General features: G+C 43.9%; 5 protein-coding genes and 1 long non-coding RNA gene across 15 annotated transcripts; 2 read left to right on the top strand and 4 right to left on the bottom strand.

Moving 5' to 3' along the window:
• Positions 1-13580: 13580 nt before the first annotated feature.
• On the top strand, positions 13581-20946 carry LOC135259933 (uncharacterized). Its single transcript, XR_010331431.1, has 3 exons — positions 13581-13770; positions 16637-16920; positions 20506-20946. It is a non-coding gene; the product is annotated as an uncharacterized LOC135259933 (long non-coding RNA).
• Positions 20947-25286: 4340 nt separating this feature from the next.
• LOC135259930 (myozenin-2-like) lies at positions 25287-34508 on the bottom strand. The gene is made up of 6 exons (XM_064344877.1): positions 34341-34508; positions 32688-32784; positions 31306-31472; positions 29718-29844; positions 27339-27522; positions 25287-26856 (listed from the first exon to the last, which is right to left on the bottom strand). Exons 2-6 carry the CDS (start codon positions 32767-32769, stop codon positions 26625-26627), a joined length of 792 nt encoding a protein of 263 aa, XP_064200947.1. The 5' UTR covers positions 32770-32784; positions 34341-34508; the 3' UTR covers positions 25287-26624.
• A 3348-nt stretch (positions 34509-37856) lies between these two features.
• Positions 37857-63534, bottom strand: LOC135259926 (synaptopodin 2-like protein). Of its 2 annotated transcripts, XM_064344868.1 has the most exons (6): positions 63293-63534; positions 56268-56419; positions 53743-54467; positions 49438-50951; positions 43320-43385; positions 37857-41469 (listed from the first exon to the last, which is right to left on the bottom strand). In XM_064344868.1, exons 1-6 carry the CDS (start codon positions 63530-63532, stop codon positions 40954-40956), a joined length of 3213 nt encoding a protein of 1070 aa, XP_064200938.1. In that variant the 5' UTR covers positions 63533-63534; the 3' UTR covers positions 37857-40953. The 2 variants fall into 2 exon arrangements, with proteins under 2 accessions (XP_064200938.1, XP_064200939.1); XM_064344869.1 differs by lacking the exon at positions 43320-43385 and having other exon boundaries at positions 63293-63533.
• Positions 44847-48918, bottom strand: LOC135259929 (uncharacterized). Its single transcript, XM_064344876.1, has 2 exons — positions 48556-48918; positions 44847-48493 (listed from the first exon to the last, which is right to left on the bottom strand). Exons 1-2 carry the CDS (start codon positions 48695-48697, stop codon positions 47103-47105), a joined length of 1533 nt encoding a protein of 510 aa, XP_064200946.1. The 5' UTR covers positions 48698-48918; the 3' UTR covers positions 44847-47102.
• A 1782-nt stretch (positions 63535-65316) lies between the features above and the next one.
• Positions 65317-87549, top strand: LOC135259927 (protein transport protein Sec24D-like). 2 transcript variants are annotated; one of them, XM_064344871.1, is made up of 23 exons: positions 65317-65454; positions 67578-67784; positions 68138-68237; positions 68646-68800; positions 69618-69890; positions 70591-70712; positions 70845-70956; positions 71316-71443; positions 73435-73573; positions 74603-74718; positions 76407-76531; positions 78516-78707; positions 79223-79316; positions 79602-79718; positions 80114-80284; positions 81210-81306; positions 81850-81995; positions 82282-82420; positions 83058-83176; positions 83865-84044; positions 84516-84701; positions 85117-85206; positions 85592-87549. In XM_064344871.1, exons 2-23 carry the CDS (start codon positions 67634-67636, stop codon positions 85730-85732), a joined length of 3093 nt encoding a protein of 1030 aa, XP_064200941.1. In that variant the 5' UTR covers positions 65317-65454; positions 67578-67633; the 3' UTR covers positions 85733-87549. The 2 variants fall into 2 exon arrangements, with proteins under 2 accessions (XP_064200941.1, XP_064200940.1); XM_064344870.1 differs by having other exon boundaries at positions 85114-85206.
• A 670-nt stretch (positions 87550-88219) lies between these two features.
• Positions 88220-250225, bottom strand: LOC135259931 (Kv channel-interacting protein 4). 8 transcript variants are annotated; one of them, XM_064344879.1, is made up of 10 exons: positions 249749-250225; positions 248082-248526; positions 247341-247533; positions 106944-107068; positions 97566-97635; positions 95895-95965; positions 94430-94537; positions 93955-94059; positions 93518-93580; positions 88220-92472 (listed from the first exon to the last, which is right to left on the bottom strand). In XM_064344879.1, the coding sequence occupies exons 3-10, from the start codon at positions 247486-247488 to the stop codon at positions 92425-92427; spliced, it is 738 nt and encodes a 245-aa protein (XP_064200949.1). In that variant the 5' UTR covers positions 247489-247533; positions 248082-248526; positions 249749-250225; the 3' UTR covers positions 88220-92424. The 8 variants fall into 8 exon arrangements, with proteins under 8 accessions (XP_064200949.1, XP_064200948.1, XP_064200950.1 ...); XM_064344878.1 differs by having other exon boundaries at positions 248082-248501; XM_064344880.1 differs by having other exon boundaries at positions 248082-248400.
• Positions 250226-279393: the final 29168 nt, after the last annotated feature.

Genomic DNA, 279393 nt, shown 5'->3' with positions numbered 1-279393 from the left:
CTCCGCGACTATGTCTACTGCTACTACTACGTTAATGATACTATCAATGCTATTGTTGTTCGCACCAGTACTACTGAGACTGTAACTACCACTATGACAATAATGCTACTACTATTAAGGCTATTGATATGACTGCAAATAATACTGCTGCTGCTCCTACTACAAATGCTGTTCCCGCTACATTAATAATGCTACAACCTCTCCTATTGCTATTCCTGCTAATAACACTGCTACTACTACTGCTGCTGCTGCTACTACTACAACTACTACTACAGTAACTACTACTACTACTACCATGCCATGTCTGCGTGTGTATTCTCCTGTGTTATACAGACAGAGAAGCTCAGTGTACCTGCGTACTGCTATTTTAGTCAACAAACTGTTAAAATATTCCGTGACCTAAGCGCACAAGTAAACACCAGAAATGTCTAACCAGTCTGAGAAAACCTACCAATCCTGCAATGCGACGTTCCATCAAAAAAGCTCCACCCTGCCACAGGCTCGTTTGTAAATCTGAGATAACACCAGTGCCCAAACACATTGGGCAAGCACAAGAGATTGCATCACTGAAGAATCTTCAGAGCTGAATTAGGTTTCAGCATAGAACTACGACCCTAAGAATCAAAGGAATTCGAACACCACGAGCACTGCGAGTGAGCTCAGCTCGTTAGGCCTAAAAACGTTCGGCCATTTTGTCGCTGAATTGCTGTTCTTTAGCTTTTCCAACTGAAGGGTACCACAGGACCAGGAACCGGGCCAAGGCGTGGCACGACCCAGCCAACAGCTAGCCGTAAATTAGCTTGTTTGCAACCGCCTCTTCCCCTTGGCTTGCCCAAAACAATCACGCTCCCTGCAGCTCCGGCTACGATGGCGGCCATCGGCAACGGTCAAGCAGAATGTGTTGGACAGCATCCTTTACCAACATGAGACGGTTATGTCTGAGCCTCTGCATTAGACTACACCTGTGGTCAAAGCCTCATTTTAGCCTGGCTTTGCCTGTGTTTGTGAGGGCTGGTCAGTTGACATGTCTAGCTAGAGAGGTGAAAAGGCATCCAGAACACCCTTCTTCATCTCTGGCTGAAACCCACTCCAGACACTATCAGATGCCGTTTCTTTTTGAGGGACCCATAGGCAAAGGTTATGGAACGACACCATTTAGACATGTGGTAACCAATCCTGTTCCTGGAAATCTACCCGCATGTGGGTTTTCATTTCAACACTAATTTGGCACAGCTGAACTCAACAAATTAGCAGCTCAACAAGACTGCTAGCTGTTGAATGAGGTGTGCTTGGTTAGGGCTGGAGTGAAAACCCACACGATGGCACATCTCCAGGAAAAGGGTTTGTTTGTTTACCACTCGTTTAGACTCCGAAAACTGGATGTCTTCTGGATTACTTCACCGGTTTCCTTGAAATGGCTAACATTTAAAGCCTAATGTTAATATCACAAACATGAATAGAGCCGATTATCACTGTTGCTAGGCTGCAACTGCAGATATATAAAGATGTGTTTGAGAGATATATCAATGATATATCAAACTGTACCAGCTTCTTTGGCTAAATATTAATATCCATCTCAAAAAGGGAAAAACCTTTGTGTTTCAACAGTTTCTTATTGCAAAATTAAGTCAGGGTTATATTTTGAATAGCAATACAGTGGATCTCCATATATGGGAAGAATTTATTTTTGTTGCATATGGGTATGTAGGTCACGTCAGAAGCAGATGCTTTAGGCAGACAGGTAAGACACAGAGTCGTGCTGTTGCCACAGGAAATGTGTCTAGTCATCAGGGGTAAGAGGAGACAGTGGGCTGTAGTTTCCACGGCTCACATCCTGCCTAAAGTCAAAAATACCCCCTTCACCCACAAGGGAACAGCCAACATCACACCTTTAAGGGGCTCTACTTTTCAGACAGACATCGATCTCTCAAAAGCTGTGAAGCCCATTTTGCTTAAAAGAGAAATGGGAATGAGAGACCACATTTGACCTCATCACATGCCAGTCCCACTGGCCTGCAAATGCACAGCAAACAGCTCCATGCCAACACGAGACCCAAAGAATGCTACCTTCCTCTGCATTACACATGAGAATCTCGGGCAAGCAAAACCTTTTAGCAAGCACAAAGCTAATAACACAACCAATGATTGGTGCAAAACAAATACTGTACCGTAACCAATCGTTGGTCGTGTTATTGGTTTTGCATGAGCTAAAAGGTTTTGCACATGCAAAAGGTTTCAGTAAATCAGGCCCATTGTTTATAAGGATCTGAGATCTAAGATTTAAACAGGGTTAGTAGCACGGTTCTGTTTTTAAGGTATAAAAGTTGCAGTACTTTTATACCTTAAAACAAGAAATCTGGACAAAATGCGTTTGCGGTAAAGAAGGAAAACTAGTACATTTCAAAGTTTACTTGCCTTTGCTTTCCAGGTCTAAATAAAATGGTACACTGGAGCTGTGAAGATAACACACAAGCGTGTGTCAAACTGTTATCACAAGCATTGGCGATGCCTTGTGACTAACTGGACCAGACCGATGTCTACAATGAAATGATGGCTGAAGTCAAATGGGAATTTGCATGCAGCTTCGCACTACTGCGCACACTCAGCCAAGTCAGTACTGACAGAAAAGATGGTTTGACAATGAAGACATGCAAACTCCCTACCCACAATGCCCTGCGTATGAGCTGAAGATCGTAGGAGTCCTGGAGCCCCAGATCCATCACTTCCCCCCTCTGAACCGTGCGTTATACACCCCTTCAGTTGGACTTACTACTTTACCTACTCATCTAATGCCTCAACTGTAACCTGATCAATGCACTTGACTATTTGCTGCGATAGGTCCCTTATTACATTCCCGTTACATCCATTTTGCCTCTACTTTACATTGGACCAGCCAGCAGAGGATGGCTTACTCCTCTATAGCCGGGTTCCCCCCGAGATTTCCTCGCCACCGCTTGAGATTTCCTCACCTTTTTTTTTTTACCTCACTGCTTGCTTTTTGAATGTTCAATGACTGGTTTTTGCCCAGTTTTTTCTTTGGTTACTCTGTAAAGCGTCTTTGTGACAGTTCTCCGCAAAAAAAAGCGCTGTACAAACAACGTTGACTTGATTTGATGAGTCTCACAATGAGTCCAACAATTAGATATCCTGCTGCCAACAGTCTGAATATTAAATAGAGGGACATGTCTAGAGATAAATTAAAACAATTGCAAAATGACAAGTAACACGGCCAAACTTAATACTGAAAGCTGATATATTTCTTTGAAATGTTTACTCACTGGATCCCTGCACAGGTCCTCATCAGGACACCTTAGGAAGTTTATTGAACGCCATCCCATGATAGATTAATTCTGCCACCAATGAGTCAATTTCCTTAAAACCAGTGAATTGCCTCCTCTCTGACAGCACAGCACTCCACAGCAGGGCAACACACAGATTAAGGAGCGCGCAGAACATCCAGACAAGGTAGACAGAACATTACTGGTCTGTCAGCCACACCCGTTGGTTTTCCTGAGGCATGACTCTCATCTCGAAACCAACCCAAAAAAAACAACTCCTCCAAACCAACTCGCGAGTCAACCACAGGAATATTTTACTGGAAAAACATCGACAGACAAACCCTCAAACGCGCCAGACTCGCTCCGCGCGTCCAGATCAGCGGAGGTGTGAAAACGGAACATTCCGAGACAAGCAAAAGCGCGCAAAGTGCATTTTTTCCCCCCCTCAATGGAATCCTGATTCCCACCCTGAGGGGAGTAGCCTACGCCTTTAGGGTAACATTGGGGGCCACTTAAGAGTATCGTAAGATCACGTCAAAAAACAAAAAAAAAAACAAGACGACCTACTTTCCTCGTTCTCTGGCATTCTAAACATTCTCAGCGAATGCTGCAATGGGACTCCGCAGGTTCTGGAGCACTGCGGCATAACTGGTTTCTGGACTATTCGCCGACTGCTTTTGTCTGGCAAGGCTTTCTCTAGGGGAAGCAGAAGAAGAAGAAGAAGAAAAAAAACAACATTCTACGAACCACCCTTCCAACGACTCTCCGCACATTTGCGATTCTGCCACTGCCCTCCATGGCAACAGCATTCCAAAGCAATAACTCAGGTCTGCCCTTTTAAAAAAAGAAAAAAAAAAAAGAAAGAGGCATCGGCCTCTGGGATTAAAGAAGCACTCCTAAAGATGAACAGGGGGGTAAGAAACGGCTCTAGTCTGCAAACTCCGTTTTCCCAAACCCCTCGTTATCCAACATCTGCAGGGCTTCCACTTCCTGCAAGGGCTCTTCAAAGCCTGGCCTGATCCAAAGGTCTCTCAATTCACCACCACAAATATGCACTTTATATCTACTTATCCACCGACTCTACAGATGGGATGTTCCACTGCGGTGGCCACATATTTCAGCAAGTAAACCGTGGACTGCAAACGACGGAAAACCAAATTGGCTGTAACGTCTCTACAAACATCCTGTTTTAATGTATCTCTGTTGCTTGAGCATGACTCAGAAACATCCCTTCGAATTCACAACACTCAGAGACACACACGGCAATCAGTGCCACGTTCAGTTTCAAAACAATAATTCTTATCTGTGTACAGCCTTGAATGTAGCCACCAGAGCTGAAATACCGTCTGGCCATGTAAACAGACTGTGTGTCACCAGAGCAAATAGCAGAATGTCATCCATGCAATTGGGTCATATTCAAATATTCTGAAGCAAACACCTCAGGATACATCCACAATAAATAGATAAACTCTTAAAACCGCATAAGCCCTGAGTGGTATAAATTAAGCTCTACATCTCTCATATACACAGGTGGGTTCTTTTGATCTAGAAAAGGTCAAATAAGAACATTTCAAATCCCCTGACAATGCATAACTTACGCATACAAGTCCCGTAAAAGGAAGAGTACCTGTAGCAAAACCTGCTGTAAAGTGCGATGATATCACCCAATCCTTGAGTGACACGAGACATCCGTTCCGCCCAACCCTAGCAGCCATGGGACATGAGTGACATCATATCCTTCATGCATTTCACATTACTAATGGTGTTTCAGCTCTGTTGATCATTGACCAAGAGCAGAGCTACATCTAGATAAACATGACATCTCTCTGGATGCTTACATAATTACACACAGAGAAGAGGGGCGATTTACTGGGCACATGGAAAATGATATAAGTTGGGCTGCTGTTTGTGCAGCCAAAGCAAGCCTCTCTTGGATCAGAAATCATCGCTTATCAGTTTAAAGAGTAAGTGTAATTTTCTGGCGTAACCATGAGTGTAATTTTTCAACTTAAGACACACACACACATATGCACACACGCACACACGCGCACACACACACACACACACACACACACACACACACACACACACTAACGTGGTTACCAGGTGGGTAATAAGAGATAAACTGGCTGTTAAACTCTGTTAATCTCAGCTCCAGTAGCATGCCCACTGACCCCCCCCCCCACCCCCGACATCTTGGGCCGACTCCAGCATCTCACATTAAACAGCGGGTGCCCTCCTGATCGCGCGGCGCGACCTCCGCGCTCCTTAACCGTGATAAATAATTTGCCAGAACAATGCGAAACGACACGGCCGCTGCTTTATGTGTGCTGAAAACCAGCCAGGGGAGTACTGTAACGAGAGCACAAGCCAGCGAGCTCCAGCCAGCCCCATTAAATCATCAGCGGCTCCGAGCAGCAAGCGACCCCACAGACCTCTGGGAAGTGGAGGAAGGGATCTCCCCGCCGCCTTCCTTTCGTTCCAGACGCTCGTGCTGTATTTAGAGCTGCAGTAATAAGCGCAGTAATTCGGGGCGGCAGTGTAGCATAAGAGGGTAAGGAGTTGGTCGTAACGTGGAAGGTTGCGGGTTCGATTCCCCGGTAGGACACTGCCGTTGTACCCTTGAGCAAGGTACCTAACCTGCATTGCTCCAGTATATATACAGCTGTATAAATGGATACAATGTAAATGCTATGTATAAGTTGTGTAAGTCGCTCTGGATAGGAGCATCTGCTAAATGCCTGTAATGCAAGGGCTTGTAACTGCAAAGTCATCTTACTTAAGCAACAGGTCATTTTCTTAGTCATTGCATTGCTAGCCCAAGGGGAGGGAGGGGGGTGCAGTTAGGGCCCTGGGCTATTTGATTGGGCCATCAGAATGGCAGTCATCACCAGCCTAGAAGAAAAGCTGCATTCTTTCGCTCCGTCTGTACACCATGTTGATTTTTGGCCATTCTCCACATGAGGAGATGGTAGAAGGCTCCATGCTCTACATCAGAAGCATGGCTTACTTATTTCTCAAAGACCACAAAAAAATTAGCATGACACAAATCTTGTGACTAAACAATCTTGTGACTAAACAAAAAAAAGTGCCAGAAATGTCTTTCACTGTGTGGGTTGTTTAGGGTTTAGGATCGTAAAGAGAAAAGAAAATCGAAAGAAAGACTTGGTTCCCAAAACGGCTAATTAAAAAGCAGTAATGGCCATGCACGCCCACGTCTGGCACTGCATGTGGTCTCATGTTTAGCGGAGTTTAAGTCAGAGGCACCCCCGCGCTTGGGAAAGGTACATTTCATCTGTTTACTGAAGTGACTGAGCCCTGTCATTAGCAGCCTGAGGAGCATCAACAAGGCTCCCGTTCTCCTTCAGCTCATACTCTTCTTTCACCGCCTTTGCTTGTCCCATCTTCCCCAGAGCCCATTATGTTATGTTTACACCTCATGCATTCAGCACATTACGCAGATTACACAAAGTTTGGTTACACAGTTGGGCATATTCACTGAAGCAATCGAGGTTAAGCACAACTGCAGCACCCCAGCTGGGAATCGAACCCATGACCTTTGAGTTACAAGGGCCAGCTCTCTACCTATCATCCTACACCACCACACCCATGGTGTTCGTGTGGTGAACGACATGACCGGCACACCATTACGTGTGTGGAGATTCCACACGTGTAGCAGCTCACGTCTGGGGCAGTGGAACACTCTGTTCTGTTCTCAGGCCTTCTGTTCCGGCTCGAGCGGAGCCTCCCATTGGCTGTTCCGCACAGGCAAGCGCGCGCTCCCCGTCCTCGCGATTCGGGGACAATAGCGAACGACGGCGGTGTCCCGGAGAAGGAAACGAAGCGTAGCTACAATGCGGCTTCTGCGGCCCTCTGAGGGATTGAGGCTGACCACTTCCCGGCCAACACCCCTACTTCCTGTCGTCAGGCCACCTCCATGAAACTCAATACTAGAAAGCACACAATTGAAAACTGATCAAAGAAGTTGTATTTCTAGATTTATAGAAGCATACACCACCTGCCTTCCCAGCCCTAGAATATGGTAAATGGCAGAAAAAGACACCTAAATAACAGCACTGGTACTCTATTTCACTCCACTTTAAATAGAAAGACCATTTCATTATTATTCAGCACATCCATGCCCACAAATGCTGCTTCCAGGTGGCCTTGTTTGGGATACAATTTTGATATTTGTGACATTTATTTTTGAAATACCTAAGAATTTGTCAAGATATGGTAGTGGTAGTGTACCCTTAAAACTCATTTTTAAAAATGCTATTTTCCGCTACATAAACACAAGAATGTCTTGAATGACTACTGGACACAGTAGGCCTATGTCCTGTTGGATTTATATTAATTGGAAATAAATCCAGGCTGCACTTTCCAACACAGCTGTAGATTTTTCTAACACTTTTAAAGTAACAGGCAGGTTAAATAAAGTATAGACATCTGCTTCTGGTTTGAGCTCGCCAGTAAAAATTCTAAATTCTGTCAAGACAAAAAAAAGTTACCCTTTTAAGACCAGACTTGATTAACTTGAATTCAACGCTTCCTGAAAGTCTGAGTGTCTCCTGACGCTGAGGAACAGCCACGTCTGGCATTTTCAAAAACAACAGCAGAAATCAATATCACTACACGAGTAAGCATACAGCAATAGTGTGATTTGTCATTGCCTGTAGAGTCACAACCAAAATTTGACTCAATATTGACTTAAACACACTGTAGAGAAAAAGGAAATGGCAATTATTCCACCTGTTTGGTCCGGGGAAAAAAAGTTGTGAACTTTCAAAAAATGCCTTTCCCACAGTCTTCATAAACAAGGGAGCGTTCTCACGTGAAACGAGGAAACGTACGACTACAGTGTTGTTGACACTTGAAGAGTTCACAAGTTTAATTACCTCCGCCACTGACGAGCGGAGTAGCTGGAGTTTCACTGCTCAGAAGTGGGTCATGTCACCAAAAAAAAAGAACTGCTCAAAGAACAGAGCAGTCTTAAAAAACTGCACAAAACAGCAATTCAATGTAGAACTTCTCTGGACTTATTCTGCAATACCCACCTATACCGAAAAGGAATAAACAACAATATATTGTAAATATGTGGGAAAAAATAATTAAATACATTTAAAATCAACACATATATTTAAAATGATGTGCTGCAATATCTTAAAACAACAATCATTTGTAAATAGGCCCATACATTGCGAGGCATTGCTAATTGACAACACATTTAATTTAAATGCATTTTGCACCAAGTAGCCTAATTCCAAGAAAAGAAGCCACCGCAGGAGGACATTCAAATGAAATCTTATTAACTGCAGCCTTGAAAAGGAAAAGGAAACGTTGTCAACCGACAGGAAATGTACCGCATCCAGCTACTTCCGGTGCCACCACTGCAAACCAGACAACACGTAAAAAATATAACTAAAAACTGGCCACCCACAACAGCTGGAGAGAGGATCATGCTTTCCACTGGTCATCTGAATGCAGCAAACAGAAAACATTCTCACAATATTGCTGCCATATAGTGGCAATGTTATAACATTGATAAAACATTCCAGTAACATTGCATCGAGAACATCTAGTGTTAGCTGGGAAAATCCTGCCTGATGAAAAAAAAAAAAGTAAAAATATAAGCAGCGGGGTGCCCTAATTCATTTCGGGAAGTCAGCTGCAGCTTGCTGGATACATGCTAAAATGCTACATGGTCACTCCCCAGACACACCGCCCAAAAACACTTTAACAGTGCCTGAGGAAAAATGAAGTGCAAAATGACCAATTTGTAAATGGTTTTGTTTTAGATAAACACCACTTAATCTTATGTTGAAGAGAGAAAATGTGTGTGTGTGCCAATTCACAAACTGATAACAATCAGCTATTAACCAATTAGAAGTTAAACATGTTCTCCCAGTTTTCACTCAGCATGTCTGGAGATGTGCCTTGGACAAAAAAAGGGTTGGGAAATTTTGGAAACAGGAAAAAGCGATGAAATCCTAAAACAGGCTTCAATACCAACTTACTCATGAGGGCCAGATATTAAACTTAGCGCATATAGGCCACACAAGCAGTGGGTCAACAAGACTATTTTTAAATGTATGTAAACAAAATGGATGCCTTATTAATGCACATAGCCATTGCGGCACTTATAATTCAGTCACTGGTGGGAGGAAAGGACAGTGACATTATAGAGCCAAGGATCTGGATCTAAAAACTTGTTAATCAAAGGGTCAAGAGTATGTGTTTGGTGTCAAACATCTCTTTTTAAAAACATTTTAAGGCAGATTATCTAATGCACATATTCAGAGCAACTTCAGTTTAAGTAGGCTTGAGTACAGTACTGCCCCACCTGGGAATTGAACCCATGACCTTGGAGTTTTGAACTCAGTGCCCTAACAGTTACGCTACACTGCCGCCCTGCCCTAAATTAAAAGGGGGGGAGGGGGGCTGGTAAGGGAAAAGTGCTCTCGAGTGGAGCCGACACGTCCAGCGCAACAATGCAGCGGCGGTTTCCTGAGCAGCTTCCTGCTGCCCTGTGCCACAGCGCTTCCCTGTCTCAGCGCACGCTCAGCGCTCTGAGCCCTGTGAAACCCAACAGCTCCGCGACGGCGGCGGACCGAGTCGCACGCTTTCTAACAATGACACGACTGGCCCACACCGCCGCGGCGATAGGGGAAAAAAGGGGGGGGGGGTGGTGGGAAGAATTTTTTTGCGGAAACATGATTTAAGGGACTGGCTTGACATAAAACATCCTACCTCTCCCATTCAGACAACTTCCTAAATCGTTCCCGGCTTCCCCCCACAGGCTCGCTAATAACATGTAAGGGCCAAGGAGCTGCCAACACCCCTAACCCCCCCCCCCCCCCCGGCCCCCTCGTTTAAAACATTAACAATATCCGTTTCTGAAGAAATCCTCAGCCGCGTCTCCGAAGCCTATCTAAATTAGGCCAAATTCCGCCGACCGCTGAGCTGGTCACTTTGAAATGCACCGTATTAGGCTCTGAGATAAACACTGGCGCTGGCCTGTGAAGCAAACTGAAGTCAGCTCCTCGAAGCCGAAACTGTTTCTGTCTCAGACGTTCGCTAAGGGCTCTTCGCTGGTGAAGAAGGGCACCTTTTTCAGTGTTTCTGATTAACAATTTCACTAAAAGGCACAGACAGCATTCTGTATTCTTATGTGAAGTTTTTTTTTTTTTTAAAGTACATAGGCCTTTTAGGAATTCCAACTTCAATCTGTAAATTTATAATCTTCTGACATTTGACAATACCAACCAGCAATAGCTAAGCTGAGAAACTAAATAAACGGATAAGATTCAGAGGAAATGGTGTCAATGTACAGGAAGGTTTTCTAAAACAGGTCGTCCATATCCTGTGTGCGAGTATACTGCTTGACCAGGCCCCAAGGAGTGGGGTGGGGGGTGGGGGTGGGGACACACAAGCGTCCATGACAGATGACCGCTCCTTCGATCTGGCTGCAAATCCACATCCAGGAGACCCTGTAAGTTAACTACCTGACCGGTTTCTAACGCAAAGCTCGGTATCAGTCAAGCAGTAATCTGGGACACCAGCAGGTTATTCAACATGCCAAGCACTGCTGACATGCTTCCGCAGTTTTGCATTTTTAACCCCCTCCAGGAAGAGGAAAGATTCAAACTCACAACACGAACTCAGACCAGCTTTCCCCAAACACTTTACAAGGTGCACCGTAAGAAACTATACAAGTTTATTATTTCAGGAGGCCGTTGACAATAATGTCCTTCCCTGAATTATGAAGCCCCTACAGCCTTTTTATACATACCCCTCCCCCCATTTTAGGAGACCAAAAGTAATTGGACAATTGGCTGCTCAGCTGTTTCATGGCCAGCTGTGCTAATCCACCATAAAGCAAACAAAAGGTCTAGAGTTGATTCTAGGTGTGGAATTTGCATTTGGAGTCTGTCGATGTTGTCCCACAACGTGAGGATCAAATAAGTGTCAATGCCATTAAAAGCCAGCCAGCGTGAGGCTGAAAATCTGAATAAATCAATCACAGACCTAGCTTTGAACTTTGAACATATCGAAACCAACTGTTTTATCCATTGTTAGGAAGCATGAACACACAGGTAAACAGTAGCAGTAACCATGGTGAAACACGGTTGAGGTAGGGTTATGACTTGGGCTTGTGTGACTGCCACTGGAACTGGCTCACTTTTCCTCATTGATGGGACTTGATGGCAGCAGCAGAATGAATTCTGAAGCATACAGGAACATGTGCTCAGATCCAGACTCATTGGTGGACGCTTCACCTTGCAGCAAGACAATGACCCCAAACATAATGCTAAAGCAACCACAGAGTTTTTAAAAAGTGGAAGTAAATAAGCTGTCCTGGATCCAACTGAACACGCATTTCACTTGTTGAAAAGAAGACTGAAGGCAAAAACACCCCCAGAAACAAACAGGAACTGAAGATGGTTTCAGTCCAGGCCTGGTAGAGCATCACCAGGGAAGATACCCAGTTTATGGTGATGTCCATAGCTCGCAGACTTCAGGCAGGCATTGAATGCACAGGTTTTGCAACCATGTACAAAATATGACATGTTTGACATTGTTAATTTACCCAAATACTTTTGTTCCCCTAAAATGTGGGAACTATGTTTTAAAAATGGTTGTTATTTCTATTTTTCATTAAGAGGAACCACAGGCAAACAAAATGTAATGGGTCCAGATCACATTCTGAAAATGAAAAGGAAAAGCAATCAACCTGGTATTATTTCACCAAAATCCTCAGCGTAGAAAACAACACAGCCCACTGGAAACAGCTTCGTCTGAATAAATAACACCACAGGCAAGCACAGCCACTTCAGTTCAACAAAGAAAAAAAAAGAACAAAATGTGTCAAGTGCTGTGAAAAAAAAAAAAAAAAAAAACATTCACGGCCAACACTCCACTAAGTCCAACTCCCAATCAGAAGCCTCGATTATACCTTTTATGACTTCAGTGCGGACCCTCCTCCAGCTGGTGTAACAAAAGGACAGATTCAATCTGCATGCGTGCAGAGTAGCACAACCCAAAGGCATCAGTGGAGATTTATAGTGGAGTTCATCTTTCACATTAAAAGTACCAATTTTTCTTAGCACTGGATCATTGGGGGACTAAGTGATGGATGTTTATTATGTGGTTTGTTTCAGGTGTTGTCAGTGGATAATCCGCGGCATTATTTAACTGCAGCCGATATTTTTGCGCGAGCGTGTGGGCCTACAACAATTCTTGGACCATTATTTTGTTTACCAGTCATGTAGCAATGGCTGTAATGGCAATTAACACAGTTTGCAGAAAACGTTATTCGCGTGTTTTATTTTCAATTTCAAAAAAATAAAACAGCAGAGAAGTGGACATTTTACTCAAATAAAGCAAAAAACCTCTGTCTCCACCCAAAATGATCGCAGTCACAATTATTTTAATTTTTTTCAAATATGACACCTTCAAAGAACACATAATAACCTTCGACATCGTGTGCCCATTTAGGCTACATTAAAAAATTGGCCCACTGTTTCAGACGGAAAAAATGTAACCTACACTGTATGTAAATGTAACTACAGCAGTGGCTAATTAACTGCAATTTAGTGACATTTGTAATTATTAGCCTATGTTTAGGGCTCGCTCATTGCAGTTTCAGAAAGATGTCCTTTTCGTTTTACCTATAAGCACGATACAATTGGCGTCAGCAGCCTTTGCCTGAATAATGCATGTACAGGTATTACAAAACATGGGTCCTTAACACAACAAAATTGCGTTATTGTAATTTCGTCAGAGATATACTTTTGTTGGCAGGTAAACTAAGGCCTTAATGCGAAGGATCAATCAAACAACAAGGAAACACCCGCTCAATAATCACTCAAAGCCACACGGTAGGCCCAAGTTATTTGAAATAAAAGTGTCAGGACAATTATGTCAGTGACATCTAAAAACTTTGTGAGCACATTTAAAACGCACGACTATTTTATCAAATGTTTTTAAAGCACACGCTAGTCTTACGGAGTGAACTAATGTGTATGCACAAATCCTGGTCTTGTGAATAAGAATCATTAACTTCAAATTCCGGTTTCTGACTGTGTGACCCACCTATAGCCTAATTAAAAAAAAACTGTGTAGCATTAACCACGTCAATATTCCGGTTTTCTTCGAAAAATTACATAACACATGGAGCATCGAACTGCCTCAAAGTTATAAAAATTAAACTTGTATTCATTCCGTAAGTTTTGCCACCTGCTTCAAAATGATTATCTAATAGCTAACTCGTTGCATTTGCGAGGCTAACGTTAAGCTACTTGAAACCTTTATTTACTTATACAACGACGGGTGCTTTGTTTGTATTTTATTGACACAACAGACGCACAAATGTGCTAAATAATTCTCAATGTTTATTTTATTTTATTTTTTCAAAGAGAGCTCGTGTTTTAGCCTGCATATCGTAACACCAAAGGCGTCCTCTCGCAAACGTATTTTACCTGTGATTCAGGTGAGATTTCCGCCACATGCGCGGTCGGGCGAACGGCAAAATGGCGAGGAAAAGTTGAACTTATGAGCCGATCCATAACAATACTCACCATGACAGAATATAAAAACCAGGATACTCCAGAGTTTCACTCGCTCCGTAACGGGGCAAAACAACTTCGTGATTGACAAGCTTTCCTTTTAAAACCTTTGTCCCGAAAAATAAAGAAGTTCGTTGGAGAGAAGGGATAGCTTTCCCCGGACAAAGTGCAGCAATAGCGCTACTTAAATTCTTCACCAAGAAAAAAAAGCAAAAAGAGAAAATATACCACCGGTTAAAAGAGCCTACAGCGCTTCTTAGCCTTTCGTTTTTCCAAATAGACTATTCCCTGTATAAACCAGTGACTGTCGGTGTCACTCGCTGTATTCCGGCTTTTTCGGGTTGTGTGCCTCAGTAGTATTTGTTGACGAGTGGCGGTAGTGAGCCGTGATCAACTCCAAGCACCTGAAATACTGGATTAGTCATGTTTTCAGAGCTGCGAGGTCAAACCCCGCCTCTAGAGTACAGTATGCTGCAGTCCCCCAGCTAACACACACACACACCAACATCAACTCATGCTGTCGCACGGATCAAGGAGGGGTTAGTCTCGGTTAGACTCTGCCGCGCGTACGTTTCCGTGCATATTTCGCCATTCGCACAGGTAGTAGTACATTACGTCCAGAGGGGACAATTGCGCCAATCTCAGGTGTGAAGGAGCAATGAAGCAACACCGAATACGTTGCACCGGTGTTATCATTCATTGATCTTGTTCATGTTCATTTTAATGAAGTTCATTTTCTCAGTTTAATTTTCCATTTTCATAAACCTAGTAGCTTGGTGTAATTTACGATTTAATTAAGATATTTGCTTAATTTGACCATTTAATGAATATTCATCATGTAACTGATATTGTTTCTTTCTCAGCCTCTCTGAAAATGGCCTGGAGCTAATTTGACTATTCAGACAAAAATGTAGTTAATCTGTTCATGCCAGATTTTCACAAGTTCAACTGAACTGTCTTGTTGCCAAGTAAAATCCAGGAAAATAATATCTATGTTATGGTTTAAAGAGCCGTGATCACGTCATCGTGACCTCTTGTTGTCTCTAGAATTAATGATTAACTGGAAATGATCAAAACTGAAGCTTGACTGTGCGTATTTCATATAATTTATATGCTGAACGTTTTTTTCACGTATCTGATGGCCCTGTAGTTGTATCAACCCAGGATTAAATGTAATTCAGTTTATCTTTCACTTCTTAGCTCCATTGTATTCAAATGATAGTGAGTGCTTGAGCTGCCGCACCCCAGATTTTATTTTAAAAAGTGAATCATTCACACATGTTCAGCTAAATGAAACTATGCCCCTTTTTCCCTTTGGAGAAAAAAATATTTAATTCCAGACTCTTTCCTTAATTCCTGGCTGAAGCTAGTATACTGTCTGCACCAAACCTCACGTCTCAAATTAATGATATAATTAAGGAGAGAAAAAGACAGTGACTGATAGTATATTTTCCGATTGAATATCTTGTTCAAATCATTTCCCCCCCCACATTCAGATGTCCTCTTTGAACCAGAGATTTGCTGAGGTCACAGAACTCAGCTTTGCTGGCGTCTGTTTCCCTTGTATACCCTGATTGAAGGGCCTTGAATTGTATTCATAAGCACCATACTTGGCATGATAAGAAATATTCCCATATGAAGTAAATTGTTACAAAAATATGAAATGACTTATAAGTTGCCAAATGTATGTCTTTCACTCTCAAACACGAGCAAGCAAACGCGAGTATCATCATTTTAAATAATTTAACCCTTTTATACACCAATAAAATTCCTCTAGCTTACTGACAATTTTTAAATGAATTAAATAAATGTATTCTATTTTCAACAATATTCAGAATAAAACTTTTCTTTGATTATATTTATATATGATTGTATGTGATTATATTTAGTAACCTGTCTCCCTGGCAGCTACCAAGGGATCTGCCTGAGAGTTTTCAAATGTTACCAGCATTCATAAAATATTTCAAATATATATTAGACCCAGGCCTGAAAGTAAACCGTGGATATTTTACTCTCTCATTGCAGATGCTCTCTTGAATTATCTGCTTGAATTAAGGATTAAGGATTGTTAGTTAGAACAGCTGATATTTTAGCCTTATAAGGTTGAGTCCAAGATGGGGTACGATTTTCACCCCAGGCAAAAAGGCTGTGTGGTATTCCATTAGGTAAACATCTGAATCAAAAGCCTTTAAACACAATGGACGAGTGGGGGAAATCAAATGGGTTATCCAAGCATGCGGTGAAAGGGGTGCAGTGTATCTGAGCGAACCAGGCCTTCCCCAGGAAGTACATGAAAGGGACAAAGCGAAGACAATGCCTGTTCCCTTCAGGAGGGTTTCTCAAAGGAACCAACAGCACTTCTGCCCTAAAATTTCATATTTGTACAAAGCAAAGTTTTTAGTGTAAGATCAACTTCAATAGAATGTTTTTTTTTTATTGTACCAATTTGACTCATGTAAAGACTCAGGACTGATTTAACACCAAGAATTTTGCAGTGTGGAAATTCATAAATACTTGTGCTGTATTTATTCTAAGAAGCTGTGCAAGAAGTACCCTGATAGCCAGGATCTACTGTATAATACTTAAAGGTGTACTATGCAGGATTTTCAACTTGAAAATATTATAAACAAACAAACCATGCTCTGTCATTACTATGATGCACTGGCAGTCTGTGTCTGTGTGCACTTCTACCCAATCCTTGCTTGTCTGTTTGTGTTTGTTATTGTAAAAATGTGGTTGGGATGTTTCTGGGCGTGACCCGTTTTTTCTTTGTGGGCTGTGTCCAAACAGCATGTGGCCAACAGAAGAAGAAGAAGAGGAAACGTGTATGGATGGGCTACGGTGGTGTGTTTTCAGCTGGGTCAGTGCTGGAGAGACTTTGGTAGGTGCATCATGCAAGGAATAGAGAATAACAGAGCCATATAGTCTATGGTCTTGGTCCTGGCTGAAGACAACCCTAAAGGTTCACAGAAGATATTCAGCGAAATTCAGCTGAGCAGGCGGATGGTGAAAGCTTTGGTTGACAATAACAAGATCCTCGTATCTCTTGGTGGAGGGGAATGCGCCTTTGGCTGGTAAGAAAGAAAATAAACAGGAACATTTTGATTTGTATCAGCAAGTCTTTTCTTTCACGGAGAGTCAGAATTCTTTTTCCATGCTCCCTGGAGTGACATGCTCACACACACACACACACACACACACATCCTCTGATCTCCCACTAAAGAGCCACAACTGAAGAATGGACAGTAATAATGAGCTCAAGAACCCGTTCATCTTCCCAACTGATCCACTCAATCGTTTCTGACAGGAAATTCCCAATCTACAGCACCTCTAAAACTATAACCATATTATAATTTTTTCAGACGGCATTTTCAATTTCTGTTCAGTGATGTTTAATTAATTCACATCACTTCTTTGTATGCTCTTGGGCAAGCATGGTTCATCTATAGTAAGGAGCCAAAAGTGCTAAGTCAGGTAAAAACTTTACTTTGACAGATTGAGTCCTTTGGCTTCTTTTAAGGAGCACAGGCCATTGATGAATGTCTTTCATTTCATTCTTTCCAGAACACGTTTTTTTTTCCAATCCTCAATAGTTGAGCCGGGCCTCTCTTGCCTTCACATCACCTTACTGATAGAAAACAGAAAGGAAGTTTACCATTCATGGAGTATGACAGTAACAACTAATAAAACATTATGAACAATAATTTGTTGATACTACTTCCTGCTAATATCCACAAAAAGCCAGGAAGTGTATCCAGAACAGATCCACCAATCACTCAGGCAACTTTGCTGAATGTCATCAACAAACTCTGTGATTGGTGGAATTCCTCTCTGGTTTATATCCGTATGGTGATAACATCCCTGTGTAATAATCCTTGCTATGTTCTCAGAAAGTAGCAAAGGAGTTATTTTATTTATGATTGAAAATAGATTTAGTCTTGAACTGACCACCTCCAACTGACAATCCAAAAGAGAGCTTTCAGGCCTGGCTCTATACAGGAATGTGTGTGGAAAGACAGGTTTGAATTTATGTCTCTTTATCTTGTCTGAATTGGACAAGAAGGATTCTCAGAAGTTTTTATTTGATTCTTGAAACCATTCTGTGCGTTATAAATCTGGAAAGCACGCATTTCCACTGGCAGAGCTGGTGTGGTTGAATTGATGTTTGAGCAAACTCAGGCATGCTCAAGCAAATTTAGCATATCCACTTTATGAAATTGTCTGTATTAGAAGGTTTCACATTCACAAACATACAGTACTTTGCATTTGGTTCATACTCTTTTTCATTGGCCCAGGTAACCTGTACACTGATTCCTTTTGTTTATGTGATTATCCTAACAATTCATTTCCAGGGTGTTTTCCTATTTGAATTGACCACCTCATTAAACAAGACATTAACAAACTGCTGACCCTCTAACTTTCATCATTTTTAAAGGAGAGTCTTAATTAAAGATTAATTGGGTAGGCCAGCCAAGGCCAAAGCGAGACTCTTTGTATTCACACCCCAAGGCTCTATGTCACCGGCCTTGACTTCCAACCTCGAGATAGCTCTCAAGTGAAGAGCCATGGCTTCAACATTGTTGCAAATGAGCAGACAACTCAAATGGCGGTTTCAAATGAAAGCATTCTGGGATTATGTTACGCACTGTTAATCTTAGTCAGCAAAACACACAAACTGTAAGCTTGGAATTTGGACAAATTCTAGTCTGATCACACATGGACTATATTTCACTGACGGCTTAATCTGAAGAATTAGCATCAGTACATGACTACGTGCTAGGGTTCACATAGCATCTCCGGTAGCCCAGTTAAGTTTCCATTAATGCTCTTAAAATGCCTAACAGCACTCACCACTCCCAGATGTGCCGGAATTATCTCATGTATGTTTGAACCGAAAGCTCAATTACTCGGTGACCTTCGTTAGCCCACCCACGCCACACGTCGCCAAATGCTATTTTCATACAGCGTTTCACGCCCCGCGAATGGAAAAATGCTGTGTGAAGGACAGAGTAGAATCATTCTGACCAACACGCCTTGGTTGTTCAGTCCATACTCATTCTATAATTAGCCCCGGCCAGACGTCGACTGTCTAACGAACACATCCGGGAAATTGGGGCGGCAGCTCATATTAAACGCATTGCTATATATATATAAAACCAGTGACCACTGAAATGGAATAGCAAATGACATCAGGAATGATGTCACTTGAATTATGAGAAGGCAGTGAGAGAGTGGTAAGCAGACTTAGACATTCATTTGGTGGAATAATTAAAGCTAATGTCCTACAATCAATAGAATAAGTACGCCATATATCAAGTCTTCAAGGGGCTATAAAATGTTACATTTTAAAACAAAGAATCAGCATAATATTTCAGAATTAATTCAAATATTTTCTAGAAGTATTAATTCAGTCAATTTTACCTGCTTCGCTGCAGTCAGGAGGACTTCTGTGAAGGCAGAAAATAAGCATAATCAATGGAAAAAACAGTAACACCTGACCTGTAAAAAAACAACAAAATCAGAAGTCCACCTTGCCTTCAATTCTGCCCGAGAGCATTTTAAGAGGGCAATGTTAGCAAATGAATGCACAAGTTTGAAGACATGAACTGTATGGAAAATTTAGTTCCCGTGTAAAACTTCATCACGTCAATGAAAGCAAGGCAGGCTCCTGGATATGTGGGATATGAAGATTGAAGCACTTCATGCACTGTGTGTCCGACATGTTTCCAGTGAATTCTGTTTGCACAGCTGAGTTCACATTTCACCTTGTTCTCAGTAATAAAGATCACCTTGTTCTCAGTAATGAAGCACACATGGTATTTTTCCATCTCAGCACGCCTCTATCAGGTGTATGATATTGCCTCTATAGACAAAGATGAGTTTTTGAATTTTGAATACATAATATGGTTGTGGGCATGCATAAGTATACTTTAATGTTATCTTCAGAACTGTAATTTTATATTATATATTCAGGACTGTGTAAAGGTGTCATTGAACTGGAATTTACTTCAGGATCAGATTACATCTAGATTTCCTTGCAAATAGGAAAGAACTGATTAATGGCATGGGCTTTAGTGAAATACATTGTTTAGCGAATGGATAATTTGTTGGTCTCTGGGAATGCGAGAAGCATCAATGATGTCATGCCAAGGTCAGATTCAAGGTCAAGGTCAGATTCTTTGCTTTTTTTTAGATCATTTGATCAGAAGGTCAGGTATGGCATTGATCCTTAGAGGGACTGACCTATATTCATATATTGATTTTTTCTGTATTGCTTTGTATTGAGCAGGTTTGTACAGCCAGCTGTAATTAGCAATCACATGTGGAATGGAACAACTCTTTTCATGATTTGAATGACAACACCAAGACCCATAAATATAAACCTCTTCATGATTCACATCCTTTAATCTTTTTTTGTTTTGTTTTGTTTTTGTTTTGGCAATTGATCTAAGGCCTTTTAATTCTGATCCATACAAATCCATACATTTTGTGAGCAATCCATCCTGTGGCCTAGCCTGTTCTGAATTTTGTCATGAAGGGCATGAAGGACATGGAGTACAAGGACATGTTTTAATCAACCGCTTCATATTTCAGTTGAAAACAAGTTTTTAAAGATTCCCTTGCTGCCAGTGATCATATTTCTTTTTCTTTTTTGGCAGGATCAAGCTGGTTCAGAAGAACTGACCTTAAGTCTGCACTGTGCATGCGACAGTGTCGCCCCCTTACAAGGTACCCCAAATCCAGATTGACTGTCACCTCACAACGGGGACGTGTGGACAGGGAAGGCACCGCCGACACCTGCGAAAATTCAGACAAACACAAAACCATTAAGCTGTGATTTTCCATTGACATTCGACACAGTGCGTACTGAACACATTTTGTGGTGAAATCATAACCAGTGGCAGTGAGTGCCCTTTGTTGATGCTCCTCTCCATAAATTAAAGAGAGATCATTACCTTTATGATTTTGTACAAATGTTGTCTAATTTATGACTGACCATGTTGAAGGAAAATCCATATGTATGTTTTTAGCCATTAGGCAGGTGGGTAAATAATACCAGTAACACGCAAATGTGTGTAATGCATTGCAAATAAAATCAAAGCGCTCCCATATATCTTGCATTCTTCCACGGTATTATGAAAAGAACTGATATGTCTGTTTTTTTGGTTGCCTCACATGCAGTGGATGGAAGGGACAATTAGGCTGAAATATTTACAAAAGTTAAAAAAAATAATAGCAATAATACCGAGGCGTGGTCCCTCCCAGTCTTATTAACAGTCTCCAGAGATTGAATTACCGATTACGAGGTGCTAAAACCGTAAGTGCTTTCAGTTGCGTAAGGGGCTAATTACGACTGGCTGTCATGGAGACCGGAGACTGGGTAGGCAGCGCACACAGGATGAGGTTACAGGCGTTATATTTATCCAAGAATTATAATCCGTTAATTACTATCATTGTGAAGCACAAGCAAACAATCAGGGTACAGTACAAGAGAACAACAGGATCCGACAGCCATTGTTAGTGTGCTGTTGAACAATGAAATTGTTCAGGAATCAAGTACACAGTACATCCGATCCATTTGATTCTACACTGATTACGTGTGCGTAAAAAACTACCTGTGAAATTATGTAATATTTATGCAGTTTTGCCAAACAAGGAAATGAGTGCCCTGCCACTAGGATTCTGCAAACTCTATGCACTCTGGAATAAATGCAATAATTTTTTTTTTTTTTCGCAAACACAGTTTGACAAGTGCAGCAGTAATCAAAATTAACTCACAAAAAATTGTTTTTTTGAAACAAAATTGAAGTGAATTATGAGTCACAAAGAATGCAAGAACATGTGCAATGAATCTTTGAGTAAGGCACAGTAAAAAATAAATCTGAGTACTGAGGAAGCAATATGCCTTTTTTACAGGCTAAAAATGCCTGTAATGTAATATAGTTTCTTTTTTTATATATACATATATATATATATATACCAGCAGCCATAGTGTAAGTTCTTGTTTCATACAGGTGTGCTCATGGGAGAGAACATTTGCATTGCAGTCATTATGACATAAGCATTCATTTTTGGCAGTTAACGCAGGTCAGTTTCCAGGTCCTGACTGTCATAAGTGTACTGAAGCAGGTCTATTCTCTGTACCTGTGGCGCTGAAGCTATTAGCGCTGAGAGTGATTCATTGGTTTTGGTAGTGTCTGAACGGAAACAAGCACTCTCTTGATATTTTTGAATGATAAACTGTGCGCAAGACACCAGCTTGTCACAATACAATAATGTGAAACTGTATTCTCATAGATTTTTCATTAGCTTTCCATATGCCTTACATATACATTAATGCTCCTCTTTGAAAACTGATCCCGAAGTCTAGTTTTCCACATGCACCTTTCAATTAGTGTTCTTAATTTTGGGAGAAAAAAAAAAAACATTCTTGATAATTGATGCATTTATTTTCGGGGAAAATGCCTGTCTGTCTGTATCTGCATAGAATAGGTGGCACTTCGTGTTTCTAAGTAAGAGTATTTTACATGCTCTTCATATTGTGTCTGAAAGATCTGGCCAGGATGTTGCATTGTTTCCAACTATGGCGTGCCAAGATTTTTCCGAAAGCCTTTTTCCATTTAAATTCAGCCACAAAAGTATTTGGCGGCTTATCTCTTTTTCCACAAGGTTGATCCATAGTTCTCTTTGGGCAAATCTACCAAATTTGCTGTATTATTATAGATATTTCTGGTACGGGGTAAGAACAACGTTGAACTGTGTACAAACATTTCTCTGAAAAGTTAATTTGTAACTGAACTGGCAACCAAGGATTGTATCATTCGGGTGTAAGTAACCCACACACAATTTTTTTGAGACATGTTTTCATTTGTTCATTTTATAACCAAAGATAAGGGCAAATCATTAAGAATGGGTTTATTTATTGTGAGTTTATTGCATATCTAAGGTGGATTTTACTTGCGTCTTGAAGCTTAATATAATTTTCACTTTTGTGCTATTATTTAATCCAGTGATGGAACGACAAGGTGACCAAAAGGACATGCTATATTTAGTTGTGTGTAGTTTATATCTATCAGCATGTCTCAGTAAAGGTCAACTATTGAAGGAACGGTCACAGGGAGTGCTATCGAGGGGTGATTTTTACGACACGGTGTTGCACTTTTTTTTGGGGGGGGGGGGGGTGTGGGTGGACAGCTGTGGCAAGTTGGGAGATCGTGAACAAGCGGACCCAGTGAAATGGATCTTCCTGGGGCGAGACTCATTTAGACGGGTCAACAATTGCATCTGACCCCCAACCCCGTTCACCCCCTACCCCCCCGACCCGACCCAACCCCACCCCGTCCACCCCATCCACCCCCCGACCCAACCCCACCCCGTCCACCCCATCCACCCACCCCACCCTTCCGCAGAGTTCACCTCTCACCCGGAACTGGCAGTGTGCACTCATCTAAGCCACTGAGCTTCAATGGCTTTGTTTCCTTATGGAGATATCTTGGCAAAGAATGATATCCCAAGAGGGAGGAAACAGGTAATGATACAAGGCATAATTGCAGGCCCAAACATTTCCTCTTTACTCTCAGAAACGGCAGAAAGAAAAGGGGGTCAGAGAGAGTTGAGCGGACACACCCTCGACGAGGCATCAGATAAAGAGAATAATAATGATGATCGTACGCTATTGTGGAAAATATGAACCCTGATGGCAGAGGAGTTTTAGGAAAAGGAAAGAGGGGGCGAGGTCAACGATCTCCAAGGGCTGACCACATCAATTAATTATATTCTATTAACGTTAAAAAAATTAAGTAAGGAAATTAAGTGTCAGGTCCCTGAAAAACTATAGAAAAGAAAAGGCTCTTTGTGATTTCTGAGCTCGCCAGGGCTCTCTTTCTGCCTAATGATGTTCAAAACAGTTGGTTTTGGTTATTTTAAGGTTTGGCCTATGTCTCTGACTGTTTTTTTTTTTTCCTTCCCAGCCAATGGCTTCCGTGGTTTTCATTGGCACAACTCTGGTCCTCATGTTGACAAATGCCGATAACAGAATCCAAAGGCTAGAATCAAGCCTAGATACTGGAAGCTCTTATACCTGCACTAGGTATAAGACTAGGTAAGGCGACTAATCAAAAACACCTCTGAAGCCATTGATCAAAAAAAGCTGAGCCAAATTTAAAAAAATGTCTTTGTCCCTAATGTTATGGCTCTTACTGCATATTCCACTTCCGCAAAGGCCAGCCGCCCAGCAAAACCACACTTTTGGCGTGACACGGTACTTGTGTTACCGACGCCATTTTTCTTTCCCAATACATGCTCACGCATGAGCATACAGTATCAGGGATGACGGACATGCCTTGGCCATGATCTCATTGGCATGTGCCAAAGCCCCCTCGTTTTTCAAATCAGCGCATGTCTGCCGGTAAGCCGTCCCAACCTGCATTAAATTTAGGCCGCGCCGGTGGAGTATCGGGTGTAGCCGGGGGGGGCACGCCGGCCTTTGTGGAGTAAACCGAAACTGCGCCGCCTGTATGAGGTCAGCTTTCCCGCGGTCGAGCCGCGCGCGTACCCTGTGAGGCCTCGCGAACGTCCGTGCGTACTCTCGAGGCGGCTCGTCCTCGGTTTCAGGAGGCCAGAGGCCGAGCCGCTGGGGTGGAATTCGGTACAGCCACCTTTGACTTTTTCATCAACGAATTCCAGCCCAAGTTCATTTTTCCATTCAGTGATTCAGTTTTACACCATCGTGAGCTTTTCCACTCCTGATGGGAGTATGACCATCACTAACCCTCCAACAAATACTCACATTCTTAGTTACTTGCTTAGCCTGAGATTGAATACCAACCATGCCACCAAACAAATTGATGGAGGACAATGTTGCAATTGAACATACCCAGAAAACACTGGATAAAAGTTGACAAAAAGGGTAATACATGCTTACAGTTGCAACTCATTTGATGAAAGACTGGATTGCACTACCTACTGAATTCGTTCCATACTCTTAACTTCAGAGCTTCAAAGTTCTGGCACAGGGACAGACTGAAAAATCTGATATTGGTCACTATGATCACATGACTGGCTCGGTCCCCCTCAGGTTTAATGTTATAGTCTCCACAAGACCAGAATTACATATGTATCTACAGCCTCCCCGGTCATCTATCAGCACTGAAATGGCAATCTGGACAGACTAAATGGACCAAATAAAGCACCGTGTGTAACTGATTAAAGGAGGCAGTAGTATACTCCGATCAAGAGACGAACAAAAAGATGCGGTATTTTGAGTTTGTATGGCACGGTGTGTGCAAGCCCCCAGCAATAAGGAGTGCTAACGATGTTCCTGACTACACTAGCCACAAGGAAAACTACATATCTGTCATCTACTTCCAGGACATTTCCTGTGTGTCGGTTGGCTGAGCGGGGGCCACAAGGTACAGATTACACAAGCCCACACGTGGGGTTTGACAGAAAAACCATTTATTACCAACAACGAGATAGATTCACACCAGGCACTTTGGTGAATTACAAAATGCTTTGAACACTTTCAATTAAGATCGGCATGGATATCCTCTCTTCTCTCTGCATGGGAGTGCATGAAGCCTGATTGAAATTGAGCCATATCATTTATTCTTAATGTCTGCAATAATTGTGTATTCTAATTACTGATATGCCACCACGGATCATTTATTCCAAGCACTTACTTTTACTTTAAATTTAGGAATTTTATAATGTAATTGAATACATATATTCCCTTCACTAAATGCCTCTGCAGCAAAATATCATCTGAAATATCAGCTGAAATGCTTGTCTGGTTCACATTCTTCTTCTGAAAGCTCAATAACTATCAGTAGTAGTGTAGGTAGGTAGGACCAGTCCGTATACATATGTGCTCATCTCACATTCAGCCCAATACAAACACTGAACACCAACCTCGTATCTGAGTTACACTTACAGTCCCTGAATGCACAAAAAGTTCCTTTTTAACATTAAAAACATTCCTTGTAACTTTTTAAATGTGCCTTTTTAACATTGAAGAAAAAAAACTCAAATTCAATACTGTGTTCTAGTCACACAAGTCAGAAGCTACTGTATCAGACACTTAAATATTTATATTTACAGGACATGCTGTGTGGTTGTAACATACATATCAATAATGATCGAAACAGACCACCCCTTATGGAACAAAATATATTTAGATATATTGAAAAATATTCTGCAATACATTGAATAGTACAACTGAATATATGGAAGCCAAATATATTTTCCAATATGCAGCAACATATTGTAAATTTTGCATAGTACATTCTGTTAGTTATATAAAAACCAAATAAAAATATATTTTTGTTGCATAAGGGACAGCAAGGGTCTTATATGTTGACAAGGTGGGCGAATGACATCTGTATGATTGAATTAGGAGTAGCCACAGAAATATCTGTCAAAACATTAAACTAACGCCTTTTCTGGGGGCTCATACACTAACAGACAAAGGAGAGTGACAAGCTACATTAACTTTATTGTTTTTTTTTTGTTTTTTTTTTTACAAATGTCACAAGTTGAAAAGAGTTAAACTTTTGATGGACCGCAGTAATCATCCGTAACATAACCGTCTGACTTCCCGATTCCTCTCCCTTCCCAGTATAAAATTGGAAAACTACCTTCCACCCCCATCAAAAATGTCTCACCTCCAATGGCCATTCTAGACTGAAACAAAAACAGGCGGTCCTGAACACTCGTGCCATTTTCGTACGCTTTCACCCGTCCCGGTGTAGCCACGCCCCCTCGGTCAAGAAACAGAAGTTCAGAGGTCATCTGACTCCGGGATCACCGTGCCGTCCAGGTCTATGACCGGCAGGATGAGGGGGGCGCTCTCCGCCACCCAGCCCGAGGCCGTCCTGTTGAAGGTGGGCCTCTTCACCCCGGTTTCCTGCGGCTCGGGGGAGGGGGCGTCAGAGGGGGGCAGGTCCAGCTCCAGCGTCTTGAAGACAAACAGGGGCGGGGTCTTGTCGAAGCCGCCGAAAGGAGTGGCGACCCTGAAGATGGGAAAAGGTGAGCCTGACCTCGCTGGCATTCTATGATGCTTGATGTAGAGTGAGACTTTTCAGATGAATGCCAAAGCTACATGAACACCTCCCAGTGCACACCGTGATTACATTGATTATTAAACTATGTCAGCCAGGTTCAACAGGGTGATACAGATAAGTGTGTATGCTATCATTGTACAGTCCTACTGCTGGACAGGAGATAGCATGTAGAAACCGCTCATTATGCCTGCCTATGTTTGCTGCCCCTGAAGAGCCAAATATAACTGCAAAATGAACACATAAGAGGACATGACAACATCCGTTTGTTACTACACCACTGGTATTGATTTTGTGCTTTGCTTGTTTGCTTCTTTGAAAGTTAATGTTTTGGTTTGGATCATTTCTGCCGTAATGGCAATCGTGTTATCCCCCATTCGTTTTGGTGTGTTTTGGACTCCAGGGCCACCGTACTCACAGCGCGTCAGACTGACCTGTTGAAGCTCTTGTATTCCGGGCTCTCGGGCTTGGGCTCGGGGCTGGGCACTTTGGGAATCAGGGTTTCAGCCAGGGAGGGGTCGTTAATGATGGCCTGCTCCCAGGGGGAGTGGTAGGACCTGGGAATGGCCGTGCTGTTAAACTTCTCTGGCGGGACGTCCTTCAAAGGCCCCTCGTAACCTGGGAGAAGCACCATTAAACGCCGTAAATGTCAGACATTCTCGTCCGCGCACGGTCTCTGCGGTCGCTAGGAACCGTTAGGTAATCTAGAGCGTATCCAACTCGTAGCGAAGGGGCATTTCTTTGTTTCTTTTGGCACTTTTGTCGCATAGAACCCCCTTGGCGAAAACTCCCAGGTAACTGAAATCAAACGAAACGTTTGCAAACGCCCGGGATAATTTTTGTGGAGAGAAAGAGATAGGAGGGAGAGGGAAAGAGAGAGAGGGAGAGAAAGCAAGAGAGAGTATGAGAGAGATAGAGGGATGGAGGGAGGGAGGGAGAGAAAGATTAATGAGCTCAGACCACAGAATCCCTCAGTCAGTGTGTGGTCAGTTGAGAAGCATCCCTCAGGTGAAAATCACACATTATCCGCAGCATCTGGCTTGTTCAGAACTGGCTGTATCAGAACAGAAACAGTACACAGACAGGCAAAGTCATCCAGATGTGCCAAAGGAGGAAATTTAAATAATAATAAGAAGAGAGTGTGTCCCTGCATCGTAAAAAAGCTCTGGTCTTTAATCCAACACAATAAAATCTTACTGCACATACAGGAAATAAAAGCAACCAATGAAACTTGGAAGCAGTCATTGGCTCATTTGTGCTGCTAGTGTGCTTCTGTATGTGTGTGGTGTGTGTATTTATGTAATGGGGCCCTTATAGCACATCTGCCCCCCCCCTTAGAAGACTCTACTTCCTGAATTTATCCTGCTCCAATAGAAATGAAAGGAACCAAAAAAAAACACTGCTGCGCTCCATATTTGTGTGTTTTCTCAAATGCGCAGGATACCAGGAGAGCTTTCCACCAGACGTACAGTAGGTTTCCTCTGGGTGCTCATTCAGCCTCTGCATGTACAGCTTACAGCGTACAGGAATGTGTTATGACTGCTGAGCCACAGAACATAGGCTACTGGGGATTTATGAGACAAAGGGTGGGCTCCACAGGAAATGACAGCGCTGTTGCAAGGCAAGATCACACACACGATAGATCTCAGTAAATTCATACCCGGGAAACAGACATCTCTCGATAGTTTTAACAGAGAGCATACACTGATAAGGGCCTAAAGCTCAGTTATCAAGCAGTACGTCGAGAAATGAATCGCGCTCGCATTTTCTCCAAGAAAGATCATAGCCAGAAACCAAGGCAAGACCCGAAAAATTGGGCGATAAATAATAGAGAGCTACTGTCTGCTGCAGTAGAATGAAAAAGTATTGAATGCTCTTCTCGCCGCTGTGTTTAATTAACCTCTCTGACACACGCCTGCGGGGATGATGAAAGATGAAACTGTATGTACAGTAAGAGAGATGTTATGTGCGCAAGGGGAGCTGGCAAGGTTAGCTGCGGATATCTGTATCCGTTTAAAAAGGACGCTGGGCTGCGATCCCTCGCAGACGATCTCACGGACAGGCCGCCGCGGGCGTAGGAAATGCCTGGCTCGCATCCCGTTGGAATGTCGCGTGCGTTATGTACACAGCAGTGCCCACCGCTCTACCCTGCCAGACCGTAGCCTCGCGCAGTTCACTCGCTCCGATCGCGAGCTCTTCAAACGGCATTCCGCTGACTGAGCGCAGGGCAGGATGTCCCAGGCTAGCGGGAGGCAAAGTGCCCTGTGCGCTGTGGAATGCGCCAGCGGTGGTGGAAGCCGGGCTGGACCGAAAACAACGGAAACTTTGTCCGGTCGGTTCTTTTTCTTTTTTTTTTTCAAAATTCTGAACATTTTTTTTCACAAATTCCCCAGCAGTGAGGTTTTGTAGGTGTGGACTGTCACGTGTCTGCCCGACTGCATTCCCACCGAAGATCAATCCACAGAAGCCCCCCCGAGCCGTAAAAAAGTGACGAGTATTTCCCTCATGAGTCACACCTCATTAATAAACGGGGCTGTCAAGCCCCTTCGCTATTCTGCTGAATCGGATTCTAAGACACGCTAGCCGGGCATAGGGGCGACATAGCTCAGGAGGTAAGAGCGATTGTCTGGCAGTCGGAGGGTTGCCGGTTCAAACTCCGCCCTGGGCATGTCGAAGTGTCCTTGAGCAAGACACCGAACCCCTAACTGCTCTAGCGAATGAGAGGCATCAATTGTAAAGCACTTTGGAAAAAAGCGCTATATAAATGCAGTCCATTTACCATTTACCATGCGTAGGCTACCGTCCGCACAAACCTGGGGCGATGCTCTCCGGGTTGGGGGTCTTTGGGTCGGGCGTGTTCGGGGGCGTTTCTGGGGGCTGGTCCACATCCGGACCGTCTCCGTTTTCCGCCGCCGCTTCGCCGCTGGGAACTTCGCCATTCTGAGGAAGAATGACGGCAATTAGCAACCGTTAGATGACCCCGCCATAATCCGGATAAATTTCTAACTATTATGCAAGTAATCGGATTCAGACTATCAGACTAAGAATAAAGATATTCTTCAACTGGAGATTTAATTTGCCTGTTTATACCAGTAATGCCAGTAATGCTCACACTAGTAAAACTGAAATTATTATTATTATTATTATTATTATTATTATTATTATTATTATTATTATTATTATTATTATGCAAAGCTTCCAATATTAAAAAAACAAGATCCTACTAACACCAAAACAATCACTGAATTAATCTAACAGCAAGGGGGTGGGGGGACAGAGTCTAAATCCAAGGTATAGACCCAGTGAACAAAAGTCCAAATCTAGACATCAGGTTGGGTGGATATCTGGGTTGAGAGACATTTTGACATTTAGACTAGGTTAACCCCAATATATCTCAGGATATAGCCTGGCTACGTCCTAGTCAGCTAGAAAAAGTTCACTTTTCAAGCAAATGTATTTCACACCTGAATGCCTGGACGGCGTTTCCCTGACTTTTCACCACAAAAAAAATGTTCACTTGGGGACCGACTGCTGATTGAAAGAAAAAGCACACACACACACACACACACACACACAGCACAGGTCCTCCAGGACTGGAGTGTGTGAGATCGCTGCCACGCAGGGTTTTCCCCCGAGGCTCTGTGCCATCTGCAGCCACTGATAGCCACAGAGCAACACCATCCGGGGCCCAGACCTCGGGGACTGCGGGAGGACGGGGAAAGGACACCCAGCACACGCGTCCCCACGGCTCCCGTTCCGGCAGCTTCTATTCTCTCTTTCTCTCTCTCTCTCTCTCTCCAACTCCCCAGGCTAAAGCTGCCCATGAAGATATCCTACTGTTAAACCAAGTGCCCAAGCACTCCATGTTTATTTACTGCTTCAGGTTATGGGTTTAAAAAAAAAATAGTTTTAGGTTATATTTTTATGGTTTTGCGGTATGCTTCTCTCCTTGCAGCTTGTTATTCTTGCAATCTGTGTGCATTAATATTTTGTATTTTAGTTGCTGGCTAGCATAGTTAACTGGCAGTAGATCTGTAGAGATTAGCCTGGGAATGTTGTTAGCGAGCCCCGGCCCTATTGCAAATAAATCTATATCTGGCCCTAATATTCAAATCCAGCCCGGTTTTTTTTCTCCCAGGTGATCAACTGTACAATTAGTGCTACTGATTGGCCAGACTGACTTCACACCTGACTCCCAGGTATAGGAAAACCAGCAGTTTGAGCGCCTTGAGGACCATGATTTGAGTGACCAGGCCCTCTCGCTTATACCGTAGTACTCAAGTGAATCCAGTCATTTTCATCTTACACTGTGGGTCACCTTGTGTAAGAGTGTACGATAAATGAATTCAGTGTTAAAAGGAAGGAGCCATTTCAAACCAGGGAGCGTTTCTCGCCACGTACGTTCATCTGCAGGTTGACTCCGTTCCTGACGTTCTCGAAGGTGTACTTCTCCGAGCGGATCTGGCGTAACTTGAAGAGGCGGGACCCCCTGTTGGACGACAGGGAGAGCTCCTCCAGCATGATGTCTTTTGGGGTGCTCATCTTCTTCCCCAGGTCTATCTCAGCATCTGTAGAGGGAGGAAGGGCATTATCATCATCATCATCATCATCATCATCATCACCTGAAACATGTCTAGCACTCTCAGTCATTAGGAAACTGAAGAATACGTTCTCTTTTTGTTTTTTTAGATATTGCAATGCTATAAATCATATAGTATGATGCAGTTGCAATGCAATAATGCGGTTTCAACTGTTTCTACTTATGATTCTATATTTCAAGAACCCCGGGAAGACTCATAAGGCTTATAGTCTAATGGTTGTTTCTAAAATTAGATAATAGTGATGGTGTCTAATTAAAGATCGCAACAGAGGGCTCCTAGCTGGGATTCAAACTTGAAAACCGCTGATTACATTTCAAGTTCCCTAGCAACATTTGCATGAAGTAATTACCATAAAGTAATTACCATATCAGCACAAAGCAGCATAAACTATTTATAGGCTACTAAAAACACATATGAGAGATTCACAACTGATCTGAAATGTGTAAATATTACAAAGAAAACTGGGTTCTTGTGTGTCTTAAATGCCAAGCTTGTCAGTAAGTCATTCATTGAATTTCATAAATGTGACAACTGATAAATCAAAAAAAAAATAGAAGTTTGAAAAACCAACAGTTGAAAGTTTCCTTGCCAATATAGTCTATTTCATACAAGACCCTGGAATCTTATTACTGTTTCTCCGCTCATAGGCGGAACATTCAATATGGTGCCACTTATGGAGTTAAAGTTCAATCAGACTGAAAGGCTATCCTAATGGAATGTCCCTCAGCTGTTAAAGAGCTTCATGCCACTGAACAGCCATTCACACAGTTGTTCCTCCAACCAGAAATAGATTGTTAAAAAAGGACAACTACAAAAAGGATTAGTTACCGTGGGTATAGGAAAACATCTCATTGACGCATTAATGGGGAGCAGCAGAGTGTGTTTAATGTGTGATTCTCTGGGACACCAAGCGCCAAATTAACAGGTGTCTCTCAAAGAGGTGTGTGTGTGTATGGCGTGTGTGTGGGGGGGGGGGGGCGGGATGGGGTTGTGTTTATATGGGGTACAGTTTGTTTTGTGTCAGAATTTGTGTGTGTGTGTATGTGTTTCAGTGTGTGTGTGTATGTGTGCTTGCATGCATATGTTTCATTGTGTGTGTATGTGTGTTTGCATGCATTTGTTCAGTGTGTGTGTGTGTGTGTGTGTGTGTGACATTGCTAAGGAAGCTCAATCCCATCATACCGCTGGAGCCTTGGACCTCTTTACAAATGGCCGCGGCCTGCAGCTTCCTCTCGCTCAGCGACATGGTGGAGTGCAGTGACATCGTGCTCCCAGGGATCTGCAATCAGCCAGGGGGGACATAACCACATAACACGCCCTGTCCCGACCGCGAAAGGGGACACACAAAACGCACAGGAAGCGCTCTGCACGGGCGATCGGAGCGCTGTCTAACCGGGGCGAGCACCCGCAAGCGGAAAAAAAAAACAAAAAAAAAAAGTCTGAGTTCAGCAGGTACAATTTATTGGATTTGTGGAAAGGGCAAAGTTAGCACTTCCCTTTAAATAACCTTGGGGCGTGAGCTGGAGCGGAGCATGCCGACGCATCGCACCCCGTCAGCCCTTTACCCATCCCTTTCATCTGGGCCGCCGAACTCCGCGAAACAGCCCGTCCCGCGAGGACCACGCCGTGCGTCGCCCTTGCAGAAAAACCCCCCTAGCCAGCTACTCCGCGTGCTTCGCCCTCGCACGCTAATCTTTCCGCAAGGATTTTGAGACCCTCGTTGTCCCCCCTATGTTAAACAGTCATTTCCCGAACATCTTGCCAGCAGGAGATCTTATTATCATGCAGTAATAAAGGGCAGTAAGGATCATTTATACCAAACAATTAATATGTATGACTATTCGTGTGATGAGGGTTCTCGGGCTATTTAATTAATCACTAGTGAGCTATAATCCCTCGGTAATGATGTATAAGGGGGCTAGAGGTGACTGTTCTACTTGGGGATACTGGTCATTTTAAGAACTCTCCAGAGTGAGAGAGGAGGAAGATGATGACCATCGTGAAGAAGAGGAAACTAGTGAGGCAGATGTTCGCTTTGAGAAACCTGAGCGAATGGGAAATGTTTACAAATCAAGCGACGCTTCCAGCCAACAAGAACTTCATTATTAGATGTGTTAGACTGTATTCCCTAGATAACTTGAAAATTAAACAGAACAGAAATTAAATTACCTTCTAATGACATGGTATGGTAATATCCATCTTTCAGAACTCTCAGCCTTTCAGGCTAAGTAATTTTACATTATTAATGTAGGGGTCCCAGACATGTTCATCAGAACATATCTTCACAGGGTCAAAAGGTTTCTTCATTTTATTTTAATAACCTGACCCAAAAGTCAAGCCACAGAATGCTAAATAGCAAATTGGAAAGCATTGCACCGTGAATAAAAATAATTCCATGCAGCTCGCATTCAAAAATTATAAATGCTCACCTAAACATTGCAATTCAATCAAACAAAACAAAATCACATTCTTCCACAATGGCTAAATTGATCATTTCTATTTTCAAAAGGAAAAAGAGAATACGCAAAAATCAAATGCGTTAACACACACAGTACTTGCACTAAAATGAACAAACCCTGTTTTGTAAAGGAACACTTAACCTGACCAATGCATAATCAAACAGTGTATTATGATCATTAATAAAATACAATCAATGAAAATTTGTATATCATGAGTTGGATATCAGCATCTGAATTTTAACTATATTAGTTATCAGGACGAGAGGTAGATCTGTCTGAAGCACAGAGCACTGCAGTTTATGGCGAAAGCCAATAGAATGGCATCAGCCCCATACCTGAGGGTCTGACACACCTGGACAGGGGGGAGGTTCCGTACCTGTGGCGAGGTTCTCTCTCCGGGTTCCAGCTGTGTCCTCAGACAGAGTAAGCGATGGATCTCCAGGGTTACCCTGGGGTAGTGCAATCTGTCCGGGTACTCACAGTCCCCCAGTACTGAGGCGAGCTCAGGATGGGGGGCATCGGTGCTTCCAGCGTCACTGGTATGCAGCTTACATCAGCTGGCTAAACATAGATCACCACCCCCCCCACCCCCCCTCCCAAAAAAAAAAACACACCTGCCACTCCCACAGGCTACAGGCTAAGCACATGTGGGCCTGTCCCACCGGATCCTCCACAGGAAAACTGCCCCTCCCAACCTCTACCCTGAAATACACCTCCCAGGACTCAACACTGGTCCCCACCCCACCCCCCTTACTCATGCGAACACTTGCAGTGAATGTCAGCCACAGCCCAAAGGCAATGTCCCAAATCCTGAAGGGGAGGTGCAGGGAGGGTGTGTAGCGTTTATCAGGGGAGTCAAGTGTGAAGGACTGACACCAACACGTTAATATTTATTTTGTTACAAATGTTTCCCTAATCTCCAAAAAATCTACACAAATCTATGAACGACACTCAAAAGTTCCCGACATCTCTACCACTCTTTCTCCATCTGTGAATATTTTTTGGATGACTATAGATGCTTATGTAAGAGATCTCTGGGAATAATCTGGGCATTAATGGGTTAATATTCAATTTTGTGTATTGTAATGTTCCTCCAGTTTGCACCATTGGTGATTGTTTATATTGCCTATACCAAGAATCAGTCCTGTCCTGTCCTTCCCTACTGTCATTATACTGTGCACTGTATTGAAATCCCCAACGCTGCTGCCCAAGACAAAATCTGGCTGTGCTACTAGATAAACAACCTCAGTGTGTTATGACATCTTGGCACATTGCCCCAACGGCACACCAGTGAAATCAAAGGAGTGTTGCTTTGTTATCAACCTCTACCAGTCTCCACAACATAGCCCTGCCCTTCTGTGATTATGTAACAGTTTCCTTGGCAACTAGTCCATGGTTACACACGTGACTGACTGGCTGATTGACTGACTGACTGACTGACTGAAGAGGGAGCGGGTGAGACAAAGTATTTGGCTGAAGGGAAGCACGCAGCACATTTGGTCTTAAGAGAGCACCTGTTCATGGTTACAGATACCCTAACTAAATATGTTCACAGGATGTATTTAAAATAATTACAGTATATATAACCATAACACTGTTTCATTTATTTTCTCATACTGTATTGCTTAATTCGAACCTTATACTTATGTTGCATTATTACAAGGTGAATGCGCCTTGATCAACTCCAGTTCTCAACCCTATACTTAAAAACTAAATCATAAGTATATGTGTATATCATCCTCATGAAATATCTATTATTATTTTTACTGTAGAGATTTAATGGAATGCCTGTCACTGGGGCATGGCAAAAAAAGCATCTTTTAAAAAGCATGGCTTAAAACCATATCACCTTACCTATAAGTATATTAAATCTCTACAGCTATTGCAGCAATTAACAGCAAGCTACACTGATGTGCCTTTAATTGATTAATTTATTTATTCATTCATTCATACATTCAACCATTCATTCATTCACTGGACTTATTTAACACGATTCTATGAACATTTTATATTTGTATACTGTATATACTGTATTTTGGCAGTTTTTTGACATTTGTTTACATTTTGTTATGTATGCCTTCCCGTATGTGTTGTCCTTGGTCTTGTAGCTCATACATTTTTGAGCGTCTCTTTTTTTGCGTGGTCGCCACCAAATTGCCCCACGGGGAGGATAAAGGTCTATTGATTGACGGACTCATTCATTGATCATAGCTATGTGGAGAGCATGTTGTTGTGTAACATAAGCTCAATACACTAACACAATTAAAACAAATGCATGTCAAAGTCTATACGCAGGCATCATTTTGTTTACTGTCGATCACAACTGTGTGGAGAGCATGTTGTTGTGTAACGTAAGCTCAATACACTAACATAATTAAAACAAGTGCAAGTCAAAGTCTATACGCATGCATCATGTTGTTTACCGTTAATTCTAGCTGCAGTTATTTTAAGCTGACGGATATAGACATTTAACGTAACATTTTATTGGTTGAATTTTTCATTTTTAACTTCGTAAATTTTATATTTTATGAATATCATTATATACGTACATGTTACAGGTTCTTCAGGAAGAAAATGCATGAACAATCTGTGCCATGTCGTCATGGAAAACAAAACAAATGTTTAAAAAAAAACTATGTGTGGGTCAGAAATCAAACAGAACTGTGAAAAATCCTTGTTATTCTATAATAAAAGTTTCTAACTCATATATACTCTCATTGAGAAATTGGGGGGGATTCTCAAAAAAAACTGAATGTGGCACCAAGGTACACGCTATGCAAAAAGCATTTAATGTACGTCCTCCTAGAAAGCACATCAAGTTTGTCTTGATTTGATTTGCCAACTGCCCTGTTGCTAAGCTTTGCAAAGAGTGTTGTGTGTGTGTGTGTGTGTGTGGGTGTGTGTGTATGGAGGGTGGGAGAGACAGACTCATTAAGGATGACTCAATAGCAGGGGATGGTACATGTACCCTATTCTTAGAACTGTGGAGATATATTCCAGCTGCTAATGCATGAACATTTTTATACCTAATATGCGACTATGCAGTTTGCAGTGTACTCTGTTAAGTAACTACTTACTAAAACCAAAAAATATATAAAAAACATACTGTATGTGTTATATTTTCCCCTTGCCTTAAGACTGTGATTCATTTCTGAATACTATATTTTTTCTGTCCCCGGGTGATGTCATTTGTTCACTGGTCCATTAAAACAGGCAAGAGCCAGTGTTAAGGAACAGAACCAAGCAATAGCTACTGACGTCAATGCAATTTTTAATAACGTAGTCCTTAACTGCTTTATTATATAACTTTATTTTTCATTTGCTATTTCCTTATATATACATTAAAATATAAATAAATATATAACTGTGTATGTTCACTGAGTTTTTCTAATATAAACAGTATGAAATAGTGCTGTACAATTCTGTGCACATGTAGTTTCGTGTGGAATAAATGTTTAAGGAGAACATTCTTTATAACATTGCACTAATAGTAAAGTCAGCAAAACAAAAAAATGATCTTTACATTCCCTAGCCCTTTATTGTAAGAATATTTTCTTTCTTTTGTTTATATTACTACATAATGCAAGTATACAAAATATGATGCTTATATCCTGTTATTTAGTAAAAAATGTGCATTGTATGTCTCTTGTTCCAATAAAACATTCCTTATAGACAGTGGACAAATGTTGTTTTAAATTCACAGTTTTGTTTTCATAGCTTCTTAAATAAACTTTACAGTAAACCATTTTGAAATGTGAAATTATTTCCTACCCCAAATGTTCTTATACAAATACACAGTTTCACTCAAGTCATTAACCAAACATTTCACATGCTTTCTTAAGTAGGACACGAAGTAGCGTTGGCTTTGTACCAAAAGCAGGACTCAACAGTATGTGTTTTAAATGGGTTTTTACTGCATAAACCTTCATATATGTTACAATGCTTCAGAGACGTGGAGTAAAAACTGTTATAAACAAGAGACTAAAGTGAAAATATAATTTGTCTACACAGACACAGGCACACAACACACATGTACACACGCACACATACACACACGCACATACATACAATATTGGTTTAAGTACAAACATCACAATATAGGTTTATCAAAACCTTTCGTTTAGCTACAAACAAACATGTGCAAATACATTTAAGACCACATTTACATTAGAAATGGTTACATCACTCAACAGAAGTATTAAAGTTTCAACACACATACACAGTTTTATTGAATGGCATGCTAGATAGCAATTACAGAAATAAAAGAAAAAATATTCATTTAAAGTAAATCACACAGCTGAAGCAGTTAACTGCAACTCTCTCTCTCTTTGCTGTCAAAAAAACCCCACTAGGCCAACTTTAATGACCTTATCATGGGGTGATCTTATAATTTAAACCACTGACTCTACTTAGCTGTTTTAAAAATTCTCTTTCCCGTCCCCCACAGAAAAGGTCTCTTGACTTATCCATTCTGCCACTCACCACCCATGTAGTGTTAATCTTTCAGATAAGAAACTGCCGTTACTGTGGTAACAGATTTTTTGTGGTCTGGTGGTCCGGCGTTCCGGTTTAAATCCCTGCTGAGATTATTCCAATTGGCCCGTTGTGCCGACAGACTTACGTAACCAAGGTTAATTTCAACCATGGGCCAGGGTCGTTGTCACGGTAAAATCAGGCAAAGGTACACTGTAGTTTTCAGCTCCAAGTACAACTTCCTTTATCAGTCTATTATGTTGGTCCACATCACATGCGAATGTAGTAGGCCCTAAATAAGGACAGTCAGATAAGGAGGTTCTTACGCAACAAACATTTCTCTAATCCTCTGATTTATGTAATGAACTACTCAGAAGTTTTAAGCTGTGTCTAGACCCCTGACTCATCGATAACTTCCATTTGATTTAGATTCATGGATTCTACCAGCCATCACAGGTTGAAACCCAAACTTTTTAATGGTCTCGCCATGTATGCAAACACAGCTGGCAGATTGATTTTAATCTCATTTGAATCATAACAAACACATGCTCTGTGGAAAGAGGATGAAGACTGGCAAGCATGTATTTTGTCTTCTTTCAGCAGTTAGCTTTATGAAAGTTCTTGCTCTCATTTGGTCAAATGCAGTGTTTCTATGCCTTCTAAGTTAGTTCTAAGCAACTTTAGTTCATAGTTATTTAACGGAACCACTCTCTTAACGGGACCCCTGTCTTTTCACGTTTGTTAAAATCATATATGTTTGTCATGAATGGTAAGAATATCACATTTCTAGTTTAGCGTTCCAGCTAATGTTAAATTGCTGCTTCACAGCGAGATTCTGAAGCTAGCTCGTATTCGTAGTCACGAGAGCAAGCAAAGCTGTCCCGACTGGACTTACATGCCCTTTAACATCACTTTCAAAATGCCCTGCTCTGTTTTCCTCGGTTTGCTTCTGTCGCAGCTGTAGCGCGTGAGTGATTGTCCTCGAAGAGATAAGGGGTCCTGGCCTGATATTTCCCAGCGTGCTCGCTGGCTTTTTGACAAAGAGGAGTGCTGACACGTTATGACCAGCCGTCTCTCTGCGTCGGCTAGAGCAAGCGAGGTTGCTTGTCAGCCCTTGTTTGTGTGCATCTTCCAAATTCGTAAAGGGGCAGCACCGCACCGATGTGTCACGAACTGAAAAAAGCTCACAGTCACAGCTTGTTACAGTCGACTTCTCTGAAACTCCACCCCCCTCAAATAACATTCTTTTTCCCCCAATCATCATTTTTTCCCCCCCACTTTAATTCTACAACATGTGTTGGTCCCTAACCCAGGGAATGATCCACGGTCCATTTGTATCAACTCATTTTAGTCCCTTTGATATGAGGGTCTTTGTCCCTCTATACACGATCAGATGGTTTTTATGTGTTGTTTTGTTCCCACAGCTTCACATTAATTCTACACTTCTGTAACATGCACAATCAAAATCAAATACGTTATCATATTACCATCATTCAGTGGTAGCAAATATAGACTTTGATTAAACTTTGATTTGAGTGTCCATCATCTTCTACATTTTCTGCAGCACACACAAGCACACACACACATAAAATGCACATACACACTCCAGCATAATTCTGTGGCAGGAGGCAAAATATAGACCAAAATAAAAAATATATAAACGTCATAGCAAATAGCCCATAATGTGAAAAAGTATTATTTTTTTAAATGTCAAATTTCTAGTCCGTGGAATTGTCAGTTATATTCACAAAAAAATGTAATATTTGATATGGACGGTGCAATAGTTCAACTTGAAAACAGTACACATGTTAAGGTTAATCCCCTAGATCCTATGAGACTACAATAAGGAGGATAGAAAGCTTCACTCATATATGTAACTGAACCTGAACCTCATGCCAACAGGCTGTCTGAAATCTTTCTAAAAACCAAAGCCCAGACCCACATGATCATTGAATCCTCACGAGTTCACGTACTAATCAATATTGTCTTCAGTTTCATTACCGTGGACCACAATGGCTGCTTTTTGTGATCCAATTTCTCCTCCACATAAAAAGTCATTCTGGCAACACCGTACTTCCAGATTTACAAAGACACTAAACGGTTTCATACTTTGAGTCCACGTGTACCACACTTTGGAAAAAAAGCAAAATAGACTGTGTGAAGCAAAGTATCAAAATTGATGACGAATATTTAGGCTTTAAGCTGTGCCACAAATTGACTGGTATTTCAACAGCTTTCCTCGAAGGCCTCTACATTAATTTCACTTGGACTTACATCCAGACTACCCTTTTAAGGAATTCTTTCACCTGGGGATTCCCCTTCTGCCAGTACGTCTTTTTATCTCTATGGTTGATGTGTGCTATACATTCTTTATAGTCAACACTACTAAAGTAACTCATATACACACAGCCACAATATGGTAAATGGTGAATAATGATTTTTTTGCATATATTCAGACACAGTGTTCCTTATTTCTGTTTTAGGCGTTAAAGCGAAATTTCTGCAAGTGCGCTGCATTACCACCTGTTGTAGGAGGGCCTGTAGGCCGGCTGGGCGCCGTAACCCACGAAGCTCGTCCCGATGTACCTGACGCTGGACTCCGTCGCGGACCTCTGGGGCAGCCGCATCCTGAGGGGGAGCGCGCGCGGGACGGGGGCGGGCGGGGCCGACGCCGTGCTCTTGGACGGGGACGCGAAGGCCGGCGGGGGGCGGAAGCGGGCCCCGTTCCCCGGGGGGGGCTCGTAGGACACGCGGGCCTTCCACTCCTCCGGGGGCTCCGGCAGGGCCTTGCGCTGGGCGGCGGTCTTGACGGTGTAGGCGATGGACTGCTGCAGGTTTCGGAGGGAGAAGGCCTCGTCCACCAGCCCGAACGGGCTTCGGCAGGCCGCCTGCCAGGGCGTGGGGGGCTTGTACCCCTTCTCCAGCCAGGACACCTGCCTCGCCCCTCCGAAAGGCTGGGGTCCCGGCGCCGACAGACGGACCGTGTGCTCCGACCTCCGGGACAGGGACTGAATGTATCCTCTGCCCAGCCCCTAAAAAAAGGCAAGCATTGCACATGTTCATTTCCCACAGCCTTTCATTTATTCTTTTCATTTAACACTCTGCCAGTTCTCTGCACAGAGCTGGTTCTGCAATCAGGGGACAAGGCACGAGACAGTTTACTTGAGTAAACGAGTACTTGCCAGTGTGTTCTCAACCCTTTAAAGAATAGTTTTTTATTTGGAAAGTTTATTCAGAATTCTAAATCCGTGTTCTAGAACTCCATTGCTTTCAATTACCAGTAGGGATTGTGACATCAGCATTAGAATGTTCAGTTATGAACTTTCTAATCATATATCCGTGATCTTACAACATAAAGGGTTAAATATGTAGAAAATCTTCTTTTTGCATCCTTCTAAAATAATTGTCATAGTAACGGGTGTACAGCCTACGTGTATAGTGACTCATTACCACATCTTTCTCACGATTACAGTTTTCTTCCATACCTGCAATAATATATCACTAATAGATGACAAAATGAATTTGCCTCAGAAAATATGCAAATACATTCCATGAGCTAATCATCAGGACAATCTCAATTGAATACATTTAAATAACTCATCATTTTATGCATTTGGATATGGATTTTCCAGCAATGTATTTTGAAGAGAACTGAGCCTGAAAATACATGAGCAAGCCAATCAAAGCCCCCAAATCACCAACCATGCAACTGAAGCATCAACATGAGTGTTGAATCTGTCAAAAGGTACAAGAAAGTACGTATATCCTTTTTTACAAGCAAGGAAGGATCGAAGGTGCATTTAAAAGAGTGATGGAGCAGTAGGGCTATTACGGTCATCCGTAGCCAAACTGCACGAGTCAAATAGGAGGTGTTTGCTGCCCCCACCTGGTGGACAAACGTAACAGCATCACTCCGGGTGAGAGGAGAGACAAAATACAAGCAAGCGCAGGCCGCCACGCTGAACCCTGGTACAGGCCTTCAAATCTCAGAGTGGCTGAAATCTCATCTTTCAGACACACACACACATTTTTCATATCAAAAGACACGTAAAATCCCTGGCCTAGATTCCACGAGACTGCAGAAGAAAAGTTGAGAAAGTACTCGTGAAAATGGCTGGCAAACACCAGTAGAAATACAAATATTAATTGTTTTGCTTAGTATATTTATAACTCCTGAAAATGGGAATCATGCAAAATATACTGTTTATATCTAAGTATGCAAATACATAATGTTGTAACAGTACTAATTGTTGGCTTGTTTGGTTAACTCTACACTTGTTGATTATGAATGGGACTTCTCAGTCTTCTTGGTGATTGCAATGTTGTATTCCTGAGACTAACACTGATATTCTCCAATTATGTCAGTCACTCTGGATATGAGTGTCTGCTAAATGATTGCAGAGTAATAGTGTAACATAATTCCAAAATAAGTCACATATGAAAACGTCAATCTGAATGTAATGCAAAATTGATTTATTTATTTTGATTGACGGCAACGTGACTGTATGTATTTTTAGTTCTTCTAATTCGCTACAGTGCAGTGCATCATGGGACATCCCACCCAGGGCAGTCTCAAACCTGAGGTCATGTTGGGGAACAGTGGTCTGACACCAGGAAGAGGGCGGGCCAGATGAGGGCATTCTACGTGAGACAGATGTTTGACTCACACCCTCACACGGCACATCAGTGTCAGAGGTCAGATTGTCTAGATTTACGCCTTTTAATCCCAGGGGACGCTTAAAATAGAGTGAGGGTTTACTGCCGATGACATGGCAATGCTCGGGAAGGCGTAGCTGGATGTTCTAACCCCTGCTCTGGTGATTCAGCATGACATCACCGCATTCTTGCTCATTTTATGACATCACAAGGGCATTAAACTGACCACAAAGATTCTGTCTGCCGTACTGCCTTGATGTGTATTTGGCTGGCCACTGTTGCCATCTTCTCTCTAGAGGGAAAAAATGGTCTAGGCATATATTTTGTTTCTGATGAGATTAAAAATAGCTGATGAATCATACTTATGGTCATTAGTCACAAGATCCACAAGGAAACAGAGACATTCAATTTTCCTGAATGCTAAGGTTTCAAGTTTCATATAAAGTTGCACACACATACACAACACAAACACACCTGTTACCAAGAGGGGACTATCACTCTATACCCACCCTGTAGGGACCATAGTTTCTAAACTTTTTCTTAGGCGAAAGGCACATAGAAAATTTTTTCTTAAGCTTAAGTTAATTTTTTCTTAAGTTCACAAATTTATGCTGAGATGACACTTATAATGCACAGAGATAGAGAGAGAGAGAGAGAGGCTTCATCTACACCTCAGTGAAGTGCCTTTCTGTTTCCCGAATAAGCTCAGCACCATAATGCCCCACAAATGAAAACCACGGGAGACTGACATACCACCCTAAGAAACAATATCCCCTTCATCATGCTCCTTCGGGGGCCCTGGTGTCCAAGTCTTTCCATACTTAGCCACTGCCATCATAATGACCCATTTAGACCCGATTAAAATAAAACCTCACATTGCACAATGCAACACTGGCTATTCTGCCTCACGGAGCTTGTTTTCAACCAATCCTGTCTGCAGCTTTCGAGCCTTCACCTGGAAGCCTGTATCCTATTGGGTCGCTAAGAAGAAATGGGTAACTTTTTAATGAGGGCCATGTGTTTTATTAATGGCAGGCATTGAGTTATTATTATAAGTTGGGTGAACATGGCTCATCTCTACTATGTATTGAAACTGACAATAGAAGCTGAAATTGAATGTGTTTATATCACACCGTGTGATATGGGAAAACCATAGCAATATGGGATATCCTTACAGCTCAGCTTTGCTAAAAATGGAATCAGAGTCACTGTAAGATAAAGTTCAAGACTGAGTTGCCAACAAATTAAAGACTATGAATGGACAATCAATGGATGGACAATCAACTGATGGACAGTTAATGATGTCAATCAGTCTATAGGACACCCTCCTAATGGGACAATCCTTCTTAGAATTGACTAGCATTACTGCTGCAAATATAACCATTGGCTTTTAAAAGGGGAAACTGTATGAGAGCTTGTTTCTACTATCCACAAGTGTTTGGTGCTGCAATTAATTGTAACTGAAGTTCTGAACATATTATTCCAAATACAATCAATGCGCTGATATTGCAACAATGTTTTCAAGTAGTTCTTCAATATGGTAGTGAAACTCACCAGAAAGACGTGAAAAATGGCTGCCAGTGCTGACAAAAATAACCAATAAAACTGTGATGTGCGTGAGCACTGGGAAATGTGAACGTGAAAAGGAAAGTGTGTGTGAGGGTGAGGTGAGCGAGCATTAAACGTAAAGAAAGTGAATTGCTCCGAAATTCATGCAAAAGCAAACAGCCAAAGAAAACCCAAAACATATGGATAAGAGCCACTTTTTAATGATATAGAGGTGAAGCACACAGAAAGTTCACCACAGGGAGAAAACATAAAGGAAAAAGAATAACAAGAGGAACAAGACAACAGATTTAACAAAATGGCTCCAAGGCTTCACAGAACCATTTCATTTCTATACCAAGCTACAGTATATCTACATTTTATGAGACATTTTTTTGCTCTCATTGAAAGGGCAAATTTAGATTCAGCAAAGCCTTTCTGTGCTGGATAATTCTGTTGTCTTTTGAACGAAGCAGGTTGAAATTTGTGAAAATGACACATCAGTGGGAAAACTAAACAGTAAAAGAAGGAAAGCACAGGCAAGGCTTATACAAAACAAACAAAAAAGTACAGTGATACCTGCTCTGATACATATCAGAACAAACATAAACCCCCCTTCTCATCCTGGGATGACCACCTCCAAACAGAGGAGTAGCCAATCACGTGGTGCAGCAAATTTTGGGGTCTCAAACAACATTTCAGCCGGCAAAAAAAAAAAAAAACATATGTTGAAAGCAATATCCACACTGCTCAAGTTGGGTCTTTGGACAATACTGAAGAGAAGTTTACAAGATCTACATCCATTGAGAGGAGCATGTTAATTTCAGTATGTCCCTCCACTTGTAACCCTAACATGAATTACACTTATAAAACACTGTTCCTCTTCAGTCTTATGAAATTGCAAGTTTAGCAAAATAACATTGCTAAGATTTCAACTTCTTTCATACATTCTCTCCACCTTCAAAAGTCAGAATAATATGTGTTTGTGGTGCTTACATACAGACACAATTTCTAACCTAACACTGGAGAATGCACTCCTCACATAGAAGGTGATCTAGATTCGCAGATCATTAAATTTGTTTCGTATACAGTAGCATTAATTAAACATCATCTCATTTTCTGTTGTACTGTGTTTTTCTTTGACTCACTATTTACATATGACTCTGTTTTCTTCTGCACACAATTTGCCATTGAATCCATACTTTTCATACTTCAACCGGATATTTTATTCCTGAAATGATGATATATTTAACTGTATTCTCTCAACAAAACATGTGTGAACTTTTGAAAGTGTTAAGCGCAGTTCCATTAATGGAACAAAATAAGTGTATGCAAAAATGTTCTTGATAGCTTTGTGTGTGCACATATAATACTGATGTTCCAATCCAGTCACTCAGTATGGATTCAGTGGGCAAGATTCAATTTCAAACCAAGAAAGTTTAATGATTCTTTTTTTAAAAATACATGTTCAGTTGGTTTCATCAACCACTGTCCACAGGCCAGATTTACTACTAAGTTTTAGCATGCACAAAAGGTGCTAGCTTCAGTAAAACCAGTGGTTCAGCTGATTCAGTCAACATAGTGGTTTGTGTGTGCACAAACCCTTTTGAATATGGTAAAACATTTAAATAAATGTGTCCCCTGTGTTTAGATTGAATCTGCATTTTTGCAGAATATTTTACTTTTACCACTTTCAGTCAACTTCGTATTTCCTTTTTAAACCAAAATATCTTTCTTAAACATTCATTCTATTGCTTTGCTCTGTCTTTTTCCCTCTCTCTTTGTCTAAATGCTAGCATTTAAGAGCATGTGTGCCATCAATATATTAAACATATGTTTATGTAGAGTTGCATATCAAAAACAGCTTTTTGTCTTTCCCAATTATAACACCAAATAATAAGGTCATGCTGAGAGTTTACTATTTGATATAAAAATTAATGGAAAACTGTTTTGGCTTTGTCCACTAAATGTAAAATATTGTGAATTACCAGCTCCCTTTTATAGTAACCTAAATAATGATACTGAAGAAAGAAAAAATATCTTCCAAAGAAAGAGAAAGTGAATGTTAATATGGAAAGCAACATTTTTGCTTGAAAAACAAAGATAAACTTAGTCTTTTCCAGACAACATAACTACATGAAGCTGACCTGCAAAACCTATACATTATTCAGATATTAAGAAATGCTCTTCAGCTAGTCTTGAATTGATATTATGATTCACAGCAACAACAACTGAAATTAAACTACCTTTGCAATTTGCTAAACAAGAACATGAAGCGTTGGTTTTAACCCTTCTAGCTTTCTGTAAAATTCTTAATCATTCCGTATCATTTTTGTCTTGTTCTCAGGACGCCAGTTAAATGGCGTCAGAGGAGGACAACCCAACATGACCGCTCAACCAACCTACGGCTGTTATTTCAAGCAAAGGGTCTGCTATGTGTGTGCGTACTGCAGAACAGCTCCGATCATTCCTGCTCCACGGCTGCTGGTTTCCACACCTGAGCTGCGGACTTTTTTGCAGAGAACTTGGGCTTTGGAGCAGCCAGGACCACACCCGCGGCTGCAGGCTCAGCTTTCGAGGGAACGGGGAACTTGGGAACCACGTAGGAACTGGGAGGGAGAGGGTTAGGAGCTGGTTGGTAGGGTGCTGAAGGAGCTGCTGGATAGGGAGGGCTAGGGGCTTGTTGATAGGCAGGGTTATAGGCTTGGTGGTAGGCAGGGCTAGGAACTTGTTGGTAAGAAGGGCTTGGGACTTGTTGGTAGGGAGGGCTAGGACCTGGCTGATAGACAGGGTTAGGTGGTTGTTGGTAGGAATTAGCAGACATTTGGTAAGAGGGACCATCTTGGTAACCAGGAGCTGCCCCATAAGGAGGATGCTGAGGGTGTTGGGGTTGCTGTGATGAGACAGGATAATGAGCACTCATTGGTCCAGAAGGCTGGACTGCAGCAACTTTCTCATATCTGATTGGTTGATTTTGGCTAACAGGTGCAGGGGAAGGGGCGGGGACAGGGGAGGGTGTTGGCTTTGGACTTGTTTCCACAGCTGGGCCATAAGTGAAGAGGGATGAGTTCAGCTGGTAGGGCTGATATTTCATGACATCCAGGGCATGGAGAGGTTTGACCGGTTTTCCCTTCCCCTTGCCCTTGCCCTTAGCCTTTGCGGCAGGGCCGGATGAAGGTGCCGGCTTGACTGCCCCGGGGGGATAGGAAGGGGACTGGATGGGATTGTAGGAGAGGGGTGGAGGAGCTCGGATGTTAGAGGAATACTTCCATGAGCCGGGCAAAGAAGCAGTGGGGGACTGAGCTTTAGCTCTGTTAGCCTCCACGGTAGCAGAGTCCACCACATACTTCTCCATACGGGACTGCCTCTTGGCAAACAGCTCTGCCCCTTTGCCTCTGAGGGCGGGCATCCCGAAAGCCGGGCCTGGGCCGGCCGGAGATTCGGACAGGGCCTTTGACACGTGCGTATAGGAGTTCATCCGTCGCGGTGGAGGTGGTGGAACCGCAGAGCGTTCCGGGGGATTCTGGGACTTCGCCGGCTGGTGAGCCGCTACGTGATTTTGGGCTGAGGCCATGGCGCTCGCCGGAGCATGGTTGGGCTGGGGGGCCCACGCGGTCGCGGGGGACTGGGGCTGGGGTGGGGAAGGCCAGCGAGGTTGAGCCTCGACCTGTGCCTCAGTTGGGGAGGACTGCGGCCAGGGGGGTTGCACTTGGGTGTCTACCTGCACTTGGGGCGGTGATGACGGGGCCCAGGTATGCTGTTTGCGTGGGGGTGGTTTGGGCTGTTGCTCTGGCTGGGGTGGTGAAACCCAGGATAGCTGTGACTCGCTCTGAGCTGGGGCCCAGGCGGTCACGGCTGGTGGCTCTAGCTCCAGCTGGCTGCTGTGACTCGCTCTGAGCTGGGGCCCAGGCGGTCACGGGCCTGTGGCTGTGACTCGCTCTGAGCTGGGGCCCAGTCCGTCACGGGGGCCTGTGGCTGTGACTCGCTCTGAGCTGGGGCCCAGTCCGTCACGGGGGCCTGTGGCTGTGACTTGCTCTGAGCTGGGGCCCAGGCCGTCATGGGGGCCTGTGGCTGTGACTCGCTCTGCGCTGGGGCCCAGGCGTCACGGGGCTTGTGGCTGTGACTCGCTCTGCACTGGGGCCCAGGCGGTCACAGGGGCCTGAGGCTGTGACTCGCTCTGAGCTGGGGCCCAGGCGGTCACGGGGGCCTGTGGCAGTGACTCGCTCTGTGCTGGGGCCCGGGCGGTCACGGGGGCTTGTGGCTGTGACTCGCTCTGAGCTGGGGCCGCGCAGGGCCGTGTCGTGACTCGCTCTGAGCTGGGCCGGTCATGGTGGCTGTGACTCGCTCTGAGCTGGGGCCCAGGCGGTCATGGGGGCTTGTGGCTGTGACTCGCTCTGTGCTGGGGCCCGGGCGGTCACGGGGGCTTGTGGCTGTGACTCGCTCTGAGCTGGGGCCCAGGCCGTCATGGGGGCCTGTGGCTGTGACTCGCTCTGAGCTGGGGCCCAGGCGGTCACGGGGGCTTGTGGCTGTGACTCGCTCTGAGCTGGGGCCCAGGCGGTCACGGGGGCTTGTGGCTGTGACTCGCTCTGAGCTGGGGCCCAGGCGGTCACGGGGGCCTGAGGCTGTGACTCGCTCTGAGCTGGGGCCCAGGCGGTCACGGGGGCCTGTGGCTGCGACTCGCTCTGAGCTGGGGCCCAGGAAGTCACAGGCTGGTGGGCAGGCTCATGATTTTGGGAGAGACTCTGAGCCTCAGCTTGCAGGGGTTGAGCTTGAGGTTCCGGTGGGCTCCAGGAACTTACTGTAGCTTGTTGCTGTGGAGGTGGAGGTTTCTCAGGAGCAGGAGGAGGAGCTTCAGTGGGAGGGGCTTCAGCAGGAGCAGCCGCTTCGTATTGTGCCTGTTGGGAAGTAGCCTGGCTGGAGTTTTCAGGTTGAGGGGACCATGGAGGTGAAGCCGGGTTGATGGAGGGCTTTGGAGCGACAGGTGGGGGAACCTTTTTCTTGCCACCTGTCGACTGCAGGAAGTTACAAGCCTCTGCACCCAGGCTGAGGTAGTCCTCCTCTGACTCAAAGCCGGGTTTCTTGTCTTGCCTGTTGAGAAGATTCAGCAGCTCTGGGTTGGGGGAAACCTTAGGGGCCTCTTTGAAAGTGAACATAGGCTTGGACGCATTTCTCCTCCTGGTCTCCTGCAGGATCCCAGTTTTGATCGCCGGCACCGAAATGCGCTCGTCCCGTGAGGCGATCTGCTCGCCGGAGCCTGTCGAAGTCCAGGCCTGTGCGTGTGACTGTGAAGGCAGAAAAGGAGCAGGCACCCTGTTCTGGACCCCTGAGTAGGGCTTGGCTGTCACATTAGGGGCCGCAGATCTTTGCGCGTCTATTTGGTGACTAACTATACCATTCATAGTGTGAGAGTACTGCTGCTGCTGCTGCTGCTGTTGGTAGTGTTCCTGCTGCTCATAATGTTGCTGTTGCTGGTAGTGCTGTTGCTGATATTGTTGCTGTTGTTGGTGCTGTTGCTGCTGCTCGTAATGTTGTTGTTGGTAGTGTTGCTGCTGCTCGTAATGTTGCAGTTGTTGGTAGTGCTGCTGCTGCTCGTAATGTTGCTGTTGTTGGTATTGTTGCTGCTGGTAGGCCCTTTGTTGCTCATAAAGTTGCTGCTGCTGTTGATACTCCTGATACTGTTGCTGCTGCTGCTGCTGCTGCTGCTGTTGCTGCTGAACGTTCAGGTCCATGTAGACCTGGCCACCCGGAGACTGCACATAGGTGTGTTCCTCCACCTGGTAGGACATCTGCTTTGAGACCTGAGGGGCCTCGGCCTCCTGCACCATGGCCTCCACAGGCAGGCCCTTCCTCCGCATCTCCTCGTGCTCGGCCGTGATCTCGTCCACTCTCTGCCGCCTCTTGGCGAACATCAGCGCCCCCTTGCCCTTGGTATCCGGCAGGCACTCCATGTCCTCGCCGCCGTCAAGCTTCTTCTCGATCTCCAACAGCCCCGTGTCCCAGTCCAAGGTCAGGATGTGGCCGCGTCGTTGGGCATGAGCCAGGAAGTCCTCGTCAAGTCCCGACTCTGTAGCGTCCAGGAGGGTGAACTCGAATTCCTGGGCCTCGTCTTCCTCGTCCGACTCCTCGGGCTCGGTCTCCCCGGTCCCGTAGCTCACGAGCGTGTACTTCTTGGCCCTCTGCCGGCGCCTCTTGAACATCAACACCCCTTTGCTGTTGGGGTTCGGGGCCGCGGTCAGCAGCAGAGCAATGCGCTTACATTTAGACTTGGCCTCCTTCACCTGCTTCTCCGACAGGCTCTCACTGCGCCTGAACCCTGTGTGGGGAGGGGGGGGGGGGGGGTCAGAGAGAGAGAGAGAGAGAGAGAGAGAACATAAGAACACAAGAAAAAAAGACAAGAAAACGCCATCGAAACATTAGAATACATAATTACACAAACAGGTTGTTCATCAATTTCTTGTCCATTGCCTACAGACAGCAGATCATCCAGTATTGCATCACTCCTGGACTTGTATTCCTCAAGGGTCTCTGCCTTTACTATATCGACCTTTTCCACACTCTGATAACTCTGTGGGTTCTAATTACTTCCTGATATCAGTGAACTAGTGTCATTTGCCAGGTTTTCATACACTCTGAGGTTCTGCTCAACTTCCATATTCTGCTCAACCCAAGCAAGTGCAACCATTTTGCTACTAATGCGCTTATCAAGATCATATATTTAAATAAGATAGTGCAAACATTTCAGCACTGATCCTTGTGGGACTCCACTTCCCACAGTACCTTGCTCATATATGGTCCCTCCTCCAATTGGTCTTTGGAGACTACCTTGTAGCTAATGTCAAACCCACTCCAAAGTAACTGTTGTAATTCCTTTCATTGTGGTTTAATTTTAACAATACGCTTCTCATTTGATATGTTGCCAAATGCTTGTTGGAGGTCCAGATATGTAATAGAATAGGCCTGGTTTAAGTCAAATCACTTTGTCAGAAATAAATCCAGTTTTAATAAGCATGACCTTCCACTGAAAACACCACGTTGCTATCCATTAGGATACAATTCTTTCCAGGAATAATTCCAAATAAGTGCCTAATGATAAAGTCCAGGATGAGAGAGAGAGAGAGAGAGGGAGGGAGGGAGAGAGAAAGAGACTTTTAAAATAGTTTCTCCTTGTGGCCAACCTCTTTAACTACACATGAAGTTATGTTTATTAATAGTACTGAGAATCTGAGACCCATACAAATCATTTCAGAAATTGTTCTGGATTCATTTAATAGAATATCAACCTATTCTATAGTAGTTCTATTCTTGGCTTTAAAATAGCTGAATGTCACCATATCCTGCCCTGAAAGCTTTGGGTTTCAGTACAATTATAGATCAGTTAACATTTTGCCTTTCTGTGAGAACATCTGAAATAAATAAAAAGCCAGTAATTCACTTGAAAGGTTTTATATCTAAAATATATCAAGGACAGAACAAATACAACCAAGCTTGATCGTACAATACAAACCATAAGCGAATCTAGATTATAAAAAATAATACACGTAATATACTGTGATATAGCTTTCAACATGGCTCCATATGTTTATTGAAATCCAGTCCAACTCCGTCCTCAGTGCTTATGCCAATGTATCATGAAAGAACATGGCAGTAGTATCTCCAGTTAATTTGGCAATTACATCCAATGCCCATAAATCACGCCCAGACCTTACAGCGAGCCGTCAGTGCCTAACACAGCACACATTACACAGAACAACAATTTAAATGTCCTTGAACACTGAAGCAGAAATTAAACATAAAGAAAATAAAAAGAATTTAAATATTCTCATTTAGATAAACCGCTTCTGAATGCCTCCCGCCACTGTCATTGTTCCTATGCAAAAATAAATTGAATTAATCAAGACTTTAAGAGAAGATATTTAAAAGGAGCATCCTTATTAACTACACTTCTGTGAATGCACTACTCGCATTTTCTTCCTTAAAAAGATCAGATGTTTCAGCCAGAAAGTAATTACTCAATTCTTTAACCAGAACACAATATTCTCCTGCATTAATTCAATATTTAAAACTATTGGGGAAAAAAAGCCATTCAAAACCAACAGAGCTTAACCATAAAATGGTGTAAATGGCAAAGGCACAAAAATGTTATAAATAGCCTTGGAAGTCAGAATAGGTTAGAACCGGATCACCACATGTTAACAGAGCAAGCCCTTATCTGTATCTCCGCAGAGTCTAAACTTAAAACCCCATTCGCTGCACGAAACACAGCTCATTCATACAACATTTTAACTCCATAAACATTTGGCTAGGGACATTCGCAATGACCTGACCTTCTCTACGCCTGCATCACAAGAACATGAGCAAAAATCGCAATAAAACCGATTCTAACAGTTTCGTTTTTTATTCCAACTAACCTTGGGGTGTTGCCGGCGGGAGATGAGGGCAGTTCGCTTTTCAGCGCAGTGAAGACCTGCAGTTTTAAAGGATCGGGTAACGGGCAGGCGCACACATGCCGGTGTCCGTCAAACGCACTTCTGCAGGCATCATCAGCGCGCCCCCATTTTATTATTATCCCCCTCGCAGCGCCACACGACGCAGCCCGGGGCTGCAACCCCGCGCACCCGCTCGAGCCCAAGCTGGGGGGACGGGGGGGGGGGGGGAACGACACCGACATCAGCCGTGCGCTAATTGGATTTTCCGAACGCCTAGCCTTTGCCTCATTAACAAGTAACCATTCGCATTCCGGAACCCACCGTGATGGGTCGTTAAATCACAGCCGCAGATTATAATAAGAACACCCGTAGCGCCCCCCCCCATTGCCTGCGTTCGGTGGGGGGGGGAATGCCTTCACTAGTGTCCCTGTGTGGGAACAGGGCTACACAGCAAGGCAGAAACACATACGAGGGCAGACACACGCGTTTTCTCCAGGATAGAGAGTTGCAGTCCGCAGTGCAGCGTGCCTTAGCCCTCAGGAGCCAGAAAAGCTTTCAGGAGCCAGAGAATTGGAAAGGGTACCTCGGGATGGTCCCAGAACAGCAGAGCGACAAATGGGAGAGGAGGGAGGGGACAGGGACGGGGGGTGTTTTGGGGAGGAGGGGCGCGGTACTCACTGGCGTGCCTGGCCCGGTGCTTGCTGGGCTTGCTGGGGTCGCCCTCGGACTCGGTGTCGGGCTGGTCCGCAGTCTCGGCCCCCTCCGAGGAAGAGACTGAGAAGGAGACCTGAGCGGGAGGTGCCGCCTGAGGATCGACACACCCCCTCGGCCTGACCTCCTCCCCCTCCTCCTCCCTCCGCCGGCCCCTCCCAAAGCCCCGCAGGGTGACCTCCACCTCACCCCTCTGTCCCAGCGGCTCCCTGCTGCTGATGGGGACGTGCAGGGTGCTGCTGATGCAGGGGCTGGTCGTGGGTGCGCTGCGGAGCCTGGTCTCGGGGTCCCTGGGGGACACCTCCGTCGTCACGGTGACCGCCCTCCCGGCCCGCCCGTCCCCCAGCGCGGTTCCGCCGCCGCCGGCTCGGTCGCGCTCCTCCAGGGTGTGGTCGGCGAGAGAGAGCTGCAGCTCCACCAAGGCACCAGTGGTGAAGGGCCCCTGGGGGCCCCCGGGGCAGGGGGCCACAAATCTGCTGCCGGCGTTGGCGGGGGCTGGTGGGGCTTTTGCTGAAATCTCGGGGTCACTCTCCGACTCGCCGTAGTAGGCCTCGTCCTGGGACTCTGAGATGTACAGCTCCCTCCGGGGCCATATCTGGAGGGTGGTGCTCTCTAGACCCTCTTCCACGGGCTCCTGCACCCCAAAATGACGCTGGTCCCCATCTGGGCCCAGAGGATCAGAGGCCTGGTACCTGTCACATGACAGAGAACAGAGAGACCACAGCGACACTGAGATAAACCCTCAGACAGTGCTCTTTCACACTCCAGAGGTGCAAATGTGGAAATAACACCCCCAGTGCACAACAGTTAGAGCCATAATGGCTATGAAAGAGTTTGCCAATTGGATTTACTAATTCACTTGTAACTAGTAGGAGCTGCATGGTGTTGAAAGTAAGCAGGTAGCTCGTGCTCACTAACTCTAACTTCAGGAGGCCCTGATTCTTGGGGGGGAGACATGGGCTGGCACCAAGCGAGCTTTTGGCAAAGGTATTTACGAGCAGCGTGAGTGTCAGGTGCAGGCAGGAGGAAAAAAAAAAAGTAAACCTGCCTTCTGAACAGATCTGGTGGGAGCACAGAAATGGAAATGTTTATACCTGCCCACTGTATTTACTTTCAAACCATCTCAGCCCTTTTGACTTCAGTAAGCAACCAGGAATTGGTATGGCAGTTAGACATACTGTTACACCCTGTGTTATCTAAACAGAGGAGACGTTCAGAACGAGAGACAGGACTGGTTCTGTTCCCTGTAATGGTGTGTAGTGTTCAGTCCATTGACACACAACGAAGCCATGACCCCCTAGAGGAAAGTCATTGCTTCATATGTTTGAAAAAAAATTGGATATGGATCACGTTGTGATCGTGACATATCAACACTCCCCCTGTATCTTACCTTGTAAAAATAACAGGGATATAACAGGACAAATTCTTCCCTTGAGTAATTTTACACAAATAATTTTCTTCCAGAAGCTGAGGAATAAATAATGTGAAAAATAGAATAACGGCTGGAGGGTTTTCCTGCAGATTCACAGCCTGCCCCAGCCGATTTACAGCAAAGCAGCCGCCTTCCGAAAAGGACACAAACCCTCAGCTGCTCTCCAGACATATGTCAGGGCACCTAAAGGTCAGCTGAACTGCAAAGCAACCGTCTCTCCGCCTATTACCCATAATCCTCTTCACTTGCCGAACACAATAACACAAGGTCATAAACCACGCTATCTAAATGCAAATCAAACCCCAGGCCTCAGACCCTGTGTTACAGGACTGGGTTCCGAGCCTTCTAGGAAGAGGCTCCATTGTAGTTATGCTTGTTCCTGTATAATTGTGTGAACAACATCCTAATCTATGGCATTTGCAGCCAAATTTTCCTTGTTTGTTAAAATGATATTCTCTATACACAATCATAAGAACACTATTTTCATCAGACGCAGTTCTCACAGTCATTTGAAACCAAGTATATCTGTCATAAAATGGTAACATGAGGCAGTTCATTCAAAAGTCTACCTCTACTGACTCCTTCCAGGGTGGCAGTGCAAAATATTTAACCAGCTGACCTCTGCTCTCCCTAGCAGACAGAGCCAAATAGCTAATTAGCATACAACTACACATTTATATAATCATATATTCAATACTTATACAAGTTCTCCAAACCAACAATCTGTGAGTCACGGGCATGAACTGCTCTGGAGAGGATCCCAAATAGTACTCTAAAAGCTTGCTGCAGAAAACATGGATGATGCCAAAGACAGAGACTTACAGTGTGAATGTTATAGGCAGAATATGAATTAACCACACAAAAGCAGTTAAAAAACAAAATATTTTTATGAATATCAATAATTATTATTATGAATATCAATAACTAAATTAATAAAAAATAAATAATAATCAGGATAAGTGGGTATAGATAAAGGATGGATGGATGAATAAATAATAATAAATAATGTAATACACACATGCATAGACTGCATATATCTGAGACAGAAAACAGGTTTTACCTTTTGACGAGCAGACTAAGGCGGTCGGTGGCGGAGTCCATCAGAGCCATGGAGTCCGCGAGGGTCAGGCCCGAACAGGTCCTCCCGTTCAGGGACACCACCTCGTCCCCCTCGCAGAGTCCCGCCAGGGCTGCATGGCCCCCCTTATCCACCTGAGGGACGACAGCAGAGGGGACGGGGTCTCACTGCGAGCGGACTCTGCCTCCGTTTGGGCTCAAACCCGTTTTCTCGTCAATCTCGGCCCCTCGGGGGCGGGGAGCGCCGAACCGGGCTTTATCCCGTCCACGGGGCAAGAAGCGCTGTATATGGAATGGTATGAGCCCCGCGTTCGGGGCCTGCATGGGGCGCGGTGTTTGGTCTCCAAGAGGACCAGGACAACAAAGGAATGGATGCTGTCCACATTATTCTCAACATGACAGGGCTGTTTCATCTCTCTCTCTCTCTCTCTCTCTCAAACCTGGAGTCAGTTAGAAGCCAATGCCACCATTGAAGGAGGAACCACAGGGGGAGGAATAATGTCTTTTAAACATGCAGTGTTTGGATTGGAAACTGTCTTTTTTTATCACTGCTTTTATGAAATTAATCAAGAGGATTTAAACCATAACCCTCCAGATAATTAAACCAAGGTCAAAAGCTAAAAAAAACTACTGGCATTTATTAAAATATCATTGCATATTTGTTCTGTTCTATAAAATTATTACATTTCTAAAACATATTTCATTACAATTATAGTGTGCTTATGGTCATTTTGCCTTTGCCATTCCGGCTTGGACCAACTGGTCCCCCACAAACACATTTGAGAGTTGCTATGCTTGTTTACAAATTCTAAAGATCTCCACAGGTTGATCACACCATGACAGTAGGAGGTCTGCCCAGTGAGACGTGTTATCTTAGGTCCTTTAGGAGAACGTAACGCAACAGGTGGCAGTCTGCAGGACTGACAGCGCTGGCGGCCATGCTGGCACAGGCCACCCACAGGTCAGGAGCTGAGGTGCAGCGGTGGGAATGGATTTGGGCGATCCATCAGTGGCATTTACGGTCCTTTTACATGTTATTTTAAAGAGTTTTTTTTTAATGGGGACATTGTTTTGTTTGTCTTTTTTTTCAGGGTGGACATGTTCACCACATAACTGACACCAGTCTCTTATGCAATGCTATAAGCCAATTTAAATGCACAGAGCCATCAAAAAAACACTGCCTTGATCTGAACTGAAGAAAATTCAATTTGAAACTCACAAAATACAAACTCAGCCTCATTGACAGACAACCAGTCTTTTTTGTAGCCGTTTCTGTTTGGAGTAAACTGAACATTGCTATGACATAAACATGTGCTATCTGTCAATGAAGAACAGGAACATAAAAGTGCACTTCCTAAAGTTTGAGGGAAATAAAGTGAACCCTGTCCCTGATGGATAATTTGCATGTCTGTGCATCCCCTGAATTTGCTACTTGTGGCAGAGCACATTGTTCTGTTGCAGTTAGGGAGTCTTTTATCCACTTGCTGCTCTTTTGCACCCCCTAGCTGACACAATCATATTGCAATAAAATAACCACTTCACAGTGCAGTACCCCAAGCACTGTTATTTTCATGCTTTCATCAGCAATAAAGCATCTTCATATACTCAACATTCCATTTGCCATTTGATCCCTTGAAACTACCTGGATCTTTCATTAGTGTCCTTCCAAGCATAGCATTTGGCCATTGATCTACCGTCAATTAAAAACAGGACCCCTGAGAGCTATCTGTCCTTTAAACACTGCTAGTGCATGTTATATGAAATGGTTTTATTGCTCTGGAGCTTTGCAGCATGCTGCAAATAACACTTTAATTTACCTATACCACTACAAGTTTGTGCCAGAACTGTTAAAGAGCAATTTTATGTTATTTTTTATTTTTATTTATTTTATTTTTTTTTTTAAAACAACCCATCACTAGCTTTTGGCAGCTTGAGTTGAGATTCTCATTATTCTCACTAGGTGGCGATGTACAGCCAATAGACAAACCAGACTGAGTCACCCCCCCCCCTCCCCTTTTTTTTTTCTAAAAGTCTATTTCATAAAGAACATGAGTGAGAATGCACAAGTCTGCCAAACCATTTTGCACCAAAGTGATGCAGCTAGGGTCACTGCTTGCACAAATATCCCATTGTTTAAATAACAATTTTTGTATTAATTGCACTAAATTAAGTGCACTGACGAAGCAGGCAAAACCAATGGGCATGCCTTTAATTGTAAGCACATGATTTCCAAACCTAACGCACGCACCGATGTAGGCTACGTGCTGAAGTACGTTTCTGTCACGTGCTCCACGCTGATAAAATGAATTAAAATAAACATTTGAACCTTTCTGTGGAGACCAGACACGAGTCTTAAAAGCACTACCAGCCCAAACATCCTTTTCGTTATGAGCTAGACCCAGGCCCGTAAATGACTGCAATTATCATGTGAACGCATTTGTAAAGAGGGCCAGCACTCTCAGAGCCAGCTTAGAGCGAAAATGAGAACTTTTAAAAAGCTACAGGGTATGATTGTAATGACTGTTCAGCAAACCATCAGTTTCTTGCAGAAACCCTATACTCCCCTTTGTTTTCATTTTTCCTTTTTTTTTCTCTCTACAAACATTTTAAAAGTTCTCATCGAGTTCCATTAACTGTAAATGTTTACAAATTATACAAAGTTAACAACGTTGGTTCACAAGCCCACATGACTCAATCCAAATGCTATGTCAGCTTTTCGCTGCTCCTGAGCGTTCCCGTTGCACATTAGAGGCTTTTGCGCAACACAGACACCAGACAGCTGTTGATTTATGGTGTGCACACACCATGCTGCACGCATGAGTGTGTGCGTGCACGCATGTGCATGTATGTGCGTGTGTGTGTGCATGCGTGTGCACGTGTGTGTGTGTGCGCGTACGTGTGTGCATGTGTGCTTTGTTTGTGTTTGTTGTGCAAAGTTTGGGTGAATTCTGAGAACAGGAACATTATTATTGAATCTGCATCTGTAGTTCAATGGTTGACTGCCTGTGTGTGCACATGCATACACAAAAGAGGGTCAAATGATGAGAGTAACACATTCAAATGCACCTGAAAATGTTGCCAATCACATACTGGTGGAATATGCTTACCCCCAAAAGCATAAGGCAATAACAGGTGAACAGGCGTTCAATAATGAAAACGTTTGAATGGAATTTTGTCAGCTTCTTAGCACAGACCCTTTAAGAGTAAATCACTAGTCATAAGCAACTTACACATGACAGACCTCAAAAACATTGCCAAACTTTTGCTCATTTAAAATGTCAATGAACACACTAATGGTAGTTGTATTTTTGATCATTACACTTTGTATGTACAATACTAATCCAGAAAATGCCCGCAGTTATATCTTGTAAAAGTTTAGGTTCTCTTTCATGTTTTGATTGGATTTTAGCATCATTGATTATTAACAATTAACATGACAGTACAATAAAAATAGACACAGAACTGCATTACATGATGCAATACCAAAAAAATGGGATCCTGCCCCTTTAAAAATGAAGTGACTCATGAGTTCAAAATCTTAGCTTCATACCCAAGCCTTCCAAAAGTCATAATAAAAAAACAACTTTCCTTTTAAGGGAAACCGCCTCCTGTTTGGAGAAAGACTCTTCTAGCAGCTATTCAATGAGAACTTTAGCTCAAAAAGGAAAGCTTTACCTATGCAAGTTAGTGCCAGCCTTCTACAATCCACACTCAAAAGTGAAAATAGCGTGCATTCTTGTCACTGTGTTTTTTCTTCTTCCTGTCAGCTTTCCTCTTCTCTGTCGACATTTCAGAGACATGTAAAAGGGATATCTTCCAGATGACTAGAAACAGCACTCTATCATTTCAGCGACCTTTCTGGTCAAGAAAGGCACTTGTAAGAAATGCCATCTATGGCTGCTTCAGTGCAGCTGATTTGTAGTGTACAGGAAAGGCAAATATTCATGATTCCAAAACACAGTCACGTCAGGGCCATTTCAGTTGAGATAGCTGCACATTCCCCAGTTTACATGGAGCTCAACAGCCTGCGGTACAAGCAAACTCCAATTCATTGAAAATGTTATTGATTTATTCAACGAAGTCATGTTCCCCAGACAAGGGTACCTTCTTCAACAAAATCAATTGAACTTAAATCCACTTTGGCTGATTAAACGTCTTAGACTCAATTAAGCAGATTCTCAGCAATCAATGTGAGATTCTATTTAAATCTTAATTCACTGAAAATCAGATTTAGACAATAGCCAATAGTTCTCAGGCTGTTGTTTAATTCTGATTTTCTGTAAATTGCCTTCCTTTCACTATAGCCAACTTTCTTAAATCATAGACAAAATTATATTTGTGTACATATTACATTATAAAGGTGGTCTCCGCTATGACATATGAATGTAATTTGCTTTAAACAGGCGAAGTTTACATTTTTACTTCTGGGGTTCACAGACTAAGATCTGAGTCGACCCTATGTGTAACTCCAGAAGATACGGCATGCCCTCAAGGGCACACAGGGTGTCTTTTTTAAACATAAAATGGAGAGGGAAAAGCTTTTAAAGTGATGCAGCTCTGGCTAACAGGGCCAGATCACAGCTGTGATACAGGCAGCATTCAGGATTGCAAGTGCAGTGAGTTGGAGTGTGAAGCCACGGACTCTTCACAGTAAAAGAATCCACCTCTCCATCCCTTGGAAAACTGTTTTTAATCCAGTTGCATCAAATGGCCTTTTCTGATCTGATTTGTATGATAGCACCTTCATAAATGCTTATGTCAGCACCAGCAAATTGCCATAAGAAGTGTGTTAATGCGGCATTAATGGAAACAAAATGCACCATATTTGCAGTTATTGGTATAAGCATTTATGAATGCTTATGTACTGCTTATGAAGAAGCTGTACAGCTCTGCTGAAGGCCCATTTATAGAAAATGTTGCTAAAATTTGTTATAAGCATAATTTCTTGTTTGCTCCCTTAATTCGGATCCTATGTTGGGCCAGCAGCATCACTGTCATGCTGCGAATAAAATAAACTATCCTCATACTGAGTAAAATAGTGTAAATTGAGTGAACTGTGCTTGAAGAAGTACATCAACTTCTCTTGTTAAAGGTTAGCTACAATCTTTGACATTTAAACAGGTTAACAATGCCTTTCTCACCAATGTCTCCCTCCCTGATAATAATGGTGACAGGGCAGCCATTAGTCATGATATCGCTTATGCAACAAACCTAAGTAACCTTTCAGGAACATTAATGACACCATTTATTTTAAATAGGCCCTAAGCCTTACATTTCCCATAAGTTACATAGTACAGCTCAGGAATCATTCAAACTGTACACAACTGAGTAAAGGCAGGTATATTTGAAAAAAAATCCTCTTCTTGTAATTAGACACTCTAAGTTGAACACATCTGCCCAACCGTACAGCATGAGAGGAAAAAGAACGCCAAAAACCACCCACAACTTCAACATGACAGAGATCATGGGAGCCCAAAATGTCATGTGACAATGGATATCTACCTGTCAATAACTTTCCTCAGAGTGAGGCAATTAATGAGCACAGACTAACTAGTGATGTAAAACGTTGTGTAAGACGCTCTGCTAAATGCCTGTAATGTAATAATGTAATGTAATGTGTGGGGGCTAGAGTCTACCCCAGCATGCATTGCAAGAGGGGCAGGAATACACCCTGGACACATCCCCACTCCATTGCAGGGCACAAACCATTCACTCACTCAACACACTCATACCCTTAGACTCTCCATTTAGCCTAACCTCCATGTTTTTATTCTGCTAATCACTAATTTTTTAAGTCCTCATTTCAGTTCTGTTATGATGGCATTATAAAATGTGCAAATTGAACCATTAACAGAAATGCTGCAGTGATCCATCACATGTGATACACAGTAAAATTTCGGTTTTTATTCAACTCTAAGAGACTATATAAGTCCAACAGTACACTATCAGAGTAAAATAGACCCAGTTAGAGTATACTTCATGCTGAAATTTTTACTGTATGGAGACACAACAGCAAGTTTGCGCTGAATGTATGTAGCCTTATGGATCAGAAATGACTCTGTACTATGTCATATACGTGAAATAAGCTAACAGTAAACACAATAAAGCGCACATTGAAGAACTGAAGACCGTGTAATGGCCAATAATAACGGTGCCTCGTCCGCAAATCTCAAGAGAAGTGTTTATGTTCTTTGTGAAATTGGCGTGATTGATAACAGATCGCTCAGGCGCACAACAGCACTGCTCCACTGAAAGTTCGCGCTGCCTTTACCATATAAGGTCTTTGCTCCATCAGGGCAAATATATTTTCCAAGCAGAAAATGTAAGCATCCACAGTTGCATCACAATCACAGACTATTGGTAATTTATATGCTCATTCGATCAGAAATATCTATGAGATAATCTGGGTTTGTCTGTAGCGAAACGATTCATTATGTTTGTTTGGACAGAATACAGAATGTAAACGATAAAAAACGGAATAATCTCATTTTAAAATTGTTGTGCACATCACCTGCTCAAATCCTGTCAAATAATAGTTTCAAAGGCGCAACTGTATTCGCCAGAGTACCTCATGCAACTTTTTCTTACATGTTGATGACAATACCGCCTAATCTTACAATTATGTTGCAAGTTCTACAATGTCTGTCAAACGTATCACTCACAGAGCAAAAACGCAGTGTTAAATATATTCAATCCTATATACCGTAACCAATGACTTTTATAACATTTTTAAAAAAGGAATCCATAATAAAACAATTGGGGCGGGATGGCTATTTCATTGACACAAACGACAGCGACAAATGTCGTTATAATTTGTGGATGAACATGTGTTTTAAATAAATCTAAATAAAATAAATTAATAGAACGCCTGCTGCTTCCACTATCAGTACTGCAGTAGCTGTTGTTCCTACTTATAGTACCACAAAGAATAATCACAATAAAAAATAACATTTTGAATTTGCTTGCTCTTTAGCATTCATCACCTATGCTTCATTCTCGCAATCCTACCCGGGAGACACGCAGAGGCTCGTGAAGGTCCCCTCCACCCCCTTGTAGGCTGAAGCCCCACGGCGCTCCTCCGCGCACTGTAATGCATATGTAGTCCGCAGTTACCATCCTGGCGGACCTCATCCGCGGTCGTCCACCAAGAACTCTACCATCAAACTGGTTTGGAGTGCAAACCGCAACAGTGTGAAACGCAGCCCAAGCCAAGGCGCAGCCTGGATTGTTGGACAGCACCACTGGCATCACGCACTGACAGACTGAGGTCCAGCCCGTTTTTAAACGTCATTATGTGAAGACCCCGCCCGATGAGAATCATCAAACTACTGAACAGCTTTTTGTTGCCACTGTCATTTTAAGTTTATCGAATTTCTCTTTGTTTTTAAATGTGAGCGTTCGCATTTAAATGTTTTAATGGAAAATGTGTTTATGACTTAAATCCTTGTAATATTAAAGTAGCCAATATTGACTCAGTGCCATCATCCTCTGTTGGGAAACGTGATTCTGTTTTGAAAATTACTTAGGCTACAGTGGGTTGTTTACTTTCGTTTCACACTTTTTTAAACGAAAATTAAGTATCCGTTAGGCATAATACCGTTGGTTATATAGCTATTGATCGCTCAAGTGATGATACACAACTTTTCTTTCCCCTCCCTCTGCCATACAGGTCAATGAGAGAATATCTGCCTGCCTGGCTGACATCTCAACATGGATGACCAGGTATCACCTGAAGCTCAACCTCAACAAGACCAAGCTGCTGTTCATCCCTTACAGGACCTCCCTACTACGGGAGCTCTCAATCACTGTCAAAGGCACTACAGTGACTGCATCACACACTGCAAAGAACCTGGGGGTGGTCCTGGATGACCAGCTGGACCTCAAGGAGCACATCAAGGCAACATCACGACCATGCCTGACCACATACTCCACTCAGCTACTGCTCAGGCTATGGTGATCTCCCGTCTTGACTACTGCAACTCCCTCCTTGCAAGCCTGCCAGCTTGTGCCATACAGCCACTACAGATGATTCAGAATGCTGCTGTCCGATTTGTCTTCAACCTTCCAAAGTTTTCACACATCGCTCCCCTGCTGAGGTCACTCCACTGGCTATCGGTCGCAGCCAGGATCAGGTTCAAAGTCCTGACCCTCGCCTACACTGCAGCCAACAGGACTGCCTCCGCCTACCTACAGAACATGATTGAATCCTACACGCCAGCTCGACCACTCCGCTCTGCTGCAGCGAGGTGACTTGCATTCCCTGCCATCCGGGTGAATGGTTCTCGCTTGTCCCTAGCACAAAGCTTCTCCCCCCTAGCTCCCCAGTGGTGGAACAAACTCCCTGTTCCTCTATGAACCACTCAGCCATTGCCCATCTTCCGCTGTGGTCTGAAGACGCATCTCTTCAGACTGTACCTGGACTAACTATCACTACTCTGCAGGGCACTCCCAATCTAGAATCGTTCTAATTTGTACTGTAGCACTTTCATGTTACACTTGTACCCCCATACAGCACGTATATTGCACTTGTATTGTTATCTTGATGTTGTAGCTCGTTGTCAGGCCTCCTAGTCTGACTTACCATAACTTTCTGGCCTAGCCTATGCTTACTGTGTGCACCGGACATGTGTTCATGCCTATGAATAACTGAGTATTGCACCTGTGGACCTGTGTTTTGTAGTTGTTCCAATCACCTGCGGTACGTTGCTTTGGATAAAAGCATCTGCCTAATAAATGTAATGAAATGCAAAGTGCATAAAACAGTGTGTCCCACCCATTGAAAATAGTAAAGCAGACAAGATTTTCATTCACGTTTCAGCTGTTCTTAACCAGATGAACTTTGCATCGGTTTACAGTGAAACCGAATGTGGGGAAATGTAGCATATATTTCTATCTCCGGTTAAGTTTTCACACTTCTGTTGTTTAAAGAACATCACCCATGTGCACGCTCTAGTACTGGTGGGCTACAGTGTGATGCTGCGCTCGACATGCTGACGTGTTAGGAATTCCCACATTTTCGCGCATGCGCAAGAGCCATAGTGAAGTGAAAGGTAGACGTATGAACCGGCCCGGTGCTGCTGGAGTTTGACGTGGCACATCGCAGTGATGCGCATTTAGAGCAAAGGAGATTCACATAGAAACGCTTTCAACTGATTCTTCCAGCCACAGAGGTAAATAACAGAATTATCACTGGGTACATATCAAAATTATGCGTTAGTGTTATACCTCAATGAACTGAAAGATAGTTCTGTAATGATAATTTAATCTGCTATGAAACTTTGTATTAAACGTGGATTGATTTCCGCTATAGCTAACAGCTAATGTAATGTTATAGTATCAGCATTAGAATTCAGTATTTTTTCCAATATGCATGTTCATGGTTTCGAGTGTATCCATAGCGTGGCCTGTTTTCTGCAGTAGTTGAAACAGATATCTATAATTGCAGATGAATTGTTCTTCGTGATGCTTCATTTTGCAACCATCATAACGGTCTTTGACGTGGCACATAAGGAAGGGCAATGTGAGCTGGCTAACTACAACAGTTGCTGAGTAACAAGGTGTTTCTTGCAAAATATTAATAACACGATCCGATCGGTTACATATTCGACCATTTCTTTGTTCGGACTACCGCTTTTCATAAAATGATATATCGCGTCAAATGGTATGTCCTTAAACCAGCTGCGTGTAGAGGTATCTGGATGCAAACTTGTTAACGGCAAACTTAGAGAAAAAGGAAGTAGGTAATGTTAACGGGTAGACTATTTGTTTAATCAATATTTAGCTAATTCAAACGATTATAAAGTAGCAATAATATGTATTATTGTCAGTATTTCGTTAACTTGTCTTATTGACTGAATTGATTATTGAAGATGAATGATTTCTTAAGACAACGCGCAGGGTTACAAAATACCCCGAGTAACACCAGAAAAACGAAAAAACGTCAGCCCATAAACATGTCTTAAATGCCAGATGTTGAATTTAACACACTATAAGGCGGTACCAGTGCCAATTAAACCGTTAATGTTATTACTCGGGGCTAGAAATCGAAGTAGGCTACGTCATTACACATTACATTACATTACAATTACTTAGCAGAAGCTCTTATTCACAGCGACGGTACAAAAGTGGAGAGCATCAGTGTAACTGAGGAATACATAAAGGTGAGACACAGAGGCACGTTATTTATCATTAAATATAACGTTAACCTAGAATAACAATAATTTGTATTAATTGTAACACAAGAAAGTTAACAGTACAAAGAGATGTAGCAAGCTATAGCTTTAAGTACAGGTTTCATTTTCTATATTGTAGCGAGATGCGGTTCCATCAGAAAGCTAAATCTGAGTCAATTTACACTTTATAAAACTTTACTGAGAAACTGAACCCGGAAACAATCAAGTTGTCCTACTGAACAGCACCAACCACCCCAAACAACACCGTTGGTTCACACGGGGAGGCACACGCACCGGCAACCAAAGTCCACAAACAGAAAACAGACAACACAAGAACGCATATCCACAACACAATAAATCGCTATTTGCAGATATTCACAAGTTAGCAGTCCCGCAAGAACTACTCATGAATGTCCGCGTGCCATGCGCTCTGGGAGCCGCCAGTTTAACAACCCCCTGACGTTACAATATTCTGCTCATACTTTAAGATATAAGAAAAGGGAGATTAGGCCTATTTATGGATGGCCCACCATCCCCATTTAATGACCATTACACGTCATGTGCATGTTAAGCCAACCTGCTCCGAGATATCGCAGAGGAAAAGACCATCTGGCTTGTTGCACCATCATTTGTTGTGGCTTTTCGGGTGAAATAGGTCGGCGTGCAAGATCGTTCAGTGCAACCTTCCCACTCAAAGAAGAGTTCACTACCACAGTGCATGCAAAGGACAGTGGTACTACTGGCCTAGGCTCCATGAATCTGTTTCTTCGCATCACCCTGAGATAAAACACATTGGTGTAGTCTGGGTATTTGGTAGGCAGCATAATGATCAGGGTATAACTTAATCTGCACAATACATCCAAGAAGTCAACAGTTTTCAATCACATTGGTGCTTAACGCTGCTTAATCACATTGGCTCAGAAATAGCCTCAGTATTTCATTTCAAGACCAGGCTTGATAAAGATGCTGGATACCATCTAGTTTGTAGGTAAACAGTGAGCACTAAGTACCCTTTAGTGGTAGGAAAATGGTGAGCATTGTTGGACTGAATTGGCTGTTCTTGTCGTTATGTTATGTAATATTATTTGATGCAGTTGGCTTTCCTCTTACTATCTCTGTAGGTTGTTTGAATCCCACCCGAACTGGAATGAGAAGATTCTAGCAGGGAACGGACAGAATGAGTCATCAGGGTTACGTCGCCACGCCTCCTTATTCTCAGGCCCAGCCTGGGATGGTGGGGTACCCCTCAAGCCTTGGGGGGGTCCCCCTGCAGCCTCATTATGGGCACTACGGGGGACCGCCCCAGTCCTTCGCTGCCACGCCCCCTGGTAAGCACAGGGTCTATATCTTTGCCCTTGGTTTTATGGAATTATTTTTAACTCAGTCAGAATTACATGGATTGGATCGATGCTCTTGCATCAGGATTTTCCTGTGAATCCGAGCCTTGTTTAGCAGCTGGTGAAGTGTGGGGAAAAAAATGATTACGCTGAGCATTAATATGTCATTTGAAATGGAAATCCATAAGAGTGAAACTGATGCAGAGTGTTGTGCTATGTACTGGTTGTTATAATTTGACAGTTTGTAGGACTGGGGGTGGGGGGGACATTGTGTGCTTGGAGGTGGCACTGGGTGTAGTTGGAGTTCTTATCTCAGTTTTCCCTTTTTGCTTTTTTGTTAACAGGGCCACTGAAGTCACCTGCGTCCACCCCCTCTAGTGCTCCCCCCATGCCAGGTCCTGGTCAGTTTACCCCAAGCAGCCAGCCAAATGGCTACTCCCAGAGGTAAGGTACTTAGATTGGTTTTACATGTTTAATCAAATACGACAAGTTGCCTAACCAAAGATGGTGAAGGAAATTACAAGATAGGAAAGTCAGCGGAGAAAGACGTGGCCAAATTTGTTTTCTGTCGGGGAAGCCTGGCCAGCCTATCTAATTGCCAATCATGTAAGAAACCTACTTCATAAATATGCAAACTTGACTTATTTTCACATTTGCATTTTTATCAGAATATTGTCAGAGCTAATTAATTGTTCTAAAAAATGTATTCAGCTTATGTGCAAAATTGTTCAAATCCAAATATCCCATTGATTTGTGTTCAAACAAGAACACTACCTCCTCTGCAGTTTGGACAGAAAATCCACCTAGATTGCACTCTCCCACCCACAAAATCTCTCTGTTCTCTGTTCTCAGGTTCCCCCCTCCAGCTGTCTCAGGTCCCCCTGTGACTCCGTATGGGCAGCCCCCCCAGCCCCCCCAGTCTCCCTACCATAGCTCCGCCTCTCCGGTCCCGCCTCCCACCCAGCAGATCAGCAATCAAATGAGTGCCATGCAAATCAGTGGATATGGTATGCACAGTGTTACGCTTCATTTGCATCAACCGTCCATGTGCCAGTTTCCCCAAATTGATTCTCCAAAACAAATCGCTACAAAATTAACATTAAAAAAGTGCTTTATTAACCATTGAGTTTTGATGGAGAATCACCTTTGGAATACTGGCTCAATTTAAAGGAACGCAAAGATTCAACATAGCACCACATACCACACATTACAATAAAATATATGTCAAGAAATTTCAAATTTTACTCCCGAAACATCCATCTTAATTTCACTTTGCATGCCCTGAGGTGCTGTACTGTACTATGCTGTCCTCCTAGTGGCCAGTATGCTTTATAACAGCCCATGTGAATTCTGGGATGTGGAGTCAGGAAGTGGAGTGTTAGAGAGGAAGTTAGGGAGGAAGTGGAGTGTTAAAGAGGAAGTTTGGGAGTGTTCAGCATGCTGAACACTCCCTAACAGCGTTTGCTGAGGTCTCCCAATGCTGGAGAACATAACGTGTTTGAGCTTGAACAGAATGGGAAAGTGAAATATGAGCTGAATCTTTGAGGGAGAGAGAGAGAGAGAAATTTGAATTTAAGAGAGAGAGAGAGTGGTATTGGGGAACAGTTTAATACATGTACTTATTTTAATATTGGGCACATAATGCACTTCATTTTACAGTCCTGTGTAACAGATCATCTTTCTACGTGAAGTTTTGTGTTGTAGCAGTGCAGTACAGTTGGTGTAACTGAGAATAGAGAATGCAGCAGTTCAGCCTGTTTTGATGGCGGAGAGCGAGACTGCTGTTGAAGTGCACTCACTCAACGGCTTGCCCTTCCTCTGCAGGCCCTGGTCCACTGCCGGGTCCCTCGCCGCCCACCAGCTCTGCTCCACAGCCCCCTTTCCCGTCTCCACCGCCAGGGATGGGCCTTGCTTCCCAGAGCCCCTCCCCTCCACAGCTGGCCTCCCCTCCATTGGCTGGCAGCATGGGCGCCATGACAACGGCTCCACCAATGGGGATGGCTGCAGGGGGCTTCTCTGGCCCGCCCCCTCCCGGCAGTGCTGGAGTCCAGCAGCCTCCTGGACCAGCTGGACCTCATGGATTTCCACAGCAACAAGGTGCTGAGGGATGACTCATTTGCCACAATTTATTCTGAAGGTTTATATTACATTCTGTGCAACACACTCTGCATGTATAAGTACCAGAGCAAATCATTGCATATATCAAGCATATTTACGTATATATTTTCTGGATATGACCGACTGGACAAGGTGCTTTTCCAATGTTAAGGCCATGTTGCAGTAGTCACTAGCATTGGACATACTATCATTAACAAGGCCTTAAGATCAAGTAAGATAAAGTTAATAGATGTTTTATTTGAGGTTAACTTAGTTGAACTAATGCGCTGTTAACTTTTCACATTGTAAGCAGTTCTTCAAAGTGTGAGGAGTTTGCACTTGGAAGACAGGCGTTAGGCTCTGGCATTTGTCCCATTAGTTTAATGTTCTTGTGTTAAAAATAGCGAAGAGGACAGCAGTTTGGAAGGCCGTTTGGAAGAACGCTTTCCCAATATAATCATAATGGGTACAAACAAGGAGCTTTTAGAGGGATCTTCTGTGGGCTGCGCTGTGATGTTTGTACTTGGGAGTGTGTGCGTTGAAGAGGTTGCCTGGTGACAGGGTGTGTTTTGGCAGCAGCATTCACACCAGGGAAGAGATGTGAGCATAACTTATGTGTGTGTGTGTGTGTGTGTGTGCTTGCTTGTATGTGTGTGTGTGTATGTATGTATGTGCACGGGTGTGCGTTCCCTGCTCCCAGGCCCATATGGGGGACCGATGTCCGGCCCCCAGCCTGGTTTCCCTGGGGGGTTCCCGAGTGGGGCAGCCCAAATGGCCGGTCCTCCGCAGAAGAAGCTCGACCCCGATTCCATTCCCAGCACAGTGAGTTTGTACATTTAAATCTCTCACACCGATGCTAGGTCAATGCTTTAAGAATCACTTAATTTGGTGACGCATGCTTTTTTTTTTCTTGCCTATTACGGTTTAATTTCATAATTTCTCTCATGAATTCAGACGCAGGTCATTGCGGATGACCAGGCCAAGAGGGGAGGGCAGGTCTACACCACAAACCTCAGGGGTCAGGTGCCCCCCCTGGTCACCACTGACTTTGTGGTTCAGGATCAAGGTGATCTAATCCCCCTGCCTGTTTAACCAGTTATTTCAATGTACAACAGTGTTGTCTTAGCACTTCATCATTCAATATAGAGCTTAATGTAGTGGTGTGTGGCATGTTTGTTCTGTAATGAACTTGTAATGAGCGTGATTGGTAGCCCATTAAAGGGTCACACCACTGATTGGTTAACTTGTAAACTCCTTGTTGTTTATGTATGCATCACGGTCTTCAAAAGACAAATATCATATAATGTTATGATAACTGTTTTTGTATTCTTGGGGCCCTTTGTGTAATATTACTATTAAAATGATTTATTTGACTGCATAGGGTGTTTAACGGTGTTCCGTTATCAATGTCAATATTTGTTTCAGGAAATGCCAGCCCTCGGTTCATGCGATGCACGACGAACTCTTTTCCCTGCACGTCCGATCTGGCTAAACAGTGCCAGGTGCCTCTGGCTGCCATCATCAGACCCTTCGCCACCATCCCCAAAAACGAGGTACCCTTCCTTCTCACCGTTTTCACACGGGACAGAACGAAAGATTCAGGCTGCACTGTGCTGTTAATGGTCATCTGTTCGCCCCCATTATTTCCACCGAACGTTAGCATGACAGGACTGCACATAGGCTCATATATCCATCTTTCATTATACTGCATGGTGAGGCAGTACATTACGCTTGTGTGGTCCAAAAAAACCTTCCCACAAAGTTATTTGCTTGTTTAAGAAAAGGCTATTGGCAGCAGTGGGCCTTTTAAGGCAATGTTAGTGCACCCTGACACATAGAAGGCAAATTAGCGACACCGGGTCTGAAGTGGACTCGGGTCGATGAGAGGATTAATCTAACGCGGTGTCAGGCAGATCCTGGCTCTCACAGTTTGTTCCCAAGGAGAACTGATTTTTACTTTCGTCTTAAGTACATTAAATGCTGTTCAGTAATGCAGAATATTGCAGAGAAAAGACAATCGTTTCATGATTTAATTTAGCATTTGTTGTTTGAAGTGTTTTTTAAGATGGTTCTCATTTTATTTTAGTTTAGAATTTTATTTAATCTTATTGAAACATTTTTTGTCTTTTAATATTCAGAAACACATTCCGATGTTAATAGACTGAGGAAAAGTCATAAAAAATGGAAAAAAACCTACTGAATTGACTATTTTGGTCAGACTGTAATGCAATTTGTTTGTTTTATAAAAGAAAATCAAGTCATCCAGCAATAATAAACCCATCTGATTGTGTGAACTTATGACTAAGCAGCGAAAGAACTGCTGTTTGCTTACTCAAATCCCCACGTGGGGTTTTATGGCGCTGAAATGTGGGTGTTTGTTCTGTGTGAAATCCATCGACCCATCATGCACTTCTCTAACCTTACCGCGGGGCTCTTGTGAAAACGTTCCCATTGGTGCGCACAGAGGGGACAGCTGTTGACAGAGGCTTGGTTTCCTGCTCGGTGTTAGAAACCCGGTCATGTGACCTGTGGCCGGTCGGCTTAGTAATTCTGCTGTCTTCATCTTGGTTGCGTGGCTCAGGTTTGGCGTGTGCTTGGTGCAGAGGGAGGAGTGCACTGTATGCTGCTGGTGTAGATAGCGTGCTAGATTTTGGAGGAGCTTCCAACCTCACACTGTTTCTGCTGGCTTAGAAACAAATATTGTAGCACCATCTGGCAGAATTAATCAAGAACCAAAAAAACCCCAAAAAACAGGAAAATAAATAAAATTTGATAACTAAATGATGACGGTGGAGATGACGAGGAAGGTCACAACAACGGCATAAGCATCCCGTTTCCCCGGTTGCAGTTTCCACCCGGCTGCTGGACTGACGGGGCTATTTTGGGAGGCAGTCAGGGAACCGAAGATGACCCCTGGGTCCGCGATTGAGCCAATAAACGCGTCAGTGCGAAGGCATCGGCCTTGTGCAAATCTGATTACGCTTAATGGCTGATGAATAAATATAGAATGACACGGGGCGAGGGAGAACGTGCCTCTCTGCCGTGTGAAGGGGGGGCATAGGAGTACTGAAGCGCTCGTTTCATATCAGCGAAACGAGACAGATAGCGACGGCAATGGACAGCGAGTCTTGGGAATAGATCCTCTGAACTTCCAGTCTTCCAGTATAACACCCTGAGTGCTTGACATCTAGTAATTCCTTGTATATTTACAGACCTACTTTTTAACTTCATACACAGTGCATGCAACAGACATGCAAAGCATGTGCAGGTCACTCTAGGCCATAGGCTGGGGTAGACAGAGTGCAGACATTGATTTAAAAGTAATGTGGCAGCAGGTGTTTCATCACAACTTCAGATATGTTATTCCCAGTCATTTTCCCACATGTACCAGTGCTGCTAAAATCTGGAATACCAGCCACGCATGATTTGATTAGCCAAAGTGTGTTGGCTCTTGAATTTGATAACTGTGACTGTGCTTCTGTTCTCAGAATAAGGGCCTATGTTTTGTGCTGCCTGTACAGTATTGTGTCATTTCTGTCCTAAGGCTCCCTTGTACGTGGTGAACCATGGCGAGGCGGGGCCTCTTCGCTGTAATCGGTGCAAGGCCTACATGTGTCCCTACATGCAGTTCATCGACGGCGGGAGGCGGTACCAGTGTGGCTTCTGCAGCTGCGTGAACGAAGGTCAGTTCCTCTGTGCAAAACCAGTGGTAGAAGAACCACTTCCCTCTTTGTGGTCTTCACACCCTCTGTGACATCACGGTGCTGTGCCCTCTCTGTTTTCCTCATGCCCTCTGTGACATCACAGTGCAGTATCCTCTCTGTGGTCTTCACACTCCGTGACATCACAGTGCAGTGTCCTCTCTGCGGTCTTCACAACCTCTGTGACATCACAGTGCAGTGTCCTCTCTGTGGTCTTCACAACCTCGGTGACCTCACAGTATGCAGTGCTTTGCTGCTGCAGCTGTACTGACGCACTTTATCATTGCGCACTTCCACCACAGGTGTTTAATAATGTAAAAATGTGATTGTGTCTGAGTGTGTATTTTCCTATTTGTATTGCTCCCTTCCTGTCTTCCTAAGTCTTTCAGCTGATACGCCACAATGTCATGCCTCATTACCTTAGAGATTAAGTGTTTAAAGTCTGTTTTACAAGTCTCGGAAATCTGGCTCTAATGTCTTTTAAACAAAACCTTCATTGATCTTGCCATGTAAAGTCACTCTGTAAACAAAACAATGTTGCTATGTTGTGATTTATTTCCCAAATGTGTTTAGAGTTCGTATTGGCTTCAGTGGCTTCATTACTTTTTTTTAGATTTGGTGAGGCCATTAAGCATTAATTCATTTGAAGCTCACTATGCTTATAGTTCGAGCTGTGGTGCCATTTCTTTTTAGCCAAACCATGGAGGTGTGATGACGCACTGCTGTTAACAACTTCCAGAAACCAATATAGATCATAACTCTGCCCCCCCCCCTTATTTATATCTCTATTTTTTGTTGTTGAGCTACAGCTGTAATCCAAGAAATAGCCAATAATATCCAAGTAATCCAAGAAATATAATACAGGAGTGCATATTTGGTTGCCTTTTGCGCCACCTGGAGGCCTAGGCTTGAATTGACTGGGGGGGAGCTGTCTTAAGTGCATTTAGGTTAAAAAACAGTAACTGCATTAAATGTGGAATGTGCTGAATGTGTCATTTCATCTTTTGCCAGTTCCAGCGTTTTACTTCCAGCATCTGGACCACATGGGCCGGAGAGTGGACCAGCACGAGAGGCCGGAGCTGTCGCTGGGGTCCTACGAGTACACGGCGACTCTGGACTACTGCAGGGTAAGGACTCTGGTTACTGGGTCACCTGATGCATCCCATGCATGGCCGTTCTGATGGGAATGGGGAAAATAATATTGCACATACTGCATATTGCACCGTCAATTAACAGTGACGTCCCCTCTTAGTCATCTTTATTACATGAAGTTAATCTTCAAGGCATTAAGTAAAATTAATATTTGGAAGTCTCTTTTTTTGTGATGTCTGGCATTTGTTGAGTTTATCCTAGATGTTTGCAGATGAAATTTAAAAGCTGAAATTATTGATATTCTCAGCGCTCCCTGCCGAAGGGGACCGCATGTCCCAGCATGCATCTGCATGGGGTTTGGGTCTTGGCAGTCGTAATGCATTTTTAAAACTTGATTTAACTGGAGGATCCAGTGTAATATGAGAGTGTTTCTGAACACCTGTAGTGGAGGTATGCAACGTGCGACCACCAACAAAAGCGTTCGCTCTGCATTTTCTGATTTTATTTTGCTCCGGGAGGTCCTGTACCGAGTCTTTCAGCTGAAGACGCAGGAGACGCCATGACGCCATGCCCCATTACCTTACAGATAAAACCTTCCATGACTGTTTTATAATGCTCGGAAATCTGCTGGCAAAGCCCTTCAAATAAAACCTTCTGTGATCTTAAGATGTAAAGTCTCTCTGGACACAACAGTGTTGCTATGCTGTGATTTATTCCCAAATTTGCTTATGTCCAACTACAGGAGGGTAGAACAGTGGGTGAGCAGGAACAAGAGGTTCATATCAATAACCTGTATTTGTCTGGCCGCATTGGCCAATGGCAATACTATGATGGCACAAATGCAGACTGCAAACTGAGAAGCAGATGGCCACAGATGCCAACTTATGAAGGAAAAATTAAACAAATCTTGTTTGTATAACAAAATATTTCGGCTGACTGACTTTATTAATAAACAGAGAGAATGAGCCTGGATAGCATCAGAGTCTCTGTATGGCTTTGATGCTGAATTTGGTTCAGATGACTATGATTAAGCTGGTTTCACATTTTCACTTAATTTATGGTGCATGAAATGCACTGCCTCTATGTCTCTATGCCTCATGTTGCATCATATAAACTTAGCTTATCGGGTCAAACCAATACGACCCAATATTATTGCACATCCATTGAGGGGAATACATTTTTCAAAAGTGGAGGATTAGTCGGACAGGAAAATGAGTTTTTATGCTAGAAAACTGTTTCTGCAATGTTTGTGTGAGTTTTTTGGATCTACAGTACATCATTAAATCTTTAAGTGCATTTGAAATTAATTAAATTAAATTCCTTTATGTTTATAGGTGCAGGATGAATGCTTATTGTGGGATTTTTAGGAAAGTTTGTGATGCTAGCCCAAAAACAATGCTGCAGAGTGCAGGATTCCAGGGCACTTGCAGTAACTGCTCAATAATTTGTTTAAATTGCCAGTATTCCTTGTATTCCTCAATTAAATTACTGAAAAGAAAACCTGCATTGACTGAAAAGAATGTGACATGCCTGTACCGACATTCCCAAACACAATGCCTTTCCGTCTTCCGACATTCCCGAACATCCATCTTCATTTCAGCCGCAGAAAAGCTATGCAATGTGAAGCACATCCCTCAATGGTCAGTCACGTGTTCCTAATGCAGGACACAAAATGGCATTAAATCTGATCGTTTCTCTCTCTCTCTGTTTTTGCCCCTCCCAGAACAATAAAGCGCCCAATCCGCCGGCCTATATTTTCATGATTGACGTGTCCTACGCCAACATCAAGAGCGGGCTGGTGAAGCTGCTGTGTGAGGAGCTCAAAACGCTGCTGGACGGTCTGCCCAGGTACGCTGCCACATCCTGCCACTGTCACATGACTCTCACTGCCACATCCTGTCACCTGACTTTAACCGCAGACTTTAGCCAGATACTCGGCTCTTAATGGTGATCTCTGGTGATATAGTTGGATATTTGGATTATCTGAGTGGTTTTAGTTCTGGGGCTATAACCCCAGGAATGCAATTAAACCTCCCACCCCTGGGAGCTCCACAAAAAAAAACTTCTGCTACCGTTCACCTTGGTATGTGACAGTACTGTTCTGTATGCAGTGATCTAGCAGTGATCTAGCTCCAACTATGGATATGCTTAATGCCCAGAACAGAAAAAGCAAAGATTCCGTTCTCATTGTTTCAGAATACCAGGAGTTCCAGGAGGAGGGGGTCAGAGGTTTTGCTGGAAAACATTACTCTGTTCTCTCCCCCCTGCAGCAATTCTAGTTATTTAAAAATCCATCTGCACATGGGCCCAATTTGAGCCTGTTGTGTGAGGCTGCTGACAGGAAAAGCACAGATTTACAGTGAAATACTGCTTTAAATCCAGCACAATGTCATATGCCAAGACTGCTTTAATGTACCCTTATTTCTCTACTGTTAAAGCTATATCACCAGTTAGAATGTTCAGGAAAATACTTGGTTTTTGGAATATTTGGTTTGTGTTCCTGGACATCTGTTAGAAAAGCTTTTGACAGTTTGCCACATTAATCCTGCTTTCTCTGGGTAGCAGTAGCATATATGACATTGAGCCTGAAAGTGTTCTAAGCTCATGTTTGGTGTGTTTTGGCCACAGGCCTCATCATAATTGTACACACATAATGGATGAGCAGTCATTAAACAGGGTGTTTGTTCAGGCACTGAACACGGATACCAGCCGTGTTTATGAAGCTGGTTTCACTTCACCAGCCCGAGTTATTGTTGAGTTATTGTTGGGGTTGAGAAATCCGAGTGGGGTCTGATGAGGGGAACGCTGTTTCTCTTGGCCGCGTAGAAGCCGACGGTTCCAAGCCGGTCCCATGACGACTGATAGACCGGCCCTATTAACTGAAAGCATGCGAGGCGTCCCTTTTAAATCCGGCTTCAGCGTCGTGCTCTGGAAACGAGGCCCGTCCGTGTCCTTTTCACCCCGCCCCACCGCGAGCGCCGAGGAACAGGACAGGGACTCTGGGCAGGAGCCTCTGGCTTCAGCTCCAACACGGACGCCTCCTCCCCTTCGGCCATCTGCCGTGTGACTTCAGGCGCATTAACCCTGTGAGGTGTGACATCGCAAACGTGTGATTTAGAATGTTCTTAACCGAACATTCTAATGGTGATGTCACAATCGCTACTTGCGACTGAGAGAGTTCTAGAACACAATTTTCTTTGGGGAGAAAAAAAAAAACACATTCCAAAAAAACGTGCTCTTCAGATGGTTTAAGGAATGTTGCGTTGTTGTTACACGGCTGTTTTCCTGTGCTCGTGTGCCGACAGAGGCGTTCTGATCAGTGCTGTTGCCCGAGTGAACGCGCGGTGCGTGAAACTACGCTCACGTTCCGGAAAAGCCCCTATGGTCTGAGGAACCCGCCCGTGTCTGTTGTTTGCGCGGGCCCTCGGAAAGATACTTTTTCTGGGCACTTGTTGTTGGCAGTAAAAACAAACGCGGGTTGAAGGCCGAGCCGCAGAGTTAATGCAGCGAGCCCTGCACTGTTTACACTACAGCCGCGTGTTGGCGGGTTAGCGTCTATACGACCCCGCCTCCACCAGGGACAAACAGGCCTCGCGGCGTTTTTCAGCAGCGAGCACACGGAGGTCTGTTTTTACTTCAGACGTGCTCGTCGCCATCACAAACACTCGCAAAAACATTTCCAACGGGTGGGCCTTGATAAGCACAAATCAGGGCGTAGTATTTTTTTTTTAAACCATAGTTTTGTCAGTTATGGGATACGGGACCACACGCATCCCCCTCGCCGTTCGACCGTGAACTCACCACCCCTGGGGCGGGGTCTCCCTTTTTCCAGAGAGGAAGGGGCGGAGAGCTCGGCGGTCCGGGTGGGCTTCGTCACCTACAACAAGATCCTGCACTTCTACAACGTGAAGAGCAGCCTGGCGCAGCCCCAGATGATGGTGGTGTCCGACGTGGCCGAGATGTTTGTGCCGCTGCTCGACGGCTTCCTGGTCAACTTCCAGGAGTCCCGATCCGTCATCAATAAGTGAGTTCGCTCTGTGAGGCGTGAACGCAGCGTGTGCTGGAGCAGAAAGAAATGCTAAACGGCTTCATCTGAAGGCTACAGTGTCTGCAGGTTTTAGATTATTTTTTCATTTCAATAAGCAGTAAGCTTAGGCCTTGGAAAGGTGTATGGATTCTTTAGCCAATCGGGGTTAAGTCAGGGGTTTCAAACTCCAGTCTTGTTGGGCCGCAGTGTCTGCAGGTGTCTGTGGTGCCTGAGAGACACAAAAAATCGGGGACACCACAGCCCTCCTGGGGGGGTTTTCATTAGGCAGGATTACTGAGTTCGCTGGATAAGTGCACTGAGTAAAACCCAGAACGTTTCCAAACCTGTAACATGGACTGACGTAAAAAGAGCTGTTCCAGGTTTTGAGTCGGTGATGAAGTCTATGAGATAAATTGCGTGAAGGGAATTTGAAAGTGTGCGGGGGTGAGATGCGGGTTTGTGATCTCTCCTAACCCATGCCCCCCGCCCCCCCGCCCCCATCTCCGCCCCAGTTTGCTGGACCAGATTCCTGACATGTTTGCCGAAACCAACGAGAGCGAGACGGTCTTCGCCCCGGTCATTCAGGCTGGCATGGAGGCTCTGAAGGTGAGAGCTTAAACTTCCCAATGAGCACAAGTTCCACAACTTTACATTACATTTATTTAGCAGACGCTTTTATCCAAAGCGACGCACAAAGACCTACAACTTGGAGGCTCTTGTTTTAAAACAGGCGTTCATAAATTTTAGATGAGCAGCTGTTTTTGTTGTGTGGCACAGCATTGTCATGCAGATGTGAGCCTGTTGATCTTCAGTCTGTGAAACATCTCTCGAGTCAGTCTCATGAGCCTACTTTAGCTGTCTCACCGTTGCCCCCTGCTGTCCACTTCGCAGGCAGCAGAATGCAGTGGGAAGCTCTTCATCTTTCACTCCTCTCTACCTACCGCTGAGGCTCCTGGGAAACTGAAAAACCGGGACGACAAGAAGCTGGTCAACACCGACAAAGAGAAGGTGTGTGTCTAATGGTCGTTCCGCAGACGACCTAAAGCAGGGGTTCTCAAACGTGCCCTTGAGGACCTCTGCGTGTGCGTTTAAAAAAAATACTTTTAAAAATATAGAAGCATGTGTTACACATGCAGGCTGCACGTGTTCTACATGTAAATAGTTCACTCTGGTCTAAATCAGCGCTAAAACGGAATCAGTATTGGCATATGCGCCCATTTAGAAAATGAGGTTGGGATATAATTGGTTAATAATTGTTTGGGGCAAAAACCAGAACACAAAATGGCCTTCTTGGAACGAACATGCGCCCCTGTTCTAGAATGTTATTTTTATTCATTTATTTTTTTAAACTGCGGCACAGGAAGCTGGTGTTTATTCCTGGTGTGGTTGTCTCGTGTGGCCAGACTCTCTTTCAGCCCCAGAAGCGCGTCTACGAGCAGCTGGCCAAGGACTGCGTGTCCAACAGCTGCAGCGTGGACCTCTTCCTGTTCCCCAGCCAGTACGTGGACGTGGCCACCGTGGGACACGTCCCCCTGCACACCGGCGGCTCCGTCTACAAGTACTGCAACTTTCAGGTGCGTGCTAACGGGCTAACGGGCTAGCAGCCCAGCGTGGCTTCCGCCCTCTCTGCTGCTCAGTACACCTCCGAGATAACCAAAGCCAAAGATGCACAAGTCTAAGGTGCCCTTATTTACCATGGTGTTTCGATGGACAGTAGTTAAACAATGATGTTGTTACTTTGTGCCAGTCAAACATGAGACCATTTCTTGCCTTCCTCAGAGACAGGTGTGTTCTGGCAACAGAATCCTTTGTTGTCTGTGACATTACTTTCTAAGACACGCCCAGAAACTGTCACACTACAGTGCTCTATTTTCTCAGTGGTTAATCTAATACAGGCTGCAATTCATTATACAAGATTTGACATTTATCAGTCTTGTAAAGTCAGATACACCATTTTTTGCCAGAAGGTCATTGCCAATTTTCCCTGTAAAGACAATGGCTGCCATTTTTTCCAAAATGGCCTCCAGCTGGTTGAACTGAGATGCATGATTAATCTCAGAGTATAACTTTGTCATTAATCAGTCCCTTGGGGCCAACATTAGCCTTGAATGTTTGTTCAATATGCTAATGTAATCAGAGGTATAATAGATTGTATTCATCTCATTTTAACTGACCTTATTACATAAATGAGCATCATTTGAATGAAATATCAATTTCCCTGTAGGATGCCATATCATAGCCAAGGTCTGTGAAACATTTATCATATGCAGTGATCATTATAAATGTTTTTCTGCGATTTATCTTTATAAGAGATACATCTATTGAGCTATTAACTGTGTTTTCATGTCGAGCGAATGCCGAACAGTTTTCGTTTAGTTTTGTTATTTTTCAGGAAAACGACTTCTAAACAACATCTATTTGTTTAGTCTGACGGTTGGGGTTGGACAACATCAGTGTTCTGATTGTTTTTTTCTGAGACTTCCTGTCTGTGTGTTCCAGGTGGAGACGGACAGAGAGCTCTTCCTGAATGAACTGAAGAGAGACGTTGAGAAGCCCATCGGGTTCGATGGCATAATGCGGGTCAGGACCAGTACAGGTGAGAGCCATGTCAACACTGTGCAGCTCTTTTGGTGTATAAAACAAAAGGATTAACATGTAATCAAGCTTGATCATTTTCATTCAGTATGTAAATGGTAAATGGACTGCATTTATATAGCGCTTTTATCCAAAGCGCTTTACAATTGATGCCTCTCATTCGCCAGAGCAGTTGGGGGTTAGGGGTTAGGTGTCTTGCTCAAGGACACTTCGACATGCCCAGGGCGGGGTTTGAACCGGCAACCCTCCGACTGCCAGACAAGCGGTCTTACCTCCTGAGCTATGTCGCCCCATACATGTACATCGGTTAGCATTTGCTGCAATATTTTATCCACAGTTACGGGGCTCACGTTAACCACAGCTGGTAATAATAACATCCCCATACCATTAATTAAGCAGTGCTTTTATTAAATTATTCACATGCAGAAATTACCTCACAGAGTGCTGCGTAATTACAGTGTGTGCTATTATGTTAGGAATAAAAACTAAAGGGAGGGAGTAAGACAGTGTGTGTGTGTGTGCACGTGTGTGTGCGTGCGAGCAGGATTCCGAGCCACAGACTTTTTCGGGGCCGTCTACATGAACAACACCACCGATGTGGAAATGGCCGCCGTGGACTGCCACAAGGCCGTGACCGTGGAGTTCAAACACGACGACACGCTCAGCGAAGACGCGGGGGCCCTCATACAGGTACGTCCGACACCCGCCCCCTGCCCCCTGCCCCCCCCCCCCCGCCTCACAGGGCCTAACGTAACACCTGCAGGCTCAGTAGCGCTCCTCGTACTCTTATCTCAACCTAATATGACATCATCGATGGTGTCATAGCCAATCAGCCTTTTCTGTTTTCATACACGGAGCACACATCTTCCATGAAAGCACCGGTTCACTCACGTTTTTACGCTCGCGTGCTGGAGTTCCATCGCGGCCTTCGGTCCCTCCGGCTGGCTCACGGCGTCCTCTCGCTCTCCTTTCCCAGTGTGCTTTGCTGTACACCACCGTCGGCGGGCAGAGACGCCTGCGCATCCACAACCTCTCCCTGAACTGCAGCTCCCAGCTGCCCGAGCTGTACCGGACCTGCGAGACCGACGCCCTCATCAACTTCTTCGCCAAGTCAGGTGACTCATGTCCCGCGGAGCCGGCCGCATTGCTGCACGCGACTCGAGATGGAAATCTCCCAGCACAGATCTTTTTTTTTATTTTTACAATGCCATTCTACATGGGATAATGAACACCAGGAATACTGGACTGAATATACTGTAGCTAATACTTCAGTGTGTAAGAGCTTTTCATAGTGTTCTAAGCAGGTTAGAAGGCGGCCCTGGAACAGTACTGTGCATCAGACTGATACTGACCTTTTGTGCTGTATAAGGATACAAGATATAAGAATGAATATATAATGAAAAGAAGAGGCCATTCATGCTGATCTGTGTACTATGAGTACAATACACCAATGCTGGTCTGTGCAGTACAGTAAATTTGAGTGATGCTGATCTGTGTACTATAGTACATTAGACCGATGCTGATCTGTGTAGTACAGTATAGTACATTACACTGATGCTGGTCCGTGTACTATAGTACATTAGACTGATGCTGATGTGTACTATTGTACATTGCACGGATGCTGGTCCGTGTACTATAGTACATTAGACTGATGCTGATCTGTGTACTATAGTACATTAGACTGATGCTGATCTGTGTACTATAGTACATTAGACTGATGCTGATCTGTGTATGTACCCAATGCACTCCTAGCGTACCGCGCCATGCTGAACCAGCCCCTGAAGACGGTGAGGGAGATCCTGGTCAACCAGACGGCCCACATGCTGGCCTGCTACCGGAAGAACTGTGCCAGTGCCTCCGCAGTCAGCCAGGTCAGCTGGGGACCGAGGGTGTGGGGCGTGGGGGGGGGGGTCTCCTACACAGTCTGGAAGCTATCACAGCACCCTCCTCACTTAGTACCGCAAAGCAAGGCCTTCTGGTTAGCCTTAGTGCTGAGAAGCCTCTGTTTTCTTCGATGAGTAACTTTGGAGTCCAACAATAACATTTCACCTTATTTACCCCCCAGAAACTTCAATATCATCGGCGTCAGTACAGAGAATTCAAGGTTAATGTCCGTCCACTTAATGACGTGTGTTTTTAGGACAGGGCCAGACTAAGTGCCACTTATTTTTGAAAGATCCTTTTTTTAATTGGATCTTTGCTTTGGTGTAAGACCGCCACGGTCTTTTAAGGCTTCGTAGACGGTCACCTCAGGAGCCGTGAGGCCTTTGTGTCTGTAAACAAAGACCGCGTATGTCTTTGAGAGACGTAAATTAGATTTATGGTCTGTGTCTGGTCGTAAAATGGGCAGACTGTTCGCTTTGATAACAGAAACACAGCTGTAATGAGATAAAGTATGCTGCCGTGTCCGCGTAGGCGTCATAACTGTGAATTATGGGTAGAGCGAAATGACGGTTGATAGAGTTTAAGAAGAAGCACTGCACTTACCGGAGAAGCAAACGCGACCTGGAGCGCGAGAGAGTGACGGCACCCCCTGTCTGTGTGCGTCCGCCTCTGCAGCTGATCCTGCCGGACGCCATGAAGGTGTTCCCGGTGTACGTGAACAGCCTGATGAAGAACGCGGCGCTGGTGGGCAGCGTGGAGCTCTCCACCGACGAGCGGGCCTTCCACCGGCTGCTGGTGATGGGCATGGGCGTGGAGGAGACCCAGGCTCTCTTTTACCCGCGCCTCATCCCGCTGGTGAGGTCATAGCACCCGCTCCCCCCCCCCCCCCACCGCCACATTTATCGGCCAATGAACTGAATCAACTGAAATGAAATGCGATTTTGCTCAGCCTTACTCACTGCACACAGCCCTCTCTGGTCTGGATAAGTCACATGATCAGACTGATCAGAGTCATTGGTCATAGGCCCAGAATTTGAAGTGCACTGCACAGAAGTGGTACATACATTTTTAGCATTATTGTACATCATTTATACCTTTATAGCATTATTATTCAACATTATTTATACCTTCATAGCATTATTGTACATTATTTATACTTTTATAGCATTACTTTTTGTTCTTGTTTTGTAAACTCAAAGAGTAAAGCAGGCTTTGCTCAAAGTGGCTTGGAAATAGCTGAAACTCCCATCTGGTAGAATGTCCAATCTCTTAACCCTCTCTTTCACTGCCTCCATCTTACTGTACCCCCACCCCCCCCCCTCGCAGCACTCCATGGACTTGGCCGGGGAGGGCATCCCGGCTCCCGTGCGCTGTTCCGAGGAGCGTCTCTCGGAGGGGGGGGTCTTCCTGTTGGAGAACGGGCGCGAGCTCTTCCTGTGGCTCGGCCAGGCCTGCCCGCCCGAGCTCATCCAGAACATCTTCAACGTGCCGTCTCTCGCCCACGTCGAAGGGGTGAGACAGCGCCCCCCGCAGGAGCACCACACGTCCGCACAGTCTAAGAGCATGTGCAGAACTGCACGATTTTAATAATGCAGAGAATAGGCCAGTCGACCACGTTTACTGCAGACTAGTGATTCACTGACAGCAGACGACTTCAGCCCTGGTCCTGGAGTGCTGCTCTTTTTTTCCCACCTCAAAAACAGTAACCAGTTTAGACCAAAAATAATGAGCTGCTTTAATTTATCCAGTTCTGCACAACACACAGCAGGATTACTGAGTCAGCTGGATAACTGCACCGAGTAAAACCATTTGGGTCATTGGTCTCTGAAAGCAGTAACCCCTAAATATACGGCTTGTTTAAGAATCATTTTTAAGTCATAAGGTTGCGGTGGCTCTTGAATTTTTACCTGGGTTCTTTTCTTAGCAGAAGTCATTACCGAAACTGGACAATCCCCATTCCAAGAGGCTCTGGTCCATCATCAACCTCATCACCAATCAGAGGCTGCACGTCATGAAGGTACACAACTGCCTGTCAGCGGTTGTCTTAAGACGACTTCATGCGCAATGCACTGGAGACATTAGTTGATTTAAGGTTAAAAAAAGCATAATGAGAGAAGAACATTCAAATTTAAAATATAGTTTTGCTCTGTTCATTTTTAAACTCTTCCTGTCCCTCTATTAGCATATAAATGTGAAGGTAAATATATACTGACCTTATACCTTCAAATAATGAGTTGACAGGTTGTATTAAATTAAGCACCGATTCTCTCAGTACTACAAGCGATTGGTGACATTTTTTCCTCTTTCACTGGGAGTAACGGGGTAATGTTGCAAAGCTGAACTCCTCTGTTTATCTCCATTGCTTTCTTTCTCTCTCTTTTCCCCTCCGCTCGTTCTCGCAGCTCCAGGTGGTGAAGCAGAAGGACCGGGCCGAGCTCCCGTTCCGTCAGCTCCTGGTGGAGGACAAGGGCGTGCACGGAGGGGCGTCCTACATGGACTTCCTCTGCTACGTGTACCGAGAGGTCCGGCAGCTGCTCACCTAACAGACCGAGTCCTCACGGGGGCTCCAAAACGGCCCATTTGGCGCCCCCTTCTGGCCACCTTCTGCGTGGTCCACTTCGGTGCTCGCTGCCAAAAGACTCATTCTTTTTATACTTGGGTCTATATACAGTGCATATCGAACTATGATGTATTTTCATGACTTAACGCGCTTAACACTACTTTCATGCAACTGCGTATTTTCCACTGATTACCAGTGCTGTTAATTTCATTCCATTTCTCCCCCCCCGCAGTTCAAAGTGCTTCTGACTTGCACAGTACCCGCACGTTGGCTTTTCATGCATCTGTTAATAAGCCAATAGGGCAGGGGCATATGCAGAGCCTCCTTTGATAATGACAGTATGTGGAGAGCTGGAACACAGGACCGAATGGAACACGGAAAGGTGATAGCGTCAGTGTTCCATCTCCGTAAAGACACAGAGGCATTAGCACAGCCAATCACATGCTAGCAGTGTTATTGGTGCCATACGTCCCACCTTTATTCTGATGGAAATTCTTTGGCCCATTCAATGAATAGTGAATGGGATCGCTGTGCCGGGCCAATTCTTTATATGCCTTTTGGGACCATCTCTTTTACATTTGATCAAAAAAAATCAAAGAAAGATAAACACAGATGAATGCATTTTATATTGAAGAGCACATCGGCGTCAGTACATTAGTATATTTTTTAAATATAAGCGTAAGGATAATTATTATCATTCATGAGACAAGCATTTCATTCCTTCCTCTATATTGCCAATCCTAGTCCCAGTATAATCTGTAACTTCTCTGCATTTCATATTTAAGTCTTTTTTTTTATTTTTATGTAGGGCTTTTTTTTGTATTTACTGCCATTATTTAGGTACTGTTCCAGAGACCAGTGACAAAAGCGGACATTCATAGTTTGTGCAATCTTTTATGGCCTTGAAAACACGCAAGATTGCCTGACTAAACCTCTAAAGAACTGGAGGGAAAAAAAGAATATTAATGATCTTACTCAGACAATAATTCTCCCCATAGTTAAATTAACACTCTTTTGTTCAATCCTAAATCACAAGGGAAATAATTGGACTTGTTCTCTGGGACCAAAAGCAAGGTTAAAATGTTATATTGTGATGCGAAAAAAAGGGACTTTTTAAAAAGGGGTTAATTATATACATTGTGTATTGTGTACACGTAGTATGTTTAACTAGTGCTTGGCCTGGCTGAAGAATTTTGGCCTGTCAGTTATTTTTATGCGTTTGTATGCAGCTAACCTATTATCAGTTACATGTTGTACGTTTTTGTGTTTGTGGGAATTTTCCAAAGAAAAACAAGCAGGGTGTTTGTCTCACTGTTTTATGTGTTTTTGCTAATCTGTTACTGCCTTCTGCCTTAAGCTGTCCATATGGTAAAAAATGATATACCATAATACAATATTTGGTTTAAAAAGATGTTACTGTGTAGTTTATGCAAATACAGCTCAGGAAATACAAGTCTTTTCAGTTGTAGGAAATTGTCGTATACTAGTAATGGGAGAGTGAGGTGGAGCTAGTATAAGCTATCAGTGGACTCACTGATCTCAACCAGTCATCATGCTTTTCTGTAGAGAGCAGTGTTTCAGTTGGTTCAAACGAGGTTTGTGATTGACAGCTCACTGCAGCTCCACTCATAGGGTTCATGAAACCTCAATCTCCCATCACTAATGGGAGCCATTTTGGCTCTCAATAGGAACAGCTCATTTTGGAGTGTAAGGAGAGGAGTGGGAGATTTGTGCCATGCTCTTGTCAACCCAAAGCCTTTATAAAACCCATTTTTTTATTAAACTCCTGTCTGCCTGTAACCACCTCCATTTCTGGCCATCATATCCAGACAGTTCTCTCTGCTGTGATCAAGCAGATTCTTAAGATTGTTTGGCATAACCATTTGCTGCTATATCAAGGAAGTTATTCTGCTGAAATCTCTTATGAAATCATATCCGGGGTCCAGCTTTCACATAAAAACAGGTGTCCTCTCCTTTCACGTATCAGGGGTCGTCACTGACACTTTGTGGTGCCGCTTAGATTTTCCGTCCTCTCGGTTCTTAGTTCTTGAAATTCATGAAAAAACAATTCAAAATAAGTATAGCCTCCACTACAAGAAACCAAATCCAACGATGTATGAATAGGGAAACCTGTAGCCTCCTAATTATGCCTAAACGATTATAGCGAACAAAAAAACGACATATACAAACACATATGTATACATCTACACACACATTTTGTTTTGCTACTTGTTTAAATGTAAGGCTAAAAGGCTTTTTGTAATTCCTCATACAACAGATCATAGAGCAGTTCATTGGAAAATGCTTAGTGTCAGTCATTGTTTATAAATGCTTGTCACTATGATTTATGTTGTCTTTTTTAAGCTGATAGCCCAAATTTAAAGTTGTGCAACAAATGACACGTAAAAAAAAAATTCCTTTTCAAAACAGGCACGCGCATGCAGCAAGATAACACGACAAGGGGACCGTAAACATTCTGAGCGGTTTTATTGAATCTTTGTTATAAAATGTACACATCTAATAACACAAAGACACGACTGTAAACTCAAGTGTACATCAAGTTGGACTACTCTGGTAATACCTACTCACTGATGCTAGCAGAGTGGCCTTCCCACAGAGACCTCCTCAGCAGAACAGAGACGGTACCCACAAACCCATCTGCTGTTCGGATACCCCTCCTTCTAAACAGGCAAACATGTCGATGCAAACTGGCTATTTCCACACTGTCAAACCTTTTTATCATAAATTCCCCACCCCCCCACCAAATCTCTAATGGCAGCATAGGCAATGAATAAAAGTCTACGGTTGGTGTTTTAAAATGGCATTTGTTGAGTGAGGTCAGAATGGGGGTCAGGTGAGAAATGGGATTTTTGGGTTCGCATTCTGGACCACCGCGATTAGCGTTCTGTGAGCTCGGCTGCTATTGACAAAACCTATCAGCGCTGGGAATGGTGGAAATGTCACAGAGGCTCACGGTCAGGAGCAATATTGCAGTGTGTATTCGGCAGGGGCTGTGCTTTTCCCTGAATGCAGTCTCCTCAAAATTAGCATTTGGGCTAAAACAAATACATTCTTGAATCGGCAGTCTTTAGACCCCCCCGGTCATATTTGTTTCTTGTATTATTAAAAATGTTGTAGATAATGTTGAAGATATTTGCATATCGGTGTACGGCGAACAAATAATTGACGACTGAAATTAAAATTCAGTTTAAAAAAAAAAAAATCTTTCAATGTAAACGAGCCAAGTTAGACAACAAATAGATTCACTTTCCTCTCCATAACACATGGACACATGGCCTAAGTCAGTATGCCAAAATAGCATTTTTTTTGGCTGTGTCTGAAACAGCTTGCTGGCCTTACCATTGAGAATACAAAATGTAACTTGTATACTCAATAGCAGGCAAGCAAGCTGTTTCAGACTCAGCCCTTGTGTGAGGCAAGTTTATTGCTCAAAAATGTAAAAAAACAAAACAAAAAACAAAAAAAAAAAGCTACCAGTAGGTGTCGCCATTGTAATGTTTAGTCTTTAATGACAACATTAACTCTTGCCTTCATCTCACTCGCTACCTTCGTACATGCCAGTAAAACTAGGATTCTATACACTACAGCAATTGAATAACATCCTTGCAAAAGGATTACAAGCGTCATAGCCTTTCCACAGTATTCTAAGGAGCAACTCTTAGCTTCTCCCACCATTTCACACATCCATATGATTTACACAATACAGATTTTTCACCTCCCCCCCCACAAAAGTTCAATTTTCACAGTTTTTAGTTAATTTCCCCCGGACAAATGCTTCTCTTACCAACAGCGCTGATGGTCAGAACCTGAATAAAGCTTTTTAGTGACTTCCTGAAGCTGCAGGGCAGGAAAGGTGATGTGAGGGTGTGAATCCGTTACCCAGCATGCACTGCTGCCGGGCGGATCTCGGACCTGCCAATTATTTTCCTTTCAGTCTGATTTCCCAGAACAGATCAATGCCCTAATCAGAGACAGCAGTGGCTAATCAATCATGATGCAAATGAGAATCTGGGCCCTGATTGGCTGGGATATGTACGCGGGGCACGTGCCAGACACAGAACGAATGAGCTTAGTGCAAATCCACTGCAAATAAGGAAATCAATCCTTGTGCATGGAATGAACTGGAATACTTGCCACCATTTCACTTTCTGCCCCTCAAACAAGTAGTGTTTCCATTGACTTTATAACAGCCTAAATCAGAGTGGTACTTAAATAACACTCCACAAGCCAAAGATCTCTTCTCGTTAAAATATATGCTCTTTACATGTAGCCTACTGTATCACCTGTTTTACAATGAGTATCCTTAAAAAAAAAAAAGGTTCTGCTTTTACAAGATTCTGTGAACACAATGTCATCGGAACTTAAAAATAACCCATAAATATTGTGAAAAGACAAATTATCATATACAGGAAATATACACATGTAAAGTTAACAAACCAGCCTCATTCTACATGGTAGAGTATCATTTCATTCATTGCATACTTGAGGTAAATTAAACTACCTGTGTGCTTCTACTGGTACATCTATTATCCAACATGATGATGGAAATCAAATAGGGGATACTTTACATTCTAGTTGGAAATTCATTATGAGGTTCAAGTCATTTATATAATGTTATATACATTTCTTAGAATTATACAGTGTCAGCAATTCATTTCTTTTTCATTTCCTGTGTTGAAATGAGTAGCTGTTCAGGGTTTTGGAAGTCACACTTGAGCAAAGACATTTCAGAGATTTTAACATGGGATTAAGAAATAATTTATAGCAGTACACAAAATCAAATTAAACCTGAAGGAGGTTGTGTGTGTATTCAGGCAGAGGGGAGGTTTAATGCCAGGGGAACCGAACTTGCAGACAGGGGGATATGGGTTCAAATCCTCGATATAGCACTACTTGATCGAGGTGCAGTACTTTATATAAAGTTCTTACTGTGCAGAATAAACAGTCCATAGTGGGGAAAAAATAAGAAATATGCAATGTAAGCTCAAAAGTGGCCCATGACAATGCCATCTACTAAGCAAATAAATTAAGGTCATTACACTAAATGATTCATGTTGCCACACATTCACCTTTCAACAGCTAGTTCACGTTCATTTGTGCTTGTGATTCGGTTGTATTGCAAAACAGAAAGCGGACGCTCGGCGAGCAAACACAAATATCAAAGCAGAAACAGAGCTCACGAGGAGAAACGGTCACTGTAAAAGGAGTCCTCGTTTCACACGTCCACAGACCTCAGTCACACATGAGGCTTCCATAAGCACACAGAGCTAAGCACCTGCTCCAGACTGAATAAGCCAAGAGGCTTCAATTTGATCAACCGAAACTCTGGATGAGACGTCTCCGAGGGTGTTCTACTTCTCTTCTGTTAGCAGACACAGAAATCTTTCTTTCATATATAACTTATTTTTGAAGTTGTGAAGTCTACACACACAAAGGAAAGGCGTGTACAATAACGAAGCCCACGGGCAGTAAGGCGAGAGATCGCACTGGCTGTGCGGTGGGCTAAAGCACGACTGCGCGGTGCGAATATCCAGCTGGTTAGCATTGGATCTCTGGACCCTTCGCCAGACGGACACGGCTTCCTACCCCTGAAGATGTTGACGAAAAACTTTATACAGTTACTACAAAATTCAGTTCAGTCCAAGTGTTTACATTTCTTAAAAAATCTGGGAATGTAGATTTTAATTCCAGGTAGGAGAAGAACTAGGTAATGTATCTGACGGAAACAGGTACTTGCTTCAGGCAGAGGGAAGCACATTAGTCTTGAAATTTGAAACTAAATATACATCATAAGCTGAAGAAAATCTGTCACATTACCATAAAAATTAATTAGACTACAGACTTTTTAAAAATGAAAATGAAATTGAAAATGTACTGGCCTGAAGGCATTTCCAGTGCTTGGGACAGGTATACCTGCACGGGCTTTCAAACACACTCCAGTCTCTGCCTGCCAGTTGTTAGTGACCACACCATCCCGTCAAATCGCTGACGTAGGCCCAGTCATTTCCGACATCGCTATTGTCTGGAAGCGGGGCACGCCAAAAACCAGGAAGTGAATGTTCAAGATTCTAACAGGAATGTCAGTACACCGAGTTACGAGTCGCATGTGCATGGTCTTTATCGAAGTTCACAGACTACGGGCATGAGCGATACTCCAAAAACTAAAATTTAATTACAAAAAATTGTTTGGTGCATGCTGGAAGCAGATCTTGTCCTGACTGAAGATTCTAACAGCAATTAATACAAAACTATACACACGGTTAAGGAGACAAAGAGCGTAGGTTGATCAAACTGAAACTCAACAGTACAGGTGTAAATGCTGGAATATGCAGTGCTTTCATACATTAAAAGTTCTAGAATCGTTCATATCTTTTAACATAAAAAGGCATGAGGTCTAAACTAAAAAGGAGCCTACGGTTTCTTGAATTTATTTATTTTTTTAAAGAAAACATAAAAGAAGAACAACAATCGAATGGGATCATAGCGGTCAACCAAGCTTATTTTGCATAATACACAGACATATCCTTCCCAACGCGTCGCTGATGACGTCATTTATGCAGTATGAATTTGAACGTTCTGATAAGAAATTGATGGAGACAAAGGGGGGGGGGGGGGGGGGGGGGGGTGCCAGAGTAGTTCTGAGCCGGTCTCAAGTTAAATTACGTTTTCAAAGAGCTGCAACGACCTCATTATATTTTCATCCTGTGTGGGAGAGGAAAGAGAAAGAGAGGGTGAGGTTCACGAGTGAGCTACAAGGACCCAATTCTGCTCACACAATACATCATAGTCATAGAGATGAGGGAGGTGGGGTGGGGGGGTTGACAGAGAATCCGACCAGCTGGTGAGCATGCGCTTGACTCCAGGTGTGTGAGATGAAGACAGGACCATGAGGAAACGTAGACAGAGAAAGTGTGTGTGTGTGCGTGGGTCCATGCGTGTGTGTGTGCATACACGTGTGTGTATGTGTGTGCGCGTGTGTGAACGTGTGTCCATGCGTGTGTGTGTGTGTGTGTGTGTGTGTGTGCGTGCATGTGTGTGTGTGTGTATGTGTGTGCGTCAGCTTCTTCCTGGCACCCACACCCCTCACACAGAGATCAAGCCCTCTGATTATGAAGCGTATTCTAAGCCTAAGCGTATTAAGCCAAAGGACGTGTAGCCGGTACACAGTGGGTATGCTCCACATCTGCTGTTGGATGTTATTGTTTTCAGTAAGGTTCAGTACAAACCAATGGAAAAACAAACCATGTATAATTTAAAAAGGAGGAGCACATTTATATTACATTAATGCAGGCCTACATATTACATCATATTAAAGCTTGACACAAGACAGATTTTTGTTGAATAGTGAAGAATGATATGGAAATTGTTGTTGAAATTGCAATTCTAAGCAAAGCAAGTTTAATGGAACGACAATGTTTTGACCTGGAAATGACTTTCAATACATTTAGCTACTCTACATTACATTTAGCTGCCCTAAACCCAAAGACCCTGCTTTCTAGGTAAGAACGTGGTCACTCCATTGAACCTTTTGTGGATCATGAACACATCGTAGAAGGTAGCCCTTTCCCACACAAGTCGACTTCGTACCCCTGGGTCCCTGTGAATCTGCGATATGTGAATGCACTCCCATCTCTTTACATTTTTAATGAGGGTAAACATTTCCAGATGTTTACCAACTGGAAGCCAGTAACAGATCCAGCTCTACAGTCAGGGACCCAGCGGGGGGAGGGGGGGAAGCACAGCTTACGTTTTGGCAGCAGTCGATGAACTCATCTATGGTCACCACTCCATCCCTGTTTTTGTCCATTTTCTACAAATTAAGGGGGGGAAAGAAAAACGCATAATTTCCTTTCTTCTGCTTTTGTTCAAGACACAGAGACAGGCTGCATATTTCAGGACCTGCTTACCGAATAAGTACAAAAAAAAAAAAAACACATATCATGAAAAATGTAAAACAATTTTAACCACGGAAGCTGTGTGCATAAATAAGTTGTGGCTTATTTATACACAGCAAAATGTTGCAGTTGAAATAATGCTCAACATTTTGCCATTACCTGTATGACTCTGATTCTTGCTCTTATTCTTATTAAGTGGAATAATGCATTACAGAAGAATGCATAGTTCCATGTTGCTGTACCAGCAATGCTGTACAGTGAAATGGCAGCGACTAGGATAGGAGATTACCTGAAAGAAGATTTCCACGTGCTGTCTGGGTGCTTCCTCTTTCAGTATTGGGTATGTGCATTTCCCCATCATATCATAAATAGCCTTCATTATGTCTAACATTTCCTAAAATGTAATGAAAACAAGATACGACTTGGTACTAGCTCACTTGCAACATGCATGTTGCCATTTGATGGTAATTTCAGCCATTAGAACAAGGCTTTTTTAGCAACTGATATTAGCACTGGACTCTGCTGAGCTTGTGCACAGTAAGAGAGCATTAATTTTGCCTTTTGTGCAGCATTAGAAAACCATGGCCAAGAATGGACTTTACTTTTATTTTTATAATTATGGTTAAAGTAAAAGTTTAATCTTTTGAAAAATGTCAGTAATTAAAAATAATAATCGTTGGGGCATAAGATAAAACATGAAAAATCCATAAAGCTTGACCATGAAATATGAATTCAAACAAACAATGTTTGGAATATTTCATTACCTCTTTAGTTATATATCCATCTTTATTAATATCATACAAATTAAACGCCCAGTTGAGTTTTTCTTGGACTGAACCCCGTAGCAGAATCGAGAGACCCATGACAAAGTCCTGCAAGCAAAACAGAGGAACAGCACTATTAAAAAAAACAGCACACAGAACTTAACTGTGTCTCGATCGCATGTAATAAACACTTTATAAACACTTGTTACATTGCACAGAACATTCAAAGGCATGAAATCCATCCATACATTCACACCGGCAAATAACAGCTGGTAGCATAATGTAATGAATGCTTTAAAGCAGGGGTCACAAAGTCCAGTCCTGGAGGGCTGCTGTGTCTGCAGGTTTCTGTTGTGTTCCTGCACTTAAGTGCTGGACTTAAATCATTGATTGGCTAAAAGAATCTGCACACCTTGTTTCCAAGGCATCAACTGGCTGCTGGTTGAAACTTTGATCCAAGGACCTTCTTGGTGTGAGGCAACAGCACCACCCACCGCACCGCCACACTCTGGATATGTTTTTACATATTACGGTAGTATTTAATCACAAAAAAATAATCTATAACTTATTTTCCGCACTGAGAAATGCCACGTCACTTCCGAGATAAGACTGCATTTGGCCGCCAGGCTGCAGGTTGATAACCCCCCCTCCAGAGCTCGTAACACAAGCTTTGACGTTGACACGGGGTTGAATAAACAGCGCGTGACATTACAAACAGAGCAGATAAACGTTTGCCTCGTTAGATCTGCGTGTATGGATGCGCATGTCGCTCCATTAAAACGTGCGTCTAATTTCGTCCAGACCCGACTTCTACGTGCCCTAAAACTAACAAAGAAACCAGAAGACCGTTCCCCAGGGTGCTAATAAACTCGCAGCTTAGTTTGTGCTTTAATTATTTATGGAAATCCAGATGATTACTGGGATTTGTGCCAAAAGCACTTTAAAACTAGCTTTCCAAGTTATCTTACAAAGAACCTCACTTGTATTTACAGCCCACAGGACAAATGTATGACCCCTGTTAATATGAAAAAATATACTTTGCTTCAATTTCATTTTTATATCCACCAATGTTTTATGGGAATAAAATGAAATAAAGAAAATGAATTTCTGAAAAAATATATAGCTAAATATATGAATCAGTGTTGCTGCTTGCTGGGCTATAGAGACCTCCACACTCACAGATACGGAATATAATCTGGTGTATTTTAAACAATAAATGTTCTCTTTACATAGGCCTACATAGGAAAATATTAAGATATATTTCAGAGCAATGCATTTTTAAAAATACTACAATACGTCAAAGTGGAACAAAAAAAATAAGCATCAGGTGCCATTTTACCTCACCTGAAGAGACACCTGTTGTTCCAAATTCCAGAGTACCATACAGCAAATACAACATATGGACATATAGATATAACGAAGAGCTAAATGAAAGAAAGTGAAAAGTGTTAAGCATGTGACTTACCTCAAAACTCACAGATCCGTTGTGGTCTGTGTCGAATGCATTGAACAGAAAATGTGCATACGTCGATGCATCTGAAAGAAATCAAGATCCAAATCAGTCACATCATACGACAGTTTCCCTTGCATCCTGTGACTAATCTCACAAGTCTTAACGGCCCCTTTCCCTCATACTTTTCAAAACTTACAATATTTCACGCAGCAAATATGCGGCGCATATATGAATTCGCCCTTTCAACAACAGTGCGCGTTTAGCTCGTTCGACGCGTTAATCTAAACACCGTCTCTCACATTCGCGCTACATTTTCACAGTGTAACGCAACCGTTATCAAAATGCTAATCTCGCGCCTTCTCTCAACATGGACGCTTCATATTCCAAGCGAAAAATTCAAACATCGTTAGACAGGGATTGTTATTGCTACCTGGAAATAAACGCATTGTACTGCATCTCGTAGGAGGCACTGAAAAAGCATTCGTGGCGCATTTGTTTGCTCAGCTTTGCGTGATTAAACAAGATTCTTTGTTGTAACGGACAGAGAAAGTGGTTAATAAGACCAATTATCACCGATGATAAATAAACTGCCAGCTCCTTTTGTGCTCTATACTAATAAAAATCAAGCATAAGATACATATACAGACAAATGTAGCAGAACCCTTCATGCAGGGCAATTCGTTTTTGTCACAGAACGTGTTTTAGGGGTGACTGCATAAAATATTGCGGACATAAACAACAAGATTAGGCGATGAAAGCACAATTACATGATGCCGAATTAAAAATGTCTCCGGTAAACTGTGCACTCTGTCAGTACTGTGCTACCTGGAGTCTCCATCAAGGTCCTAATGGGACAGGCGGCTTGTTAAATCTCCCATGATATAATTTGGAAGCAACGAACTACTGAGTGCATAACTCACTGAAGATGCGTGGTTGAGTGGACAATAAAGTTGCAAACCAGTCGTATTGCTGGGCTACTAACAGATTAAGCACATTATTTGATAGACACAAAGAAATGACACCACTGTCACAGAGTCAGCACAAACCAAGAACCACCAATACTGAATATGTTAAGAAAGATCATATAAATAGATGCAACAATATTATGTTGACACACTACGGGCATATACTGTATCCTCACTATTGAACACATTCTTTTAAATATGAGAAAGCAGCTTGTTACAGATTTATTGTAGTAATTTTAACTCATTTTATGGCCGGAATTTCTCAGTGCTCTATCACCTGCTTCTCATTCAAATCACATCATGCCGACAAGAACAAAGTATAATCATAAAATAAACGAGCACGGACCATCATACGAGCAGAGTGCACACTGCTCACAGGGGTTAAAGACAAAAAGACAACAAAAAGCCTCTTTGAATTTTTAAAACGTTTTAATCAATTATTTAGGGTCTATCTAAACTACAAATTGCATTGATGAAATCTCACGCTTGCGGTGGGGAAATCCATTACTGTGTTGTCTCAGAGTCCCAGAGCGAGCCACGGTGACTGAGGCAATAGCAGTGAAGCAGCAACATGGAGGACATGGGTCGGCAGGGAGACATGGTACTGTACAGTCCCCGCTAGACTCCGAAATTTCCTCCACCACCAAGCACCTGAGGGGGTGTCTAAGGAAGTACATAAATGGCCATGAGTCGCAAACCTGACGTCGTGGCAACGTACCTCCCTGTGGGAAGAACTGTGAATATATGTCTTTAAAGGTGTCCTCGTTCACGACCCCACTCGGGCATTCCTGAAACAAACACAAACACAGAGTTGTCACCGTGCGCAAAAAGCTTTGCCAAGCCATGTAGCAGAGGCAGAATCCCTGTGTGTGTGTGTCCAAGCCAGATGCAGTGCTGAATACTCTGGTCTGTAGATAACTGATGAGTCCTAGATACTCTCTTGTATGAAGTGCTAGATACTCACTCAGTAGCATGCAGGCAAATGGTCAGTGCAAGATACTCTTTAGTATGCAGGCAAATGGTCAGTGCTAGATACTCTTTAGTATGCAGACAAATGGTCAGTGCTGGATACTCTTTAGTATGCAGACAAATGGTCAGTGCTGGATACTCTCTAGTATGCAGGCAAACAGTCAGTGCTAGATACTCTTTGTAGGTAAACGGTGAGCAAAGATGGGCTAAATGGCTTGTTCTTGTCACTGTGCATTTTAATGTTCGTAAATACACACAGCGATCAGTTTTATGAGGTGACGGACAGTGCATGTAAACAGTCAATGTCTTGCACAGAATGTAAATGATGGGAGATGCATTCTCCAGTGTCACTGTGTGTTGTCTTTGGGGAATTGTACCCCCCCCCCCCCCCCAGAACATGCTACAGAACCACTATTAAAGTCGGAAACAAATACAGTCAGCTACTATTCCACAGCATCAGCTCAAAAAAAGCAGCTAGGCAATAAAGATCAGTTCAAGCAGTTCAAGTTCCCCGAACATGCAGAAATGACAAGATTGCAAGTATCAGCAGGGTTTTATTGTTGTATCTGTAAATGGACCCATCACCGCGTAAAATGACCTTTTAAAAATTCTCTGCAAAAAAAAGAAAACAAGTAGATTCACAGCTAAAACGATAAAATGTTTATGTGAAAGCTCAGAGTGGACATTCATATCAATATATAACAAGTTCAAGAATCATGATAGAACACTGATACTAGTTGGAACTGTGGAGCAACAAAGGTTGTGTGTAAACTATGAACCAAAAGGTCAAAGACCCCACCTGCACACTCTGCTATAAAAGCACTTGTGCCCTACTTTTGTCACATCTGACCTCCATGAACTCGCAAGGTCAAGTAAATTGTAAGGACCATTTTAATCGATTGCGGTGTGCAACTGAGTTTCAGCACAATTCAGCTCTTCACAGAAACAATAGCATGAGCAAGTAACTGTTTAGAATGAGTCACCATACCCAAGTAGATTGCCAGGCTCTCTTGTTTTAGACCGTTACAGCCAGAAGTCCCCCCACCAATCATTCATATCAACTGAACTTCTCGTACTTGGAGTATATTTTCCACCACAGGGTGGCTTTCTTCTCAGGGGAAAGGTGAAGAGGAGAGGTCTGAATTTTGTGCCTGCAAATTTTAATCTGTAAAAATCAATATTCTTCCAGGAACACAGGACGAATCCCTTGTGAATTAGCCGTTACCAGCGGGCGGACATTCAAATCGAAAGCACAATTTTGCGTCCGGTTACACTTTCGGAAGCGTTGCATGTGATCAGTGACATCACTCAATAAGAGTTTTCAGAATGACTCAAACCTTATGAACAACCTTCTTCAGTTAATATCACAGGCAAGGCAAAACTACTAGCATTAGGGGGAAAAAACAGAGCTTTTAAGATACCTGACACTAGCCAGAGGCAAATAGAACAGCAGCATATGGGTGAATACTAATTACAAACCCCATGTAAAATATTTACTTAATCAAATTTAGAAACACTAAATTTAAGATTGTTTGACACGAAGCTCACCCAGAAAGAGAAGAAATGTGTCGTTTGAATAAAAGAAAATGTGTCAGTGGACCCCGGGGAATCCTGAACTGTTGTTCACATTCGAGCACTGGAGCAGAGCCTATGGATTCCTGACACAGTGAGGGTGCAAAGCTTTGCAGAATGTCTTAAATGCAGGTTGTACCTGGAGGCATACATTAGGCCATTGCTACGCCTCGGCAACTTTACAGAGAAACCAATCCCAGCACCGGGACCCCCAAAATAAAAAGGAAGGGGAAAAACGAGAAGCTAACTGTGCCCTCTAGCCTTGGGTTGGTTTATGGTTTAGTTAACTCTATCCTCTTTTTTAAAGATTTTTCTTTCCTCCTTCTCCCCCCTTTTTTGTAACGTCCGATTCTGCAGCCGCGATGTCCGCCATCAGTTCAGCAGAGAGCAGACGAGCAAGTGCTCTCCCCAAAACTGCCTGCATGCCCCTGTCCCTGCCCCAAATGCACACTAACAGGGCCTTTAGAGCAGTGGTAACCAGCCCAGTGGTAACCAAGGTTTTTATTCCAACCCCAATTTGGCACACACCTGATTCTACTAACGAGCAGCTCAACGAGATCTCTATCTGTTGAATGAGGTGTGCTTTGTTAGGGTTTGAGTGAAAACCTGCAAGGTGGCAGATCTCCAGGAACAGGGCTGGTTACCACTACTCTAAAGTGTGCATGATGAGCCACACTGGGTTCCTTAATGATTGTGGAAACCCCTTCAGCTGTTCTGAAAGTCATGTACAAAGTCGTTTACCTGCAAAAGGAGCACTCAGCAGAATTCAGTTACAGAATATTACCTAGCTCCTCCATTCCATTGCGCACACAGCCATTGCATGCAATTGGTCTTCATTTTCTGAAGCAGAATGACGCAATTCAATAAGTAGAAAGATCAGACCATGACCACTACCTCACCTCTTTAACTAACAAGCGCACTGAGAAAATGGATTTCTTTGCTTCTTTTCATTACTCGGATCGATACATTTTAAACATGACTACCTTGACCTCAAAGACGTCTGAATTCGAACGAGCTAAAGTCCTACAGGTTTTCCAAGCAAGATGCTGTATCTTACGTAAAAATGTGGTCCACAATTTAAATTGCTACCAGAGGGTTAAGATGCCCAGCTGACTAGCATTTGCATGGTAAGTGAACGACTGTTTTTGCACTAATCGTGATGGATGAAGGGGTAATGACGCTGATTAAGGCTGAAGTATAAAGCATCCCGATACTGCACAAAGCACTTTCACAGAAATGATGGATCACTTTACAGAAGAAAAGCAAAAATTACAATCGGCACAAAATCTGGCATCGGATCTGCAGTGGTAGATGCTACCGCAATAACTGAACTAAAGAGGGCGTAAGCAAGAACGACACGTTCTGAAATCAGTCTGCCTTAATGGGAGGATCAGGAAAAGGATACTAACACAAGCACAACTAATGGCCAGTTTCATAAGCATCTTTGCTCATAAATATTATTTGAAATTAAAGACACTTTAGAAAAGATACTTTGTCACTGTAGGCATACAACGAAATTGTTTGGTACCTCTCAGAGGCCAGCAGAAATGATACATTAACAGAAAAACAGCCGTAATCCCAAGAACCCAGACTAAAGAGATAGCTGCTGTAAGACAGCGTTAATGTGTACAGTATATTGTCAGTTGTAAGTAAATGAATTGTGCTATAGCAGTTCTCCCCATAGCGTCATTACTGCTAAGCAGACTGTAATTAGCATACGCCGCTATTTTTTTCAGAAAGATTCCTTATGAAGAGAACCCTCAGGAAAGGTAATGAATATCAAGCAGTGTCTTCCACAATAGGAACCTGCAGCAAATGAGTCTGATGACCATTCTGTGTCTTGTAATACAAAACCATATTTGATCGTAGACTTCCGTGGTAGAAAATTGATTTTCCCCAGAATATAATTTCTCACTACATGTACCATACATGCCACTCATGCTGAAGAGTTAATGGATAATTCCACATATTAATAGAATAAGCAATTAGTCGGAACGTCTTTGAAATGACTACAGCTATCAAATCATTATTATATCTGCATGGTCATTGTTTTGAATGAGATTAATTGAATCCTTTTTAATTTTCCATTGTTCCTTCTTGAAATGACACCGTTTCCTTTTTATACAGTACCAAGCTTGTCATTTCCATGGAGTAGTGTTTTCATCAGCTTAAGAACCGTGGAAACTAAGATAAATATTTCACTTCTAAAGAACACTGGATACTAAGAAACATCTTCGATTTCTATTGAAGTGAGAAACCGATTCCTAATCAAAACACTGAAACAAAAGGATATGGCCAGAAACAGACCGCTTCTTCTCCCCCCGGAAACAAATACCAAAAAGAGGGAAGTGCAAACGTATACCCCGTTTATAACGGCGTGTGATATTACCCAAAACCCGCATTCGAGGGAGTGGAGGTTAAAGCGGTGGAGCAGCACCACTTCTCCAGAAGCGCAGTAGTACGTCCCGTACACAAATAGAACCATCTGGAAGCATCAAGTAGCCGCGAATGGAGTAGATCACGGGCCTGGCGGCAATTGAACGGGCGCGTAGTGTGTTTGTGTTACGTTCTGAGGGCCGTGGGGACGCATTGGACAGCCCCCCCCTTATTAGGAAATGGCGATAGTCGGGAGGCCTGCGCAGAGACAGAAGCACAGAACAGGCCCACGCAGATCCAGCCAGGGGTCCGTTTCAGGAATGTGTTCACGGAAAACAGGGTGTTGCTGAGTTTGGCGGGTTGCACGAGTCGAAAAATAAAAAAAATAAATAAAAGGAAATAGTAGACCCCTTCTGTTCCCAGAAGGGGGAAATGAAAGGGACAGAGCCAAAAGAGGTGTAAAAATGAACGAAACAGGAAAAGCTGTTTGGTATCTTAACCGGAGGAGACACCCGACTGTGCACACTAGAACAGTGCCTTAACAGATACCAGACCAGGCATTCGTGTACAATCAGCAGGAAACAACATGAGGGGTTGGGGGGGAGGGCGACATTCTCATCGCTCACCAGCGACTCCGGCTGGTCAGTTAGGTGCCCATAGCCTGCCTACACAGGCTGCTCAAAGAGGAAACATCTTCCCCCGCCTCAGTGCGCAGGCTCAACATGCATTGCGGTTTGGAGGGAAGCATTGGATTGCCATTGCATGTTTCGGAGGACAGCGTGTACTTTTCCTGCACTCCCCCAAAATGAACAGTTGGGGTTGCAGCAATGAGCGCAGCTGGTCAGTATGACCGGCCATTCCAAAACTGGGAGAAAAACACAATCAGTCAAATAACGCCTGACTGGTACAATTAGCCAAATATCCAAACAGGTGGAGAACTGGGAATATTCCACTATTTTTCCATTACGATTCTGGCATTCTGTCGCACTTCCAAAGCCATTATTCCGGTCACGCCACAGTCAAAACGCATTTGTCTCGAGCAATAAGACAGCAAGTTCGCATATGAATCATTATCGAGTTGATAAGTGCCGTGATGAGAAGCAATAGGCAAAACAGTTCGAATTCCGCGTCCAACCGCAAGCGGTTCGCCAATAAACGTAAATAGCTCCCGAATTTCAGCTCGTCGCGTGGTGTGGCGTGACGATCGGAGTGCAATGTTCCCCAGGACACAGTACAGTCATTTTTTTTTGGGTATTTTGTGGGGTTTTTTTTTTTTTTTTCCTCTCTCGTTTCCTTGGAGGCCCCTCCAGGTAATATCCCATGAACCTGCTCCAGCGTTAATGACATAAAAGCGCTTGTGGCGTTAAATGAAAATGATAGGGTGCTGCGGCCGTCACCACGCACGAAAGGTATGGCGGTTGCCATGGGAATCCTGCTGCTCTGAATGATTTGTGGCCGTAGTGCTTTGAGGAAAAAGTTTTCCAGGTGGACCTTCAGGGGGGGCTTACTTTATTCTGCCCCCCCAGCCTGGAGCTCTGATGGCGGGCAAACTGACGGTGTTTACGACGTCAACGAGACCACACTACCCCCCCAAAGCACTGCCATTTAGGGCCTGCTTGTATATTATTAACAACCCTTTTGAAGAGTACGTTTTTTAGAACAATTTTTCAAAGTTTCAAAAGTCCGTGTTCTAGAACTCCACTGCTTTCAATTACCAGCAGTGATTGTAACATCCTGGATTAGAATGTTCAGTTAAGAACACTCAAATCACATATTAGCAGTCTTACACCTTAAAGGGTTAATAATGACATACAATAAAGATATGTGTCAACACAAAAAAATTACATCCCCCTAGTTCTGCTTTATATTCAGGGAGCTCGTTTCAACCCAATTCCTAAGATTACATGAGGTTTTCTGAGGTTTTGTTGCAGATTTCATACTGTGCGTATGATGAGACCATAGCACTACCCGGCTCATCCTCCTCACTGCAGTCAAAACACTTGAAACTGCAAAATTAAAACTGGTAGCTGTCTGACAAGGCAGATTTTCATAAGGAGGGGGGGTGTACATCAGTGAGACTCTGCAGTTCAGCAGAGCTACAGCTAATTAAAAAGACCGTTTTTGTGTTTTTCTTGTTACCTCTTGTACACCATGCTCTTGCCAGCAGGCAATAATTACCCTCTTAAAAAGTGTGCACATGCATTAAGACTCCGTTCATTTCACTCACACACAATGACGATAATTTGACCGCCCGGGAGATAAACAAGATAAATGTTTAGACTGACTTTTCTTATTCTTAAATCCTGCTTTTTCCTTATTCTATTTTACTACTGCATTGAACCAACGTACATTTTTATGGGGAAGAGGGGTGGGTACTTAAATCCTTTATAATGACATAACCCTGTTTTTATTCTGTGTTAACTTAGTGTTTACTTGTAGTGTATGAAAGGCACAACATAATTATTCTTATGATTCACATCTGAAAACACTGCAGACCTGAGGAATGGAGGCACCTTGAAATCAAAATTATTGTCTGCATTATTCCTGGTATATCATCATCATGCATTCATTGGACAACTGGCAAAATTGGATTGATGTAGACGCTGCCATTAATAAATACATAAATATTTTAGTATGATAGTGTGGACGAGTAATGGATGTGTCAGGCAGGGCGTTCATATTTGCTTAACATCCATATCCAGAATAAAATGACAAACAAAAAAAAGGATGTGCTTCAACCAAATTCATCTGCAATCCTCAACTGAGAAAGAAAGAAAAGATAAAGGAAATACTTCCCTTCCCAGTGTTCTTGCAGTATTTGCATTTAGATTAAGGAATTTAGCAGATGCTTTTATCCGAAGTGTCCTGCACGAGTGCAAAATGTTTAGGCAACAAAAGACCTGGTGCTAAGTCAGTAGAGACACAACCCATGGTAGTGTTAACCCTGTTAACACTATTTGGAGTAAATACATTAAAATGCAGCATTAAGTGCCATAGTAGCTGCAAGGGGAAGGACTGAAAATGGCGTAGTTCAAAAAGCAACTGGGTTTGAGTACTGTTTTCAGTGTAGCACAGGTGGGGCTCAGAAGGCCATGAGAAAGGATCAGAGTTCAGCACCAGGTCAGCCGAGATGCAGTTCTGTTCTCCGCCTCGAACAGACTCGTCCCCGGCTAATACCTCTCTAGACAAGGCAATTCTGAAAAAGGAACCCCCCCTGAAGTGCTGTTTCTCCTCAGTGCGCAGTTTGTGATGTCTGACAGACGGTCTCTCTGCGTAATCCCACCACCATTCTGCCCCCTTGCAGGGCGGCCATTTTAGAACGTGTCCTCAGGACTGCTAGCCTCGGGGCTGCTAGCCCTGACATGAGACTGTTTTAATTTCCTCTTGCTTTTAACAGTACCGCAGTTTAGAAGTTCTACTTCTAGCCCAATCTCAGCCGAGCTAGTCTTGCCGGTCCCGTTTTTGTCTACGACGGAACGTAAAAACGCTTTCGGATTCACATTTTTTTTCTCTCTCTTTTTGCTCATTTTTACGTTATTCGTCTTCATCGAGCAAATGTGGAACTTTAGACAGGGAGTGAATGTTCACATGCTGTTCACACTCCGGAAGACTACTTTCTCAGATGACTGAAGTTGACCGTTTCCCTCTTTTGTTCTGGCCAATCACAGCATCTCTCACTGAAATGAAGGAAAGAGTAGCACAAAAGACGGCAGTTCGAACGGCAAGTGAAACTGCCATGAACGGAGGCGAAGGGCCAGCATGTAAATTGAAAGGGACGGCAGCACACCGTGAAATTACAAGGAAATAAATGCCTTTTAATTCAGCATCAAGAAGTAATCTTGCGTGGCATCATAATAAGCGCAGCTACGCGGACAATGCGTTCACCACCGAGAGAGCAGGGGTTTCGCCACTGGAAATGGTTTATTAAAATTTTGCATCTCCATAAATTACGCAGCCATGTTGAGAAGAACTATTTGCAGGTCGGGGGGAAAAGGGGGCCATAATCAAGAAGCGGTTTAAAAGCACTTGTGTGTGAAATTTCAAGGGCAATCAGTTTACGAGTGCGCCATGAGCACGCGGAGAATAAAGGCACAAACTATTAGCATCGCCACACGGCGGCCATTTAACACCTGAAGACCTCAAAACCTGCCACCATGATCACGGCTGTCAAAGCCAGTGCTGGGAATTAAGCCTCATTTTTATTCGCTACGTGACATCATGAGCCTCTCAGCCTGTGTTTAATTTCACAGCCTTCTCTCCACACCTCCCTGATCACTGATCTGACCTGGAACTAAAGCACAGAGCGCACAGCCTGTGAAACTCGCTGTGCCCTGCCTGCGCACATCTTTTCAGGCCGAGACACCAAAGGACGAAGAGCTAACGCTAAGCGATCAGCGAGGCTAGGCTGGACCCTTCGTCGGATACTTTGAGAAGGTTAAATTGCTTCGCCACTTCAGCGTCGATGTAGTCGAGGCCTCTCTCAAGCGCTGTTGCCAGTGAGGCATTCTGAAGGCTCCTCAGCAGTAACACAGAAAGGAAAAACGGACAGTACGACAGACCCGCAGTCGTAAAAGACCGCACGGACCATCTCTCAAGGCATCGTCCGTTTGAAGAAAGAACGAGGGGCTGTTTGCGAAAAAGACTTTTTGAATGTGGCCCTAGCTCGAGGAGAGACTTGAAATGAAAGCTAAAATGAAGGGATATAACTTTTAACGATGGAGCCCAAAAGCATACAAGGCCGCAAGCAACCTGGAGGGGGGGCTGCTAATGAAATCCAGTCTCCATTATGTGACACCCATGGAAGTACGCTAATGAATGATATTCCTGAGAATCTCGGGGTCCCTGCATAAAGCCCAGGGCTCCTTCCCCTGAGGGTAAGGTCTTTTTCCACATCCTCCTATTCGTACAGAATGTGTACAGTGAACTCGGATCACAAACGCAACCGGGCATTCCTAATTGGCAGAAAACACAGTCAAATTGGGGAAAAAGCATCGGAAGCAAAATGTGATTTTTTTTTAAAAGTAAGTGATCAGGGAAATGTGTAGAAAACTGGTTGCGTGGAACAGCAACGATTTATGAAGTCTCTGGACGGAACCAGCGTAGGAGAGCTGACGTAGCGTGGCGGTTTGTCGAGCGCGCGCGGGGGGAGGGGGGGGGGGTGAGACGGGGACTTGCTTACGTTTTTGAAGCCTCTGTAGAGGATCTGCAGCTCCTTCCTGGAGAACCTGGTCTGGGCCTCCAGCTGCTCCAGGGCCTCTGGACGGTGGCGGACCGTGGACAGCTCCAGCTCATCCTCCACGCTGTCTGGAACAGAGACAGGGTGGCGTCAGACGGGCCGGTACCGGGGCCCGCACCGCACCGCTCCGAACGGTCCCAAACATCTGCCGGGGACCGCCACCGCACCCTGCCTGCTACCTGCCTCTAATCTACTGAGGTCCCCGTAAAAACCGCACGCCATTTGGGCTGTCCCACGCGGGGATACACTAAAGGCCTCGCCAGCTGTGCATGCTGGAAGAAAAGTAAACACATTGCATGAGACAGAAATCTGAAAAGGTACACACACACACACACACACACACACACACACACACACACACACACACACACACACACACACACACACACACACACACACACACACACACACACACACACTCTCCGCTAAATCAACTCCAAAAGGAATTTATGTGCACCAAATAGGGACCAAACATAATATATTGGAGTTGAATGCATACCAATTATACAGCAGCGAAAGTAAATCCTAGCCGGATATCTCAAACTCCAGTCTCGGAGGGCTGTGGCGGTCTGTAGATTTTTAGTGGCTTCTTCCTTTCAAGCATCTGCCAATTTTCTCGAAAAACAGTGTGCAGACTCATTACACAGGCTATGACATGTTAAGCAGGTAAGCGCTGCAGTGCACTGAAAAGCAGCAAACATTGCGGCCCCCCCTGGACTGGAGCTGGACACCCCCACCCGCGCTACAGCGAGCAGGCGGGATTCAAGTTCAGGGCCTGAAAGACCAGACAGGTGTTTGTACAAAGACTGCTTCCATTTCTGTGTACCTAATGAAAGGCAATAAGACCAGGCAAAAAAACACTTCCCAAAAAATTTCACTAAAAAATAAAAAATAATTCATGGCATTCTGAGGAAGACCACCCTGCTGAAACGCGTCTGTGTTTCTGTTTGCCATTCCACCCTTCTAACAGATTTACAGATGAGCCAAACAAATGGACACTTGGAGATATATTCCAGAAGACTAACGTTCATTAGACATACTGGCATCATTTCCTTTTCCTCAGAAAAAACCTGACATTTCAACACGTCTGAGAACCACGTCAGCTTCCTGTGGAAGTGATGTCACAGGGACACACGCAGAACCTCCCGGCCAACTGAACCCACTGGGCATAACCTTGAAAGCAAAAGCTTAACCTCTGGAGAAATGGGAAAATGCCTAAATGGCTGTGTAGTGATGACAATCTCTCCCTCTCAGCCAGCTAATCTGAGTTCTGAGACGGTCATTTCACTCTTGTGGTGCAGCCATTCCGCAACGAAATGCCTCGATGCTTCACTGATTTGTCTTTATTGCAGGCCGCACACAACCCCACAGGACCGTCCCGCACCATGACGACCAACGACCTTCCAACTGGCATCGCCCGGGGGTGTCGGTTACAACACCTGACGCAGGTACGCGACTATAAATACCCAGCCATTGTGCGAGCACTGATTAGTTCATTAGTCACAAATATGGAACGGCGTGCGATCCTGAACCAATTATCTCAGCAATGAGACACAAACAAAGAGTTCCGAACGCGGGGATTGGCCAAGCACCGTCACAGGGTCCGCTATTGTTGAGACTCCGAGTCGGCCATTGTTGCGGCTCGTGAGAGGGAGAGCGGGGCGCATTAATCAACTTCAGCTGGGGCAGATACCGCAGCATTAGCCTGCGTACGCTATGAAAATAGCACAAAGCACAACGGCATGCGATCGAGGAAACCAAACCGCTGACTCCCCGAACGGCGGGTCCGGACCCGCTGAGGGGGACTGTGGGAGGGGCCGAGGAGGGCCCCCAAAGAACAGAGGAGGGAAAAGTGCTGCATTTACAACACTGGCCCATTGACATTCAGCCCGTTCTCATTAAAACCCTTCACCCATTACAGCACAGGAACTACAGAACTTAACAGTGCAAATCCAGTTGTTTTTTTTCATGAAACTTAAAAGCACTTCAAATTCCATACTTGAACATGTCAGGCTAGATTTTAATAAGGGGTGGCCCAGAGGAAATGTACTGGATTTGCTGGATATGTGGGTTATGAAGTTTTGGGAGACACTGCTTTAACTGAGACCCACTGGCCCGGGTCCAGGCCACTGACTATGTGCGCTACAGCGTGGCGGTGGCCGTGGCGACGGCGGGAGCGGCGGGGACTGATTAATTAGGCGAGTAATGAGCGGGGTGTCAGAAGGATGGGAGCCGCAGAAAGCTGTAATTAACTCCTGACGGCGGGATGATGGATGTGCGGCGCGGGACCTTTCCGAACTTGGCGGAAAGGGAGCGCGGCGGGCCCGGGGACCCGAAAGGCCCGAGCAGGGAGGCTCAGCCGAAACACCCGTCTCCGCCCCGTCCCCGCCCCCCTCGTCCGCGGGCCGACCAGCTGGCCGACGGGGGACAGAAAACGACTTCCTTTGTGTCGTCCACGGAACACGGCCATTTTAAAAGCAGGAAGTGTACGCGATGTACCGACAAACAGCTGCCACAGCTCAATCACATATGGCTGCCGGGGGCCACCCAAAGGCATCAAAAACAGGGATTGACAAGAGCTTTGAAGTTCTGATATTAAATTGAAGCTGGAAGTGCGTAAAAGCTTTCTGGCTTTGTTGAGGGGGGAAGACTCATCTCTGCACTGATCCTCTCTCTGTTTGGTAAAGAAAGCCTGGATGTCCCCGCAGAAACCTTACAATCAACCGTAGCAGCGCTAATTCAGAGCGCTGCAGGTGTACGGGGTGTGGGAGTGAGCTTTAGACCTCAACAGCTCACATCAAAAAGCTCACCCCCCCACCCCCACCTCCACCTCCGCCCCCGTACTCGCCCCTCGCCCTCAGTGCATCGGAGAACAGACGGAAGGAGGAAGATGAAGGTGAGAGGGGCCGCCACTTGCTTTGGGTCTTGGTGGAGGTCTTTTTGGCGGTCCTGCAGGGAATCAGCTTCATGAGGCAGGCTCTAATGCGGCGCCTCCTCCTGCTCTGAGGGAAGACAACACCTAGAGGAGCGACCAGACCAGAGCGTGAGCGGCGGTTAACCGGGGGGGGGGACAGGGGGGGAACGAGCAGCAAGCAGGACCAAACCAGGGGGAGGGACCTCAGGCACAACAGCAGGAACTTCACTCAGGACAATATTCAGCCATTACAGTTACACGTACATATATATGAGACCTAATGCTCTTCAGCAGCTAGACATAGTATGAAGTGTGTGAATTTTCCTGTACGAGTCTCCCTGTAATACCCCACATAGACGCATATCTACATAGCTATATACACATATGTATATGTAAACACATACGAAGGACTGCAGTTTCAATAGCTGACCCGACATTAATGTTGAAGAGGAGGAAGTGCTTGAACTGAACTACATTTTCATTCTTTTCAGATTGGCACAAGGCCGCACGCGTTCCTGCACCTCCCAGCGAATCTTACGGAGCGGAAACGCGGCCTTCGGTGCGACCGTCTCTCATTACCACGCCATAAACCGCGCCGGCGGCGGAAAGGGACGGGCGCTGGCACCGAGCCCGCCGCTCGATTGGATCTTTTCACCCCCGTATTGGGCAGAGGGGCCAGGATCTCGGATAAGAGAAGGATCAAAGGGAGTCCGTTTAAGGGGCTTGCCTTTCAGTCTCCTTCACATTTTTAATAACCGACTGCCAGAGATTTGTTGGGGAAAAGCCGTTTACATCTATGACACACACGCGTGGAGAGAGGGGGGGGTGGGGGGGGGGGGGGAGTCTGAGCTCATCTGGGGCACAGAACTACACAGAGGGGCTCATTTATCAGCCTATCAATCCCAGAGTGAGCAGCATTTAAAAGCCACAATCTAAAGACAAAAAACACATTATCAGCATCTTTAATAATAAAGCTTGACTGAGTACCACACTTCACTTACGAGCGCCTAGAGAATTCTTACCTCCTTACCATAGCATAAGAGGCTAAATATGTTGTGATTGGGGAAGTGGTGTATTGGAGATAATATTGGCTATCGATGTGCAGACCAATGCTTTCATACACACTTCACAGTATTACAGCGTCTGGCTGAGGGGATGGACAGACATTATGACTTACTACTGTAAGCCTATAGCTGTCCTGATGAAATTACAGATGGGCTAAGGCCATTTACTATTACTGTTGCACGGAAATGCATTAGTTACACACACAGTATACGTATACAACACCAATTTCAGTCATTTCATACTTTTGCCTTCAGTGAAAAGAACAAAACTCGAGGTTGGATAAAGTTCGCCGGCAAATTTGACGAGGGAGGCACTGAAGAGCTCGATGGCAGCTCTTCAGCTCGATGAGTTCTTCTGAATTTCCAGACGTTACTTCAAATATCGAGCCGCGCGCTCGTGCATGTTTATGAGTTAAACAGCCTCTACCCTCCACCCGCTCATGCCAGGGATCGGTTACGAAACCGACGAGATACGGATAATGAGAAACATTTCAACAGATCATAAATGCCATGGGACACAATTCAACTTCCCAAGTGAAGCCGTTTCTATTGCTGAGTATTCTCTTTGTGAAAATATTGACAAAGCCACAAAAAATGCAGTGAAAATGACTGGTCCCCATCAGAGCTCGGTACAGAAAATCACACATAGATTGCCTGAGTCCCATAAAACAAAGGCATCGTTACAGACTGATTATAGATGCTGGCAGTAAAATACGACTTCATTATAAAAAAACTATTCTGCTCCCACGTTACAGTAAGTGGCCCTACTATCTGTGACTGGGGTGAATGACCACGGCAGAAAACATTTAAACTATAGCTGCAAATTGGATTTTCAGCTGTAATTAGAATGTAATTATAGCATATACACATTGACTGCACTGTACCAACAGCTGTTCACAATAATTACATTTAAATTACAGTGCAATTACACAGGTATTAATGTAAACTGGGAGTCAAATTTCTTATGATGGCAATATATTCATAAACACATTCTCCATTTTGCTATGACTGAATAACGAGCTGTGTGGAAGAGATACAGGTGAGATACAGCATTTCAGATTCCCTTCAAAATGCAAACACGAAGCTTGTGTTACAGGCTGAGAATCAATTCATTTTTACCGCAGTCACTATCAGGAATGCTCTTTAACATGACTTGAGGATTTTTCCCCTCGTGAACTGAATTTCATTTCATTTCCTGAACTGTCTGAGTTGAAGTCGAACCAAACCCAGCTCTGGGACCTGTATGACGAAGCAGGATTACAGAGTTAGCTAAGAGCACCTTTTCAAACCCAGAACTCTCCCAGATATGGAACATGGACTGAAGTAGAAAGAGCAGTTCTGGGTTTTATTCGCGTAGTTGTCCAGGTAATTCAGTAATCTTGATTTGTGAAATACCACCCTGGTTTGTTGACTACCCCCCCCCCCCCCCAAAAAAACCCCACAAATGATACAACTAATGTGTGAATATAAGCCCCAGCAGGTCTGCACATTAGCAACACCCATCTAACAGCGAGACCAGCTCCTCACTTCCCACAGGGCGACACAGGTGACGATGACATCATTCGGCCGGCCGCCGCTGTGCTCAGATGCGCTTCCGCTCCCCGCCGCGTCGAGCTCCCCGCCCAGGCGCTCCCAGACGGTACGTCACGCGCGAGGCGCCCGGCAGTACGTGCGTGGAGCTGAGGCCGCCGCCGCCGAGCGCCGTAACTCACCCACCGGGGGGGGGGGGGCAAAGGCGCTCATGCTACAGCGACAGCGCAGCAGAACAGGGGGACCAGGACAGGATGGGGTGATGCTGTTGTACCCTCCAGCACGGTACTCAACCCTAATTACTGAAGCACATATCCGGCTGTGGAAACGGATTGCGTGTACAATAATGTAAGCTGTACGAAGTCGGTCTGGACACGAGAGACTTGAATGTCAAAATGTAAACATACGGTCACTAAACAGCCATACATCACAGGACAGCCTCCGTCACAGTGTCCCCATCTCAAACCCAAACAGACGGGCCAGGATCACGGTCCTCAGTCCCTCTCAGCCGTACAGTAAAGAGCACTCCGTCTCTCCGAGCATGCCAGAGAGGAGCCTTCCTGCTAACGGCACTTAAGCTGTTCATCATCAGTGAACGTTTAACCGGCAATTCACCACGGTTACTCCCCAAACCTAAAACATTTACGCTTAATTAACTGTCTAATTACTCGAGTAGCTTCCAATAGTTCAGGTCACAAACTCTTCTTATAAAGACTGAAGCTCATTATAACAATGTTGTGTGGTGTGTCCAGTATATCACCGATGCTTAGCACTTAGTGAATTTCAGCAAGAGTTGTCAAACGGTTTGAGTTCATGTAAACACACAGAACCTGAATGCTTCCCATAATGCACTGCTGCCAGCAAACGGGGCACGCTCGGTATAAACTGCGCGGCGAGACGCTTTTCAAGCGGTGCCAGAAGGTGCCGGCTGACCTACTGAACTTGGCAGCTGCATCGCCCTCCCCAGCGCTGATGTCATCTGTACCTGAGCCGGGCTAAGCTCACGGTCACACGCAGAGCTGGAGAAACGGCTGGAATCAGCGTCTCGGAAATACATTTTATTTCCCGTGTTGCGATTAATTATGACACTCGCCTCAGTAAAGCCATTTCGAGGCTTGTCATACAGAGTTTAAAAAATCCATTTAACAAGAAGATCTTCTGAGGGGCATGTTGATTGCTTCGGATATCAGTCAAAGGCTTATTGGCTGGATTCACCCGTTTCAACGGCATTATCCGTTTTCCCGCTCAAACAATTCAATACCATCTTTGAATAATTTAAATGCCACGCTGTTTTTTAAGATTGCTGTAGGCTGCTGCTCAGTTGAATACAAATTTGTGCTCTGCTTACCACAAGTTAAATTATTCATTGTTGTCATCAGGTTGGTGGGCTAGTAAAAGTTATGACAGAGGCACCGGATTCGTCAGAATACGTTTTCTGTTCGTCAGAAAACGTATAACTTAGACCACGGATATTCACCTGTCTGTCAAGACCAGTCATACCGCTGGTTCTCTTGTCTACCTGATGGTTCACTGGTTGAATTAATGTCACTGATCAGCCAGATGCTACTCACCTGGTGCCTCTGGTTTGAATGAGTACCTGATTAGAGGGAAAAAAACAAAGCCCAGCTACACGCCCGGCCTAGAGGGCCAGATTTCAATATCCCTGCCTCACACCAGCAGTTTTTTGCTTCGAGCTGATATTGTAATAGAACCATCGAGGAGGACATGTCGTACATCTGCACTCTGGGCTGCTTGAAGACAGACACAGATCTCAGAACAAAAAGGGGCAGACTGACTTTCAAACAAAACACGTCCGTTACTCAAGTGCTTGCTGTACGGCAGGACGAGCAAGATACACAAATTAGGCTTCCTTTTTCAAACTTTCGTTGATAAATCGGTTGAGAAAATAAATTGTACTGCTCAGCACCATGGCTCCTCAACATGACTAATAATTGTAATACCTTTGAATTCTGCATGTTTGATACAGTATACTGAAATGGTTATTTTCAGGGGAACAATCAGCTTTTGTGCAATTCACCAATCTAGCATGTTTACACTTTTTCTACCATAATTTGAATGGTTTTAGGAAAGGCTCATCGTAATAAAACACAGACATTGACTATAAAAGTTTTACCAATAATATAACAAACAGCTTACAGTAGCCTAATGCGTATTCCTGCTATTAAACTACTACATTTGTCCGGAGTCAGGCAATCAATGCGTCAGAGAAGTGCAGCCCACGCAGGCAGGCTGCAGTCCCACCACTGACCAGAGGGGGTGCAATGGAACAGAAAACCCTGCCTTAGTCTTGCTTACACGTCTCCACGTCTGGTACGGTTGACGTATCGGATGTACAGGAGTCTGATTTATGTGGTCATCTGTTCACAATTTATGACGTGCGGCCTATCAGATTCCGTGCATTTACGCCGAGATCACATTTCTTTGTTACGCACAGTGTTACATCTGACCTGATGACCAACTCTGCAAATGACTGTCCTGCGATGCCCGCACCCTCATTATGGGATAATGGTTATCGGTACAATGTTGATGTTGGCAAAAACCCACCCAAACCACCTCCAGATGTGATTCACATTATATATGTACAAATCTGATTCACTCCAGGTCTCAGGAGTTCAGACCACAATGAAATGCTACAGCTATTGGATATGTAGAAAATAAAGGATACAAATGACAAAGATGAATGCAAATGGGGTCCATGTGGTCTAGCAGGGCAGGATACTCAGCAGCCCGTGCGTCATCACATTAACATCCATTTATGAAACATTCAATGACTCATTTGCTATATTTAATACACATTTCATCAATTTATTCGGCCATTTAGTCCTTTCGTTAAATCACAGCCGTAAGAACACGCGCGCGTGGAGACGGAAGGTGGCGTAAACTGAAGGGATCGCGGTTCCAGGCGGCTCAGGGCGGCTAGCGCATCGCAGAGGCTCCGCGTGCGTCTCTGGCCCTCCTGCCGTCACTCAACACCCGAGCCAATCTCTGGGATCGACCGGCTCTCGCGTTTCAGCGCTCGAACACGGCTTTAGTAAACAGAGGCCGGCCCCTCAACAATAGGGTGGAATAAGATACTATAATTACAGCCTCCGACCACGCAGCATGTGGCCTCAGTAACATCGGCCGATTTCTCGAAAAACGATAATCAGTTACCGTGGAGGAAAATGTGACACTCCAGGCAAAGTTAATAGCGGACAAGCACTCACCTCTGGTGGCAAAACGCATCTCATCTTACTAAACCTGGTCATGAAGGCAGTGGGATCAAACTGTCACCATCATTATGTGGCATTGGTAATGAACCACATGGCCAGGTTCTGAAAGCCGTCAGACAACTAGTCAAACCCCGTTACTTTCAGGGAAAAGCCTCATTGTGTCCATTTACTGTATATAGGAGACTTGCTGGAATTACAAAACATTCACAATTACATAATTAGATCATTTGCGGTTAGGATTTCTGTGTAGCACTAAGTCACAGGAGAAGAAAGGTCAAGGGCACACCTGGAGAATGCATGGTGAGGAGAACAGGTCATTCAGCCAATCTACCTTCGTAATTTACCTAGAGTCAAGAGTTTCAGTCCACATCAAGGCTGGGCATGAACACCGGGGGTCTCTGTCTCTATTCCAGTAAGCACGTGTAATTCTGTATAGTTAGTATGCCTCAGGCTGCGTGTATATTATTTTAGCTCACCTGTTGTTTACAGAGCCCTTTGCCTTTACCGCCAATGTTAAAAACACCATCATCCATAGTTCTTCCTGGCGCGGCGCCAGACTTTTCAGGACGAAATAAATACTAATAAAATTTCTACAAAGGGGTCCAGAACGAAAATTAAACGATTTGAAGAACCGGCCAAGGCCGTTCGGTCAAGAAGAACAAGATGTTTTACTGCAGTTGGCGCGGTGCCTGGAAAAAGCTTCGGACCGCACAGTTCCGTGCCGTATTCCCATAAAGCCCCTGCATTATAACACCTGCGCTCAATACGAGATTTACGATGAAACCAAGCGACAGTCTGTAGCCACGTTACTCAAATCACGGCCCTTCGAGGGCCAAGAACTTCTGGTTTTCCACCCTCCCTCTACCTGGGGGGGTCAGGTGTGAATACAGTCTGGCCAATCAGTAGCGCTAATTGTTCAGTTAATTACCTGGGGGAAAAGAAAACCAGGACCGGATTTGGATTCGAGGTCCAGATTTGAGTGTCCATGGTCGACAGCTTCCTCACACTCTTTCACTTCCGTCATTACAAACTGCATGAATAACAAATGCTTTCTTCTTTTACCCACAATCCACTTCAAGGCAACAGCCAGTGTTGTGTAAAATTGCCGGCAGTGGTACACACTGTTACTACAGACAGAAAGCATTAATCTGATGCCTGAGTCTTCAAAGGGATTGACAATGTGCACGAATTAATCCAATAATGACACGCACACACGCAAAAAAAATCTATTTCACTCAGATTTACTAACATAGAAGGGAATAATAAATGACAGAAATTCCATTAATGTAACATTTCAGAAACCTATCCAATAACTTACTTCATTGTTAAAATAGATTATATATCATTGGTTTGAAAATGGAATTGCATTAACTAGGCTAGAATAAAAATATATTTCAAAAGCTCAATGTTTTGCAGCCCATGAACATAACTGCAGCCAATATGAGAAGGAAAAAAATGCAGCAATTAGTTTGTTTAAACCATCTTTCCGCTTGACCAAAGATTTGAAGAGCAAATATTTTGCTAAGCTAAGTTTACAAGTCAGCATTGCTAATTTCAGGTGGAATCTGATATACCCTTTAACTTGCAACAGAAAATTTCCAGCTAGCACAAGCACTGCTTTCAGCACCCGAGTTCAATAAAGTGGAGTGTGCCAATGAGAGAGCGAACATCATCCCCCCACCCCATCCCAGACCACAAGATTAATATCTCCCCCCCCCCTTCTGACAAACACAGAGTGCTCTAAGCACGAGTACGAGGCTCCATCCATCCACACCCTGTTCCAGTCACAACACACCCCCATGGGCCCGGTTTTTCTCTCTCCTCCCGATCCCAGCCCCCGATAAAACACATTGTTCCGGCCTTAGTAATGGAATATGTGCTCCGCAGCTGCAACAAGATATATACAACCTACCGGGTTCCAGGTCCCGCTACTACTGCAAGGCATGCTCTGAAACCTAAGGGCTGGTTTACACCACAAGCACAGCTGTACTTCATGTTGCCTCTTCATGTTGCCACGGTGCATTATTCACCGTTTTTTTTTTTTTTACTTGTTCACCAACATTCAAACTTTTTTCAAGCTTATGTTCGCCGCTAACTTTCAGCAACAGTTAGAAAAGGCAACGGTAGTGAACAATGGACAAAAAAGGTAGAGCATTGAGACAGGTTAATAGTCCTGTAACTGTCATACTTGAGTGTGACAAGTAATCACAAGTAGTTCTTTAGAAAGCAAGATAGCTAATTCTCAGTTTGTGCAGGTTTTCAAGCAAGCCAAGTGCCTATCATAGTTCACTGTAACAGTGCAAAGCTAGCTACAGCAACTTTGTACATTAACAGCTAGCTAGCTAGTTTGTAGCTCACTGTCAAACTATGTTATCATTCCTATGTTATCACAACTTGTGTTATCATTGCTTGCCCTGCTAGCTAGCCATTGATAAACAATTTTTTGTGAACATACAGGTTGTTGAATGCAGCTCAGGGGTCACCTCTAATAAAGGCGTAACTTGCACTGGACAGTACACCAAACCCAGGCTTAATATGATTTGTGGTGAAAAGTCAGTGAAAATCCGGCTACATTTGGTTGAAAAACGAAGGTTTTCTAGACAACCAGGACTCAGCCAGGCTGCATCCAGGTAAAACCTGAGCTTTATTGCACTTATCCTAGTCTGTTTATGTTCAAACGTCTCTCAGTCTAGACTTCCACCCCTCTAGGCATCTAGATTCCGGATTTTGCTCACTGGGAGTGAACACTCCTCGCTTTACAAAGAGACACTTGCCATGAGACGAATCCATACATGTTAAGTCAGGCACAGCAGAGTTTTTCCTTTGACATTGACACCGACAGAGGAGGAATGCACTTTGTTGCTGCCTTCTCTGTCAATCAAAATGCAACTGATTTTTTAAGCATTCTTTTTCTTTTGAGAAGTGCAAGAGCACAACTAAGTCACAACAATTAGGCTACTTTCTGGGCACTTTCAGAGTTCACAAAGTTCAGTTTGTTTTTGTCCTTAACCCCCCCTCTCTCCAAAGAGTCTTAATTTGTGAGAATTCAAATCAATTTAAAAAACAAAAAAGCTATAAAAAATAGAAACAGACATTCCAAATGCAGAAGACAACAAAAGCCAGTTACCCTAAAAAAGGTTTTCTTTCAAATGCTTTCCATCTGCATGATTTTAATTGCCATTCTGTCAGTAATGTGCGCCAATATTCGTCAGAGCAGAACCGGCCTGGTGGGGAAACGGCATCTTCCTTTGGTGGTCTATAATCAGGTAATCCAGCAAAATCAACTGAAGTATGACAATCCTTTTTGATATAGCGCGTATATATTGATATATGTGCGTTTGGACAATTGGATGCCAACAGACAACGCTCGCACACAGTGAGAGAAGAGAGTAGTTTCTCAGATTACTCCTTTCCGTGTTTGTGTCTGCACAATAATAGATGGGATTTTCAACCTCAATCTTGAATCACTAATGGAAAAAAAAAAACAAACTTGTTTAAGCAGAAATACTGTGGGGTGAGATGAGAGGAGACAAGACACATTTCGAATAGCCTCCATTTGGTTTCCATCTCGCGTGTAATGGGAGGAATATTACTGGCTGGCGGCTCCATATTTCTCGGCCATAATTTAATCATGATTTATGCTTTTGGATTGGAAATGAAAAAGGCCCAATTCATAGAAGAAGTCATGCTGGATAACCTCACTGGACCACAGCTATTGTGTGTAGGACTCTCTCTCCTTCACTCAGCTATTCCAAAGCATGTACTGTAACAAAGCATTCATCTCAAATATTTCCCCAAACTAACATAAGAAACTTAAAAATGAAGTGATTACAAACATTTGGTCTGCACAGAAAAAAATGTAAATGATTCTCCCTAATGCAACTGGAATAAAGCAACATTTAAGGTAATATAGACACAGGATGAATTAAATCAACAGTACCTTAACCTTCACTTGAAATTAAATGCACATTCATGGTTTTATTCACTAATACAGTTTGGTGAGTTCAATGAACTTGCATGTGTAACATTTTCCGACAGTAAGCCAAACACTAAGGAAGAATGTAGATTAATTCTCGGCCAAAGTGTCTAAACATTAGTGTTCAGCAGATCTACACGGTGTTAAAACCGTCTCAGATATTCTAAGTGCAAGTTATCTTCGAGCTGGACAATTCATATTGAGCCTTTTTTTTTTCTTTTTTTGCAACCTGCCAAAAGGACTGCATTTTTAGTTGTAGGCCACGTTGCCTAGAAACGGGTCTCGATTACCCTTGTGGTGTCCGCACGCCGTGTAAATGAGGACAGGCGGTAACCGAGCAAGCGGCACCATCGCACACAGGGCACGTCGTAACCTTTAAATAAGCCTTCACTGACATGCAGTATAAGTGGGCACAATACTTTATTACACAAGACTGGCCGATGCAGAGACTGATCAAAAGCGAAACACCGATATATTAAAGTAATTTAAGAAGATAATGAATTTTGTGATTAAACAAAAAACACAGTTGATTAACAAAGTCAAATGAATTAGTATTCCTTTTGTCATGCATACTTTTATAGCCCTTTTTAATGAAGTCATGTCTTCCCCCCGCAGACACAGAGGCTGACAGCTAGGCGCAAATTGAGAAAGAAAGTCTGTAGATGTCTTTAATCCTATGCCTCTAGATACAAACATTTCGGAAGATAACCTTTTCAGTAAATCTATAAAAAATATCCGATAGGCTTACATTTCATTGCCTGTAGGAAAGATGTGTTCTGGTTATTTTCTGTCTTGTGAAGATTAAGCACTTGCTGTTTACTTATAATTCACCGGTAATTAGACTGCCCTAAACATTGAATCATTGCATGTGATTGCAATAATATATTTATAACCATTACAGCTCTTAGAAGTTGCACATTGATGTGTGTTCAGGAGCACAATGAAAGTGTGCTTTCAAACAAATGACAAGTCCACTGTAACGGAGGCTTTCAGCACAAGTTTAAAATTGCACCCAAATAGTGGTTTCCCTGGATAATTGGATCACTCGCTAATGCCAAGCTCCTGCTGAAAACGCACACTGTGAGGGCATATTTTACATTGGGTCCAGCCTAACAAACAGCCGGACGGCTCAGACACAAACCGCAATAAATCTGATTGGTTGTCTTTGCAGATGGATTTCAGATGGCGATTGCTATCAAATAATGCCCTGTCTCTGGTTATTGCCCTCTGCGGAAGATCAGAGCGCAGAAGCGATATTCTGCCAGGATGCTTTATGGGATACGGCAGCCAAATGACATCCTGTTTAAAGAAAGCACAATCAAAAGTTTGGCCACAGTTTGGAAACTTGAGAAAGTGCGGTAATTACAGCTTAAATTGCACACCTATCACAGGAAGTGGATCAGTCAGGTTGTCTATTACTGCGCGGGTGAGAGACGCTAAGCAGATGAAATATTGCACTCATCGTAGAGCTTTAGGAAATCAATTAATGTTCAAAGTTTCCAAGAATGATCAAATAAATGTGGCTGCTTTGCATAGAGCAATTATTCACATAGGGAAACCATTCATCTTCCAAGGAAATTGGTTTAAGGGATTGCACACGACTGTAGATTCTTCCAGCAACAGGTGGTCTTACCAGGGAAAGTGATTTTTGGAGAAGAGTCGTGCCCACACATCTGAAGTGGCATTCCAGCCTCTTGCAAAGGGAAGCATTTTGTGAAATAATCTATTAGAGGGTCTGATTCTGCACTTGCATGCTGAAAACACTAGTGTGCCTAGCGAACCATATTAAAACAAGACCAGGGTAACACCTAGTATATGGCTGGACCTAACACACGTGATCCGGCCGACCAATGGTGTAACTTCATCACTCACTCAGTCAGTCACAAACATTTGCGTTTGTAGAGCTGGCCCCGCTGTTGCGGTCCAGCCAAAAACTGAATAAATTCTGTTAATGGTATAAATCCTGTTATTTTACCGGATAGCGACATTAAATAATGAGTTATCATTACTCTACACAACAGCTTTCTGAAAAAACTAGTGAAATACTAAAATTTTTTACATCTTACTGTAAAAAATGTTTTCAGTGTCCACTACATTATATTATATTCCCCCGTCCATTATTTTTATTGTTTACTAGAATGCTCCCATCCCTAAACGCTAGATTAGGATGCTTTATGCTATTTGGACTGTCTAGTCCCTACTGGATGCTGAACAACCTGTCTTTCAAAATAAAAAAAACTTTAAAATTCTTGCATTAATTAGGCGAACAACAACACCAGTGGAGTCGGTGGCGCTGAGTCCAGGCCTTTACAAACGGCCCGAATAACAGCAGCTGCTGCAGCATGGCTCTCCCCGTCCCTGGAAATCCCCCACGGAGACGAAGAATGAGCCGAAATGGACCTTATGGCACCATCTGAGCAAGCACACGCCAGCCCGGCAGACAGGACGGCAACAGGAGTTTGGGAAGTTTTCTTCGGCGTTTTGAAAAATGCCAGGCAGTCGGGCGCAATTATTTCTGGTCTTTTTGTCTTTATTTCGGTCTGGTCTGTTTAGGTTTTTGTTTGTTTTTGTCACTCCTTTAAAAAATTTTTTTTTTTTTAAAGACAGAAGATGGCTATATCATTATTAATAACCAAGAAAAGTGAAGGAACATTTGGAAAGTAAACTTTGTCGGAATTCTTCAAACAAGATTGGGGTTGGGGTGGGGGTGGGGGGTGAGTGCCACCTACAGTACACTAAGCATAAAACATAAAACCTCATTATAAATGCAAAAATTTACCTCACCTCACATGCTACACTACAGTACCACTCATAATCACTTCAGGGACAGCACAGCTGAAGAAAGCCTTTATTCATCATCTAGCCACTGCTGCCTTATTTTCAGACTCACACTGCAGCACTGGCCCCTTGAGGCCGGCTGACCCTGCTGGCGGGACTGGAATGATGTCAGTCATGGATGCAAACTGAACTAAATCATCACGTAGCTATGCGGCTACTAGCTAGGCAACTTATTTACTTGCAACTGCTTCACTGACAAACGTCATGGGTGAAATGTGGTGTAGAAAAAACCATATTCAATTAAAAATAAAGTTTGGCTGTGCAGTATCGGTAACTTTCTTGCTTTTTTTTTTAGCTTTATTACAGCAGCCAGCCAGCGGCAACTCTACCGCTACCAAGCCAGCAACACTACATCAAACTCAATCATTTTTGCCAATCAGATCATGCTTGCTCCCAGCAATAAATAATAACTATGGCTATGTTCATTGTTTACATTCATTATGATGATGTTATGTCTTTTTTTCCCCACTTATGAATGCAACAAGATGTGCAACACTCTCCCTACTTCAGTGCACAATATGACCTTACTGGAACTTACATACTGCACCTTTAAGAGGATTTGCTGCGTTTTATTTAGAAGCAAACGCAACTCTTAGCCATGCAAAGTCACTTTTGAAAACACATGATTACTCAAAAAAACATATGATTATTTAAAATTGTGGAAAAACTAAGTCAAGACTGTGAATTCCATAGTACAAATGCTAAAAAATATATTTGAGGCCTTAAAAAAAATATGTATATATTCCATATCTTGTTATGGTCATAGGTACCTATACTAGTATATACAAAATTTTTGACTCGTCCAAAATCAAAAAAGAACCAATGTCCTAACCTTTCTTTAACCTGCTGAACACAGCCGTAAACTTGCCTCGACCCTCAGACTTATCGTTTTCATAACCCTAACCCTAAGTTGAGCCCTAAAACGTAATTGAAGCCGGAGGAACTTTTGAAAACATGTGATTACTCATTTAAAATTGTGGAAAAACTAAGTCAAGACTGTGAATTCCATAGTACAAATGCTAAAAAATATATTTGAGGCCTTAAAAAAAAAAAGTATAATTCCATATCTTGTTATGGTCATAGGTACCTATACTAGTATATACAAAATTTTTGACTCGTCCAAAATCAAAAAAGAACCAATGTCCTAACCTTTCTTTAACCTGCTGAACACAGCCGTAAACTTGCCTCGACCCTCAGACTTATCGTTTTCATAACCCTAACCCTAAGTTGAGCCCTAAAACATAATTGAAGCCATAGGAACTTTTGAAAACATGTGATTACTCATTTAAAATTGTGGAAAAACTAAGTCAAGACTGTGAATTCCATAGTACAAATGCTAAAAAATATATTTGAGGCCTTAAAAAAAATGTATATATTCCATATCTTGTTATGGTCATAGGTACCTATACTAGTATATACAAAATTTTTGACTCGTCCAAAATCAAAAAAGAACCAATGTCCTAACCTTTCTTTAACCTGCTGAACACAGCCGTAAACTTGCCTCGACCCTCAGACTTATCGTTTTCATAACCCTAACCCTAAGTTGAGCCCTAAAACATAATTGAAGCCATAGGAACTTTTGAAAACATGTGATTACTCATTTAAAATTGTGGAAAAACTAAGTCAAGACTGTGAATTCCATAGTACAAATGCTAAAAAATATATTTGAGGCCTTAAAAAAAAAGAATGTATATATTCCATCTTGTTATGGTCATAGGTACCTATACTAGTATATACAAAATTTTTGACTCGTCCAAAATCAAAAAAGAACCAATGTCCTAACCTTTCTTTAACCTGCTGAACACAGCCGTAAACTTGCCTCGACCCTCAGACTTATCGTTTTCATAACCCTAACCCTAAGTTGAGCCCTAAACTAATGAAGCCGGAACTTTTGAAACATGTGATTACTCATTTAAAATTGTGGAAAAACTAAGTCAAGACTGTGAATTCCATAGTACAAATGCTAAAAAATATATTTGAGGCCTTAAAAAAAAAAAGTATATTCCATATCTTGTTATGGTCATAGTACCTATACTAGTATATACAAAATTTTTGACTCGTCCAAAATCAAAAAGAACAATGTCCTAACCTTTCTTTAACTGCGAACACAGCCGTAAACTTGCTCGACCCTCAGACTTATCGTTTCATAACCCTAACCCTAAGTTGAGCCTAAAACTAATTGAAGCCAGGAACTTTGAAACATGTGATTACTCATTTAAAATTGTGGAAAAACTAAGTCAGACTGTGAATTCCATAGTACAAATGCTAAAAAATATATTTGAGGCCTTAAAAAAAAATGTATAATTCCATATCTGTTATGGTCATAGGTACCTATACTAGTATATACAAAATTTTTGACTCGTCCAAAATCAAAAAAGAACCAATGTCCTAACCTTTCTTTAACCTGCTGAACACAGCCGTAAACTTGCCTCGACCCTCAGACTTATCGTTTCATAACCCTAACCTAAGTTGAGCCCTAAAACTAATTGAAGCCATAGGAACTTTTGAAAACATGTGATACTCATTTAAAATTGTGGAAAAACTAAGTCAAGACTGTGAATTCCATAGTACAAATGCTAAAAATATATTTGAGGCCTTAAAAAAAAGTATATATCCATATCTTGTTATGGTCATAGGTACCTATACTAGTATATACAAAATTTTGACTCGTCCAAAATCAAAAAGAACCAATGTCCTAACCTTTCTTTAACCTGCTGAACACAGCCGTAAACTTGCCTCGACCCTCAGACTTATCGTTTTCATAACCCTAACCCTAAGTTGAGCCCTAAAACTAATTGAAGCCATAGGAACTTTTGAAAACATGTGATTACTCATTTAAATTGTGGAAAAACTAAGTCAAGACTGTGAATTCCATAGTACAAATGCTAAAAATATTTTGAGGCCTTAAAAAAAAATGTATAATTCCATATCTTGTTATGGTCATAGGTACCTATACTAGTATATACAAAATTTTGACTCGTCCAAATCAAAAAAGAACCAATGTCCTAACCTTTCTTTAACTGCTGAACACAGCCGTAAACTTGCCTCGACCCTCAGACTTATCGTTTCTAACCCTAACCCTAAGTTGAGCCCTAAAACGTAATTGAAGCCATAGGAACTTTTGAAAACATGTGATTACTCATTTAAAATTGTGGAAAAACTAAGTCAAGACTGCGAATTCCATAGTACAAATGCTAAAAAATATATTTGAGGCCTTAAAAAAAAAGTATATATTCCATATCTTGTTATGGTCATAGGTACCTATACTAGTATATACAAAATTTTTGGCTCGTCCAAAATCAAAAAAGAACCAATGTCCTAACCTTTCTTTAACCTGCTGAACACAGCCGTAAACTTGCCTCGACCCTCAGACTTATCGTTTTCATAACCCTAACCCTAAGTTGAGCCCTAAAACAATATGAAGCCATAGGAACTTTTGAAAACATGTGATTACTCATTTAAAATTGTGGAAAAACTAAGTCAAGACTGTGAATTCCATAGTACAAATGCTAAAAAATATATTTGAGGCCTTAAAAAAAAATGTATATATTCCATATCTTGTTATGGTCATAGGTACCTATACTAGTATATACAAAATTTTTGACTCGTCCAAAATCAAAAAAGAACCAATGTCCTAACCTTTCTTTAACCTGCTGAACACAGCCGTAAACTTGCCTCGACCCTCAGACTTATCGTTTTCATAACCCTAACCCTAAGTTGAGCCCTAAAACGTAATTGAAGCCGGAGGAACTTTTGAAAACATGTGATTACTCATTTAAAATTGTGGAAAAACTAAGTCAAGACTGTGAATTCCATAGTACAAATGCTAAAAAATATATTTGAGGCCTTAAAAAAAAAAGTATAATTCCATATCTTGTTATGGTCATAGGTACCTATACTAGTATATACAAAATTTTTGACTCGTCCAAAATCAAAAAAGAACCAATGTCCTAACCTTTCTTTAACCTGCTGAACACAGCCGTAAACTTGCCTCGACCCTCAGACTTATCGTTTTCATAACCCTAACCCTAAGTTGAGCCCTAAAACATAATTGAAGCCATAGGAACTTTTGAAAACATGTGATTACTCATTTAAAATTGTGGAAAAACTAAGTCAAGACTGTGAATTCCATAGTACAAATGCTAAAAAATATATTTGAGGCCTTAAAAAAAAATGTATATATTCCATATCTTGTTATGGTCATAGGTACCTATACTAGTATATACAAAATTTTTGACTCGTCCAAAATCAAAAAAGAACCAATGTCCTAACCTTTCTTTAACCTGCTGAACACAGCCGTAAACTTGCCTCGACCCTCAGACTTATCGTTTTCATAACCCTAACCCTAAGTTGAGCCCTAAAACGTAATTGAAGCCATGGGAACTTTTGAAAACATGTGATTACTCATTTAAAATTGTGGAAAAACTAAGTCAAGACTGTGAATTCCATAGTACAAATGCTAAAAAATATATTTGAGGCCTTAAAAAAAAAAATGTTTTCCCTGAAAAAATATGTATATATTCCATATCTTGTTATGGTCATAGGTACCTATACTAGTATATACAAAATTTTTGACTCGTCCAAAATCAAAAAAGAACCAATGTCCTAACCTTTCTTTAACCTGCTGAACACAGCCGTAAACTTGCCTCGACCCTCAGACTTATCGTTTTCATAACCCTAACCCTAAGTTGAGCCCTAAAACATAATTGAAGCCATAGGAACTTTTGAAAACATGTGATTACTCATTTAAAATTGTGGAAAAACTAAGTCAAGACTGTGAATTCCATAGTACAAATGCTAAAAAATATATTTGAGGCCTTAAAAAAAAATGTATATATTCCATATCTTGTTATGGTCATAGGTACCTATACTAGTATATACAAAATTTATCACCATAAGACGAGTAATGTGCATTGTGTGGCTGAAAGCCACCTGTTTATGAAACAAACTCCAGACAGTGTGCTTTAAGTGCCAGTTCTTTAATCCAAACAACGTAGAGTTAGAAAAAATAAATACATTTTGTGCATGTTGGGGTTAGTTAATGGAGAATTAGAAATTTGATAGTTTTGGTCTATTTTTAGAATGTAATGCGGAACTTGACTTTTGTTTTGTTTGTTGGTCAGTTCTCGGGTTTATGAAAGATAATTATCATGTCTTCTAGTGACCAGTAGATTCCCAGTATTACATGCGTCATATAATGAAAACATTGAAGCAAAAAAAAAAAAAAAAATCAATTTAACGAAGCAGACTCAATTAAAACTCAGAATTTCCACTTGAATTTAAAGATTATTGCATCTGAAATTGCAAAAGGTTAATTGAATTGCACACACCACTGCAAGACTGATAGAGAGACTAATCCAACTAAAAGTCATCGCTTAAGAAAATGCTAATCTCAAAAAACACCTCTGAAAACGAGCATTTTGCCAGTTGCATGTCTTTGGGCAAAACGAAAAACAAAAAACATCATGTCAGCACTTCAAAAATGTCAGCTATTCATATATATAATTCATTATAATTGGTATTCTTTACGAATAATTATGAAAAAACATTTTTTGGGATTCTTGCTCACTTAGGCACCTAATTATACTTAAACTGGTGATCAAGCAGATTTTCATATCGTCTTGACAAAATAAACCACACAGAGAAGCTAGAAGCCTCAAGCTAAAATCATCAAAGAACGCAGTCTTGACTTAAGATTTAAGAGAGAAAATGCAAGGGGATATGAAGAGACTAAAAAAATCAGCTTAGACTCACATTCACAGTTTATCACATAATGGTAATTTGGATGCACACTGGCTGTCATTGGCTAAATTTGTTACAGTAGGAATAATGTAGAGAGATTATGACAGTGGTTTGAAATTCGATGTGTTAAAGAACCTTACAAAAAGTATTATATTCTGTTGTAAAATTGTGTGTGTGTGTGTGTGTGTGTGTAAAGGGGGGGGGGGGGGGTGTTGGAGTTTATTCACTCTGAATATTAAAATGAACAAACGAAAGCTAAGAAATATACAATAATCTTCATGAATCTACTCACTGATTCAGTGTTTATTGGGCCATTTTTCACCAGTGCACATTTGTGTCAGGCGCTCTGGTAAGGATCGCTGTGGGTAACATCGTGAATAACGAGCGCTGTGAATTTCGGAGGGGTGGAGTATTGTGCCGTTTTATCTGTGTGGCCTACAGGTGTGCAATTACCTTGGCTTCCAGGCCACAGCCCAACATCGCATTTGTTTAGGGCTTCATTATCGCCTACCCTCCAAAAAACCCTCTAACAGCTGCGATAAATCAAGGCGAAAATTTCCTATGCGGTACACAGATGTGCAACGTGGAGCAACCTGCTCGCACCGAAGCCAGTAAAAAATGAATCTGAACAGAGTGTTTCTATTCTTTTGTTTCACAGCACAACCTCTGGCACGGCATTGACTTCACCCCCCTTTTTTCTGGTCTCTAGCTCTAGTGGAGGTTTCACATCCATGTCGAATGTACCCTCTGAAAGCATTTTTCGGGTTGCGGGCGCCTGCCAAAAAACGCCTAAATTATGAAAATTGTGACTGGATTTTCTCCCAGCATCTGCGGCGACAAACTTTCCCTCTCCAGGACACAAGACGTGCTCAGGTCACGGTTGTGCTGAAACTCCATGAACGGAAGACACATCACCAATCACACTGCACACCGTCATCCCAACTATAACACTACACAAACAGATCAGCAAAAGCCAGGAATACACAGTAAAATATTCCGTGTTAAATCAACACTTAACAGTGTGTGCATGATTCCAGCTGGATTCTCATGAGGTCTGTTAGAGTTGAAGTAACACTGGACATTTTACTGTCTAAGTAGTACAGTTGGACTCTGGTTCCTGAAAGAGCAGCTTTAATACATAGGTGGATAAACATCAGGCTTCGCCACCCTGCTGTTCCAGCACAAATCTCCAGCCAACACAGACCAGACAGGAGAGACAGAGACGCACACTAAGGACCAATTAACAAGGGAGTCGGTGCTGGCTTTCCAGCAGCCTGGACAGTGGAACTGCTACCATTTTAAACTGAGGTTTGTATGTTTTAAACCAAGGCAACAATTTGTTTTTTTCCTCTTAGCAGCCACCCGCCCCCCCCCAGATTTATTCAAATTTTAGAAGCCAGCACTCATCTGTACTACTGTATGTCAATTATCAAAAATGAATGATCCATTCAGTCATGTTCTCTCTCTCTCTCTCACTCTTCCTCACAATTGATTGGCAGTTTTGTGCCTTTTCCTCTAATCTGTATTGATGGGAGAGCCCTTGTGCAGCCAATTGTTCTTCCTCCCCCGCCTCCTCCTCCTCCTCCCGCAGTCTTCTGGCTGGATTTTGGCAAATGAGAGCTGAGGGGCAGTGCGCGAGCAAAGGTCACGCCAATCACTTCCTTTCATGGGTCCCCCGAGGCGCCCCTGTGTGAGGTCCTGACGCCCAGCCCAATTTCGACATCCCCTAATGAAAGCGACGAGCGGCTGTTTACCTCGAGTGAATTAAATAAAGGACGACATTTTCCCTTGAAGCGGACGTCTCTCTGAAGAGCAGGGGAAAAAAAGGGCATTCTGCTCTCGATGTTCCAGCGTAATTTCAGCTGGGATTCGGCAAATGTTAAGGCTTACCGCCTTTCCGTCGAATGCAAAAGCAGTTACTTAAGAAAAATCGTACACAACCATTTTCCAGACATAAAAACTTCACAATAGTAAACCCGGGAGCATTAAGGCACTGTTGAGGTTTCTAGACCGTTCTTCCGCTTCCAAAGGTTTAAAATCACTTTTAGTGCTGAGCTCATGAGTGAAAAGGATAGTCTCCGAAGGGTCATTATAAAGCAGTTATAAAGCAGTTACGATGCAGTTATAAAGCAGTTATAAAGATGAATGTACCGTCCAGGTGTTTTACTGGATGAGGTGAACGGCTTCATCCGGAAAGAGAACCAGAGAAGCTTGGCAGGTTAACTGGTGTTCTTCCACAGCAGTAATATACAGCAGGCTAAAGGCTGGCCACAGATTAGCATCTCAAATTCATTTAGATCATTTCATGGAGGCAATAAACAGCCAGTTGGTCCAGCCGGCCAGACGGATATAAAAATTAAATGGTGTCAGTGCTGTATCGCTCTTTTGCATAGATGCAGAAAACAGTCAAATCGTTTCGTTCGGTGAAGACGGATATTGAAGATAAAATGTGTGAATTTTCAGCAATTCCCAGTAAAACTACAACGCAAACTTTACACCTAATCTCCCAAAATATTAATAATAAATTGATTGCATTTTGTATAGCTTTTAATGATCACTCTTTACAGTGGGGAGGCATGTCATGAAGTGCACCTCATTCACATGACCAATCACACACACTCAGAACTTTCTACGTGCCCTGGCTGAACCATACGAGGACCACACAGGCCTGTATGAGAGTGATGACATCATATGCATTACGCAGGGGGAATAATGTCTATGGTGCAGTTCTTGAGAACACAACAAAATGTGCAGTGCTCTGTGTTTGGAACCTTACCTGAACTGCTTCACCCCTTTAACCTGTCAGTAATATTCCTGCAGGTCCAAATTCTTCTTTTACAAACATACATTTTAATAGGTTACACGTGTCCTTGAAAGGATTTGGCCCTGCAGGAGCAGGCGCTTTTGAAATTTAACCAGCACCTAAAGCCCGTAAGCGTTTCAAATGCCGCATTTGACCAGGCCCGGTTGTGATTTGACCTGGGGGTGCGTTCTCAAATGAACGCAAACCCGTGTGACCCCCCGTCTCGGTGACACAGACACTCGATCCAAACCTCCATTCCTTCAGTGGCTTTAAAGCTCAAACGGTGCCTCTGCCAACACCTGTCGACTGTCTCCATTGTGGAATAAAACCCCGGCACAGTACACACTGCCTACATTAATAAAGCATGGCGCTCGCTAGCACCGAGACTCTGAGGCTGAGGTTTTGATCCTTGAGTAACACTAGAGCGCCTGCATCGAATTACTGAACGCTTCCCGAGCGGCGAACCTCTCGATTTAACGCTCCCTGACAGGTCAAAGTGACGGGGATACCAGTGTTACACACCTGAACACACAGCGTGAGCTCACCCCTGGGGGGAGCATGCTGCCAAAGAGTGCCTCTGGGGGTTCTGCTAATTACCATAAAAGGCAGACGTGGCCCAAAGTGGCTAAACAAGCCGATCGATTAACCAATCAATCAATCAAACAATCAAACAATCAATCAATCACAAGCAAAGGCACACAGAGGTGTGAGGGCTTGCGAAAGTTGATCACTCAATCCTGCTCCTGTCATCCCTCCGACAACCAAAAGGTCGGGAAACAAGTGTGTGTGTGTGTGTGTGTGTGTGTGTGGGGGGGAGGAAGAGGAAGCCCACTTCACTGTGTAAGCAACCCCCATCCCAGTCACTAAGACTGAATATTTAGGCAACACATCTTCACACAAGACACAGTGGGACAAATCGTCAATACAAAGATATAAAGCAGACAGACTAGTGGGTGGAGTGTATTTAGATGGTCCAGTTCTCTTTTCAATCAGCCTTATTTACCAAATTAATTCAACAAACTAATTAACTGATTTGAACCTCCCACTGTAAGTGAACCAACAGAAACACTACGCCTCACGCTGAGCCCGTTAGCAAGATAACGGCAGTTGGACAGCTTTCGGGCCGGAGTTCCTCTGGGGCCAGATTTGGGCACCTCTGATCTAAGCGTGTGCATGTTTCCTTTCTACTCTTTTGGCAGCAGATACCAGGTTTCATTTGGCAATGTGGCTTCCTATTCCCCGAGTCCCTTAATAAGGTCTGTGTGCGGTGGGAAATATTTATCTTTGGCGACGTGGTGATTAGTTTTTACCGTGGAGACCCCAGTCAGCAGTGCATGTTAATCGCCTTCCGCACAGTAAGCAGGAATTTCAGCGCCGCGGGTCTGCATTTTAGCCCTGCGGCCGGGCCATAGACGGCAATGAGAAGAGACCGTCGACCACACAGGGTCAGCATGCGCCCAGCACGCCGTCCCCAGGGATGCTCAAACCTGACCCTCCAGGCCAGTAATACTGCTGGATTTCACTCCTCCACTCTAATCAGGGTCTGATTTAAACCTGACATACCAGGTGAGTTAAATCTCCGACCAATCAATGGTATTTATCAATTAATTATCAGGTAGAAAAGAAAATCAGCAGCAATACTGGCCTGATTTGAGTATCCTTGACCTAGGTCAATAACGGCCAAAGCCACAACCTATTTTAAATGGTAAACACATTCACTAAGTGATCATGGAACAACATGGTAGAGCACTGTTCCAGGCAGGAGGTCTGAATATCCCACAATTCATCACGTGCAGTTCGGCTTTGTGAGACCAAGAAAAGAAGCAAAGGCATTAGCCTTTATACACTCACTGAGCAGCGGGTAGGCTAATTTCACTTCCAAACTTCTCCCCACCACCAGTCATTATAATAGGGTTTACACAGCAGAGACCACCTGTGCACCTGAGCATTAATAGTGGTATTAATAACCCATTCAATTCGGTAAACAGATGGGTAAAGAATATAAACTGAAGCACACAAATATTACATTTACCCAGAATGCATAAGTGCCCAGCCACCGACAGCGAGGCAGGCTGTAGCACTGCTGCAGTTTCTGTTTAATGAACACACAGCCGTATCTGACACTACCACAGACTCCCAGCGAATAATAACCCCAGATATTTCAAAGTCCCACTTCTGAAGATTCGGTTCAAACTTCTCAGATGCTCACTGGAGCCATTTTTCTAGCCTTTTCACTGTGACGTTGCAAACAAATGCCCTAAAAATCTCAGACATTAAACTAGTTCGGCTTAGTCGTAAAGGCAATTTATGACGGTCATAACGTATTCATATCAGGGAGTCACGAGAATCGCTGAAGAGACGAGGGGGAGAAACAGTCTCACAAACACACAATCAATCACATACTCTCTCAGACACACACACGCACACGCACACTGACCAGATAAAGAGGCAGGCAATCTCTATCAGACTATGCTCACAGTTATTACTGAAAGTATTATGAGTTTTTTTAAATGTATCTCCCAAAATTGAAAGTAATTTGGAAACTTGTTAAAAAAAAAAAAAAAAGACATAGCCCAGTTCAACAAAAACAAAAAAACACTGAAACACAAAAGCGGGAGAAGGAAAACTGTAAAACTAAATAACGAAGCCGAACAAGCAAACAGAACGAGCCGCACGCAGACACCGTCGCCCCATGAGCAGCTGTAACCCCCCCCCCCCCTTTCACATCACGGTAACGGCTCAAACACGGCTCCTGCCCCGGTCCGAACGCTCCGACCGCCAGACGCCTCCCGCTGAAAGTTCACAGAGGAGGAGGCGCTCAGCCCAGGCAGCTCCAGGTCCCCCACCTCCCCTTACCTTCGGAGAAGTTGATAAGTCCCAGCAGGTGGAGGAGCTTGAGGGAGGCGCAGACGATGACCACGATCCCCACGGTCTGCAGGCCCTCCGTCTCCCAGATGGCGTTGAGCATGGTCCCGGCGTGAGCGCCGTCCCAGCCCCCTGGGCCGCCACTGGCGTTCCGGCCCTCCCACTCCACCTCCACCTCCGCCCCCGCCTCCGGAGCCACCCCTGCCGCCGGAGACTGAGCCGGAGCCCAGCGCTCCGCTCCCCCACCTCCTCCTCCTCCTACTCCTCCTCCTCCCCCCAGAACCAGGGGTGCGTGGACGGGGCCCTCACTCGGACGTCCCGCCGCGGGGCCGGGGTCGGACGCGGCGCACGGCGACGGGGAGCTGGCGCTGCGCGATACGAGCGGCGGACGCTCGGCTGACCCAGGATCCTCCGGAAAAGAGCGAGGAGGCAGCGCGTCTCCACCGGAGAGAGACTTTTCTGTCAGTTTGGAGAGCATTCTCACTCCCACTGTGAGGAGGAGGGCGACCAGGGGGAGGAGGAGGGAGAGAGAGAGAGAGAGAGAGAGAGAGAGAGAGAGAGAGAGAGAGAGAGAGACAGGAACCTGCGCGAGAGCAAGAGGCTTGTCTCTGTCGGTCAAGCGGAAACACACACAAACACACACACCTTTTCTCTCTCCCTCTCACACACACACACCCTTTCTTTCTTTCTCTCTCTTTTTCACACACACACACACACACACACACACACACAAACCTCTTCTCTCTCACTCTCACAAACACCCTTTATTTCTCACTCTCTCACCCATTCTCTCTTTCTCTCTGTCTCCCTCTCAAACACACACACACTTTCTCTCTCTCTCTCCCCTCACATACATACAGGTTATTTCTCTCTCACACACACACACACATCACATACACCCTTTCTCTCTCACACCCATTCTGTCGCTCTCTCTCTCTCTCTTTCTCCCCCCCTCTCCCTCACACACACACACACACCTCCCCTCCAGCCCCTCACACACCGGTCCCAGAGAGCACTCTTACGGCTCCTGTGCACAGCTGACAGGCAGATCAGGGACACGGTGGAGCAGCCACAGACGGGGGGGGGGGGGGGGGGGGGGCGAACGCCTGTCTGTGGGACCCGCAGAAACCCGAGGCCAGCCAGCCGCTGCAAGCGCTGGGGGGGCCACACCACGCCCCCTTAACATATGTTACAGCGCTATGCGAGCCAATTAAAGCGATTTCGCTGCGGCGTCCCAATGCGAGACTCGGGCGTAAAACCGATTATCTGAGGGGGGGGGGACGTAAACATGTGTGTGCGCTGTACTGATCCCCCTGCCCCAACCCCCCCAGAGGGTCCTCAAAAATTAATCCTCGAGGGGAAGAAGATCCTTGCATTATATTACGGATGCTATAATGTGTAAAAGATACCGTCATGCAAACAGCTAGTGTATGACAGTAGATGAATGTCTTAATCTAATATTAATGAGGGCATTTTCCTACAGTAGCCAAGATGACATGACATGTCACTACAGTAAAAACTTACAGTAAACCTAATGAACCGAGAACAAAATGTCCAATACATCTAACAGTTTACAGCCCGCAGGGCTTGGATATATACACTAGCATTATAAATATATTCAACAGTTCTGTAAATGCAGTCCATTTCAAATGCCATCATCAATTCAATTGGTTCAGACAGAATATGTCCAGCACGCTGAACTGATTGCAGTTCAAGGAGCACAAAACTTCACCAGCTGTCTTGTTCCAGTCAGTCTTGCCCGGAGGACTGGCTGCTTTTCAAAAGCTCCCTGAAAGCCCCATTTGCCCGAATGCTGCTGACATAGGGTGACCCCTGCTGGAGTGACAGGGGACCGCAGTTTCCATCACAAACAGCCGGGTGCAGAGGGAAGCATGCAAGCCAAAAGCAGAGATGGCCTAAAAAGACTAATTAAAATGTGATGGCATCACCCCCAACACTGCACTGCACAAAATATTAATTTTATTTTTTTAAATTGGAGAGAAATATATTGATGGCCTAGCATGAACAGAAATTTTAGAGCTGCAACATGAAACCTAACACAGGTGGTGTGCTTCTTGCACACAAAACATTGTGTTCCTCTTAATAAAATTAAAGACTTGCCCTGGGGATGCATGTTCCAGATAGAGTCCGATCGCTGCACTCCGAACACATTTCATTTTCGAAGCCGCGTGCCTCTTAAATGATTTGATTTGGGAATACGGCGTCAACACACCCAGACGCGCTCACGCGCTCGCACGGTTTCTGAAGAATGTGAGTAAGTGTTCTCTAGAGTGGTCAGTCCAGGCTGACACACAGTGTACGCTGGACTTGCCATAAAGCACTGCAATCAACTGCACCTCCACGGCTTACTGTGACCTTATCTTCTTGAGCTTACAATTTTCTCGCTTGGAAAACTGGAAAAGGTTTCTGAAATAACAGATCTTCGAGTACGCGTCATCCAAAATGGACGACCACTCGTGCACTGCGCAGTGATGTTCCCGTGCTCTCGATCTCTCCCCCGGTAATCACACTTCTGTTATTGCGTTTGGTCTCTGCGGATGTCTGAGGCAAACTCACTCGCTCTCGCGCACCGTTCAATACCTCTGCTTCTGTCAAGTGTGTACGGTCTCCGGGCTCATCTTTCTCATCTCAAATAGCCTTTTGGTTCTTACCGGCGTACTTTAAGAAATGGCTTTCTGGGTGCTGAACGGTTAGAACGGCTTTTGAATGGCCCCTCTTCACGCGGGCCGATTGGAGTGGGGAAAAAAGTGCCCTGAGACTGAAACTTCAGATTCAATGCAATCCCGGGCAAATGAATCGGCAAAGACCGAATCACAGGTCATGCTCGCAAGGCTATATATAGTAATGATGAGATGGTGAGGCTTCGCGAAACCAATCTCACTGATTTGAGCCAATCATTGGACCTCATTCACAAAACTTTGTTACATTAATCATACTTTTGCTCTTAAAAATGTTCAACGTGAAAAACCAATACGGGATTCGTGACATGTGCAGACCTTTGTTTTTGACCTCATACAAGCCTGAAAGCACAATCCACAGTGAGATCCTTGCTGGTAAACTGGTTACTGCATCACACGCTGTTAAAAGGTTAGTGTATGATTTCAGAGTGCCAGTGCATCACGTTTCAATGACAATGACACTAAACAATAAGCACACATCCTCAAGAAGCATAAAAGTTCAGATAAACTACAAGTTAGATGTTGGCCTTTGTCTTCTCTGTAACTTTAATTAATGTGTATCATAACTTAACTATCGTTTTCTACATCCCATATAAATGTCAATTGTTGGATTTTGTTTTAGTCTTGATGATGGAAGGCAAAACAGAGGTAAAAACATGTTAAATTTAGTCGCAAATTTGGTCTTGACATCGGCACAATGCAGGGTGCCAGAAAGATGGAAGTACAAAATGGAAGCCTGTGAATAAATGAAAAGCACAAAAGACCACAAGGGACTCGAATCGAATCAATCCATCGCAGAACATTGCCCAGTAAAAACCTGGCCAAGCCCTCGCAGCTTCTGGCTCATAAAAGGGAAAAAGGTTTATAGGCTGATTGCCTCAATTCATCATTGTAATCTACATAATATCCCTTACAATATGTCCAAAGTAAACATTTGGGTTTTTTGGCAATTTTTTATGGTTGGTGTCTGGAGCACCAACTGTAATTAAAAATGCATATCTAGTGGGATTCAGCTGGCTCTACAGTCCTCAAAAGCCTTCCCATAACTTAATTCTGTTTGCCTGAGAGAGCAAACAAAGGCTAGGCAGCTACGAGTAGCGCTGGATGAGGGAAGCGAATAAAAAGTATAACAAAAAACAACAAAGAACAAAAAGAAACCAAAATAAAATTGAAAAAATTCCAGGCCATTTTGAAAGGGCTAGGAAAGTTCCAGCGGCAGGTCTGTATTACAGATATTTTTATAAATCCAAACAGACAGGAAACTCAAACCACACACATTCAGTTACACAATGCCCTCAACATACTGTGCCTCAAAACACATCACAGCGTAACACAACTGAAATGAAACATTTGCTTAACAAATCCACTGAATGCGTAGACACGTCCTCGCTTGGCATACTGGGGGCTGAAACACAAATAATAATGCATTTCTTCAGACAATGGGAGATATAAAAAGAAATCAGACTCAAAAACCATGCTATTCCATCCATCACTTTGTCTTGTCATCTCATTGGTAATGTTATTTTTAAATTACACGGTGCTGTACTCAATATCTACTGATCTGCTACAGCATAATACCTGATTTAGTAATTCACCAAAAAGGGGAAAAACAACAACAAAATAGCCAAATTGTGATTTCCAACAAGGGCTGGACTTAGGAGGGGGGGGTGGTATTGCTGCTACAGGAACTGGCTCACTTTGATTTATTATGATACGACTGCTGGCTGTAGCAGCAGGATGAATTCTGAAGTGTAAACAAGCGTCTTATCTGCTCAGATCCAACCAAACCAAGCCTCAGAACTCATTGGACGACACTTCACCTTGCTGCAGGACAATGAGCCCAACACACTGACAAAGCAACCTTTCAGGGCCAAAGACTGGAATGTTCTTGATGGGCCAAGTCAATCATCCATCCTGAATCCAACGGAACATGCGTTTCACTTGCTCAAGATAAGTCCTGAAACAAACAGGAACCAAAGATGGCTGCAGTACAGCCATCTTTGCCCCTCCAGCAAGTTGCATGTATTTTAGAACCTGCTCAGGAGAGAACACCATGCACGGGGTTCATGTGCCACCACTGTGCCTAAACAGTTAGCAGGTGAAATTACGATGTGCACCTGAATGCGATATTAATTTTTTATTTTATTTAATTCTTGATCCTGCATTCAAAGCTGCTTGGGGAATCCTTCGACACCTGGCAGAGCGCTCTGGCCCCCAAATCCAATTCCCACAGGCACGCGGGGGGGAGGGGGGGAGATAAGTACCGCTGACGAAGCAGGTTTAAAAACCTCGCTGCTGTGCGCCCCAAACAGAAGAGAAGCACACAGCTGACGGGAGAACGTGACTCGCTACGCGGCTGCAGTGGTGGAATATTAACTCAGCGGAGCGTGTGTCCCGTGTGCCGAGAGAAACCGTCGCTATCCCACTCTCCCGACGGCCTGCCGGGACCAAGACGGCCAATCACAGCCGAGACCTGTACGCTAAACAGAGCCGGCTCGCTCCGTACGGTCCGGCTGATACCAGCGGCGCGGTGCTCAGCTTGATTCCGACCGCCCGGAATATAGAAGCTGTTTAATCGTCCGCCAAGTCTCCGCCGCACTTTGCTGCCATGGAGACGGCGTCAGACAAAAGTTATTCAAACGATCTGCCGAGTGCACACTGACAAATCATCTACATCGGTGCGTTTTTGTTTACCATTAATCGCAGATGTAAAAGGCAAAAGTTCTTTGAAGATCTGCCATCTACAGTACATACTGACAAATGATCTACGTCGCTGCGTTCTTGTTTATAATTAATCCCAGATTAAAAGAGCCGGTTCCTTTTGATGAAAGGACACCGGTACTTATCCCCCGCAGGACGCGCGTACAGGAGCTTCCCGAGAGTTACAATGGTCACGCCAGACCACCTGAGCCAGGTGTGACCTTGCGCTGTCCTTGTGTGCCACTCAGAGGGGGCGAATGAAACGCCGCGTCGTCTCAGAGAAAGGACCGTCCAAACCCGGGTTCTTATCGACATCGCGCTTTTTCCCTGTTTTCCGCTTTCCGGTGAAATTGATTTCAGACGGAGATTGTACGGGCCCACTTTCAAATGCTGCCGTGATCTCCCAGGAATCGCGGACACGAGGGAATTTTATCAGCGCCTCGTAGTGGAAAACCACGGTTACAAACCAAGTGTTATCCCTGGAGGACCAGAACAAAGGGGGCGAGAATGGGAAAACACAGAGATAAAACACAAACAAATATTAATGCTAAATTCCAATGATTATTTTACCATATGAATTACTCTAAACCAAATGAAGATTATTAAATAAAGTATGTGCAAATACAAGCCTACTTGATTATGTAAAACAAAAACAACAACAAAGAAAGCATTTGCTGGAGGGTATGACGGCAGTGCCCCATTTGGGATTTGAACATGCAACCTCAGATACAAGCCAGGTTCCCCTACCCTTACGCTACATGGCTACCAAATCAAATTGGGCCGGAGAGGCAGGGTATCAGTCAGCAGGTTAACTCGGGGGTCCTCTGGGAATTCGTACCAGCAGCTCAGCAAGTGGACGGCAGCTCCCCCCACCCCCTCACCAAATAAAAAAAAAAAAAAAAAAAAAAAAAAAAAAAACTCATCATTGTCACTCGAGCGACAGCGCGGAAAAACGTGGCGGGATGCGGAAACGCGTCTGCTGCTTTTTCCACAGCGTGCAGGGGCCGCGTTTTCCATTAAGACTTGGACAGGCAATGTGAGAAGACTACACAGGAAATCACTCACTCCTGAAGGCACGAACACGGGAGCCGTCGCCCCTCGCCTGAGGAGGGGGGCGGGAGGGTGCGGGGGGGGGGGGGGCACCGAGGACGAGACCGGCGGGCCGTTTTAATTTCCGCTTCTGATCGCGCGGTATGCTAAAGAGGCCCGCGCGCTGCCGCAAAGCTGCTCTTCTTCTTCCTTCTGAAATGAATAAATGAATGAGCCCCGTTATATTTACAGAGCCGCCGACTGTGAAATGCCTCCAATTACAGCCTGTGAACCGTGACGGGCCCACTGCCGAGCTGCCCCCCCCCGCCCCCCCCCCACCCCCTCGCAGGGAGAAAACAGCTGGCCTGACCGCGCCTCCCCCCGTACGCCATCAGTACCCCCCCCCCCACTTCCTTCGTCCAGCCTACGTCCGGGAGGCGCGTTTCCATCGTGACCAGAACACGATCCAGAGTTTCGTTCATTTCCGCTGACGAGTCTGCCGGTTCCAGATCCACTGCTGTATCGCATCGCCCTCCTGATCCGGACTCCGTTACACGCTGGCGCTGTTCCCTCCTGTCGATCCTGACGGAAAGGGCACAGCTCCTTTCCCCCAAATCCACAGCTCAAGTGAACGACAAGGCAAACTGCTATTTTTGTCACACAAAAAAGGCCAAACACAGAGGTGGGTAACGAGGGCTGCGTTTGTTTTCTGGTTTTTATACCGACCTCTGGCCCGTACATTTACACCATGTGACATTTCAGTTAGCCTAGCCTGCATGTCTTTGGATTGTGGAGAAACTCAGAGAAAACTCACATAGACACAGGGAGAACATGAACTCCACACAGAAAGGCCCCGGCCAGGATTCAAACTCAGGACCTTCTTGCCCAGAAGCACCCAGCCCCTCCCAGCCACTGAACGGGACGAGCCGCCCGCATCGTCTGCACCCAGCCCCTCCCAGCCACCAGTGTTCGGGGGCCTGATAAAATTGAGGCGGTCAGGGGACCTGCAGCTCCGTCTGTCTCTCTGTGTACACGGCGTAATGGTGAGGATGAAAAAGTGCTGGGGGGGGTGATGTAATCAGAACTGGGGGTGGGGGGGGGGCAATCTTAGCTTGATTTACACCGTCCACTACCCCTCCGAGCAGCCAAACGAGCAGGTCCTGACAAACATCACGATCGCACGGCAAACAGACGCCGTTTAAATCCACATTTACGTGTTTAGCGGACGCTGTGTCCAAGGTGACTTACAGAACGTGTGTTTAGGCAGCCAGCGGAACAGATGCCCGGTTGTCAGAGTTACAGCCATCGCTATTAATCAGCACAAACTTAAAGCATAACGTTAAGCACGGCAGTATTTCCTCTTCCAATTTCTTTTTTATTATCACAGTAATCAAAATTACATCTACAACTAACGTCCACAGAGGAAAACTGCACTTAACAAGGTACTGTAGCTCTATGACAGGTTCTGTTTTACTTCTTTTTTTCCCCACACCAAACCATAGTCAAAATTCTAAAAACCCCAAAGGACACACATTATTACTTGTATGTGTACACACACACACAGGATGGGTATTCTGTTCAGTTCTTGGCCACACCATCATGGGAATGCATCACCGTGTCAGTGGCAGCCTTTGACCTCTGACCTCCAGGAGACACTGCAGACCCTTTAAAAAGGAGGTCATCGTGGTTCAGCACTGACACTGAACACGTCAACACCGAGCTTTCCTCCCACCGCCATCCTTTCAGCAGGCTTCAGAAAGTCACCGCCGCGTAAGACAGGAAATTGATACACAAATCTATTAAAAATTGATGAAACGCTGTTAAGGGTCCAGTCGTTTATTTATTTCTTTTTCTGAAAAGCAGAACCTGTCTTCCCTTCATTTCTGAGGAGACCGATGGCCGGTGGTAACCGATGACGTACGCGTCATTAGGGGAAATTAGGAGAAATTTTTTTTTTTTTGTTTCTGGTGATCAGCAGAAGTTTTACTGCTGATCACCGACAAATCAGGCGGTCTCGGAGGAGAGGACTGTGCACATGAAAGCCCAACGCTGCAGCGTGCACACTCCCCTACAGGCGCTGCAGAACGCTAGATCAATGAGATCCGCTTCATTATAACGGTCTGGACAGGGAGCTACACTGGGCGCAAAAAAACTGGAAAAAAAAAAGCCAAGAGATTTCCATAGTGAATTGAAGCATCACATCAGCAGCGGGTCAAATGTCGAAAATCCTCCTTTGCAGGTAAAAAGAAAGCAGTTCAGTAATCTGTCTCACTTAAAGACTTGTTACATTGCATGACGGTGTATACAGATGAGTAAACTGTCAGGGGTTCAGCTTTCTAACCTCGATATAATGGCAGTGCCCCACCAGGGAATCAAACCAGCAACCCACAGAGTTTCCCCCACTGTACTAAACTACCACCTTATAGATCACGGGGGTGGGGGGATGGGGGGAGCCCTGGCTTTTACACAGCAGCTGAGGTGGCATTATCATCATCCAGTCAAACCGGGAGGCGACACGACCAAACATGCAGGCCGAGAGGCTGAGAGAAAGGTCAGAAATTTGAAAAAGACACCAATGAAGCCGGTTCCCATAGTGACAAAGGCCACTGAGCTTAGATAACCAATCAAAACCATGATATCACATCCTCCAGAACCGTCTCTACTACAGCACAGTCACCCTATGCTTGCACTAGCTCTTTGGTATTCTTGGTTTGGAGGGAAGACTGCCCCCTATAGGCTGAGCAACACCACTGCCATGAACATGAACCCAACTTTTTTTTTAGGTCTCACTCACCAACCAAACCAAATCCCAGCTATCTTCAACTATCAAGCAGGAGCCATTAATGAAGTCCACACACCACTTTTACTCTCTTGAGTTCTATGAAAATCCAGGCATTCTTTTGGACATCAATAGATCATATAAGCTTTATTGCCCTCATACTTTTTCATTTACTGACACATACTCATCTCCAAGCAACGGGACTCATTTAAAAGCAATTTCACTGTACACATTACGCTCCAACGGCTCTGCACATAAAAAGCAAAGATTAGAGGAGTTAATCAAGGATATTCGTTTTTGTGCCACGAACAGGAACACTGCAGTGGATTTCATTAGCACATGTAATGTTTTCATTGCGCCCGCCGACATTGATAAATGGAGAAATATGCGTTCGGTTTCTAAAACTACAAAAGCATCAGGGCCGTTCTAACATCTAGTGCTCAACCAGGAAGATGGCTTCCTCATTGACTTCCTGTTTTCAGGGTACAGAAACATATCACTCATTTCAATAAAACTAGATTAATCAAATTGATGATTATTCGGTTTGCTAATTGTGTACAGACATTTGTCAGGGGTAGTTCTCAAAATGGATCAAATATTTTTTCGCAATACTTTAGACAGCAGGCCGTGTCTTTTTAAATAAAAAAAAAGCAAATTCCTATTTCTGTCAAGAGTCCCCCAGAGTAAAACGTTACGGTCACTGTCTGTAGCATAAGCACATGAGAACAGGAAAGAGTAAAACATCTCCCAGAGTAGCAGAACTACATCACTTATATAGTCACATCATTAATCACTCTTCAGGGTGACTGTCCAAAGTTTCTCGCATAGGGTGGAACTTAATTTAAACAACGAGGTTGCTAGTTCGAATGCTAAGAGAAAATAGCACTGGTACATGAACCAGAAGCAACTCATCTGACCATTTTTTTGGTTACTTGATATATAGTGCTCACAATAAGACTACATAACACGGAAGATTCCCTAGGAGAAATTTTAATAAGCTGTCATAATCAGTCTCAATGCATTAGACCTTGTGACTACTTAACACTGGCATAACAAATGCAGCACATTTTTTCACAAAACAGAACCAATTAAAAATTGCCATAGCATATATTATGACAATATTATGACACAGGTCACAAGCTGTAATGTAATGCTTACGATGACAGGTTATAACTGCTTACGACAGCATTATAAAGAGTGAGAGGTGGCCGGCTGTGGGCTCGCTCCCTGTCCTCCCCCCCGTTCAGAGCAGTGTTTCAGCCTCCTAACCCTCGATTAGAGGGGCGTTATCCGCAGGACGCAAGGAAGAATTAATCTCGCCGCGATAAACATGGCTACGCCGTTTCAGAGCTGCGCGGCTGGGCCACGAGGCCAGGGAGAACCAGAGATCCAGCCGTAAATCACCGAGGACAACGCCGGGGTTATTAATTCTGCTTAACGAGACAACAAGCGCTAATCAAAGACCCAGAAATTAATGCATGCAGTAAGGGTAGGGCGGGGGGGTGCTTATCGCACAGAATGGCTGCGGCTGGGGATCCGGCGCTAAGGCTATCTGCAAGAGCCTTGTTCATTTTCTAAAGCCCAAGCAAAAACTGTGCATCAACCAAGATACGGGGGGAAGGCACAGATAAGTTAATTAAGGTAATTAATCTCCTTTGATCATTAATCACCACGGACAGAAGGATGTTTCAAAATATGCTTATTCAGCTTTTTCTTTTCTTCTTTTTTTGATACAGTCCTGCCTCGTAACTGGGACATTTAAAAAAGCACTTTTTAATTAGCTGCGACAAAGGCTAGAGAACAATACGCAAGCAAATGGTTCAGATGTTTTAGACATAAATCAGGGAAGCACTGAGGACCTTGTAACATTACAAAAATCTGAAAACACTCTTTATCAGTCACAGCGTAATCTGTCTCGCTTATCTGTGGTGTTAAAGCTTAGGGGAACCATCCGGTTCTGTTATAGCAAGCAGCAGCTAATGAAAATTTGACAAAAAATGTTTTTGACTATATTGTGGGGTAGGGGTGGGTGAAAATGAATACAAATCATTTCATTAAAATTAGTGCAGGTGCAACAAGTACCTGTTGAATCCAATCAACCAAATCCAATCTTCCCTCGTTAAAACACAACTCAAAAAAATTATAACATTCCAATTTTTTTTCAAAGCAGGTTTCTAGAACCCAGCACTCCAACTGATCACCGGCTGTGCACTGGTGGAGGCAAATCAAGTTTTAAAAAAACCGACAGAAGAGGTTAATGCACAGGGGAGGCCTCCCTGATTGCATAATCAACAGTCTGCCAGCCCAGCGCCCGAAATAGCGGCTCCCGCAAATGACCTTCATTCAGTCCCTGCGCGTGGCGCTGCGTTATCGAGTCTGGTCAGGGCCAATGAGACAGGCGAGCGTCCGCCGGCCAAACCCTGCCTTGCGTCTCATTACGGTGTCGATAGCTCACATCGCGTCACAACATACATTTGCCTTGGCGAGAACATCGGACATCGAACGCACTGTAAAGTCTGTGGTCAAAATTTGTACCATTTCCTGAGAATTTAAGAGGAGACCTGTCTTTTGGGAGCAAGCTACCTGCGATAACCCAACTATCGCCCATGGCCCCGCCCCCTTTACCCTGACTGTCCCGGAGAGGGCGTTGGGGAAATTTAGCTAGGCCAAAACCGCAGAGAGAAGCACTGGGAGGCTGTGGTAACGCGATAGTGTTCCGAGTCTCTCAGACGTACTACAGTAGACAAGGCTACTGCCAGTTGCATTGAGTCCCATTCATTAAGTAAGCTCAGCTCCGATCACAGCGTATGTTTGACATGCAACAAAAACGAAGGCTAAACATGGAAATCTGCCATCTCCGGGACTCAAATCCCAGATAGCTGACCCTGCCGACGTCACCACGCGGTTTCCTTTAGTGTCCTGCTGGGCTGGATTCACACGAGAGGCGGTTCCTGTATAATTACCTCCGAACAGCAAGGACGCCCAAAGCCGCACAGAAGCCCTCTCTCAAATAGGTGTTCCATTAAAGCGTGCCGGAGGTACGATTTACGTCACTCGCTGTCGTAATGGAGAAATGAGAAGCGGGAGACCCTGGCGAAGCTTTCATGGAACTTGAAACTTAGAAAACAAGTCTTGAGCTCTGTGTAATCAATGTAGTGGTTTCCTTGACAACCTCACTGCGGCTTTAACGTGTCAAACAATTACCCTGCAAGAGACCTCAAGGAACAACTTTAAAACGTTAAACTGCAAAGGATTATAATGCAGTCTTTCACCTCCACAGGATCTGTCCTCTTCATTAACTACACCTTAAAACAATCAACCAGGGCCAACGTCACCACAGACAGTCAAATTACAAAGAGCCACTCGTGATAGCAGTCCAATGGCGTGTCAGAGTTAACGTAATTCAGGAAGCCCCACAACATTAAGAACAGCAGCAGGTAACAGATTTATTTGCCTAATTCTGTCTGAATAATGTAGACGTGGATAGATGCTTTAGGAAAAGCAATTCCTTTTGACGGAGCGGTGTAATTTAATGCAGAGTAGTCTTGCCATGTATAAACAGCCATGAATTTAGTCAAACGCATGTACTGCTGTGAAAAACAAATGAGCAAACATCTACATGAAACTATGCTTGTGAAAAGCAATGAAAAACAAACGATTTGACAGGAAAATTGTTCACACATTAGTAAACAATTTTAAAAAAACAAAGGCTACTATAAATGTAAACCAACTACGCCTATATGCTTCCAAAAGTAGATAATCAAAGCAGTGGCTTGCTGAAAGGACGACTTGAATTGCTAACAAAATTCGACAGAATGGTAAATGCATTGGTAAAAAATGGAAAATAACTGAATATAACGTTCATTTTTCATCAGGAAGCAGGATTTCTGAAGGGTTAGAGGAGATGGCCCTGATTACTTTTGCAGCGTTCTCTTTGCGCGCCACATTTATTTTTGACAGAAAGCTTCGCGGCTGAGCTCTGGAGAGGTTACTGGCCTGGTTTCCGCCTCCATGTCTGACAGATATGTCAGGACACATCTCCCTCTAGTGGCCGATGACAGCCGGTGCATTAGTCTCAAAATCTCACCCGAAATGTTTCTACGCTCCATTTACCACCCACTGAAGGATATAAAACAGATCTTTTCTGCCTGAGCACAGCTTGGAGAGGCTTTGAATAAACTCTCCTACCCGCTCCCTTAGAATAAACAGACCGTCCAGATGACACCCAGAACATGTGGATTCAAAACGCAAAGAGCTGGGACTCAAAGCTCTTATTAGATGTCAGTCACTGGTTTGTGTTGAAAGTAGGGTTTGAAAACAGAAGGGACCCGTACTACTGAGGCATCAGTGGAGTCTGCATATTCACCGTATCTTAAATCGGTGTAAACCACAGAGGCAAAACAACAAGGGCCTTATTTACTAAGACTTTCAGCTCATGCAAAACCTTTCAGCACATGCAAAACTACTAACACTACCAATAATTGGTTCAAAACAAATACCGTGACCAATCACTGGTCATGTTATTGGTTTTGCGTGTGCGAAAAGGTTTTCCACATGAACAATGTCTTGGTAAATCAGGCCCTAAGTCTGAATATGAATGGTGTTGCCATATTCCTACCGCAGCTGTTCACTGCAACAACTGTACACAAATGATGTCCATACAACATTCCCCAGTCAGTTCATCCCCTCACACGGGACGACAGGATTACAGGGACTACGTCACTCTCACGATCCAATTTCACAGGTTATCGTATGGGGGGGACCAGGACACCTTCAGCGTCTGCACATCTTTCTTCCTCACTTCTGGAAAAATACCTCCGAGGACATCGATAGCTCCATTAAACACAGCCAGAGCTGGCTCCTATAGCGCAGTGGTAACTCTTCGTCCTGTACCTCCACTGCTCCGCTCAGTGGTACGCAAGCGCTCTATAATCTCCGACCAGCCTCAAATCAAATCAACCGCCGTGTGATACGAGAATCAACTCCCTGACCGAAGCAAGAAAACCCCGACAAGGACTCCATCCATCCATCCATCCATCCATCCATACATCCATACATCCATACATAAATAAAAATAATTCTAGAAAGATGCTTTAATGATGTGAGATGTCACTCTAAGAGCATGAGAGCGTCCCGTAGCGAGCGCTGATTAAAAGCCATCACGTTGCGCTCGGTCGTATCGGTCGGTTTAATCGTCTTTCCCGTCCCGTAATGCATGGGACCTGCTGGAATGTTACATGTAACCGATGGCAACCGTCTGTGATGGGAGAGCAACGCTTCACCAACCTCGTAACGGACAGGGCTATGACGAGCTGTCTGTCAGACAGTCAAAACCAATCAAACCTTTCACCTTCTCAGAAAAAAACAAAAAACATTTACATAGATTCAAATCTGTGTCACTGGTAATGTTTGATGGCTCCATCCATTTTGTGGTTCAGAAAACAGAAAACATCAATATGACATTCACAATTCATTAAAAGACTTAAGGGACATTTATCACATGTGCATCACAAAGCAATCAAGGAACAAACAAATGTACACCGAAGATCTCATATTGCCTATTTATAGATTGTATATACAGTATGCATGCCATTAACTCTCATGTTATATATTCATATATATAACATGAGGCGGTTGAGGCTCATGATTTACACAAAAGCAAAAGGTTACGATGTCCCTACATTACCGAGGTATTCTGAATAATTCAAACTAAACTACATTAATACTGTTGTGATAGATGTGTGTGCAACAGCAAATCAACTGCATCTAGCCCCGGCTATTACCAAGCTCTGACGTTCACAGAACTGTATAAATATTTATGTCCCCAACAAAAAAATGAACAGTTCTTTTATGAGCGTTTTGTTGACTTGAGTAATTCAGTTGATATATAGGTAAGAATTAGGATTTAGACAGAGGGGGTATAAAGTTAATAAACATAAAACACCAACAGGACTGTTACTTCAAAACCCCACCTTAGGACAAAATAATGTCTTCAGGGTTTTTAAAAGATAAATGAAAGAACTCTAAGAGCAATGCAACTCCATTTTATTGTGCTAATATACTGTATGTCAAATATATTTTAAGAAATACTTCTCTGCAGGATACTGTACATCTCTATCACTGAAATCAGATTTGCTTGTTGTCTGTTTTCCACAGAATTTACATTTTAATTCAGCAAATCCTTGGCTTTCTGTTGCTAGATTTCTTTCCGGTATCAGTTAGCAACAGAAAAAAACTCAAGATGCGTTTTCATATAACTTATGTCAGAATGAATGAGCCACATATGCGGTTTAGCCCCCATGCCAAAAGTCTGCACACACACACAAACGCACGCACACATGGACACACGCACACGCGCATACACACACGTACATGCACACACAAGCACGCACTCATAAACATACACACACAGACACGCGCACTCATACACACACACACACCTCACACATTACTTCCAGAGCCTCTGCTGGGGCCATGTGCAAAGCATGCAGGGAACAGCGCTACGCTACGGCTTCCCTCCACACCTGCGCCGGTTCTCTCCACCTGTACTGTGAGCTCTACGGGGGCCCGAAAGCTCGGCCCACGGGCCCCAGGGCTGACGGAGTGGGGTACTGCTGCACCCTGGGGGTGTTTGGAGAGTCTTTCCCCAGAGGAGAGCCACAGGCTCTATCCCAGCAGCAGTCCAGAAATTAGTATTTATTAATAATTACAGGGAGAGTGTTCAGAACATCCAAGAATTATGGAAGCTGTCATTTGAATGATTGTACTTAAATTAATTATGTCATAAGCAGAGTGGTAAAATTACAAAGGATCAAGTATAAACAGATTTCAAGAATCAATCCTTTGACTTCGACCTCTTTCCTCCTTTGCAATATTCATTTTGCTGCGCTGCTTTGTTTTATGGGCTCCATCTAGTGGTAATAATATGGATGTGCTAGAGTTTTAAAAAAAGAGAGTAAAACTCGCTATAACTACAGCAGCTGTAGACTTCCACAATTGGTATTCTATGTAAATAATGTGACCATTGACCTTTCAGAAAACAGAGAAGCTTATTGGCAGGAAACTAAAGGATGGACCAAACCAATGAAAGCCACTTCAGATTACCACCCTTAAACAAAAAAAATGATCTTGTCTTCTCAGAGCAAGGAGAAATTCTCAGTCTACAGGATTATATGCCTTTAAATTAATCACACACATTCTCAAGTTTTTTTCCCTACACGGAGGCATCTGCTTTCACAGTTGAGTACCTTCAATTTACACAGTTAAAATGAAACGATTATTATTCAGAACAACTTAAACTTCTAAAGCTTCAAGACTTGAAGTTCTTTCCTCTGCCTGCTAGTCCATAACCGATTGGTCAGTTATTACACTCACTCATGTGCGTCAGGTTTGAATCAGTCCCTGATTCAATTAGGAATATTAAACTGTCGTCTTTAGTACATACGACTATTTTACTGATGAAATAATGGTTTATGGTTATCTTTTTTTTTGCCAAATTTTGACTAAAAACATTGCAAGCAGATTTTTTCAGAGAATAATTATGAGATTATTCTCAGAGATTTGTAATCAGAGTTTAACAACAACAACAAAAAGTGAATAATAACAAACTTGGTGATTAAAGTGTTAACTCCAAAAGAGGCGAGCGTTCACACTCTCAGTTGCTGTGCAACAGCAGACAGATGGCCAGACGTGTGGAGGTCTGTGGCCTGACAGGTGGCAGATTGGAGCCTGCAGTGAATCGGCAGTGCCCCCTGCTGGTTCACACAGGTAGTCACACCTCCAGCCCCAGAGTGGGTAACCCAAAAGCGTCACGGGGGCGTTTAAGTGGGCACAAACAGAAGGATAGTGTATGGCTGGGCCCATCTATCTCCCCAAGAAGGAATCTTGCATGCTATCTGCTATCCAGGGATAGCAATACATTCATACATTGGTCTTGAGGAGCCCTTTATTTTCTCCTCCAAAAAAATTGTAAAACTTGAAACGACTCACAGAATTCACATTCTTGAACATCTGATTTAGTAAGTCAGGGATACCTGCCTCTGGTCCTCGAAACCAGTAGAAATCCTGGTTCTCTTTCGTAGCTGATCTTTAATTGACTGGAAAATTCTGTCAGCGATTGGCCAAGTGTCCCAGGTATAGAACAGTCCCCAATTAGAGGGGAAGAATGAAAACCAGCAGTGCTGGTTTATAAATAAGCTATAGGACATAGAATATATGGCACAACATCTATTATGGCGATCAGCCCGAAGCTGACACCCGCGGGCAGCTAACCATGCTCAACTGCCACATATTCTTACATGTGCAGTGGCACAGAGCGGTTTATACCTCTTTTACCATGCCTACAACTAAAATGCATGGGGGGAAAAAATTTCAATGAAAAACCTCTAATTAAGTAGAAAACATTATGTATGCATCTGCCACTTTGCTCTGCTAACGGTAGATGGCACTAGAGTTTGGATTCTACAGAGTTGTTTCACTATCAGTAGTTAAAAACATATCAAAACAAAAAAATACAATTAACAATGAAAAACTAAGTACATATTAACTATTGGTAGGATGCATTTAGCTTCTGTTACTGTGTGTGTGCGTGTGCTGTGTGTGTGGTGAGTGTGTACGTGTGTGTGTGTGTGTGTGTGTGCATGTGCTGTGTGTGTGGTGAGTGTGTGTGTGTGTGCATGTACGTGTACAGTGTGCTCATGCAGACTCCCTAATGGCAAAGTCTGGAGTCTTATAATAACACTGTCTTGAAACCAATCAGGCAAGGAGCAACTTCTCACCCCCTAGGGCGAATTAATGAAAATGCAACTTGCTAATTGAATAAGAGAACTACACCATGTGTCTGCCGGAAATTTTGTTACACGCTCGCGTTCCCCATGGCCAGCTGTGTAATTAAACCACGTCTACTCACAGACAACGGGGTCCATCTCTGCTAGCACACAGATTGTTTTACCCTGTCTGGCATCTGAAACCATGCTGCTTGTGTTTTATAATTGTGGCTGATCTCAATAAAGCTTTGAATAAGGGAAAGGGGGGGGGAGGAGGGAGGGGGAATACTAGCTTTGCAATCTCCACAAATCTTTTTTATAATTAATTCTGCGTTCAGAAGGCTGGGAAAAGCCTTTCGGCTAAACTGGATCCAATTTCGGGTGACGGTGAGCGGGGGTTGAAAGGGAAGGTTCACAGAAAGGTGAGCGTCGCGTTCAGAGATTCCCCCCCGAGCGAACGGGTTCGCGCCGGTGACACCGTCAGTACCGCAGGCCTTCCTCCTCGCCAGAGTCAGAACCTCATTAAAACACGAGGACAAACGCAAACAGGTCGGCGGAGTCCGACGGGACGTCCCAACCGGCCCTGTGTAGCATTAACTTCTGTCTGAACTTCGGGGAATTCTCGACAGCCTTCATCAGCAAACGTGAATCAACAACCCAAACAACCCCACGCAACGAGGCTTCGCCGTGAGCCGCCCTATCTACAGAGAAATCTCGCCGTTTGCTAAATTAAACGGCTTTAATTTTAAATACTTGTGTGCTTGGGGACAGTGAAAGAGTGGAAAGCTCCGTTTCAGGGTCTTCCCAGGATAATGTGCTTCAGGCCCTACACAGAACAAAGAATGGGTTTAAAAACACAGACATTTAGGAATTTTTCACCCAGCACAAGAACACTTAAGACTCGGTGCTAGAGGCCCTTAAGCATTTATCAAACCACTCAAAAGCAGCCTTTTTTTTGGCACAACACATTTCAGATCCAGTGTAAGGGTATAAAATCTAAATCTTCAGTTGGGCAATGTGCACTTTAATTAGAAATAAAAACAAGGGGTATTCACAACAAAGCTATAGGAAGGAATTTGGAATCTTTTTTGTGAACCGGCAGTACAAAAACTAACATTCAAGCAGCTGTCTTAGAGTTAGGTGAAACTTAAAATTCTAATACGTAACAATGTCATTGAAGGAGCGAGGAGCAAGGAGGCTCCTGAAGGATGCCTGAGCAAAGAAACAAGAGTACATTCTTAGCTGAATTATTTTTTCCCTCCGCTGAAACATGTGATGTATAAATGATCGATGTATAAGTGGTTCTATCTCTCTCCATCTGCCACATTGGTAAGTGATGTGACTCTGAACTGACATTGTCCGCACAAGGGCATTCAATTTGCCAAAAACGTTTCCTTGATTCATCTAACCCTTGTGCCCTTTCCTTGAATCCTCCGATGGGTGGAGCTAGGAGCTAGGAAAGGAAGCAAGGAAAGGAAGCAAGGAGGTAAAAAAATGGGCCCACTGTCACTCCACACGGAGATGTGCACGGGAGGCCGTTTTGGGCCAACTGTGTCAGGAGTCTATTTATACACCTCCCAGCAGTAGGACACCCAGGGCCACCGAGGGAGGAGGGCCAAATCAATTCCAGTTTCATCTCAGGTCTGCAGCTCTTCCACTCAATTCCCTAAAGCCAGCTAATGATGAAAAGAACCTTCCAGAATCCAGAATATTTACAGTGCACGATTACCAACTGCAAAATCCCTCGTAGTACATCAACTCTTACAGTGTTAAATGAACTAAGAGTGTGTATACGAGTGAGTCCGTTAGGAACCGAAAGTACTTCAGAGTTAACAGCACTCCATCAGAGTTGATTTTACAGTGTGACTTTTTACAAAGTTTGTTGTGGCGGATGCTGAGGTTCCTAATCCCCCTGCAAATGCCTTCATCTCAACAGCACGGCAAAAACACATCCATTGCAGAACGATTAAGCAGGACATTTGAGACTGAACTGTCAAAAAGAACGGCGGTAGCATTATTCAGATATGTTTGCTGGAGGTAATAATCGCTCTGTTATACTGAACCATCAGGGCTGGTCAAAACCAACGAGGCACACCCAACCGAAGAGCACAATGCTGTCCAGCTCTTTCTTTATTAGTAATTTTATGCCCGTCCATTATCTTGGCACACCGGGCAAAAATGTTCATAAATAGTACTAGTTCATAAAGGAAAAGGCACAAGGTCTCACTCAGTTCTGACATGAATAATACACAATTTTATCCTGTATGGCATCTCCATTCTATCCAGTACTGCACACTCAATTCTATCCTGTACAGCACACCCCATTCTATCCCATACGGGACACTCCATATATCCTGTACAGCACACCTCATTCTATCCCATACGGGACACTCCATATATCCTGTACAGCACATTTCATTCTATCCCATACGGGACACTCCATATATCCTGTACAGCACACCCCATCCTGTACAGCACATTTCATTCTATCCCATACGGGACACTCCATATATCCTGTACAGCACATTTCATTCTATCCAGTACTGCACACTCCATATATCCTGTACAGCACATTTCATTCTATCCCATACGGGACACTCCATATATCCTGTACAGCACACCCCATTCTATCCCATACAGGACACTCCATATATCCTGTACAGCACATTTCATTCTATCCCATACGGGACACTCCATATATCCTGTACAGCACATTTCATTCTATCCAGTACTGCACACTCCATATATCCTGTACAGCACATTTCATTCTATCCCATACGGGACACTCCATATATCCTGTACAGCACATTTCATTCTATCCCATACGGGACACTCCATAAATCCTGTACAGCACATTTCATTCTATCCCATCTTAGGACCTCCTATATCCTGTGAAGCATATTTCATGCTATCCCATACGGAGACATCCATGTATCCTGACAGAATTTCATTTACCCTTAACGGACACTCCATAAATCCTGTACAGCACATTTCATTCTATTCAGTTCCAAGTCCTTTTAAATGACCTTCTAAATTACCTGAGTGAAGGGTATTTACAGAATGCCTTAATCCGCTTAATACCGGAGACAATCTGTTCCGCTGAATTATTTGGCTTACCCTTAAGACCAGGTAATTGATTTGATTTTTTTTTTTTGGCCAGTTACCCTTTTTTTTTTTTTTTTTTTACACCCAATTTAAACATTATTTCACTCCACACTCCTTCCTCAAGGTCATTTCAAACAGCTAAGCCACCGACCTGATCCCCTGTATCAAGGCTATGAGCCTCGGTGCATGGCATCGTGCAGCTCCATACAGCTCCTGTTCCCTGTCTGACCAGAGCACAGGGCTTTGCACCGCAGTCGCCCTCCCCCATAAGCCATCACCAGCCCCCACAGGGCACAGTATGCCAGCAATTAAAGGGTGGGGGGTACAACTTGTGAATTTCACCTCGGGGATGTACAACTGCCGCATTGCTAAGACTTTTCCTGCAAATGCTTTTCCAGCCTCTGTTCAAGAGCGGTCACCATGGAGAGATCAACAGCTACAGAATTCTGTCGTCCATTTCGAATTAAAATAATCTTTATGGCACGACCAAGCATACACATAATATAGCCAATTGATTTATATACAACGCAAGTCAACAATATTAACCACATAAGAGACGCTTATTAAAAAACCTAAAAGTATTTATTCAAGATGGGGATGACCAGGATTATTATGATTATGATTGTGTCATTAGTGATTTTTGATTTTGAAGTGGGGATTTCTAAGACTTGCTGGAATTAAAACACATAGGTAGTCAGCTGAAAGGTGCAAGTGTCTGAGGTAGGAAAGGGAACCTGCACTGTTAATTGTGCCTTTTGACAGGCTTTCTTGTTCTGTTCCACGACAGGAGAAACAGGAAAGCCACGTCATTACCTCTCTGTCAAACAAAAGGAAAAAAAGTGTCAATGTAAGCATGTGATCTTCAGCAACAGCCATTTCATTTTTTCAGTACAGGCATGGCAGACCCAGAGGCAGGTGCATAGAAGCATGAAGCCTTCAAGTAAAACTTTCATTAGAAGAGCTCAGAGCATTTTTCTATCAAGGTTTCAAATGCAAAATGCATACTGTGGAAAAAGAGCATGATCATTAGACCTCAAACAACCCATAACTTTGGTTTCCAGTCACTGAAACTGACTGATACTAGATTCTAACTGCTGAGAATTATTCTTTGAACCACAGATAAGGTTTTGCTTCAGTTGGAATACAGAGTTATTCAAATTTGTAACCAACTGAAGCATAGTATTTAGCAAAATTAGTGAAGTATCTCATTCATACCTCTAAAGTGTGTTATTTTCTTGATGCAGTGCCAAGAAAACCAAAACAGACAAGAACAGATAAATGTCTTCACACATCACTTGATTTGTGAGAATTACTTCAATAAATACGTTAGCATTTGCATACGCAATTTAAAAAAAAAATTCTTCAAATAAGAGTTTTAGAAGTGGGTGCATGAGAGATAGTGTGTGACGATGAAAAACACAGTCCATTCAACTTCTATTCATCCATTCAATCATATGTCCATAAATCATTGAGCATATGGCTGACTGGAAGAACTGGAAATGCCAAATGTTTGAAAACAATGTTTAATTAACCGCATCTAAGCCTATTCAAACATTAGAAAATTATATATTTCCAAGCATGGCAGCTAGCTCCTAAAAAGCACTTAAGGCAACCCGATGGTCCTTAGAAAGGGTGTTTGTGAATACTAATTACGAAATCAGTCACATTATTAATTGTTGAGAAAATCATTCGTCAGTAAGGGGAAAATGTTTCGACGACACGCTTCCAATAGCCTACTTGATGTCTGTACTGGAAAATGAGACCGCCTACCCACAAAGCTAACGGTTCCGCGGCAATTTGATAATCAACGTATGGTTTTCAGACACACACTCTAATCAGTACAGGTCCCCCTTTCCCAACCTGTGCTCAGAAAAGCACAATGGTGAGTATAAAATCAAAGCTTCTAATTCAAAGTGAATTATTGTTTTCCTCTTTAATGTGAACTGCTCAATGACAATCAAGAATTACCAGTATCAAAACCTGTCATATTGCACTACATGGGAGCCTACACAAAATAACTGCTTAAATCAAGGCAGATTTTTCAGTTGTAAGGGGTATAAATTGCATTTAAGAAACTACCAACCTTTTTAAATTGACCCTTTTATTGTGATCTACATTGCAACAAGTGAATTGTGCATTGAGTAGGCGAGGGCAAATGTGCATTCATTTGGCTTAAGCAGACCAGTAAATCAAATCCAAAAAAAAGACGAACACATACATTTCCTGAACATACAAATAGCATGAGCATGATTAACTAACCATGTACAGTATATTACATTAGCCTACTAATTTTTTTGCGGTTTTCTTAGCATAACTCACGACTGTCTCAGACACAGGATATAAAATTACCCTCGCCAAAACAAGGAACTAGCCCAACAGTTTATTCAGAGAGATGAAGGGTTACGTGGGGATCAGAGGGAATAATCGCAGATGATATTAAAACCGAAGGGGCACGTGAAGGCGTGGATGGAGCCGGAGCCTCGGGCCGTATAGGAAGCGGGGACTGGACACCTGTGAGCGCCGAGGAGCGTACGATCGAACCTCCGCGCTTTCACCTCATCTTATGAGACGAAACCTTTTCAACTGCGCACGCGTCAGAGTTACTACAGCGAGGCGCGGGACGCGTTAAAAACAGAGAAACCGGCCGGTGTAGCATAGCTCTGCGCGCCACGCCCTCCCGAAGCCCTTTTGGTTAGCCGTCAGGCAACAGAACGCAACGCGCCTTCCGGCCGATTTGAAGAGATAGCCAACTGTTCTGGGACCTCCCCGTTCGAAACAGCTTGTCGGAACACGCGTGCACAGCAGGTGGCCTTGGTGCCGGCTGCCACCCTCCGACAATGTAAGATTCACGCATTAAAAATACGCGAATCGGGGAACAAATAAACACTTCTCTGGCGGTGGGCTCAGTTTCAAACACCGTCCTCTTCTTTTGTTTAAGGGGATAAAGAGTTCACTAGCAGGGACTTATGGAGAGAAAGATCCTGTGTGTACGTTGGAGTTCTACAAGCTACCCTACGTTTATGCTTCATTGCATGGATTAAGATGCATGGATATTTTTTGGTTGAAAAAATAATGACAAAGTAAAATGTGTGCATTATGAGTCACGAGTTTAGATTAATCTGTTAGGGCTTGAAGAGAACTAAACAAGGGTTATTTAGTTCTCAATAGGTAAAACCATAGAGTTGAAAGAGTGTTGAAGTTGTGCTTTTTCCATTGTAATCACTGTGGATTGCATACATAGAGCAACAGTACTGGAAATCACTGTTTACAGAGAACCTTTATGTTACAGAAGAAAAATATTTTAAAAAGGTGGAAATGGGATATTACAGGAAAAGTCTTTGCCAGTGGCAAATGTGTCATTTCCAGTCTAAATCACAAATCAAAATGATATAGTATTTATGAAAAGGTCATTTTTTCAAAGGGTTTAATCTTCCATCCTGTACAGCAAGAGTTGTCCTTCAGTCTGTGCCAGCACACTAAGTACACATTCCTTACAGTAAATATTCTGGGGGGAAAAAAAACATTTGTCAAGCCATTGTCAGACAAAATCAAGCATACTTACATACTTACGCAAATTACTTCCATTCCATGCACCCATTTTAGGAAAATCACAAACACAAGTTTATGAATATGAAACCACCAAAACAGCAGGTAACTTAGTTCCCTCAAACTGCGGTCAACAAATCCGACACAAATAGACCAACAGCAGACCACTGTGCAGTCCACAGTGTTGGCAATGGCACTAGGGCTTTTCCGCCACATCTGATGGAAAGAGAATGGCCCGTGTTTCAAAAACAAACTCCAGCTCTTGGTGAGACTGCCGAATGAGGACAGTGTGACGTGCAATCAGCAGGAGCCTAATAGGATTTCGGAGTTATTAAAAAATCAAGATGTTTCACGGGTCCAATTAGGCGACAAGAAGCGAGTCGCGGGCCCAATTAAAGACCGTGTCATCCGCAGGCCTCTCGGAATTCTAGAACGTTCTCCGGGGCTCTCCCTGGAGGGGTCCTCTGGTGGAGCCGAACACGTCGCACGTCCCGGATCAATGGCAGCACGGATCCGAAATGTCTCAATCGTTCGCCGTGGCAACGCGAGAGCCGGTTCGCCAGGGCAAACACACCGCAGGTTCTCCAGTCTCCCTTTAGCCCCCATGTCATTTACATGCCGCATTTAACGCGGTGAATGTGTCACTTCACCGCACGGATACCCACAGTTCCTTCTGCCCGAGTCCGTCCGTCCGTCCGTCTGGCCTCGGTCTGAAAACTTTATCTGCCGGCCTAATCGGGTAATTGCATCTGGCTCACCCGGTCTGGGCTTTGTATGGGCGATATGGATTCTTCCCCCCTGCCCCCCCCCGCCCGCAGACAGATGACAACTTTCACATTCAATCAAACTCAATTCAGACCCAATCAATCATCTAAGTGGGCTTTCTCAGCCCTGGTCACCGCGGAAACAGCAGCACGGAAACCCAGTCACTTTCTCCCCAGCCAAGGTGTCCCACCAGATCAGGCTCTGAAGAAAGCATTTTTAGTAAAATAAATATATCTTGCTAAAATTTCACAACTGTACCAAGATGTTCTTGAGACACTGTTTCACAACAGAGCTTTAGTCTGTCATAAAGTATTATAATTCAACAGAAGCCATGATTGTACATTTCCAAAACAATTATAATTCTTGCAGACAAATGAACCCCAACACTAACATTATCATTAACCCCAACACTAATTCTGTGATTTTTACACAGCAGACAGATGGAGTTCATTTCAACAAAGACTGGAAATAAAATCACTGGCATGCAAACTCTAAATCCATGAGAATTAGAAGGCTGCAGGTTATTAAATTGACAGGACGGGCCATTTTAAAAAGGCCAGCTGTGTCTATTTAGGAGAAAGGACGTTAGCAGAAAGGAAAACTCGCAGACAGGCGGGTGAGTAACTCATTAAATGCACTGCTGGCAAGAGGATGGCCTTTTTCCTCCTCTATTTAACACAAGAGTGCGTCTCCCATGTCCCTCAACAACATAAACGGCAGGCAATAAAGGTCATGGCTGGACGGGCAATGTCAGTTCATCCATTACTGGAGCAGGTAGACCATGTCAGATAGACACTCCACCCTTTTCCTTTGGAAATCTAGATAATGTAAGCATCGGGGGGGGGCGGCACAAAACATAAGCTACACAGAATACGTGCACACACACACACACACACACACACGCTTGAGCACGCACACACACACAAACACACAGTTGTGTTCCTGCTTCAGTAAAAACACAGAAACTTGTTTTGCCAGTGCTGACTCCTCACACTGCTCTGCTTAGTGCTGATTAAATGGGGAACCTGTTGATTCACTACATTTGCCATTTCAATAAAATACTCAGACTTCAAGGTATTTGCTGGGAATACATTTGTTCTCACAGGTTTGAAAAAAGCGAGCCATGACTGCATTTACATGACTTGTAAATTGTTTTTTTAAACAATATACAAAAAAAAATCAATTTTTTCTGCAAAGCACCAACCTTTCTCTCGAGCATGTGAACCAGCATCCAATTTCTGTACAGATTTCACTTTACTGATCATTCATATTTAACGTACAGTTAAATTTTAAATACTCTCATTCTGCATGAACATTATTCAAAGAAATGTACACCTAACAGATGAACTGCTTTACATCAAAGTATCAGAAAACTAAGTTTAGCCGCTCTTTCGAGCACAGTTACGCATTAAGCTACAAACCACCACTGCAAGTTAAAGATTTTTCTTTCCTTACCATCGTAGCCGGCTTCCAGCAGCCCGAACTGCTCCAAAACCTTGACGAAAAGTACCACCACCACCAGCACCGCGATCATCTCCAGACCCTCCAAGTTCATGGCGAGTCAGGTCATGGTCTCGACGCGGTCGGACGGACACGACTCCCAGGGCTGGCAGTCCCGCCAAAGCCGCTTAACCACATTAAGGAAGGGAACATCTTTTGCCCGCGACAGACAGGGAGGGGGGAGAGCGAGCGAGCGAGCGACAGAGAGAGAGAGAGAGAGAGCAAGAGAGAGAGAACGCAAGGGAGGGAGGAAGAGAGAAAGATAGCAAGAGCAAAGGAAAGGGGAGAGAGAGAGAGTAGGGAGGAGGGAGGGAGGGAGGGAGGGAGGGGGAGAGAGAGAGAGAGAGAGAGAGCAAGGGAGGGGGTGGAGAGTAAGAGAGAGAGAGACGGACACAGAGACCGACAGAGACAGAGAGACTGATAGATGGAGGGAGACAAAGAGAGACTGATAGAGACAAAAGGGACTGTCTTTACCAGCGCAGTCCAGAGGGGGCAGCGCTGATAGATGCCCTCTGGTTTGGCAGGATAATCCACCGCCTCCTTATCTCTCCCCTACAGAAACACGCGCGCGCATTAAGGAAGACCATTCAGCCTGCACACCCCCTCCCCTCTATCCCCCCCCCCCCCACACACCTTCATCCCATGTCAAAGGTAAAACACTGGGGAGCGGGGGGGGGGGGGTGTCACAAAACACCTGAGAACAAGCAAACCCCCTCTCAGTATACACTCCCCCCCCCCCTTTCGGACGGCGCTGGTTTGGGCGCTCTGTTGCCCGGGCAACCCCACCTTAAACAAACGTGTGGATCCGTGTTGGATGCCCGTGCGCAGCACAGGACGAAAACCCGTCGCCGAAATAACACCGCGCTCAAAGAGAGGGAGCGCTTACCCTCCCAAGCCCTCTCCGACCGCATACAGCAGCACCACCTCTTCCTCAACGCACCTTTATTCTGGCAAGCAAAAAAAAAAAAAAGAAGCACTAATACAGCATTGAGTCTTTTGTCAGGTATTCTGGTTGTACAGTTGCCATCTTCACCTGATTATGGAATGAAACACGCCCGCGTTGATATGGAATTATTTCTTGCTTTGAATCTGACAGGCGTAAAAACTGATACGATTCGCTTAATGCGATGCATTAAAATATAATCAAGTGAACTTGCGCAGCTGCAACAATATGCATATTTTGCTTCCATCTCCGACTGCCAGGACGATAAAAATCTGTTCTATTCTAGTAAGACAGTATGACTGGTGTAAACAGGGAGTATTTCATTTAAATCTCATATTTTGACATGATCTTTCATGGTTCTAAATAGTCGCTAACTAGCCAATATGAAAATTTAGTCCTATCTGGAATTGTGAAAAGCCGTCCATAACCCATAATATTGCACAAATCCATTCAGAGGTTTCATGAGGGATAATGCATCACTTTTTGTGACAACAATAATAACAATAATACTAATAAGGCAAAATAAATACTGATAAATAATAATTATCTGCAAAGTTAACTTAAAAAATAAAAAATTGGCACAAAATCCATAAATACTTAAACCTTTGCATTAGTATAAAATATACACTTCATTTCCACACCAGATCATTTATATACTAGAGGCAACGCTACACTGGCAGCATAAGTAAACTAACACAGAAAGTGGTTTTTAATGCAAATCTCTCTGGGTGAATAGCTTGCTGCCTTTACTTCAGTCAACTAAACAAATACATTACTCATTCTTCGGGGAAAATAATTATGTCCTTAAGGGGATTAAGTATCTATAACTTTATTAAATTCTATATTGGGCACATCGGAAAATATTGGGGGGGAGGGGGGGTTCTGCATTTCCATAGCGATGCTGCTCTTCCATAGCGTCTCTAACATGTTTATTTTTGTCTTGCCGTGTCAGTGAATGCCAAGTAGCTGTTAAAATTAAACACGTTTTCCCTTCGTTACTGCTGTGCTAATGACAAATTCATTTCGTTTGATTAAGACAAAAAGCCACGGGAATTATCCGCTGATGAGGGAGTATTGTGGGGATTTAATTAAAGGGTTTATCCTTCTCTCCTGTCACTTCACCACACCGAGGGGGTCAGCGAATCACTGTGGCCGACCCTCACAACCAATGGCCTCGATTCTAATTATTCAAGTCCACAGACCAGCCACAAGAAGACATAATAACAAGCAAGGATACCAGGACAGAACTGAGACAGACTGGACCACGAAGAGCACATTAATGGGCCAGTCAATCCAACGGCTATTTGGTCTAAGCCACAAATCTTTGAGTAAATAGCATTTATGTTTTTCTCTCTGCTTTGGATCGATGATTGCGCTGTGGCTCTGGCGTCAGCACTAACCTACACGCGTGCGGCGAATTCAGCAGCTGAAGTGAGTGCGCTGCACCAACACACCTGGGTACCAGGCGACTGTGCCCAGTGCCGATCGGGCTAGCGGTCGTCTCATCCTGAAGACTCCTGGCCACCTGTTGGAATGCGCCAATGCGCTAGAAGGCTCTCAGGCTGTGCCATCCCAAAGGGATCCAGGCCAAATGAAACCGACAGGAACCCAACAACGGGACCAAGCCAGCTGTAGCCCATCTGGCATTCCAGGGCCTGAAACCCGCAGCCACTTTGCTCGGCTATGGCAGCAGGTATCACGTAGGCAAACTGCCGTATAACACCCTGCTCATCAGGACCATTTTAAAAGGTCCAGTAGCCAACAGACCGGGAAGCAGATTTAATGCAGCTAGTGTTGCCTTTACCTTTGTTTAAAAGACACTTTCATCCAGATCATTATGTACAGTACATTATATATTTATACAGCTTCATATCCCCTGGGCTCACCGGTGTCCCATCCTGGGAATTAAACCTGTGACAGTGACAAGCCCAGTTCCTTAACCATTATACCTCACTCTACTGCCCCCCAACAGTTACTTGCATTACTAAATTACTAAAGCTACATGCATGCTGTGTGTCTTCCACACAAGCATCTTATTCTGTTGGGACACAACAGTTGTTTTATTATTTTGGGACACTAGGCTCCCAGACAGTTAGCTAATGACACAGCCCACATTCATCACAGGGATGTCTAGGTTTTGAGCTTTCTGCCTGTCCTAACGGCAAGCACATTAACCATCTGTAAAACGCAGCAATTTTTCACCATGAAACAAAATCATTAATTTCAGTGAACGTCAAAGATGCAGCAGTGTGCCAGAGAAAAGTGGTAATCGCTAAAATATTTTATTAATCGCTACAGAGAATGAGGGCAGGCTGAAGACTTCTTCCAACACATTTGGCATAAGTGTGGAAACGAAGAGGACAAAATCATTTCCCGAGCGCAGAATTGGACACAGTTACGGGCGGAGTACAACACACACCGCGCTGACCTTGTGATCAACCTCTCTTTAATAACAATCTCCAGAGCTGGGGAAAGTCACTGACTCCATTTAGATACTGATCAAACGGTGGCAGAGTTCAAATGTTCACTTCCTCCATCTCTCGAAAGACAAGGCGCAGCTCTTGACACCCATTGCAGGATTCGACACGGAAGCCAGAAATTAAATGAGCGTCAGGTCAAGTGAAGCAGTTTAACCCAGAGAAATTTTTATCAGTTAACACCATCTTTGGGTTCACAAAGTTAAAGTTCATACAATTACATTTTCTCTTCCTGCCTTTCGAGAGGACCGCTTAAATTGAGGAACTGTATTGGTTTTGCAAAAATAATGTACTATTTTTCAACTTTCTCTCCTGATTTGGGCCCAGGACCAGCCTGAACACCAGGGCCCAGCTGTTGGCTGGTGCACTACTGAACACCATGAATTAAGAGGCTCATCTGCTGTCAGTTTCAGAACTGGAGCGGGTTGTGCTAGATGTCAATGGGTTCTCTTCTCAACCTTTTCATGCGGTTTGTATGAAATGAATTCCACCCCCCCCCCCACCCCCTACACTTCAGTTGAGATGACCTTCTTTAAGAATTCACTCAAGAGCTCATATCAATGAAAGACAGGTCCCTACCTTTCAATTACAAACTGAATAGACATTTACAACCTGAGTACATGTAAATCATTATGGCAATGTGGTTAATAAAAGAAAAAGAACAAAAAAAAAAAACGACTTTATAAATGGGCTTTGACCCATTTTGTTATTCTACGTCTCCTTCTTCCCTCTTTCATCAACCCCCCTCCACCCCCACCCCACTCCATCCACCTTCCAGAAGGGTCCGTAAGAGAGGGAAAAGATTGAGGTTTACCATGGCAACGACCTCTGCGGCGGCTACGCTTTTGCCCACCTCTATTAGAGCGCTATCAGTCACCGCTTTATTTGCCGCGGCTGAGCGCGGTCTAAATATAGCTCCTGGCCCTGTCGGGCAGTTTGAGTGGCTTGCTGGCATGATCACGACATGACAGAACAGGTTGTGTGGGGAAAGTGAAAGACTAACCCCCCCTCCCCCCCCCTCCCCACCACAACCCCAACCCCGCCCCCCCTCCCCACCCGGCACGGTGCAAATTAGGAGCCGCCGCGCTCTAGAAGCAACAGCACGATAACTCCGCCCACCCACGGAACGAGTCTGGCCATTGGTTCACACAAAAACATTTTAGTACATTTATTTATTTTAAAAAAATGTATATATCTATTTATGTCTTTGCATGTCCATTTTTTAAAATTCTATTATAAACTGGACTGAACTATAAACTATCATTTGATTCAATTTCAATTCAATTTTATTTGTATAGCGCTTAAAGAAAAAAAAGTATATCAATAAGAAAAATTTATTTTTTATTTTCTCCTTGTAATTCTGATTTCATGTAGTTATTTTTAGGCGTGCCAGGCAGCAGTCCTGCAGTACAGAACCTGAGAGCTGTAGCTATGTGTTAACAATGGGGAAAAAATGCGTGAACGTCAGGTAATGCATAGCATAGCATAGCATGGCGCTCACACACTGCACCTTGTGGTGAAATCACAGCCTGGCTCCAGCTCCTGGGGCAACATCTCAGCAGTAAATAGTGCCAGTGAACCTGTGATCTTTAAAAAAGAGTGCCTTTCTGGAGAAGTGCCGCGATTACCGCCATTGACTGCCTAAAAACGTTTGAAACGAGCCAATAGGAGGGAGAACGGCGGCTTGGTCATAATTCTCATTTGTCTGCTCCGGAAACATCACCGTTACGTCCGGCCAATCGGTGGAGGTATTCGGGGGGACACGAATTGAGACTGTAAAAGAGCATGCCCAGGGCCAGATGGACGACTACGGCCGACCGTCGACAGAAAGCGCCCTAGATCACAGAGGAGAGACGGAGGGGATGAGAGTGGAGGAGGAGGAGGAGGAGAGAAAACAGCACGGACTCACGTCCCCCGCTGTGCGGAAGATTGCGGCTGAAGTGTTCGCGGTTCTGCGCGGTACAGTGAACGGGAGGGGGGGGGCGCCCCGAACCATCCTCGTCGATCGTGGGCCCATTAAGCAGAGCAAGCCGGATCCACTGCATGGCTACGTTCCCTCTGCGCACAAGCACTCCTCATACGACGCTATTACATGTCAATCAGTCACAACTTATGATGAACTCCAGCACCAGTGTAGTATAATGGTTAGGGAACTGGGCCCTGTTTCACGAAGCAGGAATACGGCATTTGCTGGAAGAAGCAGAAGCAGGCCCATAGTGCCAAATCAAGGGTACCTGGAGATAGTGATGCTTTAAGCTAGATATATCTGAGCTCACATCTCTTGCATAGCCTGTGGGAGGTTTGGACACATGTCAGAGATGCAGAACCCTTAGAGTCCTGCAAAAAAAACCAGACGGCAACTGAAATTATTCTTTTTAAAAGCAGTCTTTCTACAACCTTCCTAGCTCCAGGTGAAGCAGCACTAGTTCTACAAGTCACAGTAAAAACCCTGCAGCTCGCACCAGGAAATCCAGGCGTCCTTCTCAGCCGTTGTGACACAGCGTAGTTCCGCCCACGGTCCAGCATGTGCTGCAGAGACACCATGATGTGTGAATTACACAAGCGTGAGTCAAAGAAATAACTGAAATCAATCAGGACCATCGCGTATAACCCGCTCTGAAATGCTGTAGGTCATGTTGAAAATAAAAAATAAAGATGAAATAAAACAAATGTGAGCACGGAGGACCGTACTGGTGGCCATTAGTTATCACATTCCAGCAGCTGTTTCCTGTAAGCAACATAAAATCTCCTGTAATGGGACTAGCACCGTAGAAATACAAGTCGAAAAAAACCATTAAACTTGTCTGTGCGGTGTTGAGTAATCTGATACTGCCACTGGTCTAGCAAGCACAATAAACAATGGAATTCATATTTTATAAAAGTATTAAATATGGATTTGTCTTTTGTGCATTGGTGATCCCATTGATGGAATGCATGTTGTCAGAAGATGGTAAGGTTCTCCTCACCATGTCACTGATATGGCAACAGAACTACGGAAAACATCGTTTAAACACAATTAACAACTGATAGATTCATTTTAAAGTGTACTGTAGTGAAAATGTTCAAATCATTTTTTATGCGAGGGAAGGGTGCAAGAGAAGTCTTGCTGAACTACTGAGAGAGTCCGTCACACAGGCGTACAGCACAAGAACAGAGCACAACATCTGGGATACAGGTGCACCCGGGGTTCCTTCTTAAAATTCAAAGCCAGCTCTGGGTCTTGACGGAGGTGACTGACAATCAAGACTCAATCTACTTCCTTTGTTTGTCCCACCCCCTCACTTCCAAAAAAAAAAACCCCACGATTGCGGATGAAGGCGACTGCGACTACCGCCCGAACAAGTTAAATGAGGAGCCAAACCTCAGAAAGTCTAGAGAGGAATCACGAACAACACAGATTCGGCGGCAGCAACAACAGGCTTGTGCCTGAAGATCAAAGCAGGTGCACACAGCAGCACAGGTACGCCACACACACTTTCAGAAGACAGAGTGACATCACGACGAGACACCAACAGCAATTCAGGAGCGTCTGCCTCTTGCACGGCGACGCAGAGCTACCCGAAGCGAAAGGCACCTCTGTCTGAAATGTAATCTTCCTGCCGGGCCCTAATGAGCATCGCGGGCCAGATGCCGGGCAGAAACCGGTCCATTTTCCAGCAGGAGGCCGCATGTGCGGCGATGGCACACCCGCAAATTAAAAGACCATCATGGACACGGAATAAATGAAACGCCTCTATTTGTGGCACACGCAGTCACACAAGTGAGTCACCTTGTCATCAATTTATTGGCAAAAAAAAAACAATTTTTATTCCCCAGATATGCAGTACGCATCTGCTCTCTCAGCCACAGTTTGATCATGCACTGCGAGCAGCGAACAGCTTAAAACTGACTACAGATTTATCAGTTACTGTACTCATTAAAATATGAATAATCAATAAGATAAATATAGAAAATATATAGCACATAAAAACACTGAAATTTGGACATCTAGATGCCAGATGCAAAGCGGGCAATGCAGTCTTGTTTATTTTAGAAGACATGTATATGACATGCTAACAGTATCACATGTGACTAGTTCAACCATAACATTAGTTACACATGTATAACATGTTTATATCACACTTGTAGATGCGTTCATTTTTACACGCAAATCTGAGCTTCACGTTCAAATGTGCAGCTTTAATTATTTTTTACGTCCAATTAACATTCCAATTAATACCATATTAAACATCACTGCTTAAGATTAATTCATACAAGCAACCGGCATCTTCAACCAACAGGAAAAAAAATCGGACTTTCTTGCGCTAAAACCTGATGATGATGATGATGATGATCACGAACAACTGAACAACAGAGGCTGACAATGGCGCTCTCTCTAGGCCCTGTGAAGAGCCCCTCCCATGGTGAAACACTAATACTGATCAAACAACTGTACACCACCACCTGCGGGGATGGGAGAGCAATTTACAGTCCAGTCAACTGTCCGCTTTTACGATTACGTCGTTAAAACTCAGAGGAAGATCAATGCAGATAATGTAGATGCTGAATTCAAAGCATAACCAGGAAGATGCACCAAGTTATTTTCTATTCATTTATTATTTTTGCTTTTTCAAGTGCATTACACTATTGTGCTTTTTATTTTTAAAGCGTGTGTGTGTATGTGTGTGAGTATACACGTTTGTGAGCATGTGTGTGTAGTTACGTACAGTATGTGTCTTTGTGTGCGTGTGTGTTTGCGTGCATGTGCGTGTGTGTATTTACGTGTGTGCGTGTGTGCCTGTTGGTGTGTGTGTGTTTGTGTGTGTGACAGAGCTCAGATAGACGGTGCTGAGCAAAGGTATCGTGTGTCTCAGTTTCTGCTCCTAATTAAAACAGCAGCAGCAGGAGTGCTGGCCTGTCTGACCCACTGACACCTCGCTCTCCCCTCGCTCTCTCTCTCTCTGGCCCCGGGGGGGCGAGCAGAGGGTGTGGGATATACGCGTCACAGACCGCTGCCATGAGAACCGTCATTAAGAGGTGCTGGCCAGGTCCACATCACTGACCGCTCACAGCAGGGTCACCGTTTCAGGAAAGGAAGCTTCCTTTCAAACAAGTACACACACACGCACGCACGCACACCACATGTATACACACCCACACACATGTATGCACACGCACACGCACACGCACACACACACACACCTCAATCTGGTATGGAAGCCAAATATGTCATATACACATGTTCAGATGCGAGACCCATGAAATTAAACTCAGTTGTGCAAGGTCACTGAAGGTCATTTATTCTCCAATGACAACAGAGGCAGAATGTGATGGGAGGGTATTTCAGAGGGAAGTTATCAGCAGAAGCAGATACTTGATGCTGAAACACAAAGGAGAATGGGGTCTAGAGACAGTTTAGCAGACCAGTTAAATTTAAATCCATTTAAACTCATTTTACAAAGCCAAGGGAAAAAGTCTAATTTTCCCAGAGAAATCAGAGGACACTGAGCCTGAAGGTAGCCTCGCGCTACAAGGCTTTGTTTACTCAACGTGAAAGGCTTCGGTTCGGCTCCATTAAAGCCCCGACCGGCTTTATTTTCAACTCCATCAGACGACACAAAGCCCCGCGGACACCGAGTGATACCTCATCCGCGCGAGAGATGGCGGGGATAGCGGTAACAAAAAAGAACTCCGACCGCGCGCAGGCGCTCCTCCCGCTGCATCTGTCATTGCGTACAAAGGAATCGGGCAGAAAATTTCGCCAGCTGCGTGCCACACACAGAACAAAGCTTACGCCACAATGGTTCCTGTGTACAACTAGTCATCCAGCATTTTTTTTTATGACTGGTTATCAAGTTCCGTATTTGGTAAGTGACATCACTCACTGTCGCAGATATCTGAGCGACTGGATTTCAACATTTCAGCAAAACTTTACAAGATTAAAGCCTAATTTAAAAAAAAAAAAGTGCAACATTTCCAGCGTGTTAGTTTGTTAATACTGTAGATTATCCTGAGAAAAAGAGGACATCTTTGGGGAGTAAATGTGTTTAATTCTATTTAAACAGAACTTGGGCTGTTATAGAGGCGTTTCGTTCATTTGTCTGCGAAAGTGTGCTTCCGGATGATTCCCTTCCATTTCCAACCCCACTGGAAATGCTCTCTCGAGATAGCACAAAAGTAGAGAAGCAATTACACATATCCCCCCCCTTAAGCGAACAGTATTTCATTCAAATAGGATTTTAAGCACTTGACAAGCGCTTGGGCCATAGGCTTTTAAAAGAGTCATGTGTCTCCTGGGTTTCCAGATGAGACTGAAGGAGGATACCCCCACAAGCTCGTGGCCTTTAAAACAACACACTTAATTGCATATAGAATAGATTAAGTGTCAGTATGTTCTGATAAATGGCGCTGCCTCTCAGGCTGCTAAGGTAATTTCAACTCAGCCAGGTCTCAGAGTCGGCAGAAGAATTGGCCCCAAGCACAATACCTGTCAATTTACAAACTAAAAATAATTGTGGACTATCTCCTCCCTCTTCAAAGTCTCTCCATTTATCAGTCTTTACTTTAAACACACATTAAGCCCCTTTGGTTTACCTTTCTGTGAAATAAATGGACCTTGGGATACTGGCCTTTCGGAAATGGAGATACAGACCACTATGGCTAAATATATCTGCTCTGATCTCTGGAGTTTTTATAAGCTCAAAAGCAAATTTTTCAGTGACCATGTGCCATGTGCCAAACAACCCATTTTACTGTTAATACCATATTGTTACTATATAATAAAACGTGTGCATTTTAGACCAATATATAGTTTAGATCTAAGCGGGACATTGGGGGGAAATCTTAAAAGGACAATCAGAAACGGTATGAAAACCATGGCGAAAAAAAATGTGACATCACAAGTATTTTACGAAATGATGGGAAATATAATGAAATCATTAGATCGAGGTAAACGAAAGCCAAAAAACTGATCATGCCGTGGTGAGCACGCGCAGGAGCCAGCTCTGACGAACAGAATTGAAAGCAGCGAGTGTGGCAGAGCGATAAAAGAGCGGATTGTTCTGTCGGATCCAATCGCGTCTTTAACACAAACCCAGTGCACATTTTAATGAATGAACAACTTTTCCATTCGTTTTGCTTGCTTGATCACACAGGCATAGTTGGTAATATCAGCGCGAAAGCAGCTTACGTTTGTCAGGCTGAATCTATCTTTTACACGGTCAATGGGCCGAATGCCCGTTAAAAGATCGAGGGGACAAAAACAGCTGTAAATGAACGCAGTCTCAATGCCCCGACGCGGTGAGCACCAGTCTTCGGCGAATGACCTTACTTAACTTCACCGCACAGACCAGACGAAGAAACTCTGACACCGTTCTCTGAGCTCCGTCAGAAGATAATTGACTTCTCTTGAGCTGTGAGCAGCAGTCTCCCCAGAATTTTTTTTTTTTTTTTTTTTTCCACAAAATATTTGCCGGAGCAGTTGCCATGGAGAATAATAAGATAAATGTAACAATAACCGATCCGGGTAATACAATAGGCATTTGAAAATTATGACTCTTTGAAAATAGCTAAATTCTTATGAAAGCACATTCGCTGGCGCCGTACATCCCAACGGTTCAAAGAAAATATGAAACTGTGTCTATCCTACTGCGAACTTTAAAAAGATAAATAACACTTAGTAAATCCTCTAGGTTAATTCAATATTAAAACCTCTGTGTCATTGTAACGGCTCACCACGTGCAGGGACCCATAAAGCTTCTCATATGCCGAAGGAACTTTGATCTATCACCTGTTCGTTACTGCCCTCTGGCGTCACTACACGGAGAACAAGCGCTACTTTTTAAAGACACATTTGTGAGGCTCACGTCCATTTCTTATTTGAATGCTTCCAGCACTGAGCTGCCTAATGATGCAAAAGCCCAGTCTGTCGAGAAGGAAACATGCCAGAGCGATGCAAATGAGGCGTCCATTCCTCTTGCCAACAGTCTCCTTTACAAATCCACAAACATTTACAGCACATTAGTGCATTAATCACTGCTTTCATTTCTGCAACATTGACAGCTGCATGAATTTAAAAAATGCATTAAAAAATTGTCACCAATCTACAGAAGTATCAGAACCAGAGAATTTTCAGAAAAACAAGCAACCTGTTCCAAGCCTGCCATGTGAAAGATACACATCACATGGTAACAGAGCGTCTGTTGCTATTCTACATGGTGTAACCAGATGAGGTGACACACACAAAAAAAAAAAGAAAACCCACCAACCATTGACATCACACCTGCACAGTGATGACTGGGCTGTCTCTCCTCATTGGACAAAATGAGAAACCCCACATTGTCCTTTGCAGACAACAAAAATACAGCCTGATGAATTCAAAGATTTGAATTAAGCTCCAGAGAAGGCCTGAATATCTCCCACTGCCAGATGCATGAGATCACCTAGTCTTCCAAGCCAGCAGAGGTCCCCACTATGCTGAATGATGAACAGGGCAAGATCTTACTCAAGGGCCACTCGGGACAAAGAAGCCGTCAAGGTTTGTCATTACGGGTGCATCCATTAATTTTCACTCCTCACCCTCCTTTCCTCCACTCCCCCACTGCCACTCCTCTCCTACGCAGAAGTATGTAGAGGAAAGGAGGGGAGGATATGAGCCTGAAGCCACTTCGCCAACACAGTTCAGTGCACTTCGCTCGTCTCCTCCAATGTTAGCGTGCTGGCTAAAACAGCTGGATGTGTCACTTGTGTGAATCTGCTGCTCTCATGTGGACACTTGGAGAACTGCACCCACACAACCTTAGTTTAAACGTGATCAAGCATATCCAGTCGTCACAATGTCAAAATACACAGGACGTAAGACTGTCTAGGCTAATGATACCATTACACAAACATGTGAACTATTACACGTATATGTGTGTGTGTGTGTGTGTGCGTGTATGAGACAAGTTACCCACATCTATATCTTTGAAAGAGATGGAAGACGTTACTCCAGTCAAGCAATACAGAGAGCACTGAACAGAAGCTTCTTTAATTGCCTCACGGAAATTATCATGCTGAGAACCAAGCGACTTTGCATAAAATTTAAACGCCTCGCAACAGAAATTCCCTCCCGTCAACCTCGGGGGAAATAAAAGCGCTTGTTTACACTCGTTTTAATTTACGTGTTAATCTGTAGGAAAGTGAGAACAAAAAGCCAGCGATGATTAAGTCATGTTTTCAGAGAGATAAATGGCCCCTGCACGATTTAAATAATACACAGCCGATCAAAAAATTCATGATCGAAATTCCAAATTAAAGGAGGAGAGGAAAAGGAAGAGAAGAGGAGAGGGGAGCGGGACACTCCCGTGCTGGATTTTGGGAAGGGAGCCACGGGCACATGTGACAGGTAAGGCCTACAGTCCCTGGAGCAGTGGCAGGTTGGGAGGGGAGCTGGGCCAAGAATACCAGCCACCGGTGGCCTGACCCACTTCACACTCACGAGGGTGACCCGGTACGATGAGAATGCTTCAGTCATCACAAAAAACAGCACTTTGGAATGAGAGATTCAGTTGTCAGTCACACGCACACAGGAACAATGAGAGAGCTTTGTTTACGACATGAGAATGGAGCCAGCTTCAGTTCTGAGAGACAGTAGAGTGAGCTTCAGTCATCAGACAGAACAAAGTCAGCTTTAGTTATGACTGACAGAACAGAGTGAGCTTCATTAATCACAAACTGGAGCACTGATTGAGCTTCAGTTATCAGACCTGGGCACTAAGCTTCAGTTCAGACAGGACAGAGTTTCAAACACGGTTTCATTTTATCACACAGAAAGGGCTAGAGCCAACTTCACATTCGAACACTATAACAATCATCTGTCATTAGCATTTAAACCAGACAGAGCCTGCACCAGAAGAGCCGCTTGCCTCAGGTCTCGGACTGTCAAATCTTGAGTCATCAAGTCACCCTCGCAGAGTGATTAACACACAGGCCTTTTCACCGAACAGCAGACCTGCGTGACTCAATTGTACATTAGCCACAATCACATTCATTCCGGTTCTGGAAGACTGAGTACAATGCAGCACCCAGAAGCCAATAAGGTCTCGCTCTTGCATCGCAAGGCTCTGAAGTGACTGGAATGCAGAGTTTCTTCTCCTTTTTTTTCTTTTTTTCTTTTTTAATTTACTTGCGATAAGTCCCACTCACCCACTGCCTTCCAAATGGTTGGGAGAGCTGCTACAGTCCTTTATATCGGACGTTTGTGGCCCTGAAGGTGCACACGCTCATTACACGCACAGGAGGGTTGCAGGTTCGATTCCCAAGAGGCGCAATGCTGTTGACGCCTCGGGCAACGTACCCAACCTGAATCGCTCTGGTAACACACTCAGTTGTGTAAGAGGATTCTATGCAAAAACATTAAGCTGTGTTAGTTACTGGATTAAAGCGTACGCCAAAGTCCTCAATATAAAACTGAAAAGCAGCAGATGGTGTCGTGCGTTTGGAAGACTGCACCCTTCCGAACTGGAGGTTACAGCGATAAGCATGACTGGGCATTCGGACTCCTTTAACCCTTTAAGGTGCAAGATGACAAATATGTAATTAGAACTGAACATTCCAATGTTGATGTAACAATCACTACTGGTAACAGAAAGCAATGTTTCGACATCGGTCAACATCACTTGTTTTTAAAATGTGCTCTATAAATAAAGTTTACCTGACTAAATGCCTGCCTGACCAGCAGGGGTTGCTTGAGTGCCATAAGACGTGGTCATCATGGCCAACCCAAGACATTTTCTCCCTTACAGCAAACTGCACATCGCCCTCAGCGCTTCCTGAGTGTAAATAAATCTGATAACACGCAGCACCGCACTGTGTTGTGGGGGAGAGAATCTGGCAGGAGTTGCGACCGATGGTCTGTGAGCATTGGTGAAATTTTGTGAGTGGGGGACGGGGCGCGGTCTACCCAGGGACCCCGGGGTCACTGCCACCTGTTCTTTCCTGTCCCACCGAGGGACCCGTTCTGTTCCACATTTCCCCTTCCAAACAGCAGAAGGCCTGAAGTGAGGTAACCAGCGGTAACACCCTCTCTAACGCTCGCTCTCTAACTCTCTCTCTCTCTCTCACCACCACTAGAGAAGCAATGCTTTTAGCAAACACTTTGAACAGGGCAGACGTGCCACTTCAGACCCTCTCGGCCGAGATGTCAATTTTGCTGTTTGTTATCCACATGCAAATGCCCCAAATCCACTCTTACAAAAGCAGCAACTTCAAACTGACCTAGAAAAAAACACAAAAAAAAAAATTACAATAAAAAACAGAAACACTGTGGGGGGGGGGGGGGGGAGGCTGAAGTGAGGCGGGAAAGCGCCACTCCTGTTTGTGTCTCTGGCCACGTCGCCAGCTCGAGTGCTTTCTAAAGGACGTCCAGGCGACGAGGGTTTGGGCAGGGCGAGGACGCTCCCCGCTCCCCGCTCCCCGCCCCCCCCCCTCCTCCCCTCAGCGATTAACGAGTGGCAGTAGAGTGGGCAGTGGAGCTGCACTCCCGAACCGGCGACTTAATTAATCAAACTCATCGAGGTGCGGTCGGGTTCCAGATGAGCGCCGAGCTGGATCTGGCTGTTTCGGGGGCGCGGGGGCGCAGCACCCCCCCCCCCCTTACCCCCCCTATCCCCCCCCACCCGGAGGCCAGTCCCCAGGCCCTCCTCTTGTTCCCGCACTTGAACAGGCACTAGATAGCCGGCCCTGCATAATGCATTAGAGCGGCGCTGTGCAAACTCAACCCCTCGGCCCGGCGCGTTAGCTGGAGTGCTCTGTGCAGCCTCTCATCTCTCCTCCAGTGAGGACTGCTGAGCAGAAGGACGCCGCGCTCACTTCAACGCCAGGCGGGGCTTCTCGCAGCCGCTCGCTTCGTCCTGCGCCACAAACGGTTGGTTTCGGTGACCAGAAACGGTTGGTTTGGGTGACCAGAAACGGTTCGTTACGGGGACCAGAAACGGTTCGTTTAGGAGACCAGGTTTCCACACTTTCAATAATTATAACCCTGCTGCTTTCACATGACGGTCTATAACTGGTGTATAATTTGACCAAATCAAAAATATGCAGACTCTATGAAAAAGAATCATTTGCCTTTTAAATTTAAAAAAAGCAAACTGATTGATAGTATTAGAACAAGTATAGAATTGGTTGATCTGATGCATTATCTCTTAGGATGTGAATGGTACATTTATTCCACATGGTGTGCACAGCTATTTCTTACATTAAAAAATCCCTTAATAGTCTGAAGAAAAATTAATAACAATTTAAGGATTACAGTTAATCCTGAAATATAAACCAACATGTACAGGGTGGGGACCGAGGTGTTTGCACACCACTATTCAAGGATATAAATGATTGCTCCAAGTATATTTTAATTCCTTAAAAAGCCTGTTTGTGCTCATCAGGAAACGCTGCTCAATATTTGAGCTTAAATGAAGGTTTTTTTTTTTTTGTTGTTGAAGCAGAATGGTGCTTTACCTTGTTGGCCATATTAGAATAGTACAAGCACACAACGTGTTACCCCAATGAAGGTAGGCAGACTCAATCACCTTATCATTAAGATTTTTATAAAGCAGCCATCAATAATAACTGGTCAAAAACACATACAACCCTTATACTCAGACCCGTGCTCCAAATCATGCTGTCACAAAGATTATTTTAAGCCAAAATTCCGTAACCAGCTCTTTGGATTAAACCCACTCGAGGCAAGGGACTATATTCAAACTTTATGCTCTCTTCTCCTTGTGCCACTAGATTCTGCTTACGGTGCACCCAACTGTCCTCCGCTTGATCCATTACAGTGAGAGTCAAACCAGCTCCCCATTTATTTAGCTTTCAACCCGTTTCACTACACAGCTTTAAAAATAGGCTAAGAACAAACCACTGTGAAGCTCTGCGTGAGAATACCATCAGGTATATACTACAAATGCTCTGAACTAGTCCTGTTGCTTCTGAAATATTCAGTAGCAAAGCCATAAAACAACGAAAAATGAAGCTGGTGAAATGTCCAGAAATGCTGCTCTTCAGTAAAGGGTTAAAAAAAAAAAAAAAAAACAGTGGATCCAATTTTTTAGACTGCTGGTTTGTATAATTTAAAATGGGATTACCATGACAACCACAAGCGTTCCAGCGATTCTGATTTTTGCACAAAGCAACTCAGAAGCACAGAAAGCCTGTGCCTCATGGAAGACACTACAGTGGAGATCATATACACTCAAACACGCGCACACACACGCACAGACACATGCGCGCACACACACAGACACACACACAGAACTGTAAAGCAGTGAGCATTTCAGTGCAAATCATCTGTGAACATTCACCCTTATCCCATGCAATTACAATTAACTGCAAAACAAAACAAAAACAAAAAATGAACAAACAAAAAAAAAAAAAAAAAAAACTGAGCTGGAGGGCGAGTCCCTGCATCTGCTGTACGGGTAATTGCGTAATTGTGAGAGGCGCTCAGCTGGAAGCAGACACAGTAAAAAAAGATCTTTCCTGGCCTACCTTTCCTCTTGTTTCTTTGCTTGGACTGCACAGAAAATATCACCATCAGCGCTCCCATCCTTTCAGCGTGGTCTGCGAGTGTGTGCGGGCGTGCGTGTGTGTGCGCGTGTGTTCGTGTGTGTGTGCCTGTGGAAGTCTGTGCGCGTGTCCTCTCCTGGTGCTCGGGTTGGCTGGGTTCACACTTTGTTAGCAGTAGCGTCTGAGCGTCGCCCTCCTCCTCGCTATTTTCCCACGAACAAAGTCTCAACAGACGCCCGTGCTCCGCGCGCACACACTCTAGCAGCTAGCTGGGGGGAACGTAGACAGGAGAGGGTTGGCTCTCTGCTCGGAATTTAAATTTTGATGCATACTCTCTCTCTCTTTCTCTCTTTCCCTCCCCGCTACTTGTGAGCAGTTTTTTTTAATTTTTTGTTTCTTTTTTAAACAAAGGCGCAGGGCGCTAATTTGTAGCAGTTGAGCACCTTGATTAATTGAGCTGAAACCTGTGAGCGCACGCCCGCGACGGTGTGAGTTCCCTCCCAGCAGATAGGCTTCTCAAACGTGGAACGCGCAAATTGCTGTTGGTCGGGCGTGCGTGCGAGCGAGCGAGCAACTGGTCCCCTTCCAGCCGTTTCAGACCGAATGAGAAAACCTGTTGCCTTAATTGCGGTGTGTTTGGCTTGGGGAGACCGGTAACGAGGGCTTCAAGAATGTGAGAGGCAGTGATAGAGGCGTTTCAATTACTCCACTGCGCCACGAAGCCTATCGGTAAAGCACAGACAGTACCTTGCACAGTGGAGTTAAATCCCAACAGCACAAATACCTCCAACTATGGAAAAGAATGAACTTATTCCACAATTTTACTACTTTTCCTTTAGTACTTTTTTATTTTCACATCATTAACATTTTCTCTAATTGCCAACATATTGCAGGCCATATAAAAAGTGTCGGCATGATTGGAAACCGTTAAGGTACTGACTGCCCTGGAGAAATGTGCCTTTTGCAAGTGCACCCTGGGTTATTTCTTCATAAGACTACAGGCAACACTGCAGTCCCGTAAAATTAAAGGAAGGCTTTGGAAATGATGTCTACTGAATCGCACAGTATCAGAACATGCAATCAAACCAAACAGCACCAAACATAATCAGTCAGGTTCCTTTCATTTTGCCACATGCACGGTGGCACAAACGCACCAACTGTGAGGGACCTGACGTTTCCATTTGCAGCATTTCAGCCTGAGTGCAGTCCCTCAAATTAAACTGTGTTTCGTCTGAAAGGAGCCCAGAATGAATGCCCTTTCGAGACGCACAATGGCTTTTTCAGACTGAGAACACTGAGAATGACTGCACGACAAGCGTCAACGCGACAAAAACAAAAGCCTCCTCAAAACAACTGCCTTCGTACAAAAAAGGGTACATTTTCCAGTTCATTACAGGCATTTACATAGCAGATGCTCTTATCCAGAATTACTTTCAAAGCCTTTATTTTCTATTTATTTATTTATGTATTTATTCATTTTACATAGCATTTGCATGCATTCCTTTAATACAGCTGGATGTATACTGAAGCAATGCAGGTTAAGTACCTTGCTCAAGGGAACAATGAGAACCAAACCTGTGACCTTTAGGTTACAAGACCAGCTGCTTACCCATTATACTGCATGGCCACCCATGTTCTTCACCCACCCACCCAGTCTCATCCTCTAGCTCCAGCTACACACTTATATCCACCTCCCCCCCCCCCCCATTTCATTGGCCTTGTGAGCTTGGTCCAATTCCAAGTAAATCATAGGCCATCAAATGCCAATTTCCCTGTCTCCCTCCTCACCCATCCCGTCTACGGTATTCTCTGAGCACAAATCTTCCTGGGAAAATCCCAGTAAACACTAGACCACCATTTTCCATTTCGGAGGGCGGACGCGGCGGGAGGTTGATCTGCTCCCGGACTTTTCCCGCGCGCGTCCTCATCCTGGCTTTCGCCCGGAGACCAACCAGCGGGTTAATCAAGCGTAATGCCAACCACTACAGAAAGGGATTTACAGCAGGCGAACAGGGCCTTACACCATGATGAGTTTCTGTTCCCAGTCTCCCTCAAACTGAAGGTCACATGACCTTACCCCTCTGGCCCCCCGTCTGCCATCACCCGCTAAATCTAGGCTACGCTGTGATTGGCTCTGAAGAATTCCAACCGAGAAAACTGCGAAGTCCAGATGCATATTTTCCGGGACTCTCCTCACAGGGATTAACAGCTGATGACAAAGAAGAGAACACAGGGCCTTCTGAAGCCGGCAAGACCCATTTCAGTCAAATTCAAAGAAGAATTATCTTCTTGCTTTGTGTATATTCAGAAAATTCCACAGGAGCCGGCGCGCGGAAAAGGCAGGGACATATCCGAAGCTTTAAATCCCCGAGAGCGAAAAGTCAAATTGACATCCTGACTTCTGCATTAATCCTGCAGATTATAAGATTTACCGACGGGGTGTTTGTGCAGAACAGGGATTACAGTTAACCTGCACACCATCACACACGGATATAACAATGGTACACGGTAATTTTATGTGGAGTTTCTGCAAATTATGCAAAGAAAGCTACTGTACACCTTTTTGTGTGCAGCTACTGATATTCTAAAAGGTCTTACCTGTGCATGCAGAAGGCTTTCTTTAATAAACAGACTGCCCATTACTCTCAATAACATTTGCATGTCCTTGTTTCTACATGGCACCACGCATTCTGCTTCATAAAGCACACAAACCAATACCAATCAATGACATTTAAACTGTACGATGTGCGTTATGACAATGAATTAAGCTTCAATAAAACAATAATGACACCAAGGAATGTTCAGCCAAAGGTGATGAAGTAGACAACAAAGCGCATTCTAAAAATGAAATGTGGTCGGGCAATAATCGTAAAGAGTTATTTCCTCCCGGTAAACGCTTCCAGAAGAATCCGGAAGCTTGGCAGCCGAGAGAGAACGCGAACCGCGAGGCCGGGAGGGAAGTCTTTGATAAGCGAATTACATTTAGATACGAGAAAGGCGTATGGAAACGCACGGGGAAAGCAAATGGTATAATCCCGCGCTTAAAATTCTCGAGCCTGCGCTGTGGACGTGGACAGGCCTGTCCAGGAGCGATTATGAGTGACTGACAGAAAAGCGTGCAAATATACCCAGAGCAAGACTTCAGATCGAGCCTGTCAAAGTATGACATTTTATTCTACTAAATGTATAAGTAAGGCGATGATTCACCCTTTCAGGAATAACGCTCAGAATGCCATACACTTATCAAAGGAAAAAAGCGACTCTTAGCACAAACTTATTCTCAGCACACTGCAGTCGTCTTGATTAATTCTGTTACCATTTCGGTACGCGTCCAAAAACTACTGGAGTGGATGCAAAGAGTCATTTGTAGAAACAATTGCAATGCTTCGGATGAAAAATAGGTTATTTTGACATTTTGAAAAACACATTCTCTCAACACCATATATCATGTTTTCAGTGCAGGAAAATAACAAAGTACTAGATAGGCTACTTATCTCCAAATTACACAAGGTCTGTGTTACCAAAAGAAACAAGACAATCACAGGTGCCATTTTCTGAATTAGTAAAACAAAATTTCCGGCAAACAAAAACCTACATTTCTCCAATGCGATTACGGAGTGTAATCACCGTATCAGTCATACAACACCGCATTATGCTGTCTAACTGAATTCGCACCATACAGAAGCCTTTTATTATCTGAGAATGAAAGTGCCCATTTCACACAGAATGACTCCAACTGACAACATTCGTATTTAAAAAAAGAGTATAATTTTCCCAGTTTGCCTTAGAGGCAGGCGGAGATAAAACGCATTCCCAGAACAACCACAGCACGGCAGCAGCGAGCTCTCAAAACAGAGTGGTACGGGTTTGATTTAATAGTAAAGCACATTGTACAGTCATTGTCACGGCACAATTATACAACATCTATAATCTTTCCTTTGACCGGACAAACGTCTATGGTAAACATGGCAACACTAGAACAGGAAGTACTTCTACAGTATAGTTCTGCTGACTACACTTCAGAAACCACAAACGCAGTCAATAAAACTGCTGTGTTGATGTATCACAATGCAGCGTCAGTGTGACACACACACACACACACACACACACCATCAGCGTTCCTCTTAAGGGTGACCGATCCGTCATGTACTCTGTCACTCCACTGGGGCCGGCGACGTGGTTTAAAGTGTCAAAGGATGGACCCTTCAGGCCAGAGTCGATGTGAATCGGGCTCATGAAGCTCCCTGGGCCCGCTCGACTACACTTCCCCCCCGTTAATGCTCACCTCCGACAGCTCAATGGCCCTCCTTAATTGACTTAACGTGAGAGGTACAAAACTTGTCTTATTAATGTACACGGATGTCTGCCTACACACATATCACAATGCATCTCCAACATGTTTAGAGTACATCCGGCTTATGATATATTCATGCATAAATACTGTAAATGAACAAGTCGGCTTTATAGTTAAGCAGCTGTTATACGCACTCTTACAAAGTAGTATTTTTACAGAATACAAACATAAAACAGCTAAGCTATGCACTAGGTTGAAAATTAGCACTTCAGCAGCTTGACGTAGCCAGTGTTGCACAACCTCACTATAAACCTCTCTAGATCAAAGAAATAGAAAGGAGAAATATTTTTCAAGATGAAAGTATAACAAAATATGCAAGATACTCAGTAGGATCATTCTTCCCCTCCCTACCTGGCCACCACCAGTTTATACATATTTTATGCTTAATCTTTATTTAAACAGTTCTACTCTGAATTCTTTTACAATGATGACCTGGGGAATCAAAGTGGGTAGGGAATGCAAGGGCTTGTGTAGCCAATCAGATGAAGGGGCTCATTAGGTGGCCAAATTCAGAGACAGTTTGTGGGAATTTAACCAGAACATGGGGGTTCAAAACTGCTTTTTCAAAAGGAGTCACGGATTCGTACATCGGATACATGATCATCTCACGTTAAAGTACAGAATCTGTACAAAATGCAACAAAATGAGGTATCACTTGAGACCGAGTAAATATTTCTGGAGACTGACTGTTTGAATATTGTGTTTTTGTAAAACACAGTTTTGATTTAATTTAGCCCTCTCTCATCATAAAACATAATCCCAAACCAGGAATTATTGTATGAAATTTGGGTAGTCCATAATCCATTGCTTGCTATGATTTTGAATAGCTTTGATTATTTTGGCATGACCCCCCAATTATTACCATGTACCTTCAAAACAGTGATAAATGCTCTCCATATTGAAATATAACAATTACATCAAAGAGTGACCTTTCATTTTCATAGCCCTCATCAACAGGTACTTCATCCCACAATACCTTGCATGAGTGCTTGGAGAAAAATGGCTGCCTGCTGTCTCTTTTGTCTGCCCCGAAGATAATTTGCATGGCCGTGACCAAATCCACTTTACTTGCCTACTATTGAGTATACAGGTTGCATGCAAGTTGTGTACGACATGTATACTCAAAAGTAAGCAACTGACTCACAAACACCCAGGATCTCAAAACATTTTAAAAATCAGCCGTAATAAACAAAAATAATACATATAAATATAAAAAATATATAAACAAAAGAAATACTTCACAATTCATTAAGTCTCCCCGGCTCAATTTCCATCTTCAACGAGTCTTTCACTTAATGGTTGTTTTCTTTTCCACACACCAGTAACTCCAAAACAACAAACTATAATGTTTTCGCGAACGCTCATTAAGTTCAGAAACTGAACTCTCGCTTAGCAACCGATCAACATGCAGAAGGATACATCTGCAGTCCACGGGAGTTTTAGAATAGACTCTTTACTTTTCCAAGTTAATAACGATATTTGCAAGTGGATCCATACTAATAGCGATAAGGTTCTCAAACGCATTATGTCATGCCTACATGCACCACTAGGGACCAGTATAAGACAAGTTTTATACAGTATAAGATTAGTTTTATATGCTATTCCCTTCCTCACCAATGACAGACAATACTGAATATTTTGAAGAATAATAGCAAAATTACTCAAAACGTTGAGTGAACATAAGACACAGCAAAGAACATGGCAAAGTACATGAAAATACAGTTCACATAAATTACAACTTCAGCACAGCAAGACCGTGCTCAATTAACACGGTCCTTGCTGAATGCCCTTCTCTGCTTTGACCAGCAGAGGGAGCCCTAGGCACATCATTTAAGCGGAAGCGGGTCAATTTGATGAGGTCATAACGGGCAGGAGGAAAGCAGCGAGGTCACAGAGAATCCACGGTATTGGGTCTCATATTCTCAGACAGGTCATACATCACTGTTATAGTGTCCTCCATCCCAACCCTTCTCATTAATCAAAGGGGCTTGGGTATTACTTCTTCCATAGGATGTGTGTGCACAGCAAGCAACCCAAGATGCATCTATACGTGCAGATCAAAAATCACTCGTCATATTTCACTTCTGTTTTTAAAAAAATATATATATTGTATATTTTTCCTGTTTTTATCCAGGCTTCTCCTGGGACAAAAGAACCAGAATATAAATTTTCTAGCGTGTACAAGACCCCCTTTTTTTTGGTTTTAAACGACATTCGACAAATGGTTCTGTGGAGATGCACACGCTCAAATGAGATCACAATCACCTGAGAGAGCGGTCTGTTCTCAAGTGCATGCAATTTAAACTTCCTACCTGTGAACCTGGCAGTGGACGGGTGAACTCGGATGAAGAGAAAATAATCAGCATCGCTAATCTGTGATAAAACATCGATGGCCTGTCACAGCAGCTTCTTAAATAATCTCAGAAATGCCAGGAAGGCATTTGTGTTATCAAAACATTCTTGAAGCAGGCCACTTCAGAGATCTGACGTCCGACGAATAACATCAAACGAGGGGTGGGGGGGTGGAATCGATTGCACTTTGGGAAGCACTTAAAACATTTAGCGTTTCACAGAGAAGCGGTGCTGTTCGGGGAACGGAGAATATTTGGAAAATGTCACTCGCGTCAGGCTGGGGAGCAAAAAAACGGTTTGCCGAAAATTTAATCACGCTGAAGGCACTTCGCAATCAAGAAAACAGCCCGCTGTGTCTAATTTAAGAGGAGCGGCAGTCTTTAGGCACGAACACGTTCACCGCAGTGAGACGATCATCGGATGCGGCAGCCAATGAGCAAGCGGCGATCTGCCAGCCAGGGGCACACTGTACACAGCGCTAGTTAACCTGCAGCTCTGGTGCATGAATGCAGCCGCGCCAAACGCGAATGCATTCAGTGCCATTTCAAAAAAATATTACGCGGGCGCGTCAAAAAAAAGGGCAGCGACGGATCAAAACCGGACGCTGCCAGTGCGGACCGGGGCTGGCAGCTCCAGAAGGTGACACGCGACCGGTACCAGAAGGTTCAGTCGGTAAGGGGTCCGCCTTTCAGACCTCTCTATCAAGCAGGTGATATGACGCTGGCAATGCAGACCTGGACACAGCCAAATTTGAGACGGCTGAATAATGCTATTTTTCTCTCTCTCCTCCCCCCCCCCCCCAATGATAAAAGGGTCAGGGGTATATCAAGGACAGGGTGAATTTGGCCCCCGGCCTGCAATCGGAGAGATCAGGTGTACAGTACTGGTCTGATTAAAGATGGAAGGAAGGAGGGTGTACAATGTATGACATACTGCATGGTGTATGATAGGTGTATGTTATAGATTATGTAGTTATGGTACATGCTGTATGGTGCATGGTAGGTATATGGAAAAGATTATGTCTGATACATGCTATGTGGTGTATGGTAGGTATATGAATGTCGTATGGTACATGTCTCGCTGGACCATATTCCGGTTTCCCTAAGGAGGCCGATCCAGTGTACCCCTCCCCTGCTCTGGATCAGAGCCCATTTCTCAGCCCACAGAGCCGCCGCACCATCACGGCGGTAGACGTAGGGGACCTGCCCGTTGGGTCGCCACCGCCGCAGGGGGGCGGGGCGTCCGGGCTGCGCGGAACGCTGCCGAGAGTCACGCGGTCTCCGGGCAACTGCCGGTCGCCGTCAGGGAGCAGGCCCGCGGTTCATCTGTCCGTCACGCTCGCTCGGTCAAGCGGCCCCCATACCTGGCGCGGGACAGCAGGGCGGCAGCTGGGGGCCGTCCCGGAGCACCTGCCGCCCCCATGTAATTAGCACGGAGCCACATGTCCCCCCCGCTCTCCCCCCCTCGCCTTCCCTCCCCTGGCTCCCAGAGTCAGGATTAGCTATTTAGAACCGCAGGTCATCTCCGGGCACTGGCACAGCCAAGAAAAGCACAGGATGTCACACAAAGAAAACATACAGAATACATGCAACATTCATCACAACATCTACAGTACAGCATCTTAAGCATATTGTCTAACTGGGAAGTCTCTTATACAAAGGAGTTTCTCTGTTCTTTATGAAAGTGACTCATTCGGTTCTTAAGCGTCCTCTAATAAAGTTACCGTTGGTCTATCCACAAGCAGTTCTGTACAATCCTTTCCATATTTCCCAGCTTAGAATGTCTTTGATGAACCATCTATAAGAAAACATTTGTATTGCCTGGCCCATGTTTTAAAAAAATGCAATGCAGAATTACTAGCACCCTAGCTACATTTGCCCCTGCAAAACCTCTTACTGAAGAATAAACTACAGTAGATTTGTCCTCTGATACAATTTTTAGTGCATTACTGTAGCAACAGGCAAAGATGCTGTGTGTGTATCAATGTTTTTTTATTTATTTTTAACCGTGTTCTAAATTTAGAAACTCTAAATTCAACCATCAGACAAGCATCAAAACTGTCTGGGACATGACTGTCGCCACAGGGTGTCTGTAGACTGTTTGAGAGTTAAAGATCGTCTAGCGCCTTCCAGCTTACGCAGATCAAAGCTGAACGGAATCCTGGATCACTGTCCTTCCCCCGGATACGTCCATACTCAACGGCATAATGTCAAGCAGCAAGCAAGGCACGGCAACACGCGTATCGATCGGCGATCAATATTCCAGTAAGCAGAGCATCTGAGAAGACATCAGTTCTGATTTATAAATAAAAAAGCATCACATTCAGCTAATGAGCACTGAATACTTGGGAAGCAATGTTCATTAAAAAAATAAAAAATTCAAACAAGAGCCTGAACAGGCCTGGGAGAGTTAGTTTATTACCGTGAGTTTAATACCAAGAGAAAAGTAAATAATGACTGCTGCTTCTTGGAAGTATTACCTATAAACATTACCGATAAACCCAATATTATGTGCTCATAAGCGGTTATGTTCCAAGAGGCCCCACAGGCGACCATGATGGATATTATCTTTCCACCACACATGACAAAGAGCCACAAATCAAACGGCAAGAGTATCCGCAGAAATATTAAGTTCACGTCCACCGGAACAGGGAATTAGTTACCATGTTTGTTTTATGAGTTACACCCAAAAATAGAACACGTTCTCCTCTGCAGGACGGACCTCGGGGGGGCTCGGGAAACGGATAGCGTGTCATTAGCAGACAGCAGGCCGCAGCCAGCCTCGCTCAGATAGGCAACCTGCAGGTTGCCATGGAAGAGATGAATCAATCACCATTTCCCCACCTGTCTGCATCAAAGCAACACGGCGGAAAAAAAGCCTCCACGCCGGTGATTAAGGTTACTGGTGAGGAGACTTAAAAGCCTGGAACAAACACGGAAGGTGTACCTTCCTGAGTTATGGGTTATAAAAAATAAAATAAATAATTCATTTAAAAAAACTCTGACCTTATGAGTTGATTTATTGCCCAACATAACTCGTCACGACCTCACTTGTATAATTCATGAGGCACGTTCTGAAGGCGGTAAAATAAAAAGCATAGTGAAGCTTTTTTTTTTCAATATTTTTCCACATTCCATCTTGATTTACAGCTTCTCCTCGATTGAAATATGTATTTTAATGGACGCTTTAAACAGTTCCGTCTTTTACATGACCTCGTATAAATCAACAATCTATATATATAGATCACTTCACGACGTGCTTTTAAAATGTCAAATTGTGTAAATACAGTGTGACGTGCTTTATGGCGGAATGGAAATAAGCCATATATATAAACCATATGGATGCACCAACACACGTGTCATCTCTACTCAGGTCCTCCGTCTTACAGGTAGAGAATTCGACTGCACTGAGACCCGCCGACAACACACTGCATTCACGTGTCGGCCATTCAACGGACACTCGTATCCAGACAGAACTACACAGATTGCATTTACACACAACCAGGACAGGAAACCATCCTCTTCGTCCACTGACCACAGTGGCCGGTGCATAAAAATCACCAAGCAATGTCACGGTTTTACCAGACAACGAGATATTTACTATAGAACATGATTGTCCAAGTGATGGGAGGTTCATGGGTAGAAGAACCAAGGCAGACCCCTGGGCTTTCCACACCTGCTTCTAATTTTCAAAATGTCGATATGAAGAGGTAGGCACCAAGTTGGTACTTCACCTCATGTTCAGCAAACTCCAGTACTACTACAGTACATGGTTACAATATCAAATTTGCGTTAATGCAGAGCAAATGTCCTTGGAGGAAGTTTGAGATGTATAACAGCATTACAAATGTCGGACACATTACCGGTCTCCCAAAACGATGGGCGGAAGCTTCGGTTTCCCGAGCAACGGCACCACAGAGTGCCGCCCACAAGCAGGTTAACACATTCCCCGGCTCAGCCGTGGCCTTTCCCACCCCTGCATGCGGTTTTCTGGGGTCTGTAATCTTCCCTGTTTCCCTTTAATTGCTTCTCCAGGGAACGACTGACTGTCAATCAAGCAAGCGGGGGTTGCGGGGCAGAGAGTCCCGATGTCACCTGTACCAAAGTCATATTCCAATGCGTTTCAGTTTGGGACCGACAATGGCTGGCTCATTTTCCCACACCAGCCTATGTCATTGGGCTGGCAAGTAAGCTTCATGATTATTGATCTGGGGTGACACAGGTGAGCCTGCTCTGACATTAAACTCCGTGGCCACTTGGCTTCAGACTTTCTGTCAGGTTATTCTTCGCCACCTTTCGAAAGCAATTAATTTTTGGATCACACCGGTGTCAGACGTCCCATTTTGTCCTCATTTCAACATTACTCTGCAGCTGGTGACAGTGGAACAGCAGGGCTTTTCCAGCCAAAGACGCTCAGCTGTGCGGACGTTCAATTTTCATACTGGGTCACCCACAATTCGCTTAAATGATCCCCAAACAGCCGCACGCCACGAGATCATGAGCAATCGTGCATGGAATTTCAAAGGGACACAAATTTAACCCTTGTGTTGTCTTCACACACACTTTCGATGAGGCTCATGCAATGTGGGTCAGGTTAACCTTGGGCAGTACTGCCCAGCCAATCAGGTTAAAAATGGGGGAGGCTGGATACTCCTGGTTGTGTCTCATCCTGAGACACACTGGACTGAGAAAAATGAATATGGAGCATCTCTAGAGAGTCTGGCATTTCCAGACACCAAATGTAGGCTGAAACACTGTAGATATAGTTCATCTTATTTACATAGAGATATTCTGGGAATTTAATACTTAGTAAGCTGAAGAAGTTGGATATGAAATGCCTGTTAATACGGTGTCTGCATGAACCAGCACAGATGGACAATCCATCAACTCGGGTATTTAATCAGCAAAAAGAAAAAAAAAAAAAAAAAACAAACGGTGCAGTATTTCATCATCATCCATTAATCACAAGCAACCCATCACTCTAAACTGATTACTAGCAATTACCACCCAGCACCTCAACTCAATATATTTGCTAGATCCATTTGTTGAGCTGACTCAAGCTGGTTCAGGGGGATTCATATGCACTTCTTGTCAGCGGGGATAAAAAGCACCGTTGAGACATGAAGACATTCCTAGAATATTAGAATATTTGACTAGAAAAAATTCCCAATTCAAAAATAATCCAGTCAAAATTACACTCCACCCCAAGATTAAACTCCTGAAACACACATGCATTTCTACATGCAGGGAACATTCTTGCTTCGTAAAAATCGACTCAAAGCAATGAAGCACAGGAGTTAGCCATGCATCTCTATGTTCACGCTTTAAGAATTCATGAGTTTTACATGACTGGCTTAAATGCACGTGTGTGTCACGCACCGCGCCCATTAATATTGATTTCAACCTACGGTTCATTTCATTTCAGCACTCAGTCAAGCCTTTTCCACTTAATTTCAGATTCAACAATCGAGCTCAGGAGCGTTATAAAACAGTCAGCATAACCTGCAGGACTGCAAAGCATCAGGAACCACGCGTTTTACGATTTGAACTCCAACTCCCATAGACGAACGCTACTTTCAGTTATATATAAAAGTGCCATGGGACATTCATTTTCGTTGCATCAGCACATCAACTATCACCTTAATGGCAGCAATTAAGACAGCCCCTCTCATAAAAAACACCAATGAAGAAGAGTGTAGTATTCCCCCAAATTTGAGTTTATTTATTGGCCTTAAAAAAGAACTTCATTTCACTGTTTCATGCAGAGAACAGAAGTTCCTTGATCAGAATCTATGATCATACGAAGCTGCCACTTTTATAGCTTGGAACTGTCCATTTCACACACTTCAGCACAAAAATTGAGTTTATGGAAATCGCTTATTTGGAAGCATATTTGGCAACCCCCAGAAGGTGCAACTTCTTTTCAAAAGTAACGGTTCTGAGAAAAAATAAAACATTTTCCCTGTAAAGTTCTCAAACTCGCAGCAGGGGGTATTTGCTAAAGAGCCCACAAAGAGAAGGCTGTGCTGTGCTGACTGAATATCAAACATTGCAAACGGAGTCAGTGTAGTGGAGGAGTCAGCCCAGGTCTTGGATGGACCAGTGATGTTTCTGCCCAGATCAAGCTCAAGTTTACTCTCACAATGACAGACTGATCTCACAAGTCGACTCTCTCAATGAGACACAGAATTCCACATTAGCGTACTGTCACAATAAGACGTATCCACTCCACACTACCTTTACAATGATCCAGATCTCCACGCTATCCCACTAGTCTACTCTCACAATAAGAGTCAGATCTCCACACTAGTCCACTCTCACATGAAGCGACAGACGTCCACACTAGTCTACTTTCACTGTAAGACGTATCCACTCTACCCTACATTTATAGTAACACAGATCTCCACACTATACCACTAGTGTACTATCACAATAAGAGTTAGATCTCCACACTAGCCCACTCTCACAAGAGACGGATCTCCACACTTGTTTACTCTCCCAAGTAGAGACAGATGTCCACACTAGTCCACTCTCACAAGAGACAGACGTCCTCTGACAATAAGAGAAGAGGCCTACTTTCACAGTAAGAGACAGATCCCCCACCCCCTCCACTCCCGGAAAAGGCTGCAGACTAATTTCCTCCAGCACTGGGGGGCACTTTTTTAATGCGTTTTGTGACCGGTGCAGCCTCATTCATTTCCCCCCGCAGACGGGCTCCGGCATTTAGTCATTTTGCCGTTATGGAACCAGGGTCCTTGGAGGAAGGCAAAGGGGGCCTCTTATTGACATCCAGAGGCCTCCTGTCCCACACAATGTCATCTATCACAATGCAGGGGAAACTCAATCATTCCTCCACTAAAGCCGTGGCACTCGAGGTTTAGTCTTTGATTTTTAATTTTTACCCTCGGGAGGTATAACCAGAAATTGAATGATCTTCGCCAAGGGTTAGGACATCACATTTACTCACCGTCAGCGTTTACATATGAGTGATGGGTTATTTTCATTTCCGTAGGACACGCAATACAAAATGTAGCATTTTTACAACAGAAAAGTCCCTTGGAATTCCTCCTTTATTTATCATTTTAGTACCGTTTACAGAGATGCTCGTGACGAATTCAAGCCAGAAATAAAATGCAAAAATGACAGTCTAGATGTTAAAAACGATCCTGATCTCAAACTGCAAATCTGGGCTTTACTTCAAAACAAAAATAGTCTCTCACACAACGACACTCATCAGCAATAAGGCTGAATCACTGAAAACAGTCCTAAAAAAATCTGGGTTTTCTAATGTCACCAACCGTCAGTTTTAAACACAATATTAATTTAGCGGGCTGGGAAATCATGAGGTTTTTTGGTGAGACAGAATGCCACAAGTTTTTTTTTTTTAATAAATATAATACTATGTTCCCAGATAAAAAAAATCATCCTCACTGCCTTTACAGCACATTCGACTATGCTGTTTTTTTTCCGGCAGAATGCATAAACCTAAGGGATCCATCATTATTACCAGCGCAGTAAATTTAAGTGTGGTGAGCGAGCACGTCTTCACATTAATCTACCGCGGTCCCCACCAGTGCCACACACATCCATAATTAACGCGGGGTCAAGGCTGCACGACAGGAACACGCAAAAGCTGTTAACGCTGCAGATGAAGTTCCCTTAACAGGGCAGAGAAAGATCTTTGACTTCTCAATCCCCTCCCACACACACACCTTGTGTGTTATTTTTTCCCATAATACAAAATATATACGGTACTGGCACGGAAACACTGCATTTTCTGCATAAACAGATTTAGCAAATTAATGCCATATTTTGCAATCATTGCACCTTCCCATACATATTCGTTCATAACTTCATATTACTGAGGGTCACAATGTCATTACAACATGCAGTCAAGAAGATAACCGTTTCAAATACATTTTTAGACGAAAATGGTTTCAAGACACATCAACAAAAGAAAGGGTACAGATAAAAGTTTTAAGAGTACTAAACCTCTCTAAGCACAGTGCTTCCATAATTTGGGCCAGTAGTGCATATTGAAGTCAAGTGACTGGTCCAGTGTGTGGACAGGACCATCTGGTGCCAAAACCCAGACTGTCAGTGCTGATTGGCTGGCAGGCCAGCTGGGCCATGCAAAATTTGCCGTACTGTTGCCAGAGGGGGAGGGGATTTCAGTTTACTGGGATGTCTCTGCTCTCACCAGTGCCCCCTGCTGGTAAACAAAGTGTCCACTTCCAACACAACATGCAGACTGGTGCAACTGATTGGCCATTAGAAAATTGAGGGGGGGCAGGGGAGGCTGTTTAAAGTTTAAAACAATCCTTACTGAAACACATAGATCCCATGCTGAGTACTTAACAACAAAGCTTTGTTTTCCAAAAGCCAAATATATCAGCACCAAGAAGCAGTTTTTGAAGGGGGGGAGAATGCATAAGACAAAACTTCACCGGTAAAATATGGTCAATTTGTCTGAAAGAAAAGCACTCTCGCAGCGAAACACAGCACGACTTTCATGCATAATTGAAGAGTATTACAGTACAGAAAAGAAAAATGAGGCAGCTGGAATAACTCCGACCAGCTATTTCACACACCACACAGATGTTCTCTCTGGGATAACCATTGAACTACATGAATCCATACACACCAGATGGGTAGACAGGTAGCTATATGAACAAACACAACGTGAACTAACTAAATACACTGTACTGCATGGACGTGCCAGGATGCCAAAATGAAAAACTACAAACCAAAAATGTATCATCGTATAATAACTTTGTCCTGAATATTTGAGAAGATGGAATGACTCAAATTCTTTTATAAATAGCCTGTAATACACAGGAATTTTACTGGAGTCTAAAAGAAAAACAACGTTTGATCAAGGTCTGCATGTAGTAATCACCAGCTATCAATTACAGCCTTGGTAGACGGAGCTTCACAGTGTGGGCTGCGGTCGTGTGAGCCGTCACTAGTAGCCCCTCCCCCCTGAGCTCTGAGTAATGGCGGCCTGGCCGCGTCCTTTTCAAACCCGCCTCAGCGCTCGTTCGTCACTCTGAGTGACAGGCGGTACATCGCGCCCCGGCGACGGCTGAGGGGACCATCTGCCGCAGGAGCGGGGGTGCCGTCCGAAACAGACACGGCGCGGCGAGACGGCCAGACCCCAGCCCTCTGGGACGCCGCCCCCCCCCCAGCAGAACTGACCGATGCCCCGCATTTGTCCTGTGTGACGTCACTGTGGCGGACGGATCACGATTCCTAATCACGCGATCACGGGCTTGCTTGGTTTGAACGGCTTTCACACAGGCTGGTTATAAACCTTTTGGAATGTAGCCTACATGTAACCACGGCACCGAAAAGAGCGGGAAAATGCAGTGAGACACACACACACACACACACTGTACCTCTAGTCAATACAAAGTGAGCTTCACTGGAACAAACTTAGGGACACTCAGGTGACTTCATTCTCTCTCTAATTGAACCCAGGGGTAGATCACTACATCACTACTCTCACCACACTCCTGTAGTCACTGTATCCAGGTCTCTGGTTGATCTCTGGCTTAAGGCTCAGTTCAGTAAATTGAGCTATAGAGACTGCAGGTAACTGCAGGGCCTCTGGTTCTGGAATTGCCCCGGGGCATCTTTAACTGTCCCGCGGCTTCAGGTGGCGCTGAAAGAGGGTCCTCCCGGAGGGTCCTCCCATCTCTCTGTGAACGGCGCACTGGAAGCGCTTCCTCTGTACCGCGCGTACCGCTCCACAGCGCTGAAGAGCACACCTCCCTCTGATTAATCCCTTCTATTCGACCGCTGACGCCCGCCCTCCTTCAGAGGAAACCGCGATCATCAGGGGGGAGCTTTACCTGCTGACTACGGCGCTTCTGCCCCCTCTGCTCAGCACACAGCCTCCCTAGATCGGACAGCACCCCTCCTCGCCCCCCCACCCCCCAACCATAGGCATGAGGCCAGCTGCAGCCGTGCTGAGTCACACACTCCTGCCTAAATATACTTACACTTGTTGTCCGACACAGTCAGCACAAGCGCAGAGTCCAGCAAGCTACTCTCAAGGAAATGGGACGGAAAAATGGAAATGGAATATACCGCAATGTGGTAAATCTGTGAACTTATTATAAAAAATATATAACAAATGTTTTAAAAAAAATGTAGCATCCTTTTAGGACACATTTAAAACTCAAAACATTTTAATTATTTATCAAGCCAAATGAGGGCAAAGCCAGGGTACACACTGTAGATTACTGCACAACAACAAGTTATTGACATTGTGTGGACACTTAACGTATTCCAAAGCGTTAAGTACCCAAATCCATAGTACATAACAGTGCGTTAAGTGCTGCTCACCTCGGCAATATTTTCAAGTTTTAAATGACGCTGTCAGAGGGGAACTGAACACATTTGGTGTGGTAATGACCTTTTAACCTTCTTTAAGTCTTCCATCTATTCATCTTTCAGGAGAAAAGAGGTACGATAACAGTAAAAAGTGCTATGAGGAATGATGGCCACTTGAGAGAGCATAAGTATTACACAAGATCATTCCTTAATTTTAACATTCGCCATTAAACCTATGAATAATACAAGAACGTACACTGCTGCCATTATCAAAGGAAGAATGAGCAACAACTGTTCTCAGTAAAAAAAAATATGCACATTGTTTCTGCAAATTAATGTAAATCAGGCCCAAACGACACTAGATGACACAGCTATAATCATAATGGTTTCCTTTATCATTAGACAACAGATATAGATTTTAAAATATTAAAGGGAAATTTCAACTCTGAAACAAATAAATGGAAATAACTTCTGCCTGCCATTATAACCTATTGTAATCCACATTTTATTTATTTATTTTTTTTATTTTTTTACATTAGCAGCATAAAAGTACATGGACAGAATGAGGACACACTTCATATGGCCGTAGTAATACGAGTCCAAATAGTACTTAAGACTGAGACTGAATTCCCCGGATAAGCCAGATGTGTCCATCAAAGAATTCACTTGTATGCATACGAAGACGGCCAAAACTTTAGCAAAATGAGAGGCTGGAAGTCCACTTGACCGACAAGGTTTCCGTTTAATGGCAGAAAATGATTCAAACTCAGTGTCCATTCATGGAGCCTCAGGCTTCTCATAGGTGCCTCCAACAGGTGAGTCGTTCATGAACGATTCGATTCATTCTTTTTGAACGAATCTTTTTAGTGAACGAAAAGATCGGATCCGGCCTCCGTATAAGGATTCGTTCCTTTGGTTCAGCTCTCAGTAAGTTGCAAACTTGCCATTTGTCGCAACCTGCAGCTACTCCTATTCAAAAGATTTGTGCCCCCGAAAGAAACTGTAACGCTCACCACAAAAGCGCAGTCTGGTAAGCTTCTGATTCGGACCCAACCGTACAGTAGCACAGTACGCTCTCTCCTTCAGAGATTCAGTATCCCAACCCATCTGTTTAGAAACTCTGAAGTCTGCCAGGTTTCAGCCGCGAGCCCATAGTCCTCCATCATCCGAGCTGATACTGTCTACAAGGCCACAGACCCCCTTTGTAAGTACGACATATATATTCTCCCCCCTTGCACACGGAAAAGCTGTCCCTGCCTCATTCTTTATTTAATGGTGCGCGTCCAGCATCGCCTGGCTTTTAACGTTCCCGTTTTCAGCTTGGCAAACTCATAACATATCTCAAATGCATAATACATGGTACATAATACAAGCCATAAAGACTGTGCTGTAGGAAATATCAACATCTGTATCTCTATCGCTCTCGACAGAAGGGTTGAGAGACATGCCAGTAACTCTTTACTCCTAATCAAAAGTAGCCAGCGTCACGAGCAGAACATGCTATTCTACTTTTGGAAATGGACTATGAATTCTTATTAATACATAAGGAAGCATTACACAATAGTGTTTCGGTGCCCACAATTCCCTAGATAAATGTCTGTGTGTAGACCCTTAAAAAAGAGCACCATGTCCCACACAGACGGCAGATTTAAAATGTATGCCTTCTACCTCCCGTCTATATTTATGGTCTGCAAGCACAAAAATGGCCCAAAATGGCCACTGTATTAAATGGCACACAGCCCTCTTAAATCAACAGCTGGAAGTCAAACTGATTAACAGGAGCACAGTCCAGCACCTGCTAAGGCCCTGAACGGCTGTTTCAAACTGTTTCATTTATAAAATGTGCACGTGGTAGCTCAGTAATTTAGGATAACAAATTTGACTAAGTTGTCCCCTCTCTCACATTCTCTTTCATCTCAAACCTAAATGAGTAAGAAAGAGTTTACCTTCAAATTTCCCCCCAAACCAGAATTCGGCATCAATACATATTGTACTGCATGTGAACACAATCTTCAGTATTTGTAATGCATAGTTAATGTACTGCAATATGGTCGAGGGTGTATTCCTGCCTCTCGCCCAATGCATGCTGGGATAGGCTCCAGCACCCCCCACGACCCAGCTCAGGATAAGCGGGTATAAATAATGGATGGATGGATAATTGATGTACATTTTTGTTCATAACAGATTTGAGTTCTAGAACGAACTTTAAACTAGTCCTTTTATTTCAGTCTTACAGTCCATGGGGAACGAGACACTGAGACTGAAGTCAGTGAGATGGAAAAAGGGGATCGGGCAACCTCTGATCCCGCGGCAGACGATCCTCCGACAGCCTGCCAAAAATTCCGAGACTCAACAACAAGAAACGGAGAGAGGCAGGGCACTCAGAATCCGAGATTCTTCGCCTCCGCAAGTTTTAATCGCAGGCGGACACCTGCCGGGGCGCCTGGACGCGACAAGGATTTCTCCAACCCACAGCAGGGGACCCGACGAAGAAGCACCGCAGCCAGCCGGCGCCACGACGACAGACAGACAGAGCGGCGCATCCGCGGCGATGAAAAGCTTTTATTTCCTCCCTCGTTTTCACAGCCCGCCGGGAGATTAGACGCGTTTTAAACACGGCTTTAGTTCGGCGACTTGTTAAAACCCGGCAGCGGCTCCACGCTGTTCCCTTCTCCCCCCCGGATAATAATGGTGGTCTGAGCGCGCTCCGTTCGTACGTCTAAACAAAACCGCTTGTTTCCCTCGCCGTGGTCGCCACCCCATCCCGCCGGCGGGCTGAACGTTTTCGAGAGCTTCACGCCCATCTCCCCCATACGGTGTGTCCCTCTCCCTCCATCCCGGGTGGTGGGGGGGGGGAGGCGTTGGCAAGACGCTGACAACGCACAGCCTCCGATGTGCGGATGTAATTTTTAGAATTTTATCCTCCGGTCGGCATTTATGAAGGGACGGGGGATGGGGGGAGTGTGGCTTCAGACGAGACCATTTTTTGCCAGCTAAATTGTTCCAAAGACGCTAGGCGGGACCGGCACTCAATCTCCAGCACAGTGGGGCCCGGTCCCCCCCCCCCATAGCTGGGGCAGCTTAATCAAAGCGGCGATGGAAAGGACGGCCTTCTCTCTCTCTCGCTCGCCCGCTCGCTCTCGTCTCCATTGCCGAATGGCCATTTTTTCGAAAAAGAAAATTCCCATTCCGGAGTTTTCTATGGTGCCCTGCATCTGTCAGGGAGATGTATGAGCGTAATTCTCGTCATTAAGCAGTCAAGCGGCATTGCTGATCGCCCCGACCGGCGACACGCCACGCGGTTGCCACGGTGATTTATCTCCACACCCCGGATCCTGCGAGACTGATCCCCTCTCTCCCAGCGTGACCGCGAAACAATAATTATAAACAGCTTGTTGCCCATTTCCTTACTGTATGTTGCCCGCAATGTCTAAGTGCACAAGGTCTCTAACCAGGATAGAGTATGAAACCACAACTCCAGATTCAGGTTTTTGTGTAACAGACAGTATAGGTACACCGTATGTGATCTGCTGCAAAAAATACAGGTCTTCTGTTTATGCACACTGAAGTATTTACCTAGAAATCTACAGCATGCACAAATGTTTCTGTACTACAGTGCCAGATAAAATGTACACCAAAAAAATGTACACCTTCCCCAGGGTCATGGACACAGAGCAAGGACCAGCAGGCGTGGTTCAGGAGAGACAGAGGGTTTCCGTCTTAAAATCCGGAAACTAATGCGGACCCAAGAAAGCAGGCGAGATGAGCGTAATCAACTGTGCAATCAACTGTTAAATTGTCAATTACCCCAGCGCGTCATGTGGCTCCCCAGGACCAAGGCTGCAAACCGCTGCAAAACAGGCCAATAAGGGTGACTTTCGTTGTCTGAAAACTTAAACCATGTTCAGTTCAAAGGGTCACAAAAGTATGTAGTTGCAGAATTAGTTCTAGATATGCAAGTGGAGCCCGTAGGACTAATTCTAAAAGCACGTTGTGGACTCAGAATTTGAAAGAATTTATGCTGCCCCCAAGTCCTCAGCCCTCCTTCTTTATGAAAAGATAAATATCACATAAGCTGACGTCCCCCACTAGCAGTCGTTTAGAAACCTCAGAAACCTGCTTCAGCTGTGATTTTGCCGTTCTAAAAAGACGTGGTGACATTCTGTTCTGGAATAAAACCCTTCCAGGGAAAGATTCTCAAGTCCCAAACTCAGCTAGAATAAAGACACCTACATGGTTAAGCTGCAAACAGTATTTTGTGGGATGCACTACTGCACTGTTCTGTCAGTTGCCATTGACACCGGCCACCAAGAGCCACCGGGTCAGCTGGTTCTTGTCACTCTGCGCTGAAGTGACCAATTAAAGCAGTCCGCACGGTCGATCGATTGTATTAACCCGACCGCCCGGTTTCCCGGGTCCAAATCGTTTGCCGATTTTAAGGCGGAAACCTGACAATCCCTGCAGCTCTCCGCGTTTACAAACCCAGGTTCTTTGATGAGCAAATTCAACAGCAATTCAAACCGGTTTTGGCAGCGCAGAACGACAGCACAGATTGTATTCGTGAAAGCGTTCGAATCGCACCAAGACTTCAATGCAAATGGGTATTTTGTGGGATCTGAGGATTAACAGCTGCTGTGTTGTTCCATAAGCAAACGCGAGCCAATTCTAATGGGCTTCGACAGAACAATAGCGCAGCCCGTATTCATGGAGTGTCTGAATTGCTCTCGCACACGTCCTTAAACGAAACTGACGAGTTATTTGTCAATGTGGCTTCAGCCGCACTACATGATCCTTAGTATCCACTAAGTGCCACTCAGAACAGCAATCAATCAATAGAAACATACAGGGGGTAGATGGATGGATGGCCTTTTTCTGTTCAGTAAAAAAAAATATCTGTTCTATTCTCAGTATACTGCTCAGTTCTACTGCTTGGGGATATTATTTTACATATATTGAATAGAGGTCAAAGGTCAATGAAGTGTTGCCTTTTGCCAAATAAAAACGGTTCCAGGGAGACTTATAAAATGGAGCAGTCTTCCTGCTGCTTGAAATGCTTTTTGGGAGCCCCAAAAATGTAGGTTATGGAGAAGAAAAAAAAATTATCCACCCCCCACCTCCCTAAAATACCTGACATAGAAAAGTCACAGTAACAACTGACCTCCATCTTTCCTGTGAAGCGCATGTTTAAAAACGATTCTGGAGCGGCCCATTTCCAAAAACAAATTTCAATTTCCATCTCAAAAAGAAAATTGATGGACGTGCTTCTGCCAACTATGAATGACTGTCTGGACGAAGGTTACAAACTGCAAATAAGGTTTTATTTAAACCTGCTCCAGATCCGTTTACTGGCAGCCTGAATAATGCTGGTCTGCTTTCCTAGTTCTATGCTCAACATTTACCTTTGTGGAGGTTTTAAATTGTGTTCTTTCAGCGCAAGCACTGTACAAGAGCTCTCGTAATTATTCACAACAAGCAATTTAAGAGCAATACAGGCAGCAGTTTCCTGCAAATCATGTACAGTATATTACTCTGCACACTTTAAATCTATTAAAGCCTCTAAAATATGTGCTGTTAGTATATGGAGCTGTAAAACCTACACTACCAGACATAACTGTTAACATGGCAACAGAGCAAATACCACCAACCACAGACTGAAACTACTCAAATCAACTGATACTCGTAGCATATGGTATAGTTTTACTGAAAGAGGTAACCTGTTTTTAATCAGAAGAGGGTTTGCACAGTTAAAAGTTATAGGCACACTACCCACCTCACCTTCCTAAATCACAGATGTGATTTTTTTAATACCTCCTGACTCCGGCTCTAAAAGTCCCTGGGGCCACAAGCATTCATTGCTAAACTTCATCTCCCGCGTTCAGCCATCAGAACACTAAAGCTGGAAAAGGTTTTCAGATCCTTTAACATACTATGGGGCGACATAGCTCAGGAGGTAAGACCGATTGTCTGGCAGTCGGAGGGTTGCCGGTTCAAACCCCACCCTGGGCGTGTCGAAGTGTCCTTGAGCAAGACACCTAACCCCTAACCGCTCTGGCGAATGAGAGGCATCAATTGTAAAGCGCTTTGGATAAAAGCGCTATATAAATGCAGTCCATTTACTAAAATTCCAAAGGTGGGCATTTTTACTGAAGGATCTGTTGCACTGTTATTGTGAGGCAGACGGACGTGCTAACCAGCGCAGTGCTAGTTAGCCTGGCTGCTCTGCAGGGCACAGGCCAACAGTAATCACAGTTTGGTCTGCAGCAGTGGGCCATTTGAAACCCAGGGGGGCAGCTGAAGGATGTAGATGGGACCGGACGCCGGTCCCAGAGAAACAGAAATAACAGTAAAGGCAACCCAAGCTTGTAACGTGCCTGGCTGTCTGCTTGCTAATTCTTTTCCAGTTAAAGGCCCTCGAAGATCATAATATACAACGTCCAGCTATACCTACATGATAACATGAATATCAGCTTGGCGTATAACTGGCAGCCTTCCAGCTGGAATAAAAACTGCTACATGTCTGATTACTTTGACCCCTGTATGAAACTACTGCATAGGGATAGGGGGGTCATTGACCACCAAAATAGTATTTACCTTAGCCGATCCACGACACCCAACTGTGAATGCCAAACCTCTGTAGATCTGTCCCACCTAGTGGGGGCCCATTATATGAATATTTCTGGCTACGCTATCGGTATGGAACAATCTGCCAGCCATGAGCAGTGAGAAACGCATGCAGTGCATCCTGGGAAGGTTAAAGAAAAGGCATTTCTCCTTGTCGCTGTGGCGATGATGGATAAAAATGGGCCCTCTATGTCACAGATTATAGTCTGTGACAGGACCGGCAAAGAGTGACGGATTAGCGGGGTTTACGGAAAGAAAATCGCCGTCCTGGAAGCGACGCCCACCAAGGTCGAGCGGGGGACCGGCGAGGGGCGGCGTCCAACACAGTGACTTTCATGCCACCCCCCTCCCCGTCCCCCCCTCTCCCCCTCTCCCCCCTCCTCCTCACAGCCGCAGTCGAATTCATCCCCGTCCCACAGATGGAGGGGAGAAAAAGAAAAAAAAAAACCCTGGGCACAAATTGGAATTTTTTCTCAGTTCGGAAATCAAGGTTCATTCCAGCCGTCCGTCCGACTGGCTGAACTTGTCAGAGGTGTTCCGTGTCGGGGGAGGCGACGTTTTCCGCGTCGAATGAGATTCAGGTACGAATGGCAACAACAGGCCAGCTGAATTCCACCCAGGGAACGTTTTATTACCATTCCGCTGCAGGAAAATATCTTAAATTTAATTACATTTAATTATTTAAAAGCATGTGTCTGTCCCGGAGCTGGCCAATTCTTCAGACGTCGAAGGATTTAAAAAGGACCACAGCTCAAATATATATAAAGCAATTTATTTACAAACAAGCCAGAGATGAGACTCACAGACTACATATTAACCAGGGTATTTGCTTCAAAATTTCTTGACCAAACCCAGTTTGCAAAAAGATGATCCAATGGAGTGGAGTTACAGAAAAAAAAAAACTTGCTCTTTATTACTCTCAAAAGCTTCAGAGCCGAAGCAGAGTTTCTGAGTATCAGGTACAAGCTGTGCATTCAAGGTCACTGTACAGCAGAAGTGCCGCTCCGTCTGAAGGATTTCCATTAGGACAGGAGGGGACGTGGCTGGCACAAGGTGACACGTGCCATTATGTAACCGCAAATTAACACGAGGAACAGGTGTCTGGGGGAGGCACAGTGGAAGGACACGGGGAACGGAGGGGCGGATTCAGAGCAGCGCTCTCCCATCACCGCTGTCCGCCAAGTACAGCAGATAACCGCATCTGCACCAGATTTCTGTCACTCTCCAACCGCCCAATCTCCTGTCACATGTAGGCCTGAGTGACGCTAACGCACGCACACACAGAGGCATGCATGCGTGTGTACGCACGCACGCTCACACACACACACAGGCACAGGCACACACACGCGCACATGCACACACGCACGCACAGAGGCACGCACGCATACACACACTCACACACACACACACACAGGCACAGGCACAGGCACACACAGGCGCGCACACACACACACACAGACGTACAATAAGCACGATAGTCAATAACATGTAATGCACACCAGTTATATTGTAAGGCAGAGAAGATTAGTCCTCAGAAGTAGTAATGAAATCAAAGTCTGTCTCTTAACACCGTGGATTAATCCTTGTCACGCCGATATTGTAATATTCAGCGCGTGTGTGAAATATTAACAGCTTGAGGAGATTGGCTGCTTTCAGTTTGTTTTTGATCAGTGAGAAAAGGCTCACATGCTTTTAAGCTTCTGTAGCCAGAGGCAAGAAAAGAGCAGGCCAGTGGTGTATTTTATTCTCAAACGGTTAAAAGCCAGGAACACCATGCAGTGCAGCTGCATTACAATGCCTTATTTATGACATTGTGCAACTCATGGAAGAATAAAATTACGATGAATGTGAAATCAAACTAAAAATAAAACAAGGGTCCACAGAAATCCTGCGCAAAAGTCATTAATATTTCAGTCCGTTTACAGCACGGAACGCAGGCCCTGAACAAAATCTGGACACGCAAAAACGTTTCCTTTCAACTGTCGTCTACAGCGCAGTAAAACAGAGCAGCTCCATGTAATTTGAAGCGTAATGACGATGATTAATAGCGATAAAAAACGCAGTGAGGAAAATCGCGAGGGTGCGATGTGAACTGGACCGGCTTTGCGCTAATAATGAATTATTACTGCGGGCTGAAGGACGGGCAGCACAGAGGAGAGGAGCCGGAGAGGGCTGTGGTGCGGTGGAGCACATCGGTCTTTCGGCAAGAAACCAAGTTAAAGATTCCCTTTGTTTGCGGAGACAGAGAAAGACAGAGCTCGGGCACATGCCAGATAACTCTGCTACTGCCCCCCCAACCCAACCCCCCCCTCCCTCCCCGCTCCTCGCTCCCTGTACAGTGGAACCGTACAGGGTGTAATCAAGCTTATAATTCATGATGCGGCAGTGAGCTGGTGTGAATTCCTGTGAGCAAGGGGAGAGAGGGGGAGAGAGAGAGGGGAGAGAGAGAGAGAGAGGAGAGAGAGAGAGAGAGAGAGAGAGAGATCACAATCCGGCGCTGCCAGTACGAGACATTTCACAAAACAGCAGTAAGGAGAAAAGCAAACGCACTCAACTGTGAGGTAATTACCCAGCAAGCACTTCTGTACAGGCACTCAAGGCACACAACGCTGTTTTAATCTGGTTTCAGTCTTCCAAAAGACCATTAGATTGTATGCACATTGCCTTACGAGAACAAATGAAAAATTAACTCCCGCTTTTATGCCAGATATCTTCAGAATACTCAAATCACAATATATGAATCTGCAGCTTATGAGGACCAAATTATTTATTAATGCGATCACAGAAGGGCAGCATGGCGATGGAGAAGACACATCACAAAAATGTCTTCAAAAACTTCCTGTCTCACAATTTGACACACGATTTAGCGGTCCCAATGGCACGTATTTTCCAAAAAAAAAAAACGGAACCAATGTCTGATGCAGAGGACAGAGGAGGGCTCACTTTAAATGCACCGCACAAGAAGTTTGCAGGTTCGAATCCCATGTGAGGCCCTAGCGTCGTACTCTTGATCGAGCCACCAGAATTGCTTCATTAAATAACCAACTGCACAAATTAATTGTATGGAAAAAATAGTAAGCTTAAGTAAGACGCTCTGGATAAGAGCATCTGCTAAATATATTGCTGATTAAGATTAAATTAATTTGTCCTCAGCTGATTCACTTTTAAAGTTAACTTGCTAAACTGTGTTTGTGGAGAAAACACCAATGCATTTAAATATCTGGCAGACTCTTATTCAGTGACTTAAAACGTGCTTTGAATTACAGTACAAGATCGCTCTGCGTCCACGTATTGATTAAAGCAAATGTACTTGTAAGTGAAATTGAGGCCAAATGTTGATGGAATCCATGCTTAAGTTGCTGTTTGGTCTAGACTGAAACATGCTGAAAACTATCCAACAGTGTAAATGGATTTTTTTTTTTTTTTGTTCCACACAAATATTCTGGGTGTCTGTAGTATATGAAAAAAAAGAAAAAGAAAAATCCCGTAAATGACAATGTAAAAATCTTCCAGAAAGATCTTCCCCCTTATATCTTCTATATGTTATGGTGGTTAGACGACGACCCCTTGCAAGTTTCCAGTGCTGCATCACAGGTCCCTCGTGGCCTTGTAGACCACTACCAATGAATAGATGGCTTCCCCCACTAGAATGGTTCCAAGGGGGGGGGGGGGGGGGTGGAAAAGCAGTTGGGCAATAGAACTTGAAACTCAGCAGGAGCAGGTTTGATTCTCAGGTAACGCCACAGTTTCAGGTTCGAGACCCAACAAACTTCCTCTGTACCAACCGGTCTGGTCTGTGTCACGCAGTTCAGCCATCGTCCGCTCGTCCTGTGCATTAGGGTCGACTCGCTCGCGAATAGCGGTCGCGAGGAACGAAACCACAACAAACATCGTGCAAGAAAAAAAATTATATTAATTATTCACCCTGGACCTGCAACCTCTGAGTTCCAAGGCCAACCCATTAGTCACTACAGCAATAACGTCCCTCTAAACAGAGAGAGTTCCGGTGTAGCATATATAAATAAGATTAGGCGATTACTCATTTAAAAACATCAAACAAATGATCTATATAATGCGAATAGGCAAGTATTACGCGTAAGGTTTCAATGAGCAATGAGTGGGCGTTACACGTGACAATGTGATTTATGGGATGTGGACGACATGCAGGAGAACCATACACCCAAGCACTGCCAGTGGGCAGCGAATGTGGACGGCACAGATGCTCAATCGGTAAGCTGGATGCTGTGTTCCTCCTTGGTGCACAGCCAGTACCCCAGCGAAAATAAGCATTTTGGTGATGGTAGTGTTCTCAGGCATATTTCAGCCAATGCAACAAACCACCTCATTGGCTCATTCCGGTTTGCGTATACATGTTACACGGCATCACATTAGAAACATACACCGCCTCATGAAACACACACCGCGCCTTCTCCTTGAGAACGAAATGCTGAAACGTCCGAGCGGATACGGCAAATCTCTTTAACCGCTTCATGGAAGAGAATTAGAAAGAAACGTAAGAAATCGCTGCGTGCTGACCTGGACCCCAGATCGAATGCCTAGCATCAATCTCGCCATTTTATGAGAGCCATATCTCCTTTTCTCTGAAGACCCAGAGCAATTCTGAAGCAGAATTCAATTTGGTGGCAATGCGAAATGCCTTGAAAGCATTGCCTGGAATATATAACCTATATGTGGAGCACCACATCGTTTCTATTCCTGTACCCAGGAAGTGCATCTATACAGGTTGAACCTCTTAAGTTGCGGCCTACAAAATGTCAATCCATTGAATTTTCTTGCAACGGCCACATGAATTCTCAGTCCACTCCCTGTTAGCGAAGAAGTCAATATTCTTCAATTTTATACCAACCGGCTGCACGGAGTCACACCCTCATTTACAGTCAGGACTGTGAAAATCCAGACAAAGCGACCTTTGGAATGTGACTGACCAAAGGTATTGCAAACACTGATCCTTATTCTTATTTAAAATACAGAAAACTGATCTTAACTCTTATTTTAATGAACATACAACGCTGATCTTAACTCGTATTTTGAAAAATATAATTCACTGAACCTTCCTCCCATTTAAAGAACATAAAACACTGATCTTCATTCTATAAAAAATATAAAAGTGACCAATTAAAGGAAGAGGACACCATTAAACCTACACTATCGCGGTTCTGCTGCTGCTTGCGCCTGGAACACCAGCAAGGCCAGGAGCCAAGGCAACAGAACTTCAATAACCAATTTAAACCAACCGATGTTTTACGGCGCTGGGGTCCATTCGAGTGCCAGGAGAAAGCAATGGAGTGAATGGGCAATAGCAGAGGCCTTGGGGATGAGTAATGAAATGAATTAAAGGCGTGATCTTTATTCCTGGTCCTGGCCCAAAGGTCTACTGTTCCCACCCCACCCCCCCCCCCCACCTTAATATCAGCAGCCAATTCAGACCCAAGAAACCAGGAGATGTGAGTTTAACTGTGTAATAGACTGCTTTAATCGATCAATTCAGTGCCAAGTAAGAACCAAAACCAGCGGACCCTGCAGCCTGCCTGGACCAGGTGTGAAGTTCACTGGTTAAAAAAAAAAAAATGCAAAGAAATAAAAGAAAGGATACACAAAGAAACAAAGAAGGAAAGATGAACAAGTAAAGAACAGACAGAGTGCAGTGGCTTATCAGCCTCAACTGGTGTTCATTGGTGCAGCTTGGTTCAGCTTCAGCTGGATGGTTTGTTTTGGAGTCAAATACAAATGGACATTGCCCTCAAAAATCTGCAACAGTGCAAAAACATCAAAGCAACTACAGGCCACAACCCTGGCTTTCCAATGCTCTTCCCTTTGCTTTCTTCCTGCAACTCCTGCAGTCTCGAACCCCTGCAGGTTTATAAACAGGCTCCTCCAACCCAGCAGTGATAAACGGCGCGCACACACACACACACACACACGCCGGGGGCCGCTTCTAAAAATACACCGCCGCTTTGCACCCCGAAGGGCCCCCTCATTTACAAACATTAGCGCAAATGGGAAAAACTGATTACATTTGCCAGCGGCTCTAATTGGCGCGTGCCGAAGGTTAGCGGTTAGCGACGGCCACCCTGGGATCGCTACGCCAGGGAGGCATGGAGCGACAAGTCGCCGTTCCAAGTTGAGAGAGGGGGGGGGGGAGGCGCGGCCCAAAAGCTGCGAATTCACGGCGGTAACCGTCAGCGACGGCACACCGCGCCATGCGTCCGGGTGGATGAGCAAGAGGAGGGAAATCTCGTAAATTTTCCGACACAGCGCCTCTCATTTCCAAATATACTTATCGGTGATAAAAAAAAAGAGATGTCGTGATAAGGACATGACACGGTAATTACTCCTCTCAGCCCCGAGGGTAACATTACCGTAACAAGCTCATGGTTAGAGAATTACTTGTTTCAAAATTAATGGGGGGGGGGGGGGTTAATTTAAATGGGAACACAATCAAAAGGAATCTGGATTTTACACAAATTCATTATGTACTTGTGAAGTGCCTTTATTACAAAGTATCATTTCGGTTCTCATTTATAAACAACAACAACAAAAATGCTAATAGATCCGCAAATTGTCGAGCTCTGTCTGGGACTTGTGGTCTGGCCTTCTGGTCGCTGTTTTGGCAGACACCCCCCGCTGGCTAATTTTCTAAAAATGAAAAGGCGAAGGCAAGATGCCGTCGAGCCTGGGGGGGGAGAGCGAACGTTTAGGCGGAGGCAGAGTCTGATCGCTCGCACGCGCTCGCTAGCCGCGGGGGTGCTGCCCTGGCGGCAGACATGTCAGTGTCACCCTGACTGACGCTAAGCTAGGCCAGGAGCTCCGATCCTGGCAGAAGACAAGCAGTGAGCTACAGGCTAGCCGGAGAGCATCACTGCTACAGTACTGCCGACAAAGTGGACCGTGTCCAAACCCAGCATATTGTCCTGGCTCTGACAGGTGTTCTGATCACCTGACAAAAAGAACATGAAAAACATACAAATACAGACATCTTAGCTGCAGCAAGAGTTAAGGTATCAATATACACTGCCTTTGTATCATATACCGCAACTGACTTTAAAAAGTGCAGATTGTTTTCCCTCAACTTTTCCCTCAACTTTGCCTGTTTCGCAGCTCGTACATGTTCTGATTTCTTGAACAGCATGGGCTGGTTTGGCAGTTAGTGAAATAAAGTTATGATGCTGTGTCTAACACAAACAAAGTAAAAATTCAACACGAGTTTTTGAAACCAAGGGCACTGCCATTCGATCGAAATCCAGGCTTCTGAAAGCGCCTCTCGTTTCTCCGCAGGTAAGAGAGAGAGACGTCTGGCATCCTGAGTGCAATTTCTTGCAACCGGCCAGGCCAAAAAAGAAGCTCCCGCTCCCCAGAGCTTGCAGGTTAGTGCAGCCTCTTTTCGCCGTCGCCACCGGGTCTGACACAAGCATGGAGGCACTGGAGGACGCTAAAACGCCCCCTCCCCCCACCCCCAACCCCCCCTTACCCACCACCCGCCGTGAAACCTACTGCGCCCAGGAACGGCTCGACGTACAGCTCGACCTTCACCCCACCTACATCAAATACGACTCCGTTTGGGTTGCTGCGGCAGGGACAGGAATCAGCTGGGGAACGGGAATCCTGCACCGCTTCACACTTACTCCCGTTCACAGAGCAAAGACGCACTTCTCAATACAAGACACGGCGCGCTGGGAAGCAATTCGTTTCCGATTAAGGCGAGTTTAAAAACAAAATGCTGGAAGGTGTGGGGCTGCTTTGCAAACCTGTGCAAAAGGAAGGGACCGTAAAGACTAGCTGAGCAAGCAAACTAACCAGCATGCAGTCTTTATTAGGTGAGCGTGTCGAAAACAGGTGGACAGTGAATAGATAGCAGCTGTAGGTACTTGCACAATGTGTTTCGACCAATCTGCTCTTCAGGCTGAAGGCCACGATGGTGCTGCAATCTGCAAGCAGTACCGCTAATTATACAGTTACCTGTGTACTGCTGGGCGATACCTAGACACTGCATAAATGCTTCATCTGATGAGGGCTGCAGTGTGATTCTTAGGCCAAGCCACAAGTTTCTATAATCTGGCAAAAGGAGTTGATTATTAGATTCAAATAAAAAGAAATCAGTGGGAGAGAATGATACAGTCATGTGGATCTATAAAAGATCAAATGCAGCTCATCGCATTACAGAAAAGTTCTGATCAGATATGAATGGGGGAAAAAACCATCAGCTTTGGTGTGTAGAAATACAACTAAAAAAATCTCATTTTCAAAGCCGCCTCAAATGGAATGCGCAGATATCAGACGGGGCCACAATCTGCAGCCTGTATGAAATATTCAGTGTTTGGCTGGGAATACAGAGTCCTAGCATGAGAGACAGCAAGAGAGAGAGGAGGAAAGTGGGGAAGAGAGAGATAGATATAGAGAGGGAGGGGGGGAGAGAGAGAGGGATAAAGACAGAGGGAGATGTGGGGAGAGAGAGAGAGAAACAGAGAGCGAAAGCAAGCACAAGAGACTGGAAGAGGGAGAGAGATACGGGAAGAGAGACAAAGAGAGAGCAAGAGATCAAGAGACAGAGAGAGAGAGAGAGAGAGAGAGCGAGACAGAGAGACAGAGAGAGAGCGCTTGTAATATCTGACAGGAAGCAGAGCTGGGGGAAACAGGAGCGCGCTCGGCTCGAGTTGCAAGCCGCTGTTCTACACATCGGCACTCGCGCGGACATGTAACCGCGCACCGTGGAGAAACCCCCGGGACGAGGAAGAGGAGAAACAGAGCAGCTCGTCAGTTACGCTCCCGTCCGCGCCGCCTTCGCTAACCGGCCTGGACCGCCGCGAGACCGAAGAGACGGAGGCCTTGAGGCGTGTGCTCCGTGCCGACAGCTCTGCTTTAAAGCGGAGATAATTAGCCAGTTAGACTGCTGTGATAATCCTGCAAATAAACCACTGAGATGAAGGGTGGAGCGGTGATACTGCATTGGGCGACTTTTACAGAAAGCACAGTGAACACACCACACACTCAAGACCTGGCACGGCCCTGTCCATCATATCCACTTTTAACCACCTCAAATGAATTCTCTCCTTCCGCTCAGATCCTGTGGTCCCCTCTCTCCCTCTCTCCCTCTCAAGGTCTCAAAGCTTTTCAGCACGGTATAATGGCAAGCGGACAGAATCGATAAAACTATTTTTATGGTTACATCGCAGGATCTAGAATGGACACTCGGCGAGCGCGGTATCACAGATACCCTTCGGAAGCTAGCGGGATCCCACAGGGCTGTGCGTGGACATCCCGTCACCAAATATAAACCGCCTGAAATCGAACCCCTGCTTAAGACCTGAGATTGCGTGTTCGCGCATCGCGTTCACCCTTTCCTATTCAGCCAAAGGTTTTATAGTGGGGCACTGAATGACTGCCAAAGTTCTACCAACGACAAAAAAAAAAAAAAAAAAATCTAAGCCATTTCCATTAATTCCTACAAAACCAGAGGTGGAAAGTCCAGGGGACAGAAAGTAAGTCCCGCCATGTGTTTCTTCCACCCATGAACTCAGCCAGCTGATTTCACTAACTGTCCTACCTCCTGGCTGAAGAACTGTGCTTAATTAGCAAATCCAGACGACTGGAACAAAACACCGGGGAGGACTTTAACTTTCTGTAGCGAGAAAAGGCAGCAAAGGCGGTGGAACGAGAAGCGTACGGAGCAGAAATGTCAGCGGAAAGCCCAGTAAAGGCACACTGGGCAATAGCAGAAGATCAGGGATAATCTGAGCCCCAGAAAGAGCAATAAGAGCGTTTCTTTAATCCCGTCGCGAGATACCACCGCAAACAAGCGGACCCACCAGAGGTGGGGAAAAATAGCCGGGCTTTGTGTGGCCAAGAGTTACTGAAAGCAGCTTAAGATCTTATAGGGAAGCACCCAAAGCGACAGGGTGGCATTGCAAGCATGTCTGAGCCCGGAAACGGACTGCACTTCCCCCCACTGATCAAAAACCCAGCCGGCGTGTGCTGGTCCCTAACTAGATCATTCATCACGTGCGCCCAGTTTACCTGAATAAAGCCCACTCGATGTGCGATGTAGGTTCACATCCCACATTTTGAACTCACATTAGCGGAGTTTAATGAAACACAAAACCTTTCGCTGTGTAGTTTGAAACACAGAAATAATACAGGCCTAAACATAAGGAAAGTGTGTACAGCTTTAGACAGTCTAATATAAAACCTGTCCCCTGCCTCTCAAGTGAGCCTGCTGGTCTAAGAAGCTCAGCCACCTGTTGAGAGAACAGGAAATGGAGGAAGAGCTCTGGTCCAGAGTCCAGCAAACAGCAGGAGCTGTTATTTTTTTCCAAACCTCTCTCGTCACCGTGTTTCTAGGTCACCGGCAACTCAAATTAGCATGGCGCAGCCGCCCACCTGTACGGTTTTTCCTCCAACGCACCGCCGTCACGGACAGGTGAATGAGACGAGCACGAGAGAGGACGGACAGATGGATGGATGGATGGACGAACGAATATTTCATTTAATGCAAAACTGCACATCCAGGATGGAAATACGCAGTCTCTCAAATCAGGGTACAAACTTTATACTCCTACTAACTTAATCAGTATAGCTGCTTGCCATTCCATATGGTACATACTGTAGATGCTAGCAGAGAATTAAGTCGTAAAATCACAGAATCACGACCAGTTGGGATGTTGCGAAAATGTCACTTCCGCAGCTGTGGCTAAAGAACAAACATAAGCAGCCGCCATCTCATCTGGCACAGCGGGTATAACGGGTTCTTTCCACCCGCAGTGTTTTGTGGCGCTGCACTACAGGGTACGGGCCAATAGAAGCTTCACGCTCCAATAGTCCCAATACTGCAAGGGCAGTACTTCGAGAGGACAGGAAATGAATCGGTTAAGAAAAGGGAAAAATAAATCACCCCTTCTTGCTGAGTCCTCAGGAACTGTATCGACACCCCGAGTCGAACCGCCCAAAAAATCAACGATAACCCCCGCGGTGACCGCGTGGCGGAACGGCTCGCCCACGGAAGGGTGTCGCGCTCGCCCCGCTGTGGCGGGGAGACGAGCGTGAGGAGGGCTGTCGAGACGCCGGCGGTTGAGACGAGGTGAAAACGTTTTTCCCCCATTTAGGAGCCGGAGGATTTTTTAATTTTTTTAAAAGGGAGGGAAAATGCAGTGGTGATGTCACAGCCAAAAATACCAGCCCGTCGTGGTGAAAGGGGTCGACCAATCAGGCCTGCGGTGACAGTCGTACACTCTGGAGACATAGGGGTAAAAAAAACGCTAAAAGATCATTATGATCAGGGGAAAATTGAAGACCGAGGACCTGACTGCCCAAACCAATAAAAAGAGGGGGTGTGGGGTGCAGGGTGGGGGGGGGGGCAGACGAGCAAATGTTACCAACAAAGGGGCCCGAAGTCAGGGTGCACTGACAAGATAATAAATGGATGCAATAGCCCCCCCGAAATTACTCCTCTCTTCAAAAGTAAGCAAATAAATCACTCTGTTTATTAAGCCCAAACACACCCAAAGCCCCCCCGCCCCCCCCGGCCCCGCCCTGGTGGAGGCATACTTCTCCCCCAAGGAATCAATATGCTGGGAAGGCAAAAATTTGCGACCCTCGCAGATTTCCCAGCGCACTTGGAAACACATCAGATCCATGACAAACTACATTAATGCCAATGACGATACATTTTCATTTTATTACCCAAAGTGCGTGAGGGGCGCTGATTTATGCCCGCCCTTCACTCTGTCAATGGCCCGACGCTCGCAGTTGAAATACCAAGCAGTAAATTTGAATGGCGTTACCCAATTGAATTGAAAATTCAACCATTTTAATCAATTACTACTTTACTCAACGCGCTGGCACACCGTCAAGTTGGCTTTTCAGGCATAACTTTACGATGGATCGTGAAAATTCCACGGCCACCATCATCTATACATGCAGCATACATTAAACATCAGCTTAAATGAAAAGCCAGAGCCCCGCCCCTTTCTGTACAGGTTTGTGCCCGTGGGTGCATAGGTCCACACGTGATAGTCTTGGATGGGTGGGTTTTTGGGTAGGTGTGCGTATTTGCATTGTTGTGTTTGTGTAATTTTGTTTTGCATTACTGTATTAAAAAAAAAAAATCAAAAGCAGAAAGTCGGATGCAAGGGTGCAAGATGAAGAGTCTCCAGCTGAGGAGAGTTGGGGGAATGCAGGGGGAGGAGCCATTTTGGCTCGAACCCATCAGAGCGTTCCTGCACTGCTACATCTCATATTTACTCAAGGCCTTCACACCACAAACGGTTTGCTGATTTTCAACCACTGGCTGCACAGAGATTCATATAAACACTAATTTAGGTCAGCCAAGCAGAATGACACCTAGCAACTGTTATGATTTTTTTAAATATTTTATTTATTTATTTAAAGAGCACTAATGACTGAACTCATACCTGCCATTGAATGTTAGAATATCGTCACTGCCTGCACGGGCTTGGTTTAGTAATACTGTCCCTCTTATTGTCATTTTAAACACGATTTTTCATTTGTAACTTGTCATTTTACAAATTTCTACATAAAAAACAAGTTTTCAATGAAAGCAATACATACTGGATTTAAAAATCTTTCGGCCTAAACATCAATATTTTATAAAAAGGGAAAAACGATTGCTATTCTTCGTGCATAGCAATGATATTTGCGTTTTGGAGCAAATTTGCATTGCACAGCCCCAGGAAAATCAAGGTGAAAGCTGACGTGTTTGACGCGATTATAAAATCCGCGGAGAATGGTTTGATCAACACTCACTCACGAGAGTGAATGCTTAAATCATTAATTGATGTGTCACGGACTGACAATGGATCATACGCAGCACCACTGACGGGTTTAATGTGTCCTGTAAAAATGACTGAGATATGAGAAGTCATTAATAATTCAAATGCATGATCCAATAAAGCAGGTCCGTAAATGTCCCTCCTGACAAGAAACAAGACTCAACAGATGGTATGGAAAGGACCACTGCAAAAACCAGAAAAGTGGACCTTCTCCACTGCACTTTCTAGAGTCTTACCCTCAGAGAAATTAATATCAAATGTGTACTGAAAAGACATTCTCGATATATTGCAATGATATAAGCAAATATACATGGTAGCTGCTGTGATCGATAGATATAGCAATACATTTTTTCCATCATATTTTAAAACCAACACTCGGCTGTAAAATATTAAGCATTATATTTTCCAAAACTCCACATATTTGCAGTATTGATGTATATTCAAGGTGAGCAAAGATGCGTATTTTACAGAGCAGTAGACTGATCCAGTATGCTGCTTTTAAACTGCACACCCCTGCAAGGTCAAATCAAGCCAAGGACTGGTTATTTACACCAAAAAGAGACAAACTCAGCATAATCTCTTTCCACAAAGAAAGGGGACACATACGATACCTAATAATGCTTTAAAAGCAGAAGCTGGGTCTCATTTTCCAGTCGCAGATGCAGAAAATGGAGGGGGGGGGGGCGACTATAGGTCCAGAGAAAGTCCTTCATGACTGATCTTGAAGGATGTCTTCAACAGCGCATGAACAAAACATCAGTGGGCCGATCAGTCAGGACATAGTAGTTACTGGGTAGAACCGAACCACAGAGAACACTTCCCGAAAACCAATGCACCTTTTCAATAGCGAATAGGAGAATTTAAGACCACTCCACTTTCTCCAAAACTTTCCCCATCACAGTGAAAAAGCCTAAGAAATGCAGCTTTTATTGCTGTGCAGATTTACAGCTTGGCTTTAAATTACACACTTGCAACAATGAGCATTTCTTCATTGCTTAGGGACTTGTCCACACAGTGTATAATTCATATACAGAAAGACTGCAGGATCTTTGAAGCAAGACTCCGCACAAGCCATTTGACAGCAGTGTTTTACCAAATGCAATTACAGTACATGTTCAGGTCTGGTACAATCAAGCCAATCTATTAAAGAATATATGTATATCTTGATAGCAATGACAGGTAGTCTCATGAAACCAAAAGGGCAATGATTTGAAAACAATCATTGTTTTCCCTGCAGACAGCACAACCCTCTGATTGGTGGAAAGTCGGTGATTTACAACTCATTGAAGCCCCACCCATTATGGAGTCCATGAAACCAGTCTCTCCCATCACTACCATTTAAATACATGTAGAAAAGCCTCGTCATGCCTTCAGGATATGAAATACAGCAATTTAGTAGAATATGGGTCATTCCCTAGGGGAAAATATGATTAAAGTTTCTTTGCAATAACAGCATTACACAAGAATATGAGCAGGATTTCATCCATCAACGGGCCTGTACTTAATTCATCATGGCATCTTATACTCGGACCAATTTGCAACAGTTGATCCACAATTCAATTATTTCATTATGTGCATTCCTGAAATAAACACAAAAAATTAATCAAATGCTGTGGATTCCTTGAGACTATTCTCTCTGTGTGCCTTGTTATCCTTGACATTAGTGAACCACACCATAATTTAGCCTAATTTAATCCAACCTCGCCGAATCTAATCAAATATAATCCAATCTAATTTCACCTAAATTAATAATATTTCTCCATCTAATTTCGAGGGCACAAATGAAGTTAGGAAAAAAGGCAGCCGATTCTGGGGTTAGGTTAATCTCCAATACCATTTCACGTTAACATGAGGAGAAATATCAGACAGACGGAATGAGCATTTTATTTGTCAGAACCGTAAGACCTATAACTTTCCATAGCAACAGAAGAGAGCAATGACATTTCAAATCGTTGGAAATGTCAGAAATCAGAGTTACAGAAAAATGCATCATCAAGGTCAATTATGAAGCAGCACTATTTCTCGCCTCCAAGCCGTGCATTGTGCAGTGCTATTCACTGTAGGTCACCTGGTCAGACCCGACCAACCAAAAATAACCAACAGAAAACCATTCATCACACATCCATTACCTTCAGATATTTACTGGGTGGGCTAAATTAATGCAGCTTTCCATAAATCCTGCATAAAATGTGACAGTTTTCCACAGCACTGCAGAGCTGTCGACCTTGATACCACGGTATTGGTTAACTGTCATGTACTAATGGTTCCAATAAAAATGATCAAAAGTAATGATCCACTGGAAATTAATGTTTTCATATTTGCAAATACTTCATTTGCTGCTTGATCCAGTTATGAGAATAGAATTTCACTTTAACAGCACTTTTCACAGTGATATTTTTATCCACTTTAACAACTGAATAAGCACAAATATCACAAGACACCTGTGCTAAGGTTTCCGTGAAAGCCTTCTATTATTAAGTTTCAAGTGCTCACACACAGACACACACACACACACACACGCACGCACGCACGCACGCACGCACGCACGCACGCACGCACGCCCTCAGACAAACACACATCTGTATCTTTGTCAAAGACACAAATGTTTACATAGCAGCCTCTAATGCGGAGCGTCACGGTGACTGAGTGGCTCCATCCACCAGCGCGGCAACAATTAGCCGCTTTTAACCTCGGGCTCACCCTCATCTGCGAGCGCAGGGCTATTTTTAAAGCCGTCTCAACTCGGCAGGGAGCCCCGGCTCTCGAGGGACCGTCGAAAAAGGGGAGGAGAAGCTTAAGGAGACCCGGCGAAAAACGTCCCCTCTCCTCAAAGCGAGCCCCTCAGACGAGAAACAGACCCCCTCGGGGGGGAAAAGGAGCGCTAAAAAAAACACTAGCGTCCTGCTCCAGAGCTAAAGGGAGAACGGAGAGTCCAACTTTACCTGTGTTGAGGGTGCCCGTGACCAACCTGAAGAGGTACTGGGCGAATTTGAGAATCTCCCTCTTGCACCTCTTCCTGCAGCTGCTCATCTTGAGAAAGGGTGGCGTGGGGGGTGGGGGGGATTCTCCCGGTCGCTTAATCCCCTTGGGATAAAAAAGTAAAAATAAAAGAAGAGAAGAAGTCTCTCTGAGAGAGAAGTTGAGCTCCACTTTCGGGAGAGAGCGGGGTCCTGCGCTCAGCCCTCCGCGGGACGGCGGGACGGTGATGTCACGCGCGGTGGCGGGAGACTGCCGGCCGCAGCACGTGGAGCCGGAGCAGCGAGGTCATCGGCGCTTTGGGGGAGACGCAGCTTTAACCTCGTTCTCCCGGCACGAAGCAGCGGCTCTCTCTCCCTCTCCCTTCTCCGTCTCTCTCTCTCTCCTTTTTTCTCCCTCTCTCTCTCTCGGAGTTTCCCCCTCCGCTTTTCTCTGGTGCTCGGGGAGGTCCTACCCCGACGCGCGCAGCACCATCTGTGGACGCTGCAACCTCGCAGACCCATTGTCTTGGAGGCGGAGCCTGTTCCACCCACTGGAACGGAGGGGGGAGAGAGCGAGCGAGCGAGCGAGGGAGAGGAGAGAGAGAGGAGAGAGAGAGAGAGAGAGAGAGAGAGAGGGAAAAAGAGCAGTGCGCTTAGCATCTCCTCAGTGAATCAGCACTGAAGCAGCAGGTTACAGGGACGTCACATGACTGGTTACACTATATTAAAACCGCAAGTGACTGGCACAAAGTGGAAGTGGTATCAGTTTCAACTACAGCAGGGAGGGAAAGGAAGAGAGAGTGAGAGAAAGAAATAGAAAGAGAGAGAACAAGAGAGAGAGAGAAACTACACTTCCCTTCATTAGCCATAAGAAAAAAAAATCCACAAATCACCAATATCGACACACCAAAAACAAAAACCCAAAAACAACGTAAAAAAATTTTCATATAATTCTTAGAAAGACAGAAAGAAAGAGCATAACAGAGGTAACGGAAGGGAAAGCAGGGATTGGAAGGATGGAGAGAAGGACTGGAGGGGAAGAAGTCAAGTCGCCGAGGTTGGAGCTCCGAGCTTGAAAAATTGCAGTAATGAAAGCGAAGTGGCCGAGGTCAGCCCCGGTAATGACTGGCGGGGCCGTACAGATAATATTGCACCTGAAAATAGCGCCCGTGCCGGAGAACGACACGACCCATGAAGTACGTCATCTTACCGCTAATTACCTCCACCTCGATTACAGTCATCTGTCAATGACAAGGCCCACTGTTAAAGAGGCAGCCATTAAACACAATTACGGCAACACTTCAGATCATTCCAGACCCCAGCTTTTTAAAAGCCCTACTGTATATACACACCTCTCCGTGCGATTGTGTGTCAGCGTTCAGCGCTCTTAATAAACATTATTCGCAGTGTATGCTGGAAGACGCAATTTGGCTAAACGAAACCGGTTGGTTTAAATCCATTTTGAAACCATATTCAACATTCGATAAATCACTCGAGTCTGATGACACCATTTTGGTAATTGCTCTCAGAAAGAAGAGCTTGTTTTCACATCAAAAAGACTTTCTACATTCTAGCAAGTTGTACACTGGAAAATTAGGAATCGACTTGAACAGAGAATAGTATCCAAGACCAGGAGTTGTATAAACACAAAAAAGTATTTTGCATGACCGAGGGAAAAACGTTGTCAGAGCCCGAGGCTCAGATAAGAAAGTTAAGCTCATTTTTCATTTAATAATCAGCCGCAAAAAGAAGTGCAGCTTGACTTTTAAACAATTCAGGCTTTTCCGAATTAAGTGGTCGAATAACAGTATTATTCATCACCTCTTTCAGCCATATCCACACAAATAACTGCTTTCCATTTTGCCATTTTCCTTTTATGTGGATATTATTAACAGCTAGTTTTATCACGCAGTGAAAAGATACTACTTGCATATCAACAAAAAGCAAACAGTGCACTTGCAGTGGAGTTGGAAAATTTGTCCACATAAAACTCCATTTTTTTCCCCCAGGACTCAGGAAGGGGAGCATGATCAGAGACAGGAAGCAATCCTACACCCCTCTTTAGACCCTTACACATCCATATCCTCTCCATCTGAACCGCATAAAACTACTGACGCAGAGACACATGGATTGTCGTACAACCCCGTTCAGAACTCCCCCAAACAGACATGCCCTTTCAAATAAAACTCTACTGCAGTGGCATCACCTTCGAAGAACTCATTTTCTCAGAATGAATGTCCAGATTTAATGAGAATGATATGAAAGTGATTCACTTATAAACAGCCAATAACCGAGGGGGGGGGTGGGGGGGTGGGGTGGAGGGGGTGAGAGAACAGACCGCATCTGTCGCTGTTTATCCACGACATTAGGGGCCTCTAGACTTCAGCAAGCAGAACATTATCCAAATCACTGAGAGCGGGGCAAAAGCAGGCTCCACCGAATTGACGGTGGGTCATTTGCGTTACCATGGGAACAGCAGGGCTTGACAAGCTTGTCAATATGTCCCGACTCAATATTCCAGGATTCTAATCTGCTGGCCCAGAGGCCGACAGCTGTGTGATGTCATCTTCCCTCCTCGGCTTACCCTGTTCATAAATTACGCTGTTCTACACGCCACGCCAAATATGTATTAAATGCGTGCGGGGACCTCAATGCTCATCAGGTCAGTAGTAGTCAGTATCAGGGTGAGCGATGCTTTTAATGTTTGGTAGAGTGAAGACTCAGTGGGGTGTTGTCAAAACCTAATGAACTGCATGGTGATTTAATGCAAGGTGGCTGCAAAAATAAATAAATATAAATTTAGAAAAACTTGCCCTGCCACACAATTTAAATGCATCTATCTCCAAGGGTGATGGGGTAGAGGAGAGACGGTCACTACCACTTTTGCCCTCTGCCTAATAGGTATGCACACCTGAGGTTAACTGATGAATTAGCCCAGGTATCGTACGTTGCATTCACCAGTCCAGCCTCTTGCCATAACAATGAGGCGAGTGCATTTGAGCATCCCACACCACAGGAGCACCCACAGCCAGCCAATCGCATTCTGTTCACGAGTAGCCATTTTGGCTCTCGGCCGGCCCACAGCGCAGAGGTGCAAGGTCTTTGTTTCGCAGTGTCCTTGAGCTTCCTGGCGTGCCTGACCTCCGAGAGGAAACCAGAGCCCACGGGCCAGAGACCGGGTCTGTTACTGAAATATTTAAACCTCCGCAGTGGCGTCCAGGATGGACTCTCAGCCAATAGGATGCTAACGATGCCGCGCTCTACTGTACAAATACTGCAGCAGGACTGAAACATCCCTCCACTGAAAAGAGTCAGTACTTAGGTCCTTATCCTAGATAACAATAACAATCACCATCAAACTTAATTTATACATTACCTTCCAATGTCTTCACCGCTCAAGGTGCACAGTGAGGATTAAAAAAAAACTTAAATAACGCATAATCGCTTAAAGGGAAAAGAATAAAGCAAGATTTGATATAAAAACAAGTGTAATTTTTAGTTGCTGGACACCTGGGAGGATGTAAGCCCATTCCAGCCTTGATAACCAGCTCATATTTAACAGATCAGTCACCTGATTATTCAGCTCAAAGGCATGCATGTTTTCCCAAATCTGTCCATAATCCATAGCCTATAAGTATGGCCAAGGACCCCCTTACAGCATGTTCAAAGACCCCCCCTGGAATCACAGTTGAAAACCCAGGACCCATACCAAAGAGAATGTGTCACTTCACCTTCTTATATAGTAACTTATTACTTAATTTGGTCGCAAAGCACAATGTGTCCAGTACTTAGCCTCAGAGTATTAATAGTTAAAACAATGACAACCGGAAAGAAATATATAAACTTAAAAGCAACTTAGACTTACCCAGTAATTGAAGCTCCTCACATTTTTGCTGATGTACTCTGTCAGCACCCCATTTTTGGTTTACACTGCTGACTTCTCATCTATACACCCCCCCCATCTCACCCCACCCCACCCCAGACCAGCCCCCGCACAGGGCAGAGGTTTATTTTTCAATTTCCTAATGTCAGCCCGAGCTTTCAGAATCAATGTATAACATCTTCGGAGTGCTCTTGTGTCCCAGGATTTGAACTGGCCAATCAAAAGCACATATCCTTTTTTTTTCTTTTTGCTGGGTATATTTACTTGCAAATACGCAATTTAAATGCAGAAGAGAAAATGGGGACAGAATCATTTCAGTTCCATACTAACCTGTTGGCTGTCGAGTAAAACGGATTTCAGGACATGTGTAGACTGTAAAAATCAATCCTGGTACTTAAGCCCTTTTCTGACCGCAGTAATGACGCGGACGGGATTTCACAACGGAATGATTCTGAGATAATAGATACCAACTTCAGAGAAATGTTTTCCCTCTCTGAACTAGGCATCTGGGCCGCGTGCCCAGAAACACACCGAAACGCTCAATTCAATTTTCCTCTGAAACAGTCTGGGAACGACCCCATAAATAACAACAACCCCGTGGATTTTTACTCCTAGGCCAAGGCATACAAATGGTACATATGAATACAGAGTGCTGATTCTCTAACGCTTCCTGTCAGAGAACAAAGCCTCCTTCCCACACATGAAGACTAAATCATTCAGTTACAGTAATGCGCTCGCCGCTAGCGCAAACTAGGCCCTTTAGCCTAGCCACTGAGCATGAGCTATGGGATTAGCCGACTGTAACTGGAGCCTTCAGTGGCAGCACACAATTGACCGTTTGCAGATTTATGACTGACACGGCAGTCCACCAATCCCTGCTTAGAAACGGTTGTCATGACTTCTTTATCCTGCCAGAGCTTCCCTGCTGATTCCCACTAGGTCCTTGCCAATTCCGGCTAGCTTCCTGCTGGTACCCGCGAGCACCTACCTAATTCGGGCTAGCTAACCGCTAATCCCCGCTAGCACCTAGCTAATTCCTGCTAGATCCCTGCAAATACCCACTAGCAGCTAGCTAATTCCCACTAGTTCCTTCCTAATCCCCGTAAGCACCCAGACAAGTCTCAGTTAGCTCCCTGCTAAGTCCCGCCAGCTCTCACACATGCGCTACAGCCTTACACAGGCGCTGGTGGTAGAGGAGACCCAAGAAGAACAACTCCAGACTGCAATTTCAGGAGAAAATCAAATGGGAAATCATTTTCACAAATAAATAAATAAGAAGGCTGAATTTTTTTTCCCCCATTTTGCTGAAGAGAAGCAACAATTTTCTGCTTGACAATGGCAGTGACGTACGTATACCATTATTTGACTACCATGTCAAAATAAATGTGAATACTGCGGTTTAAATGTGCATATTGTGCAAATAACTTGCCGTTTAAGACATTTGCTTGCATTTAGCGTTTGCCCATCAAAAAAGAGAGCGATATAAAGTGAAATATAAAGCTGTCAGCATTTTGCCGCCCATCCGCTCAATGACAGGACAGAAAAATGAAAGGCTATTGATTCTCGCAGCCTGTCAGTCACCACGGCTGTAATGAAGTTTTAGTTTAGGAAGTGCCAGAACGAGCACTCCGCTTAAAAGGCTGAACTTAAGCCCTGAACTGCAGCCAAAAGCAAGGCTCTCTTGGTAGCGCTCGCAAGCAGTTCATTTCGGGACCGAGCACCGGGCTGAGAAAACAGATTTTTAATCTACAATCCGGACGCACTGGCTGAGTGCAAGAATGTTTCCCTAAATAATTTACTGTTGTTGCTCCTGTTTTATGGTCCTCGTCAGGCTGCATGGAGGGGAGCTTAGACCACACAGAATGCTGGGTATTGCTGATGTAGGGTAACAAATATTGGAAAACACTGATTAAAATATAGACCCCCCCACCCACCCACCCAAAAATCATTCATTGTAATTTACAATGAGAAAGTAATAATCGCAGCAGGTCACAATAGGTTTGGGAATAAATAACTGGACATTATAGACTTAATTGGCTTAGAAAACAACAGCTGAAATTGCTCATCAGAAGATAAAAGCAATTCTCTGTTGGATCCATCAAAAAGGATTAAATCAATTCTGGCTGAGGATTCAGACCAGTGGAGCTGGCTCTCCTGGACAGGAACTATTCCACGGGCTATTAAACAGCTCGATAAAACCCGGAGATACTGGCTTTTTGCCTTTAGAGTCACAGGTCCAGTTAGAATTAGCTATTACACCCCAATCAAAAGCATTCATCATCGAGCAGTTTGTCGGCTAAAAATTCAGGCTCTCCAGACAGCACCAGCCCCATTAAGAATGTACTGTATCTCTAACCCAGGAATCTGAGATTCCAGTCCGGGAGAACCGCAGTGTCCGCTGGCTTTTGGTGCATTTCAGTTCCCAAGGGCTTAATTTAAGTTGCTCAGTCAACATGCTCCCATCTCCAAGGACTAAACTGCCTACTGATTGAGAGGAAACCACAAAAACCTGGCGACACTGCAACCATCCGTGAGCGGAGTTTGAGATCCCTGTTCTAAGCAAACATGAAAAGTAAAATGAAAAACCTGGAGAGTCTGTCCAAGCATATCAACAGACCAAGCTTGCTAGGGGGTACAAGTCCCAGTGGGTTGCCACGAAAGAAGAGAAACCCCCTGCATAGGGGAAACATGCATGTTATTGATCCTTCTTTAAATAAACCTGCAGAACACAAGAGCTAGTATTTCCTGGACTGAAAATGGGGTCGCAAGAGCCAAAATATTTCACAAAGAGAGCAAGTCCTTCTGGGAATAGATTTGGAACGAGCTTCTGTACGATTCTGTGGAAGGCAGTTACCCTTTGATAGCATAATTAATAGGCGGGCTGTCGGGCAGGTTACATTCTTCCAATCTGACAAGAACATGAACCACTTCCTGTTTGTTTCCGGTGTTGTATCTTGTCCTGACATATCCCTGACTGAAGTTCAGTAGACTGTGTGCATCATGAAACCAAAATGCATGGTTCTTTTCCCTTCTTCCCTCCTTCAAATTTCTTTTATCAAGCATTTGGGCAGGAAGGCGAAGTACACAGCCCACAGTGCACTGCAGCATTGCACGACAAACACCAGTGACACGTTATTTCAGAAACATGATTTGTGCAGATTTGGCAGCATTTAAATTAAAAACAAAAAACAAAACATTGTTTCAATTCATTTAGGGGAAAAATAAATATGTAGGCCACTGTGTGTGTGTGTGTGTAAAACCAAAAACACTATCCATTTTATAAAAACGCCTGCATGGTTCATGTGATTAGAGGAACAGATCCAATAAAGGCTCAATTTCAAGCTCTTCTGGTTCTTATTGCATAAAAAAGCTTTTATGTTACATTTCCAGAAATCTTACCCTGTTGGAATCCTCCATTTCATTTAATCTTAACTGCAACATCGCTATAAGCAACACATTTCACTGGTTCAACCCCCCAAAATACAGACAGCGCCCTAAAAGAAACAAAATAAACCTCAAATAAGATCAAATGGACTGAACACAAAAACCATTTACAAATTATAAGCCAATTATCATTTTTGCACATTTTTTTCCGCTCAGTAGACCTTTTATTCCACTTCATTAATGTCCTTGAAGTATTTGCTTGCGCTTGTAGTTTAAAATCTGCTCTGGAACTGCATTAAATGCTGCCAAAAGGGGCTATAGGAGAAGATCACACCCCGTTTAGGATCATAGAGAAGGGGCATAAAATTCCTAACAAAATCAAGCCTGCAATATGCTGCTCACAATCTTTCCTGTGGTCTCAAGTGATCTGGGGGAAAAAAGGTTTTCTAATAACCTCCAAAGTGATTTTTGTCCAGGAAGAGGCATGGGGACCACTGTTTGTGTGTGTGTGTGTGTGTGTGGAACGGGGGAGGTGGGGGGACAATTGTTTTGTAAAAAGCCATCATCTGACCTGGAAGAAACGCAGCAGAAGCCGATATTCGGGGAGGGGTGGGGGGGACCGTCAGGGCAGTGGTCACTGCCCCTGGCGCATACCTCCCGTAAAACCCGTGCGTTTGCGCCGCGGGGTCTTTGGTTCCGTCCCCCTGCCGGGTTAACGGGGTCCTCCTCATAAAGACACGCCGTTTAAACCCAATAAGGGCCCCCGCCAAAGCCCCCGCCGCAGCCACGCTACTGCGGCAAGGGGGGGGGGGCGATCCATCACCTTCAGTCAATGGAGTCGTTCGGTAAAGGGCAGTATAACCCGGGCCTCTCTCAGGATCATAACTAACAGCTCCCTCAGCTCACTCCTGCTGGCGCTCATAAAAGGACCAGGACATCGAAAACGTATCAAAGCCCCCCCCTCCCCCCCGGAAACGCTGACACAAAACGGGCAGGTGATGCAGTCTTAAGAGCAGCTGGTTTTTACCGTAAGGTTTGGGATGGCAACAGCATGTAAATCACCTGGAGGGGGGCAAAGGCAAGTACTGCTGGAGGAGTGACCCGATGTCCTCGAGACATATTAACCTACTGTGACGTCAGCGCGCTAATGTCATTCTCTCCTCAGCTGTGTGTGTGTGCCGTGCGCTGGTGCATGTGCATGGTCTGGTGCCGTGTGTGTGCTGTGCGGGTGTGTCATATGGTGTTGTGCATGTGTGCAGTGTGTGTATGGTCATATTGAGTGCTGTGTGAGCATGTGCGTGTGTGCATGGTGTGTGTATGTGTATGTGTGTGTGCATGTACATGGTGCGTGTGCGTATATGCGTGTATGTGCATGTGTACATGGTGTGTTTGTGCATGTGCGCACGTGCGTGTGTGTGTGTGTGCGCATGTGGGTATTGTTGAGTGTGTGTGAGCATGTGTGTGTGCATGGTGTGTGTGTGCTCGTGTGCATGTGCGTGTGTAACACATGGTACTTCTCTCCCCGGTGATTTATAGCTTTAATGTTCACACGCTCTGGCAGGCCAGCAGACTGGGCTCCACACTGTACAGGTTTATGAGATTAAACATTGATGAGGACCCTTCTGGAGACCTGCAGCCCGTTTCCAGGGTCTCCATTCAGACACTGACAACAGCACACTGATTTTTCTGGGGGATGTTTTGGTTCTGGATTAAGCGCACCTCCTTACTAAAACTGAAATGCTAGAGACACGTTTGAATTTTGCAGCCATTGCTGTAATTAACGCGCTCAAACAAATGCATCGAATTGATTTATTTTATGTTTTTCCCCCCCATTTTTCTCCCGAATTTGGAACGCTCCACTGTGCGTCCGTCTGTCTCTGTGCCCATTGCCACAACCTCTAGCATTAGCCTTCAATGTCCAGTTCCACCACCTGGTGTCACGCTACAGATTTAATTCACCAGAAATGCTCTCGTCCTCGCTCATTACCGTTGGGCCATTACACTTCATTCTCTTGGGTCGATCGTTTCTTTGTGCAGTTCGCATCAACTGTGGGGAAAATGACCACGTCCGTGCCATCAGGTTTTCATTTCCCAAATCTCATCAACTGCTCATTTCACGAAATCCCAAAAATTTATGTCGGACAGCATAATATCTGGTGAGAACACTTAATCCTCAGAGGCAGACTTCGCATTTGATTCCAAGGCTACTGTACAGGGATCGTGACCCTACCCAGCATGAAAATCACTCATTAGGAAAGAGCAGCGGAGTACCTTCAGGTTGTGATATCAAACAGAATGGATTTTCTCCTGCCAGGGATTTAACGGATCTGCTTATCGCGGTTCAACTTTAATACCCTGACTTTGCATTATCTTCAGCTCACCAAATTGGGGGGGGGGGGGGGGGAGGGAGGTGGGCAACTTGAAAGAGGCACAGCTCACTTTCTCCGTAGGGGAAACTTTCATCGGTAATTGAAGACTCACTGCTTTGCCAATCCTTGAACTTTTGTCCTTTAGACAGTGTGGAGGAGAACAAGGCTGGAATTCCATGGTCACTGACGTAAACCTTGTTAATTATCAGTTTCATGGAAAGGAGGGGAGGGCAGGAAGTAATAAGCCTTTTAAAGGCAGGTTAGTAAAATCTGTTAATGCAAAAAATAAAAATTTTAAAAATATTTTAATCGACCATCCTTCACCCGGTGAATTATCATCACAATCCCCGGTACTGGCATATATGGGCTTGGCGATTCGGTTGTTTGGTGCACTGTGAAGGTTATCAGCAGGAAGGGAAGCCAAACAGAACCTTTATGTCCAAATAAACTCAGCGGTGCAGTCACATCAAAAGGGACGGCAAATCTTACAGAGTACTGCAGCCTGTGGTTCTGTGGACCGCAAGGCAGAAAGTAAACTTTGTATGATCCAGTAATTAGGCCACAAGGGAGCAACAGACAGGTGCGTCATCTTTGTTTCAGCACGTAAGCTGGAATAGCAGCATCTCCGCTACGAGAGATCAGTTCTGTTCTTCCGGTGCACCGCAGCGCACATCGATTGCTCCTGGTAACCTCCCCAATCCCCAGGCATCAATAACACACATCCCGATTCATCCGATGTCCAGGAATGAACGGTCACGTACACTCAAACCACAAAAGATTTTTTTTTCAGGTTCCTGTCAGCAGAACATGAAGACTTCAGTGTACAGCACAGTACAGACCAATATGCACCGCTACATGCAATATGCATCCCCACCTGCAATGCACCCAGCCAAAAGCACGTGCAATCAAAAAAGCCGCAACATTGTTCATGTTGTGGTGCGTTTTAAAATAAATCCTGGATTATTTGGAAGCTACTGATGTGGTGTGCACACCATTGCCACTGCCACAGCTGTAACAGATTGCAAATTAATCTGATGTCCAGTATCAAATGATGAATTATTTTAAAAATATATTTCAAGGTGAAATCCATCAGCAGAACAAGGGGAAATATGTGGAAGTTAAGCACTGACGTCAGCTGTCAATGCATGGAACGGCTTCCCAGATCCTGAAGAACAGGCGAAAACCCCTTCGAGGCCTCATGTCCAGGCCCAATACAGCGCTGGACACTTTCCAGACAGCAAGTACATAACAAGCTTAGACGGGCTACAAGACCTGCCCTGCTCATCATGCATTATGTTTTAGATGGGCTGAATGACCCATACTTGTCATTATGCATTATGTTCCAGATAGGATGAATGGGCTGTTCTCCTTATTAGGTATTCCTGTGTTCTTATCACCAAGCACCAATTTACCCCCTGAGCTGTCCGCACGTAACATTAATCCGCACGTGCGTTCATAAAATGCATGGTGAAGAATAAAGGGGACAGCCAATTCCTTAACTCTTTAAGGTGTAATATCACAAACGTACGATTAGAATGTTCTTAACTGCCCATTCTAATGCTGATGTCACAATCACTACTCTTCAAAGGGTTAAGAGGTCCATTTCCGTGCATATTCTTCCCTCTGCTAAACCCACAAGCGATCTTTCAGCAGCAAAGGAACTCAGAATCAACCCTTCAGACAAACACAGCACCCATCAGTGTATAATCTCCGAAGGTATGCAGTAGTTACTCTAGAGGGAAAGGCTGAGATGAAAGGATATGTAAGCTTCGGCACAAAGACGGTAGGCTTTTCCCTGGTCAGCAACATTAGACTGTGCAATTACAGAAGCTAATGAAAGGCATATGCCAATACAACTGATGCACAATGTAGATTTGGTTGGTGCGGGCAAGCTACCTGGCCAGGGTACTGCCAGAGCCGTCTCAGAAGCAATACCTGAGCTTCAGCAGCTGCTCAAAGAACTATCCGTGCGACTGACTCCGCAGAAAGCAAAGGAAGGAAGGCCTGAGGAAATTTAATTAGCGATTCCATAAAATTCGGACTGAAATTTCTGAAGATGAAGTACTTTTTTCAGCTGCAAGGTCAAATAGATAGTCCTCGGGTCTTCGAGTTTGAGAAGGGCAAAAAAAATCAAATGGTTGCTTAAACCTCTAATATTTTGTACACACGTAACAACTTCGTCCCTGATTTAGCTCCAGGAGGGAACTGCGGAGAGTTTGCTGGGGCTGGTGGAATTTGGCAAATGCCTGCTGATACGGCCTCGCCTCAAAATCATAAACCTTGAAGCGCCAATTTCTACATGGGACAATAACTACACCAGGGAGCTGCAAATGGGCATCAAATCTGAATCAAACTTGATCTCTTGCCACAACACAATTCCTGAACTTTTTTCCCCCCAACTTTAATGCATAATGCATAAGAAAGAGCTTGGATTTCCATTCGTAAGAAGAACCCAGGTATTATGAAGAAATCCTATCCATAGTTGTTCACTGTTGAAGACCTGGCACCCAAAGCAATTACTAGAAATTACCTGCATGACGGCTGGTGTATCAGAGTCCACAGTGAAATCCAACAGTATCAGAAGATCAGAAAGCAACGCACACCACAGAGGTAAGGGTCTGCAAGGGGAACCCGCAGGAAATTTGATTTCACAAGGGAGCAGGCGAGACGAAAGTTACCCTCTGGAGCCGAATTCTAGACCCGTGGGCTGGGAGAGGAGCCCACAGAGGCAGGACGTCCGAGATTAAGACGCAGGCAGCAGCCCAGGCCGTGTCAGGGGAGTCTGATAAACGAGTTGGGGTGGGGCCACAGAGAGTCCCGCTCAAATAATGAAGACCCCGAGGTCCGGGAGAATGACAACTACCCCAAATCTGTCAGTGCTCTTAACGGGGGGAGGGAGGGGAGAGGAGGGGCTACAGGAGAGATTCGGTCTGTGGGGCGTCTGCAGTAACGTGCCTCTGCTGAAGCTGGGGGCGTTGATCTCTCCCCGGGAACGACCCGCGGTCAGAGAGGGACGTAAATACAGCCTCATTTAGCTGATCGCAGAGGTCATCCCACTTTCCTTCCCTCTCTCTGTCCCTTTTTACCGCTCTCCCTCTCCCTCCCGCACCCTCTGCCGTCTACCTCCCTCTCACTCTCTCTATCCTTCCCACTCTCCCCCTCTCCCTCCCACTCTCCCCATCCCTCTCCATCTCCCTCAAAACAGTCACTTTAGTCACTTCAAGGCCCCCACGTTGCAGCGCTGAAAATGAGAAATTACATGTACACGATGCATTTTAATATGTCAAAGTCCCATTATCCTGGTTACCAGTCACTATGTTTTAAGCTTCAGTGAGTTTCCGGCAAACCAGATGCACTAAATCCCAAACACATTCAATTCCCTGAACACCTACAATCCTTTAGCGTTTGGCTGAGATGGGAACGCGCGGCGGCATGCAGCAGGGTTATGTACTTCTGAAATCAGCGCACGTAAAACAGCGAGCGCCGGGTTATGTTCTCACAGTTGCCCGCGCCCTTTTGAAAGAGCGCCAATATATCGCCATCTGTACCTCCGAACAGAGGATAATTTGAATAATGAACCATGTAATTATAGTACAGAATGTAATGCCAATAAAAGCGGTGTCATTTTTCCCTGCAACTACCATCCATGTCAGAACTCTCAACACTTGGGGAGTATTTGTTCTAGAGTTCTAGAACATGTTTACAGTTTCTTACATTTGGCATCACCACAGACTTAGGTTCACCAGATACCAGGCTCCAGAATTCCTTACGTTCTGCCTTCGCCTTCAATTAGAGAGTCCCAATCGGCCGCAGGATATTCTGGTGTAATATTACAGAACAGGACGCACGGTGCCAAACACATTTGCCCTTGGCCGTGCCCGTTAATGAAATTTCAGACGCATCACACCGAAATGTTTCAGCCGGGGTTGCAGGTAGGGAGACGTAACTTTCGACTCTCCACCGCCGTACTGCGCAACTTCTGCAGCCGGTGCAGGCCAATCGCAGGCCACACAAATTGATGGCATCCAATCGGATGGAGGCGGAATAGCCATCGAATTACGAGGCGGGGAAAACCTGGCCGATCAACATCCTCCCTTCCTGGGTGGAAGCAGCCAATCACATCACTTCCAAAATTCCAGGACAGTTAGCATGGGCATATACTATGAGCAAAAAGTACTCACTGTAAGCCCAAGCAACTGATATTTACAAAAGAGAGGCACTTTACAGACCAGGTTGGCCCTGTAATTCCGTCTTTATTTCACGCACGACTATAGCATTAACCAGCCGCACGCATTTCTCATTTAAACAAATGGCCTCTCCGTTCAGATGGATCGCATCATTTAGTTCGAATAGCACGATAGCTTTCCAGATCCACTGGCACATTATCTTCATATTCATAAGAGTCAAAATTCAATTGTTTTGTACCGCATGTACATTAGAAGAGCCCATTTCACCACGCTAACGCTAAATGGAACTGAATTTAGCGGTTCAGTCCATAATGAATCCACAGGGATTAATGTTCAAGCGACACCGACTCAGGGATGCGTGTGCCTGTGTGTGTGTGTGTGTGTGTGTGTGTGTGTGTGTGTGTGTGTGTGCGCGTGTGCGCGTGTGTGCGTGTGTGCGAGAGAGTGTTTGTGCGTGTGCACATTACAAACCGGTTCATTTTCACAGATTTGACTTTGCGTCTAGGTGATGCAGAGATACTACAACCCTTGACCGGTGAGAAAATGAGATCATTAGAAAGTACTTTATGTACGTGCCACAGCACAGAATGTAAAACCCATACAAAAAGCTGCTTCATACTGAAATAATTCTAAATGGATGTCATTAATGTGTCCACTTCTAGAGCACATACTGAAATGCATTACTTCCACCAGCCCAGGGTTGCTCATCATGCAGGGACACACACACACACACACACACACACCTTCCTATACCCCCCGCATCTTGTCAGTTTTCTCAGTCCACATATCTGGAAATGCACGGTTCTGCTAAGTAAAAGACGCGAGCGCTATCAGCTAAGACCACACTCAAACAGCAAATCTTCTTTAGCGCCTGGCAATACAATGCAGTTTTGTCACTGGCATCTCTTTCGGGAACTCTGAAGTCAATCCAATTTCCCAGAGCATTGGGTGGTATGTTTATATAAACAAAATGAGCGCGTGTTCACTGTTGCCAATTATGGACACATTTCTGAAAGCGGACATTACTAACCAGAAATCCTAATGCTATTTTAGAAACAGAAACAGAAAAGAAGGAGGAGGAAAAAAAAAGACTTATCACAAAGCTATTTGTGACTCAGTAATTCAGAACACCTACAGTCTTGTCTCTTGTCACAAGCCTTTATTGGGAATGATTTTCAGAACCCACGTATGAAAACTACTGGTTTAATGGACAAAGCCACATGCTACTGTAAACCTCAGTCAATCTAAACATAACCAAACTGATGCACACCAGGCAAAGTACATGCATGCAAGTCACGAATAAGTAATGCTCTACAGTATGGTCATATATGGTACAAAAAAAACAACTGATAAGACTGCCTGGTGCAGTATATAGGGCAAAAAGCAGAGAGGTTGATCATGTGACCTTCCTGTGAGAGCACATGCTTAATCGAGTTCTCCCAAACCGACAGAGGTTGCAATGTCAGCATGATCAGGTGGTCTAAAATTTGGGAGAAGGGGAAGCAGCTTTTTTTTTTTTTTTTTTTTTATGCATAAATGAACACATGTACCCAGCGTCTCACAGTAAACAAACCCATCCATCACCTTTATTAGCAGCACACTGCTAACAAACTGTTAGACCCTTATTGCAAGTCTGAACGACTAAATTAAATTCATGCAATTGATTCATTCAAGGCTTCGCTTTGGCACCAGTAATTAGACGTCTCCAACAACGTACAGGAAACAATTTAGTGTGCATTTCCACTTGTTTACAGTAGTGGGTTAAAAATGGCTTGGAAGCTCAACCGGGAAATTCCATTATAGATTACGTCCATCGTGCTCAGAGTCACCGCCCCCAGCACGCCCCTGTTGGAAGGAGTAGATCTGAGGTTGGCCAAAAGCCATCGCAGCTGCAGCAAACAGCCACCTGTTCCTTCATCTCCAGAGCTCGATACCCAATCAGGCTTCCACAACGTTAATATTCTATTTCCTCCTCCACCACCGCCTGCCATGTTTTTTTTTTTTTTTATTCTCTCCCCCTCCTCCCCCCCCCTCCATTACAGATAATGGCGATGAAGCCTTGTAATCAATGTGCAAACAAGCGACTCGGAGTTTAATTATTCATAACAACGGCTCCGTGTACGAACAAATATGCATACTTAAATATTTAACGTTCATTAGCAGAGGCCGCCATATACGGGACATTAAAAACACCTTGCAAGTAACGCAGGACAATATTTACTGTATATGCAAAAGAACAGCAGCTGCATCAACTCATTTTTATGCCTCGAAATAAATGTCCAAGGCACAGTTTCCTCAAGGGAAAAGCAGCGGGATAGTCAAGAACACATTGTTAGGGTCGGGCTTTATTAGGAAACGCATCTGGGTTTATAACGTCACAGCCAAGGGATTTTGGAAATGCTTCAGCATACAAAAAAAAGAACTTCTATTTAAAAAATAAAGAAAATTAACGCTGCCATACTAGAAAGACTGAGTCATGTAAACACAGACTAATCCCACACACCAACTAATGCACACAAGTACACAAGCCTCTATATTTATTTATACCCTTAATAAAATTCAATAAAAAAAAACAGAATAGCCGCAAATATCGCAATTTAATTTGCGTTTAAAGCATGTAGCATTGCAACGCTGCAAAAACCGCACCCAGCGGCGCATGTATTTCGCTATTTCTAAAAAGCTCTAGAGGCCAGGCTGGTGATGCTGAAAGCACCCAGAGGCTCCAGGCCAGCCCCTGTTCCCCTGCATCCGCTCAGGCTGATTTGCTCCCATGCAAATCCACGGCACACCTTCAATGGGAAGTTAATAATTACTCATTAAAAAACACGGTCTTCTCTGCGCGCCCCCATTAATCCCCCACGATGCACCCCTGCAGCTGCACGGAGACGGCGTTAGCACAACTGGTTCGGCTGAGCGAGCCGGAGCCCACCGGCACACCTGGTGCGTCTCGCCGTCCCGCTAAATGGCGTATTTACCAGACCTGCTCTCCCGGATGGGCAGCGAAGCGCAGATGTGATTAAGCCCTTTCCGAAATGGGGACCGAGGCGAATCTTAATGAACAGGCAAAGTAGACAACGGCCCGGGGCCCAGAGTAACACCCCCCTCCTCCCCTCCCCAATCATCCCTCCCCCTCCCAGACCCCCATACCCCAACACCCACCCCCCATGGGCAACATGACAGTGGTCCAAAGTGTCCCAAGGACGATAACAGCACTGTGAGGCTTGTGGCTACGGTTTCCAATGTCAGTGGTCACAATTCTGCTGAGAGTAATCTTTGAACCATCTGTGTAAAAACACCCAGCTGTACACCTGGATATGAAGTAAAAACCGAAGTCCCCCAGAATTAGGGGCACCAGGAAAGTGCATAAAAATGAACAGTAGAGACAAACAGATAGTCTTTCCTGACCACAGGCAGTCGGTCCACAATACATCACCACTCCACACACCCAGCACTCGTCCTATTTATAGAGCTCCGTGTCTCCACAGGTACGCAAACACAGCGCAAGTAGGTTACCTACGGTGCACCAAACGCCTAAATCTCCTAATGTCATTTTCATAAGCCATTAGATATGCAACTGCAGACAAAAACGTGTGCTACACGACCTATAAAAACCCAAACAGGCGTAAAAATAGGCAGAGGGAAAAAGAAAACCATTTCATTGCTCTGTCACTCTCTCTCTCTCCAGGCCCAGATAGAACCCTGCAGTGAAACCTGTTATGTCCCACCCGTAATGCAAAGCGATAACACGGACGCTCAGAAGCGACAGTTGGTTACGGAGTTGCAATAAAAACACAACATAAAAATATCTGAATAGCTCCCCGTCATTCATTTGCAGGGACGACGATTTCTAGTTGCGTTTGTGTTCAGGTGAGGGATGACACTCGTTCTAGCAAACATGGAATTCCACACTGACGAAGGAGAGGGACAAATGGAACATTTACGCAAGGGACACACAACGCACCGATCCTCCTCGTGCTGGAGAGGAATACACACCACCATTTTTGTCTCTTCATTACGCAGCGCTATCATGATGCGTCAACGATAAACAGCATACGCGCCTGCAAACGCATCTGAACACGCAACAGCAATGTCCTTTCCGGCTGCAATTATGAAAAGTGCCAATTATGTGCTCACGGTGGAACAGGTGCCAATTGCTAATCTTTCCTGTGAATAACAATATAATATGGCCCGTACCGCAATACATTCAAGGCCTTTCATTGTCATTACGAAGCGAACACAGGATAATTCAGTTCATTGTTCATGGCTTTTAGAAATAGGACGATTCCATAAATCCCATATTAGTGACGTTTATGACCAAAAGTATAATAATTCAGCGCTCTTCTGAGGAGCAGGGCAATCACAAGCGCATTTATGATTACATCCAGGCACATTAAATTGATGCATTAACAACAACAAAAAAATTATGGGTGGAAAGCAGGCAGGTTCTAGCCAACACTGAGTGTTCTCAGCAACGTTACTGGCATGTTTTGTCAATGTTGTAACACTGCCGCAACATGGCAGCAACATTGAGAGATTGTTGTGTGTTAGCGGGGGGGAGGAGGATGGGGCAGGAATTTGAGCGTCTCCCAGGTCTCACTGCCCCCCCCCCAACAGAATTTATCCCCCCCTCGTGACGCAGAGGCGGAGCGCGCCTCCGCTCCGCGGGCAATCCGTCTTCCGCCCCTCGGCCGAACGCCGGCACCGCCGCCGCGTGGCTCGCTCTCTCATTCTAATCCATCAATCCCTTATCTTCCTCTGGCCCGCAATTCAGCGGAGGGAATCTGCGCGGGTACGCTGCTGGAGCGGGAGGCGGAGCGGGCTTGATAAACGAATTTGCGTTTTTTTCATCAAAATCCCCGACAAGCGCTTCTATGGAACGGCAAAGAAGAGGAGGGGAGGATGTAACGTTTTTTTTTTTTTTTTTTTAAAGCAGGTGACGTCAACGCGCGGGTGATGCGTTTCGGAACTGGAGGAGCGGGGGGGGGGGGGGGGGGGGAAGTGTCTCAAAGCGATGTTGCGTGAGAAACGGGCGTCGCAGTTATTAAAACCCTGGCCACCGCTCAGCGATGCTGACAGGTTAGCCGCCGCTCTCCGCTGGAAGTGACACACCGCCGCATCGGACGCATGCTCTCAAGGTGAAACGCCCGTTTGAGGATCCTCACGACGCAACAGCAAACAGTTTTTCGCGTCTCCTCGGCTAAAAAAATTTATTCAATTAACAATTATGTCGATAAGACGAGGAGAAGGAAGGGTAAGGGCGCGAGCAGGCTGATGTCTGCCGTCTGGCCCGAGCACAGCGTCTCGTTTCCAAGATCAATTTTTTTTTTTTCCCCGAGCCTACTTCCGTGCACAAAGCACCAAACGGAATTTGTGGTCCCAGAAGGAGTATTTTCCAATCGCGCAGGCCTATATATCTCTTAGATCGTTTAACAGATGGAGCCATACAGCCCAGTGATGGGTGGGTGTGTCGGCTTACAGTTGTATGGTATTGCAGTAGCCCTACCGACTGGTGAAGGCAGGCCGTTGAAGAGACCTAATTTATTACAGCCCCAGACAGGTCCTGGGACAGGTAATTAGCACCGTGTTAGGGAGCCCACCGTTCCTCACAGTCCCGGCTCGCAGACATTTCTCAAACCCGGACTCGTCCGTTCCCTCAAAGTGGTCGCATTACGTTTCATTAAGCGACGCGTTCGTGAACCTCGATAGGGACGAAAGCCATTTGCCAAAACAAATGATATGCAAATGCCCCTGGAAGCAGTCTTTCTTTCTAAACAAAGATAAGGCCTACGTGGCTTCTTAAAAGACGAGACCGAATGTTCCAGGCTCCGTGGCATTGGTTAGGGCTGAAAAATTGAGCAATCTGCGAAGGTAAAAGCAAAGTGAGGCCTCAGCCTTGTCTTGGGAATACTAATTAGCCCAATTTGCATTCCTGGTGCTTAATGACACGGGGAAAAGTCACAGATATGTCTATATTTACCCTGACACCGCTATATATTTCAGGTGACTAAAATCTACCCCGGTGATTCATTAGTACAAGCTTCTCGGAAATGACCTTGAAACTCATGTGCGGAGTGCTACTGGTGAACTCTAGTTTACTGCAGGAATGGAAATGTGGCAGAAATCATTCTGCACGTGTCTGACAACATTATTTGGCGGACCAAAGCAACGTACAAGAAGTACATACCAAAGGTCAGTGGTACAACTGCAAAACACAGGTCCCATAAGGTAGAATACTCATTATGTAAGTTATCCATAGCCGTGAACACGTTAAGTCCAGGTCACACAGTAAGCATAAGATCCACAGGGACCCTCAGCAGGGACCCTCAGCAGGGACCCTCAGCAGGGACCCTCAGCAGGGACCCTCAGCAGAGGGAAAGATTCAGGCTTACAGGCACAACATGTTTCAGTCAAAACAGATCTACACTCCCTTTTCAGCAGTTTATGATAGTGTCTAATCTTGCCTATTGGTTGTTCTCCTCACACCTCCTCCAACAACTCCCCCCTCCCCCCCCCCAATTATATGTTAGTCAACATTATCACCTACAGTCATCCCTGTCAACACAATGCATTAATGCCATTTCAGGGCTGTACAGTGATCCCATTTTAGAAGCATTTTCTCCTGAAAAGTGACGCGTGCTAACTGGAAGAATAACTTGGGACCGCATTGTATTAATTGGAATGCATTAGTGAGTTCCTAAATCTTACAACTTTTCACACATGCTCCTAGGAAAAAAATGTTAGGGTAGAGCCCTGTATTTGTAACTGGTGTGAACAGACATACTGAAATTACTTTAACGTGTAATTAAAGCCAAGTTACTCTAAATCATCTTTGAGAAAGCTACCAATCTGTGGCCATGCAACACATTAAAAATAAGGACATCCTAGCAGACAAAAAAAAAAAAAATTGTGGTTGGTGCCATTTAAAAATGGGGCTGCTGGTGGGGCTGTGTCTTTTTTATTTTTTTTTTTGGCTTCAGTTTCTAAAACCTTTATGAATAATTCAGGCAATCCGGAGTCAGAACCTCGCTGCTGATTACCCCTGAACCCGAGCGAAATGGCGCTACTTTCACAAATGAGCACCACCAGGGGCCCTTGCAGTCGCCTGGGCCGGGGGAGAGGCCCCCTGCACGCAGACGATAAACTCCACCACGCGAACACACAGCTCTCTATCAAAGCACGGAGTGGACGTGGACGGAGTGTAGCACAGTGGGTAAGGAACTGGGCTTGTAACCGAAAGGTCGCAGGTTCGATTCCCGGGTAGGACACTGCCGTTGTACCCTTGAGCGAGGTACTTAACCGAAATTGCTTCAGTATATATCCAGCTGTATAAATGGTTACAGTGTAAAAAAAAGGTCGTGTAAGTTGCTCTGGATAAGAGCGTCTGCTAAATGCCTGCAATGTAATGCAATGTAAAGCAGCGCTTAAAGGCCTTGCATCCTTAAACACTGACATCAGTGCAATTCAGCTGAAAATGATAGATGATGCTCTCTGTAGTAAATGTTGCAGTGGTAAAAGAAGCATACGTTTTTAATAGTGCATTTCCAGCCATTCAGTGTGTATAATCACTACGGGCTATTCGCTGGACTGAATCCGCATGCAAAATGAGGGACATCCAGATCACATTACATAGCACAAATGCTATAGGTCAAGGAAACCACCTACCAGGCCAATGAGAAGTCGTTTTAAAAATACCTTCCTTAAAACATTAAAATTAGAATACCCTCACTGAGGCTACTCTTCCGAACCAACTTAACTCTTTTTAGGTAGAAACAAATGGACTCTTCTGCTGCATTATATATTTCTGACGTGATTACATAACCTATTACATGAAACACTGAAACATACAAATCTGTTCTCATTTAAAACCACTCTATTAATGGGATCTTTTTTTAAACACCTAGCCATTAAAAATGGAATTACTTCAGATGATCTCAAATCAGAACTTAAGATTTTGGGCCATACATTTTAAATATGAACCATTGAAAATCAAACTATTTGTAAACTTTTGTTTTTAAGTCGAGTTGCTTCTCGCCCACCAACATCCATCTGACTACTTTCTGCAGTAGCAACTGTCCGAGAATCTCCACAGCTTTGCAACAGCAGGGCATAATCACATCTCATAGCAGACAAAATACACTAGAAAACATGAATCATTATCTTAGACACAAGACACGGGCGGCAGCCAAGCCTCAGGTGGCTTGCATTCTGCTACCAGGCTGCCGTTTCTGTGTATCGTCTGCACAAACTTGAAAAATACCATCTGTCCCGCGACTCAGTGGGGCAAAGGTGCAATGCAGAACACTACACACTTGTAATAATAAATCACGATCCGATTAGGAAGCAATAAACGGCAACAGCTGAACGTACTTCCACGACTCATGAATCTTCATATTGCACATGAAGAGCAACACACTTCAGCGACGTTACCGAAGAACTAAGACTTTTTCCCAAACTGGAATTAAATGCGCCTGTTAGTTACACAAACTCCAGTAAGATGGGAGAAAAAAAAAAAACCTATAACAGAAAGGTCAGAGAACCAAAACTGAATGAATTCTTAATATCCCGTTCGATTCAGTCTAATCCTGGAAATGCAGCAGAAAACGTGTTGGGATTTTACCCATCTCCCCGTGCAACCTTTCCCACTTGCGTTTGCCCTGGGGAGGGAGGGGGGGTGGGGGGGCGTGACATGAGCACACAGTACACGCTGATTTCAAAAGTAGAGAGGGTACAGCTTCCATCATCCTCCCAGACACTGCAGTGGTGTCACTACGTCAGTAAGCATACACCAGTACGGGCAATGCGTTCTTTCTACGCTAGGCAAATTCACTGGCACATTAATGATGTTATTTCAAAAAATAAAAAATCATGTTAAGGACCGTGTCTTGATGGTTTCTTCGACCAATTATCACAAGTGTCCGGTCTGTCAAAGTCACACTTATTAATGTTACATGAAGAACAGCTGAACAGCGAGAACATGAAATATTCAGCAGTGTCGAGCGATGCGAGCCGAGCTGCAAGAACCCATTTGCATCTCCTGGTGTAAAACTGGCAGGTTTTGTGATAACTCCAGGCTTAACAGCTCGGTTAATATTAATAGAAAACACCCTGAGCTCCCTACACGTTTCTATCACAGCATGCTTACAGGCTACAGCTATTATTAACAGCTCTCTGCTGCCATCTGCTGGCAAACACTGGAACAGCATTACAACAGGAAGGGGTCTTATTATCCTAAGATGAACTACAATGGTCTATTTAGTAGATGGGTCCCTAGTCAGCTGTTGGAATCAAAAAGGAATCGGAACAAGAAAGTGGCTTTGCATGAAATAGGTCCTCCATTCATTATATAAATACAGCTACAGAGACTGAAGGGAAGCTAATTATCATTTAAAATGTCTATATGACCATGCCTGCGAGCCTGTTTAAAGTTGACAAATTACAGCCTAATAGGGACACAGATAGCAGTGACAAGCCTAGAACTGGGCAGATTTGTGAAGGCAGACTGAGGTTTTACTCCAAACACAGAGAGCTATGTAAGAATATTCTGCATACAAGCTTGTTCCGAAAATATCTTTAAATTAGAACATAATGGAAGGAAGGAAAGAAATACAAAGAACCCTGTGTGTGGATTAGTGTTGAATTTCAAACCGTTTCAAGAAAATGTCTGCATTATCTTCTAAGATTACAGACACACATCATAAGTGAAAGGACAGTATACATACATGTACATGCATACAGTATATGCATTCATACATACAGTACTGGCACAAATTATGAAAACATTGTGCTTAAAGAGATTTAGTGCATTTAAAACTTTTATCTGTGCCCTTTCTTCTGGCTCCCCCTTCTGGCCATATCAGATATGACAGGCTTCGACTCAGTGTTCTAACAGTTCATCACCTTTACTCCATTAAGCAAAATGCATTAAAAATGATAGTTTCATAAGGAGTGATCAGATTAAATAATCAAATATGACGTCTCAAACAGTCAGGTGTCTGCAGTGATGTTGCATGTGTAACACAGGGATTAGCAAAAGAATTTGTCATTGAAGTGGGACAAACTCCTTCAAACCCTTAAAGCCCAAGGTCCATGAAATTAGATGCCTGCACCGAACAAAAACACTGAACAAGTCATTGATTCAAGGTGCAGCACTATAACCCGAATATCATTGTGAAGCTCAAACTTTTCACACTTTGAAGAAAAATTAAAATCCTAATGCTTACCTAATGATTGAATGTTCGAACGTTCAAATAGTTGTGGCCAGCCCGAGTGGCGCTATAGGCTTTCTGAACTGAAACCTTGCATGCGCACAGTGGCCATCCTGATCATAAAGCAGCTTAGACCAGGAGCGGTGGTCTAGGATCAGGTTTCCCCCAGTCAATATTCTAACCCTATTCATTATGGGCCAAAATGCTAAAACTGAACCAGGGTCAGACCGCTAACACAGACTTTATGAATATAGGACCAATGGATCTCTCCAGAAAAATATTCCTCTCTCAATGAGGCTTCCTGGTTAAATAAATGATAAATACACATCAACAAAATGGAAGGTCAGAACTTGTACAACTGCAGATCACTTGCGAGTCCCGGTACATGCAAGGACATCCCTCACAAATCGGCCCCCAGCCAAAACCACCACCCCCCCCCCACCCCACCAAATCAATGCCCAATGCACAACCTGAGCCTGAAGCTGGTTCAGGAAAACATTTTTCAGCAGCCGATTCGAAGCTTTTCAAAAACATTCAATCTCCTCACAACAGAGGACAGAAGGGGGGGGGGGCTCCTCAGGCATGAAATATTCAGGGCTCGGTGTGCCTTACAGGCGAAAACAAGGCAGAGCTTTCGTCAAGCTCACAGCCGTCGCATCTGAAGTCGCCCATGCTTTTCTTCCCACCACCTTGCTTACACAATGGTCGTGTTTAAAGTTTGATGGCGATAGAACTTTGTCCTTTGCGAGGCTTTTTACAACCAGAGCCCTAGCGGTGCAGGCATAAGCCAAAATGTGCGTGTGCTCCAAGGCAAAGCAATCAGCAGGGAACAGACTCCTGCACCCGTTCACGTTTACCGCCCCAATTAACAGCATGGTTTCCAGAGACAGAGGCAAGGAAAGGGGCCTCATTGGCCACCGTGAAGTCATGTGCACAGTCATGTGACCTCATGTTCTGTCTGCTCCCATGATGCCCGTCAAGACGCCCAGAGATCTGTGGCCCCAAAAGGAGGGTACGGTTCAAATATTAGCCAGGACGTCCTGTAGCACTTGGGTGACTAACTTACCAAATAACGTAGGATCAACTGCACGCCACTAACATAATTAATTTGTTGTTGGTACAACTCCGTCTGCTACAACTGCTGCATAATAGTAAATCTGGTCACCGTAGTGTAGGGGTGAGAAACTCCGGTCCTGTAGGGATGGGGGGGTGTGTATGCTGGAGTTTGTTTCACCAATCCAATGACTTATCAAGGAATGTAGCTTAAATGTCAAAAGGCGTAGAAATGCCAGGGCTAATTGAATAATTAAGGCCAGGCGGTGACATGAAAACCAAAAAGATGCGGCACTCGATGCCCACCTCTGCCTTGGCGCGAGTGGCTTCAGTGCGTCCCACATTCAGGGACTGCGGGTAGCTGCAGGACAGGGTGCCTTTATAAACACCTGGCATTGAGAAAGCTCATTATCTTAAAACAGAGAGAGACAGGGCCAAAAATAGGACCGTTTACTTAGAGAGTAAATTGGATAGACCGAAGCATCTCCAGGTCCGTTTATTTGGGGAGGGGGGTGGGGGGGCGGGGGGCTGCGGAGGCCCAGCTGTCTGCCGCTGTTCCATGATTAGCGACGAGGACCGACACCTCCCAGAACAGAGGCGTAATAAACCCCCCCCCCAAAAAAAAAAACCTGGTGATTGACTCTCCTGTAAACACAGCCTGGCACATCACAGCCGGCACCCGCCACACCGCGCATCCACCACACCGCGCGTCTGCCACACACAAACACAGATAACGAAAACATTTCATGGAGATGCACCAACCGCCGCGCCTGACGCCCCATTCAAACGGGGGGGGGGGTCGAAAGCAAGGAGTTATGAGAGAAGAAATATCTGCAGAGGAAAAGAAATGTGCTATTACAGATGTGTGAGGTGAAGTTTAAGTAATGCAGTGTGGCTCATGATATTGTTTCCTCATCTTTCATTGCACAGGGTCATTTCTTATTCTCATGGAACCACAATACCAGGGAAGTGTATAAATCCATGCAACTGCATTAAAAAATCCGGAATTTTTAAAAAAAAAAAAAACAATAATTATTTAATTTGATACACAAGTGTATAGCCTTTGTGTTAAAATTAGTTAAACTGCTTTCAAAGTTTTCAAATTTAAGGTATTAAATTTCAGCTGAAACTAACGTTTTAAGTTGTTCAGTTGAGTTCTGTACAGTATATTGCTGAGAGATGGAGGATCACAGGTGGAGGGAGTCGTAAGTCATTAACTTAGAGGCCGATACTGTGCTGTAGCATTTCATGCGCCACAGTGAAGGTCCCGTGAAGCGAGACTGATTTTATTTCTCTGGGAAGGCTCTGAAGGTCACGCCCCATAGAGCCCCACGCGTGAGCGCTCATGAGCAGCACCTGGGGGCTGCTGGGAGGCTGACCCCGCTAAAGCGCTGGTTCTTAAAGCAAGTCAGAAATGCTTTTTGTTATGTAGAACCAAATTAGAAGTTTAGTGCCTTTCAGGGACCCGTCAATAATACATATACTAGAATAGCCTAGTGGACCAGGGCCCCTTTTCAGGACCATTTCGGGTCCTGAGCCATACTTTAAGAAAGACGGTACTGAGGTGGATGGGCCCAATGGTCCGGTACAGAAATCAAACCACTTTAGGTGAGACTGGGCCACAAACCTGTGCGGTAGGGCAGAATTGGCTGGTGATGCTTGGGGAGTAAGGTTTTAGTCAAGTTTTGTTGCTCACCAGCGACTCCCACTGGTCAACCTGGTGCACACGGTCTTCCCGTGCAAGCTGCTCGGACAATCTGTGTGAGCTTAACTGGGGGACAGAAAAAAAAGCTTGATATCACGCGTTTCAGAGGAGAGCACAGCCCTCCAGGACTTTGAGATCCCCTACACTAATCCAAATGCCATTTAAAAAAAAAAAAAACTGCCTCCATGCTGCCACAGTTGAACACGATCCAATAACTGTCCCCCTACAGCTTTCAAATACGGCATTTCCCCGAGACAAAAGCCAGACTCTGAACGCTGACATTTACACCGCGATGCTACCTGTGGTGCAAAAATGGCCAAAGAGGGGGCTTTTATATTCCTCAGCTTCACCTTCCCCTTTCTTTACCCAAAGCCCTCCTGAGTGCACTCATGAGTTCAGACGTTCCGGAACATTCTACAGAAATCAGGCGCAGAACATTCCGGAAAACGGTTACACTGCATTATTTTGCAAATACCGTAAGAGGTCCCTCTGCAAATGGCAATAAATGTATCACAGAATTGCATTTTTAAATTATACCGCAATATCCGGGAGGCAATAATATGTATATTTTCCTAAATATATTGCGAAGAGTTGCGGTATCCTGATTTGATTCCAGTAAATTCCAGTCAGTATTTTTCCACTTCTGTGAGTGCAGTAAGAGTTGCAGAGACACAAGTGTGTCAAGGTTGATTCTGTGATTTCTTTAAAAAAAAAAAAAAAAAAAAAAACGCAGAAATGCTCAAGATGGGTCAGGGTAGATTTATGCCTTGACCTACTAAGGATGGGTATGGCCCAGCACTGAATCCATCCCGCTGCTCTGAACCGCCAAAGCCAAAATCTGCCACTGCCAACTAAACATATCGCAAAGCCCAAAAAAAAAAATAAAAAAAATAAAAAAAAACATTTGAATATTAACATTTTTCTAGAGCCAATAATATTATCCAAGAAAATGAATAAAAAGGAAATATTCAAACCTAATTATAAAGAATCAATGTCATTAAAACACCAAGGAACTGTTCACAACATGCATTTTCACTTTAATGTAGGCCTCACCCATTTAATCGCACATCACTTTAACTTGGACAGAAATTCAAAGCTGTCCCTTCTGCATGCATAATCCCTGGACAGAATTTGGTGACCTCCTGGGTTAAAACTGGGACACTGAGATAAATCTGTTCAGATGAAGTTAGTTCCACACGCATCTGTTTCCACTGACATATGCATGTATTCCTGTGCCTTTTTAAGCACTCAAAACTCTTACAAGGATCTTGCTGTATCCCTCTTAACGCTGTTGATTTGTAAACAAGTGCAAATTTTATGTAGAGAATTAACTCACCCAGCATCTACCGGAGGGAAAGCTGAATGTCCTAAATGGGTCGTGAAATTTTCATGGCCTTTCTTTCATCGGTGCGTCTTGGGCTTTAGGGCAGTGGTGCCCAATCATGTGCCATGGAGGCCTGAGAGTACGCATTCCAACCAATCACTGCACCTGCTGATCCAACCAATTAACGCACCTTCAACCAGAGAACAGGGAACTAATCAGTGGAATCAGCAGGTGAAGTGATTGGCTGGAACTCTCAGCACACTCTCAGCCGTCCGTAGCACATGCACTGTTTTTGGGGTCAGGCACTCATAGGCCAGCCTTAAAATGCACTAAGATCCATTATGAGGGGTAATGGGGCACTTTAAACGGGTGATAAAAGCACAGTTCCTCCTCCCCTCCTACAAGATGAGGTATTTCTCACAGCCTAAAAATCACAAACAGTTCAGTATTATCCACACCCTGTCTTCAGCAATGGGTAAGACTAAGCAGATTTTAAACACTTATTCAGCAAGTTTAAATACTCTTCCGGAGTACAAATCGCCCAGGCGGTAGTTTGCACAGTTCTAGATTAAATGTGACAACCATTAGGGCCGATTAAAGTGCACAGAATTAGTTGCCGTTTTGTGCATTCCCAGAGCTATAAAAAAAAACAGCAAATAAGTCTGGAAATCGACTTTCCCTGAATGTAAGGATTAACAAAATGGAACAGTATTAACCGGGGGGGGGGGGGGGTGCACACTGCCAACCTTCCCAGGATGTGTCACAAAATCTCTTTAGAGCAAAGGCATCAGTAAAGGACACCTTATATGTTCATATCAACCACAGTTAGTCAGATATGACCAGTTGGACAACATATCATTTTATTGAGCATATGGTAAAAAATTATTTTTGTTATTTATGGGTATCTTTTACTAGAGGTATGAGTATCTATTCAATATGTACAGCACCAAAACCAATAATCCCTCTAAGAATCGGGAACAAAAGGTAATTTAGTACCACTTTCAGACCGACATGAAGATGGGCATAAATCTTTAATTTACTGCACGTTATAAATTTCCACACAAACCACTTTAAATTCAGAGAGGGAGGATCAATATCACATCAGGAATCCTTATGTTTGTGTCTGCTTCAGTCATTCTGGGAAACAAGCACTGCCAGAGCACACCACTGTAAATACATCATACGGCCGCTTTCAAATACAAGTAAACGTCTGAAGGGAACTGCAAATTCAAAACTAATAAGAAACAGATTTTTTTTCCCCACCTGATCAGACATCTCTACAACCTGTGCTACAGTGCTACACACTAGAATTAAAGCTAAATCATGACCTGTAAGGACGGAAGTGTGTCTCCCTTTCTTCTGCACCATATTTGCTTTCCACAAGCTGCCAAATCATGGCTCTAAACCTTCAACATGTACCGGAAATCCCCTGCGAAAACCCAATGTCCAATACATGGAGCTGGGTTTGGTCATTTAACTATAGGGAAAGGGCGAGAGATCCATGTACAGCATACATTATGTCCATTATAAGTCTTGGTGAGGTGCTAAGCCAGAAAATTATTTAGAAAAACGAATTATGCATTGGGTCTCTTGAGTCTTATGAGGAGGAGGGGATCTTGGTCCAATGCGCAAGAATAAAAAATAAAATAAAAAAGTTAGTTTAATTGGCCTGCCACTTTCCTACCCTTGGGATTGCAGATTTGGGCAAAAGATTTTTTCAGAAAGTTCATGACTATTGGCATAGGCAGCTCATCAAAATGAATCAGAGGGAGGAAAAGTGACTCATTATATGCCAAATGACTCAAATTTGGGTCACTTTGACTGAAAGGCACCCCAAACAAGACAAGACTGTGAGACTAAACTGTACGGAGGCCTTAATCCAGTGTTAACGCAGCTCTAACAGGGTTTGTGCGAGCTAAAACAACTCCAGAGCTGACGGTACACCGAACACTTTGTGGCGAATAGTGGGGAGAAAGCCCTTTTCCTGCTGTTTCCTGGGAGACGGCCGGTACCTTTAGTGCTGGGCGACGCCCAGGCTACGATGCGGTTCACCAGGCAGCAGCTGAGCAGAGCTTTCTTGGAGAGGCCGTGGCTCCTCCGAAACTGTTGCAAGTCCTCCCTCCATTTCCGAGTCCTCTTAACCGGCGTAGAGAGAGCCATCGGACTGAACCTGAGCACCTGTCAGTTTGGGTTCGACCGCCCTACCTACAGTGTGGGAAGGGGGGGGGATGCCAGTGTTTATACTTCAACCTGCAATAAATGAATGCAACAACTGCCACCAAAAAGCACCACACAAAAACGTGTTTTAATGCATTTAAGTAGCCATATCAAGTTTTCCATTTTTGTTTTCGGAGGAAGGCCTAATCACATTTTACAGGTAGTCTAATATATATTTCAATCTGCATAAAAGGATTATACGTTGCTCTGAAATCAACACGATACAATTAAATGTTCAGGGTTAACTCTGGTCAACATTTAATCACTTATGAACACGTATGAACTGTACATTGAAGTAACACTGAAAATGTAGCCGTACTATTGTTCCAGCCGTCGCTTTCACAGGACACAAGAACATGAAATTAAACAGACTACAGACCCACCTCCACTTTTCTTTAAACGGTTGAAACCGTCATATACACCTTATGCATCTGCTCCACATATCTGACCGCGCAGCTTGTCGTGACCAAAGGGTCACGCGGAGGGGGGGAAACCCCGAGATGAACATGAAAGTGACTTTCCATACGGAGACTTACCTTGTTTGCTCCGGCGAAACGTGAAATCCCCGGGGCTCTCACACGAGCGCCGTTACTTGTTGGCCGGATCAACAGAGCTTGAAGCTGCGCGCGAGATAGTTGGTAGTCCAGGAAACCCGCGCCAGAGCGTAAGGAGAGCTGCGAGATATTGCGCGCTTGTCCTTCACTGGGATTCGAGACTGCTGAAGGCGACAGCGGTAGAAACCAGCCACCTCCGCCTCACCGTGGGGGGATGCCTCTACATCATCAGCGAGCAGCAGCCTCCCGGATCACTGATGCAAGCCAATGAGTGCGCCTCCCCTTCCATTCATCTCAATGACTGGCTCAGGCAGGCGAATTCCCGTAGAGATGACATTCCTCAATTAGATCACCCCCCCCTACCTCCGGTTCAGATCATTGCAAGATGCACGGATAAATTCACTGAAGTGAAGAAGCAATATTTAGACTGCAGAGTACAAACATTCCGTTTCAGTTGTTGCATGTGTAGTCCTAGCAGATCTGTTTCACTTCCAAGGACAGACAAACAGTTATTATATTTTAATAATTACATAAACGTATAACAGATCTAATCACCAATCATCCCGTATATTATACGCTGGTACAGTTAAGTTTCTGTACCAAACTGTTCCACAATTTTCTATCGAGTAACTTCCTGAAAACGGACACGTGCGGGTGCGTGTACTAGCTGTAGGCTATGTTACGGGTCATATGCTGTACCATCCAATTTGGATCACTGTGGAACAACATAAATGACGAAAAGTATTGATAACAAGTAACAAGTATCATTGACTTGTTTGTATTTTTGTTGGAAACCATGTTTTCTAACTATGTTTGTTAGAAACTATTTATTTTTTCCAACTATGTTTGTTATGGACAATGTTTTCTTAACATGTTTGTTAGAAACCATGTTTGTTTTCTCAAGTTATACATCATTCATACATGTTGCGCAAACTTCCAGAAGCACCAGGTCCAATTCATAATAATGTCCCTAGAGATACGAACATAATAAATGAAAGGGTTCCTGACAATTGGAGCCAGAAATACTTCCAGTAATTCCAGCAAGGCCGCACCAGATGTGAAACTATGCAAACTTGTCCCCTGGCGACCGTGTTACATGCAAGATTCCCCACGGAAACACGGCTGCAGCTCGTTAGCCCAGGAGGTTGTTCTTCAAATAAGTTAATGCTAATATTGCACATTAATATTAACACGTCCACTGTTAAGCTTAATTTATCAAGCTTTATTTATTATGTACAACTTTAAAATGTTTAGTTAGCGCTTGTGAGATTCACACCCTATAGCTGCTAAACAGGCCTTTGGGATAGTTAAGCCACTCGGGTTCATCCAGTAAACTTCCGCCATTGTGGGTTCGACCCCCATTTCAAACATTTTAGTAAAAAAAAAAAAAAAATACCAACGAAGAGATGTTTCACACGGTTTAAAACGGCACCAGTAGCAGAATATGAATTGTTTAGCAAATTAATATATGGGTGGAAAATTAAATTAAAATCATTCAGCTGCGATTGAGAACAAGCTGTACATTTCAACCTTAATTGCAATGAGCATACGTGAGGCTAATGTAGCAATGTTACACTCATACTGTGGAATCTTATTCATCTTGACCATGTAAAAGCATAGCTGAAGCCATTAATTATACAGAAACCTACCTGTCAGATTAACGGTGCTCTTTTCATTTCAAGACATGGCAACCATAGTCTCCTTGGGGTACTTCAGGGGTATTTTTCTCCCCCACCACAGGATAGAGTGGTGAAAAGGGACCATTTAAAATATGCCCTGCTACTCCTGTTAAAAATAGCTATGCTTTAGCTCAGATAGCTTTCCAAATAATCAAGGGTGGAACCCAAACGCAGGTGTGATAGTGTTTTCTTAAAGCAATTGAAAATAGGATACTGCAACTTGAATTTCATTGCCTCCCATCCAAAACGTTTTAGTGCAGTACATTTTTACTGCAGAAAGCATGATTACCAATAATGTCTGGTGCATCAAGCCTTCTTTTTTTTAAATTATGAGTACACTAAACACTAAATTGGCAACACGTTGCACAGTCCAGTAGCCTAATGAAAGTAAAACTTGCCTATATGACATATACTATACATATTTCGACTGCAGCACTGTTTGAAAGAGCATGTATGCAGGTGCACCCAATTTTAAAGATGTTATCAAGACCATTGTTGGGTATTGGGGGGGGGGGAGGGGGGCTTGAGTTCATATGCTTTGTTTGCATATTATTATGTTTATGCTAACTGTATGACTGATTCATTGGTGAGTGTTTAGTACATTTATATGTGTACTGTGTACCCTAATGTGATATATGTGACTATGAAATGGATTCAATGTCATTATTCTGACCTCTGCCCCTTAGCAATGTGAGTTGGTACCTTCTGGGAGTGGCTTATAGTACTGGTGGCCAGTCATGTGCCATGGAGTTCTGAGAGTATGCAGGTTTTCATTCCAACCAATGACATTCACCAGCTGATTTCACTAATTAGTTCCCTAGTCTCTTGTTGAAAGTGTGTCAATCAGTGAAATCAGCTGGTGAACGTGATTGGTTGGAATGAAAACCAGCATACTCTGGGCCCTCCACGGTGCATAATTGGGCATCACTGGGTGGATTAACTGAGTATGTGGACTTTTTGACTGGAGAGGGGCGTGGTTGTCAAGAGTGATAATGGTGTAGCTGTGCAAGACAACTGAACTGAAGTGCTACTGTTTAATGCCAGATTTCTTTTGGGATTATTTTTGTCCTTTTGTTTTCTCTTCGCAAATATCTGTTACTGTTACATTCTACTCAGTATGCTTTAAACATGCTACTTCCCATCTAGCACATTATATTACCTCTATGGCCAGTCCAAGGTGTGTGTTCTAATGACCATTATGGCCAATTAGTCAATTTTAACATATAATCTACAGATTACAGAAGACTCCATATCAACACAAAATGTATCAGTTTCTGGACTAGTTTTGGAAGCATGTGTCCAAGAACAGATGGCTACCTTAACTGGTATCTTTGCAAATGTCTTATACATACTTTGGATTGAGACCCCTGGATGAGACACCAGGACAATTGCCACGATTCTTTCCAGAAAATATACAGAGCCAAGCGGAGAGGTTCTGCTACCCCTTTGAAAATTATTTGCAATTAATGGGTCAAGATCTCATTTGCAATGCTGAACAAGCTGTAAATTATGTGTGCACTTAGGTGCACCTTCAATTATGTAGCCAGCAAACTGAGCAAGCACAGAAGGTTATGGTGAATGTTTGCTCGCAGTCGCAGAGAATATTCTGTTATTCAGTTGGTGCATCTTGAAACTATTTTCTGTCCCCAGGAAACCATTGTCACTGTGTCTTATTATAAAGAGCACAAGTAATGAGACAGGCACGGTACTGCAAGGTCTTTTCAAGGGCTTTTTTGCCATTAGTGTAACATGTGGCTGAAGCAGGTATGGATTTTCTTTTTGGTTTGTCAAGCGACATATTTCCAATAAGGGACTGTGGGCAGAATGCAGCTTTGACTATGCTGTTCACAGTGTACCAGGATAATGTCAACTTCCCAGTGTGGACATGAAACCTGCTATTCAAGGACAACCAGGATAATGTCAGCTACCCAGTGTGGATATGAACCTGCTATTCAGGGAGAACCAGGATAATGTCAGCTACCCAGTGTGGATATGAACCTGCTATTCAGGGAGAACCAGGATAATGTCAGCTACCCAGTGTGGATATGAACCTGCTATTCAGGGAGAACCAGAATAATGTCAGCTACCCAGTGTGGATATGAAACCTGCTATTCAGGGACAACCAGGATAATGTCAGCTCCCTAGAGTGGATACGATCCTGCTATTCAGAATTGAACCAGGATAACTTCATATTTCATCGTAAAAATAATGAGCCGTGTGAATGTCGCATTCGCTCAGCTGTAAAAGCGCTCCGCGGCGTGTTGCTCATCGAATTCCGAGGCTTCTCCAGTCTCCTCTAAATCATATCAGGACGGAATGTGATGGACCGTGATCACGTGACACAGGGTCACGCAACGCTTGCTTTTATGCGTCCGCACATGGACAGTAATATATGGCTTCTGAATCGCACTGCAACAAGATCGGGATAGAATCGGTGAAAATGATTAGTTTGATTCACTGTGCAGGGAGGAAGTGGCAGACAGTGCTTTTAATACCCTTGCATAATATTACCTGACACTTTTCATTTATACAGATTTACTGCACTGTGTGAATCCTGGAGATTATGTCTGCTAGTTACAGTACATTTTAAGACTACTTTAATATCCGCACGTCTTTCTGCAGTTGCTGCAGTTTAACCAAAGGTTATACTTTTTGCCAGACAGTCTGTTTAAATTATGTTTGGAGAGATCAGGTATTCTTGCACTGAAGTGGACATTGGATCTTCTCATTTTGGTACAGTCACTGAATTCAGCTTGGCAGCTTCTTCAGTAAGTATAATATTTTCCAGTACAAATTCAACAAGAATATTGAATTAGACCTGCACCTTCATTCTTGCATAAAATTGCATTCAGAGAAAAATAGAGAAAAATCTATTTTTCAATTCACTTAACTTCAATGAATTAAATTGAATCCATTTTTAATGGTATCGCAAGCCGTAAATTTGTCTCTATGAATAATTTACAGGAAAAAAAAACGTAATAATTCAAAGATGTATACAAAGTTAATGAGTCTTAGGACAACAGTGAAGGAGCACAGCAGTATTGGGATGCCCGTTTTTCTCTGCAGTTCTGGAATGCCCAACCCTGCTCAAGCCACAAAGCTCATCACAACCTCCGTTGTCAATTCGGGAGGAGTGCAAACAAGCGTGTTCTGTCCTCCGAGGCGCGTGACATCAGCCTCCACTTCTGATCATGCCGCAGTTCGCAGGCCAGGCTCACACAGACACGAGTCTGAGGAAGACGCTTCTTGTGCAGCTCAACAGGCGAACTTGGCGGCATTCGATCAATCCACAAGGGGGTCCCTCGCGATCGTGAGCCATGCTATGCAAATTGTGCATCACCCTGCTGGGCCGTCAGCCACAGTCAACACTGGCAAGCAGCTCTGCCATTTTGATCAGATTGTGACTTACCACCAGCGGCACGGAAATTGCCTGTCTAACATAGAGGGGTGGAGGTTCCACCATATGCGTAGGTTTAGGGGGAGACAGCGTGACATGTCACCCTCGATATTTTCATACAAATTAATTGCTAGACGTGCTAATTTGGCAATGCGAGACTAGGTGGTCCAGCAGTGTGTCTCTCCCAAAGTTGAACTGAAACCTACGCCTACAGGCTCCACACATGAACTGGTTTGTGAGGAACCTGAGCTCTTGTGCAAAAGCGATGATCGTGCAAAAACCCCACACTTCTTAAATTACAGATCAGCATCGATTACCATTCAGCTTTCAGCCAGCGGTAAGCTTACAGAAATCCATTACGACAACATATATTTTACTTTTCGCAGTTAGCCTGTTTGAGCGATCTGCCACTGCTTTTACCAAAGCAGTGTACATGCAAGTACCATATACTGAGCTCTCAACATTAGCATATTACTCCAATTATCTGAAATCCCAACTCCAAAAACAAACTATGGATAAACAGTTTTAAGCCGGACAGTGAAACGCCTGATGGTGAAAAAAACGAAACAAGCGATGACACTAATAAGGTCACTGAATTATTCAGGCAATCTTTATGTATTTTTTTTCTTTCATGAATTTTTCAGAAGTTCCGTATTGTTCGCCAACAATGCACAGGGGGGTCTGGCCTTCAGGCAGGAACAGATTAACTCTCCGAGTCGCACCATCCCCAGTTAAACTCACCGCAGACCTCCCCATGAACAGCTCTGGAGCTCTCACTGCCTGCTACCGGCCTGTGGAAGCATGCAGAGGGAGCTTAACTGAGATTTACGGCCCAGCGTTTTCCCCCTCCCTCTTTATATGATGATATAATGCGCACGGCCAGGTAATTCGCCCATCAGTATTGCGCCTGGAGGCTCCTGGAAGCCTCTAGTAAATTATGCATTCAGGTGTGTCGTTACCCGGAAGCAGTGACCTCACTGCTCCTTCCTAAAATCACTGTGAATGGAGGGGGGGGGTGCACTTTGGGGGGGAGGACGCTGGTGAGAGATCCACGTCTTCCTCACATGCTTCTCCCTTGGGGGGGGACGGTCGTGTTATTAAGATGTTCTCGCCTACTTCTGGAAGAACAACGGTGTACAGTCACACTTTCCCTGAGCATCTCCTGAAGGACACAGAGAGCCACACAAATGACATGATGGGGTGAACCTATCAGGGAAGAGGGATAATATACATGATATATAATCATCAATAGTGTGTATTTTAGTGTCTATAATACGCAGAGTACGCTGTATCGGTTGTGAATTCATAATAATAATAACTTTATTTTTTTAGCATATTTTCATACAAGGATTGTAACCCAAAGTGATTCACATAGAAATAACATATAAATAAGTCATATAAAAGGGAGGCATGGCAAACCAGTAACAGAAACATAAAAGAGATTTTTTTAAATTATGGAATAAATAAATCTAAATAAAAGGAAAATAAACAGAAGTAATAACAGAAGACAAACAGACATTAAAATACGAAATGTATACTAAAACAAGAACAAAGTTAACTGAATATTCTACTCTGTGTGCGTTTCACCCATTTTCCAGAAAAAACAATGAAAAGATGATAAGAAGCTGATGGCAGTGGTTTGCTGATTAAATAAATTAAGCATGTCTACCTCATTCCGAGAAAATGTGCCAATTATGTCCACTCTGGCTGTGCCCGTTTGTTTTAATGGCTGTGGACAAACACAGACACAGACGTGACTTCAGGTGTGATGCGCCGAAAGTAAATTGGATATCGCTTCAGCCCAGTGCACCCATCTCAGCTCTGTGTCCCAAGGAGCAACTTAAGAGATGGGAAAAAAAATTATCTACATATCAACAGTCTCCGTCTATCAGTCCTCAGGTGTGTCGTTTCAGTTTCCAGAAACTTCCACGGTAGTCTGTTTGTGTTCAGTTAATATTTCGGTTATGAAATGAACCAGCTTCAGGAGACACAGAGGCCCAGGCCGGGTATTAAATGTATTTTTAGAAACAAGAGGCTGCGTTTTTCATAAACAGACTCTCCTGCACCCTCACCTCCAAAATTATATTGTAAAAGTGTTTGGTTTTCTTAACCCACAGCACAACAGAGAGTTTTAAGTTGTTGAAGCATTCAGGCCTGTTTGACGACACTGTCTTAAAAAAGTTCCGGGCACTAGGCATACTCTTTGCACCAGATGTGGACCTCCTCCACACCTGTCTCAAGTTTCTTAAAATTTCTTGTTGGGTCAACCACATGCAAACAGTGATGGTCTTGCCAGAAATAATTGGCAATCTGAAAGTTACTGTAAACGCAAATCCCAGTAATATTACCGTACCACAGCAGATTGTTAACCTGAACTGATTCAGTACATGTTCAGATGGATTCCCTCTATAGATGAAAATTAAGCTGTGTGAGTTCCCCTTGGGGAAATAAAGTGTGAGAAAAATGTACGTTTAACTTCACTAATGACCCATGTTCACGATCAATTATATTTCTACCATTCGTGAACTTATAAAGGCTTTGAGGTTTAAGCAACACAACAGTTGTGACACATTTTCCACAAATACAGTACATACATTTGCCCTTGACGGTATTGTTTCAGACCAGTCCTCTAAGAAAGTGCCAGGCCTAATTCTTACGCTCGCAGCCGACAGTTCGGTGCCGGCTTTGCTCTGGAAATCTGGTAAACGGACACCATATGGGCTGCTCCACAGTCGCCGCGCATCGCCCGCTAAAAATTAATCCGGTCAATCCGCCGTCTGCCTGCAGCTATTTTGAAAGGCTGTGACATCACTTCCTGCGCCTGACCTGCGCTCATTGTTCCCTGTTGTGGTCGGCAGGCTCCTCTCCGCGGGCGGCGGCAGCTGGGCCAGGCAGATGAGACGGAGAGCCCGGTATTTGGGCCAAGCCACGCTGTTCCTTCATTAACACTGCAACCTTGTTCTCCCGCTGAAGACAAAACTACTGCCTATTTATGTATTTGTTTTCTTTTGCTTATTTAATGTGATATAACTACTAAAAATAATTATTTTTATTTTTATTAAATTATAATATTTTGTACTTAAGCGCTTGGGGCTGTGGTGCCACAGTAGTTTTCATCCAAATTCTTTTTCTCTCACTCATTTTCCTGTTTTCCGTGTTAGCCATGCTTGTTTTATTGTGCCTTCCATCAGATGCGGAATACTGGTGAAATTAAGACTCAGCCCTGCTTAATAGGAATTCTATTACACAACTCAGCATTAAACATATAAATAGCGTATTAGTATGCAGAACAGTGCATTTTCTTTGTCCCCTTCTCATCTTTTCAACTGATTAATGAAGCAAAAATACTGAATGCAGTAGTATTATTATTACTACTACACATGCTGTAGTAAACTGCACTACATACATGTCCTCTCTCGTTCTCTCTCTCTCTTTCTTTGTCTCTATTTCTCTCATACACTCTTTCTCTCTTCTGCTCTCACCCCCTCTCTCTGTCTTGCTCTGTCTCTTGTGCTGTCACACTTTGTCTCGTGCTCTCTCTCTCTTTCTCTCGACCACAGGTCCTGAGGTAGTGGAAGGGGACATTTTGCAGTCTAATTTAGGCAAATTACTATATAATACAAAACAGAATTTCTGTCAACGACACAAAGTACCTCACAGTATGCCAGTCTGGGGAGATGTTTCACTATAATGGAAAAGAGTAAACTTCCCTATAATGTGGACAAATGGGAAATGGTCTGCATTTATATAACGCTTTTCCCAGCAACTATGGCTACACAAAGCGCTTTACAATGAATGCCTCTCATTCACACACACACATATACACATGCACACACACACACACACACACACTTACATGCCCACACACAAACCCACACTCACACACACACACCAAAGGCAAAAGGCAGCCATGCATGGCGCCAACCAGCTTATCAGAAGCAATTAAGGGTCAGGTGTCTTGCTCGAAGACACTTTGATCCTTTTTGCCCAGTGGTCCAGGGATCGAACCGGCAATGTGTTCGCCTGCCAGACAACCGCTCTATCCCCTGAGCCAAAGTCGCCCCAAATGACACACATCCAGGTAACTTGCTCAAGTATTAGCACCCAGATTTTGAATCTAAAGTGCAAACCTCAAGTTACGAGACTTGTTAAATACCAACCATAAAATATGTAGGTCTTCTGTGTGTTCACATCAATAAAAACAGATGGCAGAGCTTGCAGTCTAAATTCAGTGTTCATTTCAAAAATCAAACTGCCTCCACAATGTATGGAAACAATGCCGCATCCCAAGATTAATGCCACCCATGCATGGTATGTAAAAACATCTAAATAAGGTTCTTCTCGCATTTATTTGAACAGTTAAATATTACTGGGTTTTTGCATTGAAGTGCCTGTTACAAAACCCTAAGACTGAATTTTACATACCAAAGTAGGACATCACATGGACCCATTGGTTCAGCTATGGAGTACAGTATGCATGGTTTCCAAGACCCGATCAATGAATATTCTTAAGGCTGACTGGATAGCCCCAGATTCAGTATCGAAAAGGTGTCAGGTGACAATCTCTGTTCACTGTGTATTTTTCATTTCCCTGTCTCCACTGGATGTCAGTCTTGCACACCATAAACGTCTATTTTATTTCTCCAAGAAAAGCTGCCTATATCAGTTCTCTATATCAGCCACAGGCAAGGGGTCAACCCTAAATTTCATCCTGGTCTCATTCCGTCCCAGGCCCACACTATCCAAGAGGTTTTGTCCTATTCTGTTTACAGCAGCTTTCTCAAGGTCAAATACAATTTAATTAAATCAGACTGACATTTGCATGCCAGTACAAGCACTACTGCCTCAACAAGCATTGCAAGTACTGCATTCATGAAATCCAATTGTGCTTCAATGAAACTCATCTTGGAAAAACTATAATAATCTAAATGGCAAATAATACAGGTAATGCATAAATATTACTCATATAACTGAAATAATCAAGAATAAATGTCATTAGGCGATCGACTGAGTCCATTATAGTACTATGCTATTTTTACAACACGCAAAAATAGAATACATTTCCTCCTTCGTGGCCGTTAATTTATGGATCAATTTCACCAGGAGATATATATTTTAACTCATAGCCTACATTACAGTGATTTAGATTCAGAGTCATAAATAGTGGTCCAGGGCACATAGGAAGTAATTGATATGCAGTCACTGGAACTTACACTTCAGAGCACAGTATTAGGCAGTTATCTACGGACGCATTGGCATGTAGAAGATTAAGAGCAATGATGTATTAGTAACGTGTTGGATTTCAAAATGCCACAAAATCTCCATCCCCTCCTCCTTCCTTCCTTCCCTCCCTTCTTCTTCTTTCTTGTCATTCCATCTTGTTGGGTCAACTTGATGGCAGTACTTTTTAACTGTTTCTTTATTTTTAAAAAGCAATAAATAGAGGTCCAGAAGGACTATTCACTGTTACCAGAATGCCATCACCAATGGCAACGGCCAAGCTTCGTCGAACACTTCCTGACAGTAGAGCTAACTGTACAATACAGTAAGATTTGATTGAATAAACAAGTGTTTTTTCTCTAAATTTGTGTGGAGGGATTTAACCACAGGCCTTCATCAAATCAGCCGAGAGAGAGACAGTATGATGAAGTTATTTTTATTATTCTTTTTTTACACTACCATCAATTCACCCACTCCACTGGAGGAGAGATGGTCTTTGAAGTGTGTTTCAGCAAACATGGGGCTCATTTGAATCGCTTATTTTCACACCTTGCATGTCTTCCTCCTTTTTTCCTCATTTCTTCACTCCTTGCTTCATCAATTGTTTTCCATGTCAGGCGAGGACCGGAGAGACGAGGACAGATTAAATAAGCGACTGAAATGAGCCCTCGGTATTCTCAGGCACTCCACTCCCCTCTATTGCCCCCTGCTGGCTGGGAGTTTCTGCATGCAACACACACACACACACACAAACCTGGCTGACAACCAGCAGTCAAAGCTTGGGGGGGATTGGGGGTCTCATCTGGACCAGGCAGCAGGCACCCGGACAGCTGACTGGGGCCCAGACGGGACGTGCGAGGCCAGACTGCCTCTCTCAGCCGAAACACATTCTCCCTCTCCAGAGCCCCGAGGGGACGGGACCGCCCCTCCTACACACATGTCCCATACTCAGGCCAGGGGACATCTGAGCTCATGTGAGTCTGTTCCATCCCGCCATCCCATGTGCTTGACAAATTTCTGCTATGCATACACAGTACTGGCACAAATTACGGGAACACTGCATTTATAAACAGATTTTGACAACTGATTGAATATTAATAAATGTAATATGTAATAAATGCATCATCAACATAAAACAAAAATGAAAAATAATTAGCATTTCTGTTAAACAGGTAATAATCACTACACCATACACTGAACATTTGTTCATACCTACATAATTTAGCAGTCTATCTTACTGTTGGAAATTGTATTATCAGCTGGAACGTGTATTTCTTTGTCCAGTGTTTTTCCACATAAAATGATCATATTCATGCAAAGAAAATCGTCAAAAGTTTGAACAGTACTAAACTTCTTTAAGCACAGTATTTCCATAATTTGTGTGAATGCTCTAGCTACCCTGATATTCAACAAACAGTTCAGTATTTCTTAAAAAGGTTTCTTATAAAGATTGATGTGATTGAATATCTTTAGCTTTGATTTCATTTCATTTTAATTTGTATTTGAAAAGTCTGTGCTGCAAACAATAGCAGCTAGTTGAGTAAGCTTGCCAACAGTACCTAGGTAACACAAGTAAAAGGTAAAAATGGTGTGAAATGTACTTTCGGATTACAGTATATATCACAGCCTAAAACTACATTGTTTATTTTCAGCTGGTGACATAATATTTGCTGCATGACAGTAAGTGTTCTCTACAGCTAAGGGAGCTGGCAAGACCTCTTCATAAGTGATTCACACCGAATCCCCTGCAAGCAAGAAGCCAAACAATGGACAAGAACCAGAAGCCTACAATAAGTAGGTCTAAAAAAAAACCTTTTTAAAGAAGTAATGTGCCTTCCAAACTTGGGCTGAAAGGGGAAACAAAACCTGCGTCTTTCAGAATGTCTTTTCAAAATTCTAAGACAGTGTTCTAGAACTGCATTGCTTTGAACTACCAGTGATAGTGATTGTTACATCAGCATAAGAATGTTCAGTTAATAACTGTCTGATCATGTATTTGTGATCTCACACCTTAAAGGGTTAAGTAAGAACAGCTGACATGGGGCTTCCAGTAAACCCTGGATGGGTCTGCCTTCTCCCCTCATGCCCTGACCATAAGTAGCAGGCAATCCTTTATCATCTGTTGGAGATTTGTGCTGCAACCCCAGCACTTGGCATTTAAAAGTTCTTGTTTAGGCCAGGATAAACACTCCTTAAGACAATGCATCTTCAAATTCAGCTGACCAAATTAAACTGAATGAAGTGGAATCTAACTACGATTTCACTTTGTCCATCCATCCATTATCTATACCCGCTTATTCCTGATGCTGGGGATGCTGGAGCCAATCCCAGCATGCATTGCGCGAGAGGCAGGAATTCACCCTGGACAGGTCGCCATTCTATTGCAGGGTACACGCACCATTCACTTACCATTCACTCACACACTCATACCTATGAGCAATTTAGAGTCTCTAGTTAGCCTACCTGCATGTATTTGGACTGTAGGAGGAAACTGGAGTACCTGGAGGATATGGGGGAAGAACATGCTAACTCCACACTGAAAAATGAATTTAAGCATACAACAACTCCTGTTGTCTCTAATCATTTATGGTTTATTTATATTGTTTATTTGGCTGACTTAATGACTGTTAATTTATTCAGTGGTGGTCAGACTCATGTACAAATCAAAAACATAATACTGACTTAAATGAGATGCATGTTGTTCTTGATGTAGCGCAAGTTATTAAATTGCCAAAAAAGTTCAACTTTATATCACCATCACTTCACTTCAAATGATTAATGAATGCAATTAAGATGCCAATTTGGATGGCTGACTGCACAACATGCACAAAGTGATAAATTGCAGAATCCTTACTGCGACAAATTCAGGATAGGATAGATCATATGTCACTCCATGGAAATGCCAAACCATTATCAGGCTGTATGCCATTAGGTAAACATACATGATTAAGCAATACTAGGCCTGATAGACAAAACACCTCTCGAGCAGGGGTGGGCAATTCAATTCCCGCAGGGCCAGTGTGCATAAAGGTTTTCATTTTCCCCAATTACACTGGCCAAATTAGCCCATTAGCTGAATACACTTAGGCAGGTTAAAAATAGGTTTCTACACTAAAAAAGAGTGAATTATTAAGCATTAAATACTATTACAGGCAATGTGCTCAATCCCAGGGATTAGACTATGATAAAAATGCTTCATGTTGGAACACAGGAGCAGTCATCAGTTGTCATTCTTGAACTTCATCATGATATGCAGCTGAAACATCCATCCATCTACTACTGTATCTATGGATGCTTCAGTATGTTTCTGTTAAAATAAGAGTAATGTATCAAAAATTGATTAGATAACACGATACAAGTTTGCTTGGCTAATTAAGTCACAACTGAGGATCTTGAAGCAAGAGGCTCCAAAAATAATATTTGGGTTGTATGGCAACAACATGACATTTTTTCAGGAGATTCCTTTCCTTCTCTCAGAAATTCTGTTCTGGAAAAGAGCAGAAGACAGCCGCCTTCTTTTTCTGCACCCATCCCAAGCTCTGCAGCAGCCCGGAGCGCTCTTAAACTGTCACCGCGGTTACGCAACTGTTTCAGGAGCCGATGACGAGTGCTGATCGCGGTCCGTCTCATCGGCGAAGTTCCCCGGGCGAACGCTTAATAACGCGGTTCGGTGGATCTGCTCGGCTCTGCCAAATAAGCCAATCTCGGGGTCGGCGTCCCGTATCAGGCTTCACCTTGTCTTCCGTCAAACCTCATGACTCAACGCTGACAGAAAATGCTGAAGTCTAATGTTAGCATCCTGCCAAGAGCGGCTCAGCTTGCCGGCAATTATTTTATATATAGAACACGGACCGCTGAGCGCAAACTTCACCCCAGTGCAACTTCTCATTATCCAGCCGGAAAATAACGGAAATAACGACCGTAATAATCATGACTTTATTAGCACAGCACCTTAATTAGCAAAGTGAAGCGGTTCACAGAGGGTAAAAGGAGGAGCAATATTTGCAGTGTATGGTAAAAGAAAGAGTGGAAAGGGTGGCAAATGGTTTAGGGCCTGAGTTTTTGACAGGGGTTTTGTAGACCCCTGGAGGTCCATGAAGGTACTGTAGGGGGTCCCTGGCCAGACTTGATATGCAAAGACTATAGATTGGAGAAAATATTGCAAAAATATAAAACCTTTTTTTAAATATAACCTTTTATCTTATGATGGGGTTCCCTTGGATGCCTTTCAGCCTGGATGGGAGTGCCTGGATCAGAAAGGGTAAAAAAACCCTGTTTAGGTGGCTATTAGGCTTTCTAGTAGCTGTAAGATAGTTGGTTTGATTCCCAAGGAAGTGCACTGCTGTTATACCCTTGAATAAGGGACTTAACCTAAAGTGTTGCAGCAAATATGCAGTTGTATAAACTTATTGTATCTAAAGAAGAAAAGCTGTATAAATTCCTCTGGATAGGAGTGTCTGCTAACACCAGTGAAATGCGGTATGGGGCATAATAATATGCTGCTTTGACGTGATCAAGTAGTACAGTCCAGATGTGTGTGTGTGAAGGGGGGGGAGGGTCAGAGGGACAGAACTGAAAGCACAATCCCAAAATTACACCATTTAAAATGGTCAGTACTTACTGTACGTCCCAGGGAGTAGAGCGTTGGGGGTGTGCGGCGAAGGCGTGCCTCTGGTTAGAAACTGAAATTGGGGGGAGCGTGGGGTTGGAGGGGTCTATTCTCAGTTGGCCCGGAGCAAGTTGGCCCGGAGCAATTATAAATCCGACCGTCTGTGAGGGATCTGAGGCTCGGCATCCGCGGTTCAGCCCCGTCCCGCCGGGGGCGCGGGAGTCAGCCCTGGCAGATGCGCCCCCGCCCCAGTCGCCGATTGGGAAAAGCCCAAAGTTGGCTCCGCGGCAAACAGACCTGCCGGAATGTCCGGAAGAGGGATGGGAAGAGCAGCTAATCCGAACCCTTTTCCGAGCCACTTTTCCGGGGAAGGCGGAAGATCTCCTGCTCGTTAAGCACCAGGGGGGCGGAGTAGGATCAGCAGTGTCCACCTCCCCGTGATGCCCTCTCTGGTTTGCATGCACAGCCATGGGCCATAGGCACACACTAGCACTGCCCTTAGCATGGTGCTTGTGCAAACTAACTTCAACTGGATCCATTCAATCTATACAAATTGGGATTGATAGAGATTCTCTGATTCTGTGACAAATCCTAAGCACTAGAAAAATGAAAGGGGTGAGTGGTTAAGTTTGACATTCTTTTTTCATTTTGTAAACCATTTCTCATTGTAAATGAGCCCAATAAAGAAAGGCGAGAGAGAGCTACACCAGACAGCCAATTAGGTACAACCAGGAAGCAGCCCATTGACCAAACCTGGGTAACTCCTCCCACCTGTTGTTCCTCACAAAGCTGGTTGTGTTGCTTCCTCCCTGTTTTTTTTTTTTTTTGTTTATTACACAAAATATTTACCTGAACCTGTTTAAATTAATCATTGATATTCCCAAATTTATTTACCTGTCTTCTTCTCCATATTCCCTTAACTTCCTATGGCTTCTGATATGAAGTACGCACAGTCAGCAGTATCCCTACACCCTCCCTGAAATAAATTTTACTTAATTGTCAGGTTATGGCATAGTGACTTATTACCTGAATCCATTAACAATGACACTTCAGTCAATCTAAATAAGATCGATCTTCCAGGAAGCAGTCAGTCGGCGAAGTCACCAAGCTGCCAGTCTAGGGAAATGTGCTCAACAATAAATTTTTGGTGATGGATGTACCTCTTCTATGCATTAATACCCTAGATGATTGAAAGGAGATAAGACAGGAACTGCCTGTGCTCATAGATGCCCTGATATTGAACACACTGCAGTAGCTTAGCTTTAGCCATATATTAATAATCAGCAAGAACTGTGGCACACACATAGTGCCTGATTTGTAAAGACTGTTAGCACATGCAAAACCGTTCAGCACAGATAAAACCAATAACATGACCAATGATTGGTACACTAAACCTCTCAATATGGTCTAAGATTGTCACAAAATAATCTGTAATTGAGTCTAATGACCAAAAAAAACCTTTCGATTCCCTTTAATTTAAAGTTTCACTCGATTTATTTTCGCTTACTTTACAACCAGTAAAATCACTGCTGTAGAGATAAAATTGCCTTGTGATGTCAAATGCTTGAGGAGCATGCTAATCTTTCTAATCTTAAACCCATACGAGCGACCTGTTTCAGACTGTCCTGTGCAACAAAATGAAAACGGCACTTAATTCCTGTATGGAGACACACGAGAGTCCATGTTTAATATTCAATCTAATTTTCCGAACTGTTTCCCAGTTTACTAATGGAAGGTTATCCAGAGGTTTCATCAAAAACCAGGGATGTGATGAAAACACAAATGTATGAAAGTCTTCATTCGTCTATTTTTAAGACTGTTAAATATTTAATGCTGGCCAGCTCAGCAGTTTGTGCTGTTCTAAATGTAAATTTCAACAAAAGGCCAACAGTCAGCAAGACCCCAATGCATTATGTTTTCAAATTAATCTATGGCAAAATACATACGATTTTCCACAGTTGGATAAAAGATTAAACAAACTTGCAGAGTAAGCCTTGCACACATAGTACCCATTGCAAGGAATTTATTTATGGAATTCCACATACTTTAGACGATAAAATGCTTTTGTGACCTTGCCACGAACAGCTGATTTATATTTCCTGGCCAGAAAACAGGGAAGTGTGAGTGAAGTCATACGTTTCCTTATTACACATTCACAAATGCAGACAAAGCTTTACAGGCTCGCCTAAGAGTGAATTTATTTGAATATGTAGACAGCAGTCCAATTTGTTGCCATTACAAAGTAGTCATAAGTACACACTCAACTTATAACAGAGATTGTATAACAGCTAACAGTCCATTGATGAGAATGGGAGCGTTAATTTAATTGGTCTGCTGGTCGAAGTCTTTCTAAAAAGTAATCGTGAATTACTGTCATTCCTTTATAGCAGGTCCAAAACAGGGTGTACAGAATATTTAATACACTACGAATGCTCAGTGAAACGCTAAAGACGTATAATAAAACCAGCGACAAGGATATTCACAGGATATGAATGGAAGCACGGAGGGCACTGAACCAGCACATTAGCGAGATATTTTTCTTCGGTTTTGTTGGCGGTCGTGAATAAATGGGCCGTTCAACAGGGCAGCGCTGAGAAAATACCGTACCCCTGAGCCAATGAATAACGCTGACTTCAGTCACTTCTGCTCATCGTTCTTCCAGTTTCTTCCATAAAAAAGACGGCAGTGACTTGCTGTCGCTGACCTTGGTCCTGAATCCGTAATCCATGCTGTAATATCCATGCATTCACCAATAAAACAAGTCGCTCCAGGTTTAAAAAAAAAACAATCTCTGGACTCGTTCCAAATTTCTTTAAGAAATTCATGATTAGTTTAATATTACCATTTAACCTCATTTTAACTGCTGACACCAGACTAGTCATTCTCCTCTGAGGAGTTTTTAATTTTTTAAAAACTCACTTACTGTTCTTAGCGGGGATCAGGCCTAATCATTCCTAATTTTCCTATTTTCCTTTTTTGCTGTTTTCCTCTAAAGTATATTTGTGACAGCGTGTCTGTAAAAAGCACTTTAAAAATTAACTGAAACTTTTTTAAAAAGTGGACTGTGAGAAATGTTTACACAATGAAAAAAAAAACATACTTCAAGAAACCCATGCACATAGCTTCCAATCTGGCTTCATATTTTCATCTTAATGATCTTAAATTCCAGGTATCCCCAGAGGCGTCTGGCAGCAGACGCTAAACTGACGTAGCAGAGTCTGGGTGGGTGTCTGTTATGTTGGCACAGGGGAAGTCCCGCTTTTAACTGCTTAATTCCAAAGCCGCTGTGAATGATCTGAAAATCAATGACCAAAGCAAACCTTTTTTTTTATGACTCAGAAAGCATGGGTTTCTCCCACCTCAACAGTGCATCTGCTCATTAAAATCAGTGTCACTGCAAATAGAACTTCAAATGCTGTCGGGGTACAATCATCAGGAAGGGCTAGGATCTAAACAGATTTGGTTTCTACATATACAGTATTTGCGAATGTAGGCCTACCACTCCCACAGCAACCATTTATTTCAAGCATAACTTCTATATTGATTTAGGTTTTAGTTGTTTGCTACACTACCCTTCTGGGCTTCTCGTTTCAGTGGATGACTGATATTTCCAAAAATGGCTAAGCTATTCCCTAATACTTTTCAGTCTTAAAGCTCAGTGTCCCATAGACAACTACATACACCTGTGCTATTACATCAAATACGTTTAACAGAGAGAGAGAGGTTTTCAAAAGCAGTTCTGTTCTCCTTAAACCATCAAGCAGGAGACAGCTCAAGCTAAATCTACACTCACTCAAATCCTCAGATGAAAAGAAATATTAAAATGATCATGTACTGTAGTTTAAACACTAATAAGGACATGCGGGATGGACACTAACCTTTTTATACACTATACCTCTCCAGTACTTTTAGAGCACTGACCTATACAGCCATTCTTAATGTCCGGATGATAAAATATTAACATCTCCTCCAACGCTGAATGGTTAGGAACTGAAGGTGCACCATGCATACTAAAACATGTGACACAATTAACATATCCTGTTCTCCTCCTTACAAATAAAAACACAAAGCAGCTAATAAAATAAGGATGCTTCAGAAATAAATGGGGCAAAGGTTATCCCACTTCAAGGCAGTGTTTAAAAAAAGGTTTTAGTAAAAGCCTTCGAAAGACAAAAACCTCATTTCAGTCAATATGATTAGCTACCGGCTACAGACCCAAATTACCCTTGAAACAATACTTAAAATCAATTACTGACACAAACCTCACTTCAGTCAATGTCATTAGCTTTCAATTACAAGTGGTTCAATAATAATTTACAATTCAACAGAGGTGTGTTCACTGTAATAGACTCCATTATTGCTGACCCATCCATTTATTTACCATAATCAAATAAAATGTTAAAGCACTGGCAAACACACTCCGATGAGTCTCTTTCACTTAAATAAAGGCAAGTGACAGTTTCCTTAAGTGTGACTTAAATAGACGTAACCGCATAATATGTTTGAACTGCACAGCTGTCAACACCATACCTGCCAGCTAATGAATGAGAGCTTATATTGACCTTCAATATGAGGAAACAAATCAGGGGTTGACAGGTGACATTAGTCACTGATGCTGAAAAAACAGAAGCAGATTACACTGATTCTGCACCGTGTATTACCCAAATTCTGCACTGTGTGTTGCACTAATTCTGCACTGTGTTGCACTAATTCTGCATTGAATGTAGCACTGATTCCACATTGTGTGTTACACTGATTCTGCACTGTGTGTTACACTAATTCTGGACTGTGTGTTACACAGAGTCTGCACTGTGTTTTACAGATTATGCACTGTGATGTAAAAGAATGACGGCGATGTATTCCTGAGACCACAAAGGTCAACACAAGCTTTAATAGCTAAGAATGTGCCGAGGGAACATCATCGCTGCAGATGTAAACGACAGTCACTTGCACTGTCACACTTCTCAGAGCAGACCAGATCTCCTGCATTAATTATGACCATAGGTCTCATAGATCCATAAATGCATAAATGATGAGCCCGTTCATCGCTACCAAATGCATAAATTGGTCTAATGAATATCAAACGAGCCTCTTTTGACAGGAGAAACGATTTGATCAAGTGGAAACGTGACCTGTTTTGCGTCAAGCATCCAAGTGTGTGACATGAAATATGAATCAATCAAAAAAATTAGGCCAATATCTGGCATACTGTACAACAGAGACTGCAACAGAGGGACCAAGAATATTGTTTATTCACCAAAAGAGAGTATTACTCTCAAAGCAAAGAAGACAATTGCTTTACATTTTCATGCTAATTAGTATTTTTAACTTCCACAGAGTGATATGTGCGGGGACAACAAATCTGGAAAGAGCTCAAGCTTATTTAGTACATTGTAATGACTGAAAAGCCCAACTACAACCAGAACTACCATGCAGCTTCAAAGCAGACAACCACAACAGATTAGCTGGATTGGGCTAGGTTAGACTATTGCAGAGCTTTCCTCTGTAGTTTATCTGACATACTTATCTCCCCTGATGATGAACACATTATTTCAGTACTGGCTGCTACCAAGATCTCTACGGTGCTAGTGGGTACCACGAGTGAGCAATCATTGCTTTTAAAGAGGCAGTTGTGGACACGCACATCTGTTTTAAACGTAAACGTTAGCTCAGTCAATTAATTGGAAGTGCACAGTGCACACATCTCTGCCTTCAATGTAAAGATTCCTCTTGCCAAAATGATAAAATGATTGATTTCGTGTGACTGAAACAGATTTCTAAAGTAAATAAAATTCCCTTACTTTGGCATGTCTCTCCAGGACTGTCTTCCAAACTATCAGACTTCACATTAATTCACACAGTTCCCAACTTAATCAGATGGAAATCGACAATAATTCGCAGTTCCACACCGTCAAGAACTTTACGATAGACACGAATACAACCCAATCATGGACGCAAAAGTTCCCGTTTCTGAACCATGTCCCTGAAAAAAACAGGTTGACATGAAGTCAACTTTCTCACAAAGCCGCAACTTCACACCTCCGGCGCCCTCGTTGGAATCCAATCCAAATGTTCTATTAATTCAAGCGATTGACTAATTTTCGCAGTTAGAAGGCAAAAGTACTAAATGACTCGTGCAAAGCATAACTTTTGAAACAGCCTCAACAAGCATGCAGAGGTCGCCCTCCAGCATTCCACACGCATGCTTTTAACGGACAGAAAGTGCATAGCCGATCTCTAAACCAAATGAAACAAAAAGCATGCTCTTTCTGTCCTACCGCCTGCAGAACCTGTTTCGTCCAGCCGAGAAGAGATGCTTTCCACCCTTTTTGAGTCCATTATAATTTTGGTTTAAGCTTGTAATTGCCCAGCTGTGTTTCTTGGAGTTCCAGCGGCGTCTGACAAAGAGCGAAACAGGAATGACGCGCGCTCTTATTTGCCAACTTCCCAGGAGTAGACACCGCGCTCTTGCGCGTTCCTTGTGCGTCAGGGGCGAGCGAATGACAGAGTAGGCGCAAGAACAGTAAGATAACCCAAGCATTCTAGTGTAAAAAAAAAAAAAGATAACTGACTCTGAAGATTAAAAAAACGAATCAAGACATCACCTAATGCATGTATTTGACATTAATTGAAATATTCATCAACGGTTTTATGTCATGTTCTTCTCCTATGTGATTGTGCTCATGTCAATATTATTTAATTATATGGTAACCAAGGACCACGTTTGCATATGGTAATAGTGTGCCACTGTATTTGTTCTTAACGTTGTCTAACACCAAAGCAATTGGTAATTAACCAAACCAATGCGGTATACTTGTAGCACATTTCAAACGATTGCACAGCTTCTGCTTGCTTGACAGATTGAGGTTAAGCTTGATAGATAGATTTAATATGTCAGTGTGAAAACTCTTCAGATCAACATTCATCACCAAAAAGACTAGAATGAAACAATTATAGGCGATCTTGCCATAGGACGTAAGAGGGGTCTGTGCAACGGCAGGGAATTGAGAAGGGAACGGAGTCGCTGTGCTAAGTTATGACAATGGCTTATCTGTGCACTCAAGAGGTGCGCTTCTTGGTAGCAGTTTGTGTGCGGTTATGAATAAATACATGAGGAAAGATGGCACAAAGTTAGTTCGCAAAAGTGCTCGGGGCCAGCACGCGGGCACACAGATACTGTAGGCACGCGGCGCAAGGCTCATTGTCAAATCAGCCGTGAAAAATGAAGTAGTGCTGAAATTGTTGGAGGGGGCCAGAGAGATGTTCGGGACATTTCCGAACCGCAATACAGACATTATTGCAGACAACTTTGTGTACCGGACCCATTGTTTGTTGTCCCATTATATTTTACTGAGCAGGGGAAAAAACATACAAGATAAATAAGACTGATGCACTATTACAGGATGGACGATTAGACATTACTGTAGGCCTACTTGTCAGGCTTCAAAAACCTCCAGTAACATTGAAAATCTGCCTACTGAGCTTCACCCTGTTACAATGTGAATAATATAGTGTGCCTTGAGTCTCTTTACGGGTTAGCCTGTATGAAGATTCCCTGGTGAGGCACATTTTTTTCAGTCTTTTTCAGAGAACAGCTGTTTTCCTCCTGATTGGTCAGCTGGTCTGAGGCAAGCTGGCCCATCTTCTTTGATCCTCAGATTTGCATTTTCACCGGCACGAATGCACACTGATGTTATGTTCTGCATGACTAGGCCGCCATGTTGGTTTGAGCACAAAATTTAAGTAACCTCTTCCAATGTTCGGATATACAGTACATCTCATGTGTGTTTTACACATAGCTGTTATTGAGATCGTTGAATGCATGAACCACAGACGTCACTGAAGAGCAGCTCTATTGGTATGAACAGTGAGGGCGGATCAACCAGTCTACAGGCAGCCGAAAAGCCTGCGGCACAGTCTGTCCTCAAGTCACGGACATGTGCCCCATTGGAGATACACACTTGTGGCGTTAATGGCTTTGCATTGTATTACGCTAGCTGTCTGAAATCTTTCATAACATTTGCAGAGTTATTATAATGAATCCAATTCACTATCGCAGATTTCCCAAAGTAATCCTGATTGAATTTTAGTTGTGAAAGACCAGGGAATATATTGGGGCAGCTATTCATCCTTTCAGGGCATTGAGGTAGTAGAGTGCAGAATATTTTTCACTACATCAGGAGGAGAAATAAGCAGTTATTTTTGCACTTGGAAAATGTGGTGTAAAAAAGATGATTTGTTGGTGTAAGCTATAAAAAATGCTGTGGATAAAATGAACGTCATTGCAGTCAGTGACACTACGTTGTAAAGTGCTCAATGTTCAATTTTTATGGAGTACATTTTATTCTGATAGAGAACGTTTGATCCCTGGGCTCACAACAACTCTGACAGAGCTGAATTAACACAGGATATTTTACTATGTAACCAACATTGGTAGTCGTTCATTAAATTCTACATAGTCACTAGAAATTCAGAGATTTATCTTGGGGAACAATATTGACACAAGCGAAGTATGTTTGGTATAGTTAATGGGTACAGTGACCTCGACATTTAAAATCCTAGTCGTCACATATGCCCATGATTGAAAAAAAAAAATTGAAGCAATGCTAACATATTAACCAGGTGATATACCAGCAACTTCTATGATTATAAAAGACGTGTCAGGTATGCATTGAACTTAGGTTCATAAAACAAAATGCAAATTTTAGCACATATTACCATGTGGTATCAAAATATGTCAACAAAAAAAACATTTTCCCTTGCACTGAGATTAAAGTCTTACATTTGAGTTCATCTCCTTCTAGACAGCACTTGCACTTTCTGTACTTGCTGCATGTAAAGATTTGTGAAATCAAAGAAAGAAAGAAAAAATTAGCTGGGTGAGCATTTTCACCCGAGTATGCATTCACAGTCTATAAATCATGAATTAACTCATTTATATGGATTAATCCACAGAGACAGTTGAATTAAATTTTTTTTTTTTAAAAAGCAAGTTTGAATTAGCGTGATGTGGATTTGAACTAGCAACCTCCCAGCTGCCACCCGGGGAGTGGGAGTAGCCTCCGGCCAAGTAGGGCTGAAACCGAGCGACTGTGAGCGATGGGCTTACGTAATGCTGTTCTGTCTCAGCACAGTTTAGGACGTGGCACACACAAAAAAAGCCACTTAGAGCTGGTGTGCCACAGTCTGCGTTTTCTTCCTTCTTACTGTGTCTGCGTACTTTTAATTGTAAGCTGCAGTATTGCTCCTTGCTCAGACATGTGGATATATTTAATGTGTTTTAAGAGAAATTAGGTTCCAGGCACCCCTAAGCAACAAAGAATATTGTATGGCATCAAACCTAGTGCAATTGTGCATATGTTTGTAAGGGGTGATGGACCTTATTCTTGGATTATTTCACACCAGCTTCTTCCCTTAAATATTTAATTTTGCATCAATGCCAGTTCACTCGTAGATTAGAGGACAGTAAAACACCTCATACACGAGCATTGCCTTCAGCTGTCATTTGTGAGCTCATCAAACAAATGTAGCTAAAATATCAGATCACATGAATTATCTGGGTAATTGAATATCAGGCAGCAGGAGCTGGAATGAAATCCAGAAACGGACTTGGTCCATCAGGAATGGGGGTCTCCGCTACTGCTATAAGAGTGGAAAAGGACATTTCTGTTTGCTTGCTTGGGAACAGGAAAATTCTTGAAGAAGAGGACAAATGACAAAGACCAGGCAGTAAATTAAATAGGCTCCTTTGGGAGTCCAGCGGACCACTTCCTCTTCAGAACGCACAGACTAAAGTCATCCACCACCGAGTGAGAGTCCGAGAGAGATGCTTAAATGAGCTGGCGAGATTAGTGAGGACACAATGTCCTGAATATGAGCGCTCTGAAGTGTAACAATATCATATTTGCAAGCCTAATTCGGGCTATAATGGCCCCAGGAGGGGCTTCTCATTTAGAATAATGCAATGAAATAAAATAAAATGAAAAGGGGAATCTGGCGTGGGAGAGTCAGGCGGAGATGGCGAGGCGGGGCGACAGGCAGTGATGACATTGCGGGGACCTTGCTGTGGGAGAGACTGGGGTGACACAGCGAGATTGAGGGTGGGGGGGGGGAGGGGGTTGACTGCAGATGGCCCCGGTTATGATGGGGGTCATACTGCCCTCAGCTGCAGGAAGGGGCGCAATCTGGCGGAGTCTACCCCATCGGCTCTGCGTCGCGATTGGGGCAATCTTGCTTCAGGAAGTTTCACTTCAGCATGTAAAGCGCAGGCAAGTGGGTCGGTTCAGAGCACAAGTCGTGACTGACCGTGATTAAAATCACATAGCCTATTCCGGTTGGAAACACTAGTGAATGCACCCTCATATAACTCTTAATTTCCGTTTAGTTCACAGTGCTGAAATTTTCAACGGCGCACAACTTTGATTTAACGTGCTCTAACTGATGATGCCAATTTATAGGCAACCTGGAGGAGCTTCACAATTTCCCATTGAACAGGAATTTCTTGGAATCGTGTTGATTTGTGTCCTCTTGTTCTTTATATAAAAGCTTTTTGATTCCACTCTGAAGGGCTTTGTTTAAAAATCATGTGTGGGATGTGGACGGTCTAGGGAGCCATATACCTGACTGGGTTTGTGTGCCAGTATTTTTCATTTGGTGTCTCTGGACTTTTGCCTATTGTTTAAAAAATTGCTTTCCTGGAATGACCATCTGTTCAGTCTACCAACTCACAAAAGGCTATAAATCACGGTTTGCTCTCCAAACACCTACACGCATTATATTCAGCAAACTTATTTTCCTGCATGCTTTTTTTATTTATTAAGAAAATAAGAATTAATTGTACTATTTTTTTCCCATAGTTAAACAAAATCAGTTACACTGGTCAGTATGTGCAAAAGCACTGTTCGGGGACCAATTTAAGGACCATAACAAACCCACATAATCAAGGCAACTCCATTCAGGTGTTCTCAGACGCACACCACTTTCAGACACGTCACCCTATTACAATGCACCGAGTAAACTTTGCTTCTGTTAAAACAGTTACCGCCATATTATAAGTTATTCCTTTTTGCTAATCGTTCCAAATTCACAGAGTCTGAGCTTCCGCTGTTAGCGTGCATTAGCCTTTCCCCAACAGTTGTTGTGGCTGATTTGAACATACGTGGTGATGTATGTGAGAGTCTCGGTAAAGCTAGCCTTGCTAATTTTATAGTGCACAGATGGCATGGCTTTATGGAAGATATCCATCTTAATTTCTGTGGCGAGGTTCCACCACACAGCCAGATGCTGCACAGGGAGACATTTTCTCCCGATTAAAAAAAATATATACGAGATTTGGCTCGGCCCAAAAGTTTTCTGTTGTCTGCTCTAACTTAGCGTCGGTCCTTAATGTGCAATGGTATTTTAACAGAGGCTGACCGTTCTCTGAAGAGCTCATTAAAATTGAGTGAAACTGTTGAAATGATAAACACACGCATTATGTCCTCATGATTCTAAAACAGTTATGTGTTGCCATGACTGCTTCAGCGCCTTCTGTAATTCCCCTTTAGAGGCAGATAAACACCCGGGACGTCTCATTAAAAAAAAAAACCTGTTTCCTCAGACTATTTTTTTTTTTAAACCTCGGGTGCATTCATGTAGAGACTGCCTCTTGACATTTTAGCCAGGATAAAGTTAGTCCAGTAAAGCAGCCTTATTTTTTTTCACAGATAAATATTCTGAAAGGCTTATTGGAGGGATGGCCAGTCTTATTCAAACAGGGCCGATTTGCATGCAGGTTTTCGCTTTAGCCCAGTGCTAAGGCTCGATTCCACTTATCAAGGTCTTGTGTGAAGACCAGGATCAGTTCATTAGTAGAATCAGGTGTCATAGTGCTGAGCTAAAACAAAAACCTGCACCCACACTGGCCCTTCTTCAAATAAGACTGGACATCCCTGACTCATTACTGCAAGCCAGCTGTGTCCACTCTTATCCTGAAATTGTCAGTGTCTTTTTAACCAGTGTCCTTTTTTCTATTTATACATTTTCTTCTGCAGGCACTACTTCATATGATTAAATATTTCTGCATTCAGTCTACAAAGCACAACGCCAGAAAAAAGCAATGCAATAAGATGAGATTTAATAATCTGAAATAAAATCTCTTTCCTTAACACTGAGTTACGTTCTACTGTACATGCTCACAATAATAAAAACAGGAAGGTGTACATATATTGCCATACATTTCAACAAACGTTGTGATTACGTAAATGGTAGCCATGTACGAGCAGTGTGTGTGTGTGTGTGTGCGTGCACGCATATGTGTGAATGAATGTGTGTGTTGACCATTTCTAAGACTAGGCAGTGAAATGGAAAGCTTTTTTTTCTCATGGATAATCCAGTCTCTTAAACCAATGTAATAGCAGCCAGGAGGAGTGGCAATCTTCCATGGAATTAATGTGTAATTGCTCAAGTGTACAGTACAGCAAAGCTTCCATTCATACACATGACCTTGGAGAGACCCTGCACCACCAGGTGATTCTGTGCAAGCATTGCAGGGCATAATAATAATAATAATAATAATAATAATAATTATAGGGTTAATAATGGATTGCATTTATATAGTGCCTTTCAGCTCATGATTATAATGAGGATTATTTCAAAGGGGAGGAAGTTGTCTCAATCGGCACCAATGTACAACATCCACCTGGAGCCAGTCAACCAGAACCCACACCCCATGCCAAGGTCAGGTCAAGAAGTACATTAAGCTGCTCATTGATACATAACATTACACTCTCAAAACGGCCATCTGGAGCCAGCACGGAAAGACAAGGAGAATCCAATGTGAGGTAAATAGGGGGAATAATTTTTATTTATTAGATTTTTCATTGAATGCTGATTGGAATATAAATTTTTCATGGCCTCTGAAGCTCTTTCTGACCAAGCAGATATTACTGCAAACATAAATCAAAGGCTTATTAATTTGCGATATATCCGGGATAGCTGTGCAATACATCTATGTCCTTGTGAAATCTGCATTAGATATATCATTAGTGGGTGGAAAATTGGAGCCCGATTTTCTTCTGTAGTATAGGGCATGGTCATCGCAATGGAAGATGACAGTTATGGATGGGAAGTGTTTAAATGTATTGCTCTTTAATTAATTTTTATCGAATGACCTTCCTGACAGCAAGATTGGGGAGGCATTCACCGCCCACACCGATGACAAAGAGCGAATCAGGACCTGCGATTATTCGTGCGTGGCCAAACCCATTTCAGACACGTGGGTGTGACAACGGAAAGAAATCATTGATGGTTAGGGCAGAACGCCCACGTTTCTCTGAGTGTGGCTCGGTCTCTGGTCTCTTATATTTTAAAAGCTAATATGGGACAGCTAGGCAGCTGATCGAGTGTATACTTTTACCCAGAATGCTGATTTACAGTATACTGTGACCCAGACTGATGATCTATTATGCACTTTAACCCAGACTACTGATCTCGTACATAGTTTAATGTAGATGAATGATTTAGGATATACTTTAATGTAGGGTTAGGGTTAGGGTTAAACCAAATCAACTGAAATCAGAGCACCGTTGGGGCACGTTGGGCAGGTGTTCGGATGATGATGACTGCTCAACTTCCTGATGATTCACGAGGAATGTCGGCATGGAACTGTGAGCAAAGGACAGAAAAGCAGACTTTCTCGCGGATGAATGGTGTCACATCCCTCCTGCATAATTCCAGGTAACTGATAGACTCTATATGCCACAGTAAATGCACACTGTTCTGGCCACAGGCCCAACGCCTCATTAAGACACTTCATAGTTGTGTTTCCACTTTGTTCTGCTACTGCCTGTACATTCACTGAAGTAGCCATCATAACAAAACAATTTTTTTTTTCTTCAGTATGAAGCAGTAATGTGGTCAGGTGATGAGACCCCGAAGCAGAAGACGTTCTTCTCTCTTACGCAGGCTAATTAAGTGCTTTTGCTGATTTGACCTGAAGTGGAACCACAGTACACTGGGTTACTTTCCAAGACATCAATCGTGACTCATTAGTACGGGGGAAAGGGGGGCGATCGCACGATGGCCTAAATTAAACTCACAGAAGCAAGCGTCATTCAGCAGCACCTGGCAGAACTCAGCTGAGTTTGGGAATACTTCTGCTAGTTAAAAAGAGTCCCTGTGCCCCCCCACCCCCCCACGGTGTCCCTGCTGTGGGGAGCTCGGAGGGCTTGGCGGAACATGATAGGTGGAGAGATCCCTCCAATTATCCTCTCTCTGCCATCGCCGAGGGCAACCTGGCCCCGCCCCTGAGGAGCAGGCTGTCAGTCGATGCTCGACCTTCCGTCTGTACCCAACTCGTTCGGGCCTCCGTTCCCTTGCGCCACCTCCGAATCGATATGGAGGGCGACCCCGGCCGCAATTAAACCGCGGCCCCCGCACACCTGCGCACCCCCCCCCCCAACCCACCCGCAATGCGATCTGCCATGTTGCTCCAATCGCTCAACTTCTCAAAGACAGTACCGACCGAAGAGCTCAGTCTCCCACGTAGCCTCTTCATTCACTTCAACCCTTCAATCCTCATTTACCTCAGACCACCCCCACCCAGAAAGAAATGTGGGGGTTGCGCTGGGGGTAAAAAAAAAATCTTTTTTTAAGCGGTTGATGCAAAGAGACATTCGATTTATTAAGCAAAACTGAAATTCAATAACTAGGAAGCGAAAGTGCCAGCTTATTATATATACACCGGCCATGCAGTTTCTCATGCAAAATGTATGATCAAGAGGATTAAAAGATACAAACATTGACCATGAATAAAATCCTCTTACAATCCCTGGGGCTCTTTGCAAATCAATTTTTGCATACAAAATTATAGATTATTCTATTTTTAATTTATTTATTTTTTCAATTTTCCAAAAACGTTTGCTAAAAAAATTACCTCTGGAGCGTAAAATAAAATTACAAACAAAACTCACAAAACAAAAAGAAAAGAAAGAAAAACAAAACTTAAAGTTTATGAAAAGAGGTACATCGCATGCACTGTTTGATTTAGACCAGACACCTAAAGCTCCAGACCAAACCCCCACCCCATCCAGGGATTGGGGAACCCGCCCCCATCCAGCAAACCCCCAACCCCATCCAGCAAACCCCCAACCCCATCCAGCAAACCCCCAACCCCATCCAGGATATGTGAAACAGCAAACAGGAATTCCAGAAATTAAGACTCTCCCAGCACAGCTTAGTTGGTGAATTGTGGGCCCAACTGACCAGCAGATATTCTAGTGTATAATGATGAGATTTTCTCCTGATCAAACCTGATTAAACTGAGCATCTCAGCCAACTCAGAAACCCATTCCCCAGGTGATGTTAATGCCAACACTGCCACACAGGGCTGCCATATTCCCAGACTGTGGGACTCATTCAGGTACCACCTATATTCATCTATTACATGAAAGAAAACAGCTTCCGTAGGAATGCATGTAATTTCCATTAACTTGTAGTTCCATACAGGTATCGGTGAGCTAACATCTAAAATCTACATGGCCCTATGATCTGGACTCATTAAAAGAAGAAAGAGATGAGCTTCATTAGGTCAAATATGAGGCTTCATTAAAATTCAGTTTTGAGCGAGGTTACAGCACTTGCTTTCCATTTCAAGTGCTTCCGTTCCACAACATCCCAGTCGTCAGTTTTCGCCACATCTCTGCGGCAAAATTAATTAAATTCAAAAAGACTTCAGAGAGTCCAGGCTTCCGAATTGCCCAGTGTGGTTACGCAACCAGAAACAGCTGTCACTACCGAGGGAGTCTGCTTCGGAGAAAAAATGGGCCGCTCGCAAGGTGGCAAGACGATAACCAAAAATAGCTCACCCCGCTGTAATTAGATGCTTAGAACTCCCCAGAAAACTCCATTTTCCCCCATAAATATTCATCATTGACAAAAGCAAACAAATTCAGCTGGCTGATTTTTAAAAAAAAGCAATTTCCCATAGATTATAAATCACAAATGGGAGATGTGTAAAACTGCGACTGCAAGACACTGCAAATGACAGCTTTTCAACAAGCGAGGGAGCACACACAGTATTATTAGTTACTCATCTCTGTACGATGAAGATTGAAACCACAGGGTACCAATGATGGCGCATTAATCTGGCTTCCATAGTTCTCAATGTTAGCTGCTGGAGCCGTGATGCAAACAATAACGACCTTCCTCTACCTATTAAATGGGACCTACAATAAGAAATTAACATTCATTTCAACACCTTCCTGGCCCACTATCCTCCTCAAACATACTTTTAACAATGTGGTGAGAAAACAACAAGAACAATCCTAGGCACATGGGGAAGGTTTAATCATATTTGGCGTGCAGATAAAAATGGGAAATCTTCATCGTGCCCAAGCAGAATGTATGCAA

This window comes from Anguilla rostrata, chromosome 7 (genome assembly GCF_018555375.3).
Source record: "Anguilla rostrata isolate EN2019 chromosome 7, ASM1855537v3, whole genome shotgun sequence".
Taxonomy (NCBI): domain Eukaryota; kingdom Metazoa; phylum Chordata; class Actinopteri; order Anguilliformes; family Anguillidae; genus Anguilla; species Anguilla rostrata.
Note: the sequence above shows the minus strand (reverse complement) of the source record. Positions and strands in the feature narration are given on the sequence as shown.

What these genes read in the sequence shown, in the direction of transcription:
- LOC135259930 (XM_064344877.1), bottom strand. Translation starts at nt 32,769, where the DNA reads ATGTCACTGCACTCCACCATGTCGCTGAGCGAGAGGAAGCTGCAGGCC. An exon ending in CCCGGAGAGCATCGCCCCAG is followed by an intron (nt 27,523 to 29,717) that starts GTTTGTGCGGAC and finishes TGCTTCTCCCAG; the next exon opens with GTTACGAGGGGCCTTTGAAG. An exon ending in GAATACAAGAGCTTCAACAG is followed by an intron (nt 26,857 to 27,338) that starts GTCAGTCTGACG and finishes TCCCATCTTCAG; the next exon opens with GGTCGCCACTCCTTTCGGCG.
- LOC135259929 (XM_064344876.1), bottom strand. Translation starts at nt 48,697, where the DNA reads ATGACGGCCTGGGCCCCAGCTCAGAGCAAGTCACAGCCACAGGCCCCC. An exon ending in CGAGTCACAGCCACAGGCCC is followed by an intron (nt 48,494 to 48,555) that starts GTGACCGCCTGG and finishes TAGAGCCACCAG; the next exon opens with CCGTGACCGCCTGGGCCCCA.
- LOC135259926 (XM_064344868.1), bottom strand. Translation starts at nt 63,532, where the DNA reads ATGCCAGTGGTGCTGTCCAACAATCCAGGCTGCGCCTTGGCTTGGGCT. An exon ending in AGCCTCTGCGTGTCTCCCGG is followed by an intron (nt 56,420 to 63,292) that starts GTAGGATTGCGA and finishes GTCGTCCCTCAG; the next exon opens with GTGGATAAGGGGGGCCATGC. An exon ending in CTTAGTCTGCTCGTCAAAAG is followed by an intron (nt 54,468 to 56,267) that starts GTAAAACCTGTT and finishes GTCATGTGACAG; the next exon opens with GTACCAGGCCTCTGATCCTC.
- LOC135259927 (XM_064344870.1), top strand. Translation starts at nt 67,634, where the DNA reads ATGAGTCATCAGGGTTACGTCGCCACGCCTCCTTATTCTCAGGCCCAG. An exon ending in TGGATTTCCACAGCAACAAG is followed by an intron (nt 69,891 to 70,590) that starts GTGCTGAGGGAT and finishes CCCTGCTCCCAG; the next exon opens with GCCCATATGGGGGACCGATG. An exon ending in CGACTCTGGACTACTGCAGG is followed by an intron (nt 74,719 to 76,406) that starts GTAAGGACTCTG and finishes TGCCCCTCCCAG; the next exon opens with AACAATAAAGCGCCCAATCC.
- LOC135259931 (XM_064344879.1), bottom strand. Translation starts at nt 247,488, where the DNA reads ATGGCTCTCTCTACGCCGGTTAAGAGGACTCGGAAATGGAGGGAGGAC. An exon ending in GGCGTCGCCCAGCACTAAAG is followed by an intron (nt 107,069 to 247,340) that starts GTACCGGCCGTC and finishes TCTCTGTTCCAG; the next exon opens with ACAGCGTGGAGGATGAGCTG. An exon ending in TCTACAGAGGCTTCAAAAAC is followed by an intron (nt 97,636 to 106,943) that starts GTAAGCAAGTCC and finishes TGTTTGTTTCAG; the next exon opens with GAATGCCCGAGTGGGGTCGT.